The sequence below is a fragment of the Brachyhypopomus gauderio genome, chromosome 9, assembly GCF_052324685.1.
Source record: "Brachyhypopomus gauderio isolate BG-103 chromosome 9, BGAUD_0.2, whole genome shotgun sequence".
Taxonomy (NCBI): domain Eukaryota; kingdom Metazoa; phylum Chordata; class Actinopteri; order Gymnotiformes; family Hypopomidae; genus Brachyhypopomus; species Brachyhypopomus gauderio.
The window spans coordinates 9,104,872-9,393,229 of record NC_135219.1 but is presented as its reverse complement, the minus strand read 5'-3'; the positions used below and the strand labels follow the sequence as shown (position 1 = coordinate 9,393,229).

Here is a 288,358-nt window from a genome sequence, read left to right as displayed (position 1 = left end):
TTAGATTTTTTTCTCATTATGTTTTTTTGTTTTTTTTTTCCAGAGTGTTATTCTCTATCACAAGCACTGGAGTTATTTAGTGGAGACAACTCAGAGGTGGAAGATTTGTCAGACACTGATGATTTTGTGGGGGATACTGAATATCAGCCCCACAACAAGAGCCAAGCAGCAGTGAGGGGGACAGTAGTGGGTGTAATGATCCCATTCCACAGCCCTCTCAGCTTACCAGGGGACGTACACGTCACCGTGATGAATATGAAGAATATCATTCAGATCGTGACATTGCCAGATCACGCACTCCTAGACGTCACTCTCGAACACGGCAAGAGCAGGCTGATATCTCAAACCCTGAAGAGACAACACCAGGACCAAGCCATAGGGCAGTCATGGCCTGGTGGTTAGAGAACTGGTCTTGTGACCGGAGGGTCGTGGGTTCGATTCCCAGACCTGATGCCATGACTGAGATGCTCCTGAGCACCCTTAACCCTCAATTGCTCACTTGTATAAAAATGAGATAAAATTGTAAGTTGCTCTGGATAAGGGCGTCTGCCAAATGCCATAAATGTAAATGTAAGCCATCAAGAATAGTCTAAAGAAGGGCGTGGGATGTGATGTGATGTTCTCCACTAACATCAAATCAAGCCCAGTTTGAGCGTGAGGAGGACCCATTTGAGCATGAGTGGGCAGAAGGCAACTGCCAGAGATGGGACAAAAAGCTGAAACAATGTGACCATCTCGTGACCAAATATCATCCATCAATACAACTCTAAGATGGGTGGAGTTGACCTTGCAGATAGAATTATGAGTGGCTGTACAAAGAAATGGATGCTGCAGATGATAATGCACTTCACAGATTTGGCTTTAGCCAACAGCTGGCTACTGTACCACAAAGACCTGACTATATGTGGCACGCCAAAGAAGAACATCCTGCAGCCCCCTGATTTTCAAATCTAAGCGGCCATGAAGTTCTTGGCTCAGCATGCCAATGACATCTCTGACGCTTCAGAACAGGATGACCAAGATGTGTTAGTCCAAGGGAAAAGCGTCCAGTGAAGGCAGTGTCTCATTCCGCAGGAGGGCCAGTGCACAAATGCCAGAGCAAAAGGCTGTTCAGGAAAAACTCAAGTGTAGAGTGTTATATGCAAGGTGTTCCTGTGCTTACATGGAGATCGCAACTGTTACACAGCATTTCACTCATGTGTGTAAACACATTCCCACAGGGGAAAAAAAAAAAAAAACTTTTGAAGTAGCAGTTTTGGAATGTAAATAAAATGCAATTGTTCATGCAGAAAAGTAAAAGAACAGTAAATACAAAACTATGTTTTTTACTTTGTCTTCTTGTTCAAGCAGCACTACATATGAGCTTTATAGCTCAAAGGGACACAAATGTTGTTTCTACTTCTGTTTTGCTCATAGGCAAAAAAATGCTGCTGTGTTCAGGCACATAATAAATGTTTTTTACATCATTACTAATTGCAACTTCATTGTGTTCTATCGAAATATAAAACGAAAGTCCTCATATGTGCACATCATTTTTCTCAGAAACTACATTATGTAAAAAGATAATTCTTAATTTTTACACTAATCAGGTGCCAATTAACCCAAATATCAAAGAGAAATAAAAAATGCATGCCATGCAAGAGTTCGGGTCTTAGGAGGTTAAGTCACTACTTCTTCTAAGTGTTCACTACATCAGTACATCATGATAAAATGGGGACTGTCAATGTTCTCAAATTCACGCCGTACAGACTCTGCCAGACTTGCATGAGCAAGCATTTTGAATTTTTAATCCTTTGAGTCCCATTTAAAAAACTACTGCCACTATTTACTGATCCTGAATGCACCTTTGGTTGAGCAAATTGCAGACTAATCCATCTGAATTTTCATTTTAGCTTTGTAATCTGAATGCTTCCTTGAAAGTTCAGTGCTGTATTTATAGTGTAAGTAATAAATGCAGCATACAGTAATGCACAGATTGTCAGCTGCACATCCAAATAAGCTTCTATTGTACCTCTATACAAGTTATTTAAATAATTTAAAAATATATATATTTCAGGTAACCAGCAGATAGGTTAATTGTGGGAAAATGCATACTTATAACCACAGTAAAAACACATTTAAAACATTAACAGGATTAGGATTACACAGACAACAGGAAACATGATTTAATAATGCTTCTAATACTAACATAGAAATGTATGGGGCTATGAATTCAAATACTGATTACAAAAGTAACAAGGAACAGGAGCCTGTAAGACGTAGGGGCTGGGCAGACAAGGAACAGGAGCCTGTAAGACGTAGGGGCTGGGCAGACAAGGAACAGCAAGGGGTCAGACAAACAGATGAGAAAGCAGTCAAAGCCAGTGTGGAGTCCATGCTTTGGAAGTAGCACATATGATCTGGACCAAATCTGTTGTTTTTTGTGAGGAACACTGGTAAAAGAAAAGATAACAGAAAAAAGTAATAATCTTTTCATCCCTCCTACTCAGTGAAATATAATAAGGTGATAAGCAAAGCAAAAGAAACAGGAAGACTGTGATCATGTGTTTTGGAGACATATGGAAAGACAGCCAGAGAGAGAGGGAGTGATAGAGACAGAGAGTGATGGAAAGAGAGAGAGTGACAGAGAGAGAGAGAGGAGTTGGGGAGAAAATGAGAGAGAAAGGAAAGTGTGTGAGAGGAAGATGTTGGTGGAGAAAAAGGCAATCCCAGCTGACACTTGGTTTTGCCATCCATCACACCTCAAAAGCCAGAGAGGAAACCATCCAGCCATCTTCATCTGTCATCCAATCACAGATCCTGCTTTTTCACCAGCAATCTCATTTGTTCCTCTCTACTATCCATTCTGTGCACACTCGTCGAACTCGGTGAGATGACACCTGGTTGTCACCTTGAATATGTTTATTCATTCCCATTCCTGGAAGTCTTCCACAGGGCCCCTTGCATTCATGACTCATGCTGTCTGCCTGTGTTCTATGTCTGGCTAACACTGACCTTGGGGGACATTTCAAGACAATATCAAGCTCTCCATGTTCTAGACAAGAACTTTTATAAGTCTTCGGTGTTAATTATTGTATATCAGAAGTAGCTGACAGCATTTTCCACAGATCTACTATTTGGATATGCATTATGGACAATGTTATTATCAAATTTAGTTCTCAATATTCTGCCTGTTGCCTCTTCTTGGCAAGAGAGGGCAGGAGGGGTCAGTCTCTGTTCAAAGTAGGAAGTTGTTTTTGTAGAAAGGCTGCACGGGGTCTTTCATGTTAGAACATATTATATCAAGCATTATACCATACCATGTTTCCGAATGTGGAAATACCTGAAAAAAACATGGAAGTCCCTATGAAATAATACTTTAAAGAGTTGTTAATTTCTGACAGTATAGATTTCTGTGTGCACCACAGTATGGTGGTCATGCACAGAACAATCAGAATTTAGGTTTAGATCACTTTAATTGTGACTTTTTTTGTAATGCGGTGTGTTGTGTGTAGTTCTATGCAAGGCTCACTCATTGTAACTGCCTATAGTGGACAAGCACTTTAAAACAATTTTCCAACATGGATGCCGGAGGGCCCACTTGGGCGTGATGCATGTACATGTATTTATAACGATCATCTCACCAGCAACTCTGACTCTGATCATCTGATTTGATATTGAATCTCAATCAATATTGATTGACAATATTCCTTTGTTGCTTTGTTTGAATGAAAATTCACACTGTTAAATGGCTTATTTGATCAGTTTGGTCCAAGCATGGGAGCTGAAAACTTCTTGTCCTACATGTCCCAGTAATGACTCACTTTGGACCGAACACAGTTAGGTTCTTTCCCATGGGCACGTCTTGAGTTTGGCAGCAGGTGTCGACTAAGCTCTCAGCCCTCCAAAAGGCTTTTGTTCTCACTGAATTAGAAACTTTGCTCATCTCCCTACAAGCTCAAAGAAAGTGTGATGTAGAAATAAGTTGGTGGGGTGCTCTGTGCTAACCGGAGGATGGTGCCCAATTAACAAGAGTGCTGTTCACGTGCAAATGGTCCACAGAGGGAAAAAGAAGGAACTAAATCACTAAAAGGCAATAATGTAAGGCTCTGTGGAAAGCTGCTCTCAGTTTGTATAAGTCAAGTGATTGCTGGAGGAGCAAGAGAGGGAGTGTCCATCGCTGATTACTGCCTACGATTAGTAACAGCAACAATTCTGCTCAGTGATGTAATAAAAATCACAATCCAGATGAACTTGTTCTTTGATCAGGGAGTATCTCGCCGCGTATGCAGCCTGACTGGCAGAGCCATGAGTTTTATTGTAATTATTTTACAGATGGTTTAAAGCCTGAATCGTAATGTAGCGACAAATTGGACAACACAAAATGTCAGATACTGTACGAGGAAAAAGTAAAGGTGTTCCACAGTGGGCACAGTAAGTGTTGAAGTGTTATTTTCAAGTCTCAGCATTTGTGAAACTGAACTTTTGTCTGAGGTTTTTATAGTTGCCTTGAACATTACGCTACTTCTCTTTCTGCAGTATATACAGATAATTACAGGATAAAACATGTTTGGACCTAAAAGACATTGTGCAAAATTTAGTTAATTCAAAAGGTTCTTCAAAAAGCTATTTTCAAAATGTCACAGTATTCAACTCAGTTTATGCATCCTGCCTGTTTATACAACTTGCCTGAATTAAATAAATATAGTTTTTCGGCTTTCAGTTGTTCACAGTAATTAATAAACTTTGCAAGATTTAAATTTTGTTTAAAAATCATAAAAAATCTTTAATAACAAATATATTTAAAATATGTAGGAGTTATATAAAAGTAGCTTGACAGAGGGAAAGGATTGTCTGTTACATTCATGTGAAGACAGTCCCCCCTGAACTCCTGTAGTAAAATGGTAAACAGTGCATTGTTCTTGTGAAGCCAGAGGTGGTTTTGACCAGGGGAGACCCGGGGAGGAGTTGAGGAGGAGAAACCGTGCCATGACAATAAGATTATGCTAAAAACTTGAGATAGTTCTAGAAAAGAAAGAAAGAAAACATCAGAATTCCTCTCATTGCACTGCACAGATCAAAAGAAGCTTCTGCTCAGGTTTATAGCAGAGTTGATTCCTTTTTCAAGTTGGCTGATGCTGTGTATGTTTCTTAACAGAGCTCCTGATTTAGATTCAGCATCGATGCCTTACAAGGGGCTTGAACATGAAAGAAAGTGAATGTGTCTGGTTTCTCTTGGCCTCACGCTCAATAGGAGTGACTGCTACGGATACTCCACAGTCCATACAACTGCTCAGATTGTGTAGAGATAGGGACTGAAAGACCAGCAGTCCTCTTTTTAAAGGAACTGACAGAAAAAAAAGATATTTGTAATGTATGTAATATTTTGATATATTTTGTAATATATGCAAGGAGAGCCTGTCAGAACACTCCCAAGAGTGTGGTAGTTTGAAGCCATATTTGATAGAAGGCCAGAGAGAAGGCGTGGACCACCAGGTCATATCTGCAAATGCTGAAACACTGCTGTGTAACGCATCCGTTAATGTTTGCCATAATAACACTGCCAAAATAACTACTACCAATACAAAGGTCACTTATATGTCTTCTACAGCATCTAAGACAGTAAGTTTGTGTAATGGAAGTACAATTTTTAAAAAAGGTTTCCTGTTGAAAAGAAATGAGAAATGTGATTACATGTGAAGACAGCTGTTGCTTTATGCATAGCCTGTCTGACAGGTCATCTCATCTGAAGCAATTAGGCAGCAAATAATAAAAATAAAAAAGAGAGAATAACCGGAACCCTGTGAGAAGAACACCGATCACCACCCTGTCTGCGAAATACTCCGAAATGTGGCAATCAATATGGCAGTCTCCTCCATCTACTTAACAATCCCAAAGAGCTCAAATTGTAATTACATCTGTCTCAGAGTCAGGGCCCCTGTCAGAGCGTCAGAGGACAAGCAGACACCTGCGCACACAGTGCTCTGAAGAGAAGGAAAATCAAAACAAACAACAACACCCCCCTCCCGTGGGCTGGTAGTAAAGCACTCACCACTGCCAAAATTAATTAATCAAAGTTAGCCACTCTCTGGGTTTTACGTTTCACAAAGCTGACCACTCTTCCTATATGCTAATTAGGGAAGCGTAGCGGATGCAGGGAGGATTGTCCCTCAGCCCCTGTAAACAGAGTGAGGGATGTGTAGACCAGGCCCTGTATGACATAGAGCCTGAGCCTGATAAACAGTCTAGCCTGCTCATCTTATTTTCTTTTTCTTTGATTCCAAGGATTTATGACACACAGACCTGTGGTGATTTATGGCCACTTCCTCACACCTTTATTTCTTCAGCAGATGATGGCCCCCTGCCCCGACACCTCATTCCCCCAAACTCTTACAGACGGCTGCGTGTAATAAACAGCCCTGGCCCAGTACTGACAGTCAGCCTCATTTTCCGAATATCAATTGCAGACCCATTTTTAAATGTACATAATGAAGACAAAATGTTACTGGTATTGGGTAGGATTCGGTGGTTGGTGTGTGAAGTGAATCATGGTTTACAATTTGGATCTCCTGGGGACTTTCAGCAGTCTATTAACCAGAGTAAATAAACCCTGGGCAGTGACCAAACTGTCTCAGGAAGCGTAGTGCCAGGTGCTGACACCGATGCTAAATCAGAATGCTGTCGTGTGTGGACGCTCTGAACTCTCAAAGTGCAAATGAGGAGGAATTACAAGGACAAAAAGGTCACAAAGAATTCCCCACGTTGCCATAGCAATGACCCCGCTGCATCTAGTGATGGGCTGAGGGCCACCTTAGATGAGCAAGACATATTTTGATTGTATATATTGACATGTTTTAATCAGTGTCAATCAAAACAGTTTTTCATTAGAAAAAGATTTGGTGAAAATCATCATTTGAAAATGTGACACCCTTAAAGAATGAAGAATGAATTAGAGACCATTCTGATATACAGTAAATACATAGGCAAAAGGTGCCTCTAACACTTTAAATGTAAAGACTATAGTCCACAGAAATTGATCATTAGAATTAGGTTCCTAAAAGCCCTCTACTTAATCCACCCCAGAGAAATGTATTGTCTACTGACATACTACTACACAATGTCTACAGACATACTACTAACATTGAGCAGATCACTTTAAATGTAGATTGTGTAAACGATGCATAATGGAAGAGTTGGAGGTCTAAACTTATGTGTATTTGTTCCTAAGTTCCATACATTTCTATACATTTCCATACAATAAACAGACCATGAAGTATAATGAAAGATAAGCCAAATATACAGCAGTGAGAGCATAATCTGGCCACAAAACAGTGATGTACTCACACAAACTTAGAACTTAGAAACAAAATGTTTTTCTTTACAACTGTGAGCAGAACTTAATATTCACTCTTGCATTTTGCAATTTGCAAATTGAATATGGTATTTATAAAGAGAATAATTGGAAAATTAATGAGGCTTTGACCCTTGGCTCCAACTCAAAATATTTCCATTATGTTGGGTGGACAAGAGATAGCTGAAACAGCAAACAGTCTAACAGATATAAAGGACTGCAATATTATGTTATTTAAGTTTAAGCTATTCTGTGATTATGATTATTACTCTTACATCAACATTGTCCTTCCTCTCAGATAATGAAAAACTCATATTTACCCATTTACTTTGCTCAAAGCAGAGCTTAGGTTTTATTTATTTATTTATTTATGTCTTAGTCATTCTGCATACTTATGTTTAAATTCTTAATATTGGCTTACTAGTCTATTTTTTTCTGTCACTCTTATGTTCCTGTTTCTTATTTAAATCACTCGGTTGAACAAATGGCACCAGGTTTTACTGTAATGTTTGAAGCTCAATAACCTCAATATCATCTGAATTTGCTCATCAGCATTTTGGTCACGGGGCCACCGCATGCTTCATCATCCATATTTCTCCACCATAGACTTTTATGAGATATATAGGATGATGGGAACTGCAGAGTGCATATGCATTATTTGATTAGTCATAAAATGGCCCTGATATTGTCTAGAGTAAGGTGAGTGTTCATGACTTTGTATTGATATTTGTTGTGAAAAAAAACAATATAAAAGACGAATTTGAATGTATTTACAAATGAAAGTGTATTGTAAAAATGTATTTACAAATCTACTGTATTTAGAAAATGTATTTACAAATCTACTTGAGCACCTTCCATGTCTGAATTACTTTGCCAAGTGATGGTTGATGGTTGGTCATTAAGATCACCTGAACAACAATCGCGTCTAACAGTCCCACACTCAAAAAGTGTTACTCTCTCAAAGGGTAATCAACAAGAGTGTTACTCTCTCAAAGGGTAATCAACAAGAGTGTTACTCTCTCAAAGGGCACTCAACGAGAGTGTTACTCTCACAAAGGGCACTCATTGAGAGTGTTACTCTTGCAAAGGGCACTCATTGAGAGTGTTTCTCTCTCAAAGGGCACTAGATGAGAGTGTTACTCTTTCAAATGGCACTCTATGAGAGTGTTACTCTCTCAAAGGACACTCAATGAGAGTGTTACTCTCTCAAGGGACACTCTGAATCACAAATATTATCTATGTGAATTCAAGAAACATGAAACAACTAGACATTCAAACAATTAACTTATATCAATGTGATGAAATGACCCATGCACACCAGCGCATGTGCGCGCACGCACACACACACACACACACACACACACACACACACACACACACACACACACACACACACACAGATGTACCGGTGAACATACACAGATATTGTCCTGCATTAAATCATGCTTTCATCCCCAAGCTTCATAAAAGCTTTTCTCTACACCGTAGGCTATACTGTAGATCCCTAAGAGTGGCATTTTTGTGGTAATACAAGTAACTCAGGCACAATGGACAGAATTAAGGTTGCCTTGAATCTGTAGAGTACATGTCATTTCAGTCTGCTACTTAATGCATTTCTAGAGGGTACGGTTTTCACTCAGGGTGTGTGTGTGTGTGTGTGTGTGTGTGTGTGTGTGTGTGTGTGTGTGTTGTCCATGATACAAAATACACACATCCTCCCTAAGAATGATTAGCAAAACTCCTGTGGCTGAACTTACAGGTTGCAAACATGACTTTGCCATGTTTTCTGGGCAAATGTGAGGGAAGAGAATTGTCGACCCAGCCCGGTACCTGAAGCCAGCACACCACGTTTCATCACTCACTTGATGCTACGCTAATGTTTATTTGCTGATGGGTCATGTTAGCCATGTCAATCCTCCCATTTCTTTACTGCATGAAGATTCAATAAACCAGTCAGCTCCGCAAACCTGCCTCAGATCTTAATGTTGTTAATCTTTTATGTCTCCTGTGTGTTGCGTAGACAGAGGCCATTCTTCAACTTTGCCACTCTGTTCCATCATGTAATTTGTACTTAATTGGTACCTAATGAAGCCATTTTTCACATTAGGGTGAAAAGTATTCCACAGAAACTGCTTATTCAGACACAAAGGAGTAACTATTTTAGAGTTACCTGCCTTTAGAATAATTTTACTCTTAAGTCAAACCGAAATTACCCACAGAAAAATATTTAAAAAATGGATGAAATTAGCATGTTAAAGCTTAAAGACGTTTATATAATAGTTGAGGTGGATAATATTATAGGAGGCATATCTAATGCACAGAATTACAGCCTGGACATCACTTTTTATTCCAAACTGATGACAGGACTCTCTCTAAGGTCTGTCAGGGTCAGCTAAAGGAATGACTATAAATCACAGCTTTTCTTTACTATAATACTGAATGGTCAAGGCAACACGTTCATTCTTGTCTTCAGCCACTTAAAAAGGACATACAGAATTTTAGTGGCCTCATCCAGATTTGTACCTTTCATGACAGGAATGTCATGAATGATTTTCTAGTTTCACTAACAGAAATAGAGATGGGTTTTCCATTGTAATCTTACATGTCCTTATTTTTAAATGATTATAAGAATGAAAGAAATCTTCGTGTCCTTGACAATATAATAAGCATTTCTTAGGTGTCTATAGGAGCTTCACAGCACTTTCTGACCCAAGAGAACACACAAAGCTGAACTACAGTGGTAAAACACATGTGAAGAACACAGGAAGTACTTAAGGAAAAGCATAAATCGTGCAACATTCTTTGTTGATCTTCTCAGCAGAGTTGATAAAAGACGTGCAGCACACACTTGTAGTGAGAGACTCACAGAATATGCTAAAAGGCTTTATCCAACGGCACACTAAAGCTGAACACCTCCAAATCCAGCAACATCTGCAAACTGACATGTTATCATTAAAAGAGCCAATCGTTTGCTTAAGCCTCACGTCATCCTCACTTGACAAAATCAAGCTGAGCATTGTGTAGGCGAGACAAACAGTCTGGTGCTTTAGTCTACCAGGCACAGAGGACCATTATCAGAGTCTCACCAGTTGACCCACGACACCCAAACCCTGACCTCAATCAACAAAGCTATTCAAGAACAGACGTGAGCACCTTTCCTTTCTGTCTTCAAGGCAAAATGTTTCAAACTTCTCAGTTTCTGCTTTTTATGTGCTGGGTGGGAGAGCAGATGCAAATTGAAGCAATTGCCTTAATTGCTTTGATGTGCCACCTCTCTATCTGACTTCATTTCATTATGATATGAACGGGAGGACCTTTCCTTGGCTGTTTTGACAGCAGGGTGCAATCAGTGTTCACAAACAAAATGCCATATTTGCCCATTTGCATAAGTAATACCTTCCTCCCAGAGCAGACCGGCCAAAGGGGCGGGCGCCTCTCTGAGCCATTAATCCATCTCTCCAGTGTCTGATGTTAAAAAAAGCAGCGTGTGAACATTAGGGAATCTTGCCATTCATCAGTTTAAAAGAACTCAATAAATGGCTACACGTTTAAACAACATGGGGAACAGTGATAAATCCTTGTTTGTAATCCATCATCTTATTTAACCTCCCTGGAGGGCCATCTCAACATTTTTTTATTGCTTGGCGTATACTGAAGATTCTCCATTGCTTACTTGACTTGGCGACAAATTTTAGATTTATCCCTGCTGACACAATCGTCTGGTCTTAAGAGAGGTTCCTGTTGTACAGAATAATAAAACAACAAAAAGCAATGTACTGTAAGTCACCTTGCCAGGAGACTTAAAGAATCAATAAAAGCAAAGTGGAGGTTCTGCTTATGCCGCGTTGTGCAGCTCTCTGAACATAATAGGTTGGCCCGTGCTCTAGGTTTGATTTGAAGGGCTGATATTTGATCACAAAAGGTGAAACCTTGAGGAACGTGCAGTCAGCCAACAGCAAACAAGCAGCAGTAGCTTAACACAGGCAGTAACAAAACTCTGTGTGCTACTCCAGCTAGAGCAAAGAGTGGAGAGTCCAGTAGCTGACCTACACAATGTCCATTCCTACAAAGAGACTTTTATTTGGTCATTGGAGCAGCACAAGACGCTGAGGTAAATTTCCAGTTCTCCCTGACTGAGAAGCTCTACAGAGTGGATGCCAACAAAAATACACAGCAAGCAATCAGCTTAATGGAGCTATAGTGTGTCCAATGCACACTTTCTCCTCTCTGAGCAACTAGGCCAGCAATCTCCCAAAGTGGGGGGTGAGAGGGGTTCTGTCCTCACCCAAATGCCGCTCATTAACTTCAGCTATCAAGATCCATCATCATCTCCAGAATTCTCCCACAACAACCTTTGATATAGTTTTCCAATGACAAAAGACTTGCACATATAACAAAGTGCTTTACAAGCAAGTGTTTACCAGTTTACTCTGTAGGATAGTGACATTCAAATCTGGACCTCAAATCTAAATCCTTGGAAAACAATAAAAAGATGAATATAATTGCCATCACACCTGACCCTTAAGTAAAGGGAACATTAAAATCTTTAGGACCTTGGTCTTTGAGGACTGTGATTTGAATACCTCTGTAATGGAAGAAGGTCCAGACGCATTAGAGGTAAGCCACAAAACTGAATGCTGTTTTGGTTGGCTTATTACAGAATATTTTCACAAGTCATGTGTGTCTTACAAGCCAAATAATTTTCATTTTGCCAAAAAAAAATTATACATTTGGAGAAGATTATGGAAATTAACAATGCCACTGTCAGATGTTTTAATGGAAAATGCAAGTGCAGTACTTCGATTTTATAATGTCAAAGTAATATTTTATTTCTCCATATAAATTCTCTGTTTGATGCTGTAAGCCATTTGGCAAGAAAGCCATTTTGCAAAAATGTCTTCTTTAAACATACCAATGCAGATGTCAGTCTAATTCAGAATAATTGGCATAAATAACACTTGCTGAGTTCAAATATATGAAGGTGTACATTAATGTGATCATCTCTATTGAAGGGGATAGCCACTTCTTACTCTGACCATCTCTCTACCATGGGCTGGTTTTATTAGCCAGCATTGCAACCCGTGCTGCACCCGTCTGCTGTATTGTTCTGCACAAAGCCCTTGACACCATTAAGGGAAGGTACACATACAAGAGCTGATGAGAGTGAGCAGACCACAGGTCCCATGGGCAGTGCAGTGGCAGTCTGGACAACGTTCAACTGTGTTCCCAAAGGAATACACAAATTCATGCAACTAGTTGTCTCTGCAAAACCAATATTAAGGGTGACCAACCACATGAGTTATTGACAAAATATGCATAGCTGAAATATGCATCCTCTGACAAAAGTTTTCCCAATACTCCTTTTTATCATTTTTAAGAAAATCAACCTTTCGGTTCACTGACAGAAATCATTTAGTCACCAGTGTTGAAGGAATTGCATCAATTTTGTCTGGAAATGGAGGCGCCCTGCAGGGTTTTTAAATGCTCTTATGTTAGCTCACGAGCGCTGAGATAAAATCAGAACAGACATTCAGTTCTGGGTGAACAGCTGCTCAGGAAGGCATTTTCACAACTCTGGGGTTTAGACATCCATGATGCTGTGTCTCTCATATGTGACTAATACCTAGCAGTCTTTCACTCCCAGAAGAGTGGTAGTTCCACAACCCATTTTCAGTGTATATTTATTTATTTATTGTAGATATATACTATGACATGTTTAACATAGTGGTATATGAATTTGCCATGTAGGAATATATCCCTTAAAAACAACTAACAAATAAGAAAATCTATTCAAACCAAGCTGGGCACTTAATGGTGTTGCTCATTTATATCACTAAAACATGATATTAAAATGTTAAAGCCAAACAGCTAGGTGATAAAATGGTGACTAATAAGACTTGTGAGCTAATTGAAAGCTTGCTAATCATCTCCCACTTCATTGCACAGAGTGCTAAAAGCTCAACCTGGTTCATAAAGCTTGGGAGACTGAATTGGCTGATTGCTGTTCACATCTCAGTGCCTTCTCCATTTCATCTATTAAACCTTTAGCCCCGATCATTTTTAACATCATCATCTCCTTCTTCTTTTGCATTTTCATCATATCTCTCTTTGCATGTTTTCATGACTTTTTCTTCACTTTTTGGTGCGGCACTTCTTTATGTCCATGACTTTAAAAGGTCAGACGTTGTCTGCGTGACTCATTTCGTTCTTTCTTTCATTATCTATTTTCCCAGCAAAACTTCTGGCCAAGTGTAGGGAGACACATGAGATGTCAAAGTGAGCACAAATTCAGAAGCGATTGAATGGTTTCATGATCTTGTCATTCATATGGTCTTACTGTAAAGAACACCCGCACGTGTCTGTGGCTTTCTTCTACTTTCAAAATCAGAGATGATTTAAGATGAGAAAGAAATCAATCAGTTGGTACTCTACAGAGCCAATATCCAAACCCTCTAAATGGACGCTGAGCTCTCAAATCTGCCTCACTAAATGACTAATTGTTCTGAAAAGCATTGCTGACAACATGCTGAGCCATTTTATTCATTTGTGGAGCAGCTGTGTATTATGGGGAGAGAGAGGCCACTGGCTACCGAGGAAAAGAAACGCACCTCTTCATCTAGTATAAGATCTTCAGCCATCGCTGCACCAGTGTATAGGGGAAGATGGTGAGCTGTGTATTTCCTGTTGTATTTCATGTTGTGAGAACACAGAAGTACAGTATACAAGCTGTCAATCCCCCCCAAGGTTAACAACCTCCTTCTGTCCCAGAGTAAGCCATCTTCAAATATTGGACATATTTTATGGACCACTGAATTGGTCCATAAGCCATACCAAATCGAATACAATATATACAGATATATTAGTGTTACACCATATTAGTCACAAGGATGTTAACATTTTGCCTTAAGAGTGATGTGTTCACCACAGTGCGTCTGAAGCAGGTGTGCTGGTCGACTTCTCTGTGTTAACTGAACGGGCAGGGAGTGCTGAATTCTTAGTTGCTTGGTTTTGAGATCCAGGCAGATGACCCCCGTGTGTGCACAGGACAGTGCTGATCGGCGGTGTGTCTCCTGTGGTGTGTTTGTCCCTGCAAAACAAACCAAAGGCACAGTCTGTGGTGGCACTGGGACTAGCTGACACTTACGGACTGAGCCTTGGGAGACGGTTTACAATGGCCACAGTGGTGAAGTGGGGATCAGACCTGAGAGTGAACACATAAATCTGGGTAAGGACACCATGAACATTATAATACTATATTATACTGTAAATCCTTTTATATAGTTTTTTGCCTTTACAAAGTGAAAATAATAAAGTATGCTTACATAAGTGATGATCACAACCCTTATTTATAATAATTACAGAGGCAACAGTATTACTTAGAAAATTGCTGCTGACTAATAATTGATATTTCACATCTAATAATGTCATTTTGAATAGGCCTGTAACAGTAATTCCTACTTAACTGGTGAAACAAGGGGTTTTGTTCTCTCTGTGGAAACTGTACTGTGACTCTGTTTGGAGTCAACTGGTTAAAACCTGTACATATGTCACTGGAGCAGAATTCTTACATGCCACCTGTGATTTTCAAGCAAACTGTCACAATTGGCTTACTTTCAATTCACTATCAATAAATGAAGTTGGGATTGATGTGGCCAGAATGTGATGCTAACCAGTGCATTTCTTGGGGTTGGTAAAGCTCTGTGCATTCTAAAACACATACATCTGGCTTGTGTTCACATTTGCTATAGGGCAGATGGTAAAATAAATAAATAAATAAATTTGACAGTAATGCTGAATACAAATAAGTCACTGCTGGTATACAGTGATGCTTATAATGCCTCAAAGCCCTGAGGACAGATCAGCTTGTAACTCAGGGTTTCATTCAGAATTTAATTTTGTCAGCACAACAAATGCCTCTTTCCACCCTGATTTATATACTGCTTCTCTACATGTGATCTCTTGTCTTGGCCATTTGTCATGCAGCTGGTCTCTGGCTTCACTCGTATCTGTCACTTCAACAACACTATCTGAAATAAAAAGGCATGACTGAATTGTAGCCGCTCAGTAAATCTTATAAAAATACATTTGTGGTGTGTACATTTGCCTGAGATCAGAGGTTGACTATAAATGTAACTCTTAACATGAAACGGTTTGTGCGTTATGTGTCGGCAGAGACAGGCTAGGCAGAAGTGGACAGTGTAATTAATACTCACATGGAACCACAGGACGGATGGATGGATGGATGGATATGGATGGATGGATGGATGGATAGATTTATATCACTGTGAATATAGAACTGATCCTGAGCCTCTGTACAACCATGGGTAATATCCCACATAACAACGCTGTAGCTGGAAACACATTCGTATGACTTGTTCTCTTTTATGCAGCACAGCTTCAGGTCCTTGGTACTATTGTGTTTAATTTCCTGAGTGGCACTACACGAACCGGCAAGTTATAAACTGCACTGCAGCTGGACCATATAAACTGCTCTACAATATACAAGCCTCTTCCCATTAATGGACATATTTTAATTTTCTTTTCTCATTCCAAATTAGACAGTGTATTGCTCCACAATACATTTGTACATTTTAGAAGAGCATTGACAAGTTAATACCATGAAAATATACATATTTTATATTTTCTTTGTATACATTTTTATACATTGTATAAAGTATGTATACTTACATAGCATATATACACTTGCCAAACATGGTTCAAGGAAGATTAAGTAGTGAACTGGTTACTATATAAAATGTGTTGATGTGTCTGGGGAATGAAGCCTAGCTCATCTAGTCTGAACCACAAAATACCTGTTTTGTTTAAAACACTTTGTTTGGCTGAGCAAAGGATATATAACTATTTACATTTAGTGACAGTGGAGGAGTGGTAACTGTACACTATTCATTAACTGGGATCTGGTAAGCAAACTTTATTACAGCATTGTCTGAAACAATCTCAGTAGGCAGGGTAAGGAAGGACACAGGCAGAAAGAGTCACCACAGTGAAATCAAACACTAAAAGCACAAGTAAGAGTCAAATAAAAAGTCAGATCATATAATTATGGAGGGAGACTACAGTGATGCAAGCCTAAAAGATCATGGGAACATGGGAAGCATAACTAAAAGACGCTAATAGTATCAAGACTTCAGAAAGGGTCAGAGAAAGCCCTAGCAAGCAAGACAGGAGTACACATTAAACAGGGGAGGGATCAGAGTAGAGACCTGTAGGAACATTCCAGACAGGAACTGAAAAAGGCTTTGGTAAGGACCAGTGATAGTCACAAAAAAAGGTTTCTGTGAAAAAATTGTTGACACCCACAAAGATTAATCATTTATTTGCAGGACCATTAAAGGGGATCTTTAAAAAATCATGAAAACAATATGTTTCAATTTTGAATATTCAATTTTCCGGATGGAGATTGTTGGCTATTAAATACAGAATAATGCATAAAAAAACAAGTGGTTCTATCACTCATTCCTGATTTCTCTATCAAATATCGCAATCTGTATCTGTAGCACGCTCTACATATGCTGCACTCTATGTATATGAAAAGTGATGTAGATGATCTTTGGATAGTTTCTATACATTAAGTCCAAATTTGATGAAACTATTTGTAGAAACAGCCACAGATGCTCTGGGTAACAGCAGACGGCATAAAATCTGGACTCACGCTGGGTGTTGCACTGTTTTACCATAATTGAGATGATGTCAGTGTTCATGTAATGACCTCATGATCTGACTTATTATTAATGGCAGAGTGAACACGCTGAACACACTGAGCTCACTGAAGCACAGACAGCTACACACCGCCTTCATATGCTGTGTTCCAGAGTTAATGCTGTCTGGTGGAGTTTCTGTCCAGTAGGTGATGCTAAAACTCTGGACCACTAAGTCTCACACATTCTTCTGAACGTGGAAAATAAATTCCATTTTCTTGCCAGTGAAACTATGGTTGTTTGGTAGTAGCTATATTATACACATAAGTAAAGCACACTAGGATTAATACAGAAATCACATTTATGCATAGTGATAGAATTCTATGCATTTATAAATGGTTATGGAGGATTGTGTAGATATACACATTGCCACTGATGATCCAATGTGTTGTTGGGTTTCATGTTCACTGGGACCAGTTTAATTTGCTATTAAAACCAGCAGTTGAGGGAAAATCTGGAAGTGCCATAAAGAGACTTTTCCACTTGGTCCACTAACTCTCACTGTTCATTAGAAAGCACAGCACAGATGTGAACTACATTATTCTTCTTTCCATCCACTTTCTTGCTCCCTTTTCTTCTCCCTCTTTCTCTCTTTGTTTTCCCTGCTCCCTCTATCCCTGACTTCCTCTCTCTCTCTCTCAACCACAAAAGAAAGAAAACTTTGAGTTTCTGCTCTTGAGCAAAACGATCCCTCCCCTTCCAGTAGTTCCCAGACAGGGGCTCAGCCTTTGTAGTTCTCCTGCCTACCCCTGAGACATCACTGCTGGAGAAGAAGTCATGAAGCTGGAGACAGACTGTGATCCACCTCTCGCTCTCTGAATGGCAGCTTGTGGATTTTAGCTTTTACACATTTTGACCACACAGGAAAGTTCACTTTGTCTTAGAGGCTGAAGAATTTTGGTGAGTCAAGCTTTTGTGGTTGTTTGTTTTAGCTATAGTTGCTTTATGAAATAGGCAGGAAAAAAATCTTGAAATTTTCATATTTATCAGATATTTTGAATACAGGTAATAATTAAACAACATTGTCCAATAGTTTTCAATGATGTGCTGGGCATCATTTATTTATTATCTTTAGGGGTCTGTTTTCACCTACAATAAATGAGAGGTGACAGACTTTAGACATAGACCCAGTCCCTCGAGTGACATAGCCAGGGGCTGAGGTATAACAACTACAGGATGTGTTAAAGGTGTACGACTACTTCATCTGTGGGGGCATACACACCTAAGATGTCCACTAGAGAAAGACCAAAATAGTAATGGCTTCCAGTGGGAAATATGCTCTTGTATGCTCTTCTCTGTTCGCTAGTCAGCAGAAAAGGAGACTGGAAAAGTGCTGTCATGCACTAGGAGGAGAAGTCCTATAGAGGACCTGTCAAAACCCCCACTGTGTCACTGACACACAGTATGGATCATGCATCCAACCTGCTCTCTTTTACCATCGGGGTCACTTTCAGTGCCTAACGAACACTAGAAATATAGTCTTACAGATAATGCACGAGTATACTGCTGGCCTTCCGTTTGCATGGAGACATGGGCACAGGTTTGCTAAAGCCTTTCATCTGCTTTGAACCGGTTTGTCATTTAAAGGTCAGAAGCAGTGGATGTTCCTTTGTGCAACAAAATAAGAAATTTAATTGACCGAATGAATTAATTATTCGCCTCCTTTGTTGAACATTACGAGTTCAATCTTTGCAGCCCCACCTATGGCGTAGCCTGCTGACAAAACAGCGAATCATATCAAGACATTTTGGCCATTGTTCATTTCCAAATGCTAATATGAGCAGTACAATTGTGACACAAGTTCGCTTCAGATGGTTCACATTGATGAAGTCCAAGTTCTGCAAGGTTTTGATGATGCATATCATACTGACCAAGTCCACAAAGGCATGGCAGAAATCTCACACACTGTCATCTTCTCCTCACTAAATAAATATGACACGTTCCCTAAAATTACATCCTCAGTCTCTGAGATATTTTAGTGCACTACTTGTAACACTATATTTTGGATTTCTCATTAAGATGCTTCAGAAGGTCGCCGGTTCCAGGGGAGGAAAAGGATCTATGTGCTTCCAGCCCCTCGTTATTAAGCTGTGTGTAAATGAGAAATAAATCACTCTTCTCATCTTTGCAGTCTGAAAGGACTTTCATTACAGCCTGAGTCAGTATGGGTTACCAATATGCTCCACCATCCATAGTGCACCCGTCAATCAACAAACATGAACAACAAATTGCCCTTTCAGCATGAGGGGCAGCTGGTGTATGGGGGAGGGTCAAAGGTTTGTGTTTCCTAAGGCTTCCTCAGTTTTTGTAATGCATCTGAGGTCACTCATCCTGCTAATCATGAACAGGCCATAGCAAGAAACAGTAAAGCTTTCCATATATAAAAACACTAAAGGCTGAGCCACGGCTTTAAATCCGAAGACCGCCTCCTAGCAGGTAGGGGATTTATTTCACACAGTGGATTTCCTGAAATTTAAAGAGGTTATGTCACTATGACAAGAAAGGCTAAATGAAACCTTGTGGCAGTCACGAGAGTGGGGGAGGTGGTGTTGGGGAGGGGGTTACAGAACAGGCAGTGTGTGTGTGTGTGTGTGTGTGTGTGTGTGTGTGTGTGTGTGTGTGTGTGTGTGTTTCAGAGCCAGTTGACTTCATACTGACCGCAAACCCAGAAATGCACAAAAATGCAGAAGCGGTGAGAAAGGGCTGCTGAGCGTGTCTGTTCACCCGACAGCAGCGATCACATTTCAGACAAGCTCCCACAGGCTGATGAGGGGCAAGAGGTTCTGCAGAAGACAAGACTGTAACGCTGGAGTGTATGAAGGAGTATAGGAGAGTGTCTTAATAATACATGATAGTGTGGAGTATAGGAGAGTGTCTTAATAATACATGATAGTGTGGAGTATAGGAGAGTGTCTTAATAATACATGATAGTGTGGAGTATAGGACAGTGTATTAATAATACATGATAGTGTGGAGTATAGGAGAGTGTCTTAATAATACATGATAGTGTAGAGTATAGGAGAGTGTCTTAATAATACATGATAGTGTGGAGTATAGGAGAGTGTCTTAATAATACATGATAGTGTGGAGTATAGGACAGTGTATTAATAATACATGATAGTGTGGAGTATAGGAGAGTGTCTTAATAATACATGATAGTAGGGATGTCCCGATCCAGCTTTTTGAACTTCCGATCCGATACCGATATTTATTTGCACTTCCGATCCGATACCGATATCTACCGATACCGGCCTATCCGAGCATGTATTAAAGTTTAAAGTTATTTAGCCAACTTACTTTGTTGTCAAACTCATGTTGAAAAGCGTTTTACTCTTGATAACAAGTAGCCAGCTGAATTAGGTGTGTTTGAATAATACACAATGGTTGGTAAGGAGAAACTGACCTGTTTATTTAGCAATTAATAAACTCAAAATAGACAAAATATTAAATAACAAACAGAAATAGCATCATTAAACAAAGGATTAAAAAGCCACACGTGCAAATAATATTGTAAATTATATTAAAAAAGCAAAACTGTCACGTAGGGCTACGCCCCCTCTCCTAGCTGTCACTCTGGGTTCCCTCATGTCTGTGTTTCTTGCCTGTTCATCCCGACTTGCTCGTTTGTCTCTATGATTTCCTATTGTCTGCCACGCCCCTGTCGTCATTGTTATCACCTGGTCCTTGTCTAGTTCTGTGTATATTAGTCCCTGTATCTCGCAGGTCTAGTCATCGGTTGTTTTGTGCTTCATGTATTCTCAGTGTTGCGAATTACGCCGTTAAAAATAACGGCGTTAGGTAACGGCATCATTTTGTCAGTAACGGGATAATATAATTAATTACTTTTCCTGTCGTTACAACGCCGTTTACGTTACTGGTCATTAAAAGCGGTGCGTTACTATATATTAATATACTAACAGTAATGCGAGCGGACCGCTGCCCAGACTAGTGAGGAGTAACAGATCTCGATAGGTCACAGTTCTTGGTGTAACACGTGTTTAACTTAACAAGTCAGTAAGCGATTGGCTAAGGCAGCGTTATGATAACCAGTGTTTTTACACGCACGCCGAAGCACGCGAGTGACACGACACAAACGGAGAAGAGGCCGAAATGGCGTCAGGTGCAAGCCGAAGAAAATTTAGCATTTTCAAGGCGATATAAACATTATTTAAGAAAATACTTGAAGTTCCTGAATGTCTACCAGACTGGGTATTTGATTTATTTAATTAAGAATAGAGGTTTTATTGTTAAGTTTACTTCTGTTGTGAACAAACCAGTTGTCTCAGGTTGAGAGAATTTAATTTAATTTCATAGATATAAATGCACTTTATATAGTGTAACTGTTTACTTTTGCTTTTTTTTCCAAAGATTTGGGATTTTAAAGGATTTTATCCTGCACTGGTCTGTGGATGTGCAATAAATATCAAAAGTTAAACACCTTTCTGATCTACTCATTTCAACTGACTGTGAAAACTGCTTTTTAAAAAAAAAACTTAATTGGCATATAACCTTTTTTTAACTGTAACGCAAATAGTTACTTTCCCTGGTAACGAGTTACTTTTATTATAGAGTAATTCAGTTACTAACTCATACTTTTTTGAACAAGTAGTGAGTAACTATAACTAATTACTTTTCTAAAGTAACGTTCCCAACACTGTGTATTCTCTGTTCATGTTCGGTGGCTCTTGTGTGTGTATTCGCGTTTCCCTGTTTGTTTCAGCCTGTTCCGTTTTCCCTGCCTGGTTTCTGTGAGCCAGAACGTTACAAAAACACACAACCTGAGTGGAAAATAGTCTATTAACATTAACATCCATCAGTGCTCTTGAACAAGTGTAAACCAAAGCTTAAAAAAATCCGGTTTTCTTTAGAAACTCATGTTGTTTATGGTGGTATTTCGCTAAATGCTTGATTAGATTGGTTGTATTAAAAGTTCTTACAGCTTTACCACCACGCTTGACTTTGCTGTGGCATATGTTGCATTCTACCTCTTCGTCTTTGTCGTCCTTTAAGGTAAAATAATCCCACACAACTGACATTTTTACCGATAACTTCAAATTTAAGCCTGGTTTAAGCCTAGTTTATACTCGACGCGCCGCGAAAATGACGTAATCGCTGTGGCTCCGCCCGTGCGCGAGGGCGAGGTCGTGCACCTCTCGAATTTTGTAACTTCGCGCGCGCGCCGCGCTTCAGCGCGATGGACAAAGTCATGTTTGCCGGGTTCATACACCTTTACAAGGTGGAATTAAAGCACTTGTACGTCACTTAAAGGTCCATTTCAATATTTCCCAGCACGTTAAACTTAATTAAGTTAAATATTTATACATATACTCGAAATGAATCGAAATAATTCGCTTTTTTATCACATTAGTTTATGGTTGTTTATTTTCAAAACGTCCAATCTTAACGTCTTCACGTTCTCTCATGTTTCGCCCTGGAATTACAAGAGGCTCGTATTTGTTAACGTATCGTTTCGGACAACACTGCAAAGCCATATTTACGTTTGATGCCTGATGTGTATATATACGGTCTCTGGTCAGGTAAAAATGTTCTTTCCCCGGTTTTGCAGGGGTTTTTTATTCTCCACTGCCACCTATCGCCACCTATCGTTTCGGAGAACACTGCAGCGACGCTCGCGACGTTCGCGAAAGTATAAACGCCTACACCGCGCGCTACGGTCGCTCGCGAGCGGTCCTAATGGTTAGGAGATGCCGCGGAGCTAAATTGGGGAGACGCTTTGCTCGTGTGCTGAAGGTGTGCTGGAAAATGCTGACAGGATTTTACTCACACTGGCAAAACCACAGCAAAAACTGGAATGGATTATCTAAATGGGTGCGGACTTAAAAAAAACTGGATCGGGAGTCTGGATCGGCATTTTCTCGTGCCTGCCGATCCGATACCGATACGCATTTTTTGCTAATATCGGCGGCCGATCCGATCCAAATATCGGATCGGGACAACCCTACATGATAGTGTAGAGTATAGGAGAGTGTCTTAATAATACATGATAGTGTGGAGTATAGGAGAGTATCTTAATAATACATGATAGTGTGGAGTAGAGGAGAGTATCTTAATAATACAGGATAGTGTGTAGTATAGTGGAGTGTCTGATGTGGCTCCACAAGGGTCTAAACCGGACCAATATGCCATTATGAGTGGAGTACTTTCTATAAATCAGCAAAAGATTAATTTGCTTTGTAAATCAAACATAAATGTCAAGGTATTAATCACAGCTGGCATATGTAGTTATATTTACTGTGGTATCTTGCACAAACTGACATGTAATTACCAAAGTTTGAAAGATCACCATGCTGGCATGTATGGTTTAATGTCGCTAGAGAAAAATCTGAAATTGGAGTCAGGAACATGGATCAGGGCTTTGTGGACAGGATTTGCGGGAGCTTTAAACTGCCACCTTTAACTCTGAATCTAGTTATTCTGTCCCCTGAACTCACCTTGTCATACTAAGGTAATGGACCTTTTGTGGAAGGAATCAGCAAAGATTTTCCAGCTGTGTTTCTCAGCCTATCTCATTCGTCTATTCTGAGAGTAAGCCCTCTTTTGTCCCTGGACACGGAGGACTACATAAACAGTTCTTCTTCCATAATGCTTTCACACACTGCACCTCAACACATTCACATATACAAATGTGCTCAGTGTGCATACCAGCAGTCAAACTCCTACCACATGCTCTGGAAAAGCTTGTTAAATGAAGCAGTTCATTTAGCACCCACTACACAGTAAAGGCAACACTAAACAGTACTAGAAATATACCCTACTTCTCTCCATCTTCTGGGCTCTCACAAGGTGTTCAAACACAAGCTACTGGACATTTTCAGGCTCAGGAGACCGAGGTAATCCTCGTGATTTAGTGGACTGTGTGTGGCTCCCGTTCTTAGAAAATGTCATTCTTCTTGCATCCCATGCCAAGAGCAATGTAATGAGGTAAGGTTACTTTGTCTAGAGCAGGGTCTCTGGCCTGCATAGCCACAGGTCAGCCTCAGACATTAGACACAGCTGTTGATAGGCAGCAGGTCACAGTGCTGACAACACCATGACAGTTGTCATGGTTGGTGGCATGACAGAGAACACCAAGTGTTGTAGTAAATGGGAAAGTCATGTTTTCATGAAGCTGGTAAGTGTTGCAACATATATAAAATGTGAATTTTATGCCCCTAATTTTATGCAGATGGTTGTTTTTCACAGATTTCTTTTCACTTTGTGCTTCATTCAGGGAATATTTAGAGATCTAATGATCTTTCTGGAACCTCTAGATAGACTTCTTTAGTTAAGCCCCCATGTTTATTTTGTGTCTAGTGAAGTCAGGTCTTTGCAAAGGCGCATTATTCCAGCAAAAAAGGGCCTTACATCTTTCATCTCCTGAGGTCTCATTTTTTACTCCTGCACATCACAGGTTAGAGAGGTCACTCACACACAGTAAACCTATTCTCCTCCCTAGGCCAGAATGGGGCCATGCCAGGCTCTGGCTGCTGTGCTACTGATATCCTTGCTGATGCGGGTCTGGAGCCAGAGTGGAGACACAGAGGACTGGGGTTCGGGCAGCATGCTGGAGGCAGTGCTCCCCAACGCTTCCACCATTCTTCTGCACACACATGATCCGGCCGGGCCTGGGAACACATACTGGGCCAAGCCGCTTTTCCAAGCTATCCAAGAGAGCACAGCGGATGATTGCTCTGTCCACTTTCAGACCAGCCAGGCTATGTACAGGCGATTACGGGCAGCCAGGGAAGAGGTGGCTTATCTCAAAGCCCTCCAGCATGGGAACCAGGCAGTGGTGGAGAATCTGGTCCAATTTGTTGGAGCAGAGATGGGGGAGCAAAGCTATCAGGAGGTTATCCAGGAGAACATTGTCGGGATAAGGGAGGATCATGCCAGCAGTGAGGGAGTAGTGAAGAAGGCAGCAGAGGAGCTGGAAGACCAGCTGGAGGGAGACATCGCTAATGCGCAGGCTGGAATTCAGAAGTAAGCAGAATCTTGAAGCTTTAGAACTAATACAGCACCACCCATGATCTGAATGGTTGAACATCTCAACATCGCTTGATTTATTTCTCAACAACAAAAAAAAAGTAAGCTAAATAATACAGCACTAAAAATGTGTCATTAAACATTTTCAGTTTTAGATACTAGAGACAGCACAGGGTCTAATATTACAAAAAAAAGCCTGGGCTATTTGTTCATGTATGAGAGAACTAAATCCATGAACATGCCATCTTTTTAAGACTCTAAACAACCCAGACAAGTGAACAACTAAAATGAAAGCTAAAAGTAATTTCAATTTTTTCTTAAATTCAGTAGACAAAACTAAGGAGTTACTGTTTAGCTTTGGGGTTTTCAACTGAGGCTGCACCACATTATTAGAATGTGGAAAATAAAATACAATTAGAAATGAAAACATTTCAATTGCAATTTCATTCTAAAGCAAAAGACGCTGACAAATACAAAGTCAGTGGCAGAGAGTCCCCCGACAACCCACAGAAAATCTGCCTTTACTGCAGCCTCTGGGTTTTCCATCATCAGCATGGACAGTGGGAAGGAATGCGGACTGTAGCCCCTTGCTGGCCCTCAAATTGTGGGTTGTTCAGAGTTGAGTTGGGCCCCCTCTGCTTGTGCCGTTCTTTTCTTTCGTTTTCTTTTTTTTCTCCCTCTGATTCGCTCTGATGCTGCCTCTCTGCTTTTGTCCCTCTCTAAGAATCAAAGAGCAGTCTCTCGCCTTTGAACAGATGCTGCGAGCGGCGGCAGACATCGCCAGCCGGCTGGAGAGCTCCTCACGGACCCTGCACACGGCGCTGACAGAACAGTTGAGAAAGAGCACGAGAGACGCTCACTGAAAATCCAGTTCAGATGAACAACAACAACAAAAAAACATCATCACAGTGGATTTTTTAATAAGTCAGATTTGTTTGGAGGCAAGAGACATGTTGAGGATAATTTAGGATTTAAGTGCTGTGCAGCGGTGTGAGAATGTCACTTTTGCAAAAAGCATGGGGATGATTGACTCATTTTATAAAAGGTCTCTGTTTTGGCCTTTTTCTTATATTATTATTTTTTTTACATAATTATCGTGGGGGAAGGGGACGCTTTTAGGACAACGAAGTGACGTTCAGTGTGATTTCTCTCCAATTTCAGGCAGCAAGTAGAGTGTTATGGTCTGGCTGTCTTGGTGCTAGGGTTCAGATGGAGAGCAGACAGCTAGGGCCCCTCAGTTAGCACGGACACATGTTAGTTAGAGGTGAGGGGGTGATGGTGATGTCAAGGAAAAATAAACGGAGCCTCATCTGGAGGCTGTGGCTGGGAGGAGTCTCATCATTACCAAATGAGCAGTGTTTATCTCCCACTACTTATTAATCATAACAGACATGTTAATACAATGTGTGAAGTATGAGTTGTGGAGGGGCACGTGCGTGTAGAGGTGGGGAAACGTGCTCGGTTGTCATGCAGGGTAAGCCTGATCTGATATCTATAATGTTTTGTGGACATAATATATATCTTGAAGATATACGAAATAAAGTGCTAATTTAATTGCTGTCTTCACATTATTAATAATATGGTTTAATAATAAATATGAAGGGTCTAAATGTCTTAAGAGTTGCCTACATCACAGAATAAAAGCTTTTAACTTATTTGTCATTTTCATCATGAAAACATTATTTTATGTTCAAATTTGCTACTTTTTCCCTCATGTAAACAACACCAAGGTGCTCTCAATACGTGTGTAAGCAGCCTATTCAGATAAACCAGAACATTTGAAAATCAGAAGGTTTAAATATCCAGTCATTTTGGTCAATTTTCACAAATATTACTTCTGTTGGCCTGCCCTCTGCCTGTGATATGTTGCAATAGCAGTTCAGTGTCTAAACGCCATTTGTTTGGATCCTGATGGATCCAATTTGCATTCATTTCAGATATATATTATTTTAAAATCTAAATTTGAAACGACGATAAAGACTTAGGTTACTGATACGTTTGGTTTCTTTCGTTATACAGTTAACACACTTTGGTTAAAAAGCATGGTCTACTCTAAGATAAATACATTATCACATTAAATGATTTTATTTATTAGAATTGATATTGCGTCTACATGCAATTGGGGAACTCCCTCGATCATAACCCTCGGATCAAGGCCCCTCCTTCTTTTTCCTGACATCACTTTGGATGGACAGATTGCGCGTAAGGATGGTCAGTTGGGAGACAGGAGACGGGGGACAAGCATCCAACGCGGTGACAAATACTGCTGCAGTTCATACCAAAACTTTTAAATGAACATGGAACAACTTCGCTGTTAATAACATTCTTGGATATTGTAAATTGCTCTGTAATGTGACACTCCTGTGACCCGGCGAACAGGTGCGCAATCCCTCTATCTCAACGTCTACGCGGCGACTACACGTGAAGGAGAGACGTTAGTGAATGGATACAGTCACATGGAAGAACTTTGGATATATGTGATATGTGAAAGTCAGTTTTCGCTCCGGACGACGACGTACTTTTAACAAATAAGTAGCAACTATATTTGGCTTCTGAATGCGAGCGTGTAACTCGGCTTTTTGACTCCCCAAAGCCACGTAAACGCAAACGAGCCCGCAAAACGATAACCAACGATAACCAAACCAAACCAAACTAAAACGATAACCACAAACAACATGACACAGAGGGAAAAGTTCACCTGGCAACATGGACTAAGGCAAACACACATGCCAGACTTGGAAAGCTGAATCTGAAATAATGGAGCGCGTTGTGATTCACCTGTTTTCTCTGAGGACCACTCTCCTGTTTATCATCCTATGTGAGTCAAGTAAGTCCCTGTAGTTTTTGCTTGACATTTTTTACCAATACGGACGCACAAAAGTCCTGAAATTTCCTAAATGTTTGAATGTATTTACTAGAGTAAACAAACAGCGAAATGTACTTTACAGGTTTTATTAAAACAGGATTCCAGGTAAGTGTGAATAGTGGTGAACATGCGCATCAGTTCACCCCTTTACCAGAAACGACCTCATCATCCCATAATCGCTATACATTTATGGCAGGCGGTCATACATAGTTGGTCTGGTACTACCAGCTTAATAGATAAGCTGGAATTCTGATATTTCGAGAGCTTGACACGGTGACTTAACTTAGCTACTTGGTGGAGACTTCGGGAGTCTAATTCTCTCGTGATGTGAGGTTAGTCCATCACTCCACTTGTGTGGAGTGGTCCAGTGGTGTTCGCACTGAGAACAGACGGACGCTGCGACTGACCGAAGGCGGAACGCGGGTTATTGGATCGCAGTGTTAAATCCCGCAGGCATTACCTCTTTCTTTCATCGAGTAGCACTTAAATAAAGTGTAAGGAAGTGTGAAAAAACTTCTTTTGATGAAGGAGTATTATATTTATTATTGTCGCTCACTATTAAATTAGTGCATGCTATTTTAATTTATGTACTGGCGTGTTCAGATTTAGCCTTGTTTGATTGGTTAAGTTCTATTATCGTGGATTTACTAAAAAAAACATGCATGTTCTGTCAAAATTTAACCGAACTGTCAAAATGTCTCAAGGGCGTGTGTAGCGCATGGTTTACACTCTGCGCTCTCTTCTCACATATCCCTCAGTGCCAAAACGCCGGGTTCTTCGCCAGGGTCCTCCACGCCCCCTGTCCTCCTATGTCCAGATCGTTCATCTGCTTTGCTAATGACATGCAGCTACTATCCCTGAGATTCATTTACTGCGCGATAATAGAGAGGCCATTAATAACGTAGTAGCCTACATCCTAATGAAGCTTTAGTTCCAGACCAGCAAATCACGGCATTGCGTACGCAGGACTCAATTCCCACATCTGCGTAGCTTTGGACTGAGTCCTGAAATTGAGGTGGTTAGAAAGAGGTGGTTAGAAAGGAGGCTATGGTCAACATGTGACTCACATGACTAAAGAGGTGGTTAGAAAGGAGGCTATGGTCAAGGTGCACAGGTAAATAGGAACCTGGCCCCTCCAAAAGAGTTCATCCCTAAATATGTGCAAAATATGTCTACAGAAAAAAGCAGAGAAACTATTACAGGGGACATATTAGATGTAGGCCTGACCAGATAGCCAACAGACTTGAGGTTATAATGTCGTTGTGGGTGTTTAGCGCAGTCATGAAAAACAGAGGAGCATATCGTTGAAGCTCTCAATGCACTGCATCCATAAATTCATTTAAGACAAAATTCACATTCCTCTGGGAAAGACACATCCAAATCCAAACGTTTCATCAGGAGGGTAAATTATTTAGACTCATTCCAACAAATGAAACATCAGCTTACTGTTGCTGGGCTAAATTTTCCAAATAAACCATATGGATTTATGTCACAGGCTTTATCATGCCTAAATGTTCCTCACATTCCTTGCAGAGAAAATGGGCATTTCTTATCATTTAATTGACGGATGAGGTGAGTGTGGAAAAAGCGCATGTAACATTAATCTGTTAAGCTGATGTGGAAATGACGCTGACGTCGTGCCACTTCGTGTCCTTTCGCAGCCTACACACCACTGATCTAATCACGCCAAATAACCTCCTCCCTGGGCCCTAGATGGATCTCGGTGAAAAACGTATATACCATGTACTGACTTACAATTATAAGGCCAGAGCACGTGCGTATTTCTTAGGTTTTTTTTTCTGACTAGCAGTAATAGCTGTCAGATCCAGGCAGGAGGCTGAATGTGCAGAGAAAGATGAGGATAATCCTGGAATCAACATCGGGTATGCAGTAGGGATCACAAGCAAGCGGAGGGTGTAACCGCAGGCAAACACATAATTGTAGAGTAAAAACAGTCCAAAAGGGTCAAATTAGATTGATTTAACAGTAGGTAAACAAAGTAATATGGTACAGTAGGGATTAGGCTCAGGACTGCATAATATTTGGAGAAGACAATGTACACTGTCACAACCCAGTTCATTAGAAATATCTGTTTTATCATGGTATTACATATATCAATCTTACAGATGTACATCTACAGACTATAGTTTAACATGCACATCTGTTAACATGCACATTTCATCAGTCACACTGCTTCATCATGATCACAGCTCAGACGGAGCATAGGACAAACCAAACAGTGAATGGTATCAGCACAGCGGTGGGTGTTGCAGTGGTGTGAGTATCAGACTCAGCAGAGTTGCTGGAATGTTTTTTTGTCTGTGTGCCTGCTGGGTTGACCATATAAACACACCCTGTGGCTAACAGTCCATATCAGTAGGGGTCTTGTGATCGGAAAGTGAACAATATTGATAACAAGTCTGTTGTCTCTCTGAAGAGTTTCTGTTAAATAGATTCTGTTAAATAATTCTGTTAAATGTTTGTAATCATACATTTGGTGAATATGTATCTTAATGTCTTAATGTGTTCATGAATGGACAGCAAGTGTGGATAATCATGAAGGGGGAGGAGCCAGTGTGGTGGGTAATCATGAAGGGGGAGAAGCCAGTGTGATGTGTAATAATGAAGGGGGAGGAGCCAGTGTGATGGATAATCATGAAGGGGGAGGAGCCAGTGTGATGGGGAAGTTTCCAAAGGGTAGACCCTGTGTCTGAAGCACTGTAGCAAATGCCTTGAATGTTTCACACTCACTTTTCTTGCATTGGCAGCCTCCTGCAATGAGAAGACTCATTCGCATGCTGAGGATGAACTCTTCAAAAAGCTTTTCATTGGCTACAACAAGTGGTCCCGGCCTGTGCCAAACACCTCAGACGTGGTCATCGTTAAGTTTGGCCTGTCCATCGCTCAGCTCATTGATGTGGTAACTGTTAAAGCACAAAGAGATATCAAGATTTCAGCACAGTCCCACATGTCACACAAAACATTTCTCTCTCTCTATCTATCTCAATATCTCTGTTTTTCTCTCTGTCTGTCTCTAGCTTTCTGTTTCTTTAGATATAGATAGATAGATAGATAGATAGATAGATAGATAGATAGATAGATAGATAGATAGATAGATAGATAGATAGATAGATAGATAGATAGCATCATGAGTTGATACTGAATCTGAATCTTACCATGAAAACACAACAAATTACCTTAAGATATGACACACCTATATAGTGGCTATACATGACTATATGGCTATACACCTACATGGCTCTCTTGTTCTCATCTACTTCAGTTGCATTTGTTGACATACCTTGTGGTTTTGGAACTAATCACAGTTTCTCCATTTAAACCCCCCCCCCCCCTTTTTTTTTTTACAAAAAAAAGATTAGAGTAAGAAATTCAAATAAATTGCCCCAAACCTCCAGTGACTCCTTGTAAATTTTAATTTGATAAAGATGGCAACAAGTACTTCCTCAGAAACCACATTACCAGACCTTTAACTCAATAGGCCTGATAGATGAGACATTCCCTGAATGTGGTCCATCAGGATATTACGGTTCAAAGGCTTCCCCAGCGTCCTGATTCACCTCCTCCTGTTCTTTGACCCCCCTTTTCTCTGCAGGACGAGAAGAACCAGATGATGACCACCAACGTATGGCTGAAGCAGGTTAGCCAAGTATTTCTCCAAGCACACATACTGTAAACCTTTCACTTCCCCAGCAATTTGGGCCAGTTAGGACCAATGCTTTTCAACAAGTCTGTCTAAACACATAAATGACACCTCCAATGAAATCCAGTTCTTTTTTCTTCCAGATGCCTGCCATGGAATGGTAGAGTACATATATGAATAGAATTAAGATTAGAATTAGAATTAAAATTAAGAGTAGAACTTGGCATGAGGAAAGCCATTTGCTACATATCAACATGTCTGATTCTGTATAAATAATTAATAATATACTTTGTGGCAATGAGAGACTGGATTGAAGCTTAAATATCCCTCTTATTCAGTTAAGATCAAATAGGAAATCAGGGGAAATCTATGCAATGCTAAAATAATAATAAAGTCTTATTAAAATGACCTCTTCCATCTCCCATTATAGGAGTGGAATGATTACAAGTTACGCTGGAAGCCATCTGATTATGACAATGTGACTTCCATCAGGGTCCCATCAGAGCTGATTTGGGTTCCAGACATTGTGCTGTACAACAAGTGAGTGATGAACTAATCACGCACACACACACACACACACACACACACACATTCAGTTAGGACGCTGTTAGGCATAAGCAAAATACTTTTATATAGTCATTTATTTAAAAGCAAACTGGGGTCAAGGTAATGGATGATAACTGTAAGTGCTGTGTAGAGCATTAAAAGTGCAGAGCTCGCTATCTCAGAGGTGAGGTGAGGTTATCCGCTATCACCAGTGTAATACAATGCCACATTTATTACAGTCCCTCAGAAACAGTCTGTACCAACGTATTAAAAATACACCACCTGCTGTTATTTAGTGGTTGTGCAGCTTCACTGCACAGATGGTTCTTGAACTTGCGTAGCCCTTTTTCGCACTGGAGATATGTGGATACTCTCACAGCATTAATCATAGCTGTAAGGAGACCAGATGGATAATTAATCCTTAATGGTTTGCCTCTTAGCTGTCACCTATGTGCTTTTGCAATACCTGATCATGCTTAACTATTGTCACTACCTTGAAACCGAATTATCAGAAGGTGATTTCTTAAATGTATTGAATTAAAAAGCCATTATGTCCCATGAGGATCTGCACATTTATTAACACAAGAATACAGATTAGCGCAGCTGGTTTGGGTTTTTTTTTTTTTTTTGCTTTACATTTATATTAATAGTCACATCCAATTCTAATGGGATCAGCAAAGGGACCGTGCAGGTTGTTTAAAACATCATGAGCAAGTGTTGTAAAAAGTTATTAGGTTATTGTTTTTTTTCTACTTTACTTTTCCCATTCATACTGTGATATGTCAACCAAATGATAAAATCATAAATTATAAAGTCACAGTGTCTTTCCTTCTCAGTGCAGACGGGGAGTTTGCAGTGACTCACATGACCAAAGCTCACCTCTTCTACACGGGCAACATACGCTGGGTTCCTCCAGCCATCTACAAGAGCTCCTGCAGCATCGACGTCACTTTCTTCCCCTTCGACCAGCAGAACTGCAAGATGAAGTTTGGCTCGTGGACGTATGACAAGGCCAAGATTGATCTGGAGCGCCTGGAGACCACCGTGGACCTCAAGGACTATTGGGAGAGCGGAGAATGGGCAATCGTCAACGCGGTGGGCACCTACAACACCAAGAAATACGACTGCTGCCACGAGATCTACCCCGACATCACCTACTTCTTCATCATCCGCCGTCTGCCCCTCTTCTACACCATCAACCTCATCATCCCCTGCCTGCTCATCTCCTGCCTCACCGTGCTGGTCTTCTACCTGCCGTCGGACTGTGGGGAGAAGATCACGCTCTGCATCTCCGTCCTGCTCTCGCTCACCGTCTTCCTGCTGCTCATCACCGAGATCATCCCGTCCACGTCGCTGGTCATCCCGCTGATCGGCGAGTACCTGCTCTTCACCATGATCTTCGTCACGCTCTCCATCATCATCACCGTGTTCGTGCTCAACGTGCACCACCGCTCGCCCGGCACGCATGAGATGCCACACTGGGTGCATGCCATCTTCCTCGACCTCATCCCGCGCTGGCTCTTCATGCGCCGGCCGGCGCCGGACGGGCGCAGACGACACCGTTTGCTTCTCCTACGCCAGCAGCAGCAGCAGCGAGGTAAGGGGCCGCGGGACCTCGGGACACCCGGGATACCCAGAATGCCAAGGATGCACGCTGGCCCCTGCCTCAGCACCTCGGCGAGCTGGATCAGAGGAGAGGTGGGAGCTGAGGAGACACGTCTGTGTCACTACTACGAGGACCTGGAGATGTTCCCGGTCTCTTCCGCGTTCTCCCTCTCCTTCCGTCCTCCTTCACCGCAGCCGCCCGGGTCCACCCCGCCGCCCATGCAGCACGTGTCCCCAGGGCCCGTCCCCAGGCTCCCGGGGGGCAGAGTGAACCATATCAAGCGGACCGCTCTGGAGGACAGCCCGCTGTCTGACGACCAGAGCTGCCCTCTGTCTCCCAGTGTCATGCGGGCGCTAGAGGGCGTTCACTACATTGCGGACCACCTGAGGGCGGAGGATGCTGACTTCAGTGTAAGTGATAATCACAGATAATCACCAACTTGACTAGTGAATCATCAGTTATTCCCTTTCAGTTTCAGTGTCTCCATTTTTTTCTAGACATCACTAATGAGTGAAATATAACATAGCAAAACTACTTGCTAATGACGTCTTTTGATTATTTCTTTGACACAGGTCAAAGAGGATTGGAAGTATGTTGCCATGGTGATCGACCGTATCTTCCTGTGGATGTTTATTATCGTGTGTCTCCTGGGAACTATCGGACTGTTCCTCCCACCGTGGCTGGCTGGCATGATCTAGAGCCGGGCCGTGCGCTCAGAGACGTGTCCAGGCGCCGGGGGAACCCGTGTCAGTACAGGCAGTTGCAGGGACGCGCCTTGAGTAACACGGAAGCACGACACCCCACAGAAGAACAAAAGACCCCGTGACAAACCGGAGGCGGCCGGGCCGAAAGCAAACATCACCGCATGTAACATACCCACAGCGGATACTGTACAATAAAACACGCCACCTTAACAAAGATGTCTGGCAGAGCTTGAGAGGTGATCTCTCTCTCTGTCTCTCCATCTGTCTCTCTCTCTCTCATGGATCAGTGGATCAGCTTCTGAGTTAGTGAGACAGAAGATGTGCTAGCTGGCACTGCTTCAGACAGCGGTTGCTAAGCAATGGCATAGGCTGGTTCCTACGATGTAATCCTGCAGCAGTTTGTCTCTAAAGGCCAAATCTGTGAAACTGTTACGTATGAAGCACCATAATTATGAGGGACTGACAACCCTGATACGGAAGCATGATATCAAAGTCTAAGTGCTCTAAAACTTAACATCACCTAGCATTAAGCTCTTTAACTTTGTTAAGTGATGCCGTTTACTAAACTGAGATTTACATGGGGTTACAGACGGACAGATTTATTCACAATACTCAAGTGAATTATATATTACAATTATGTGATTAACACAGACAGAGAGAACTAGAGGGCTTCTAGATCTTAAGGTTTAAGGTTGAAGGTTTCTTAAATTGTAGCCATCAGTAAATTTGTTTTCCAGCAAAGTCAATCTTGCTGTGAGTGCCAGCATTTCTCTCTGAAAATGAGTCCCTGTAAGCCAGAATTCTCTCTTGGAGCACAGTTCCTTCAATTTAATCTTGGCTCTCATAGTTAATGTTTAAGCTGAGCTCTACTGCAGCTGACCAATCCAAAGTAACCACAAGCTTAAAGTATGTTAGGGATCACCACTACAAGAACCCTGGTGCTTTATGCTGGGCAAACATCTCCAGAGAAGAATCCTACAGTCCAAGAGCTTATGGGCCAGTTTTTAGAAATCTGAATATGAGCATGCATTAGTGCACACACACACACACATACACACACACACACACACACACACACACACACACACACACACACACACACACACACACACGGACAGACACACACGCATGCACTCACTAGAAAAAATGCATGAACTAGATGCATGAACACTAATTTCAGTCTGACAGGAAGCACGGACCTTTTAAAGAATCAATACTTGGGGGTGCAGATGCAGGTGCAGCAACACAAGCCAGTCACAGGGCCTGGAGGAAGTCCTGAGGTTTGGCAGAAAGGAAGATGGATGCTTATAGAATACATTTATGTGCAGGAACCTACATGTTACACCCTCTGTTGGGCACATACACAGTCGTGAGAAAGCAGTCAGAAAACTGACTTGTGCAGACTCGCAGAACTAAAACTGACTAATTCTAAGTACATTTTCATGAATTCACGTTAATGAACCTAATCAACTCCTGTAAAAGGTATATAAACTTGGTATGATAAGGAGGTTACTCTCCAAAAGTAAGAAGTGTAAAAAGATTTTGATAAACTGACTTTCATCAAGGTACATTTAAATTTGCTTCTTAGTTGAACATTTGCTGAGAAACTACACTGAACTGCAGATACGATTTGGTCTTACTCAGTTTCTAAAAGTTTGCCAATCAGTCATGAATACAACACAGAAAAGGGGTTAGAAATTCTTTGTGAATATAGTTCTCTGTTGTACACAATCATATGAGTATTTACAGAAATGACATGAGCACTGTAGAATTTTGCACTAAAAAGTTGACGGTTTCACACCTGTTTTATAACACTTCATCTCACAGTGAAATACAGTTAAACCTCACATTCCTGGTCTTTTTAATGTGACTTCACAAAACAACTTGAAATCAGATCTTGGCTCAGGTCCACATTAAAGATTGTGTAACGAGAATTTTGAGATCAGGTTCCTGTCCTGCAGCCTATGTCACAGCTAAAGAAGCGATTATTTCACTCTAGTTTGTCCACAGGTGCCGAGCACACGCATTGCAGTTACTGGCACTTTTGCTGCATTTCATCTTGCGTTTTACTTTGGCTATGAAGCCAAATTTGGGACTTTTTCCCTGAAACACAGGGTTATTTCAGCGAGCGCTGTCTGGTCCAGACTGCCCAGCGGACTGTGGCCCCTGGTCTCCGCAGGCAGTTGTGATTTGGTTCCTGTTCTTACCCATGCAGAGAGGCCATGTCAGTGGGGCATGTGGTAAGAGGAATAACATGGCTTACAACATCCAGAGTGACCAGATTTATGTCCACCAATCAGAAACAGGCCTCTTTCTACAAGTTATATGATGACAGTGATGCAAGACTGCTTCAGTATGTGGGTTTTCAGATTGGACAGAAACACGGCCAAGGTGCATGCTGAGACTATAAACATCAGACTTTATTCATGTATCTGGGCCTGATGAAATGAGATGAGGTGAGCTTCCACAGCCCACAGTAAAGCAGGCAAAATGAGATGCTAGCAACACCAAGGTCAAGGGTTGGATCCCAAGATAAACATGTTCTCTCACAGTGCTGAATATGTAAGTTGCTCTGAATAAGAGCATCTCCCAAATGATGATGTAAATGTAAATCAGATGCATTGCGTTATAATAAAAGGACGAGTATTACCAAGGCAAAGGTCTGATTCTATCCACATATGCTTCACCCCTACATACAAGGTGACTCATATTTCAGCTCACCATAGAGAAAACGTGAAGCTTTTGTACAAACAGGTTATGCCTAGTCCAGCACCGCTCCAAAAAAATCAACCCTATTCCCAAGTTTAATTCCCACACCACAATATCACATCTAAGTCTAATTTTTAGATGACCGTTAAGTCCATCATTACAAACGTTAAGACACTGTTACTCCAGGGACGTGGCTGGCCATTTCTACCAGAGACAAAAATGGAACATTGAACAAATAATCCCCACAGACCACGACTTATCCCAGCACTAGACATAATCATGGTCCAGGACACTGGTCCTTCTAGGCGTCCAGCGACAGAACGGCAGGTTTACAAGTCAGCAGGTTTGTTAGAACGCAGTGAGCCACGGTCCCTCTATTCTGAGTCCAGGGCACCAGCGTCCTGGGGCTTGGGGCGGGCGAGGTTGGCACGCACCCGCGCCTGGTCCACGGCGTCCAGCAGGTTCTTGGCATCCATGGCCAGCGTGTGTGCAGCGGTGAGCATTTGCTTCTTACACTCCTCCTTCAGAGAGGTGATGGCGTTCTGCTGCGCCAGCCGCATCTTGTTGATCAGCTCCGCCATGTCCTTGTTCAGAAGCTTCTGCGTGCCCTCGATCTGCCGGCGAGGACGGAGACAAGATATTACACCCTCGCTGCTTTTCTGATCGCAGCAAAATAAAAAGTGTTCGTGGCCTGCCTTGCCATGACTGAGCGTGGAAAGTGGAATTGTGTTACACTACAGACGTAAGAGCAGATCAGGAAAAGGTCTGCTATGGGAAACTATCCCTGTGCAATCGCTGAAAGGTCTTCTAACACAGCAATGGTGGTGGAACATTTCAGTTAGATCTGTGAATGATTCGTGAGAAGCGGTGGTTAAGTGGTGAGATTACCTCTGTCTTTACAGAGTCGTGAAGAGTTGGCAGTATATCATCCACACTGCGAATCAGATCGCGCAGAGTCAATCCAACAGACTGTGAGAAAGAAATAGTTCAAAGAACAGTTAACATCATCTTAATTGAATTCAATGTTTTGTATTAGAATCCTATACGGCAGAATTCCCAAACTCTAGCCGAGCGCCTGTAGCATCTGAAGGCACACCAGAGAGCAGCAGCCATCTTGGTTTAAAGCCCCAGTTACCTTGACTACGCTTATGTACTCGGTGGACGGCAGCACGTTGACGTCGTTTTTCAGCTGTACTACCACCTGAACCAGATCCATGACGCACTGGTACACCTTGTCCTCGGAGCGGTCCAGCTCTGCTGTGGGCGCTGGCTGACAGAGGAGGGGACCAGAATCACAACGTGCCAATCAGCTGGGCAGAACAACCCAGAAGAGTGTCCCAAACTTCGCACTTTTACGGCGGAGCCCTTCGTGGAGGGTCCGTATGCTGGGGCGTCGTTACCTGCACGGAGATCCTCGGGGGCTTCTCTGGAGGCTTTTGAAGGTCAGCTATATAGCAGGAGTTGAAAGAGGTCATAATGGTGCATGATAAAGTACAGTATACTGAGTATGCACAGTATACCGAGAACAAGCATTACACTGAGAGAAAAGAGCAGAGGACTTACCATAGCTAGGCTGAGGGTCTGGAGGCTGGAAACAGAGAGGAGTGTCAGTTAACCTAGTCAGCATTACAGCATGTGGTGTCAGTTAACCTGGTCTGTTGTCAAGGTCTGGTATCTTTTTCAATACATGCATTCAGAACATGTAAAACAATTACATATATAGTGTACATTCAAGTTTGGAAAGAAGCAACAATTTTAACATTTTGTTCATTATGCAATTTTTCTTGTGTTTCTTGTGTATTCCTGTGTGTGTGTTTTTCTCTGTGTGTTGCTGGATAATGCTCTATTTTGGGGTAATAATGACCTCTGCCTAGAGTGGATTAACAGCCAGCAAAAACAAACAAACAAATAAACAAACAAACAAACAAATGAAAAATTGTAATGTGGGGATTCAGAGTGGCACAGCTGTCTAAGATTTAAGATGTCAGGAAATTGCTAGATTGGGTACCGGCGGAACCGTGTGTGGGCGGGAGACAGTACACAATTATCTGTGAGGCTGTCTGTGCTTCCGTGTGACGCTGGATGATCGCAGGTGTCGGTTAGGTCATGTACACAGAACTGGGCAGTTCAGGCAGTTCAGCCTTCATGCGTCTCCAAGGAAACGCATGTTAGCCCTCACTTTGCAAGGCCGGTGTCCTAAAGATACCTACCAACTCAACAACGGTGCTCTCATTCATCTTGAGGTCCTTAAAAAAGAAAGCGAACCACCCAGGACGAAAGTCAAATACACATTGCAAAGAATATGTATTTCTTTGAAATGTCCATGTTAAGAGTAAAAGGACTGGGTGAAGGATCTTCTCACCAGACGTTTCTCCTCTTTCTCCAACCAGTTTTTATCCTCCACCATCTCCTCCTTCTGCTTGTTCAGGGTGTCGTGGAGGCGCTGTTTCTCCACCTGCCACAGTCGCTGTGCGTCCTCCACGCTGGAAGGCCCCACACTGAACTCCCCTTCCTGCCACATGCACAGGAGGCTGTTAAAACTACAACTCCCACAAGTCCAACAGGATGTGTTTCTGGCGAGGAGCTGATGAGTGGCAGCTGTGTTGTACCCCGAGACTGAGGCGGCGAAGGGCCATGCTGGGGGGCGAGAGGCTGTTGGTGGAGTCTATGGGAGACTGATAGTCACAAGGACTGGCCAGGTCTGGAGAGCTGGCACACAACGCCTCGTTCAGCTGCAGAACAGTACACAAGAGCGTCACAAAAAGCCACAGGCACACACACATACACACACACACACACACACACACACACACACACAAGACCAGACAGATGTAAGTTCAAATTCCTTTTGCAAGAGCAGACTACATGCAAGTTACCTGAATGTGCAGACCAATGCTGAGGGTGTTCCCAAAGCGGCCTGGGTTCAATCTTGAGGGCTGTGCACACACACACAAACACACACACACACACACACACACACACACACACACGTGAAAATACAGGGAGGAATCCACAGCCTACCTCTGTAAGCGGGAGCATGCACACAAACACGCACACACACGCACGCACACACACACACACGCACGCACGCACGCACGCACGCACGCACGCACACACACACACACACACGCACACGCACACGCACACGCACACGCACACACACACACTGCATTAGTAGGTATGACCCTACCTTGGGTGGAGGCTCGCTGATGGTGATCTTGGGCTCCATCAACCTGGTGACACGAGCTCTCTCTCTGTCTCTCTCCTTCTCTGCCTCCTGCTCCTTCTCCATCTTGTGGACGTCGCTACGCCATTCAGAGAGCACATATTACACTACTGGACTCTGTAAAACACACCTGCTTTGTGGATCCTCTAAACTGTATCGGTGCAAAATAACGCAATTCCTGAGGCGAACATGAGAACGCGAGACAGGGAGAGGAACCTAATTTTGCAGACAAGCTCGGTGAAGGTGGGTCTCTCGTTGGGGTCGTAGCTCCAGCAGCGGGTCATGAGAGAGTAGAGCGCGGGAGGGCAGGACTCGGGCTTGGGCAGCCGGATGCCCTGCTCCAGCTGGTTGATCACATCCCGGTTGTCCAGCCAAAAGAAGGGCTGCTGGCCACGACTCATGAGCTCCCAGATGCACACAGCTGCACACGGAGCAGAGTTAGAGAGAAGTGCAGACTGCATGTTAACCAAGGGCCGACGCAGGTTAACGGAGTCTCTCTAAGCACCAGCCGGATATACAACTTTTGACAAGTCTGGACATTGTATCTGCGCAGTGCGATGTGTTGAGTTTTGTAATGAAGAGCATCACCCTACGGGACAGGCGTGGATCAACAGAGCACTCCACAACAAACCTCACGGCAGAACGAGGCCGTGGTTTCATGGATCTGCTGTATCTCCCATAACTGATGGTACTGTACCAGGAAGGGCAGACCTCCTACGCAGAGTCATCCATCAGACAGTGCGAGACCATGATTATGATTCAGAGAAGCCAACAAACCTTGCCTTCCCAGATAGGCTAGTCTAATGCAATTTACACAGGGCTGTCCAGTATGTCAATATGTCAGAGAGAATTCTCCAAGTTTGCTGACTGCTCAAGTTGAAGGAGAATCTCTGCATTAAAAAGACGGATGACTGGTCTGATCTTCTGCCCAAACACTTTGCCCTGGGGTGTCCGTCTTGCTTAACTCTCACTTCTCAACACTTAATAACACATAATAACACATTTCCACTAGTAATGTATAACCTGTCTGTTTCATTAAATTGGAAGATAATTTAATGTCTGTATTTCTGGGTTTTCTCCAATGGCTGCTAATTTCTAATTGGGTTTCCCAGTAACAGGGCCCTTGGAGAATAAAGGGCCATCACATATCTATACCTCAACACCTGCTGCTGATCTCGGTGTGTTTCCAAACTGCCATTTACTCAAAGGGGAGAAGACCGAACACCCATTCTCTGTGTGGGGCATGACAGTGCATTCAATCAGCTAGCAGTGAGAGAGCAATTACACCAGTCTTCTTAACGAGTTGCATCACTTGGGAGTTGTGGTGCACACTATAAAACACTTCGTGTACATCTAATTACCGATACACTCAACAAGCACCTCTGGACTCCTCAGTTCAAATTCTGTCACTACGACAGTGAAGGCAGTTAGCTATAAGGAGACGTGAGAGATAAATTTGATGACTTACCAAACAAATGTTTTTTGAAAGTGTATTGTATTCTCTGAAAGTGTATAGGGTCATATAAGGTTTAAAAGTGCCATCTTATGAATCAACTTTATATCCGCTGAAGACTTTGAATCTGGGCCAAAACGTTGTGGTTTTAACTTAATTGAGTTAGGTTTATATTGTGATTTACAGTGAGTGGTGCAGTCTTGAACAAGACTTACCAAACATCCAGACATCACTAGCTGTGGTGAAGCGACGAAAGTTGATGGACTCAGGGGCCATCCATTTGATCGGCAATCGGGTCACAGAGGCTGAACACATGAAGAAAAGATTCCAAATATCTACTTAAAAGTGCTTTAACCAACTCAAAGTTATAACAGAATAACAGTAATATCATTTTAAATAACAATTTTCCATTTGTTTTTCAGATCTGTATGTGAACTACCACCACAGTGAACTACTTCTGTTATTGGCTGGGCACTGGTGTTCAGTGTGTGCGTCCAGCGTGTGTGTCCAGTGTGTGTGTCTAGCGTGTGTGTCCAGCGTGTGTGTCCAGCGTGTGTGTCCAGCGTGTGTGTCCAGCGTGTGTGTCCAGTGTGTGTGTCCAGCGTGTGTGTCCAATGTGTGTGTCCAATGTGTGTGTGCAAGCATGTGTCTAGCGTGTGTCTAGCATGTGTGTCCAGTTTGTGTGTCTAGTGTGTGTGTTCAGCATGTGTTCTCAGAGGCTGGTGCTCCTGTGAAGGTGTAATAATGGGTGAAGGAAGCAGCTTTGCTCATTCATGCCAGAGACAGCCACATCCTGCCTGTGAGATCCTAGCTGAGAAGCCTTTCACCACTGCTCATTTAGGAGCACGGTCTGGGACAGACTAACACTTCTCCTTAATATTACGCTTGTGGTAAAAAGCAATAGACAAATAAACTGATCTGAATTAATTCCATTATATCCAAAATAAAGAACATAACAGGAATTTAAAATAGCTAGCAGGGATATCCTTCATCTGTTCTGATGCCATGTGAGAGTCATAAAAGCTTGTCATCATGAAACCTATTTTGTTCTCGGTGGCAATTAACATTTCAGAAGACAGAAAAAACAAACAAACAAAAAAAACAAGCATGGAAACACTAACAATGTTATTGATGCCTCTGCCCATGGCCTATTGAGTTTGCTGCCACTATCAGTGGTTTTCTGAGTGTGAGTGGATCTGGAGGTCAGTGCGTTACTTTTATATGTCACCCAAAAGGTCTTTTACCTTTGTAATATTCATCATTCTCGATGTATCGGGACAGGCCAAAGTCACCTAGTTTCACACACTCTGGAGTGGCAACAAGGACATTCCTCACAGCAATGTCTCTGTTACACACACACACACACACACACACACACACACACACACACACACACACACACACCAGTGGAAAAGTGAATTCTTCTGAAGTTTTATTTTGAATATGAAGAATAGAAACAGTGATTCGGTGATTGTAATAAGCATACCTGTGCACCATGTTTTTCCCCTGTAAGTACACCAGAGCCTTGCAAATCTGCACGCTAAAGAGCACTAGTGTGACATTGGTCAAAGTGTTCTGATTTTTGGCCAAGTAGTCTCCGAGCTGAAAGTATAAATATGCAGTGTGTAAGAATTTAGCCCCTTAAATCCACAAACTACTAAGAGCTTTCAGGAAATGTTTTATTTTAATACAGTGTAAAAGGTTTTTTTGTACCATCTTCCACTGCCATATAGTTTATCTCCCAGAATTCTACTACACCAGGAACCAGACACCTGCCCTTCAGGCCCTTCAGGCCCTATTAATTCCCCCAGGATTCTGTGGCTTCTCCTCGGAGAGCGTTATCATGTCTTTTCCATTTTGGCTTCTGCTTTGCTTTGCAGATTAGCCAAATCAAACTAAAACCCTTCACCCAGCATCCACAAAAGGGAATTATTTTATCAGCATATGTGAAATGCTCCAGGAATAGTTTGGACAGACTGAAAACTTTGAGCAACTTGTCAAGCTGAGTCAGAAAAGGGCTCCCAAAACCAAGGTCATAAAATCTTACAGTCGTCCTGATTAATATGTATGAGTGCCAAATGCTTAACGATTTTAACCTCTTTACATTTGGCAGGTTCATCACTATAAACACTATGTGTTTCTATATGTGGGCTACTTTAGCTTAAAAAAAGAAAAGGTCTAACATAAAAAGGTGAAAGTGGCAGCAACCTACCTCTCCATATTTGTAGAGTTCCATAACGATCCACACTGGGTCCTCCTCAATGATGCCGATCAGACTCACAATGTGAGGGTGGTCCAGGTTTTTCATGATAACTACGAGCATGAACATAGGCACAAATGGGATGGGTTAAGAGTTAAGACATTAAAGCAGCTGGTATGGCCTGAGATAGGACAGGTGAGTGCAAGACAGGCTGCATAAAGGTGGGTAATATGGCAAAAACATAATATCACTACGCTTGAAGACACTCTCTTGTGGCACTTTAGTTTTATTCCTGTTTGCTAATAAATTAGACCTGAAGCTTGAGAAGAACTGTAAGATAGTAGTGGCACATTTTAAAAAGTCTTTGATTTAGTGTTTACAAAAAACTGTTAAATAATTGGTCTAAAACAATCTATATTGTGATGCTTAAAATACTGGCCTTGCTTGCAATATCATAGTGTTGCAAGCATATTTAGCATTTATTGCAACACTGATAGCATTACATGGGTCATCCACTGGTATAGACAGCATTGAGCAGCTCTTTGTCAGCTGTGTCTTCTTGTCTGTACTACCTGCTTCACTCATAAACTTCTCCATAACATCAGGTGAGCAGTCTTTACAGGTCTTCACAGCCACATTGATCTTCTCTCCATTCTAATTCAGACAAGAAAGCACCAGTTCATCATTATTAGAACCTATAATACGTTCTGCAGCCAAAATATAAAAACAAAACATTCGCTAATTGGAGCAGGTTACAGACTTGCAATTAAACTGCAGTGGCCAACATGTAGAACAAACAGAAAAGTTCACCTCTTTTTTGTAAACTCCTTCATAGACCTCCCCAAAGAAGCCTGAACCCAATATTCGTCCCAAGACTATAGCCTTCCTAGAGATTCCAAATTTTGTGACTACACAGAAGGCAAAAAGTCAATTCTCTTTAGTGAATGTGAAAAAGATGCAATAAGCTTAAGAGACCAAACAAACCAAGCCAAACTTGCTTTCACATTAAATAAATGTATTTACTTACCTGAAGGTGCCGGTTTTTCATCCGAAATTTCACAGTATATATCAGAGTCTGTGAAATGAAAAAAATAAAATGTCTATTTCTCATCTGAAATGTCTATTTCTCATCTGACATGTCTATTTCTCATTTGAAATGTCTATTTCTCATCTGAAATGTCTATCTCTCATCTGACATGCAGCTGGTAGGTTGATGTGATGCTGACTTGGCTGTGATTGCAGCTACTCACTCCTGCTGTATCTCTCTGAGTCTCTGACAGGCTCAGGCAGCTTCCTAATACAAGAACCCATGAGAAATAAGTGAGAAATCACAAACAGGACAAAGCACAGGGTAACGTGCATATGTACGCCGGCATGCCCAGATCCACGACACATCTGTCCCACACAAAATTCTCCATTTACATGATTCCTTAAATCAAGTCTAGCTAAAATGACAGCTATGACCTGGAATGTAAGTGTAAAGGATAAAGAACTGCTTACCCTAAAGGGACCGCAGGTAGAGCGTGCCGAGGCTCTGCTCCAAAAACAGTTCATTAAGATTTAACACACATGGCTTATTTCTTCATTTAGTGCATCCACACCCCACAAATTAGACCACACATTTTAAAGACTTCATTTGGATCACAACTAATTTCTTACACGGCACCAACGGACAAAACTATTAGTGAATGAAGACAAAGAGGAGATGATTGGAAGTTATCTGACACACCTTTACTCGCTCTAAGTATCAGTGATGTGTCGGTATTGTTCTCCATTCGACAGTAGCCGTCAATCAAGTCAGCCATGTTCTCTGCCATGGCCACGGTGGGAACGTTGACAGACAGTGGCTGTGGAACGGGCACAGGCTCGGTCAGGGTGCTGTAGGGGATGACAGTGCTGGTTTATCAACTAGGCTATTAAATGTGGAACTGCTACGAGGATCTCACCTGTTTGGCCCCCTTGATTTCGATGTCTAACAACGCTTTGCCATCACCCTTAGGAGTGCACTTGATGCTTCGGATCTGTTTAAATTCTGCCAAACAGACCGTCTGGGAGGAAAAAATCAAAAACAGAAAACAGTGTAGTAGTATCCAACCTCAACGCCTTAATCAGGAACTGCAACTACACCAAACTCTGAATGAGTCCTGAAACTGGTGAAACTATGGAATTGTTTTAGTTACTAACCAAGACCTTGTGACTGTGCAAACCTAGGACATTGTCTAGAGACTAGTTCTAAAGTAGAAATTACCTGAAAGTCAGCGTAGCGTTTTAAGTGCATTAAAGTGATCTTACCGATGAATCTGTTTGCGCACGCTGGCGAATACCTTTTGCACTAATGACCAAGTCCACCGCTAGACTCCATCCTTGCTGTTAGGACATAGGGAGGCAATGACATGACATTCCTGCATCATGTCAACAGATGTAATCCTCAAGCACAAATTCCAGAAATAAAACTGTCACACAGTAAAAACTCTGGGCCTCAGCATTAGTGCAAACATCAATGGCTCACCACAAAGAAAGACCACAGCTCAGAACTCACCACTAACTCACAGGGGAAAACCTCTTCATTGAAGTTAATGCATTCACCGAAGGTCTTAAAGAACCTGAACATGCACTCCTCCTCTTTGAGCGTGCCGTACTGCTGAAAGGTCTGCTGGATCATCTTTTTTAGCTGCTTGGCCTGCAGGCCAAACAAGACAGGAAGTCAACACTGGTTGTTCAGTCCCGCTCAGCTGATCAATCCCAATAACTGTGTAATTAGCCGCATGTTCTACTGCTTATATATAGTAGTCTATATCCTTTCCCAAAACATACAGTATTTTGTTTATGAGCAGAAACAAAATAACTGCTAATGGTCAAAATAAATTCAGAAAATTATATTTTACCTTCATACTGTCTATCAGCTTTTGTGGAAAGAAAAGTTCTAGACCAACTTCCTTCCTGGAACAAAGCAAAATGTTGGCCCAACAAAGTATTTAGCTGTTGCAGGAGTACTTGTAACAATGTAAACTGATGATTATAAAAACAAGCTTATAAGGTTTTAAAGATTTATGACTCACTCTAACAATTCAAAATTGGACTTCTTCTCAAGGCCTTTGGCATTCATATCTTTGTAAAACCTCCTGTCACAAACATAATTACTCATTAATGAATAATCCATGCTATTAGTCCACATTAAAGGCAGTAAAATCCCAGTGAGTCCCACCTGATCTCCAGACAGCCCAGCTGCAGGGCCATGCCATCACTGACTTTACTGGCATACTGCTGCATGTAGTCACTCCGAACCTACGCCACAACAAGCAGTGCGTTCATGTCCACACAATAATACCAGTCCCTGCCATCCCAAAGACAGACGCTAGTGTGACCTGTGTATGAGGAGTGCTGTACCTGGTGATAAAGGTACAGCAGCGAGGTTCTGTCCTCTTTAAACTTTTCCAAGAAATTCAGTGGTATGTAACGAATCCTCAGATCATATCTGAAAGGTATTCGGCAGTGTGAGTTGGGTCGTTGTAATTGGGTGAGACATGTTCCACGTGGCCGTGGTGTCCAGCTCCATGAACACCATCAGTGTGACTGCCCCTGAGTGTTCCTCACCTCCACTCTGCCTCCACATGGAGCTTCTCATAGCGCTGCTCCACCTCTCCCACTGTGAGGTCTGGATGTAGCCAGTGGAGCTCCTCAGACTTCAGGTGTTTGAGTCGGAGGCCAAAGCAGCCGGCGTTCTGCACGTTTGGGCCCAAGCGTCCACTGATCAGGATAGACTGGATGATGGCCTGGGAAGGGACAGGCGGGGGAGTCAACAGCCATCCATAGCTTAGGATCTTTAGTGTTGGAGAGCAGCACTGTATTGCTGGAATCACTTCCTACATTTTAAAGTAGCATCACTGTGTCGCTATAACATACCTACATAGTACCTACGCAGCACCTACATTACACCTATATAGCACTTACATAGTACTTACATAGGCTTACATAATTAAAAATAATTAGTAAGAATGTACATGCAGACATCTATTAGAACCTTTTAGTTATACACTTCTTACACACTTCATCACACAATGACTCTTACCTTAATCTGCCATGAGCTGTCACACTTGACCAGTTTGAAGTTCTTCAGGTTGTTGGTACTGCTGAAGCACACCTTGAGGATCTTCACGGGTCCGCCCTCTCCAGCGAGACCAAACACGGGGCTCTTGGGCCCGTCAGAGCTCGGGCTGGGCAGCTTCCATGTCAGTGTGGTTGTGTCGCCTGACATTTTTAACACCTCTCACTGCAGCCTGCACACCACCACACCTTCGTCACACCTGTGGAGAACACACACGACACAGCAAGGTGTCAAGGACCATCTCCAAAGGGCTGTGATAGCCCTGCTGATGTTAAGGTTTTACGGACTGAAGTGAACTACATATGGTCGACGAATGAAGAGAGAGAAAGAGAGATAAAGAAATAGAGAGAGAGAGAGAGTCTCCTCACTGTTTTTGTTAACCTGAGGCAATGAATTCCTCACTAGGACTGAGGCTACATACCTCGAATAACTAAGTTGCCATAGTACCCAAATGCACACAGGAGAAAAAAAAAACGAGCACGTGTCATATCTAGAGTACTGAGCATCATGATAGTGAAAGTTCATACACCATCTGTCTTAAACATGGGCGTGGCAAATTACTTCAAGTTTAAATCGAAGCCCTATCCTAATTTTTAGCCTCCAACTGTAACTTGGGTAAAATATGACTCCTCCTACCTCTACAACTATTCCTCTTACTAATAATTATAAATGTAATAGTTTGATATTTTCTTCACCCTATACCACAACATTTTCTTTACCTTGCAAAAGGTTATTTAGCACAGGTAACATGGAGGTGAGATATGACCTCCAGAGGTCATAAACCTTACAAGCAAACATCAAAACCGGGAGGGACACGGTAGGGCTGGGGTAGAGTAGACTGCACAAAGAAGCTGCGTTTGTTTCCTCAGAGGTATAATCCCTAATCAAAAATACTCTCTCCATACTTTGAAATGATGAAACTGTGCAAATGTCTTATATTTGTAGCATAAATATAAGAGTAGAGTAAAATGTAAATAAGTTTTTTTAAATACTACCCCAGTAACGCACTACGCCCACTTCGCTTCTCCGATGGCGAACGATAGCGTTTAATTGGCACTTGTTACAAGGCATGAAACAAGCAAGACACATAAACATGCCTTTGTGACTTGACCTGTGTGGGCTACCAAAAAGATAAAGCCAAGACAAAAGAGAGAGAAGGGCCACAGGTCGGTGTCGGTGTGTGAGGTGAGTGGTGAGGGGCCTACAGCAGGCCTTCAAGTGTGAACCTGTCACAGACACACACGCTCAAACAGCCTCAACCCAAAATGGTAACGGAATATTCCTGAAGTGCCTAAAACATCCCCCACCATGTAACTACCTGTCAGAATTCATCGTTAACAGATAACAAGGGATGTTTCAAAACTTTAAAAGCTTGTTTTAAAGTACAAGCTGGCACCAATTAGATATTAATAACTAACTAAAGACACAGCTATAGGTTTGGGCTATAGAAACCGCTTCACATGATCTAACTGCGACACTGGAATGCACGGTAAAGTTTTTTTTATCTCCTGGCCGGACTTGTCCGGACACGAGTTCCTTGCAAAATCGTGCAACAAACTAATCTGACGGAATAACGTCAAAGTTCAAAAGTAAGCAAATTGATTTATTAAATAATGTACTCCAAATGTTCTCCAGAGTATGTACTCTTACACTAGGCAAGTCGTGGCACGTCGCGAAGGCATTTTAAAAGTAGGTTTTAATAAATTACACAGCCTACATACATTAATTAAATGCTGCGCGTTAGGATGCAAACGTAAAACGCGTTGTGTTTTGTTGGATTACTGACCTCGCAAAGTAGCGGCATCATATTGGGTTCATATCCGTACAACTTTGACGCTGAACGGCCCAAGTGTGCTGGTGTTCAGGTGAACGTCGGTACCTTGGAGCCACTCCTTTACTCGGGTCGCCCTTCGAACTTCCTACTTGCTTATTCCTGAATTGCCACACTTGCTTCAAATTTGTGGGGGTGGAGAAGCGAAGTTTACTGTTTTTTTTTGCGTCGTGGTATATACGCTAACTTAGTGTACTTTTGAGCTTAATTACTGAGGCATGTTTTTCCAAAAATGTTTATATACATCTATATATATTAAAACGTAAATAAGATAAAATAAAATAAAAACACTTTTATACACCAAACATTATGAAAGTCCACACACTTCTTGTATGAAGAAGAAGCTTCTACATGCCTGCTTTCTTAAAAAATAAGATAATCCGATCTAGGTTTCTTATTTTAATATGTCATTAATTATGACCCTATAATATCAAGAAGGCGACCCTCACGTAGGAGCGTCAGGCATAGCGCCAAAATTAAATCAACCTTCTAGAGTTTACCAACACTGACATCTAGTGGCAGAGATTGGAACATCCTCAGTTATTTTCCCGTGACATAACAGGATCGAAGATACGTCCAGTGCTTTTTGTGACTGTTACTTTTAGATTATTTTAGATCACATACAGATTAAGTAATTTTTACTGAATACGAACCAATTGGAGCAGCAGTTGGTGACAAGAGTTGACAAAATTGTAGATTAACTTCATATCGTGATAATGAGCAAGAAAACGTCTTTATTTAATCTACCCTATTAGTAAGGCCTGAAGTGAAACAGACTCATTTAACTCAATAATGCCATAAGAACATGGCTCAACATTTTCTATAACTGCATATATGTCAGGTATATAGCAGTGTGTACTATATACATACAAACTGTATCAGATAATTTACTGGCAACCAAGAAGAGTTGCTCATGCTCTCATTGTTTGTTGAACAAACACCTAACAGATTACTATCAGTGTTTATTCTGTAGGTCTTTCTCTTCTCTTGAAGAATACCGCAGACCACTTTCACATACAATCATAAAGATTGTTACAAGTGATCTAATTAATGAATCATTCAGCGATCAATGAATAATTTCTCACACCTTAATGCTCAACATTCACTCTCACCTGGATATAGAGCACATTGCACTAAACACACAGCCTCACAATGTCTGGTGTTTCAGGATTGCCCAGTTAAGAACAGAAGAATAAAAAGGCTTGAAAAGACAAACCAGCAACTCACCCACTGAAACGTCACCAATTTCCCCCTGGAATCGGAAAGATTTCCCCACAGGATCAACAAGGTTCTGTCTACAAAGGTCATTAATGCAGAAGGAGGATATTATAAGGAATTTCTTAATTGAAATCCTTGTGAATTATACAGTATTAGTAATCTTATAAATGTATATTAAGAAACTTGAAGAATCTGTTGAAGAAATACATTTTTTGTTCTATTTACAGAGCTATCATTGTTGCCAAACTTTGGACCTAAAATATGTATATCTGAGCAATTATTTTTGACTGCCACTGTACTGGTGTCAAGAATTAAAAAAGTTTCACAGTATTACATTATACACCTTATCATGCTACCTCTGAAAACGGATGCTTCCTGTACCACCATAGCCATTTGGAGGCATTACGATCCTTGCATCATACACACACACACTCACACACACATCTATGCCCAGACTAGTTGGTCTTTTCACAGGCCCCCACACATCAGTCTTTTTGCCACAGCACAGTGTCAGTTTAATCAGGGCTAATCAGGGCTTTATACAGAGCCACATTCCTTACACAGTGATGGTGAAGGTATCATACCTGCACCTTCCGACACATCAATTACAGTGTGCTGGGCCTATCAGAGCACAGCGTGCTTGCTGCTGTGCCCACGGTCCCATAATGCACCCTGGCACAGAGTGGGCTGGTCTGCTTCACCTACATCATCATTTAATTAGATTACACTGCAGCAGGGACAAGCGCGCTCTCTCTCTTTCTCTTTCTCTCTCTCTCTCTCTCTCTCTCTCAACCTGCTCCCCCCCATGGCTCTGTTAGATCCAGCTAGATTAATGAGTCACACTCACAGACAACACAATGTTGTTATTACATGGTGCACAAGCGTGCACACACACACAACACGCATGCTGTTCATGTTAATATGCACGTGTGCCAAAAATATTAACAAATCTGTAAACTATGTTTTGGTTATCATGTAAAACCACATATTCTTGTCAATAGGCATAAATAAATGAAGCTTATAGCAACAAACCTCATATGTAAAGTACATTAGTAATCAAAGAATATCAAATGCTATAAGAAGAATTACTAGTACTGTAAAGCACTGCTAACCACTTTACCTAGTGATTAATTAGGATAGCATCTCCAGTATAATAGCCAAGACTGTTTTGCATTCAACTATCTACTTGGTGTACAAAGTGTGTTTGCATGCAGTCTTGGTTTACCTCAGGAGCTGCAGTGGCACTAGAACACCAGAGGAGGGAGCAACATCTTATGGATACACACGCATATGTTAAAAAGCACACAGTAAGCCTAAATAAAGCAGAAATAACATGGGGTGAGAGTCATAAACTCATCTGTACTATTAATGCAAGTGTTTGCAGCACGTGGTCGTAAAGATGAGGACAGTGTAACAGGTCAGCGCTGCTTACTACACAAGTGGCCGAGCTGCTCTGGTTCCTTGGCGACTGGGTTCAGACACTGAATGTCCCTACATTGAAACGATGCTTTAAGACACTGTCGGTCTACTGCTTGCTTCTCTATATCAGAGTGTTGTCGCAGGACCCGTTATAGGGCTTGTTAAGGCCCGTTATGAGCAGTTATTAGACCTTAAAAAGGGGTGAAGGGTATTCAAGGAATATAGTATTATGGATCATTGTATAAAAATTTAATGAAAGTTTTGAAATGATACTTTTAACAGGGTTGCCAACTCTCACGCATTGAGCGTGAGACACACGCATTTGACCGTTTTCAGACGCTCTCACGCCACACTTCCGATATCTCACGCCAAAAAAAATATCCAGTTTATTTACCTCAGATCCACATATATGATACAATACGTTACTAGTTCGCTAGCTCTGGCGCCATCCACCGGCGATATAACATGTGTCCATTTTACGTTGCCCCCCCCCCCCCCCCCCCGCGCAACAAAATACACTCGCCACCGGCTCCAGGTTAAAATCACACTCCAAAAGCGAACGTCAAAAGTTGGCAACCCTGCTTTTAAGATGTAGGAGATATGGCATAAGAAATGTATGTACTCACATTAATAATTTACTAATGCTATCAAACTATTAAACAACGAATGTTTTTAAACTATTACTTTAATCCCAAATTCATCCACCCTATTCAGTCAGTGCTTTATGTGGAACTAAACAATTCTTAGGATATGGTGTAAAAGTTTTCATGAGTTTCCCTGGTTTTGAAAGCATCCACAGTGTCCATAGCATGAGCAAACAACAGTACAAAAACTTAATGAGACCATGATATTAATCTTGTCTTCTAATTTAAGAGTGAAATAATGTAGTGAGCTGGGTAAAGGGGGCGAAAGCCCCCGGGCAGAGCTTTGGTGACCTGAAGTCTCCCCATGTTAGATTACACCAAAAATCACAATGTGTCCTTGTTACGTCTTAATTATGGTCATTCTAGACCATATGATCATTCTAGTGGGTCATCAAACCCACTAGAAAACATATGTACATGTCTAACTAAAGTCTCTCTTAAAGAGTGAAGATTTAAGCTATTTATTTGGCTTTTAAAGAGTATGAAAGATAGTGATTATAAATTAACCAAACAGATGTCATTTTCAGCTAAATGTCATGGCTTTGTGCCTTAGAATAGCATAGGTTTCTACAGTAGTACAGCCTTTTAACTGCATGTTTAGTCCCAAGTCTACAGTGTGTAATTACAAGCAGGACTTTAGCTAGGGCATATTTCATCAGGGTTAAACCCAAAGACAGAGTTGAGCCCAGAGTACTTTCCTCACCATGACTGTAAAGAATTAGGTCAGACAAATACATTTTCAGTTATTTCTGCTGATAATTTCACTTCAGTAATATTTATTTTTTTGCTATGCAAAATAATTTTACCTGACATGGTGAAATCTAAAGCTGGTAAGATCACTTTTTATGAATGTGTTATCAGAATGCCATTCCCTGCTTGTTCTGCAGAAAGCAGTTTAAATGTAAATGTATCTTTCTTTCATCCCTATTAATAAATAATATAAATGTCTTTAGCACTAAAAAACAATGAAATGTTTTATTGGTTGCTTAAAATAGACACATATAGGCACATATTCTTCATACATACTCCAGCTATTGTGGAAGTAGAACTATTATGTAAGAAAATTAATTTGTAATGATCACTTGATCGGATATTTGACCTGAGGTTATTCTATTTCAAAACTATTGTCTCCTTTAGCTTGTCCTTTTTAAAAATCCCCATCCTCTCCCCCACCACATCCTCCCCTCCATCCTCCTCCACCTCCTCCACCCCAACCTCCTGAGAGTCAAACAGGGGGGAGGGGGGCAGACAGGTCCGCGTGAAGCTGATATAACCCCAAAGCCATCTTCATTCTCTGGAACCGCTGGCTCCCCCAGCACCCCCCCCCCCCCCCCGCCCATTCACACCTTTCTCTTTTATCCCTGCTCCCATTCAGCCAGCGCTCAGTGGCCCCCCCCCACCGCTCCCTGCCCTGCTCTATGACCTTTCCCTGCTGCCTCTGTTTGCTCTCTCTCCTGGGATGTGCGCACGGGCAGACGTTTAAGCACAGCGATTGCTCTTTTTCCAAACCAACCTCCCCCCCCCCCCCCCCCCCACCACCACATACCTTGGTTTTCCAATTAATGCACATTAAAGTTTCAGCTGAATTGACCTCTTTAAAAATGAAGGCGTGGGGAGAGCATTGATCCAATCCCATGCAGGGATAACTCCCCCTTCCATTGGCTGGGAGAAATGTGGCAGCCTTTGATCACACCTCCCCATCAGTCCCGGGGTTTGAGTCACTGCCGTTTGAAGTGAAACTTTCACTTGTGGGTTATGTGATCAAATGTCCTAAATGTAAATAAATTAAGGTCTGCTGGTCCAGTGATGTTTAACTGTGATGGCATTACAGCGCAATGAACAAGTAAAATTCAATGAAGCATTGCAAAAGACTGTGCAGATAAGGCATTAACAGAACGATTAACAAAAATATATTACAGTAAGAGTGAAATGGCTGCAATATTTCAGATATTATTAACTAGCTTAGCAACTTGAGTTGACAAAATGCAATATAACAGGCATAAAAATACAGTAAGATGTATTTAACATCTAGAATTCCTAAACACAGCATATTCAGGTAGATTTGTGTGCTGAGAAGTGCACAGGCCAGATTTACATCCCTTAGATGTAATGAGGTGGTTTGGAGTCGAAGCAGTTGTCTACTCGGCAGACTGCATCGATTGCAGTCCACACAGATACAGCCTCGGCACTGGCCAGTGTGGACCTGGACATTTGTTGTATATGCCCTGACACACATGGAAACAGTAACACAATTAGTATTTCATCACTCTACTCACAGAACCATCTCAGAGCAATCGGACATGCTAACGTAGGGATCAACCTGGGGATCTCGCATTTCTTATCGCATTCAAATAGTAATATCTTTCCGGACATCAGCAATTTAAAAAAAACATACAACACTAAAGGCAAACACTTTATTACATTAATAATACATTAATAATTAGCAATAACAATATTATTATTGATAATTAGCATTTGAAATTGTTCTATTTTTTGTTCTCTCTTAGTAATTTCACTGATGTTTCTATACATTCCTTCCTATGAAAAAAGAAGAACGGATTCACTTGCCAAATGGAAGATTACAACACAAAGTTTCGTAAATGCTGGTTGGTTGGTTGGTACTGGGTGTTCCGTTGCTATGGTAACCAGTCAGCAGCAAGCAAGATTCTACAAAGAGAGAAGTACCAAGAGTAACACGGGAACAGAAAAAAAAAGTACATGGGCCCTTGGTTGGAGTATGAAATGGTGGTGTGGCAGCCCCACAGGACAAGCGTAAGGGATTTCAGGCTTAGTTTGACTGCTGAACAATGTGTTTTGCATAAATCCGTCCACAGGATAATTTAGCAGTGCAATAAAATTCTGCAAATGCAAATGACAAAGATGCATACATCCTCTGCTGTGTATTATATCTGTCAAGTCCCTACTCGCTAACGTCCACGCCGGCCATACCAACGACCATAAAACATGGCACCAGGCATGCAGATTTAATTAGTGGATCTTGCCAATAAAATCAGCTTCATATTGTGGACGCGGACAAGACGTTGCTGATTCAAAACCTCTCCAATACTTATAGACCTGGAGAGAGTGTGGAAGGTGTGTGGAGAGTGTGTGGAGAGTGTGGAGAGTGCTTTGGTCATATGTTAGCCACAACCTGTTTATCTTGCTAATAGAAAGCACTGCGGTTAATCACACAGAAGCTGCAGTGTGTCAGATTAACAGACCGTACTGGTCTGCTCACGCTCAGACTGCCTTTGGCTTCCATAATTCATCTTTTCCTAAAGCTTCAAAGTCAGTTTCTTGGTGTCATCAGTAAAGTAAAGAAGCACTGACAAATCACTCAGTGCACCCTTTTAAAATCATCATAAATGGGGCAGCAGCCCCATTCCAGCTTTCATCAGGCTGAGGAGATGAGGTGTAAACCTGTGGGCTAATTGTACCTTGGCATTAAAACTGCATCAAATAGATGGAGCAGTGGTCTTGGAGCTCATTAAGACTATAAATACTGTGGATTTCACACATATCTAGGGCCTCATAGTGTATATGAGAATCAAACACTGGTACCCGCAGCTCCAGGACCGTGTAGACTCATTTTCTATATGAAGAATGAAGCTGAATCAAGCCAAACAGGTCATTTGTAACCTATGATATGTTGACCCGGCACCACCTTTGAAACTAATGATATTCTAAATCTGGACTAAACCTTTGAGGAGTGATATTACCATAAATTACACCCTCATGAAGAGAACAGGCAGCCCTTTCTCCATCGTATGGCACATACGCAGGACATCCTGGCCTAGACTGCCGCTTCATTTGACCGAACGCATCAACGTGACTCCTGTGTGTCTCTTGTACTGAGGCCAAGCACCCTGCCCCTTGGGATGAGTTTATTTAATAGGGCTGAACTCGGTAGCGCTCTCTGTTTCTGGGTGAGTGGAGCTACAAAGATAGAACCATGTGTACTGAAGCAGGTAAACAGAGGGGAAACACTCAGTCAGGTTTCATCAATCTGCCTGAGCTAAGACAGCTGGTACTGCTGGCCGCAGTCGAACACACACGCTCACACACACACTCACACGCATATGCTCATACATATGTTCACACACACACACACATACACTCCACAAATAATGCTGCAATATTGTGAGGAGGATTTCTCTAAGGAGTGTCTATGTCAACATGATAGCACAGAGCTAACCTAAAGCACATGCATTTGAATAGTAATGTACCAAAAGTGATTTGTGCCCTCTGATTTCCGATACAGATATAATACATTCCACGGTTAGTGGTATGTACCTTTTTGTGTAGAATTTTCACAGCAAAAAAGAGCCAAATGGTTCATTTTCATTCTTTATGTATATGAAATAATCTGATGCATTATATTTGGTGATATGGTGTAGGTACCATGCTAAACCAGCAGGTGGCAGTACCACTGGCAACACATGGAACAAGCTTGCTTTGACGGAAGTAAGGGTGTGTCTACAGTTCAGGTGTTTAAATACCCTGAACAGCCATTCATCTAGCTCTCTCTCTGGTTTGACCGACACATAGGTTAGACCTATTAAAGAGAGGCTCCGTAATATCTCTCTCTGGTTTGACCGACACATAGGTTAGACCTATTAAAGAGAGGCTCCGTAATATCTCTCTCTGGTTTGACCGACACATAGGTTAGACCTATTAAAGAGAGGCTCCGCCACTCCTCTCTCTCCGGTTTTTCTTTGAGAACACGCGAACTTTGCAACGACTAACGGCAAACAGCTGAAAGTCGTATTACTTAATTAACGAGCCTGAGTTACGGTGTAATCTAACCAGCAACTGATCAACGGTACCGCGACAACAGATTCACCTAACTACTTCAATCAAGCTTGCTAACGCGGCCACACGGACTGAAACAAAGGCGATCAATTCCCTGTTGTTAAACCGTGAACGAGACTCTCATTCCTGGACGATTCCCCAGCACACCTGGACGACGTCGCTTTTAATCAACGAGGAGCCTGCGGTGGAAATTCCCTCCTAATTCCAGGAGAATTCAGGGAGGACGACAAAACCCCAAATCCTCAACACGTGAGACTCTTACCGCTGGGCATAGTTCATCAAAGGGCATAGTTATTTGAACTACAGAGTTAACTAAGTTTTTTTGTTAATACATTCTGAATGTTTGTGTTTAACTTTATTTTCATAAACTTCGTTAAGATTTGTACACACAAGTTCTCCACCTGGCATGCAATCTCCATGTTTTATCTTCTGAATATTTGACAACTTGTAGTCTCCATTCTCAGACACACTACATTAATTTTTAGTTAGTAAGCCAGCGCCATTACTCTTTGTTCTGACCACGTTGGAATAAACCAGCTGAGCTCATTAACATAGTCGCGCTGCTCTACTGTTTAAAGTCGGCGCCATTTTAGTTGCTTTGTTCTCTATAGGAGAACTGAGACTACAACTCCCGCCTCCTCACACGCGCACAAGCGCGTGCACACATTACTCTCCTCCCCTTTTTACACACACACACACACACACACACGCACACTAGATGCCGAGTCTTCACTGTAAATATACTGATCCCTGTTGATGCTCTTTGTGTTTTAGAATAGTTGGTTTTAAATAAATGTATCATTTATTTTCACCAAATTGTCTGTGTTGATGTCATTCAAAAGTGGTTGTTGCCAAAACCTTCAAAGAATTCATAGTTAAATCCTTCAGATACCAAACCATTAATTACCCTTAGTTAATAACTAAATGTTATGGTTCTGGTATAATTAGAATATGAGACTGATTCTAAATTAATGAGACTGATTAATAATTAAGGCAAACAAATTATATCTACTTTAAAGGATTAGTAGGTGAAACCCCTACATAATTGGTGCCCCGTGTGAGGCAGATTTCTGGCTCAACCCTATTTGTTTGATATCAACCATAATTTCATATCATAGGCTTTCAAGCCATTAGAATAGGACCATCTCCAAATTCGCCAGAAGAGGGTGCCAGAGCGCTTCCCAAGTCTTCCTATAGAGGAAAGCTAATACTTGGTAACTACAGTTTGGTGATACCTTGTTCTAATTTGTTTACCATTTGGTTACTATTCACATTCATTGAGCAATCAACTGAAGATCAGTATATTTATTTCACTCATTTAATTTCCGATTACTTCAATAGTAATTCAAGTGCTTTAACTTGTGTGGCATCCCACTAATTTCCCCTGTACTGCAGAAGTATTAGGATAATTATTTAGCACAGTTATCAGACTTCACTGTCTTTGTATAACTTCACTATTGTAGTCTTTGGTCCAGTGTTCTAGTGTTTAGTTTCAGAGACCGTAATCACCTTTTTGCACAATTCTTTTTACCCCAGTTTCAATTTGGCTTGCCTATCTAGGTATTACCCTTTTACCTGCCCACACTTGCCAGACACAGGATCGCGGCACATTAACTAAGCCAGATTGTACTAAAGCTGATTTGATTTTGCCCCTTTTTGAAATAGTCTATAGGTGCACTTAGAGAGACTAACCATGGCTTTTCTAAAGCAGAATACTTGTCCATCTCTGGTTGTTCAGCTCCTTCAGATGCTTGAACCAGGTAGAAAGGAAGTTGACAAACCTCTAAAGGACTCCTTTGAGGAGACCCCTACCGTTCCAGATGTAGTTTTTAAAATGTTCCTTCTATGTCAGCAGCAGGCTCGCTTAGAAGTAGAGGCACTACGCAAGGAAAATAGACTCCTCAAACAGGATACTGCTAAGCTCAGTTCTGAGGTTGAGAGCCTTCGCCACAACCTCCAACTGACCACTCATGCGCTGAATGACGTGCTCACCGTAAGTGAACGTCACACGGGCTTAACAGAAACTGCCCGCCTCCAAAGGGAGAGTGAGCTTGCCCGTGCAAGAGCGCAAGATTTCCTTGCAACTAGATCTGACACCTCTAGACCTTCTTTATTAGTTACAGTAGAAAGCCAATATAGTCAGCACTCCACAGGTGATGATACACCTGTCGTACATCCTAAGGCCCCGGCTCCAGTCCCCACGAGTCTTAGGTTAGATGTAACTAGTTCTTCCTCAGAGTATCCATATGATACTACTGACGGTTCAGCTTCTGAAGCTCAAAGTGAAGCCTCTGTGGAGAATCACCCTCCTAGAGCAGATGCCCTGTCTGCATCCTCTTGCTACAAGTCAGCAGAGCCCTCTTACTCGTCCCTAGCTTCTGCCCCCTTACTCTTGAGTAACAAAAAGAGTAATACTAATCCTGCTATGTCTTTTGGCCCTCCTTATTCTCTGCATGATGTCCAGACCAGGGACATCCCGTCAGGTACAGCAGCTAGGAAGCCTTACTTAAATGCTGAGCATCATTCCACTGACCCACGCACAGGCTGGCGCAGTGACGTACGTGTTCCAGCTTCTTCCTCAAGGAGAAATGCAGGTATTTCTCAACTTGAGATGCGCAAAGGCTCACTGTTGCCCCCTATGGACAGAGACCAGGAAGGTAGAAAGCATGCTGGTGACCATTATCCTCTGTGTGATGTCCAGACCAGGGACATCTCATTAGGTACCACAGTTAGGAAGCCTTGTATGAATGCTGAGCATCATTCCACTGACCCACGCACAGGCTGGCACAGTGATGTACATGCTCCAGCTACTTCCTCAAGAGGAAATGCAGAAATTTCCCAACTTGAGATGCACAAAGGCTCACTGTTGCCCCCTATGCACACAGAGCAGGTCGGCAGGAGGCATGCTGATGTACACCACTGGCAGAACGTACAGACAAGGGACGTCTCACCAGATAGAGCAGATAACAGGCCTTACTTAAACGCTGAGCATCATTCCACTGACCCACGCACAGGCTGGCACAGTGACGTACATACTACAGCTTTTTCCTCAAGGAGAAATACAGATATTTCTCAACTTGAGATGCATAAAGGCTCATTACTGCCACCTAGGCACAGAGAGACAGGAGGCAGTAGGCATCCCATTGACCATGAGTTACACCACTTGGATAGTGAAGGTCCACCTTCCTATTCTAATAGACATGTCCTTGAACATTTCCCTCGGTTAAAGCTGCTAGATTCACTAGCCAAGGACATGGAGCCATTCAACCCAGCAAGTCCAAACTACCATGTTGAAGACTACCTCAAGGAAATTGAGCGTAGCCTCTCAGACTTGCCCTATGCAACAGAACGAGAGAAAGTGAAGCTAATTTGGAAAACCACCTCTAGATCAGTTCACACGTTCATAGAGTCACAGCCGTTTTCCATTAGGGACAGTTACACTCAGCTATGCAAAGCCCTCGCTGAGGAGTATTCCCCTTATTTTGACGAAGCGTCAGCATTCATGTCAGCCATTAACATTAAGCACAAGCGTTCAGAGCATCCCAGAGACTACTTTAATTGCTTGAAACAAACATTTTTCCAGGGAAGGAATGGACCAGGTCTCACAGAAGACAGGACCTTCAAATCCCTATTTTTGCATAACCTCCACCCTTGTGTGAGGACCCAGGTCACACTTTTGGCACGCCAAGGTGACCTGTCAATGCGTGAGATCAGAAAGACCACGCAGACAGTTTGGGAGACGGTTGTGCAGCCCAGTATGCCTGGAGGAGACTCCAAGGAGCTCCAAGATCCTCCCTATGCTCTCCCTGTAAATTCAGACACTGTTCTTTCTGCAGGCCCCTCTCACTACTCTCGTCACAGGGACAGAGCCAAGAGGTGGAAAGAGAGGCAGAACCAGTGGAAGGGGGGGCAGCCATAGATAAAGATCAGTCAGTGGACCTCCAGCCTGAGCCAGGGGGGAGGCAGAACTGACATTATATGAAGTTGCATGTAAACGCTCAGCCTGTAAGCAAGTAGCTGTTTTTCCAGATCTGACCTTTTTAAAGGGAGATGTTCCTGGCATCATCTCCGCCCACATCTCTGCATTTTCAATGCAGTAGGGTCTTTACAAAGGGGGGCGTACCCGGCGTTACCTCCTAACCTCTATTCTACATTTTACCCCTCACACAGATCTTATTCTCTCCTCTACCAGTATAGCAAGAGCTGTTAACTTTTGAGACACTGTATGGAAGTCCAGCTTTGTCCAACAAGTGAAATCTAAGCCATGCATTAATATTCTTTAATTGTTTTTCTTGATTTGGTTAAACTTAGTTACTGTTCAAGAACTGCCCAGTAGTGAACTTGTTGCCCAGATGTGTCTCTACAGCGTCTCCCAGCCATCTCATGGATTATGCTATGAGCGGGATGGACAACTTGACTCATGGAATTGATCACCTTCCAGTGGATGCTACAGGGAACATGGACTGCAGGGATAACCTTTTGTGCTCTTCAGGACTGTGACATCAGCCCCAGTCTGAAGACCAAGGGGGGAATGTAGGTACCATGCTAAACCAGCAGGTGGCAGTACCACTGGCAACACATGGAACAAGCTTGCTTTGACGGAAGTAAGGGTGTGTCTACAGTTCAGGTGTTTAAATACCCTGAACAGCCATTCATCTAGCTCTCTCTCTGGTTTGACCGACACATAGGTTAGACCTATTAAAGAGAGGCTCCGTAATATCTCTCTCTGGTTTGACCGACACATAGGTTAGACCTATTAAAGAGAGGCTCCGTAATATCTCTCTCTGGTTTGACCGACACATAGGTTAGACCTATTAAAGAGAGGCTCCGTAATATCTCTCTCTGGTTTGACCGACACATAGGTTAGACCTATTAAAGAGAGGCTCCGCCACTCCTCTCTCTCCGGTTTTTCTTTGAGAACACGCGAACTTTGCAACGACTAACGGCAAACAGCTGAAAGTCGTATTACTTAATTAACGAGCCTGAGTTACGGTGTAATCTAACCAGCAACTGATCAACGGTACCGCGACAACAGATTCACCTAACTACTTCAATCAAGCTTGCTAACGCGGCCACACGGACTGAAACAAAGGCGATCAATTCCCTGTTGTTAAACCGTGAACGAGACTCTCATTCCTGGACGATTCCCCAGCACACCTGGACGACGTCGCTTTTAATCAACGAGGAGCCTGCGGTGGAAATTCCCTCCTAATTCCAGGAGAATTCAGGGAGGACGACAAAACCCCAAATCCTCAACACGTGAGACTCTTACCCCGCTGGGCATAGTTCATCAAAGGGCATAGTTATTTGAACTACAGAGTTAACTAAGTTTTTTTGTTAATACATTCTGAATGTTTGTGTTTAACTTTATTTTCATAAACTTCGTTAAGATTTGTACACACAAGTTCTCCACCTGGCATGCAATCTCCATGTTTTATCTTCTGAATATTTGACAACTTGTAGTCTCCATTCTCAGACACACTACATTAATTTTTAGTTAGTAAGCCAGCGCCATTACTCTTTGTTCTGACCACGTTGGAATAAACCAGCTGAGCTCATTAACATAGTCGCGCTGCTCTACTGTTTAAAGTCGGCGCCATTTTAGTTGCTTTGTTCTCTATAGGAGAACTGAGACTACAACTCCCGCCTCCTCACACGCGCACAAGCGCGTGCACACATTACTCTCCTCCCCTTTTTACACACACACACACACACACACACGCACACTAGATGCCGAGTCTTCACTGTAAATATACTGATCCCTGTTGATGCTCTTTGTGTTTTAGAATAGTTGGTTTTAAATAAATGTATCATTTATTTTCACCAAATTGTCTGTGTTGATGTCATTCAAAAGTGGTTGTTGCCAAAACCTTCAAAGAATTCATAGTTAAATCCTTCAGATACCAAACCATTAATTACCCTTAGTTAATAACTAAATGTTATGGTTCTGGTATAATTAGAATATGAGACTGATTCTAAATTAATGAGACTGATTAATAATTAAGGCAAACAAATTATATCTACTTTAAAGGATTAGTAGGTGAAACCCCTACAATGGTGATAAACAATACAAACATGACATGGAATCAGTAAGTACAGGAAGTGCAAGTAACATTAAAAATAACTAAGGTTAAATATAGCCGCAAGCGGCGATAGGCGGGTTCACACACACAATAAGCAAAAGGAAGCCCAAAAGGTCCTTTAGACCTAAAAGTGAAAAGAAGCTGTTTGGGTTTGGCCAGTGTGTGCTCTACAGATAGTGTGTAATGACATCTGCATGTGTCAGAAAGGGAGACACAGAAACAGCACATCTGGCTAGGGCTGCATCTATGTGAACAATATAGGAAGGCCTGCATGTGTCTATACATGATTGGGCCTGTATATCACCGACAGAGATAGATTGAGGGAGCCAGAGACTATGCTTTGTTAATTCACTCTTTACACACCTAGCATGCCTAACATGACTGCCCATGTATTCAAAGTATGAATGTAGTCTGCAAAGCCTGGCATTACATGACTGACATGACTGGCATGACTGGAATGACATCACTGCCATGACGAACAAAATTAACATGACTGATATGACTGACATAACTGGCATGACTGTAATGATTTGATGATTTGACTGACATGACTGATATGACTGGACTGAAATGATTGGCATGACATGACTTACATGACTGGCAGAACATGACTGGCATGTCTGATATGACTGACATCACTGGCATGACTTACATATACTATACATATACTATAGATATGCATACAAACTACATACATTTAGGTAGAAGTGTGTGTGTGTGTGTGTGGTAGTGTATGTACTCAAACTATGACAACATATACTAATACATACATACATAAGTATACATAGAAACTATACATACATATAGGTATAAAGGTGTGTGTGTCTGTGTTTGTGTGAGAGAGAGACAAAAAAGAAGCCAAATATCAGTTTGTATGAGCATGTGTTAGTCACTGAGATATGGGTGGGTATGGCTAGGGAAGTGTCATTGTGAATGCTATAGGAAGGCCTGCTTGCGCCTGTATGTGTGTGTGCCTGGTTAATAGACACAGAGAGATCTAGGTAGCCAGAGCAATGTTTACTTAGGGCACAGAGATGGGAGGGGGAATGTGGGTGAGAGTGTGAGAGAGACTGAGAGTGTGAGTTTCAGCTTGCGTGCGTGTGAGAAGGAGAAGGTGACAGAGGGACTTTACATGCATTCTTATGCATTGTATATAATACTGCACTGTAGAGCCATACGATAACCGATTTAGATGAAACTTGACAAATTTGTTCAGGATGGGATTCTGAATGGGCTTGTGCATTTTGGTCAGAATTGGGTAAAATATGAAAGAGCTTTAAGAATATGAATATTATATGTATCGATGCTGTCCATTAAAAAAAATATTTAGCAGGTATAAGTGTCCTCAAATCCAAAATCTTTAGATTGTTTTTTGATTTCACACTCTGTAGAGTATTATAAGACTTTGCTTGACATGATAGTATGAAAATCCTAGGAGAAGTATGAAAAGTGATGATTTCAAACTATTATTAACTGTAAATAAACTGTGTATTTTTTAATAGGACATGTAATGGGAAAGTTGTTCGCACTACTGCAAGGAATCAAAAGAGTCCAATTGCATGTTCCCAAGTGGAATTATGTAGGGGATACACTTGCTTTTTTTGCAATAGCGCCCCCCAGTGGCCAATCGACACCTGGCTGGATTATGTCATAGGGGGCGTGCACTTGTCCACACCCAAGAGGTTTCGTGCAGATCGACCAATGGTAAGCCTGTCAAACGCGTGCCGATCACTGATTGGCCGATTACGTCAGCCATTTTGGAAGTATGGAGTGTCTGCTTTAGGACCTGGTTCCCAGAGGCCCATAGATGATGTCTGCCAAGTTTCATGTGGATCGGCCAATCTGAGTGCATGGGGCAAATTTTTGCATGTTATAGCGCCCCCTAGCAGGTGAGGTATGGCAACCTCTGCGAGCTGCCCCAGACCCTCACAGGGAAGCTGTCTGTGAAGTGCCATCTCATTACATGCAAGTTTTCTTAAGTTAGAGCTCCATATGCGCAAAATTTACTATTGAATTTACGCCTCCTCATTTGATTGGCTTATACTGACTAGGTAGTGAAGAAATTAGCATTTTTGTTGGATAGATTTTAAAGTTCAGACTCTTCTGAACGTTTTGATACCACATATGTGCATGTATGTGAAAAATCCAGGGACTAGTTTGCGCTCAAATATGTGTGTGATTTTGCACATTATGCAAATTAACTCGAAATCTAAGTGGGCGGAGCTTAATGGTTGTATATTAATTGTCCTATTGAATTTAGTCAAGGAATGTATAGGAACTGGAATTTTGGTTCTAGGACTTACGGTGTAGGAGATATGGACAAAAAGTCAATATGGTCTGCTATAGCGCCACCATCAGGCCAATTTGGGTCCCTGTATGGGAATCTGGTCCTTGGAGTTAACTGAACCTTTTTGCCAAGTTTGGGGTTTCTAGGCATTACGGTCTAGGCTGCACAATACGTTTTAGGTCAAAAAATGGGACAAAGAATAATAATAAGAAAGAAAAACCCTAACAATTACAATAGGGTTCCCACACTATGTGTGTGTGAACCCTAATAATAAGAGTGGAACACACGCCATGTCTAGGTGTATTGTGTGCAGGTGTACAGGAAGAAATATTACCTTATAGCAATAGATATGGATGTATTCACACAATATGCTACCTACAGTAATACGTCACCAGCAGCAAGATAGTAAAACAGACTAACAAAACGAACATGAACATAATGGTCATTATAAATACTTTCTATGACAAACCTATAACCAGACTCCTTTCAGAACATTTATCCATCACATATCTATATCTATCACAAGCTATCTATCTACAGACATAATCAAGAGTACATACACACACACCATACAGTACAGTACACGCACACGCTCACATCATACAGTACAGTACATGCACACGCTCACACCATACAGTACAGTACACGCACATACTCACACCATACAATACAGTACATGCACACACTCTCACCATACAGTACAGTACACACTCACACCATACAGTACAATACACACACATCATACAGTACAGAACACGCACACACTCACATCATACAGTACAATACATGCACACACTCACACCATACAGTACAGTACACGCTCACATCATACAGTACAATACATGCACACACTCACACCATACAGTACAGTACACGCTCACACCATACAGTACAGTACACACACACGCTCACACCATACAGTACAGTACACACACACCATACAGTACAGTACACACACACGCTCACACCATACCGTACAGTACACGCTCACACCATACCGTACAGTACATGCTCACACCATACAGTACATGCACATACTCACACCATACAGTACAGTACACGCACATACTCACACCATACAGTACAGTACATATACACATTCCCTGCCAGGGGGATTCTCCTGACAGCTCTGCGCTCTGTAGTGGAGGATCTCAGCTCATGTGCTTGTGTCAGAGAGATGCTTCAGCAGAAATGAATCACTGTGATGCATCTACAAAATTGCTTTGAATCTTAAAGAGTTACTCCAGAACAGAGTTACATCCTGAAAGCAAAATCACTTGAATTCTGCTAGTCAGGGTGCACATGACTGCACTTAAAGACATGAAGAAACGTGATCCCATAATGCATTTCCCGAGGCCTTCCAGCTCAATGAACAATTACATAACACAGTGCATAAAAGCTTTTAATAGCTCAAAAGGGCAACACCAGTCTAACATCTCAGGAGCAGATGGTACAGTCTCAGGGAACTGGATTCACAGTTGTCTATGGACACTAAGCTTTTAAAAGCTTAGATAAGCATTGTTTCACTAGGGCAGATGTCTCCTAATTATCTACGACTTGCCAACGTGTGTAATTGGAGGATGTAGTAAGGTACAGCTTTAGAAGAGGACCAGGGCAATGTGGATCACAACAGCATTTAAAAAGTTGCTGAGATTAAATATTTAGCACAATATTGGAGCATATTAAAGCAGCAGTTTAAGTTAGGATACATATTACTTGGGTGTATACAGATTTACTAATGTATGTTTCTGCCAAAATGAAAATCGTTTGGTTAGACACAACACCTGAATGCCATATTGAACAAGAGCCGCAATATTTTACTGCTTATTTACTCTTAACAAATACTTAAAAATACAATGGGACATATAAATAATTTTCACTTGTGCAATGTGCACAAATGAATTCAGCAGTCTGGGTAAGAGAGTCTGGCCATGTAGGTATGATAGGAGAGGTCCTGTTAGTATGTTTTAATGCCCTTAGGGTGATAAGGCAAGTGGCACTATCAACCCTAAGGGGAAGAAGGTGGTGAGAGACACCCCTGGCCTCATCAGCACTCCTTCTCTCCATATGTTTCTGCCTCCCTCCATCCCAACGTCCACGTATCCCTACAGAACATCTCAGTCTCATTAGTCTTGTCTCTACCTGTCAGGAATTTTGAAATAGCATCAGCTCACACTGCAGTATCCCCTTCGAATGGAGAGCTGAGGTATTCTGACTGATTTCAGGAACAAGCCACAAACGAATAACAACACTTTATTTAAAAGTACTCCCTTAGAGGCAAGAGATTCTCCCATTTGCTGGAACTTTGAGCCCAGGCAATTTTGGAAGCGCACTTCCCTTAGCACAGACATGCTTGAACACTCCTGACAGGCAAGGCCTCCCATGTCTGAACGTCGGGTCTCAAAGTTCAGCCACTTCATTCTCTAATTAGGTACAATTACCTCAGGCAGCCAGGTGCAAAACTCCAACTGCCAAGTTGTCTGTGAACAGTGGTTATTTGGACAATTGTATATTAAAGAGGAGCTGGTGAGCTAAATATACATGGTGACATACCCCAACCCCAAATAGCCTTAGATTTACATTAGTCTAAATAGGTAAGATCCAAAACAACAAAACGTTAATTATAGCTTTATTTTCTTTTGTTCCTCACGTGAAGACTTGCGGCTGTAATGCAGTGCGTATGGGCATATACTCCATGCAGTCAGACGAGTGAACCTCCCGAGCATAAGTATCCCGAGCATATCCCCGAGTATCCATAACCTCCCGAGTATCCTGCAGCATAAACACAGAGGGTTACGCTGTTACCAGCAAACAACAAACACGCTCAAAACCACCACGCAGTCCGGCCTCCCTGGCTTAGATGACACCCGCTCTTGGTGATGATGAGGATGACAGAGTGTGGTTGCATTTTGAGAATCTCTGCTGTATTGCTGTCTTCTTTAATGGCCCACCTCCATAATGACACCTCCAGAGGGGAACATTGACCAAATCTTTAAAGCCAAGGTAGAGATTTTAAAGCCATGTTGGTTATTGTCCGTTATTGAGGTCTCGCCTTAATACTGCTAAGGCCGGCTGCTTAAGATGCTGTTGCTCAGAGGTTTTTACCTTTTTTCCTGTAAAAATGTTGAGCCCTATAGATCTCTCCTCATGCATAATCCATCTGTCCAGCCTTGGCAACAAGGTTGCACCATGGCAACGCAAAGGGCAGTGACAGACTGTGATGTTTATGCTGATTAAATGTCAAAACTGCTTCAGTGCACTGTCAGCTGAAAACAAAGTTCCCGAATATATTCCAGCAGCCAACATACAGATGTCCTGTTACTGCATAGTCAGAGGTTAGAGGTCAGGGCTAGAAAGATCACTCATCTCTTACTTTTCAAAACAATTTTCAATCAATGTAAGTTTTAGTGAATGGTCTGGTTGTGTGCTAACGATGTCTTCATGCAAGTATGCACATAGTGGATGCAGCCTGGTATTATTACAATTTGTTTAACTATTCGTATCTCCCTGCATGATGGCAAAATACATTCTGACGGAAATATTTCATATTGTCATGAAAAATGCTGCAAAATGTTTCCAAATAATGCCACAGCAGTAAAAAAAAAGAAAGAATGACAGAAAAAGGTTTGAGGTAAACAATACCTAACAAACCCATTCTTCTCCACACACCTGGAAATGATTGTAACCTGAGATTTCAGGTACAGAACACAGAAACACACGTGCACTAATTTTCCAGGAGGCAAAAATAAGTACAAATGATGAAAGAAAAATAACAAATTCCTGATGGATTTATGACCACTGAAAACAACATCAATAAATAAGTGCTTCACCAACACCAAGTCCAGCTTGTTCAAGTTTATGAAGGTGCCTTCTGTTACCGCACACACCCATCCCCTCCTTATCTGACCTCCTTATGAACATACCTGAGATTGGCAACACCTCTGAGGGCGGAGCCTGCTGAGTAATCATCTTCAGGGCAGCCAGAGGGGGAAGAGGACCGATGCAGATGCGTCTTGGATGTAATCAGTGGCACCAAAGAGGGGGTGAACAGACCTTAAAAGGAGATCCCACAGAGGAAGGAGATCCCACAGAGGAAGAAGAAACCACAGAGGAAGGAGATCCCACAGAGGAAGGAGATACCACAGAGGAAGAAGAAACCACAGAGGAAGGAGAAACCACAGAGGAAGAAGAAACCACAGAGGAAGGAGATCCCACAGAGGAAGGAGATCCCACAGAGGAAGGAGATCCCACAGAAGAAGGAGATCCCACAGAGGAAGAAGAAACCACAGAGGAAGGAGATACCACAGAGGAAGAAGATCACACAGAGGAAGGAGATCACACAGAGGAAGGAGATCCCACAGAGGAAGAAGAATCCACAGAGGAAGGAGATCCCACAGAGGAAGGAGATCCCACAGAGGAAGAATATCCCACAGAGGAAGGAGATCCCACAGAGGAAGAAGATCCCATAGTGGAAGGCGATCCCACAGAGGAAGGAGATCCCACAGAGGAAGCTACTGACTGGACCAACTTTGGAACTTTGAACTTTGGCCGTTGTTGCATTGTGAGTTACTGTGATAAGCCTGAGGGATAAATCTTAATCAATTAGTTTACTGAACTGCAATGATCCTTCCACATATTGTTTGATTAACTTTCGATGTTTTTTGGCAAAATGCACAAATTAAACATATTTTACAGTTTGATACTGCTTGAAGCTGTCAAATTTAACCGTCTCTCAAAGCCAGAAGGATTATTTTTAATTGTTTTTTATTTGTATGTATTTTTAAACAGGATAGAAATTATTTGCAAAACACAAATTAATAATTTATACTGCCAAACATTACACCCCATTTACACCACAGACTGCATTCCAGGCATAAATTCATTACAATTACAAAAGTTGAAGAGTAATTATTTAAATGCAGTCATGATTGTACTTTCTGCAGCATCACCCAAGGTACTTGAGCTCTCACTGGCAAGCGCTGCAGACGAGTGTAAATGCATTCAGTTCAGAAGCAGGAGTTAAAGGGCAACAACACCTGAACACAAGGACACATGCAGGATACATTTTAATGATAACTTTTAACAAGAGTGCTAACTATCTAGCCAAGGTTGCTCATGCTATTTACTTTGGAATAATTGTTGTAACTGCATCCTCAGAGACTTCATGCTAATACCTGGTTCAAACCACCATATCTGCATTAGAGCCAATTGATCAATGTACCTGCATGTATGAACTTGTGTTCATACGTGCAATACTCATTACAGTTTGCAAAAAGAGTGCAGTGGTAGTTATTGTAATTAAACACACACACACACACACACACACACACACACACACACACACACACACATACACATACACACACAGCCTCTTTAAAGAGTGGTTCACAGGCACGCTTCAGTACAGGCACTCTACAGTACAGGCACGCTTCAGTACAGGTACACTACAGTACAGGCACGCTTCAGTACAGGCACGCTTCAGGACAGGCACGCTTCAGTACAGGCACACTTCAGTACAGGCACACTTCAGTACAGGCACACTTCAGTACAGGCACACTACAGTACAGGCACACTACAGTACAGGCACACTACAGTACAGGCACGCTTCATTACAGGCACGCTTCAATACAGGCACGCTTCAGTACAGGCACACTACAGTACAGGCACACTACAGTACAGGCACGCTTCAGTACAGGCACGCTTCAGTACAGGCACGCTTCAGTACAGGCACACTTCAGTACAGGCACACTACAGTACAGGCACACTACAGTACAGGCACGCTTCAGTACAGGCACGCTTCAGTACAGGCACACTACAGTACAGGCACGCTTCAGTACAGGCACGCTTCAGTACAGGCACGCTTCAGTACAGGCACGCTACAGTACAGGCATGCTTCAGTACAGGCACGCTACAGTACAGGCATGCTACAGTACAGGCATGCTTCAGTAGTCCCCTTACATTCATCTTGCTGGGATCCATCCTCCAGCCAGCCATAACTTGTGCGGCGCTATTGGACTCGAACTTCATATTTCTGTCCATTAAGTATCATTCTCAGTTCCACTTTTCCAGGTCATTAACTGTTGTCGTCTTACTCCTTCAAGAGAGCCTGGGGGGCTTCAAGATCCTCAGTGAACTGACATGTGTTCAGCAATGTTTCCCCTGTTTTAAGTAACCCACAGGTAAATAAATAATATAAGGTGTATAACCCCAGTTTTGATGCATTTTTATGCTCTGCATTTCTTTGCGCATAATGGCAATGCCTATAAACGTTTCACAAAGATATCTTCAAAACGTTTCAGTAGCTCTAGCCAAAAAGTCATTCTTATTTGTACAGCATTTCTAGTACAGGTGATGCCACAATGCAGCTTTAAAGAAATCTAATTTACAGTGAACCCGAGTACATGCCTGTAATAACAATGACAAGGAAAAACTAGTGAGGAAGAGGAACAAACCTGCAATAAACTTACAAGTTACAATTACAAATTAGTATAAGAGGGTCAGATATGTCATAGAGTACATCTAGTGCAGCTTCACTAAAGAAGCTCTAGGATCTTTATTTGTCCAGGTAGGAAAAGTCTCGTTTTGGTCCCTGCATGTTATGAACTGATATTTGACATGCAGACTTGCTGTGCGATAAACTTTACACATAGCAGGTTGAAATCTTGTCTGCAAGACTCTGGAGCAGGTTGGAGGAGGGACCCTGGGAAGGTTCCTTCTCTTCTCAAAAGGTTGTCTCAGGTGGATCAGAGCCAGGAGAATGGGCTTCTGGCACTGTAACCATGGATACACAATGGCCCTATCAGAAATAATTGCTGTGGTGCAATGTGGTGTAATGTCACGGATGGCGTGGCTGGGCTGTGATTACTCAGACACCGTCTCTCTCCTGCGCGTGTGACGCAGCTCAGCTAGGATAAACTATCATCGAATGATAACTCATAAACTCCATAAACTCAAACCCGTGTGCTACCAGTGTTCAGAATCTGTGAGCTAGTCTGGAACTGACTCTCCTTTGTGGGTTGCAGTTTGTTCTTGGGCAATGGTGGATGTGTTTCTGGGTGGAGGGAAAGGGAAAATGATGAGTATTTGAGTTTGCTCAAAAAGGGTTGAATCAAATTCAGTTTAGGCATATATGGTTCACTAGAAATACCAAGGAAGGCAAAACGTAAAAGCTGCAATATTCTCACTGTGTTTTCTTGAAGCAGGTCAGAGAGCTGTGATGTTACAGCGTGATACCCAGAGGCAGTGGGTTGGCTCTCACCTCTCCCCCTACAGGAGAGATGGGGCCATGACACTTGAGAGGAACGCTACTGCGTCTTTATTACTCCACTCCATAGGGCACTGGCTGAGGGAGTGCATAAGGGTAAGATGGCTAAGGACAAAAATTAAAGCACTTGTAATTTAAGATACTTTTACTGAATAAGCAAACAGACAAAGACTATGGTTGTATTTAGATGATAAATTGTACTTTGTAAACATAACACTATCTGAAATAAAAATACGTAAAAATGAGCACTATAAATGTACCAATACATATGGCATCATTAGCAAGATAACTTGCAATATGTTTCAGAGTTTCAGTAAGATGTGTGAAACATTAGATGTGCTAATTAGAATAAAATAGCAATTGGTAGGAAGCCCAGAACATTGGCAGACAGTACCCTGTTCTGTTCTAGTCAGTACTAAACTCATGTGTTGGTTTTTTGTTTTTTATATTTGCATAGCATCATAAGATGTGGACAGACTAGAATATTCTAAGGAAAAGCCTTCTGAGATTACTCTTCCTTACCAAGCCTCTTCTAACACTGAGTAAATAGAGTAAAGAGTAAACAGTAATTTAATATCAAGGCTGCAGATCTCACCCTGAAATTATTTCCAACAGTCATAACAGTGCGGAGCACAGTGAGGGCGGAGCCTGCAGCACCGCGGGGCAGCGAAGGGCTAAAAATAGACACGCTAAACAAGTAATGTGTATTCTGTACCCTGACATTCCAACCAGAATACTCTGCAGGGAGAGGCTAGTGCTATTTTTGAGAAAAAGCATGAGACAAGGCATGAGACAAGGCACGAGACAAGGTACGAGACAAGGTACGAGAAGCTGCATCTGTTGTTACAGAAAATGTAACCCCCCCCAAAAAAAGCAAAAATTGTAAAACAAGTGGGCTGAAAAGTAGAACTGCAGGCACAATGAAGAATCATATTTTTAATGTTGCAGCAATAATTTAAAGGAACAGCAATGCACCCACTGCAAACGGTCCCTGCTGCCGAACCTTGGGATAAGATGTGCGTGATGGGGACACAGTTCTGCAGATCCCTGACTGCAGTTCTAATTAGAACTACGGAATCCCTCCCTGTCACTTAAACACTCCAGAACAGGGCTGCATTATGCAACATGGTTTAAAGCATAAACCATATTCTAAGCATCCGTAATAGACAGCGAAGTGCCTACGAGTGATTCTGCTACTGGCCTTGCCGCAGGGCGTGTATGTGTTGAGGTAATCAAGCTTTCATTTAAAAAAGTGTTTGCTACATGATGCAACATAATTGTAATATCCAGAAACCTTGATGCATTATCAGTCCTTTTCCAGATACAGCTCACATTCAAGACGAATCGTGTCAAATACTTTGGCAAGTGTCATGGTATCAGTTTTCAACAACTGCATTGTGACTTCAGTGTCACACTCCGACATGCGGCTATGAGGAAAAAAGTCTGCCATGGTCTTAACAAGCAGTCTCAAGAAGCGGACAGAAACGGACAGATCCACTGTCCACCTACACGTTCAGCTTCTCCCAGAGCTAATGCTGCTTGAAAAAGAGGATTTGACAGTGCTGCAAATAGCTTCCACAAAGGGTGAACGGAATGTGACTTCATGGCTATTTCTGATTACACGAATCAGAGATGCAGAAAGATCGGTCATGCTTAGTGGCCATGACATCAGAGTAAAGAAGCATCAAGCTATAGTAAATTCTCATGCACAAGCAGGCAGCTTAGGGCGTTAGGGAGACAGCAGGAAGTGTGTGCGCTCTGGAGGAGGGACAGGCTTGGACACAGGGTGAAATCTCTGCCCTCTTGCATTAGGTCATAAAGGTACCGAGTACTGAGTCTTTGCCCCTAGTCAAAAGCCCTCAGGGCACTAACTTACCCAAGCTTCAATGGTCAAAGGAGACAATGGTCTGCAGGACTATGTACAGAGTTGTATAATAATAATAATAATAATAATAATAATAATAATAACAGTAATAAAAAAGACAAAAAGATAAACAACTCTTTCTTACCTGTTGAGCTACTTAAGGTCAATGTGTCAAATGCTTAAAGCTTAAACCAGCAGCCCCAGAATTTTTTTTTTCTGATTCAAAATAAAATTTAGAATATGATCCATCATTTTCTGCTTAAATCAGTTACAAGTATGTCCGATACTTCAGTGAAGAAATGTATCTAATATGAATGATTTGCTAGTTAGAGAAAAAAAACACTGTTCTGAAACAAGGTTAATTAACAGTAAGCAACACTAACACAAAATTAGGACAATTAAATATTTATTTTTAACAGCAGTGTACTACACTGTATATAACAAATTATGGTTTTAATCATGCCAGTGTGGTAAAAATAAAAACTTTGTCCCAACCCACCCCACATACATTTTCATATCTTTTTACACTCTGATAAAAAGGAAGTCTCATGTACAGTGAAAAAATTTAACAAACGCAATGGTCTCTCCATCCATGAGAAAGACCCCGAACAGAGTCCACCAGCCTTAAAGGCAAAAGTCTTTTATAGCATTTGCAAGAGGTAAATGCTGTGTGCCATACAGCAGGGCTGCCTGGTGAAGTGAGGAGATATAGACTATGGATTTGATCCAGCAAGCTGTATTGTAATGCCCCTCATCTTTACAATACAACACCCAGCTGTAAATAACACACCTCCACCCTTAGTCATGTTGGAGAGTACGAACAACCCCTGCTGATCCAGCGTTTGCTTCACAGCACTAAAATCCCTCTCCTGCCTCCCCTGCCCAGACCCCCGCACGTCTTCTATGAGTATTTGTGCACGAAAGTCACAGCCAAACGCTGCTTTGGCAGGCATAAGTCATTCTCATCTGCATCAAGTTTTGTACAGGTCAAAAATGCAGCATGCTGTCCAAAGCCCAGAGACTCCCTATCCCATGGGGTTTTGTGTACCTTGAGTGTGTATCAGGGAAGTGAAGTCTGGCTCCACGCCTCTCTAGATCACTACAGTGGGGATGGCTGGCAGAGCAATCGCCATAGCTGTCTTTCACAAACCATTCCTCATCTCTGGAATGCTAAAAGTCCTTGCAGTGAGTCTGATGAAGTGGCTGATGAAGTGATTTTGCAACAACCTTAAGAGCGTTCAGCTTCAGTAATCTCTATTCCCATGGTGTCTTCATTAATGTACATGATATTGGATGTGTCCTCTCTTTTGGGTTCTGTAGGGGGAACGCCAACGCACAGTGGGGGGAAAGGAGAAAGAAGAATGATGCTAATTCAGCTTATTTCTCTTGAACCTGAAGGTAGCAGCTCACTCAGCCGGGGTTTCTAATCTTATGTAGTAAGTCACTTGTCCAGCAAATGCCATGAGCTCATTATTTCCTGATCGCATATACCCATATCTCCACACTTAAACCACACTTATAAAATCAGGCTTTTTGTACTTCTCATGATATTTTACAGTTAGAACACATTCTCTAAGCCTCAGTAAACTGAATCATGAGGAATGATGCACAATGAGTTTAAACGCTGGTAATGCCAGTCACTGGGTTACTGGGTTCATGATAAACACTATTCTCTATTTAGCAGGCATAACTGGATTAGCTGGATTCAGTCAAAAAGGCAAATTGAGGTTACTCACTTGTATTCATCTATTCAGGTCAAACATTTCTACCTTCACAGCACTAGTGGACAATGTCCACCAGAAAGTTATTGCTCATCATTGGTAAGGCCTATGTTCTCAAGGTCTGAATTCCTCCCACCTGCCTCATGTCTAAAATCAACTTACATTAAATAAATGTCCTGTATTAAATGGCTTACTGAGAAAATACGGGGTGAAAAAGAAAACCTCATGAGCCATTTACTGTTTTTGTCTAAGTGTGTCTTGAAGCGGAGAGCTCGTCGGTTAAAATGACGCAGGAGTTACAGGAGTGCTAATGATGTCTGTCTCTGTGTAGGACGTCGGAACTCTGTCATGTATCCCGCTCCTGTTGAACGTGCTCAACAGTTTTGTTTGCTGTTCTGTTGCGTAACTTCCATGGACTGGATCCCATTTAACAATCAGCGTGTTTTCTTAAGAACATAGAGAAAGCAATAAGTAGTACAATAGCACTGAAGTAGCAGAAACAGATGAGTTATTATTCCATAACAAACCCTCAGTGCCGTACTATGTGCCTGGGGATGTTACTATGAGATGTTGTATGATGTGAGCTGTTCAGAATTTAAATATATTCTGTTCTCCATAATGGCTGAACACAAAAAACACCAAACATATTATGTACTCATCTCAGTGGTTATCAACTTCATTAGATTAAAAAACATACATATTGTTTTTTATTCAAAGCACTGTTTAATGTAAAACAATAATATATTTGTAAAACAATATCCAGTTTTTTTCTGATCTAATGAAGCTGATAGCCAATAGGAAAAGCATGTTTGGTGTTTTTATTTACAGTCAGTAGAGAGAAAAGAACATATAAAGTTTATATAAATATTACGAAATATGAAGCCAAGCAAACAAAGAGTATGAAAACACAATAGGACAAAGAAAGAAGAAAAACTCTATTAGGACAGTAGTGAAACGTATGAAGATGTTGGAATTTTACAAGCCATTTCCATCCTGTATTTATACAATAACTTACCATGAACTCCTGTAAGTCTGTTACGTGTCATGCGGAAGGCGTCCTTGTTTGGGTGAAACAGACGCGGTTATGCTCATGCTTGTAAGAACATCGCGAGGTTCTGCGCACTGCAAGCTGAGTGCGCTGACGTGAATATGTGATATGGGCTAAACGATCTCTACCCTGTCATGCCAGTCATATATCAAATCCACATACAACATGCACTCATATCATACTAAAGCTTTTAAAACCCCCAAGCCACAGTTCCCCAAGTTCTCCATATCAGTTTTTTTTTTATGCTGGACTGACCATGAAAGTATTGCTCCATGGGAAAAAGTAAGTTTAAAAACAAAAAGGAACAGTTGAAGCTACAATTGATCCCTCTCTCATATATTAAAGGACAAACAAAGGAAAATGTTTCAAATTTCCATGTCTAGTCTGCATGCTTTGATTTGGAGAGTGTAGGGTAAAGCACTTGAAATAAAAAGGACACAGGAACATGGGGGTGAGTGGGGATAAGACCAGGAACATGGGGGTGAGTGGGGGTATGACCAGGAACATGGGGGTGAGTGGGGGTATGACCAGGAACATGGGGGTGAGTGGGGGTAAGACCAGGAACATGGGGGTGAGTGGGGGTATGACCAGGCTGCAGCCAACAGCAGCGACACCAGTCTGAGGTACAAGTCCTCATTACAGCCACAGAGCTCCTGTGTGCGTGGCACCACGCAACTGCTCTTAAAAATAAATGCCCTGAAATTTCAGTCGTTCAAGAGATTCAGCGCATGGGGCCAGTATAAAAAAAAAGTGTCTCTTAAAATCTCTTTGCATGCAGTCGATTGCACCAATGTACAAGCAGCTACTATTTTAGAGTAGACATCAGTGGCAGGCCAGATTCCAGCTGGACATGCATTTATTTACAATAGAAACCACACTTGTCTCCTTCAAGTTTTTTTTTTTCTTTCGCTGAAGAGTGAGAAGGAGCATTATAAATAAAGCCGCCAACCTAAACCGGATAAATAAACGTTCCTGCCTTAACTCACAAGGCTCCGTCATCCCTTTCTGCATCGGGAGTAACGGGCCTTGAGACAGTGAAGATGTCCTCACATTTGAGCAAGGTTTTGGGGGTTGAAGTCTGTGGAGGTGGGCTGGGCCTCTTGTTGTCCGAGAGCAGTCTTAAGATCTCCCCCATCTGGGCCTCCAGCACGGACAGACGGCCACTCAGCGTCTGGATGTCTCCCTTGAGTTCCAGCTTGGCCTCTTGCAGTGTGCTCTGCAGCAGGGCCTGCTCAGGCACCGGATGGAATGGAAGACCTCGTGGTGTCAGCACACCTGCTCCAGGGCTAGGCTGCTCTAACGGGCTGCGTTCCATGGGGCTCCGGGGGTCCCCCGCCCTGTCGATGCGCAAGTCACTTTTGGTGATGCCGCTGTCGCAGGAATCAGTCTTATGCAGGGCGTTCTTCTCCTCGTCCCCTTCACCACCGGCGCTGCTACAGCCAGTACCGCCACCATTCCCGTCCAACCCCTGTCGAAAACGCTCTCCACCTTCGGCCTGCTGGTTCTTGCAATCCTCTGAGAAAAGCTCAAGGGCCTGGTTAACATCTCCCCACTCCTCCTCCCTCTGCTGTTGGTCCAGTTCAGGGGGAGGAGCAAGGGAAAGTCCAACCCCTGTATTCCTGAGACGCATCCAGCCCCGCCCAACTCCACCTCCTCTGGCACAGATGGTGCTGGTAACCTTTAGGCAGTTCTGGTCCCCCACACGCAGGCTGGGTTTGAGTTCCAAGGTCTCATGGACACCACCCCGGTCAGAGTCTTCTGTCTGAACATAGGCCAGCGAGCTGTGCACCGGAGTTATCTGTGATATAGTCATGACACTGGGACTGCCGTTCCCACGACCTCCGCCAAAACCAGGAGCCCCATTTTGCATAGGGGGTCTATGTTGATGCTGGAGCGGGTGGTGCACCTGGTACTGCGGCTGACGATAGCGGTGATGCTGGTGGTGAGGGTGGGGCAGAGGGGTGAGCTGGTGCTCCACCTGAAACTGCTTCCTCTCCTGCTCGGGCTGCAAGGAGCCCTGTGCTCTCATCTCTTTCTGCTGCTTAAACTTCTGGAAGAGCCTGCGGACAGGGTGGTCCACAGGAATAGAGAGCGTCACCTCGTTCTTCTGATGTCGCCTCTCCTCTTCTTCTTTCTTCACATCGACGATTTTTCGGAAGACAATCTGTGAAAAAGCATTTCAAATGTGAGAAATGTACACCAGTGCCTGCCATTTGAGCAACACAAAGCTCCGTTTGTTTATGGAATAGTTACAGCCTAATTATTGTGGGTGGCAGAGATCATTCTTTTCTAAACTAAAACAATTCTTTAGCAAAAATAAAATAAAATAAAATAAAATTTACACAGTTCACTCCAGCTAATCAGTCAACCTTTAATATTGTAATAAATTCAACACTGCTAAAGAGGATTACAGCGTAAATGAAATTGTATGTAAATTAAGAATATTTTGAGGAACTTAAATGACCCATCGACAAATGGAACCACAAACCATGAATGATTACCAAAGGAAAAGATAAAACATTTTCAGTGAAGGCTCTTATCCTGTCATCAGACATGGATCTTTTCTTCCACTTAAAACCTTCGTAGCAGGAGTATGACCGCACAGGTTCCCAATTAAAGCTTCCTTTGACTGAATATGCCTCATAATGAGTCATTAAAGCTCATAGTAGATTAGCCGGCACAGCGGAGTGAAGCAGGTATCATCTTGGCCCATCCTCTGCAATGTTCACCCTGTCATCCTAGGAAGAACACTCACCTTGTGTCAGCTACAGCAACTGTTTTTCTAATAACAACCCATTTATTGATTCACCAGAGAGGCCGGCTGAATACAGCTAAGTCAGCACGAGCCGACACCCGGGAAAGCGTTCTGTTGCACAGCCTGTCCTTGGTCATGGAGAACCCTCCTCAGAGTCGTGCACTCATCACTGCTGCTGAAGATTTATTGTGTATTTATGAGCACGCTCAACCAGGGCAGTGTAGTCAAGTAGCACTTTAGAACAGCGAGGGAAGACTGTGAGTTCAGGCAGGGTTTAGCAGGAGCTACTGCAAAGTGGCACAGACTTCTGCCAAACGGAGATGCAATTTACACTTATAGCCCACAATAGGCAATGCTGTGGAACTTTTCGGTTCTTTAACTACTGAACTACTGATAAGCAACACAGCACGACACACAAGCAACACACTCTCCTGTAAACAAGCAACTACAGAGCTGTGAACCCGCTGTAGGCAAGGAAAGCTCTGACAGCCTGTGCACTTCATTCACACCCAAACGACCCAAAAACCTTCTCTTGTTCATCTCAACTCTCTCTACTCCGGAGCTCTTCTACTGCAATTTCTGCACATGACCGAGGCTTTGATCGTGCACAGTCTTAATTAGACAGCACTGATTGGCCACACAGGACTTTTACCGGCTGCCCCAGGGACGAAAGCATGGCCCCATCCAAAACTGTATAGAAGACACTCACCAAGCACCTTGTTATTTTTAACAAGGTTCCTATTTCGCAGGCTAAGGACAATCCTTAGTTAAGCATTTGGTTGTGTTTTTGTACTCCCTCTCCCTGTTTTGTGCTCTGCAAACCATTAGTATGAAAAAAATAACAAAAAAGACACTTCTTTTTATCTGCCCTCATAATCAAAGACAGAAAAAATAGTAAACAAGAAATTAGCACAATTACAGGTTCCTTTTAAAAAAAAATCACTCAATATTATCAATAATAGTGCCATTGAGCTAACGTGATGTTTTAAAAAAACACCGTCTCCTCTGGGCTAACAGCATGTTGTGTTGGTAAAAATAGAGCCGGGCGTGTCATGTGACTCTTCGTTATCCCTGTGCAGTCTTTCGCTACCCTGCAGTGCTGTGGTTGCATGTCACTTCCATCTCCAAGGCGGACGCTGGTAAATAATGAATCCAGCCACACTCTGCCTCTTCAGATTATTTAAGTAGCGCTTAGTACAGACTCAACGAGATGGGAGTGACAGTTCGAGCAGGATACAGGAAGTGAGAGGGAGAGAGAGAGAGAGAGAGAGAGAGAGAGAGAGAGAGAGAGAGAGAGAGAGAGAGAGAGAGAGAGGAAGGGAGCAGAAGGTAAGCATCAAAACCAAGTCGTGAGAGAAAATACACAAAAACAACTGAATTAGAAAAAACACTTAGTGTTCAACTTCTATTCTCTAACACGATGCTGCAGCAACATCATGGGATGGTGAATTTTATGTGATAAAACTGCAAGCAATACAGCAGTTTTTCCACTTATAATAATAATAATAATATATATAATAATATATATTTTTCTAAGGTTTCTGATAACACCTTGTAATATTTACGTCATAAATACATAAGGACAACAATGACGAGGAGGATGAATGTTTATTTGAACATGCTTATCTTCCCCAACTTCACATTAGGGCCATTTTGAAATGGGGTGGCTAAACGATACAAAATCACCTCAACATGGATAAAATTATTAGACTAAACTAAGATCATCTAATCCCTGGGCTTTGGTGTGTGATGTTCATGAACTTTCTGCTACTGTAGTGAAATAAATTCTTGGTGGCCAGTAAAGATCCTGATGCCCTCAACTTCATGGAGGATTTTCTCTCATCTGTATTACTGGTGCAACAAGAATGTAGTGTGCTAAAGCTAATTCCCCCAGGCCTAATCTTTACCTCTGGAGCACCAATAAGAGCCATTTATTATTCATGCAGCCCGATTTAGAAACACAATTCAAACAGGCCGCATGTATCTGTGCAGATGTCTAATGTCTGAGAGTATTTTTGCCACTTCCTCCATTCCTCTGACTCTCTCTCTCTCCTTCCAGATCACAAGCTGCCTGAATCTATTGCAATGAAACTCCGTGATGGTGCCTCAGACACACACCCGCTTCCCTTGAACATGACAGTTCAAATGAAATCTAGATGGAAGATGTTTTTAATTCTATGAGGTCTGACATTGCTGTTAACATGAAAAAGCATGTTGTAATGCTATAGTTATTAAAATAGATTACATAATATTACATATAGAGAAATTTTACAGCCACAAAGAATAACCCTGAACCCTAATAATAATGTGTGAAGGTGCAGTGTGTGCACTATTCCTTGCTTTAGACAGAATTAGTGTATGAGCCAGAGAAAAATGTGTGATGGATCTTTATACTTAATTTGCACATCAAAATTCAATGCATAATCATGAGCACTGCCATCACAAATTTGAAAAACGATGTAAGAGAGATTTATATTAATTGATATAAAACTCTGCTGTTAGACTGTGCCTAATGACTGAACATATAGTCGTACTCCTGAGACTCCATCACATGGCGATTGATTATTTCCCCTTATTGATCTTATTGAGTTCTGGCAATTACAGTAATGCCCAGTGAACCTCTTGACAAAAAAGCAAGCAATATGTCAACAGTTTGCTCAGTAGCACAGGAGGAAACTGATTAACTGAGACAAACCATACAATTAAGGATTTGTAATGATCTCTTGGCATCCAGAGATAATTTGAAAGAAGAACTTTTCATTCACACCCTCTAAAGTTATATTATTATTTCTACATTTCATCACCAAAAGCTGATATTGGTCACACAGATCATCAGCTTGCCTTTCTTTGTACAAATATGCACAGGGTACATGGGTTAACTGAGAATGCATGCTACAGGTTTCAAGAGCTAATTTGTAAGATCATTGTACAGCAGAAATATAGCCAACACTTCTGAAAGAACACAGACAGCTAGTGTTTCAAAAGCTCTGTTCAAGAGACACTGAAATAGGTTGATTTACTAAAGATATGATGTGGGAAAAACTACTCTCAGTGTTGACGAATATCAAAATCTTTCTTTTAAAATGCAAGTACAATGGCATATACAAATGTTTTAATAACAGCTCCATGCTATATCCTGCTGGCTGTTTGTTCACCACATATACACTATATTTCTAAAAGTATTCGCTCACCTTCCTTAACTGAGCTTAAGTGATATTCCATTCCTAATCCGTAGAGTTCAATATGACATTGGTCCACCATTTGCAGCTAGAACAGCTTCAACTCTTCTGGGAAGGCTGTCCACAAGATTTAGGAGTGTGTTTATGGGGATTTTTGACCATTCTTCCAGAAGTGCATTTGTGAGTTCACATAGTGATGTTGGCCAAGAAGGCCTGGCTCTCAGTCTCAGCTCTAATTCATCCCAAAGGTGTTCTATCGGGTTGAGGTCAGGACTCATCCACACCAGACTGTCATTTATGTCTTTATGGACCTTGCTTTGTGCACTGGTGCACAGTCATGTTGGAAGAGGGGCCAGCTTCAAACTGTTCCCAGAAAGTTGGAAGCATGGAATTTTCCATACTGTCTTAGTATGCTGAAGCATTCAGAGTTCCTTTCACTGGAACTAAGGGGCCAAGCCCAGCTTCTGAAAAACAACCCCACACCATAATCTCCCCTCCACCAAACTTTACACTTGGCACAATGCAATCAGACAAGTACTGTTCTCCAGGCAACTGCCAAACCCAGACTTGTCCATCGGATTGCCAGATGGAGAAGCGTGATTTGTCACTCCAGAGAATGCATCTCCACTGCTCTAGAGTCCAGTGGCGGTGTGCTTTACATCACTGCATCTAATGCTTTGCAGTGCACTTGGTGATATATGACTTGGACCAAAGTTTCACTTTTATTGAGACATATTTTCTCTATTTAACTGATTTTATAAGGAGTGAAATAGAAATTTGCGTCGTATAACATTGTGTGGTATGTTAGATTTACAGAAGACGTTTCATACCATTAACCGTGATATTTTAATATTTCAGTTAAAAGCTATGTTTTAATGATTTGGTGCTTAACTGGGTTGCTTCTTCATTGAAATAATGAAAACAACATGTTGATTTTGGTACTTTAACTTTGCCTAGAACTATTATTTATGCAACTCCCAAAAAAGTGTTTTGGGGTCCTCTGACTCTCTTATATACTGGGGCTTTGGTACTGATATATTTTGATTATTCCTCAAAATAAGCTGATTGAGGTTATTTACAATCTCCAAGTGAGAAAACTTTTGAAATTGCCCCATTATAAAATGATGGGACGCTGAAGCGCAGGATGATAGAATTAAGTAAATTTACAATGCTGGGTTGTTCCACAGTATTATAAAAAAGTGAAGTTCACTAGAAGAAATAAAAACAGATTTGGTTTCATTTGGTTTTAAAAGTAGTATGGGTAGTAACTCCTTTATACTTGCTGCTTGAAATGGTTGATAGTATGCAAGGTTTTTAAAATGGAGGGGGCGGTATGGATAATTAGATGGACATGTTATAAATGATATTGTACTTTTAAATTGTACACTAGTTTTGAGGATCAAGTGTATTTTTATAAATATTTCATTATGCCATATTTCTATTTTTCAGTGTAATATAAGGGGCTGTGATGGAAAAATGTCTTTGCACTTTTTGTGTGTTACCCCTGGACTGTTTCTGCTTTTGTCAGAACACCTACTAGGATAAAAGAAACTCAGCATATGCACAAGCCAAATAAAAGAGAAAGGATAAAGGACCAGTGCAGATCCAGAGGGGAAAATGGCAACATGAATCATTCAATACTGGTGCTAAGAGAGGAGAGTCTTCTCAGCTCATTCAATTTCACTTTATTCCTAATGGAGGACTCTGACTGAACATTTGCCAAGGTCTGTATTTCCCTGCCTCTGAATGTCCCGTTACGCACTGGATGACACTTCGAGGTAGACATTAGATTTCAATACACGCAATACAATGTGTTCAGTTGTAAGAATTCAGATTACAATTATAAAATGACAGCTGTGTCTTTTTCTTGAAACAGGTCTAGTTCTTTCTGTACTCCTGATGTTACGCAGTCTAGTTTTACATAAAGTATTTGTGTTTGGTCTTAATTTAGTTGTATGATGTGTCAAAACAAGAAATTATTTCCAGTCATTTCAAGATGCAACCACATCGAATTATGAAGCCTATTTTCAGTATAATGCTTCATCATTGCGCTTTCTTTGAGCTTTGTACATTTTCCGTGTACTAGAAAGAAATATGAGGATCACAATACAAACCTGACATACGCGTTTCTGATGGCACGTTTAATATTTTGTTTAATGCAGATACTGACATTCATATAGAGGATCAAAAACTTTGTTACCTTTAGAAATTACCGAAAAATACTGGTAACATAAAATAAGGTATGAATGTGCGGTAAAGAGGTAAATGCTGAAATTTCAGTGGCGTCCAGGTATTCCAGAGAGTGGAAGGTTTTGGAGGGTGCTGTTGTGGGTGCATGATCTCTTACACCCTTCTCTCAAGACAAGTGTCGCTACAAGCCTCCATGTTGTCTTTAGATTAACAAGCGTGACCGACACGGAGACCTGTAGAGAAAGAAATGACACATTTCGATGAAATGACACATCAGTTACCTGCAACCAGATGCAGCACAAAGATGTCGAAGAGTGACCAACAGTGGGGATGGTGACCAACAGTGGGGATGGTGACCAACAGTGGGGATGGTGACAACTCCTTTGCGCTAACTCAGTCTCACAGGATACGGGAAAATATAAGAAAAGAACCTCTTCACTCACACTCAAATACACATAATTATTCCATTATTGAAAAATATGTAAGTGACTAGATAAGAAAGTCTGAAAAATGCAGTAAATTCTCAGCATAAGTCACCAGTAAAAGGTTTAATGTACATTAATTCATTTTAGGCATGGAACATTTCTAATGTTTATATACTGAAAAGGCTTTTATTTATTTACCATTTATCTAATCAGCAAAGACTGAAATATCTTGGGAGTGTGAACCCTGGTGGCACACATGCACAGCACAGCTTGAAAAGGAATTCTGCTTCAAAGGGAAACGTTTGTGCTTTCAGACTTTGGCCTCTGTCAATTAAATGAAATGCCATGTGGTCTCCTCTACTCAAGCTTGTAGACTGTGCCATTTTTCCAATCTTGTTAACATTTCATTGTAATTAAGGGGCATTTCAGCACACCTGCCGTGGCTCCTGTGTTCTAGCTCATGGAGCAGGGACGATGGGGTGACACAAAGCCAGAGTGAGTTGAGCAAAATGAGGGTGCAGAGGCCGCCAACTGAGCCTCGTATGAGATTTCCATCAAGCTCAGTTCCTCGGGGATTTACAAAATCTAAGTAAATATGAAACCCGTATTTAATTCAATAGAAATAGAAAAATATTTCAAGTCTCCCAAGAACTTGCTTTTGACCATTCAATGCTGATTTTTGGTGTTATTCAAAAAGGGTTTTGTGGAGTTGCGTATAAACATGAATACTCAGCTAAATATTTTATTGAGTATATGATCTTGAATGAAAGTCCCATTCAATCCTCTTGAAGCTTCTTACACTATATCCTCTGACATCGTCTGAATTCACCACGATGTGTTGATAGTAATTTCCAGATATTGTGTCTGCTTGGCATCCCATATGGTCTAGTGGCCTGACTCCCGGTGTGGGAACCTGACCTTATGAACTTATGACCTTATGACGGTGTGCTGGAAAAAGTGGGAGAGTGGGGCACTGCTGACAATCCATACACTTGATCCAAACACTACACCACTGCTAAAAGACAGTTTGGCATTGCAATGGCATAAATTATAAAAGAAGCATTTGTTGACAACACACAAAGCTTAATCGAAATGCAACAGCACTACCAAATGTGCCCTCGTTAAACAACCTGTTCATTCTTTCATTCATTCCAATGTGTTATGTCCCTAGCAGTTGACAAATTGGCAGATTACAGGGGAGGGGGGGGGTGTTAATTTAAGGTCAATTGGAGCCGGTGGCACTACAAGCCAAGCAGCTGTTTCCAGAGAGGCGATGGCTGAATGTAGAGTGGATATGCGTGCTGGCTGTAGAAGTAATCACATTGGTTCATCAAGTATGGTCCGGCGTTTGAAACAGAGTTTCAAGAGTTATCAGTACTGCACGCCTCGACACGCTTCTGTCAGAGAAAGAAAGAGGAATCAAAAACAACGGAACTCATCCGCAGCTACACAGTGGAGGAGCTTCGCAAAGAGACACTGAGTAGAGTGATGGTGGAGTGAGTGGTGTCCTGCTAGTATAGAATAAGAGGACACCGTGCCAGTGTCACACGCCTCAGCCAATGGGAACTGAGACAGTGCTGAGAAGAACTGAGAAGTTAAGAAGAACTGAGTGCAGCACAAGTGGAAAACAGCTCATGGGTGTCGCTGCTACAACTAGACAGTCCCCCTCACTTCGCGAACAGCACACCTGTGAGGCAAAGTCCATCCAACTTTAGTCTGTCACCGACAGCTGAGTCAACATGAGAAGGAGAAAGCAGCCGTGGGGGGGGGGGAGCCAGGTGCATGAATTCTAGCTTGCACCTGCTCAGGATGCAGGCATACTCTAGATTTCCTCTTGACTCTTGGCAGCCAGAGCTTGAGCTCAGGAAGGAAATGCTGGGATGAGGAGACAAGATGACAAGGAGACAAGTAAAGCAGTCACTAGCTGTCCAGACCCAGAGCTCCCTGACAGTGTGGGCCTCGCTCTTCATGGGCGAGACCCTTTCTTGGATCCCCGAGGACGCAGGAGGAACATGTGACCGGCACCCTCATCGACATGGACGACACAGCGGACAACGGGGAAGGCAGAAAGAACAAACAGGGGCAGAGTGTCTTGAGAGAGGCACTGTTGCTGCCGTCGTCGCCCTCAATGTCTGAAGACTTGATGCTGTAGGCCATGAAGAGTTCCAGTGTGCCCAGTTGGAGGATGCAGAGCTGGAAACACCGAAGGTTCCAGGTGGGATGAAAGCCGAGCTAGACAGACGTGACGACCACGTGGGCCCATCGTCACGGCACCCTGTGCTGGCTGGACAGTCTCCAGATGCACGACAGGCCGCGGTATCGTGTGTGGGAGAACCTGGACAGTGCGTGTGGTTGCTGGTGCCACACAACTTGAGACTGTGCTGGGCTTTGTGCATGAGCTGGCATGGCTTTGCACGGCTGACACGGTTGCAGCAGTGTACATTACTGTGACCAGGACACAGAGGAAAATACCTCTGCAAGCAAGCCCTCTGAGCTCTGCTGTGCTGATGGGGAGGATGATGATGATGATGGAGAGGATGCCCACAGAGCTTGTATTGGTTACCTACCAGGGTCAGAGGAGCACAATCCCTGGAAAAAGTCACTGGATCTAGAAGTCGGCAGACTGAGGAATCATCTCCCTGACTGATGATCTACCTATTTTTATTACCTAAAAAAAATATTTCTTTTATAATTATGTTTTGTCACTGAAAATTTACTGGAAAACATTTGAGGTTTACTGTGACACCTCTGATCAATGTGATGATTTTACTTGCTGAATTAATTTGGCAGTGAAGCAAACATTTACACTACATGTCTCAACACAAACATGACATATAGTTATCAGTATTAGTAAATAAAGCCTAACCATTTTTTCCTTCCTGCGATTTGTAGTGTAGTGTTCATTAACCCTCCAAACATCTCCACTCTTTTTTAATAAAAGGTCTCACATCTCACCATATAAATATAATGAGTTTGCCTTGAAATGAACCAGAATATGTCATGAAAGGTTTTTTTTTTTTTTTTCCAAATTTTACATTGTATGTAAAATTGCTCCCAAGCAGTTTATAGAGTACCAGGAGTACCAAGAAGTTGAAAGTACCAAGAAGACCACCTATATTTAGAATTTAAAAACTGAACTTGTGGCTTCCCAAAATTTTATTCAACCCAGCTAAGGCTAAAGCAAAATAAACAGCAAGCTCTGAGGAGGTAAAAAAAAAACTGGGTCAGCTTACAAGCACCAAGCTCAGTCTGCCTGTGTCATTTCGGAGGGGGTGAGGGGGAGCAAACGCGAGTGGCTAAAGCAAGAGTGAGAGGAACATATTTACAGCACCATCAACATTTTTACCATCCCCAAGGATGCACAGCCTACTTAGCTATAATTTGCAAATATGTTTTCCCAATCCAGCCAGAGCACTCTGAAGGAAAGAGAAAGATGACTTAGTCTTGGATATTTTTGCATCCATCAAGAATAAATCAACAAATTCTATATTAATAATTGGCATTCTTGGCAGCTAAAACTTCACAGGAAAGACTGTTTTGTGTAAATCCAAGAATAGGCTTGCTGGTTTCATTAAAAATATTTATCCGTGACTGTCAGGATCAAATGTAACATCACCTCTGTCTAAACGAGACTCTGCAGGGTGAGGCAGGATAAGGTCAAAAGGTTTGGAGAATAGAGGATTGGGGGAAATAATACTTAAGATAAAGTGTTCTCAACATCTCCCATATCAGCAAAATCCAAGAGTGTCGATGAATGAAATTTGGCAGCCATTTTTTCTTCCCCCACAGCTCCCCTGGCACCCCTCCCGCCTGCCAGCCACCTCCGCGCACAGCAGTTTGGTGGGCTGCTAGCCCAGGTCTGCACTCTTTCCTCATACGAGTGTTAGCGGCCCAGCTAGGCTCCACTCAGCCCCGCCCCTCTGCACAGCAAGCCAATCATCAGATTAGCGCCCACTGCTAGCGACCATGGAGACCCCATTATAGTCTAAATCAGATTCACAAATCCATTCTTCCACATTGCACCATCCTATGGAAGTGCACAGCTGCTTGCTCACAGCCTCAGTGCTGGCTGGTCACACAAAGCGCCTCAGTGAAGACGGTGCCATTTTGAAAAGTGTGAATTACAGCACTTTGGCGGGAGATCAATGGCTAGTTTGGCATTTGGTGTAAATGCTGGCATAATCAATTTTACCTCAACCTCTAGTCCTGGCTTGCAGGTTCTGAGGCAAATCAAAACTGGTGTTTCTTGAAAACTGTTTAGGCTGATCAGGAGAAAACTGATTCTGATTAACAGTTAAGAGCCAGTAATTACTGTTACTGTTGGAATAAAATATTTCAAAATAACTGCCGTGGCTTCAGAACCTAGTCCTCATAAATTGTTTGGTAGCTTCTTAATGAAAATTATATGTCCTAAAATAAATGTATTTCATATATATCCTTAGTTTTTTTGTCATTATCATAATAATGTTTATCACTATATGCGTAATTACTTGCAATTCCAACTGAATAATGAATTTGCACCCAAGTGTGAAAGTTAAACGCATTAATGAAGAAGCAAAGATCTAGTGCTCAGCAGTATCGCCCATTTCAGAACATAAGACCCACCAAAACATTCCCACATGTTTTCAAGCATTTTAATATGGAAATCAAATCAAGACTACTATTTTAGGGACTTCTAAGAGAGGTTAATGTTCTCCAGACATCTTACTATGTGTTAAAACAATCCACAAACCAATAACATTAGAGCTAGTTCACAGAGTATCTCCTTTGTCACCTTTGAAGTAGAGGTAATCCCATGATTGTAAGACCACCCTAAGAAATCTGTTATACCCAACTGTACCAAGACCATAATGAACTGTCAGTGGCCATTTCACAGCAGCACACACACTCTCCTAAGGTTTTATATACTGTTGTTTTCTTTTAGCTCAACTAATGCATTAAAGAGGAGACAGGACAATAACCAAGCTTCAAGATTCCCACTAGACTCCCCAGCTCAGCTAATTCCCCCACACTATCTCACAGCCCACTTAACCTCTGCTCAGAGGTCAAAATAGACAGTATGTCCTTTACAGATGGAATGTGGTTGCAATGTTTGCATTCCTAGGTCAGCAGTCAAGAGGTTTTGCTGAAAAAATAAGTTGCTGTAATGTTTTTTAATATATATAAAAATATATATTTTTACATTGGGCCAACACAATTTTTGACAGTACAAAACCTCACTACTCACAACTCTTTTGGTTAACTAATTGCTCATTTTTCATTTCATGCACCCTCCCTGAGCTGTAAAATACAATTGCATCCAACCATGATTCTGCACCCAGGATGTTTCGAGGGCCTTGTAGGGGGGGTGGGATGTGATGGTCCTGTGGGGGGATGCAGGATTTGGTGTTTCTGTGTAAAACTATGGATGGCAACAAATGGTGGCCTTTCCCTGGAGGTTGCAGATAGACACAGTGGGAGGAATGTGAACCAAGACGTTCAGATAGGAAAGTGATAAGACTGATCATTTGCATTGTAGTTATATCTAAAATGTTTGTTGTTTAGAGTCAATATGAAGCATGTACTATAGTATGTAAATGTACTCTGTATGCAAATGTACTCTGTTGTCTATACCATGAACCTGATTCCCATTGTTATTATAATTGCTGTCCTTTGATATGCAGCCTGAAAGGAAAAGAAATGAATCAGCTCACATCTGGCTAATTTATTATTTACCAAAACTGGAGAAAACTGCTGAACTCTAACCCTCACGTGCACTAAATTTAATAATGACAGGACAACCACCAGCATCAAACATTCTCCTTCCAGACTGGCACACCTTACTAAACTATAAGGTTGTGTCACCCTGAATCCTCGCAAGCTCGCTCTCATTCTTATTAACAGACTCGACCTAAATCAAAGCTACCCCCCCCCCCCCCCCCCTTCCAATGTGTGGGGACATTTGAGTAGTGTTCAAAGCACTCTCAGATATGTAGACTGCACAGGTTCATAAACTGGAATGATTTACTGCACTGCTTCTACTGATCCTGGCTAACTACATGTTTCAATACTTTTGGGTCAAGATTGATGATACAACAACCTTCTATCCTCTTTTTCACGGGCTTTTGCAGATGTGTGTATTTCTCAAATATTAACTTTCTCTTGTTAGCGAAAGAGCGATTCTTAGTCTCCTCACTCAAACTAATGGCCAAAATGATGAAGTTGCTTTGTTCAGCTTATTGGCATTGCCAAATTTCTCCATAAATCAGACATCCCATAAATCAAGCGTCTAGATGCACCCAACAAAACAACAGCCTCATGCTTTCTCGTTGTATTTGAAGCTGGAATGGATCTCATCGACTCCAATTGGACCATCAGCTGACATGAGAGTGATCCATTCTTATTATTGGTCGCATATGCTACGTATATGTTCCATATCCACAGTGGAGGGCAATTTAAAGGAAGGATGAAGGAAGAAGAAAAGATGCTCACCCCCAGTCAAGAGTTCACTCAAGCCTGCGTGAAAGCTCGGCTTTCTGGTGCTTCAGAGTTCTATGAGAGCTAACCTTTCCTTTCAGAGGCATTTCCCAGGCTCTCACAGAGCCCCTCCTCTCTTTCACAGCAAGGATACTTAGGGACAGACGCAGAGAGCAGTACCATGAGGAGCAGAGCTGAGAGCCATTGACCAGGGCAGGTGCAGCATAGTGAGGGGTGTTGAGTGACAGCTCAAAGATAAAAGCTGTTCAGGTATGGCAGTGAGAAAAGGGAGGCTTCCAGGGTACTGACAGAAAGGGCTGATGGGTATTATGTGTGCCCACCTGAAACAAACTTCATGCAGGGAGCAGCACCGGGTGGCTACTCGAATGTGTCCCGCTGGTTTGTGTTATTTCTTATGACCTGAGAAAGGTGCAAGAAGGGACATACAAGAACACTGGGTCCAAAACAATTCCATGTGGGTCATTTCTAATGATTTCTAATAGGGGAAATGGGGAAGAATAACCAAATGGATGGATGAACACAGAGACTTGTATATATGCTACTAACAAAGAGAGACAGATCGAGACAGAGAGAAGTTGAATAGCCAAATACAGACACAAACCAATGATTTTTTTTTAAGCACTATAAATATTCAACCTAACTAAGTTGATTTATGGTCTGCATGGAGGTGCACAACATCCTGTGAGTCCACTCGGTAGCATATAGTTGTTTTCTTTCCTAGGCTAACATTAGCTCACAGAAGGGTAAAGTACAAATCATTCAGCCAATGTATAAGTTACAAATATTGTATAAGGTCATAAGTTCATAGCTTAGTTACACCTAAACTATCACCAAGCCTCCAGTTAAAAAGAAGTTAGCTAGCATGTTAGCTAGTTAGATGTGGTAAAAGTTATGCTCCTGTCAGAAACTGCTTAAGCTAAAATGCTGTACCTATCTGTATCAACTTAATTCAGTATACCTATAAAATTAAAACATGAGCTGAGCCCCTACCTGGGGAAAAACTCGTGAGTGGAAAAATTAACCTTTTGGCTGGGTTGGTATTGTTACAGTCATTTACCTAGCAACTGCCCTATACAACCCAAAAACTACCCAACAGTTTGAAAATAACAAAATGAGCCATGTTCAGTTCAGTGCTTGGGTAGAAAAAAACAATCTAGGCTTTCTGTGTGTGTATGAATGTAAACTACGTGCACAGATATATTCTGGATTGTGAAAGACAGGGTCAGAGTGTGTGTACAGCATGTAGTGTGTAGAGCAGTTTGTGTAGTTGTACATTTCCACAGTCCAAGCAGAAGAGCATGTTTGTGGGCTTGTGTCTGCGTGCAAGACCCTTCCTGCTGATCACACTCATGCTTTATTCAGGGTGGGCTCTGCAGGTGTGTCTCCCGCCAGTACACCCAGCTCATCAGCATAGCCATCCAGCTGAGAGAGCCTGGAGGGAAGCAGGTTGCACATGTCCCTCTGGCCAAGAGAAAAATAACACTTAAAATACTACACCTCGCTCAACACACATCCCATCAGCCCCCTGCAAACTCAACACATACACCCAAAAAACCAGACATGCACGCACGGCCACTAGAGTGACCTCATCTGTCACCTAAACTGAACAATCACTTTATAAGGTGCAACTACACTACATCTACACATAACAGGCTGGTATTCATCTCACAGACAATTCTTATTTATAACTAACTGACCACTCCTGGCATCACTATTGTGCCAATTTGAAATCAACTGTAGCGGAGTTCTATACCATATGTACAATGTGTTTGAAGATTTAAACTGTAACATTACGTTTTATTCAAACGTATGTGCCACTTTGCTTTACTATATATATATAGTACTCGTACCCGTCTCGAGACATGAGTGCATATATATATATATATATATATATATATATATATATATATATATATATATATATATAGAGAGAGAGAGAGAGAGAGAGAGAGAGAGAGAGAGAGAGAGCTAGAGGCTAGAGAGAGGGAGAGAGTTTAAAAGCTACAGACTTGTTGCTCAGAGACCTCACACATGCCCTCCAGCATAAACACTGAGGGTTACCGAGTTACACGCAAACATACTCAAAAAGGCCGCAGTCTCAACCTGGATTTTGTCAGGTTATGAACAGTCAGTGATCAAGAATTATAGATCAAGCATTCATGCATTTATATGATCCCTCTTACAGCGTGGTTCAGTAGATGTTTCTTAAATTAATGCTTATATTCATTAATTCGCCACACCCAGCTCAAAGCTGCAGTACCCGCAAATGAGGCATGATAAAAATTAATGAACCACAAACAAACAAAACCAATTCATGTCCAAACTTTCAAAAACATAATTTCACTACACCAGGAACACAAAAAAGGCCTCAGAAATCTACCTGTGAACATCCCTCAGGCGTAAAACATTAACACTAGAAACATATAAACAGAAATCCATATTGTAAGCACAGCAAAGGTTTAACTAATTGAATCTTTGCCTTAAAGCGGGTATGCAGGAGAAAGGTCCTCTCCTCGTCATAGCTGTGATAATCAAATAAATACTGAGGTGCATGCTTCACAATGTCATGGCTAAACCTGCAGCTTAATGAACAAACTTAAGGAATAACTACAGCTGTAACAGTTCAGTTCACCTTCCTCTCACTTTACCTTCCAACAAGTCGGTCCAGCTGAAGCCCACAGATGATGTGATCAAGTGCTCCATTTTGTTTCCTTACTGCATTTTTCTACCAGCATTTTTTACACCTTTTTTTGCAGGCAACCAGTAGCAATCGTGGTTTAATGGTGTCTTTTTGAGGAAGGACTGTTCTTGGACTCGAGACATGAGTGCAGTGGACACGTTCCCGTCTCGAGACATGAGTGCAGTGGACTCGTGCCCGTCTCGAGACATGAGTGCAGTGGACTCGTACCCATCTCGAGACATGAGTGCAGTGGATTCATACCCGTCTCCGGAGGTTGCAGGTGAGGATGAGGTTGCGGGAGAAGGAGTTTGCAAATGCCGTGTAGAACTCCAGCACCTTGAGGAGGGCATCTCTCCGGATCACGTGAAGGTCACAGTAGGTAAGTGCCCTCACATTGGCACACGCATGAGCAAGCGTGGTCTCCTTCCAGAAGACGTCACCAAACACATCACCCTTACCTATAAGAAATAAGGGCTTGTTGAATCTAACAAGCTTATATAAATGTAGTTTATAAATGTGAACCAGGTGTTAATTTTTCCCTCTCTGTAAAGTCTTCATTTGAACATACTGCCTGGGAAACACAGGTCAGTACACCCAAACACAGGTGTACCCAAACACAGCCTGGGAAACCCAGGTCAGTACACCCAAACACAGCCTGGGAAACACAGGTCAGTATACCCAAACACAGCCTGGGAAACATAGGTCAGTACACCCAAACACAGGTGAACCCAAACACAGCCTGGGAAACACAGTTCAGTACACCCAAATGCGTTTAGTTTAGCTTGTTGTTCTTATTTAGCTTTTCTTTTAATGGCGGGCCAACATGAATGTAAGATGAGTGTTCACAATTAAGTGTGTTTATCTTACAAGGAAGGTATGTCTTGTAAGATAAGTGTTCACAATCTCATTTCACAATTACAATTCGCATTAAGCATTCTGTAAATAATCTAAAAAGTTTCTAACTTGCTGACTTTGTTACCTCCAGAATAAGGACCTTTTGACTAAGGCCACCATTAGGAGCCCAGCAGGTTCAGAGTCACGGATTCAACTAAAATGCCTCAGGGATAATTACCACCATCTTATGTCATTTCATAATCATTAAAGCAAGACAGCATCTGATCTTAGACCACATCAGAGCAATGAGACTTTAAGTTCCTCTCTGCAGCATCTAATCAGACCTAATGTGATGTCAGTGTGCGAAAAACAGGCGTGCCTGTGCAGTGCACATCATACTTTTGAGGCAAAGAGGACATCACCATTACTCAACTCCTTTCAAAGATCGGACAGCAGTGCCTATTCTAATATAACTGTCTGATCAAACACTGCTTCACACGTTAATGCGTAGTGCACCTGTGCATGCTCTGTCTGACTTATGCATTTGCATTTGTCACCATATTGAAAACTCGTTCTGTTTTTGCTCTTCTGAACCTGAACGAGTCTCTCGACTTCCTAGCTGCAGGATTGTATGCAGTTAATAAGGCTCGATTTCTTGCTAACAAACAACACATAACAAAAACAATTATACCAAATTAGATGCTTAGATGCAAAGACAAAAGAAAAGGCCATTTAAGAAGCTCGCACTGTGCCTCAGGCCCCCTGGTGAAATTCATCAGCTTAGGATTCTTCTGGTTTGAAGAAACACACCCTCAGTTTTACTCTGCTCTTGTACATGTCTTCATGCTTTTGACAACAGAGTCGAGGTGCACAAAGCTGGCACCACTGGGCACTTTGAACAATCCTTCATGGGCATGAGAAAAAGATGACAGGCAAAGGCTGGAGCATTCAAACAATTCCATTAAAGCAGAATAATTATGCAGGAAGAACCAGGAAACAAACCCTATACATAATTCAGTGAGAGCTTAATGTGGACTTTTACTTGGCTTGGGACGTAATGCAAGGTAGGTGGGGCTTACTGTCAGAGACCTCATCATTCAACACTAGCTGATAGATGGCACTCTGTAAACATTATTCACTACCTTACAATGGAATACAAACTATAATATCTAGTAGAATTTGTTTAAGCCTTCTAGCGTACAACATCCCTACATTTTTCAATATAATCTGTGTATAAACAAAGAAAATTCTTCATCTTGTTAGCAGTCAAGGAAACATAACACGATTTTCCTCTGCTGTTAAAACTAAATTAACGTGTATTCTGAACTAGGGGCAGAAAAAAAAAAACAAAAAAACATTTGTGACAATTTCATAAATATGCTGATTCACAGTCACGGCGTCACTGAACACTGGTCACACCCCAGGTGCGGTGGGGGGGGGGGGGGCAGTCCAGCTCACCTAGAATGGCAATGACCTCGTCATCCTGGATAACCTCCAGAGATCCAGACACCACGAAGCAGAGCGTGTCCACGCTCTCGCCAGCATGAAAGATGAGGTCTCCGGGGGCACAGTGCGTGGTCTGGAACTCCACGGCCAGAGAGCGCAGGCATCCGTCACTGGCCAGCCTGAAGGCGGGGTGCTCGTTAAACACCTGGCGGTTCAGGTGCACGCAGATGTCAGCCCGCATGTCTTTAGGGCAGATAGACAGTACCTGGGCAGGGAGAGAAAGCAAGGGGCCCGTCACACAGTGCTGACATGTCGCATGGGTTGGTTGATGCACACGATTACGGATGGATGAGGCTGTTCATCAGTGCTGCGTAAGTTCCAGAACACAGCACAGGCCATATACACTCAAGCTGACTCAATACAATCTTAGGGCTGCTGTAACAACCCAGAAACAGGCAATTCAGCAATTGCTAGCCTGTAATATACACCAGTCAGAAAAGTGCAGAGTAATATGGTGTAGAGGGTGTCACTGTGAATGGGATTTATGTAAAGGACAAGCCCTGCCCTAGAAGGCAGCAAATGTTGCTCCTCTTAGCATACTTCATTATTCTCCATCCTGGGGAGGGAAAAGGGGCAAACACAAACTTGCTGAGCTGCTGTTGGTATTTGGAAATGTCAGTTTCTCAGCACACATTAATATTTCATTTCAGTGCTGTCTAGAGTCATAATTAAATTAACTGAGCCCTGAAGGACTAGTGTGCGCGCACACTGCCTCCTCTTACAAAACAGAAAATTGTTACAAAACCACAAATGCATAAAATATTACCATTATTAACTAAATGAAAATGGTTGGCATGGAAAAAACAGATGTGCCTCAGCACAAATGAACTTCATGATTACATGTGTGAATGGTACTAATCTAGTATCTAAATATTGTTGCTTAATTAAATGTCAGAGCACAATCATCCTACTTTTATAACTGTCCCTCAACACCAAAAGAAAAGCAAGCACAACATGTCATGAGATGCACTGCACATAGTGCATATGAAGAATGCATTTGCAGTGACTCTCAATATTGATCCAATGCACCAGAGTCAGGTCTCTGCAGACCTGTGCTACTTTAAGCTCTTTGATTTTAACTCATTCTTGTGGCCCATTTGAAGTCCAGTAAATTTTCCCTTTAATTCCTTCCAGCACCCCCCCCCCCCCCCCCAGCCCCCCCACCCCCCTCCCCCCGTGGTGGTCTGTGGGACTCCTTGCACTGTTTGAGACTGAGCTTCTAAAGTGCTTTGCGCTGGCGGTTATGGAGAAGGCAGTGGATAAGTAGAAGGGTGACTGAGGGATTGAAAGACTGATTGGCTTTAGCAGTGTTACTCCTGTTTGCCCCTGGAGATCTCGATCCCACGATCTTCTGCCCTGCGGAATTTACCTCCCGAATCACCCTGGCTGAGACGCTGAGATACCCATGATGAGCTCAGCCAGCTAGACCTGGAAAGAAAGTCTGGAAGGAGACTGAACAAGGCACTGGATTTTCATCAGTGCCATTGACATAAAGACTGGCTGCAGTTCACCAGCTTGTGTGACAGGTGATGGTTCTGTAGTGTTACGGGCTGATGGGACATGACTGTCAATGACTCAAAAAAATTGGCATAACAGTCATAATCACCACATGTTAGTGGCTACATCACTTATCATTACATTCCCCATCTGGACCGAGGACATTTTGACATTTTTCAGCTATGGGTAGAGCTATAATACAACCATTTTAACAATGTATTATATCTCAAGACTCTTGTGAGAATCTGCAATAAAACCAAGGGATCTTCTCTAAAAACCCCACTCTGTGTGGCTTACAGCCAATCACAAAGAGTGACAGATGCGTAATCACTCATGTGAATTAATCCAAATTATATTGCCACGTTTATGGCGTTTAATTGCATTTGTGTGGCTCCAACACCTTGGGAACGTTTGGGATAATTGAAGAATAACATGTATGAACAGCGCATGCGTGCGTGGCCGTCTGAGGTGGCTGTGGCTTTAATGTTACATTATTGTTAATGTTACATTATTAAGGGGTTCGTAAAAAAAAAAATTTAAAAAGTCGCAAAGAGTAGAGGCGGTATTCACATGCTAATGGGTCCATTAGATGCAATGGGACAGACATAGAGGCTCATTGGAAAATGGATTCTCTCTCATCTTCCTCACTTCACAAGAACTTAATTAAAATACTGAGTCTACTTTCCTCCTCAGGAGAAACTGAGCCTCATCAGCAGGAGAACCTCCCTTGGTCCTGGATCCCCAACACAATGTGTTCTGTATTGGGGGATTTTATTGATGTATTTAAAAGTATAGCTGTCAGTAAAGTTGTCTACATTATATCAATGTCATTGGAATTGTAACAGGCAGGCTGCACCCGAAATGGCGGCTCAACAACTGTCAGCCAATGACCATGGACAATGCCATCATCTGTTGGCCCAGCCCTACATGAACACTATGAACAAACTTTTCTCAATAACTCACATGCAGACATCACTGAATTTAAACCCATCACTGCTTTTAACCCTTTGAATCTGTATACTTTAAATACTTCCATACAATACATAATAATAATATAATAATACATATACATAATAATAAAAATTATATTAAATAATAAACTTTTTGTTTGTTGGCACTCGTAATTGAAGATGCATGCACATTTACAATAAGAAGTTACCAAAGGCATCAAGCCCAAGTTTAAACCCCTGCTAAAAAGCTGAAATGCTTTGTTTTCCATTGCTAGTAGTGACTTGTCAAATCTGAGGTAAATGATAAGGTGAATTTAGTTTTGGGCACTACTCCTTCCAACCTCGTGGTGGCTGTCTGCTGGGGTGGGCGTTGGCTCTAACTTCTCACTCCATGTCTTTACTAGAAGGAAAACCTGGAGCTTTGGGACTGATAATGAAAATCTGGCTTTAATCCATTAGAAATTTAACAAATGCATTTCTGTAAATTGCCACCCTCTGATTCTTTAATCTAAATATGGCTATGAATACATGCAGAGCCTCTACACTCAGGCCAGTAATTAAATCTCTACTCATTACACAGACTATTCAGAGAAGAGAAAAGACAGATAGCAAAGATATAATTACCAGGTCTAAATAATACATCTTGTAAAAACATGTGTCTCTTTAAACAGACGCTAAGGAAGCTGCCGGAAATGGAAGGAGCACAGAAATGAAAAGCGGGAGACAGCATCTTCCTCACCTTCTCTGTGTCGATGCCTTTGGTCATTGCCCACGTGGAGACGATGTAGTCCATCACTCTCTCGCTGAGACCTTTGGGCACCTGGTAGAGCTTCAGAAAGTCACGCACATTGTTCAGCATCTCGTGGTAGCGGTTGGTGTTGGTATACATCTGCTGGAAGATGGTGGTCACATTCCCAAAGATGGTAGCATACAGGAGAGCTGCAAGAAACACAGGGAAAGGAAGGTATGTCTTAAAAGGCCAGGCAGAGAGCCACTGAGTGGATCGAAGGCCAGATGGAGGTGAGTTTGTGAAAGTGTCCACAGGGAGATCCGGGCCCTGCTGGAGTAGAAGAAGCCCAGGCTGCTTAGAAGACGGTTGCCTTTAGCGGTCTCTGTGGGGCATTGCTCCAGTACCTGAGTTCTCATTCCTTCCCCCCGAGCATCCTAAAAGCCGTAGGCCAGTGATGGTGAAGTGACAGAGGGAGTTCTACTTCTGGCCAGCACTCACGAGCAACCACAAACACCCACATAATCACACACCGAGATCCACCAGTTATTCTAGTGTCAGGATTGCACAAATTGCATCCAGTACAATCACATATTATTGTGACAGAGCTGTGCATCAAGCAAGTTCTTATTCTGGGTTGAGTCCAAGATGTGTTATGTGCCATGTGTGGACGGTACATTTCTGTACATTTCTGTGCATTCGCAATGACAGAATTGGCCTCTTTCTCTTTAACAAGGAAGCAGCCATGACACCTCTCTCTGCCCCACTGGAAGATACGGTACATTTATGCAGCTGAGAGGAGCGCTCACCAGTAAGAGCCCCCGAGGCCCTGAACCTTCCTCTGCAGTTTAAAATGAGACACATGATTAGAGCAGCACATTGGTCTTTGGCCTCAAGGAATAGTGCTACTGTTAACAGACTTTAGACACTGGATAATTACAATAAAAACTCAATGAAATCACAAACAGGTCTTTACAAAGAGGTCTGTGAATATCAGACATGTACTGCAAATTTACAATTTATGCAATTTATGAGGTATTGATGATTCATGAGATTAATTGCAGGGCTTTATGGTTTCCAATCAAAGACATGTACAAAACGGCTAACACAAAGAAAAGATTAAGAAACACTTAACATGCTGGCTGCCAGCACATAGCAGCAGAGTCTCCCGATTCCCAATGTACTGCATGATGTTTCCATGGGAACAAACTAGGGATGCAAATGATTAATCGACTTTCGATTAATTGTCGATTAAGACGTTACTCGATCAAAATGTATTAATCACGATTAATCATTAGAGAGCGCTCCTGTATTAACTTGAACAGAGCGTACGAGAGGTGAACACGTGTCGCGAAAGACCAGAGTGGAAAACAAAATGAAGCGGGCGAAAAGACGTACGGTGTGGGACCATTTTGAAGCGTGTTCGGGAAATGAGGCAGAAACTGCGTAATCCAGAAAATCCCAAGGAGGGAAACTTTATTTTCCACGCAACTCAATAGCACTGTTCTCTTCCCCTCCCCTGGCGCGTGCAGGCGCCGCTCTCCCAGTGTCACTTAAAGGGCCAAGTGCCTGTCTGTTAGGGAATTCGCTGCGAGGAGTAGTAGTCGCTACAATTTCAACATTGCTAATTTAGGCAAAGAAGTCAAATGTTCTGTGTGTAATGCGGTATTGAAGTACAACAGTTCCACTAGCTCACTCAATTATCATTTGAACACCATGCATGCAGCTGTCCTGCATATCACCAGTGCACCTGGTCAACCTAAAATCACAGCTACACTGGGAAGGCGAGCGTTTTCGAAGCTCGCTACAAAAAATACGAGTGAGCTAAAAACAAAGCTATCTACTGCTACTACTGTAGCCCTTACAACAGATTGTTGGACGGCTCTAACAACAGAAAGTTACATTACTGTGACGTGCCACTACACTGACGAGAACTGGCAGCTAAAATCTGCAGTGCTGATTACGACGAACATGTCGGGTAGACACACCGCTGACAGTTTAACTGACAAGCTCAATGATGTTGTGGAGACTTGGGCACTCTCCGGTCGCGTTACAGCATGTGTTCACTACAAAGCTAGAAACATTGTCCAAACATGGGCTCAATAATATTCTGTTTGGCTCTCTATTTAATTTCTTCTTTTTTTAAACATTTTTTTAATGTTTAATGTTTCAAATTGAACTGAGCCAGTCCTTAATTTATTCCTTTTTTAAAATGAATGTATTTTGTTATACCATAAAAATTTCCTCATGCATAATTACTTGAGCAATATATAATATAATATCATTATCATAATATAATATATACTTTTTGAACAAAGTGTTTTAACTACACTGCTCAAAAAAATAAAGGGAACACTTAAACAACACAATGTAACTCCAAGTCATCCACACTTCGTGTTCAGATAGGAAGCAACACTGATTGTGAATCAATTTCAACTGCTCTTGTGCAAATGGAACAGACAACAGGTAGAAATGAGAGATTTTCAACTGATTTCAAAGATTTTTATTAATTGAGATCTAGGATGTGTTATTTTAGTGTTCCCTTAATTTTTTTGAGCAGTATATTTAGCTGATATTTTTAAAAGCCCTATTGAAACACTGAAATTCAGGTGAAAAACGCCGCTTATCGATTAATCGAAAGTCGATCGATAAGATCAGTCAACTAACGATTAATGAATTAATCGATAATTTGCATCCCTAGAACAAACCCAGACTAAAATAGTTCTAGAGGGCTCTAATGTTATGTTTTACCACTATGTTTACTAAGGGAATAAGAAAAGGGCTTAAACCCAGTGAACATAGTTCAAAACCCAAACAAACTCTGTCTGCACCCAGAGAAAGCTAGGTTTAAACACAGAGAAAGCTAGGTTTAAACACAGAGAAAGCTAGGTCTAAACACAGAGAAAGCTAGGTTTAAACACAGAGAAAGCTAGGTTTAAACACAGAGAAAGCTAGGTCTAAACACAGAGCAGTAGGACGAGAGTCGTTGAGAGCAGATAACACAGTTAAGCCGCCTAAAGTCAGACTACTTCCTCCAATGTCAACTTTCCATTCACTCAGAGACTAAATTAGACTACTAAACTCAGAATAAACCTTCACTGTTATTGTCCAAACGACTATACCTCTAGAACTCGTATTCTGACCACCTGAAAGTGTCACAATGGCTTGGGTTTGTGCTAGCCTGATATCAATATGGTGGCTAGGCATGTTTCCAGAATGGTGTGCAACGTCCAGTCAGCAGAGGGCTTTTTTCGTCTGTCCACAGCTCAGCATCAGTTCAGCAGGAGTTTAATAAACACGGTCATTTATGTTTACTGTCCATGGAAACTGAAATGTCTAATTCAGCGGGTGTGTGTGCTGAGTAACGGTAATAGCTTTTTCTTTTATGCGGCCTGTAATTTCTAGGTAAGACTTCACCATTTAGCAATGATGCAGATCAATTCTAAACCAATAACTCACCCATTTGTGTGAACTGTTTCTATTGTTTTATTAGTTTAGGGAATACAGAGGTGGCATTAGAGAGCCATCAGCAGAAACATAATTTAAAAGACCTCCCTGTAAGTGTGAATGCACTCAGTACAGACACACACATACACACAATACAGCCATATACACCCAAATGTGAATACATTCATAAACATACCGTTGCCAAGATACACACATGCTTGTAAGGAAGCATACACCTTCCTCCACAAATGGACATGCACTGGCAGCCAGTAAGATATTCATGCATGCGCACGCACGCACGCACACACACACACACACACACACACACACACACACAACCCCATGGCACAGTAGACAAAGCCTTCCATAAATCATGTCAACCATCACTGCACATGCATATGATAAGCGGAGTCATTAACGTGGGATTTAACCCTCAGCTTAGTGCCAATTAACAGGGCTGGTGTTGCACTCTGGCTGCGTTCTCCGTCATGCCAGCGCTCACACAAACACAGCAAGCGTCTCGCCTCAGGAGTGGAGCGGACAGGAAAGCTGAGCGCAGCAAACGCACCGAGACCACTGCATCGCCACAGACCGCAGAGAGAGAGCCCAGGGACAAGGATGGAGCAGTGGGGGAGCAGTGGGGAGCAGGGTGGAGCAGTGGGGGAGCAGGGTGGAGCAGTGGGGAGCAGGATGGAGCAGTGGGGGAGCAGGGTGGAGCAGGGTGGAGCAGTGGGGAGCAGGGTGGAGCAGGGTGGAGCAGTGGGGAGCAGGGTGGAGCAGTGGGGAGCAGGGTGGAGCAGTGGGGAGCAGGGTGGAGCAGTGGGGAGTGTCTCCGGAGACAGCAGAGCACACCCTGCAGCGACCTCCCAACCCTCCGATCACCCGCCCCCCGGAGTGATTGCTCACAAGTGAAGATCAGGGTTTAGCTGGATTTAAAAGCTGCAGCTGTTTCATAGATTTCCAACAGAACCCAAATTCCAGAGTCACAGATGTTTGTGTGTTCATTGTCGGTTGTGTCAGCTGATAATCATTACAGGGATGATGCTCCGGGCTCGAATTCTCGCTCCTGCAGCATCAAGTCCATGAAAACTCCACATGACTTGTTTGAATTGAGTGAAGTCAAGTTTGTGGGTGGTCTTTTCTCAAAAGCAGGAGGCTTCATCTCCTCCCGAGTGCTGGCTGAGGCATCGATCGACAGACATGGAGGAGCAGACACTGTCCCCTGCATAAATGCCATCTCTTTTTCAGTGAACCAGACATTTTCTCATTAGGTCAAGTTAGTAACCAATTTGACGCCTTTTTATGGGACGGTAATGGAAATAACATGTGAGGCGTTTCACATGCGGCCTGATATGAGAGTAAGTGGCTTCGGACCGGAACGGCTCTTTAAGTGGCCTACAGAAGTGAATAGCCATTCAGATATTTCACAGTCTGTTCCCCTCTATTAACACCTTAATGATGTTTCTTCATTGAGCAACATAAAGAAAGCAAGTAAATGCTTATTAAACAGTGACTAACATGGCCCTGGTTCCAAAGTCCAAAGAAAAGGTTTGAGAGATAACAACGTAGAACCTCTCAACCACACACTCTTGACTTTGAGTACCTGCAATAGAGCTGCTCAGAAAGAAACCTCCAGACCCGTCGAGATGGGTGAATAATAGACAGCCGCGATGACAACGACACTGACATTACGAGTAACGATATTATAACCTCTACAAAGTGGAGCTCTTGTAATATATTTGCTGCCCAAGCTGCCATGAAATATTCAACAGACTGAGTCACTGGTGTGTGTAGCCGGAGAGCTGTGGCCTGGCCCCCCCATGCCGGGACGGATCCCCACAGAGAGCGAAGCAGCCATGTGGCGCACCACATCCCCCCCCCCCACCACCACCGTAATGGCCAGATTAGTAAGGCAAAGACTCGCCGCAAGGAAGCGTGGACCATGAGGACGAAGAAAAGCATGAAAGTGGAACAGAAGCCGAAGTTGATTTAGAGGGTGCACACATGCCACTCTAGTGTGGTCGAAATCCCAGTGCCACACACGCCAGTTAAGAGCATTACTCTCCTGAGCTGCTGCTGAGCTTGTGAAACATACACCATGTACACGGTGTGAAATCTCAAGACAGCTGCACACCTCCGCCACTTACCTGAGCTAAGAGAGCCCTCCCCAAGTAGCTGAGATACCAGATGAGTTCCACAAGAAGTCTGCTTATTGGAAATATCTGACTTCAGCTGGAATGTAGAGGCATCTGGCTGTCTGTCAGCAGAAAGTCCTTCCTAATGCCCACATAGTTCATCACTCAAAATAAATCCATGAAGCAAGTGGTGTTAGCTAGCTAGCTAAGTGCTTAGCAGTCACAGTGAAACATGACCATATGTTTTAATAACTGTCTTAACGATTATAAATACTAAAGGAAGAATCTGTTTCTTCAGATATATTTTAGATTAATTCCATAGTGTCAACAGAAGAGGTTCCGTGCTGCTGTTTAAGGTTAGAGAATTCTAAACAAGGCATGCTTGACATTATTACTAATTGGTTATGGTAAAAGCTGGATTCCTATGGCCTATGCTGTAGGTGTGCTACAACCGTCTAATTGTCCACTGGGGAGCCATTTACCAAACACACATGAATCACTCTTTGACGCCCTGCCCCCATCTTCTGCTGTGCCCTGCATGGCTGTGATTTGCTAGACAGATAGATTATCAGTGTTTGTCAAGACATAGGACTTTTCCACAGAGCACAGTGCACATATCCCAGAAACACTGAGTCAATTAGAATTCAGGGCTATTCCTTTGGTGATTCGTTTGAGGACTTCAGCTGCAACGACTGCAGTAGAGGTGATTGGGAGAGACAGGAAGGATTTGGGCCTGAATACAGATACAAGTGATGACACAGCATTTCCTAAGTATGGTCCTGAATGAGAGAACTTAAAATACACCTCCACTGCCTTCTCTCTATCTCTCTCTCTCTCTCACACACACACACACGCTCAAATGTTCTGAATGACCCTCTGTTGTACAAATAATTTCTTGCTAAATTGCCACAATTGTTTAAATCACTCTATTTTTGAGTGACAAAAAGTTATTTCTTTATACCTATTTCTGACAAAAAGTAAATAAAACTACATATCCCAGTACTCCACCCTCTAAGCTGACTTGTGATTGCATTTGTGGCAGTAGAAGTTTCATATTTTGAGTCACTGCATGTCAAACTTAACATAGTGTCTCCTACTAACACTATTAGTCAGTAGTTGCTACATGTACTTGTTGTTTCTAAATAATCAACCAGTAACACATTTATACACAAGCAAGGGCAAAACACACACACGCGCACACACAAGCATGCACACACACGCACATGCCCGCACACACATATGCCCACGCACACACACACACACCAAAGAATCCACACTACGGCTTGCTGATGCATCTCATTTTTAAGCCCAGTGCGATCTAATCACCGTGTACAAACACACGAGGCATCTGGCTGAGAGCTCTTAGTCTCTGCCACGTTCCTCCAGCATGGCTGGCTGAGGTGTGAAAATTGTGCAAAGTGGCTACATACACACCCAGCTTTGCCTCAGCCTATCTTCTCATGATAGAAGATGGACAAGAGTATGACCTAGTGAGAGAAAGAGAAACAAAACAGGTGCAGTACTGTCATCATATCACATCTACCTACAGACATTATAGCCGAATGCACACTTCCAATGGATCACTTCCTGTGGATCACTTCCTGTGGATGACACAGGAAAGAGGACACGCAAATGGTGGTTTGTGAAATTACACCTTAGATGGGTGTTCATGTTTGAATATATTTCTTGTCAGAAGACTCAAATATAATATGCTCTTATTTCCAGAGTGAGAGTAATAAATGCGACACGTCAGAAATGTCTTGGCCAAACGTCTGGGAGGCTGTGTGCGTGTAAACATCTTTCAACTCACAGTTATAGCAAGAAATAAACGTGTTAATAAATACAAGATGTGTGAAGAACAACTGAGAGGTTCCCATATATTCTGCAGAGGAATATTAGGAACATTAGGGCATTCAGTCCACCCATCATGTGCAAGGGGAGATCCCTCCCACTCCCCTTAATCCATTAATCCATTAATCATCATCAGGGGATCCGTAACTCTAACCCAGGAGAATCCACAGATCCACAGCGTATGTTCTTAAATGTGCAAACACGTACTGAAATACACAAACATGAATTCCAGAAAAATTAAGAAAAAAAGTTTTATAAAAATAAAGAAAACATGTTGTCACTTCTGAAGTCCATTATATTGATTTTTGGGGAAAAGCTCATAGAAATAAAGACATATGCCACTGTAAAGGGCTCTCAGTACGTAAGACCTAGAGCGGTGTAGCGTAACTCTGAAAGGTCGGGGTTTAAACCACAATGAAATACACCAGACAGACACCAGTCAAAGTCAACACACCCACAGACATCAAAGAAGTCAGCCATAAAGAGAGTATACAAAACTCTTTGAATTCACAAAGGTGAAATGCTAATCGACTTGCTTGAGTTGATATTCTTTTCATTAGCATTTGCTGCTTTGGCTACTACAGCATGGCGCAGTGAAGAAACTAGCACAGATGAATTACCATGAAGCAGGTGAGCACAAGTGCTGTTCCTTGTGGAGCAGGGTGGAGTAAACCCCACGAGGTCAGCATGCAGCCTCTTAATTGGTTGCTGAGAGGGCACTGAGATCATGCTCCAACCCCGAGCAAAGACCTTTCTTTAATTGGTTGCACTGAAAGCAGCAACGAAAAACACGTGAGGATCTTCTCACTCGCTCCAACTCCAACGGCAGCGCCTCGGCTTTCTCCGCGTTCGGGTTGAAAAACCTGTTTCTGATGGGATTTGAAGAATCCATGAAAGAGCATGAGGTAACATGAGCTCGGGGTAACATCACTATTTGGTGTTTAAGATGGTTTTACAAAACCGCTCCTTTCATTTTATTGATCCAAGACAAATGATGAAAGAATAATGCTTGAAAGCGAGAAAGTCCCTGGTCCTCCCAAACTTCCCCCAGCTGCAGAAGAAGCAGCACAGCGCTCAGGAGCCACACTGCAGGCAAATGAGCCAGAGTTCTCACCACTCCTTACTAACCCAACGTCGCTCTGACAGATTCTTCTAAAGAGACAACTTTTTGCAGAGTCACTGTACTTTGCTCCATTTCAGCATGTTAAACGCTCTTATCCCAAACATACACATTCATACACGTACCACCACACACTGACTCGGCGGACAGACTCACGCCGCCTCCAGATGTGTTTTAATTGAGGTGGAATCTTAGTCTTTGTGAGACCCAGCGCCCCCATCTGGCTCTGCAGTGGTAGTGCTATGACAGTAAAGCATATTCAGCAGGTTAACACACACTTAACAGAGGTGATGTTAATAAAAGGAGATGTTCAGCACACCGATCTATTTCAAAGGATTAGATTAAAGATCAGGGGATAAGCACCATTCACAACACATACGTGTTCATCTAAACGCAATATTTTGTTTTTTCTTTTCTGCATTTATCCTACGCAAGTCACCATTTTCACCCCTTAGTGCAAGACCTTATCTGTAAATGTAATAACACTCTTAAACAATGATTTGCACTTTACAACCTCACCCAGGGAACCTGACACCCCCCTAACGTTGCTGTACTCACCGGACGGTCCACCACTACCTTAATGTAACTTCCTTCCACAGTTGTCTCCGGTGACCCAAAGGTTGTAGTTGCTAGTGAATTGGACTGAGACTGCTCCAGAAAAAGCCTGACCGGCCAGACCCGAGTACAGTAATTACAATAGAGCCTGCAGACATTCAGGGGTCAGCCTCTCTTCTCTCTACTGGCAGGGAATTCGTTGCACGTCCTTCTGTGTCTTACTTCCAGTGCTTATTTCCTCATGGACAGTCTCACTTTTAAGTAACTCAACACAACAGGGGCAATGGACCTTTAGTCAGGGTTGAGAATTCTATATTTCTTATATCACTTCAATAAAATCAGTAAATGACTGATGGTGTGAATGAAAATGAAGACATTAGCTAAAAGGTAAAAAATGTAAACAAACAGCTTACTTAATACCTTACAGGGTAAACAAAAGCCAAAAATAGAACATCAACAATATGTAGTACAACGCTTGGTATAAGATGGCTGTTGTATGGTGGTTTAAAGGATGCTTGGATCCATTTACAGACTACAATGCCTGGAGGCCGTTAGTCAGAGATGTTGTTGTGTCAGTGGTTTGAGTGAATGGGATGTACTTGAATGGGGAAAGCGTGTTCATTAGAGTTAATCACACGGACCTGTTTTGATCTCCGATCACAGATTAGGCTATACAACAGCTGAAGGAACCATTCCACAAGATCAATCAACCTAACAACCAAGAAATGGAAGATATACGCACACTTCTGCGTACGCTGCTGTACCTACGTCAGCCCGAGCTGCCTGGACAGCTCTGACTGAGCTTTTGAGGAGTTTGTGCAGAGACAATTACGGTAATTCAATTAAGTCACATTTCTCAATCGAGTCGAGCAGGAAGTGATATTAGACATTATAATATTCAAGGTAGTGTACAGACAAGCTCCAGATGTTAGGCTATACTTTAAATGGACTCTGTTAAAGGAGCAATGGGCTGTTTCATTTATTTACAGCAAGTTCCCATGAGGGCTGAGGGCATGTTGAGCAGGGCTATCTTCTACCTCTCCGTACTGCACCAATATCACTCAGACTCATCCCCCCCCATCCCTAATTCCCCAATCAAACCTCCTCTCTCCAGAAAGCCCATGAAGTGTGACTGCACAGCGCCAGACAGATCGATGCAGTGCACTGTGTAGCTCCTGAGGCTAAGGATCCCCTGACCCGGCATCCCACGAGCTCTAGAGCCTCAGCCCGTGTGTCCTGGGTGCTGCTGGGAGTCCTGCACTCGTGCAGCCCGGTGATCCAGGCCCCCCCGTGGCGCGTTGCGGTTCCTGGCGCGCTGCGGCGAGCCCCTCGGCCGCCAGCGGAAGCACAGTGGGGATCGAAGCGCAGTGATTTTTTTTGAGACAGCAGGCAAATGTGCAGGTCAGGTTAGATAATAGACTGCAAAAATCAAGAGAGTCAGAGCACTCCCAGCCAATAGACCGATCCCATTTACCCTGGAATATGAATTCATTGCATGGATTTTATTACAGTATGTTGGGAAAAAAAATGTCTTAGGACATGTTAACTGTATACTGACAAGTATGAGATTTGCTTGGAATAGTGAAAATCAGACCAAAACATGACCCTGAAAACTAATAATAAATATGGGAAGAAAAGAATAAATCGACCAAAGACCTGAAGATCACACAAAGATCACATTTTCAGATCGCATTGTAGATTATAGATACCTCTTCTTCAAGCGTAGAAAGTACGCCTGTATTTGAATGAAATAAATACATTTAAAAAGCTTAGTCATTGAGTGTAAACAAAGGGTAAATCAGAGGCAAATTGGACTGCAAGTTCTAAGACCATAAAGTGTGCACACATGTCATAAAATCCACTGCAGTGATATGAGGATTGTTTGGAAAAAACTTGGATCTGAACGTTAATTGAGGGAACACATGCCTGTCAAATACACAAATGATTATCTATTACGCAGAATGCTATGGTCAGGTTTAACAACATAATACTTGGAATCATCAATCTGTCCCTGCATGGATTTCTCCAGTTAACTTGAAGACTGTGAACGTGAATGTTCAAGGATTTAAACTTGGATTTGAAATCTTTAAAATCCTTAAAATGTTTTCAACACTTTATGTTAAACTACCTGTGTAAGATGAACCCACGTCTGTTAGATGTATCATTATATATACTTACTATGTAAACACTGAGAATCAGTGTGTAATTACTTTATACACAATGATAGTGTTTTCTACTATATAAGAAAAGACTAGTAATGCATTATTGCATATTGTTACTAAATATATTACATTTTGTTCAATGACTGGAGTACACTTTAAAAGTACCATTCCGATGTAAACTTTTACTGTGCTTTTCATTTTTCTAAGTTTAACCAAGTGCTGAGATGCACAAAAGCACTAAAATCTTAAAAAAATAAAACCTACATCCTGTTAAAGCTTGAGTGAAGAATGGTTTGTGAGCACGGGTGTTCCTCAGGGTTCAGTGTGCTGCACTGTAACTTCTGCAGTCCTTCCTGTGTGCATGCCTCAGCATCAGGCCTCATCTAGCCAAAGCTTTTACTTTCTACTCATCAGCCAAAATATGGCAGTATAAGGTAGGCAAAAAAATACACACATGTATGCTTTCTTGATCTTAAAATATGCCCTTATTGGCAGTAGGGTAGAACCTTGGCTATTTATAATGTCTCCATTTCAAATTTAGACTAGACGGTTGAGCTGCCCGTCACTTATAACCAGCGCGCATGTCCTGGTTACACTATACATGGGATCAGTAGACTCTCGAGCTCTTAATCTGACAGTCAAATTCTACCACCCACTTGAAGTGGAGGAATATAATGATACATTGCATAATATGTGCCATCTACTCTCCATGCCTGGCTTGAGATAAAATGGGATTTTTTTTTTTCTGCTGATGACAGCAGCACAGCAGGAAGATAAGATTTTAGTGTAGGTGTAAACCCCAAATTCCTTGGCAGGTGAGAACAGATGATCATCAAACGTGCAGAACATGAAGAACGCTCACTTGGGTAATTATGTAGAAAGAGGTGTGATTATGTTGTATTTTTATCTAATTGTTCTTCCTCTTTCCTTTTCCTATTTCTGTGTCCTAGGAAGGTATTGGCATTTGATTTGAGATCAATCTGAACCGGGTCTGGTCCATCTGGAACTACAGAATTACAGCCTGACATGAGGGTGATACAAAATGGCCAGGAGTCCTGAGCCTTCATCACATGGCCTAATGGAAAGGCAGCGGTAGTGATGTTAACAAGCTCATCTGGAGAGGTGGAGCCGGGGCTGTAATTAGTCAGATATGCCCTGCTCCTCTCGGTAGATCAATGCCTGGACAAACAGGGACTGCACCACTATATTGCACCAAATTAACAAGCGCCTTCTCCCTGTTATTTATGAACACCACAGAGTTATTGACAGAGAGGGGAAAGCATTGAAAGAGATCACATGCCTTCCTATGCAACTCTTTGGGCAAGGAAAATGAATCTGATTCACTCTAACACACATGAAATAGCATCGCTCCACTCATTACTCCAATAACTTTTGGCTCCCCAGTTTTAAACATCCTTTGCTTCTTTTTCCCCACCTGACTCTTAGGCACAATTGCAGTGCCCGATTATGGTAATCAGAAATGTAGCTCACGGCCAATCAGGTCCCATGGGGCAGGCCATTGGTCAGTCAGCAGGGCGCTCTTGTAGGAAGCAGCAGAAACAGAGAGATAGTGGTGATGGCTTGATGGGCACTTTCAACACTACAGCTTAGGTTCAAGGTACAGCAGCGAGGCCCAATCAGGAATACAGCTTAACTCAGTGAGATAGGGCAAGCAAAAGAGATGGAGGGAGAGGGGAAGGGAGAGAGGAGAATGGGAATGAGATGAGGGGTAGTGCAGAAAGAATCCGTTCTCACTGAGTGAAAGACACCCGGTGAGAACAGATGGAAATTGAGAATGAAAAGGAAGCTAAAGAAAGACAGAAGTGCAAAAAAAGTCAGGAGCAAGAATCTGCATAAGGACTTGCAGTTTTTCCAGCATGTGGGTCAGCAATGTAAAATGTACCGAATGCATCTCCAAGATCGTGGTGAGGTAGGGAGAGGTTGAATAACGGAACAGATCTATTTTCTTTGTCAGAGGCAAATGAGTTCCAACATACCCGACACCGTCTTACACAGACGGTAGTGATAATGGACAAACTACCCAGCCATGAACGGTTAGTGGCTGCACTAAAAAGACAGCTTGGCTTTTGAACATGAAGGTGGGCATATTCCCCCAACAGGAGCTACATTATTTGGCCAAGTGAAACAATAGCTAATACCTTAACTGTCCTGTGTGGAGCTCCTTTTGTGCGTAGAGTATCGTTAAAAGAACGAGACCAGCCAAGACCAGCCAAGAAACCGATGTGTACTACAGTCGACACACTGAAGTTGTACAGATAACATCTGTAACCGGCCGAGTTCTTCAAGACATGGACCTATACCTCCTGTTGATTACAGGTTCAGTGTAACCAAGTAGATTCGTTGAGAGAACTGAACCATAGCATAGGAGCAGATGAACAGGAGGTGTGGCAGAAGGCACTGACCGGGCTCTCTGATCCGCACAGTTGTCGGCTAAAAGCCAGAGCACAGACACAGAGCGGATGCCAGACTAACCCAGTGGCATCCACAGAACTCTAGGTCTTTACTGGCTGCTAGGGTGCTGTGGACCAGGACAGTGTGTGTTCAGCGGGGGCTGGCACAGGATGGAAGTGGCCACTGAACTGTAGGCCTGAGGAGACCTAGAGCAGCGCTTTCTAAATTCAACACACACTGTCCTCCTGACTCACTGGCTAGCATTAAAATGTAACAGTTCTGGTCTGCCAACGATTCTATATGGGAGTTCTGGCCCAGCCAAGAGACCTACCGGACCTTGCCCAATGGTCCTCCTATGGTTTATTAGCACCTCAGTTAGGCAGAGTGTGTGTGGTCACAGTGAGACCTGAATTTGGTTCTGTAATGTATGTGCATGTTTTATCAATTACCTTAAATGTGCCTCACTGAACCCAGAGGTACCGCTATTTAAACACAAGCACATATGCGTCTGTGCGCACACATCCCTGCAGACTCCACTGAGTTAAGGAATGGGAAGCATTTTCAAGGAAAAGAGACTCGGAGGAAAGACAGATAGAGGGCAGAGAACTATCATAGCCATATCGCATAAAAGCAGCGCGCAGATTAGTGGATTGAGCTCTTACCATTGTGATGAGCTCAACACCAATTTTTCACCTTTTTTCAATCACATTGGTACCAGTCATTGACTCACAAATCCACCATATAGTGTTGACAGATTTATGATTAACATTAATAGGTTCATCTTGTGGCTCATCAATGGTGATTGGTTAGATTGACAGCCAATCCAAACATTTTACCCAAAACCTGAAGTAAATCGTGACCTGATATTTCACAGAAGATCATGGTTCTACCTGATTAAACATGTCAAATTATCATAATCTTCAGGCCTACCATCATTCAACTACTTCAAACAAATCACTCCCCAACACTGTACACTACCAAAGTTGAAACCAGCAGAGGTTTCAGGGTAACAGCCCTGAACCAAGGTGAACCAAGGTGGGGCTAGTTAATAACATTTAAAGAATAGAATATGTTTTCTATAACTGTAATAGGATTAACTTACTGGAAAAAGTAAAAACACTACTCACTCTTTTGCTTCAAAGTCACTCTTTAAAATAGATCTTAAACATTAAAAAATGCAAAGATGACAGTCAACAGTTCCTTTCTATACTTGATGAAGGTAGAAGGAGCCAATCATCACAAAACCCACAGAGAGGGCGTGTCAGTTCAGCTACATGCTTACAACAGGAGAACATTGACACTTGTGATATTTGGAATAATGTAAATTTGTCCATTTTTCCCCTTTACTCTCTTCCTGTACAACATACATGTAAATACATTACATGCTAATTATTATCTTTTTAGAAACATACGAGTAACATGTGTAATACAATTTAAAAATTCAGCCAGTAAAGCCAGTGTTATTGAAATGTGTCACACTACATCAATACAGGGAAATTAGGACTACCGCAAAACATTACCGGTAATTTGTAATACAGAATCATGTTATATTGCCTCCAACCTGTCAGGATTTGTGGATAGACAAAACAGCATGATGTTATTGTCAGCCTGGTCATACCCAGCAAGCAGGCCTGACCCCTGACCCACAACAAACCCTGACGGGCACCCAGTAGAATACTGCACCCACCAGACTCAGCTTATTGTGAAATCAACAGACAGCCAAAGCAGTGTTAACTGGCCTAAACTCAGCCTACCCGAAGGCAACCCCACTGGCCACCAGCGTCACCCTGTTCAGCAATGTGTGCTCCACTGAGTTTCCCACTCCCTCGCTCAGCCAATCAGGTGTGAGCCCGCCGGGGCTGCTGTCACTTACCACTCCCCACTGAACACTTCCTGCCACAATTTAGTCATGGCCTGTCAGCCAGTTATAGCCAGTGGGGCTTAAGGACTGTGCAGGGATCAGGAGGGCTGGCGTTACAGATCCACCCTGAAGCCGGGGCAGGGCTATTTCAAGGCCCTTAGACTGCTCAGACCCTCCAAGAAGATATACAGACGAGCAGGAACTAGGATGCTGAGAGCCAGGTGTGGCGGTATAGTGTGAACTGTAAGAATTGCACATGCCTGTACACTTTATGGGACTTTGACTTTGCTGCTCTATTTGAATATTTACTGTTTTTGAAACACCACTAATTCAACTCTGAATTCTGTTTTTCCTAAATCAGAACAGAGCACGAAACCAGTAAAGCAAAGTACGGAGGAACACTTACATCCCACCATCATCATGGCTACAGAAAAGATCTTCTCCCCGTCCGTGGTAGGGGCGATGTTGCCGAAGCCGATGGTGGTGAGGCTGGTCATGGTGAAGTAGAGCGATGAGATGTAGAGTGTGTCCTTGCTCGGACCCCCCTCCCATTGGCCCGAGCCGCTAGCATTGTACCGGTACGGTCTGCCGATGCTGGCGGCCAGTTGGTAGAGCCAGCTGTCCGTCTTGAGGGTATTGGTGGCTTCGTCGATGACCTCATAATCGCCAATGCTGTACCAGATGCACGCCAGCCAGTGAGCCACCAGACCAAAGACGCAAACGAGCAGGACGAGGACGGCGGCTCCGTACTCCAGATAATGGTCCAGTTTGCGGGCCACGCGGCCCAGACGCAACAGGCGCACCACTTTCAGAGAGCTGAAGAGGCTGCTGAGACCCTGGCAGACAGAGGAAGACACAGTACAGTGGATAAGGAGCTGGTACACAAGTCCACAGAGCTTCTGTAATGTCAGAACAGTGCAAACATTTGCAAGAGACCATATGGTTAATAACCCTTCATCCATCAAACATACTCCATATCTAGACTAAGACATGTTAAGCAGCTATCTTCCAGAGCATTTTCACATGGATGATTCTGATTTGAGGGATGCTATATCTCCACATGCCTGTTTTCTTTTGCCTATAGCTGCTTTGATCTGTCTGCTTTCATGTTGGAGAAGGAGGAGAGGAGAAGCTGCTATGGTGTTCTGGAGATGCTCTCATCATCACACAAGTTCCCTTCAAGTAAGAGGAAATGCAGATGTCCTGAAAAGGAGAACATGGCGAGCCGGTTGGGCACCATGAAGTCATCAGGCCTCGTGCAAGAACTGCTGGCACAAACAGATTCCTCGTGCGAGTGATTTGAGAGGACTCGCCACAAACACCAACTTGGCCTTTAACTTGGCATTTTTGGGTTGTCAAATATGTAAATTCACAATTCTAATTAGTGAATACTCACGCACAAACAGCTCTTTAAGATGCTTGTTAACACCAATTTGATGAATCTGATGGGCACTGTGGTATGAAGTGACTTAACGACAAAAATGTAAGAAAAGAATGTGAAAAATGTCCCTGCATGAGGATCGTTGTGTAAGACAGTGGCTACAGGTATCATCCAGACATGATAGGGTAGAAGTTTCCAAAGTCTATATATAAGCTCTAAAGCGACCATCGGAAATGTCTGGACCATTGTGAGCGAAGGCGGAGGGGGTGGGGGTGGGGGGGAGATATTTTAGTGTTCCTGGCTTTTGGTGAGAGACAAACAGAATGCTCTTTTTCAGGTACACCCACACACTAGAACAATGGCTCCACAAACAAAACAAAAATTAAATATCACTTTACTGCCTCTGCATGGGGAAAACAGGTCTTCAAGAATTGAAATTAGCATACAAAGCCCTGCAACATTAATTCATTTCAGAACCCAAGATCCTGCTCTGTATTTATTGACGAAGTCAAAGGTGCTGGAGGCAGAGGGCAGAAACACAGGTTTCCAGACCAATAACCGTTAGACGTCCAACGAATGAAATCCTTAAATTCCTCCAAACAGAACCGCATATGATCTCGTTGATGAAATGGAACGGCAGAGTTCAAGTACACACGGTCGGTCTTTTCAGAGGAACATATCTGACCTATCAAAGGCTAATTCTTGCATCTTCAACAGCATTAGCGAGTAGCAAACTGACAGCCTAGGGCAGCTTATCAATGTCTGCAGCAATGTGCACCTCATAATTCTAATTTGCATTTTCCTCAGCTCAGTTTTTGTTCAGCCGTCACATAATCATGAGGGTTATTTCTCAAACATGCTTTATATTCTTGAAAGGAGCAATTTACCCAAGATACTGACACAGAGGAAGAGGAAGTAAAAATAGATGTGTTCATAGTGCTCAGACGATAACCCAAGGGGCTTTAGTCAGGGGCTGCAAGTTAGTCACTGTGTGGCCAGCAGGGACTCGTGTGCCTCTCCAGGCTAGGAATCTTCTAATAGAAATCTTTTCCTAGTAATTTGTCATTTAAGGTTCTAATTTGCATTTGTGCATACGTAGCACTTTGCAAATGGCAACATTTTTTTCTTAGTAAGGAATCCGTAGGTGAAAGGCACGTGGAAGGAGGGGGCAGTTCAGAGTTGGGGTGGTGGCATTGCTGTTGAGAACAATCTGAGATTAAGTGAGAAGTACAGTTTGCTCCTAAACAATGTCTCACTGACTGTGCTCGTAAAATTCAGTAGCCTACGGCTTGTGTGTGCGCTTGCATCAGGCGTGGCAAAGTTTATGCGGCAGACTAATCTAGATTGACTCGCATCTAAAAATCACCAGACAAACAAAACACATGGGTGAAGAATCCAAAAGATCATTAGCATTAAACTACAACGCCATTAGTGTCTACACTCCCCATGCCCCACTCGACAAGCCACAACAAGGGGTTGACGCCTCACACTAATGATGAGTGTGTGCGGAGCGAGGACTCACACAGCGGGGAAGGGGAAGAATGGTGAGACAGCGAGGAAGAGTAAGAGGAAGAGCAAATTACCGGCAGCACAGAGTCTTCCGCGCGCGTAGCGTTCCGTGGGGAGCTGGCAACAGCCGGCATGCGGCCGACTGCGGAGGAGTCGGAGATGGGGTCCTGAAACAGTGGGAACAGTGGAACGGACAGAGAGGTTACTCAAACGAACGCGAGACATGTTTTAACGTGACGCACAGCTTAATAAGTCTCGGTAGTGCAACACAACACGCCAGTGAACATGAAATGAGTTCAAGAACACAGGAAATGATTAAAAACACCACTAAAGTGACCGGCAGTAGCTCAAGACAGCAGCCTGAGGACACACCAGGCTGTGCAGATGAGGGAGGGGTCTAGGGAATAATGATAGCATGCAGCCCCCCCGGGGAGCATCTGGTAGCTCTGCGTGAAGAGGGGCAACAGACACCTGAGCTGTGGGCTACTGCCTCCGACATGAAATACACTTTAGCGCTTTAATGTGTTGACAAGCAGTGTTCGCGAGTTCACTCAGATGTTGCTCTGCCGAAGTCCAGGAGGGTTGAGGGAACGGAGGTACCGCGGGACGAGCGCGGTGAGACCCTGTCACGGCACGGAGCGTGGCGCTAGATGACACCTGTCAGCACCGAACGTGTGCTGAGGAGGCGGGCAGCTCGCTGGCTCCGAGAGGCAAAACGGAGGCTGCCGGAGGCTGGGACAGTGGAATAGGGTGTGACATTTTAACAGCAGGTGTGTTGGTGACACCTGGCCTCTGTCGTCGGATTAAAACCATCACTGCAGAAAACTCTCATTCATACATGCATGAGTGTGTGTTGAGTGAGGACACAGACACACATTTATGTGCTCATGCTCTTTCTCTCTCTCTCTCTCTCTCTCTCTCTCTCTCTCTCTCTCACTCTCACTCTCACACACACACACACACACACACACACACACACACACACTTCTGATTCTGCTTTTTATAGGCCACAAATTCCTCTGTGGCCTTCATCATCATCATCATCATCGCCTCCACTTCTCCTCACCACTCTTTGTTGTACTCCCTAACGCCTTGTGGTCTGTTTGGAAACACTGTTCATTTTTCACCAGTCTCCACAGGTCTTCACCCCTCACACTCTCCAGTTATCTTAGCCTCACACTCTTGGTCTTGAGTTTCTCTCACAGAACCAGTATGGACTGAAAAGAAGAAAGGGGGGTCTGGACTAGAGACGTAACATGTGTACCACACATTACCCACGAGCCTGTGCAGATGCTTCATCCAAGCCATTTTTTCATGTCTTTCAACAGTAAGGGCTCTGCAAGAGCCACATTTCTTTTCCAACATATTAATTAACCATGTTACTTTGACAGACATAATAACTTTTAAATGCACCATAAGCCACGTGTTAAATACAAATGAGCTGATAAGTTATTTCCCACAGCATAAAGTAACTCATAAAAAGGAATATGAAAGAAAATATAGAGTAATTCCATATTCATAATAGCACCTAGCTGACCAAAATTTCCATATGAAAGCAAGAGGCATGAAAACAAAATATTTTTATCCTTGTATTTTGCCCAGATGGATTTTGTGGTGAATAGAGAACAAAACACCAAGCTCTTAAACTGACTAATAAACTTAATGGCTGGAAAATTACAAAAAATAAATATCATTCATCTCCACTCAAGAGATCAAAACAGACGAGCGAGTGAGCAATTAGTTTCTCTGGAGTATAATTCGAGTTTCTCTGCTTCATTCACAGTCTGTGCTAAAAACATGTTAAATCTAGTGGGGAAAGCGTGACTGTGCTTGAATGCACAGGAGACAGACCCCAACCCTCCTCCTCCTCCTCTTCCTCATCCTCCTCCACTGCCTACAGGATGCTGAACACTAGATATGTATAACGATGACTGATAAGATGCGGTTAAATAGTGAGAGTGATGTATTTTATTGCATCACGTTCGTGTAGCCCCCTGCTGCACGTTCAGCCCGCACCCGAGCGCTCCTGAGCCAGGCTTAGCAGAACACAGTCGTGGCCTGCCTGTGTCAGTCTGAGTCTCGGGCGTTTTAAGCAGATCAGATTGGTAAAGACATGGAAGCCGGGCGCCCATGTGCCACATTACAGCTCGTTATTGAGATTCTGGTTGCACCACGATTTCAGGCGACTTTATTGCGTTCGTCCTGTTGCCGTGCCGCACACGCTCTAGCGAAGGCACCGCCTTGATGGGATGAAGACGCCTGTTGCCAAGGCAACTGCAAAACCGATGCTGGCTGGAGGAGAAGAATGCAGCAGTGGAGGTTTGTTACCCAAGTGTTCCACCGCAGACATGAGCGGCCTCGCGAGAGGACGGCTAATAAGGAGAAATGAAGAGGTGGGCTTGCGTGTCACTGGAAAACGCACAGAAGTAGTCGATGCAATGTGCGGCCAGATAACGCGCTACACCAGGTGATCCCCGTGGCCGTCAGGTGACCCGCGGCAGGCAGGTGACCCGCTGCGTGCAGGTAAGCGGTGCGTATGGTTTGAGAACTGGCAGGGAATATAATAAGCATGCTTCAAAACGGGGGCAATATCCCAGCATGCCCAGCAATGATGGAAAAATACCCAAACTTCTTGCTGCTTTCATGCCATCATGCTGTTTTCTTGCCAATCATGCTGTAGTGGTGCAGGCAGCCTGGTCCACACAGCACCGCTAAGGACACACTGCCATTCTAAGCCTCAAAAGTGGATGACAATAAAACTATCACCCAAACATCCAGCATTACGCTCCTCTGTCCCATCTCTTAACACACGGGACATCCTCACATCCTCTGGACAACGCATCACAGTCCCAGGCATCTGCAGTCACGTGAAGACCAGTGAGGAGGCCACTGCAGTCCAGTTCACCAATGAGCCGGTCCGAACCACCCAACCAACGCGCCGTTGTGGAACGGAGAGAGCGTCAGATCCCTCAGCACACGTGTGGACTGTAAAATCATGCGTGTACACACTTGGCCTCCCATACACATACCCCCTCGTGCCTGACATGCATGTAACTCACAAAAATGCTCATGCATGCATTTATTTCCGCTCTATCCAGCAAGACAAACAGCCCGATGCTAGCGCAGTACTGTATAAACAGTTATCATCACAAGAAGAATTGGCAGCTCTCTAATGAAAAGACAAAGGATCAATTTTTATGCAAAGCTTCAGTGAAGCAAATTCAGCAAGACATTTTTTTTCTCCACAGGACATAATATCTTCAACACGTTGGCATTAAGAGTCCCAACAGATGCTCCTGGCAACCATTCTAGTCAAAACGTAATGCAAATTACTCAGAAAAGTGGCTTTTAGCAAAGTAATAATCAGAATGGGGTCTCTAATGTGTCCTAACAAGGCACTTTCATTGGAAAAGAGAGTGACCAAAATAGGCAGACCAGAGATTTTGTAAACAACAGTTGAACATAATTCAAGTAAAAAAAAAAGACGTTATTCATCACGAAGCTTGACCAAAACAGATGTTCAGAATCACTACCTGATGATAATAAGATAATATGAAGCTTTCTCAACTAGAGCAGACACTTTCACTCTCTCTAAGTGTATCTTTGGTTTTTCACTTTCAGATGTTGCCAATATATTTTACCATTACAAGGTAATGCAACTAAGCTTCTAATGCCATTGTTTTACTATCAGAAATGCTGTGTTTGAAGTGTTTTTCCATTGCCTATTTGATACAAAACTCTTCAAACTTTCTAAATGAATGTAAATGCGTATATATACCTCGTCCACATTCTCAAAGGCATTGATGATGTCATAGGGCAGGCAGGACAGGAGGTCTATGACAAACCAGGTCTTCAGGTAGTTCATACGTATTAGCTTGGGGTCTGATATGACCTCTCCTCCTGGGCCCACAAACGTGGTGTGGAAGTTGAGCACAATGTCTACCAGGAAGATGACGTCCACCACACTGTCCACCACCAGCCAGGCCAGGTTGTTCTGCTTGGTCTTGAAGGAGACGTTGTAGGGCACCATGATGGCGGTGTAGAAGGTGAGGATGAGGATGACCCAGTCCCACGTGGTCTTGAAGGTGCAGTAGTGCAGGATGATGTGTGGAGGTGTTTTAGGAGCCTCCTGCTTGTACTGCGGCAGGATGTCCGAGCCCAGCTGCAGAGCCTGAGCAGTAAGGAGAAAGAACCATGAGCCATGGTGTGTGTGTGCGTGTGTGTTTGTGTGTGTGTGCGTGGGGGGGGGACAGGAACTTTATATGCTTCATCTGATCTCAGTGACGCACTGAAATGCCTGTTATCATGCTGTGTCATTACGTTCATGTCAGACCACAGAATATGAGGTCTGCTATCAAATCATGACTCCTCTTCGTGGAATTATTTACTGTAACACAGAAAGCCTTCCCGTGGTTGTCTGAGGCTGTGAGCTGTATTGAGTCACAAAGGCTCTCTGTGACACTCAACACACAACAGCAATTAGTCAGCAATGAACTCAACCTTCTCCTGTACGAGAAAGACGGCAGTGTGACAGAATTGCGTGAGAAAAAGGCATAGACCTTTAAAGAGCATGACTCATTGTTGATTTTGCTGTCTAACCTTTCTGGCATCAGGGTGTTTGTTTCTGTGTGTGTGTGTGTGTGTGTGTGTGTGTGTGTGTGTGTGTGTGTGTTGGGAGAGGTGTGTTGAGGGGGCAAAAGTGGTTCTCACCTCAGCCAGTCTGGAGTGTTTATGGCTGACCTCGTTCTTGTTGAGTGGGGCGAGCTGCTGTAGTGTACCTCGGCTGTTGGTGAGGGCCCTGGTGAGCCTCGCGAACTTGGTCCATCCTGCCACAGAGGAAGCAAGTGAACAAACACCTCAACAACCAGAAGAGCTCCACGTTTCATCGAATCCTCCCATCTTGCAACTTGAGGCTCAGAGAAGCTACAGAGCCTCTGCCAAAAGGACTTCCACCAAACCTCATTCCTGTCATTCTCCTCTCTCTCCGTTTCCCTTCACGGAGCAGTCTACTTTTGTCAGGAAGGTTTAAGGAGGTTCTATAACTCTCTCTTACGACCTTGCTACCTCTACCTTTATGTTCTCATATCTCTCTCCCCTTACCCCTGCCGACCTTTTGACCTCCGTTCATGCCCCAATTCACAAACCCTTTTATATTCTCTCCTCTTTTTCTCAAAGAAACATCACAAGATATGTGCCTGTGTCATCATTATCCTTCCCATGTTCCTGTCTTCACTCTACAAAGTGAACCATTTCACCTTGCTTGCACCTTTGGAATGAGAAACACCTGTAGCCACCGGGGGCAGTGGTGAGGCTATAAGACTTCTTTATGATTTCAGAATGAAAAGCACTGCAGCACAGTGGCACATGAAGGGAAGGAGTGAGGCTGGACCAAAGCCTGCATCTCCTCATTAATGTTTCACCAGTGAGAAGTTATACTTTTGGCTGAAGATTGATCAGAGCCAAGTGGGTGAGACGAAACCAGTGGGAGGCAGAACAAAGCCCCGCCCATTTTAACCCCCGCATGGCCAGTGAGCCTTCCTAACGGGGAGCGCTCTGAGCTCGGCGGCTGTTGCTGACGGGTCGGGGATCAAACGCTGCCGCCCCGTCTCGACGTCTCCCACCCCCCCCCACCAACCCCTCCACCCCACTCTTCTTTTGTGTTGGAGAACAGTCACACCAGTCTGAATTCGATCTGTTTAGCATCTGCAGAAGTGAAGATTTATAGTGCCGCGCCCCTAAAAGCAGACTCGTGGAGAGATCGAGAGAGAGAGAGAGAGAGAGGGAGGCAGAAAGACGTACTGCACTGCCACTTTGAGGCGGCCCGGCCCAGCGATGCTGGCGCGCGGGACTGTGGGTGTCAGCCGAGAGGGGGGCGCATGGCCATTTTGCTTCTTTGCATTTCGCTTCCTCAGCATGCGGGAGTTCTCGCAGAGCCCCACCAGCTCCCACGTGCACCAGCTGCTGGGCTGGACCAAAATAGCCCAGCGGCTTGATGGAGCCCGTTCAGGGTTCAGTGAGAGCACACAGCAATAAAGCGCAGCCTTATGGGACGGAGGGGAGAGCAGCTGCACCTCCGACGAGGACATCAACAGTGCAGTGCAGGCTAATTTTGCTGAGTAATCTGACGGAGATGAATAAGTGTGGCAGAATCATCGCAGGAACTTCGAATATGAGACTATGAGAATATGAAGAAACTTATGAAGAGGAGACATAAATAATTAGGGGTTGGAGATCTAGAAGAAAGCAGATAGATCAGATAGGGCCACCGATGATGGAGGAAGAGAGAGAAAGAAAGAAACAATTGTGCAAGCTGGCCGTCAGCCTCAGACGGTGCCATGACAGCACTGTACGGGAGCCTGTGCCAGAGAGGGCCCCTGCAGATGGGCCCTCTGCTCGGGGTACCAGAGTGTTCCCCACAGGGTTCCCCCAGGCTGGCCGTAGCTCCTGGGTAATGGAGTCTGCACTCATCGCGTGTTTGCCTTCCATCCTCACAAGCGTTTTCTAGGCAGACAGGTGAATGAAGGCCACGCCAATCTGGGCTATGGGCTAAATAAGACCAGGTTTTCCCAGCTCGGGGCCAGCAGTATCATAACACATAGAGATGGCAGAGGATATAGAAAGAAAGAGCTGGAGTGAGTGGTGTGGTGGAAGTGATATTGTCTAATAGTCCCCCTGTCCCCTCTGGGTCTCTGATTCGGTTTCCCTCCACCTCACTCCTTAAGTGGTGAAGTGCAGTCACACAGCATACAGCAAGGGACGATAAGGAACAATGGGTGAAATCCCCAAGAATCAGTGTAATCCACCATAATTCCTCATTTCTCTCGCCAGTGTGCTGTTATTTGGAGCTTGTGTGTTTCACAATAGCCAAGGTGAGATGCCACCACAACGGCAGGTCAGAGTGCTTCGGGCCCACAGTCAGAAACACAGGCACATACATTACATTCACACGGTCACAGCGTCGATCCGCAGATAATGGATATGACAGAGAACAAAAGCTGACAGAGCCATGCAGCCATTTTAACAGCCAGGATGAGATCGTATGCACTGATATGAAACTTTCTTATTATTGTGAAACCTTGTACATTTGGCAGAGCCTTTTCCCTCTGAATTCTTTTCCATCTGAAATCAACACATGCATGTACACATACACAAAAAACAAAAATAAAGGCACACAAACACACACACACACACACACGTGCATGCACACGGCTATGTGTAAGTGTAGAATATCAGAGAGACTGGGCGATAATTGCAGGCTAAGAGGTTTAGAAGGGGCGGAGCCATGCAGCAATTGTGAGGTTTTGAAGGGGTGGAGCCATGCAGCAACTGTGGAACCGTGTCACAAGTGCAGTACGTAGGAGTGCAGTGGTTGCTGAATTGCGCAGCAGTTGTTGGGGGTCTCTGCGATTATTGGGTAAATCACTGCAGACGTCGCTTTTTGAGGCTGCTAGTCTGTGAAACATTGTCATGTAGAGCTCATATGTTGACACACTGAGGGGATGTTTGCAAGTGAACATGTGGTTATTCTGTGTGCTGAGTCCAATAAATATTTCCCTGCAGGATAGTAAAGTATATATCATATCACACACAAATACACACACACACACACACACACACACACACTCAGAGGTCTGTGTGACCTGAGGCTGATGAAAGGAACTACACAGTGACACAGTATGAAGCTACGATACGGGTTCTTAACTATAAGCCATACTTAGCCAGGCACATAAAGAGTTTGTGATGGGAGCAGCAAGGAATTCTGCCCAATACAAGACTAGCAGTGAATATGTAGCATAGCTATTCCACCCAGTACGTCCACTCAGAACGTCCAGGCCCAGTACGTCCACCCAGAACGTCCAGCCCCAGTACGTCCACCCAGTACGTCCACTCGGAACGTCCAGGCCCAGTACGTCCACCCAGAACGTCCAGCCCCAGTACGTCCACCCAGTACGTCCACTCAGAACGTCCAGCCCCAGTACGTCCACCCAGTACGTCCAGCCCCAGTATGTCCACCCAGTACGTCCAGCCCCAGTACGTCCACCCAGTACGTCCAGCCCCAGTACCTCTACCCAGTACGTCCACCCAGTACGTCCAGCCCCAGTACGTCCACCCAGTACGTCCACCCAGTATGTCCAGCCCCAGTACCTCCACCCAGTACGTCCACCCAATACGTCCAGCCCCAGTACGTCCACCCAGTACATCCACCCAGTACGTCCAGCCCCAGTACGTCCACCAAGTACGTCCACCCAGTACGTCCACATAGCACGTCCACCCGGGTACGTCCACCCAGTACGTCCAGCCCCAGTACGTCCACCCTACCCAGCATGTCCACCCAGTACGTCACCCCAGTTCGTCCACAACGGGGCCTTAGTGAGCGACCTGAGGCTCATTGCACTCGGACACTTTATATAGTGAAAACAGAGTGAAGTACACTCACCTACTGTAAAGTGTTGCCTTTTAAGTGGACTTCACAATCGACCATTACAGTCTTTTGGCCTCCGGAGGGCTCAAAACATCGGCACAATATTTTCACATGCTTATCTTGTGTTGGTTTTGTGTGTGTGTGTGTGTATCTCTTTCTCTCTCTCTCTCTCTCTCTCTCTCTCTCTCATATGAGAGAGAGAGAGAGAGAGAGAGAGAGAGAGAGAGAGAGAGAGAGGCCATCAGTCACACATAGCAGAGGAGCGGAACAGAAGCAGCTCCTGGGCAGAGAGGCCATTCTCAAATGCAAAGTGACAGCTTGACTGTCTTGTGATTTGGCCCTGTGCTATTCTGCTAGCACTGGCTTTAGCTTGCAGCACCGCACATATCAGCTCGGAAACAACGGCTCTAATTGACCTTGTAATGGCCATTTCACACACTGTCCCATTTTGAAGTGTCACTTACTAATTATTAAGGCAGTTGTAGATTTGTAGGGCAAAAAACACAAATACTTTGCCACGTTTACTGTAATTACCTCAATGAAGACTAACAGTAACTAGATGAAGCTTTCACTAAAACAATACAATATTCAGTTTTGTATTACTATTATTATATATGTATAATGTGCTGTGGGAATGAATGCATGCTTTTTCCACAGCCTTCAGATAACAATGGGTTACCAAGATAACAAGAACCCATGGATATGCAACTCGCAAAAGCAACATGGTGTGCGTGATGAACACTGTTGAGACAAGAGTACAAAGGTCGTGGCCACGCTGCCCTTCAGGGCCCACATGACTCTTAAGAGATTCCTTGTTCCTTGTTTCTAGTCAGTACACAGGTATATTGCTTCTTCAGCCTTTAATCCCCGTGGGCCTAATCAAAGATCATTCTTTGTCTTTAGTCCCATCAGCAGTAGAAGAGACTGAGCCGTGTTCTCACCTCTGGTGGTCTCGTCCTCGATAGGCTGCTTGAAGACGGTTATGTCCTTGAAGGTGCAGAGGAACAGTACAACTTTATCGTTTTCGTTCCTGATGGGTGCCACCTGCATGTACAGCCACACGGGACTCCCTAGCGGGACAGGAGCAGCACGGGAGGCGCGGGACAGCAGGGGCGCATGGAGAGAGATTGATGGAGGGAAACAGGAAGAGAGGGAAGTTGGTGGAATAAAATAGGATCGAGGATCAGATACAGACAATAAGAACATGAAGAGGAGAACAGAGAGAGAGCTGGAACTTCACTAGCTGGTTCATTAGAACAGGAAATCTGTTGCACAGCTGCCTAATGGATCATTAAGCCCTAGATTACTTGCACTGGCTCATCTTAAAGAAGCGGTTTAGGACTTTTGATTTTAAGTGCCTACAAATACAAAGCCTGAAATATAGACTTTAGGCCCTAGAGGCCACGTTATGTTTGACCTACAATGTACCTCATCATATAGAACATACAGGCAAAATGTTTTGAAACTTCAGAGTCAGTTTTAAGGATGTGACAGTCCTCTGAAGTATTGCACCAATTACCAACCAACAAAAACAGATTATCCTTCAATTAATTCAGAAATAGTAAATCCCTGGGGAATGACAGAAATCTAAAGGTACACAGGGACAGGTATATGAAACTGTTTCAAAAACCTAAGAAATACGGGGCTGTAAAAATGAATGTTGAGTACATGTATAATATTACAAATTATATTTTAAGATAAGGATATTTCAAGAATCCCTTTCCTTCAGTTCAGCTTGCTGTATGTTATGGTTAATGTTCAGTGCTAATGTTGCACTTTGAACCTAACACACCAGACTCTTCTTTATACTGTTCACTGTGTTCATTATATGGTTCATTCTGTATTCGGTACCAATAAACCTGAATCACTTAGATTAAACTCATAATGTAGAAATGTCTTCTAGAAATAGCTGAAGTGCAACTATCTGAAATGTTCCAGAAGATGTGAACACATTAGCAAGGATAAGAGTGTCAGAAGAGTTCCTGGATGTTCTTCCCTTGATATAGGTCCACAGAACAGCCTTAAAGACCCAATGATAGCCCCCAGCCCCAGCCTGTGATACTCACTGTTCTTCTTATAAAGAAGCACTTCAAAGCAATTGGACTCATAGTTATCAAAGGTCTGTCTGACTTTTTCTATTGTCTTCTTGTCTGTCAGTTCGCCGTACATGAAACTGCCGGGGTGGCGAGCAAAAAGAATGAGAGTGAGGAGGGATTGAGGAAGAGTGGAGGGAGGAGAGGGGGGCGGAATGAAAGAGAGGGAGGGAGAAAGGGAGGGAGAGAGAGAGAGAGAGTTGAGTGCACACACCTGTGCGGCATAAACATCCACTAAACAAACTCGTCTGTCAGTATCAATTAATTCTGTGTGTGTGTGTGTGTGTGTGTGTGTGTGTGTGTGTGTGTGTGTGTGTGTGTGTGTGTTGAGTGGAGTGGTGTGGGATGGGGTGGGTAATGATGTTGGCTGTGGGTTCCTGTGCTTGGGCTGCTGGGTAAACACAGAGTCAGCTCCACATCTTAGAGAGCTGATCTCACTCTTATTGCGTGTAGTGCCACTTGGTGTGCCTGTTCTCCAGACACAGATTAAACTCAGTCTTGGACTAAATGACATGGTCAAAGCAGATTCTGAACTAAAACCTTTTAGGCCTAGGAACTCCTAAAAAAATCAATGTGGAACAGTAGTGAACAAATCAAACATCTTCACGCAGGTACTTAAAATATGACCAGCAAAATGTTCACATTCATCATGTAGGTGACTGCGATGTAACCTGTGCCTGTGTGTGTGCAATATGAAAAATATATAAAAGTAACTGCATAGTTTCAACTAATAAAACTAATAATAAAAAATAATGACATCAAGGATGCACTACAACAAAATCCTGACAATATAGGGTTCAAAGCATGTACCCGATTACCAGATTAAAAACATAGATTAAACTGTACACCACAAACGACCATACTGTCTATAGGTGTTTCATTTCAGACCTTTCCTGTTATGGTATACTTCACATACTTGGTACTATGTACCACGGTACTGTGGTACTAGGTAGTATGGTATACAAGTTGGACAGTGACCGTATGTGTGTTCTGGCTCTATAATAAAAAATATATATACCATCATAGTATGATAGTAGAAGAGCCTCTCAGGCATAACTATGACATTAAAGCTGTTCATTTTAACTTGTGTATATTTACATCTAATTTGACTAAACCATATAGGAATTACATTGCGCTTTATTCTTGTACTTTTAAGACATAATAAGTAACTGCAGGAATTAATACAGTATACAGTATTTGTGACTATAGTCTGTGACAGCAGACAGGCTAGTCAGCAGAAAACTAAATTTATGCATTTGCCCTTTTCCTCAAAGCTAATAGATGAGCCAGGTCTAGTGTTTATTATGTCTAGTGTTTACTATGTGTAAATGATGCTGTTTACAATACTGCTTCTTTAATTTTGCACTTCAATAGCCATTCAAGGCTATGAGAGCCAACGCAGCAAATTCAGCTAACATAGCTAATGCCCATCAATAGCCAATACCCACCAATTAGCAAAACTGCTAAGCCAAGTAGAAACCATAAACAATGAGACAGTTGCATATAGTTTAATTTGATCTCAATTTTACATTTACATATTACAGTCTTTAAAATGCTTCACTGAAGATGTGTTTTTATGGTTTTTTTTTCATTAAAAAATGAAGTAAAAAAGTGTAAGTGAAAAAATAACCCATCTACATCAGGTTATATAAATGATGTTGTGCTACAAAGACACCAAACACTGGTAGAGTAAACATTATTTAAAGTGGTACAAAGGCAAAATCCAAAGTATTCAAAAACAGCCAAAACAGCCCAAGACTCCTAAAGGTTTAAGGGTGTTGGGTGATGTCAGCATGCAGTTTGTACGGTATAGTACTGAGTGGTGGATGTGAGCTTCTCTTACTATTTAGCAAAATTGGCATCGTAGCTTGAGTGCTATGCTAGAAGAATCAAAATTTGATATTAACTGCACTTTTGAGAAGAGGAAAATTATGCCACTCATTTTTATCACAACGGCTTCTTAAAGAACAGAGAACATTCATAGGCTCTTTACTATTATGTTCCCTGCTGGGCTCCTCATTGTCCTGCTGCTTTGAGAAGTGTCATGTTCTGACAGAGCTTGCTGGATCTGAGACAAAGAAGCTTCCATACACCACAGAATTCATCCCGAAGCTGTGTTGATAAGGAGAGGTGAGGTAGCTTCACCACCAGCCCTGCCCTCCTGTGTCTCACAGACCAAAGTGTGTTTTAAGCATTTTCCTTGATCTTTCATTGTGCCAGAGGTTAGTCTGTATCTCATCTGCATATACGGCTTTCTTTATATGTAAGCATAGTTGAAGTAAAGCTGATATTCAGTATCTTATTCATAAGTAATATGCTGGAGTGCAGAACTAAATCATGCAACCAAAAAAGCATCAGTCCATTTATTTGTGGACTGTACTGTATATATGATCTGTTATAGAATCACAGATGGTTCTGAACCAAGCTCTGCCAGGTGGGTGTCGGTTAGTATGATTATGATCGGCACTCGGTGGCTTACAAGAAACGCCCGCAAGGCTCATGGGAACCATTTAGTGCACTGTTTGGCACAAACCAAATCCCCCCCCAACTCCTCACAGCTGCGGTGTTTGTTTCTTCTCTTCCCATTATATTGGGTTAAGAGCAGGCGTAATGACTGCTTTGAGCGGGTGGAACTGGTGGGTGCCTTAGCAGGATACAGTGTCAGATCTTCAGGCCTTTTATGGCTTCAGCTGGCGAAGTCTCTGCAACTTCCACCGCTAAGAAGGCTAACGCTTTCAGTGGGTGGGGTTTCCATCTCCACACGTCGGTCCTACTGGTCTTACTTGCCCTACTGGGCAATAACAAGGTGGGTGGAGATGTGTATTAGGGAGCAGCGGGGTCATTCATGTGGAAGTGTGTAGCTGAGAAGAAAAGAGACCGCCGTAGGCGAGTGGACGACTCCAGACACGGTGAGCCTGAAATGATCTGGGTCAATGTAAAGAACTGATAATTAGATCTGCTAATTAGCAAGTGGAGATGCAGTCGCACTGGCCGGGCGGGTGTGGTGGAGCTGTCTGTGAACACCCCCGCTTCCGTGGTAGCAAAGTCTGACCTTGCACTGCACAATTTTTGATGCTGCAGGTTCACCAACAATTTACCATCCAGACAGCATAATACGTTTTTCTGATGAAAATATCATTTCGACAAGGAGCATCACTGCACTAAAAATGCACTGTGCCATTTAAGGGAATGTGGTTCATATGGAAAACATGCATTTTTCTTCTAACCAAATGTGATAAGGCAGATTGTAGTGGCTTCTTCTATCATGCGTGAAGTGTGCAGTCAATCGGATCTGCTCCACTCAGTCCTACGGTGAAGTGGTACAGAGCTGACATGGCTCTGTGGAACTCATGACCTGGAGTGATATTCTCCGTGTTCCTTAAAATTGTTCTTTTAAGTCATCAGCTTTAACTTCAAAAACGTAACAAGCAAACAAAAAAAACAAGTAGTTCACATGCAATGAATTACTTCTGAGCAAGTCTGAATGACCAAAACAAATATGGATTGTTGTGTGTATGCTTTTATCTAACTACTTCTGGTTTTGGTTAATTTGCAGAGCAATAAGACAGTGACAGGATGCACTTACCTGCAGGTGCTGCTCTTCTGCATAACCTCAGCCCTGTGGTAGCCAGACAACTTACAGAACGCGTCATTACTGTAAACTATAGGCCACTCCACAATCTGGGCATTACCCAAGAGGAAACTGGTCTCTGCAGAAAAAGTGAACAAGAATGTGTCTTGTAAAATGATACACAGCAGATACACTGGAACAGTCTGATAATACACACCTGTTCACAGCCATGATCCAAAGACAAAAAAAGCAACATTTCAACAAAGACAGGAAAAGATAATGAACTTTACAAAATGTGCGCTGCAACCTGAATACCTGCCAAAAGAAAGGTTATTGGAATCCAAAAAAAAACCCCTTCGCATAACCTAGCAAAAGAAGAATTACCCAAGAGAATAATGAGATCAAGCTGTGATGTGGACTAAATTGTTCACTCTTATTTCTATAGTGTTTAAATGTACAAACTCTTACTGTGACCCACTGTTGTGATACACAAGTACACAAATGTTCATCACAAGGAAAAATAAAAGCCCAGCATGCATGTGCACACAAATACACACATACACACATGTAACCCGTCAAACAATGGGCTATTATTTCAAATCCTAAATTCAAGGGGTGTGAAAATGGCCTTGTGATGAAAACACTTTCACTATGACCCACTTTAAAGAACACTTCAGATAAATAAACTTATTGTGAATTAATGCACAACCTGGACGTTTACTTAATTGTTTTTTTTTTTTTTTGGCATGATGACTGAATTGTTCCCAGCCACCTCACACGCACATGAAAGCAAACGAGGACATCGCAGCAGCAGAGATAAAAAAAGGGCACCGTTTGTAACGGCTTCGTCTGGCGTGAAAACAGCCTTAACGCACCTCGTCCGCATGTGTCTGCTCGCCGTGCTCAGGAGTCATCGGGAGGGAGGAATGGAGAGAGAGAGAGCAGAGTGAGAGTTAGTGGAACGAGAGAAAGCACGGAGGCTTAAACGGCCCGGGCCACCTGGACGCTCCACACAGCCATTAGAGGAGGTGGCTGCTTCTTCCCTCGCTTGAAGAAACAGCTGAATGTTCTCTCCACCCTCCTCCACCCTGCGTCTCTGGAGGTCTGGCTGAGGACAAAATGAGCTCAAAGGGATAAAGTGGAGTGATGGGCCCTCCAGGGACACATGCAGGGGTTCATTACAGAAATCTGCCCACCCAAACATCACCCGGCGGGGGACAGCAGGAAGGGGCCCTCCCCGATGATCCGGGCGACCAGCATCCTGCACGCAGAGCCATGCTCAGTGCCGAGACAACGGTGGGACTTCCTGTCACTGATGATATACTTCTGTCTCTGAAAAGACAGTCCACTCTGACTAATGAAGCCACAGCCAGGCGGAAAAAAAAACAACCCAGCAAAGAGCCAGGACAGCTGAACTGGAATGAGCATAGCTGTGTCTAACGCAGGAGTGTAACCAGCTCACAACTGGCGATGGTCCAGTCTGCAGACCACCACACTGACAAGTTCAAATAGCATTTTAGAAGCACGATGAGAACAACACACATTGTGCTTCTAAAATGCTGTTGGAACTAATGAGTGTGAACCAAAAATAAGTGTTGAGAACTGCACAACACAGACCGTACAGTTGGATTTCCTGACCACTGCATCTGAACACATCTAGCACAGGACTGTCTGTGCACATGTTTAATGTTCGGCTGCCTCTCTAAAAACGCCCTGATGATTTACTGCCATTTTCTTACATAACTAAAATGCTTGGTCTTATTGGTCTTATACATCTACACCTCTGTCTGTATTTAATCACTCTGTTCTTTATTCTTTAGGGTCTTCCCATGCCAGATGATGCCTGTTTAAAACAAGCCTTTACTATGTGCAGGGATTGCGAGCTGGTTCGACAGGACATGCGAGACACACACACAGAGCCTGCTGCCAGAGCTTTGTGTCTACACACAGGACCCTGGCAGAAGCTTATCGGGCCAGCGGTGAATAGAAGGCACATGGACCACGATTGGAGATGGCACGCCCCACACCAGCTCCACGCGGGCGTCCGACAGGGGTGTCCTGTAGCGATCCCACTACAGACTGTTTACCGGAAACATATGTAAACATTCACCAAAGGAGACACCTGTGAACTTAATAAGACAAAGGTGATAAATAAAAAACCAAATGCCAACTGTGTGTGCTCCTCCTCGCCTCTCTATTTCCCCATCTGCAATTACACAGCCGTGCTTTCTCTGTGTCAGCATTTGACTTGTTCGAGACAAGTGGTCTGTGTGACTGTGCGCATTAGGAAAAAGTCGATGCCAATCTCCTTCATTAAGGCTTTGGCAGACAGATGCGGAGAGGGTTGGTGAATCAGCTGTAACCACTTCAATTTCCAGAGCATCTCTACCATGGTCTGCAATGGAAAACCCTAATGATTCTTTGCAAACATCATCCCTCAACCCTTCAGCTCTCGAGCTCCATCACATTCATGAGGTGGATCATGAATCTCTACTTCAGCATTTCTAATGTACTTCAACTTAAGTGTTAAATAGCATAATCACAATCAACTTTGTGAAACTGTACCTTTACCTCTAAATAAACGGATACATACATAAATAGAAAGGGACATAGGAGTTCAGAACGATTACCAAGGATTTCCAGAGCAAATTCAAATCCTTAACCAAAGTGTTACTGTGATACTGTCTATAATCCTCTATTGTCCTGTTCTGACCAGCTCCACTTCTAGATGTTTAAAATGAGGCATTAATCAGTTGTTATTAACATCAAGCCTGCTTTATCAAGAGCTATATATCTGCCGCAGCAATGCCCCATGGGTAGTCAGACATCTGCCTCCTTCCACACAGTTATGGGCGAGGTTCATTATTTAAGTGTGGTATAAACTGTGAAGAATTTGCAAAAGTGACTGGAAGGGAGATCCTCAGAGAGTCTCCCACCGCCACGGGGACATTTCCCGGTATCGTGCAGCAGGCTCCCTGAAAGAGCACACACTGAATCTGCTGTCCCATCCTCAGTGGGACGGGGCCGTCTGCGAGGGAGAGGGGAGAAAGACACAGATGCTATCAAACAAAATAAACCCGTAATTACAGGAAGGGCCACGCGTGCACTTTGTGATTAAGCATCATCATTTCTTCCCTGTTTGCCACCGAATATTGAACTGTAGCGTGCATGGAGCTCGCAGGAAGTCTGGAAAGTATTCAGGACGAACAAGAGGTGGCAGCCTGTAGGTAAAGATTCACACTTTCCCAGTTTGCACGCCGTCTTCTTTCAGCATTATTGTCCTTTGTCTTTCTTGTCTTCGATTGTCTTGCTTTCCTATTAGCACACAACACGTCTCTTCTATAGCGCATCATTTGTCCCCGTGACTGTACAACTCTTGTGCTCTATGATGGATGCGTGAGCGTTCTTCATTCCAGCTCTGGTCTCTGTGTATTTCCTGTCTTCCTGCGCTCTCTCTCTCACGCTCTGGTAAAGGCCGTTTGTTCTCTCTCTCTCTGTCTCTCTCTCTCTCTGTCTCTCTCTCTCTCTCTCTCTCTCTCTCAGACCCTTGAATCTGTCTGTGAGCATCTATCCGTCACGTTTCATCCATCCTTGGCTTGTTCTGTCCCTCTCTCCCATTGTCTGTGTCTCAAGCACTGTGCCGTATAGAAGGGCATGCTCCGGACAGCCATCCTACAGCAGAACGCCTAACACTGTCTAAGTCACACATAACTGACCAACATGGGAGGCACGGGGAGGGGGAGAGAGAGAGAGAGCGCGAGAGTGAGAGAAAGAGAGAGTGAGAGAGCGAGTGAGACAGAGAGAGAGAAAGAGAGAGAGAAATAGAGAGAAAGCGAAAGAGAGACAGAGCAACCACACATACAGACAGGGACACACACAAGAGATAGAGAGGGTTGAAGAGAGAAATACTGAGAGAATGAGAGACAATGAAAAAGACAAACAAAAATTGAGGACATATACATAATAAGTCGAGGGTTTACAACTCCTATTTCACTGTGTCAGTTCACTGTGTCAGTGAACTCATGTTAGATTTCCAAACCTGTGCAGCATACAGGTAACCATCATCTCTGTTCCACATACAGACAGTCTGTCTGACATCATAACCTTAAACCCTAAAGCACTAAATATCAATATCTTGGGGGTTATTTTACTTGCCCAGAGAATAAGAACCCCTGGTGTGTGCTGTCCATCAGAACTCAAGTCTGTATTTGCCCTCTGCCTTCTGCAGTGAGATCCACCATAGACATTACTCTCTTTACATAAGCAAATGGGCCCCAAAAGAGGCCCTGCTCCCAGCACTAGGTAAAGTAGGTGATGGGATGGTAAAAAGGCCTCATTGAGTGAACGTTTGTTATCTTCCAGCTGTGTGACTCTTCTCTCCCAGAAGCACAAAAAACACGTTGCACAATGCCTCCACAAAGGAGTAATGGAAGCTCTTTTTAGTAGAGACTAAATAAGGGGACATGCAAACAAAGCCATAATAACACCCACAGCAACCACCACGCCAACGTTTCCAAATGTAGAAGGGAATATGCTAGATGCCAGACTCCTAGCTAAGAACAATATGGCACTGTAAAGATACATTTAATACTTAAATAAATAAGTAATTAATAACTGCAATAATATTTTAGAATGCTGTGAATTTCTTTAAGGGTGTGAAATTCATTAAATTACAGCTCTGCCTCAAATGAATTGTAACTGTAATAATTTTGAGTAGTGTAAAATTGTTGCAGGCATAATTTGACATATGCAGTTTAAGCTGATAAAAAGGTGTTTAAGTATTTCAAAGACCAAAAAAGTAGTCAGTGCCCAGAAGGAACATGTCCAGGGTTTCATTATCTCCTACAGTAACCAGCTTGTCACATTACTTCTCCAAATTCCTAAAAACACTAATTAGCTGTTCCCAGTCCCACGTCAAACCAGTCGCAATAGGCACGTTTTAATTAGTTGAATTTTATACCAACTAAATTAATGGTTAACTTTCACAACTTACGTTGTACAGTGTCAACACCTGTATCTAGGAGACAAGAGGCAAAATACAATCTACTCAATACACTTATTTAGTTAACTATGAATTCTCCAGTGGGAATCTCATTACATCACATGACTTTGCTTAATCCATGTCTTACCCAACCAGTTCCAGCAGATACAGTGTAAGCACAGTCCTGCATGACACGCCTTAAAGAATGGTGGCTACTGAGTGAAGAATTTAATCTAAGAACGGACTTTAAAAAAACTTTATTTTATAGCCCTTCTGTTGCCATGCTCGATTTGCATCAGCCGTCATCTACCCTTTCAATAATGGTGAGTTATTCATGGCTGCTGACTGGATATTTTTGAGATGTGGACCACTGTCAGTGACACCATCAGTGACACCGTCAGTGGCACCATCAGGTAAACTCCCTTGCAATGCTGCTGTGCCTAACAAACGTGAAGCGGTAGAACAGCTCCAACCGTGCCACTATCGACACCGTGGTGTTGACGTTGGGACACCACCCTGACGATATTCCATCAGCTGCAATCCTGTGCTCAGAGACTGGTCAGTGATGAAGGGGGTGAACTGGCACCCCAGGAGGGGAGCAGTAGCACAGAAGACTTCCCTTCCCCCATTTGACTCATCATGACACAGGGAACATACGTGTGTGTGTGTGTGTGTGTGTGTGTGTGTGTGTGTGTGTGTGTGTGTGTGTGTGTGTGTGTGTGTGCATTAGGAAGATTCTGTGTGGTGGGCCAGAAGCAGCATGGGTCAGGGACCACCTGCTGAAGAGGAAATGTCATTTCCTCCTTAGACCATTTGTTTTCTTACAAGCCCTCACTGAAGAAGTGAATGAGCAGAATGGAGAGAGAGGGTGAGGAACCCAGAGAACAAGCTCATCACACTGTCCACAGCTCTGCATGGCTAGTGAACAACGTCCATTTAATAAACGCTTGCAGCTTTTGGAGCAATTAAGTATGGGGGGCTATTCTTAATACAGAACTGTCCAGAGAGGATGGTGGTGTAAGTATACACACTGTGCTGACCACAAACAACAAGAAAAAGAGCCTGGATGAACCTGGATGTGACTTGATGAGTGTTGTGTGTGTGTGTGTGTGTGTGTGTGTGTGTGTGTGTGTGTGTGTGCGTGTGTGTGTGTGTGTGTGTGTGTGTGTGTGTGTGTTAGAGAGAGAGAGAGAGAGAGAGAGAGAGAGAGAGAGAGAGAGAGAGAATAAAAAGTATACAGTCTAAATAGAACAAAGCGCTTTTTATAAAAAAAAAAAGAACAAGCACTTGTATTGCTGAAAACGAGTGTGACATCTACTGGTAAGAAGCTCCATGGAAGCGCACGCGAGCTACGCATACCCATAACAAAGTAAGAAACTCAAGCACGACAGGATTAAATTAACGACTCTAACGTGCCACAGTTGCCATTTTCCCCTTACAAATCGGTCCTCTGCAGCGCAAAATCCAGCGCAAAGCGTCGAACATTGGTTACGCTGGATGAATCGCAGGTTACTGCCAAAATTAATTTCGATCTGACTTTAAATAAGAACAAAAGCGAAAAGAAGATACGCACATAATTTGTTTTGTGTACAGGAAATGCCGAAAACATAGTCCCCGACAGGTTTCCCTTGAACAGAATAGTCCAACTGTCATCGTTATGCACGCGTTAATAATAATACTATTAAGATTAATAATAACAATAATTATAAATGTGGAATTAGCCTATTTGAAACATTTTCTTTAATAGCCTCAAATGTAATATTAATGAGATAGCATGATAATTAACGAAAAACCCGTGAAGCTCAACAAACCAAAGGTAATCTTTTAAAAACAACCGGATTTGCTGAATAATTAGTGCAGATATGCGAAAAACAACATTATCATATTTTCATTGGCAAAGCAGCGCACTCTGTAATGTATGATGCGTAACGTGAAATCGTTTAGATAATGCAGTGTTCACTAGTTTTTATACAAATTTAAGTTTAAAAGCAACTGCAGTGGTCAAATCTTCAATACACATACAAATAAACAACTTAAAAAGATGGAGTAAATGAATGTGGCATGCACAGCCAATAAAAGGTAGTAGTCTATCCGTTATTCTTTCAGAGCGGCAACTTGGGTCAGCATGCAGATTAGCGCGTGCACCAATCCAAGCCAAAAAGTTTGTCACTACTTTCCAGTATCCGTTATAAATTCAAAATTGTATACGGTGAAAATGATGAACTACAAAAAAAACACTTATTTTCCTAATTCATTTCATTATAGATTCCCGTAAACTAGCACCTGAAAACGACTCGACACTTAAAACAACGTTTAAAAAAACCACATGTGACCGTTTCTAACCTAATCATGATTATGCACAACAAGAAAAAGAGTGTCTTAGTATGACCTCATCATCAGGATGAAGCGCGTGGCTCCGGATCAATAACTTATCAAATACATCGCCTTGTCAAACACTACGATCTGGGGGGGAGGGGGGGAAGCGACGTGCTTACCACTTGAGCGGCGGACAATATTTTCCAAAAAAGTGTTCTGCGGTGCCACCAGCCCTCTCCTTCCCCCGTGCATTCTGCGGTCGAGAAGCGTCGGTCAGACTCGCAGACTTTCCTGAAGCTGATGGTGGAAGTGAAGGAAGCTGGATGGGTATCTATAGGTGGGATGGAGAAGAACATGGTAACGCTTGCCTGGCCAGTCGAGGTCCTCTGATCCACGGAGCTCTGCCAGCACCGCAAGCTCCGCGCTCCACTATGAGGATGCGCATGCGCACTCGTGCGCTGGACCCCAGGAACCCTACTGGACTCGCCAACGCGATGGAGACGGTAGCGCAACAGATGGAAAGTGTCGCACAGGAATTCCAGACATGGGAAACGTTACAGGAATTGGACGTCAGTATATAAGATTCTGTTGCAAAATACGGAACAGGTGTTTCGTAAAATTAAACGTTTTTTGCCCATGAAACTACATTTTATTCTTTATGCGCAATACATGCACGAACCAGCGGGAATGCCTTTATTCAATTAGTTTTACTTCCAGGGAAATATTTATATTTGACACAAAATGAAATGTTTTTTTTTTTGAAGGTATATCTAAATTAATTTCTAAATTAATTAAATGAATATCTACATACCTAATTAACTCTGGAAAGCTAGCGCATGAGTATTGATTACTGTCACTCCATCAGTGTTCATTATTCCACTTTATTAATTCATAATGATTTCAACCGCTTTGTTGGCGAAATGCGGAAACGTACAGCCTATATTTCTGTTTTAGCATTTATTAAAACACACCAAAATGATTTAGCGTCATCACAAGAAACCTGTTTGCAAACCAACAGGGGGCGAAAAAAACTTTGAGGGAATAGAATATTTTGCCCAACAACTTGCAAATGAAATGAGGAAGTCGACAACAAAACCCGTGATAAAGTAAGAAACTATATTTATAGCAAAGGGCTGCATGAATGAAACCGAGAAATAGGAGTCGTCGCTTCTCGAATGGTTCGTCTCGGCGCCTGGAGGGTTCGGGTCTCCTGCTGTGGGTGGTGGATCACCGCCTCTCTGGTGTGTAGCTGGGGGAGTGTGTGGGGGAGTGTGTGGATAGAGCCCCGTTGTTCCCAGCCCACTCCTGCCTAATATGGAGCTCGCCAGGAAACCCATGATTTCCTGACACCAGCGGTGTGAAGCCGCGTACAGTATAATGGTGAAGGCTGACAGAGGTAGTGACGGGAGACGCTGAGGACCAACACGCTTCCCACAACATTTCCACTGTCGGACTAGGAGACCGTACGATGATGGGATGAAAGTTAACGGGGTGATTCAAAGTTTATGTGAATCCGCAGCCCGTTGCGCCGGATAGTTTTGGAAGTGACGGTCTCCGACTTGACGGATTAGTGTTTCGTTACGACGCGTGAGGAACATTTCCCGGTGTTTGTTTAAACTAAGGGCAAACAGCCCTCAACTTCTCGTGGGGAAAAAAATCCCAAACGAAATTGGATAAAAGTTTTTCGTGTGTTGTGTACCGACTACGATGCCTGCGCGTAGTTCCAGGAGTAGGCAGAAGGCAACGGCCATGGTTGAGGATGGAAACGGTAGCGGCGAACCTTTCGGTACACCACAGAAAAAGATGTTGAAATGTGTTGTGGTCGGCGATGGTGCCGTCGGGAAGACGTGTTTACTGATGAGTTACGCAAATGATGCTTTCCCTGAGGAATATGTACCAACAGTGTTCGATCACTACGCAGGTGGGACCATTATGTCTTGATATGATCACTCTGTTAAATAAGCACAAATCGGGACATGTCTCCTTCCGAGTACTGTATTTTACTGTATCCACCTCTCGTGCTATCTTTTTCTTTCTTTCTTTCTTTCTTTCACACTCTCTCTCTCACACACACTCTCTCTCTCTTCCCCCCACACTACCACCACAACCGCGACAGGGTCCCAAGAATAGCCGTCTAAACGAGGAGGTGTCTTACTTCCAGACCGGGGACTGTGGCCCGGCAGGAACTAGTCTAGGGAAAAAAACACTTAACTGCTGTTTTTATCATTTGGCTAACATACAATATATATAGTAATTTGTACGGTCACATAAGCGACCCACCAGAAAAGCCCATTGATATACTGTTGTAGTGCCTGTAGATTTTAATGTGCTTTACATCACATGACATTTCATTTTATATTATTATACTGAGAATGTAATATTAACAACAATATTTTAACAGGTCAACAGTGGCAAATGAGCTCCAGTCAGATACTATAGCCAATCTGGAAAAAAATATCACATACAAAAGCACAGAGCTTTAGTTTCAGCTGGAGGGGAAATACCCCACTGTACGATATCACATGAACGTTTCTAGAATCCTCCGGGGTCAGTTCCTAATTACACAGTTGAGTTGAGGTCAGCTCTGACATCCTCTCTAAAGAAACATGAAAAAAAAGTAAAACAGAGACAGAAAATTTGTACCAAAAACACGAGGAGCCTTTTAAAACACCCTAATTTAAAAACAAAGAAAAGTGGATTCACATGTTTGTCTGTTCTTTGCAGCAATGGAGAAACTTGTTATGAGTATGATACATTATAAGCCACGGTTCTCGGACACAGGCAGGTTGCATGCTCAGCCGATCTCTCCTTTTCCTTGACTGTTAAAGCTAATCATATTTCTTGGGAGGCTGGTAAGCTATTGCTTGTGTGTCAAGGTTATTCAGTGCTTCAGGTTTTTCTCTTTCCTGGTGGCTTCTCTATAGTGACATTTGGAAAAATGGATCTTCATTTGATCAGACTTCAGGTTTTCAAAGTTTACTTTACAAAGCAGAACATTGACAAAACAAAGTATGGACGTCTCTCTATAATCTCACCCTCAAACAAATGCTATAGCTCATTGCCCAACCCAATCAACCTGGCACGCCAGATAAAAGGTGTACTGTTATGATTAGTCTGAGGTCAAATAGTTGTTTTTGAATTAACAAGCATGACAACAGCCAGCATCATTCATTCTTAACAATCTCAATTTAGGCAAGGAACCGGATCGTCTTTCATTTCTGATACCAAAGCTTAAACTGTTGTTTCAAATGGATATTTATTTTTTGTAACATGCACTACTGAGTTCAAAGGCTTCCTGAAGTCTAGAGTGGTAGAGGGCAATAGTGCAGCCGCTTTGAATTAACATGCAGCCATGTGCCTTGGCCATGAAAAAAGCTTTGATGGTCACAGGAAGGGCCTTAGTACCTGTGATTTTCTGGCCCCAGAAAACACCTGCAGCCTTCCAGCTAAACACATGTTCCTTTTTTCAGTTGCCCAGGCAAGGGAGAGATCAACCATCTCATTGGTTAATTATCAAGTCATTCATCATGCACTGTTACATTAGACTTGCAGACATGGTGATGGGCCACTCCAACTTAGAGGAGAACCATAGGTCCACAGCTCCCTCTCATGCAAGGTGAGAATACCTTGTGATGTCTTAAAATGTCCTTAAGTAGATTTTCCTGCCACATGTGTTTTAATATAAATGACAAATAATATAATAATAACAATATTACCCTGACAAATGAATTATGCTCCATGTGATACAAAGATTTCTCAAACTTTGAGAACTGAAACAATTTGAATAATAAAGGAGATTTAAGATATAAACTAATTAGCTGAATAACCTGTAATAATGCAAACAGAATTCATCTACAAGACTGATTTTCTTTTTCTGCTGTCATCATTTATACAGGTGAGTTGGCAAACTCCAAAGATCTTGCTCATAACCTTATAGTCACAGCACATGTAGTGCACAAAGCCTATTAGACAGGTCAACATGTTTGGAATGATTAACGATCCAGCTAAGTAGCACAGTAATTCAAAGGTGACTTGGACATTCTGAAATATTACACCTACTTGTTATGTCTAGATCGTGTTTCTATAGCCATGGACACAGAGAAATGATATTTGGTTTGAAAAACACCTTCAGCCAAAATAAGTAAAGAGGACCAGCTGATTTATCTAGTTCTCGCTGGAATGCAAATGCAACACACATGGAATTATATTTATGGAAACAATGTTTTGTTTTGTAAAGTGTCATAACCTTGCACTGTAGGAGGGATTATGATCACTGGTTCTTCTGCATGCCTGTAGGGAGAGAGAGATATGAACATACTTACAAATGGATTCACCATGACAGTCTTCAAATTGGTTCCTTTACACTGTACTGGCAAACACATGTGACCTCACCACAAACGTTTATCGACTCCATTTTAAAAAGGTTCTGGGCTCCTAAAACCTCATTAACGGACATGCACCAGAACCCAAATTTATGAAAGACATCATTCAAGTTAGCTCATGTATTTTGCTGTTGTGATGTCACACAATAGTAAATCATGTGATGTGCTTGGATCTGCTACTAGTGAAAACAAGTATGACCGTGTTTATGTATGCAACAAGGTGCAGACCCTAGCAGTGACATTTACAGACATGGAGATGAAACAGCAGTTTGCAAAAGGGACAACGTGGCAGGGGGCGTGTGAGTTAAGAGAAAAGAAAGAGAAACGAAGGAACATTTTTCCAGCTTCCACACCAAGACCAAGTGAAAACACAGGACAAACCCGTTTGGGTTTGGCCCCACAAGTCTCTCCACATGGAGAGGGTCTTGACCCAGCATCATAATGAAATGGGTGAATTGTCACACAGTGCCTTCATGTCTAGGCAAAAGAGCACAGAGCTTTCATTGTACGTTGGTGAATGGCCCCCACTGTTTCACTAGAGCTGTATTAGTGTTAAAATGAAAATGGTCATTTGTTGTTTATTGCGGTAGAACAGTAACTACAAGAACTGCAACAGACAACATTCTTCAACATATAGCATCCTGCTGATTTAAATAACCTCAAACTGTCTATTTAATTAGCATCAATTTGGAAATGTCAGTGAGCCCCATTTTAGGATTCACTTGAGGGTAAACCTGTGAGTAACTTTATCTATAGTGGCTTTGTTTTTTTTTTTTGTTTTTTTTTTCATTTGTTCAAGAGTGCTTAATCTTGCAGCGTCATTACCAGTCCATAAACGTCCATGACGGCACCCCTGGGTCTCCGCGCTCATGTCACCAACTGCAAAAGAAGCTTAAAGCTCCGCCCCCGCCAGAGGCAGCGTTTTCCGCTCACATATCCCTTCGGATCAAAATTCCCTCGTCCCAAACAAACAGATCACATTCCCAGTCTGCACCACAGAGTCTGCTAATGCTGTTGAGATGAGTCATTGTCTCACGCGCCTCCCTTCAGACTCCTGCCGCAAATCGCATAATCTACCACTGATATTGCCTCATCGAGCGGCGGGTCTCTCCGCAGGGCACCGGGGGAGGCGAATATTAAAATTCTAATTAAAATATCCATCTTAGCTGAAGAGGTCCATTTAAATGCTGTCACGTGGGCTAAAGGAAGCCCTGCGGCCCTGCAGCGTCAGTCCCTGAGGAGAAGCCCCGCGGCGGCTCTGACGTTACTACAGCAACCTACGAGCAATACAAGAGCATGGCTTGTAGCAACCTCTGACGTTACTAAAAGCCATACTCTTTGAGACCTGGACTGCTGCCAATGCTCAGTTCTACAGTGAGGACAAGACTCATCCAGAAGGTCATCTCACCAGGTCACCTAGCTCTACGTCGAGCGAAGAAGAGCTTCAAGTCAAACTCAAAGTATAAATCAAAGTTCGATATGAGGACCTCAGAGGCAGTTCTTCCTACTTTTTTATGAAATACAGTTCATCCTGGGCTGGGTGACACCAGTACCACAGCTCGTCTTTGAGTGCTACAGACCACCATGACTAATGGGCATGCAGCCAGAAGAGTGGAGGTGTAGTAAACAGTGTCTGCAGCAGGACATGGTCTCACTGTATCATTACACACCTCTAAAGGGTTTCTGTATAACAGTGACTCTGTCACTGTTGTCATTCTGTTTGTGGTAATTGCTCTCATTGGGCAAATCCCAGCAACGGTGTATCTAGCAATGTTGTCTAAACTAGTGGGAGGAGTGATGTAAACAGAGCACCAGGTAACTGTGGCATTGTAGACAAACTTCATGTGCACAGATGCAGCTACCTCGTCTGCAATGGTGGGCTTCAGAGTTTTAACAAGAGTCTACACATAATACTTTATTTGTGCAGATATTTAAACATGCGAGATGACTAAATAATCGGCTCTAATAGTAGCGGGGGATCCATATATATAAACAAACCTACACAGATGTCACATATAACCACTCCGGACCAAGCGAGGACAATTTAAAGTGTAAATGAGACTACAGTCACATCTAATCACTCATGTAATCACACCTACTGTGTAGGTACATGCGGTCTTGTTGTGCATGGGTCATCCAACATAGCATATGTACCGAAACACCACTTCTGCTTGGCACAAATTTCCCATCATCCATTTCTAATTCTGAAAACATCCCACAGCGTTTAGTGCTGCAGTCCCTTGTTCACATTCATCAGACGTGTTTAGTAAACAAAGGCAGTGCTGGGCCAATCAAGAGCAGCCTCCCATTAGCCTCTGAGTAGGGCTCCGAATACGTGATTTGATTCATATGCATAATTAGTAATGTCTGGGCTCTGAGTTGATCTGGGGATCTGGCTGGTTGAATCAGTTGTAGTAGCACACAGAGTAGAAGCACCTCAGCTAAGCCAAAGCTCTAGTGTTACTGTACTGGGCATCCCAAGACTCTGCTGGCTGTATTGTATGCAAAAAATTTTTTTTTAAAATGTATTAATAACATTTTTTATCATATGCAAAAACAAAACCTCTACAAAGCACATACTCTGTGATTATATATGCTGGCAAAGACAGGGTAGCACATTAAGACTACATGAGGCTAAAATTCAGAGGCATTACTTTCACTTTTGGAGAGTCACTGTGGTATCCAGGCTGTTACCTCAGAAATTGCTAAGAATGCCAAGCACGATATTTGAAGAATAGACCTACTGGCATTAGCATATTCTGATTCAATTCAGCTCTCTCATGGAAGTGGTCAAATGGGATGGGTTTTTCAGTACAGTTATAAAAGAGTAATAGCACAGTAGCACAAGTACAACAAATATTTCTCCCTCCATGCACCCACACACACATACTGCATGTCTGCTGAATACCAGTGATGCTTATGTGGTGACTGTTTGGTCTGTCTATAGAGCAGGAATGACTAGACTTCCTAGCAGTGTGTGGACATTGCTGTAATCAGGGGTCAATATTTGAATTCTACACATTGCACTGGTTAATGCTGCCCAGGGAACTGATACGCCAGGGAATTTCATTCTTTAACATTTCCACAGATATTATTTGTCGCTGCGCTTAGGGCTGGGCCAGCTGAAGGAGTCATGACGGGTTAGTTAAGCATTCTCGTGTTACACACTGTACACAAAGGCTGAAGGACTGAGGAGAATGTGGAACCCCGGGGGCTTCTCCACACCCCGAATGACACTGCACAACGGGGGAGCAGGGACAGGGATGGGGGTGGAGCGACTGCAACAACAACATCCCATCTCTGTCTTCGGGCTGGGGAGTGTGGAAAGACAAAGAAGGGTTCTGGCCCCCACGAGGGGAGGCAGCTGACCGGATGGAACAGCTGAGGGCCTAAGACAGCGGCAACACCACGCCTCCCCCCCTCTCCTCCACCACGAGCCACGCCCTCACACACACGCACACCTCCCCCCGGCTAGCGGTGATATCTCCTCTCCCTCTCCCCCTCTGTTTTGTTTGTTTTTTGTTGTTGTTCTCCTCCCACTGTGTGGGTCCTCTTGCCAACAGGTGAGGAAAAATGTGAGGAGAGCAGTTGGAAAGGGGGGAGGGGAGAGACACAGGAGGGGAGGACAGAGGGTGCATGTTTGCACTGCAGACTCCTTATTTAGCCAAGCCCCAGGAGGAGAGGGGAGTGCAGCTCGTAAAAGGGCCTGTCAAGAGCAGCTGATGTGCTGCAACAGACATTCTGGCTCTTCCTGGGCTCTGGAGGGACGTCTTGGAGAGGAGCACGTCTAATGGAGGCCCCGCCCCCGCCCCGCCCTGCTCCAGCCCCCACACCCACTGTCCTGCAGCCCTCCTCCAACCCCGGGAGGGGATCACTCCGCTCCATCGCGGCTTCACGCGGTGCACCCTGGGTCATTACAGACCAAACTCCATCCCAGTTCTCTGTCTTTTCTACGTCGTGCAGGACGCTCAGCGGTTACCCCAAGGAGTGTGAGGCGTGATTGAACGTTTGATTTAAATTTGCAGAGTGTCCCGCAGCCTTGTAGGCAATGCTTAATTACATCTATGGTTTTTCACAGCCAACACTGTGCTGGCGAGTGAGACAGTAAAGCACGTTATAACGACGGGGCCACCGGGGTCTCGTTCTGCTGTCTCTCGCTGGCGCATCTTTCAGATCATCACAAAACAGGGAGCAACTGTTCAACCTGCCGTCCTGCAGCTCAGTACTGACCTTCATCAATGTTTAAACCATCCCAGCGCGGCCGCTACGTAGAGCAGTCGGACGGGGGGGAAAGAGAAGGTCGTTTTGTGCTCTGGCCACTATTGTATGCAGTCAAAAAGTCCAGGAAATGGTCAGCTTACACACACTTGGTTGATTATTGGGATGACGGCAGAAAAAAACACACACACATTTTGTCTGGCTCTCTTCCTCCTAGCTGTGTCAACACAGCCGTCTTCTCCGTCTCATCACACACAACACAGGATGTAGGTTGTGCGTGAACACCCACACACCCACACACACACACACACACACACACACACACATATCTCTTCCTCATCCCTCTATCAAAGCTTGCCACCCCCTGCTGTCGACAGCCGCTCCGCACCAAACCCCTCCCCCCACCTCTGTCTCCCAGCTGACTAAAGTTAATATCAACAAGTACAGACTTCAGACGGCCAAGATCACAGCAATATAAAAAGACCCAGCTTGCCTCAAGAGGTTTTAATTTAAATCTTCTCTAACTTCTTATTTTGCAGTAAATGTAACAGTATCTGGCAGACAGCACTTGCTGGGATTGTACGACACTGCTGGACAGGTACGTCAACGCAGCACTAAACAGTTCTGTCATACTAATCACATGCTGTCCTGTGCAGCCTCATTGTACAATCACGAAGTATAAATTCTTCCCACAGCCAGGAATCTCTGTGTCTACTTAATTCAATGAAAGAGTCTGCAGTGTTTTCACACATGAGAAGAGGGTAACATTGCCATGCCAGTTGTTTTGCAGAACTGCTACTAAACCTGAAAGATTTTCATACAGAAGACACAACCAAACCCACTCTGGGCTGGTGCCAATTATCAACAAACATCTACTGATTTAATGGTTGAATAAATGGTTGTATGTGTAAAATTCAGTATCTACAATGTAATTAACCTGCATTTGATGCATTACAATAGGGAAAAGGCATTTTGAGACAGTAACTTATATCAATACGAAAGGGAAAGAGTCATCAGGTGCTGTTGACTGGGGCCACTGCGTGGTTGCTGACCTCATAGTTTTAACGTGCTACTGGCTCACAATACAAGAGGAGACCCAATGCAAGAACTATGGCTACTGGCTGGATGTGCACGTGAGTTCATAAAGATTACTCGAGTGCATTTCTAACAGTCAAGCTCAAACTGGGACCATATTATTATTCTCTTCTCTTCTGCTGTAGCTGAAAACTAGCTGTGCCTGATAACTGAGCCAAGACGTTGCTCTGTAGACTATAAAACCTTCTCCAATGGCAAAGTCTGCCTGTCTGTCTGGTTCTGAACATTAGGTACAATATTAAACTAAAGTCATCAAGAATAGCCCCCTATTTGAAGGATCATCACAATCACAGCAGTATCTGGAGTTTAAATGGTCCATTTTGATCTACAGAAATGTGTAGTAACCGTTTACATTAGGGATGCACCGAAAATTCGGCCACCGAAAATTTTCGGCCGAAATGGCTTAAATTTGCATTTTCGGTTTTCGGCCGAAATACTTTCATCACCGAAACAACACGGCCGAAACAATGTGCTGTGATGACGCAAGCAAAAATCGCCACCTGCACGCGCTTATTTGGATAAAGCTAGCAAAAAAGTTTTCCAGTGATGGCGCCGAGGCAAAGGACATTACACCAAAAATTATGGAACTCGTTGCCTTAGACGATCAGCCGTTCTCTGTCGTAGGGATTTCGTAGGCTAATAGAGCACATTGAGCCCCGTTATGTTTTGCCGAGCAGACGACATTTCTCAGAAGTGTGTTTACCTGAGCTGTTTAATATTGTTGAAACTCACGTCACGTTTTTATGAGAGAATTTATATTTATCTTTCAGGCCAGTCAGTTATAATTAAATTTAACTCGTATAAAATACATATATTTATCCTCTCAGATAAAAACGGTCTGCAAGCGAGTTTAATTTAATTAGTGGTCGGCCGTTGTCAGCGGTATCGCCGTTAACGGCCCACCACTAATTTTATTTTATAATATGCATTACTGTAATGTCAGTGCTAAATAAATATTTTCAAATCAAATTTTGTAGTTGATTTATTCTTTGAATAGCAATGCCTTGATTTTAGTGAGGTTAGCCATAAATCCAATGTTACTAATAATTGGCATAATGTATTTCGGTGTTTCGGTTTTCGGCTTTCGGCCTTGGTTTCCTCATTTTCGGTTTTCGGTTTCGGCTAGGAATTTTCATTTCGGTGCATCCCTAGTTTACATGGGCCAGATGTATGCATTAAACAATGCGACCCAGGCCATTTCCAATCCAAAACACTTCCTAAAGTCTTTAAATTGGAAACTGTTGTTTATAGGGCACAACTTGATCTCAACAGTTGCAGTATTCAGTGATAAAAACCAAACCCTACCACAGAGCAGACTCACGGTTCATTAGGCAATGCTCGAGCAGATCCTGAACACAGGGTGCAGTCGGTCAGCCTCTGGACTAGCGTAGGGCTGCTGTGGGTTTTAAAACCGAGGCAGGCTGATTTATTCCCCATGCTGCACTGCATAAATGAATGTCACGCAGTTCCCTGCCTGCCACTGTAAGCAATTCACTAATCCCGTGACACGTCCACAGCATGTTGGGGTCTGGTTTGATATCGATCACTTGCCTGATGATTACACCTGAGCAGTGGAACATCTGGCATCTGACAGGAGGTTGGCATTATTTCAGCGCTGCACAGAGAAAAAACATTGACATAATGCAAAACACACATTTTTTAAATGCAATTACAAATATTCAGTACTATGCAAAAGTCTTACACCCGAGGGCATCTGTTTAATGTTTTCATCTGGGCAGTATTTGTTTAAACTGATGGTGTCACTGTGACAGATTCTTTCATGCTTCATATTTTGACTATAGCTGCTTTTCACTTGTGTCACTAATCTAGTGAAGCCACACAGGGTCAGTTATGTTGAGGACGTCTGTTTAATTGTGTTTCAGTCAGTAAAATTTTTTGCTAGTCAAGAGGGCACTATTGTAGGTAGGGTAGGCCTAGATACCTGTGAGGATACAGAATGTAACACACACACACACACACACACGTGCACACACATGTTCATGTTACTCTGTTGATTTTGTTTTATTGCAGTAATGTTTTAATGTTATTGCAGTAATGTGTTACTTGGTGTAATATGCGATATTTTATGTCTTGAAAAAACACCTATAAATAGTTTCATACTGTTCTAATATCCCAAAGATATTTCAAAATTTCAACATTTCCAAATGTTCACTCATTTTTATAGCCTCAATTTGGAAGCCCAAGACAAACAATAAATTATAAGATATATGTAAATTTCTTTTTGTTTTTTACAATGTTCTAAGATACACTCAGACATCACATTAGTCGTTTCAGAGTCGATACATGATGCACTTGCATGTTATTCTATCCACAACCACTGCAATGTTTTCCTTCTCAAGCCTTCAACAGCAGATGTGAAGAACACAAAACAGTGCTTAATTAACGAAAGCAGCTTCATTAGTGATCTTCCACATCACCCTCATGCTGTCTCGTGATACAGGAAGACTACAACCAGCTGCGGCCCCTCTCCTACCCCAACACGGACGTGTTTCTCATCTGCTTCTCCGTGGTGAACCCTGCTTCCTACCACAACGTCCAGGAGGAGTGGGTGCCTGAACTCAAGTCCTGTATGCCTAAAGTGCCGTACATCCTGATAGGCACACAGGTGAGCACCGCCAATCAGGCTTCTGCTGGGGAGAAAGAACAGAAGACTCAGAACAAATACTGCAGTGACTGTTGAATCATAGACGGTCCAGTCAATGAGCCAACGCTCTTCTGAGCTTCTTTTATGGATAGAATCATTTAGTTGTGGATCTGGATCTTTGTTATTCTAAAATTCTTGCCTGTGGAAATGCCACATATGCCACAGAATCTATTTACCGTTATGAAGCAGAAGAAAAGTAACATTATGTGGAGGAAATGTTATCCAAAAAAAATCACAGAAGAAGCTCTCAAAAATCATCCTGCAAACAAAAACTTAGAATGAGTCATTGTTTATCGTCAGAGATGACCGATCCGCTGATGTGCAGCAACAGTGATACAGTGGCAATTACGACAGTGTGAGATGGTGGAACATTTTTATTTTAAAGCGGGCAATTGTTATGTTCTTATGTTGGGCTCTTGTCTTGTGCAGATTGACTTGCGAGATGATCCAAAAACATTAGCCCGCCTGCTCCAAATGAAGGAGAAGCCACTGACTTATGAGCAAGGCCTGAAGCTAGCCAGACTGGTGTGGACATCATGAGATCTACTGAACATATTCTTACTAAACTACTGAAAGTAAGATGTGCAAGCTGTTTAAACTTGGCTTCATTGTCCATGTCGTGTGTGTATGTGTGTGTGTGTGTGTAGATTGGAGCGCAGTGCTACCTCGAGTGTTCAGCGCTAACCCAGAAGGGACTAAAGACGGTGTTTGACGAGGCCATCCTGACAATCTTCAGTCCCAAGAAGGCAAAGAAGACCTGTGCACCATGCAGAAGTTGCTGCATTATTGTATGAGCACAGAAGCCATGAGACACATCCTACTGTGAAGACCACACCTCCACATCTCTGTCATCCTGACAAGCCACGCCCTTTAAACACCTCCCATTCATTGCCTGTCCTGTTGTGAGCCTGTATGGCGATTGGCTGAAGAAGTAACTGCTTTTAGCTTAAAATCATGCAAATCACCTCCTCCCTCCTGGCCTGAAGTCTTGTGACACTTGAGTGGTGATCTTGCATATTCAGTGTATTTCTAGGGCTCATGAAAACAGACACACATTCATGTAAACAAGGAAGGTTGCTTCTTTCATGACAGGCCTCCAGATGAATGCACAAATCTGCTCTGCGTACACTTCAGATGCACAGTGTGCAATAGGGTTTCCCTTCTGTTTTCAGGAAAACACCAGCAGTCTCTCAGATGACTATCCTAGGCTTTCTACAAAAGTGCCTTATTCTCCCAAAAGTGCCAGCACGCTATTTATACTGCCGTTCACCTCTTAGTTTCATGCCAAAGACAATTTGCCTTCCTGTTTTATAACAGGGATGCAGTTCGTCGAATTGACACAGGGAGTCCTACCCAGTCGCCAGTCCAACAAAACATCTTGTTTTCAACTGTGGGCTATTGAATTCTCGGCCCCATGCATTACATACTTTCTCAAGGCCCACGAAAAATGTTCAAAATCCATTCCGTCGTCTTTCTTGCCATCACCTCAGATCAATAGTGTGCTCTTTCCACAGTCAATGCCTTAGTGGTCTGAGATAGTTAATAAGGGAAGTTCTCAGGAGGCTGGCTGTATCAATACAGAACAAGCAGGTACAGATCTGAGAGAAGTAAAGACATGGAGAATCAAAGGGGAACCTACTTAACACAATTCAGTGTTTAAGTGGACTATTTAAAATGATCAGTTTAAATAACACTTACAGCCACAGGATACAGGAGTGCACTCTTACGAATGTGAACCACGCATTCTGCAACAGACGAAGACTTGAACATGTCAAATTTGTTGCAGGATTATGAGGCAGCAAAAATGCTTCCTTTTTCACTGTGATGTTTTACAGCCTTAAATCCCCCGTTCTTCTGATACAGAATTACACTAGTTAAATGTGAACTACAAAGCCTGTTTTCATGTGCCTTAATTCCCTGCTACGGATTCGCTGGAATTAAGTGAGCACAAACTGTGCTGAAAATATATATATTTTACATCAGCCTTACCACAAACTCAACAGCTTCTCTCTCCACAAAAGTCAATTTCAATTTCAGACATTATCCATGATTTCGGAGGCAATGCTGTGCAAAATCTCAGGGCATGTAGCAGATGGTCTGAGTGCATTTTGCCATTAATTTACATTTTAGTGAAATTCTGGTTCAGAACAAAGCAAAACGCTACGAAAGGTTCTGTTCATAACCATTCAGCCTGTTCATCAGTCTCCATGAGAAGTATTTTTGCATTGTTTTTCCATTTCTTTGACCTCCTCATTTCATTAATGAACACAACAAACTGAGCTCTCAAGCCCTGATGTCAGTCCAGAGACCTTAAGTAGCCTGGCTCTAAGTTCTGATGCATTTCCTCTCTATAAAATGTGATCTTTGTGAATTCCATGTAACTTCTGTGTGCTCACTCACGAGGTGCAGCATGACAAATGCTACTGTGAATGTCGAGATAAATTTCTTGTCAGTGCCCGACGATAATGTAATTACAAATTTACACAGTTCTCTTAGGACAGAATATACATTTAAGTGATTGCATTAGACCAATATTATATCAATTAAATATTCTGTAAACTATCATAAGCTTCAGGGCTAAAATCAGCGAGACAACATCTAATTCATTGAAAATGCAACAGTAGAGAAGTTTAGGTAACTGCACCCAATTTCCTTAAGTGTATGAAATTAGAATGAACAAAAAAACTATTCTCAAAGAAAGTCCTGAATGCACAGCTGTCCTGGTACTGAAATTCTTTCCACTGTAGCTCTTTGCCTGTATGAAAACACTGGTTGCCTTGTGATATGACCTCAGGGGACTTCCTCCAGAGCCTGCAGGGTGCTAGCCACCTTCCACACGAGTGAGGAGGCAGACCTGTGTCCGAAGAGGGAGCGATAGCTCAAAATCATATGCCTTTGATGTAGCATAGAATTAGTTTCTTCACTTGTCTTACGACACTGTGCCTTGGTTAATCCTATGCGACTGTGATCGTACCAAAACCACCAGTGGTAGCACTGGTCATGGGCGTTGAGCCGAATTCAGCACCCCCGCCACGAGGTGCACCCCCTGCTCAGGTAGACCAAAGATCCCGGGGTTAAGAGGGGGTTTATTTCTTGGCACATGGTCTGCTGTAATAGGCACCCCACTGTAACTTTCATTCTGTCAATCCTAGCTCAAAAGTCTTCTAGATATATAGCCTCATTTCAGCCATAGGCCTATAGATGCAAGTTGCCAGTTTGTTTTGCCATAAAATGGACATGCCCCTTATTTATACATTCAGTATAGATTAAAAACTGAAATAAATATAAAAAGAAGAAATAGAAATAAAATACTCAGTGTTTTTTTTTATTTATCAATATCTTTATTAGATTTTCAAGATGATTAAAGAAATACTCAGTGTTGAATGGAACATAAGGCATTAGGCACATTCCTCAGTATAGTTAAAATAAACTGCTATAAAGTCACCGTGACACGTACTTCTACTCTGTAAATCATCGATGTACATCACTCTTATGTGAAATGTGGGTCTGATTGGTACATAACTAAGGTCAGTGGGGTTTGCTAAACTAAAGTCAGTGGGGCTTCCGCTATCGGCGACAACGAGATGCTGAATTCGGTACAACATCGGCAGTAACTTGAACCCAACGTGGAAAAGTTTTTTGTTTGTTTGTTTTTTTCTATGTAATATCGTTCATTTGTCATTCCATGTGTTGGTTTGTAATCTATGACCGCTTTCTTAGCCAAATATATAATGGTTTGTATATAGATCTCTTGGGATTAAAGCTTGCGAACAAACTTTATGCATATCTTTTTAATTAAAACTTTTATTAAGAGATCTTCGACATTACATTCTGCGAACGTTACTAACTTCGCCTTTTATGTCTGTAACCAAGTACCTCCGATAACTAATTACAACTAATGACTTTTCTTTATAAACCTTCCGCTATGCGCCACCATTTTAGCTGACTATGTTAGTTTATATTCCAGAGCAGTTTACGCACCACCAATGTCTCCAACATCCCACAAATAGTGTTTAACCTGTGGAAATATAGTTAAACATTAGTGTCCACTTACTGCTACGTGTTAAAGGACCGCCATTAAAATAAACTTCCTTTTTTGAAAACTAAAGATTTTCCTCTGAATTTGTAGAAAACCCAGACGTTATAAACGTTAACTAAATAAATTGGTAGCAAAGTGATTATTTCGACATCCTCATGGCCAACTGAACAGATCAGATACCTGCTGTCTGGACAGTAGGCTACGTCTTGTTCATTAGTGTCATTTGTGACTTAAATTACGTTAACCTCAATAAACCTGCACGAATAATCAGAAAACCAACCCAGGTCCCAGAAACAGGTCGAAAAAAGATTTAAGAGCCATTTAAGGTCGGAACTGTTGTAAGATGTCTCTTGTGCAGTTCCATTACTTGGTCGGATATAACTGCTGAAAGCCTATAGCATAATTTTTCCACATTAAAACGTGTGCAGTATCATGGGAACATCATGGAAAATAAACGTTTAAAGTGACTATTAAAACATAAAAGTGATTCTTAAACTAAAACCGCGAACTCAGTAGGAAGGAGCTAGTAGCTAGAGAATTGAGCTGGTGGCGATCCCGTACACTTTATTCTTCACGTAGCCTATGTTGATATATTCTGTATATAATGGCTCTACCACTTTATCTAACATCCTACCTTTTGTACAGTTTTACGTGGTAGTTGATCAGCATCAACGTATTTCAAGTAGTTTTGAGGATGTTTTGGTCAAATGCTGGAAGGTAGAAACAGCACAGGAGCTGATGCAGCAACGTCAGTCCTTTCGGTCTGATTTTACCGCCTGTTCTTCACTTGGTTAACGTTGTGAGTGCTCATCACTTTAGGCACGTCTCGTACTTTCCCCTGCAGAATCTCTCCGGACTATTTTAAGGGAGAAGATGGGACATTTGCAAGAGCCATTTGTCATTTTAATTTTTATTAAGTTCTGTTCCTGGACCCAAACGCTTGACCGACACACACTCACTCACACACACACACACACACACACACACACACACACAAAGTTGGTTTCAGCATTACTGGAAAAACCTTGCAAAAGTTGCAATGTAGGACATAACTGTATCTTCCAGTTTCGCTGTACAAGAATTCTGTTCAACTTGCCATTTTTAGTAGCCTACTGCAATTTACACTCGAAAGCATTAATCATATCACTGATGTGAACTCACTGCCCTCTGCTGGTACAGAATGTATGACAAGCAAGTCTGGTAAATACATCACTAAGTGCTACATAAGGACAGCAGCGCAAGGATGCATTTTGAGTTATAGAGAAAATAGGACTCCCAATTCACCCAGTCACGTCCCTTCAGAAGTCCATAAACTGTCCCACCCCACACACACCTCACCTTGCAGGTGCTTCTTTTTGTACCACTTCAAAGCCCATAAACATATATGGGTGCTTCAAGTCCTAGATTTTTTAAATCCCAATTATAATCCAAACTGGTTCAGTAATTGGAGAAATTACAGATGATGCAGGTCATACCTAAAAATCCATTCAAGCTGAACACCTCTGGAAAGCAAAATCACAATAATTATTAAATGTGTAAATTAACAGTCCTTAATGGGATTCCAGTCCTTAATGAAAACAAAACACTGATGTAACTTCATTTAAATATTCAGGTGGAAAAAATAGCAGAAAGCCATAAACTAGCCCCTATACACCAGCTTGTACTTAGAAGACAAGAACACAAATGAGGCAATGCACAATTTTTTATCACAAAAGAGGTTTATTTAATATCTCTGTCCTTTTTAAAATAATTAGATTTATTCTATTCATCAAACCTTTTCTTTCGAATTTTTAACATTGAACTTAGTTGGGCCATCATAAAACACACAATATGTATGTAAAGGGAGGGGGGAGGGGGCTGGCCCACAGAGACAGGGAGAAACAAGACAGCCAGAGAGACTTCCAAAAAAAAAAAAATTACATGTATAATCCACACCCATGATATGGAGTTGAAATAAAACAAAATAAAAAGAGATTATTGAGTCCTGTGAACGCAACAAATTATCCACCTCGAAGTGCTTTAGTCCTAACCCACCGTAGTGGCTGGCTTTTCTGATGAGGAATAAGACTTAATGGATCAGCATATTCCCAAAAGGGCCTTTAAAATACCCCATATATGCAGGTTTGCTACAAACACTCCATTAACCCCCTTTAAAAGTTCTGGCTCTACTGACTTTTTTAAAAGGGCATCCAACCATCCTGAACCACAAAGCTGACCGAGTAGCAGTAGACATCAGTGATCCATGGCTAAAAGTCCAGAATATGAGGTTAAAACAAAATTACTTAAAAAAAAAAACATTGAATAAGTTCTAAACACTGGGATACAAGAAAAGAACAGACTTCTTGATAGGGAGTGAAAAACTCGTGTCTGAGGCCATACTTAAAAACTGCAGTGTCATTCTTGGTAAACGATGAGTTGCCAGTCTGACATTCCCATGAGGTCTCTGAAGCTGAGCTCTTACAGAGAGCAGGTTACTAGCCATTTCGAACATAAAAAAAATACTTCAAGGATATAATGTCTTGGCAACTGGTGTAGCCTACTGCTGCCTATAGCTTTATGAAACAATTCCTGGTCAATGGTACCAGTGCCAGACTGGCACCTGTCCTTACAAACAAAACACCCTGGGATGATCATATTTGTGGCAGCGTGTAAAAAAATTATGTAGGCAATACAAAGAAGCTGCTATGGTTGAATTCTTTGAAGGTCAAAGGTCATTTTCATTGTTCTTGTCTGTGTGAGGTTTGGGGATTCTTGTACAGTAGCCGCACATTTCTTGGAAGGGAATACAAGTGTTATGTGCAATCAAGTCTTTCTTTGAGGGGCAGAAAAGGGGTAAAAAGGGCTTGGGGTGGAAGAGGGGCCTCACAACACTGTATGATTTAACGGACGCAGATTCCCGCTGCAGGGATCTGTAGGACCACTCTTTAGAAACGAGAGGAAACGAGACTCCTGTTCTCAGCCATAGGGTTGTCAAAATATATCCTTTCATGAGTTGATTATCTTTTTAAATGATGAGAATACAAAGTCTTTTCTTCCCTAAGGTACACACCTGCTTTTCTTTTTCTTTGATTTTTTTTTCTCTTTTTTATTGTCTATTCTTTCAGAGTAGTATCATTGTAAAGGAAACAAGAGGAAGGAATTTTTACAGTGCTGGTGGGGGAGAAAAAAAAAGAGATAAACAAAATGCAGGAGTGTACAGTAAAGTGTGTAGCACAAGAAGCATGGAGGGGTGGGGTCCCTGTGGCAGAAGGCGGTAACTGGGCGGAGCCAGGCGCAGAGGCGGAGTCACGTCAGCCACATTTAGGTGGGAATGATGCCGTCGCTGTTCTGGATGCCCCTCCTCAGCTCCAGCTCCTCCAGCTTCTGCCACAGGTCCTCGCGCTCCTTCTCCTTCTTCTTCTCCCTGAGACAAAGCCGAGACGAGAGAGAGAAGCCACCTCAATAAAGGCCTTTAATCCCGATTCGCTCCCGCAGACATCCCGAGCTGCTCGGTGGCTTACCTCTGACGGTCTGATTTGTACGTCGCGGCGAGTTCGTCGAACAGCGCACTGTTCATCTCCATGAATGCTTTAAGCACGTTGTAGATTAACGCAGATATCGATCTGAATGAGACGAGAGAATCAGATGAGTTCAACAAGAACAAAAAAGTGAAAGTTCTTGGTGAATAAGTAAGCAATCCACAAGCATTCCTACGCACTCAAATGACTTTTAGGCAGGAACTACACTCTGGCCAGTAGAGACCTCCGGCGTGTGTGCACCGTACTCACGGGTTCCAGTGTTCTTTGGAGATCCTGTAGAGACTGGCAAACATGATGGGCAGGATGACGCTGGAGTTCTCCTCTATTAGACTCATAATGTACTCGTTGTTCCAGTAGTACAGAGCTCGTTCAGCCACCTGCAATGGAGAGAAACGACAACAGGACACCCAAGCTTAACACCGATGTTACTAACCTGCTTTTGAACAGAGGACGTACAGTGCTGTGTTCATTGTGAAAAGGTTTGGGTGGACTGTGTGCTCTGGAGCGTCTGTCTGCGAGTATGTATTGCAGACCTGAAAGTGGGGGCTAGATATGCATCTGGAGATTTGCTTGAAGAGTGGCTCCTGGATCTTGACGAACTGTGTGGGTTCAATCACATCCAGGATCTCCTCCAGCTCCCCAAGGAACATAACCTACAGAACGGTGAGGAAAACCTACATCAGCATTCGTTGTAAACCTCAGCCAGTATGAGAGCTTCCAAACAGTGCCCTGAGCTCATTAAAGTTAACTGAAACACAAATACACATCAATAATATTCTCAGGTTAATAAGCAAAGGACAAAACAATATTCATAGCATCAAATTTGCAATTCGCATCAAAATCGTTTCAAACAATACATATGGACATATTAAATAACTTATTTTTGATACAGCTTTAGGCCTATGTAACGAGTCCTCCAGAACAACAAATAAAAATAACAACAAACACACACACACACCTCTTTCTGACTGCAGGTTTTTGGCCAGAACTTCAACAAGCCTCTTATCACCTGAGAATGAACAAAAATCGCACAAATTAGAAAAAGCAGAAAACAGAAAAGTCTGGAGTGGAGACAGGTGTCACTTACAGGTTCTGTGAGCGCTGGGTCTTTCTCTAGGAACTGGACAATACAGTAGGCCAACTGTAAGAGAGATGTGGACAGGTTTGTGCGCTGGTGCGATACATGCAGATGAACTACTGAACTGCTGCGTCTCACATTTCATGCCGCCTGATCGAATCTGTTCAAGCTTACTACAGACAGACTTACAATACTCTGCAAAACTGTATTTTGTGCAGCTGAACAATTCTCTCCATCCACTTTCTACGATGACCTTCAAATGTCACTCGCGTTACATAGCACAGTTGGAAATAAAGCTTGAGGAGTCTGACCTAATTCAAGAGTCTAACTCGCTAACAAGTACAAGCATGCGCACGCCAACACGCCCCAAGCTGACAGGCGCAGGAGGCAGGACGGCGGTACCTGAGCGTGGAAGAGTGACAGACTCCTGGCTGAGTGCAGAGGCAGCAACACTTTCACCAGGAACTGCTTGTGTTCAGCCTTCAGTGGAAGTGCAAAACCATTGATGATGCTGGACGAACGAGGGAAAGCAGAGCAAATAAGTGTGAAAATGGAGTAGCAACCATGAAACATCTCAACGTTTTACGCTACGCGTATTGAACACACAGGCTGGTCAGACACACCTTCCCAAAATCTCTAGTAGTTCAGCCACTCCGTTGAAGTGCTCCGTTTCATACACAAACCTTCCCGCGTGACGGGACAGCGCGGGACAGGACCAGACAGGACAAGTTTTGAAACAAGGGTACAAAACAATGTTAGAAATGCAATACTAAACATCATCTAATCTGCCTTTGAGACCTGCCAACTCCTTTGCCAAAAAGAAGGTCACTCTCTCCTTCCTCACCCGAGAAAAATGTTGTTGATCTGTTTGCGGATAAAGGCCCTGAGGCCCAAGAATTTGCCGTAAATTCTGTGCAGGACGGTCTTGAGGCAATCTCTCTCACGAGGGTCCTCGCTGTCAAACAGCTCTAGCAGCTGAGAACAAATATGACAGGAATCAGCGTGTGCCTCTGTGTGGCCTACATAACCAAGCCCACAGTGTCAATAAATACACTTCAGTATCTCATACATATGAATACTTTATCCACTACAGTCCTGGTTGTAATAGTAATGCCATTTATTCAACTGATACACATCACATTTCACAAAAACAAACTAATAGCGCACGCATACCTGTAGTACAAATTTCTGGTCAATGTATTTTTTGGCAATGCTGGGCTGAAATTCCTGACTCTCCAGGAAACGAATAAAGAACTCATAGACAAGCTGAGGGAAAAACAGGACAGATCAGTTAACATCTCTGCCGCACGGGACTCTGTGGTAGTTTGACCCTAATTAGAAAAAAAATCACATCATAAAATGACAGAAGCGCTGCTGAACTGGGAAACCACGTGACGGCTGGTTTCGGTGAAGTGTGTAGGAGGTGTTAGGGTGTTGGCCAACATTGACGTCGTCTCTGCACCTGTAAGTGCGGCCACGAGGCCTCCAGCGTGGGCTCGTCCTCTTCAGGGTCAAACTCATTGCTGTCACTGGGCGGAAGAGTCCGGAATATGTTACAGGAGACCTGAGAGAGACACAAGAACACCAAGATGATGGCTGCACCAGCGGGCTGAGCCTGAAGCAACTCCAGAATTAATTAGGAATAACTGACAGCGCCCACCATTTTGACGACCTCTGGATAGGTCTGTTCAGTCAGGTAGCCACGGCTGACTGTGACGTAGTCCACCAGCTCGTTGAGGGAGGAGCGCTTGTACTCCTTCATCTTGAGGTCGGACAACGTGTCCATGAAGTCGAACAGCGTGCAGCACTGTTGCAGCTTCTTCAGGAACAGCTCCGGCTGCTCGTGTGCGGAGACGTCTGTGAGCACAGAACGAGCGTCAGAGGAAGAAGGCCAACCCAAAGACACCCACACACAATAGCACACCATGCTGACGTACGCCATGCCTTGGGTCACACCATGCTGAGGTACGCCACGCCTTGGGTCACACCACGCTGACGTACGCCACGCCTTGGGTCACACCACGCTGAGGTACGCCACGCCTTGGGTCACACCACGCTGACGTACGCCACGCCTTGGGTCACACCACGCTGACGTACGCCACGCCTTGGGTCACACCACGCTGACGTACGCCACGCCTTGGGTCATACCACGCTGACGTACGCCACGCCTTGGTCACACCACGCTGACGTACGCCACGCCTTGGTCACACCACACTGACGTACGCCACGCCTTGGTCACACCATGCTGACGTACGCCACGCCTTGGTCATACCATGCTGACGTACGCCACGCCTTGGTCACACCATGCTGACGTACGCCACGCCTTGGTCACATGCATGTTTGACTTTCAGTTTAAGGGGTCAAAATCCTTAAGATTATTTGTCCATCAAGATAGAGAAGCATGTTTTGTTTTATACTGTAGAAAAAAAGCAATGACACTTTGACAAATATTGTGAGTTGAGATGCCTTTGGCAATTTCGCATATCGGTCTCAATAAAGACCGAACAATTTTACTGACACTTCAGCTGCGCAAAATTATCAAAATAATTTTTATTTTTTACTTCTGCTTTACTAAGATTTAAAAGCAGCTTTGGAAGCAGCAATGTTGACAGTCTTTACTGTGTGAAAAACCTTTCAACAGCACTGATGACGATTGCATGCATGGCTGATGCTAGCAGACATGGTGTCTGAATGCGATCCACCTTTCAGCAGAGGGAGCTGCACCAGCTCGATGGGTTTGTCCTGAGATCGGAACTGAGACGAGCTCTGAGCTCGTTTCTGCTTGGCTTTTCGGACCGACTTTCTGGAGAAGCCGTCCATCTTGTCTACAGCCGGGGGTGAGGTGGCCGCAGAAGACATGGTCCTGAAACAGACAACGCAAGAAATGGGGAGGATGAAAGAGGGTGCCGTTATTACCATGTGCATGTCAAGCGATCAAAGACACTGATGAAAGATGACGAAGCTGCCACTGGATCAAAGAGCCTACTGTTCTAGCACGCCACTAATGGCCTCCACCTCAAACAGTAAGGGAGAGGTCAGAAAGAAGAAGACCTGCGCAATGGAGGTCAAAACATTGGCAGAGCTTCTACGGTGTCTGAAAGAGTTGCGAAAACAGATACAAGCAGATACCTCTGGTGAAGGAGAACCTATCAAACAGGAATGAAAGGAGCGCATATTCCATGAATCGCATGTTTAAACTCACGTCCCACATCACTGAAGAAAATCAAAGACACAACGTTCAATACAGTTTCATAATATTTTAATAAAATCTGGTTGGTCTACAGGAGAAGTTAAGGTTAATACAACCACAGATCACAGATTCTTCTGCCAGGAACTAAATGGCAAATAAGATTACATCCATTTTCACCAGCTAAGAGAAAAACAGCCCTTTGGTACTAACAGAAAAATTTTGTGCTAGCAGCCTCATCATAGCCTGAAACTGTGTGAAAAACGCCTCGACACCTCACATGATGACCACGAGCAAAGACAGTGACTGGAGCTACACTGCTCTGATAAACAACACCTACTTAAGGGCAGCAAGGCAAGCCAGATGAGGCGTCTGCTGGTTTTCATTCAGACACATAAGAGCTCATTGTATATGCCTCAAGACCACTGGAGGGGGTTACAGAGGTTCTGGCATAGCAGGACATTATTGGACCTTAGATCATTTCTCACAGCTGCAGGCACAACCACAATGGGGAAGGAACTCTGTGTTGTGACATGCTTCAGCCACTGCAGAAGACCAGCACTGGCTAGAACAGTGTGCAGACACTGGAGAAGACCAGCACTGGCTAGAACAGTGTGCAGACACTGGAGAAGACCAGCACTGGCTAGAACAGTGTGCAGACACTGGAGAAGACCAGCACTGGCTAGAACAGTGTGCAGACACTGGAGAAGACCAGCACTGGCTAGAACAGTGTGCTTACACTGGAGAAGACCAGCACTGGCTAGAACAGTGTGCTTACACTGGAGAAGACCAGCACTGGCTAGAACAGTGTGCTTACACTGGAGAAGACCAGCACTGGCTAGAACAGTGTGCTGACAGCATGCTTATAATACCATTATAATTCAATCTCCAGCTGAACACGTGCCACTGTCCTCAGAAACGGTTAACGACATCTTTACTAATGAAAGTGAACAGTCATGCATATTTTTCTTTTCTTGAGCACTTTCACTGGGTGTTAGTAAACAGAAGTCTCTCAGCAGTCATTTAAAACACAAGGCACATGTTATAAATGTACAAACCAGGTTCTAAGTAAAACGTCTGTGTTGAGGCTACAAATGTGTGTCTGACATTTTGGTAGAACAGCAATGCTCATGCTCAATGAATCAAGCAAATAGAAAAGCAAAAGGCCCAGCCAACTTCAAGAAAAGGGGCTAAATGGAAAATGGCATGCTGTGATATTATAGGATCTCTAAGATATTAACAGATGAAGACAGCAGCCCATCACTTAACACAAATGACTTACTGAGTTCTCACCAGTGCCAGTGGTGTCACTGCTGACACAGCAAACCTGCTGTTTTTTGTTTACTTTTTTTTTTTTTTTTTACTTTTTACTTTACAGCAATGTCTTTTTCTGTCAAACATTGTAATGATTTTCTAGCCTGTATTTTTGATAGCACTTTATTCTGTGTTCTGCATCCACAACCTGATCTTGAGGAACAATGATTCAAATGATAAGTTTCCACTAGCAGTGTTATAGTTCTAACTTTACATGGTATGAAAATCTAGTCTAAATATATAGTGGTTTCATATTACCATTGTATAAGTAGAAACTGAATTTAAAACACACACAAGCCTACAATAAAAATAATGATTTATTACAGTTTTTGATCAATTGATCAAACAGCATCTACAGCTGTAATTTGACTTGGGCCACCTTTGATAGTCTATATTTAAATAACAAAAAAATAGATTTGAACGATTGATTGAACATTTGATTGTGGTATATGGTACGGTCACTTGGCTGTGTAAAGTATTGTTCAGGATCATTCGTTTTGATTTAGCCTGGCAATCTTGAAGCCTGTTTATTTTGTGTATTTCAGAGATATTTAGTTTGCTTAGTTTGTTCTGCATTTTGTTTTTCAACTTTATTTGGGGGGGACACTGTGTTCTTCCGTGCATTAACCAGCCATCATGTTTGTCAACATAGCAACTAGGCCTGTGTTGAAAAAATCGATTTTCCGATTCAAAATCGATTCGCATATGATGATCTGATTATCGATTCGTACGTCCAAAGATCGATTTTTAGTGAACTTTTACCACCCGCCTCGTCACTGAATTCACGCAGGCGTGCTCGGTCTAACTAACTGTAAAACGACTTGGCGTCGGACAGTGCCGGTAACGACGATAGTCAAATCGGAAATCTAAAAACAGAAGGACAGTTTATCCAGTGTCAGTGACTATTTAGTTAGTCTGGTCAATGGTTTACCCAGTGTTTTTACAGTTTAAAAAAAGTTTAAAATGTTCTTGTAACGTTGGGCGCAAGGCGATGGACGAGACAGAATCCTTTCCACTTTCCAAATCGTTACGTTTAATACATTTACCAAAGCGCAGACAGCGCACATAAAACACGTTTACATAGAACGTGTGACTCAAACAACGACGAGCACAGGACGCTGCGCGAGCGCAAATTAAATAGACAAACCACATCAACCCCACGTGATTACGAGACGAGCCACAGGTGAGGACTATCACAAGACGCACCTGCACCCACGGAGATACACCGACGTAGACGATTAGACGCAGACGACGTTAACATGCCCAAAACGGAGGGGTCGGGGACCATAACGTGAGAGTTCTGTTCTTATATTCTCACTTTAAAGAAAAATACACGTTTACATTTTATACCTTCAGTGTGAGCACTTTTAAAATAAAAATGCATTTGGTAGCAACAGCTTATGGGTGAATTATTTCAATCATAATAATAATGCACTGGTTAGTGTCCCAGTAGGAGCCCACTGTTGCAGATATAGACACCTCAAAGATGTCCTCTGTTTATTGTCCTGGATTACCTTTCTTGAAGGTAGATTTATGATGACCCTTTTCACCAGTCTTCCAGCCATCAGTAACTACGAACTACCAGTACCTTTTTGCTGATTAATAACGATATAATACTAGTTTTAACATGTTGCTTCTGTACACAGTCAGGAAACAGCTCAAATACATTTTTAATAACACTAAACCCCGAATTGGATCGAATCGATTAAATCGGATTGAATCGAAAAAAATCGATTCTTAATCTTCAGAATCGGATCGATTCTTGGAATTTGAATCAATACCCAGCCCTAATAGCAACACAACCTTGATCACTCAGCCAAGGGTCTCCCATGTGGTGTGTGTCCCTGTGTGGAGCAGTGAAGATGGGGTCATGACCTTCCCAGAGCATGACTAATGTGGGTCCCCCAACAACCCTAGTTAGTTCTCCATTAAGGAATGACTCAAGCGGTCAAGAAGAGCTGCAGGTTCACTCTACAGAAGAATGTGTCTAGGCGCTAAGGCATTGTTCCTGGGGCTCCCCGTGGTCTCCTTAACGTTGTTAGTGGGGAGAGCACGCTGATACGGTTAGCAGTGGGAGAAGGTACCAGAACACTAAGCCGAAATGACAAAGCACCTGCGGTCATAGTGCAGTGCACCAGACTTCAGATTGAGAAAGATGCATTACTAGGAGTATTTAATGGTTAACCTTGACACTAAAAACAGAGTATAGGTGTGGAAACGTTTCTGTTAACCTTCCATTTCTATTGTTTCCATTAACCATCAAAAACAGCTAATTTCATTAGCTAAGTACATATAAAGTTGTATTTTGTAAGACAAAAACTGCTCCTACACTCTCCAAATGGCTGTTCCTCATTTACTCCTTTATAAGATCTGATAAGCCATCGTCATTGCCAATAAATTGCTATGTGAAATGAGAATACCTGACAGGAAGTCACAGGCTGACAAAACTAATGCTAACTAAAGGTCGTAAATTCAGCCATAAACCTAGTGGACTTGGGAAGCAATCACAGCCCCACCTAGGGAACTCAAACGTGATCTAAGAATCTTCATTTCATCAATACTGGATAACCAGCAATTACATACAAGGCCATTTGATACTTACAAAGAATACATTAAATATTTAACACTGTATTACCGTATATTAGAACATTATTGTATTATTTTAACATATATTAAGTAAAAGCACAAGAAATATATTTCTTTACATATTATAATATGCCACAAATATGATCTAGGGCCTGTATCCTAGGTCCAGAGAAAATCTAAAACCAGACTACGAAGAAAACAAATCCCTGGTGATTTATCATAAGGAATTTAGTCCAACACCAGGCTTAATCCATGCCTGGGAAACTACATCTAGTGTACAGAGCCACAGTAGTTTGAGGTCAAGGGTCCATTTGTTAAAACATGATAACTCTAAAACAGTCCTCAGGTTTAGCTAATGTGGACATATAAGGAGAGATCGGACTAAGAGACAGCAGCGTCCCCATTACTTCCACATTTTACACAATCCTATTTTCTTCCACTGTCTGGTTATCACTTGTTGCAGCATTTATTCATTCATTTGTAACTTATAAAGTATACAAAACCTGGCAAACAAACGAAACCTGCTTTAATTACTTCTCATTCTAAATATTTTGCTAAACTGTATTTCATGTATCAATCCAGTTCAACAGATCAACACTTAAGCATTTAGTCAAGTCAAGGACTGTTTGAGCTGTGCCAGAAAAACTGCCCTAGAGCAATAAATTAGTCTGGAGCCTGAAGCAGAAAGAGATAAAAGGATGTAACAAAGCCTAGGCAACACATCCTGTATGACAAAGCAGGAATCACATATTAAATATGTCATACGGCCATGTGTTTGCATACACATTCTGTTTATCTGCTAATAAGGAGTTATTTAATAAGTGCAAGAATATACATCCAACAAAAACCCAGATAAGCAAAAAAGAGATTGAGGAGTGTGTTTTTTTCTGCCCGAGAGCTCACCCATGAACGACCCTCTCCACTTTTTAACAAAATGTTTAAACAAGAACACCGACATCCTGGCTTGTTGTTATGCAGCACAACAGATGGACTTGCTTAGCCAGCATATAAGAAAAACGTAAATAACACTTTATTACACGATATGAACACATTGTATGATTTGGACTGAATCGTTTTGACATTTTCTAGACAGAAAACATTTTGTGGTTGCAACCACTGGCAGCAGCCAATCAGCAACAAAAAGGTTTAAAAACACCAAGTGTTAACAGTGAAAGAAGCAAGGTCCACTTCACACAGTTCTGTAACTATTTTAATTTCCCTAACCAATTCCAAGTTACACATTTAAACAGTCTAACTACACTTTGAATGGAGCACCAAATTGTACCTTTACATGAAAAACAACCCATGTATCACAATAATTCACCCCGAATATGACCTCATTAGGTCTAGGTGTAGTCTAGCGCTGCCTATTATAACCACAAATGCATTTCCTACAAAGGCAGGTCTGACACAATCAACGCAAGTCATGCCAAAAACCAGGGGGTCGATGAATATGCCTGAATAGTCTCAACAGTCCATGTAACACATGACCAAGCGTAAAACAAAAACAGGTGTGGAGGCTGCATTCCCGAGAGCCTGTAAGACAAGGCTTACAAAGAGAATACAGATTTGCTGATGCATTGTTTATAATGAACACAAAGCCAAATGCAAGTAAAACAAGAATGAGAAATAAAGACTAATCTGTAACAAATTATTCTCTACTCTGCATTCCTGCTTATGAAACTGCAAACTGGTAAAAAGAGGTGCACAGATATCTTTTCAGCTTTGATGCCGATTCCAGATGGCAAATGTTAAATGTCCAAGCATGTAGGTCTACAATCCCTCCTTACATACGGATGTGAGGGGCCAGGCATCTACCTTGTCCTCCCAAAACAACTATTCTTAAGCTATACATGGCTGAACATTTTCTTTATGATATATAATTTCATCAGATTCTACAGACTGGTGTTGTATGACCAAAAAACACATTAGTGACCGTTAAGTGCCAGTATTAGGATGGTCATGGATGCTGCTGATATTGGTTATAGAAAAGCATTAGATACGTCACTGTACTGCTTACTGCCACATATTGCACAGATCCAAAGCCAAAACATTAAACTGATCCAAATTACTACAAACAAACGCACAGAAACACAAAGCGACTAGTAGCTCAGTGTTCCAACATCCACAAGTGGTAACTGCTGTCACAACAAGAGATCAACAAGGCACCAGATGAATGCTGTGAGACGTGGGAGCCAGGATGTCAGGTGAGAGGGGAGATGTCGATCATCTCTACACATCAAACCTGGGAACGAAGACCACAATTTAACACCAGAGCTCGTGACCTGGGATTGAACACCATAGCTAAGCTGGACACCGGTTGTAGCGGAGTACCGCTACAAGACAAAGTGTAGTACCTCAGAGGCTGCTAGAACATGTGAACACAGCATTATGGATAACCACTACTGTCACCATCACGGAGACCAACCAGCTGATATACACTACAACAGTTGGATTAGAAATGCTTGGCTATGAGATGAAAATCATGGGGCAGTATCCTCTATGGTTGAAGGAGGTTGAAGGCCAAGATAAGGACATTGCAGAGAGAAGTTCGCCAGCTATGAGAACTGCAGAAAGGTGTTATGAAAGCACCTGAGAAGTACAACGAGCTGCCCATATCCGAGTCCTTAGAGACCACTTGAAGTACACAAAAAGCCAGAAGAATAAACAGGATGTTCTCCCATGAGCCATCCAAAGCGAACTCTCAGCGGCAAGGTAACAGCATGAGAACAAGCCTACAAAAGATGGAGACTGAACAATACTGGAAAAACATATGGGACAAAGAGGCATTACACAACAACAATGCACAGTGGTTTTTGAACCTGAGAGCAAACCACAGTAACCTGCCTGAACCAGGTCTAGTAACCATCATGCTAGCAGATGTCTAACTATGAAGAGCTGGACAGCTCCAGGCCCGACATGGTCCATGCCTCCTGGGAGAAGAAGCTACCTGCACTCTGTAAATGACTGGCAGCACAAACGAACCAGCAGCTGATGGATGTAACATCAACAGGATTCATCAAACACTCGGTGGGACTTTGGAAGACAACTTCAGACCAACAGCAAAAGTCACAATCAAGTGTAGGATTTACCAAGATGATGCCCTGGCCCCATAACAAAATTGATAAGTGTGGTCAGATGGCTACAATGAGAGGGAAGGTAGTTAACTGATGGGATCAACAATACCAGAAGCTAACAAACAAATGCTGAGGGCAGCTACAAGTACCTTGCAATCCCACAGGCAAATAGGAATCATGAAGAGGCCACAAGGAAAGCAGCTACAGTCACCTAAAAAGACTGAGGGAAATCCTGAGAACAAAATCCAGAACAAAATCAGCAGCTACACTCTACCAGACACCAGATACCCCACTGGCATAATAAGATGGCCATAACAGGCTAGAAAAGATGTGGAAGATGTAAGGCAACAGTGGTTCCTGTGGTAATCAGAGCACTAGAGACTATAACCCACAAACTGGGAGAGTGGCTCCAGCAGATCCCAGGAGCAACATCCGAGATCTCCATCCAGAAGAGTGCAGTTCTGGGAACACCCAAGATACTACACCAGACCCTCTAGCAGTACCCCCAGACTTAGAGGTGTGTGTGTGTGTGTGTAAGGGGGGTAATATATATATATATATATATATATATATATATATATATATATATATATACATACACACACACACACGAATGAGAGAGAGAGGTTTCCAGGGAAAGGGACGTTTCAGAGGGCCATCAGCAATTTCATACAAACTACTGGAAAAACACGTGTACTGCATTTTGAACAAAATATTTAGAAAACCAATACTAGCCATTATGAGTGTTATAGTAATGTGTTGGTAATGATATGAGACTGATCTTTGCTTTGTGATATTTGTTATTTTAATCTTTTGTAGCAGATAGCACTCCACTGAACATCTCACTCTCACACGTTAGATAAGGGTGCCATCAAGTCCTGTTTTAGCTGAAAGCTTTAGGGCAGCGGCTCACGACGTCAGCCACAGGGAACCCAGAGCAACACAACTGACTGATTGAAGTAAATTCAATTCAACAACGCCTTACGAGTCAAGTGAATTTAGAAGTAATAGAAGTGAAGCACTGAGACTGAAATCCAACACTTCAGGGTGACTGTAGAAAGCTTAAATGTGGTGTGTGTGATTCACGACGCAGCTATGACAATATCACTGTTACAACCACCTAGTTGGACATTTAACTCAAACACTGGTCAAAGTTGTAGCCACCTCTGTTAAATCTCTCGACAACATCATCATATAAGAAATAAAAAACGAAACTTGGACTATGGAAAATAAATACGCGTTGAATGAATGCAGACAGCCACCAGGAGATGTCGGATAGCTTGTGTGCGATTTCCTTCATTTTATCGCAGCATCTTTTACCGGGACGTCGCGTCCCGTGTGGCGCTGGCGAACCCAGCCAGTCCTCGTAACCGAGCGGGGGGTTAGCGAGCTAGCGGTGTCCGTGTTCACACACACACACACAGCAAATATTTAACACGTTGTGAAAAAAAAGATTCAAAAGCAGAATATTTACCTCAACGGTCCGCTGTCCACTCCAGTGGACACCAAAGACACAAACGAGCGGGACGAGGGTGTCGCCGCCGCGTACGTTAGCCAGCTAGCTAACCCGAGGCTCGCCTGGCACGCTAAACCCAGAAGCTACCGCGCTAGCCGCCTAGCCGTTAAACACCCGGAGTCAGCAGCCCGACATCAACGGCCGTTTAGAACCGGGCCGGACGATTTGAACGTCAACAGAGCACACAGGGGGTCCCGCACGTCCTCGCTAGGGCGAACTGGCTGGTTTAGCGAGCGGGCGAACCGACGGAGTGGGTCACCATAGCGGGCGAGCGGGTTAGCCGGACCAGGTTAGCGTGTCGCTAATCCCTTTCGCTGCCGTCCCAGGTTAAACCGACCGGCTACATCCCCCGGTGTTTGGACGGTGGCGTCAGGTTTCACTCCCGGTCTATCTAACGATCACGGGTCTTCGCGTAAAAAAATAGGTCCGTCCTCATAAATGAAACGTTTGCGAGCTACACTGCCAAGTTTTTTTTCCTGTCTCAAAACAGAACACTACAGCTACCGAAAGTGATGGGAGAACTGTTTATTGGATAGGTGGATAACGATTGGTCGTTTCGAACATTTCGATAAAAGCGATTGGGCTAAATTTCTGCCAATCTGTTTTTTTGACTGTGGACACGCCCACAAAGTCAAACGTCGGTGACGTCACGCGGTGTCAGGGTAGGTTGCGAGTCGGGAAGAAGCAGAGCGGAATGGAAATGCCCGTATGGCCAGGAATGTCACTTATGCACATGTCCTATCAGTGGGTACTGAATATCTAGTTTCAAGTTTCCAAACATTCATCGGGCTATAGAAAACTAAAGCAATAAAAATACTATCAGCGATAAACAATTATTGCGCGGCTTCCCATTCTTGAATCTGAGGAATGAATCTCCCTTCAATTACTAAACTCGCGCTTGATACACGTTACATAACATGTTTCACATTAACCGGTGATGGTTAGCACCAGTCATGTCTTAAGTCTATATAATGTCTCGACATTGATTTGCATTTGGAATCATGTGTGAACATTAGATTGTGGTTAAGGCTGATGACTTACCAAGATGACATTTCCTATTTATTTATGCATTTATTTACACCACTGATTACAACGTAACTGCGTTGTTAACAAATACGTGGTACTTGCGTGGGATTCAAGTGGATATACACCGAAGCCTGACATACGGTTTTAGCAATTACTGGAACGAATTACTTATAAAGATTATTGGTTTATGTATTTTGTATGGTGTATTCTGATACTGAGATTCACATAGCGTTCATTATAAAATTAATAAAAACAACAATTACAGGAAGAAACACAAAAGGGTGGGCTCTTTATAAACCTTTACGCACATCACCACTAGATGGCGCTAGTGTTGATCAGTGCACGGTCTCGGGGTTCCTAAAAGGTGCGTTACACACAGCACTATCACGATTTTAACTTGTACGTGGCGATAGAAATAGCTGACGAAACAAATTGTAAAAGTCAGTCAAGGCAACTTTTCATGCCACATTTGTGGATCATAGGTCGATCACAAGGCTATCGTAATTGGCTTACTGCGTTCTGTAATCAATCATCATCCAAATTATGTGTAAATAATGCATGTCACGAAACATAAGGCGGATCTCAGTGTACAGGGGGGGGCGATTATTGTTTAGCAGTATTTTATGTGCACTTCATTTTTTGCATTGAGACGGAACGTTCATCCTAAAAAAATAAAATCCAGTAGAAAAAACGTGTGAAACAGGACGTGAAGATAATTACAATTTTTATAAGTAGTCGTGCAGGCATACAGTCACCATTAACGCTACAATGTTACTAATAAAGATTAGTTTCATGTCTCTTTTACTGAAGACAAAACATTATAAAGACAAAAACTGAAAAATCTGTTTGCCAATGGAAGCCATTGGAATAGGATTTTAACTATCGTGTTCTATAAAGAGCACAAGCGCAAGTAACATAAGGTTTTTATTCACCATTGCTACATAAACACCGTAAGATGACTGAATAGAATCAGAGAAACTCGCAAAAAATAACATAATGAAACTGTTCAAATGAAATAACAACTAACATATGCTTGTGTGACAACAATTCATTGCTCTGTGCACTGGGTACTATATGCAGACTAATGTATATGCTTCTTATTTGTTACATCACAAAATGAGAGAAAAATATGAATTAAGAACTGGTTAAGACCTTAATCATGCAAACTATTTGAGGACACATAAAAAACCAAAAAGGACACTTTACTAATTTACTGGTCCCCCTCTTGTTCTTAACATTTGTTCACTCCTTGTCCATATCTGTGCCGTTCCCCCACAACACTGCGTTGTTAAGATCATTTTAAATGATCTTGTGTAAATTGAGCATTCGCTGTGACTCTCTGTTGAGCTGTGAATGGAAACCCAGATGAGCAGAGATGGAAGCTAACATTCATGTGTATATTGAACTGGTCTATGATATAACCAAATTAAAATTATGTGCAAGAATTAACAGTATACAGTATTTGACATGGGAACTCATGGTGAACCCATTAAAGAGAGCTGTTACACATTTAACCATTCAGAATGCAGCTGGTTGGCAGGTGTAGCTGTTCATGCAAGTACTTTTTCCAAGCTGTAATTGATTTAAATGTAGTCAGTGTGATACATGAATATACTGAAGTGCAATATTAGTCTTAATACATAAAAATAACATTAAAAATAATAAACAAATGAATTGTGCAATAAAAACGTATTTTACATTGTGACAATTTCATGAGTTAATTTCATTATATTTGAAATATTTCAAATAGTCTTCACTAATGAGTTCAATACACTAGTCATGGCCTTGTTTTTCTGACACAGAGACACACTTGAACATCAGAAAGAATTGATTAGCTTCTTAGTCTCACATGACTGGTCAGAAATCAATTGTTAAATAGCTAGCCACTAGACAGGTGTACAGTTACTAATGAGAATGCACACAGGAAAACACAAGTAGACACTCAACACTGTCTTTATCTTGGCCTAATTTACACAGGCAATAATGTTTTCAGTGTTCTCTGAGCCTGCAGATTCCTATATGCAGGTTAGGATTAAGACTGTTATTTAAAAACACAAGGAGTGTTACAGCTTTTTATGAATCCTCTAGAGTGTGTAACAGCTGACTGTTTTGGATCAAACTGGGGGTCTTTATACTAGAGAGACATAGAGAAAGGGAGAGAATATTGTCACTCTTATTAACAACAGTGCAAATTAAAAGCAGCGTGTTTATTAGCCACCAAAGATCAGTTATGGCTTAGGTGTAGAAACATATTATGGTGCTAAAGTCCGACCAACATACAGAGAGTAATGATTAAATGGTTCATGGAAGTGGCATAAGGTATTATGATAAAAGGAAGGTCCAGAGTCAGTGTCCTAACCTGGAGGTTTACAGAGATCTGACCATGATAACACAAACACATTTAACAACCTATTCATAGTCCATGAAGATTTCTAACACATACTAATGCGCAGACTGAGTATGCAAGGTGTCTTACAAGTCTTAAATGTATTTTGCTCCGACACATTAATACTTCAGCACAAACACTTGCACATCTAAGTGCCCGAACTAACACCCCTCGATCACGACCAGGACCGCCCGCTCCAGACGAATGTACACCCTTCCTTCACAGCATGGAGACCCTGTAGTCCAGCTGTCAGGCATCAGGATAGCCTAACAAAGCCATCCACTGACGTGTAGATTCCTTACTTCTGTGCAAACAGGTTTATAAATAGGTTCATTTACATAATGCCCTTCTGGTTTACTTACAAAGGAAATATAGAAATCACAACAAAAAAGCTAATGAATGGTGTAAAAAAAAAAAAAACTAAATATAATCAAGTAAAGTTTTCACTGCTGTGTCTTTGGAGCAACACATATTTCTTGGGTTTGTTTATCAAACCAAAAAATATCTGCCCACCCAAAATGAATGATATCCACAGGAAGTCATGCATGCAGCATCAAGTTCAACAGGAAGAACTCCTCCCTGTATTCACCCCCACTCTCTTTGAAGGACCAGCCAGTATACGACTGCACGGTCAGTCTGGAACACCGAATCGTCACCTCCACATTCGGCTGCTGAGAAGACAACAACGGTCAGGAAGGATCAGGAGATCATGTGAGCGGGGCCTGGAGGGAAACCAGAAGCACTGCCTTTGCACACACAAGCTCACCATGGGAAGAGAAAGCCAGCAATGTGCTTATGCTGGATATAGTGGGAAAGAAGCCAATGTGTAAGAGAGAGGGAATACAATGGTGCAGGATGGGTGTAGGTATGGCCATTCAGAAGAAAGGGTGGAGATCATACAAACAGGATCCCCACACAACATGATCGGCACAAGCTGAATGCTGAGAACAGAGCAGGTCTCCTTGTTCAGAAACACGACGGCATCCAGTTGTCTGCGCCGTTCACAGGTCAAATCCAGGACAGGGATTGCCTTAAGAGGTCAGCTAATAGATCTGTGCACACCATTTGAAATCAGGATATGGAGTAGTGCAAAACACATGCATACCCTAATAATAATGTCATGATCTTGGTAAAACCAACTCTCAAAATTTGAGAATAAAACAATTAATAAAAGCCACCAAGATTTTTTAAAATGTAAAATAGAAAAAGCAAATTTACTAAGAATTAACATACTGTACATACATTAAAAATTATTCAAATGCTTTAGTGGTTTCTTATATTTCTGACACTATATTAGTTATCAGATATTTCCAAAAAATATTTTTGCTCAAACTGGAAAAATCCAGGTCATATTTGGGTAGAGAGCATTGGCAGAGAGCAATGACAATCTGACAGCGCTTTACTGGCTAAGCCAATAGCTGATCGGCTTCTTCAGGATAGGTCCAAACAGCTGAAGAGGAGGGGCACGAGGAAGACGCAGCAGAAAGCCACTGTTCCATAGACTAGGAAGCGGTAGGTCAGCTCAACGCAAGCGTTCTGTCGGGCTTTGCGCACGTCGTCGGCGGGCACACCGAACAGGCGGCACGCTAACGGGATCGCCACCGCCTTCATGATCGCCCGAGCGGCCAGCAGCACGGCCACGCCCACCAGGAGGCGCAGTAGCGAGCGTCCCAGCAGGCCTGCGCTGAGGGGCGGAGCCCTGAGCGGTAGGGAGGACGCGGGCGGGTCCGGCTGCAGCTCCAGCCAGTGGTTGAGACGGCTGGCCAGCGCTCCACCGGCACCGGTGGCCAGAGCCTGGGCCGTGTCCCCACGCGAGGTGCTCCAGGAGTCCAGCGAGAAGGCCACGAGGGCCAGGCCCATGTGCAGCAGGAGGACGACCAGAGGGGCGGAGCTACTGGACAGGTAGAAGGTGTCGATGGTTTCCAGTACGGGATAGAAGGCAGCCAGGATCAACAAACTGTAGAGGAAGCCCGTGATCACCTCCTGAAACACAGACGTGTAGAAATATGTTCACGCATGCATCCACTCACCCCCAACAGGAACATATAATTAAAGTGCAAATCATAGTGCATTAATGCAATGACACCTACATTCAGACTGCTATCACACTGCTAACTACTTCAGCTGTCGGATGAACGTGTGTGACCAGTGGGCTGATTAAACTGATTATATAGTGTTCCTACTATGAACTGTTCCCTATTCACAGGAAAATAGATCTGTGAGGCCAAAGATGACAAACAGCAGGGGAGCAACATTAACATTAGCGCTGGTTGCAGGAAGCCCCTCAGTGAGAGGGTGCAGTAGCTATGACAACAGAGCATGACTGCGTTGTCGCACAGTCATGCTCCAACCTAAAAACACCAATCAGACCGAAGCGGTCCTAGCAAAGTCTGAGAGATTTGGCTCCGTGTATGAGAGACAAATGCCAGAGGAGCCCCGCTCTTTTCTCCTTTCATCCCTCGCTTCTTTTCATCCTCATTATCCCCCTCTTATTGACAATAACAACAATAAGTCAGTGCCAAACCCCAGCGAAAGCACTGCGTGATGCTCAAGCACTTTCCCTAAATTAGATCCACCTTAAAAGTGATTTTTCTTGCTTACTCCATTCTGGAGAAGACAGAGTAGCTGGCACTGTACTGCTGCGAACTCCAGGCGCTAACCCTGAGGACACCAGACCGAGACGGATCTGTTACGGAGGACAGTTTTCTCCCAGGCAGCTTCTGGGATTGTAGTGCCAAACTAGTTCATGCGAAAAACAGTGCCGTACGAGCCCATTGCTCCCCGCTCTGAGCCGGGAGCACAAGAGGAACGTAAACTTTGCTCCAAGCGGTTCCTGAGAGGGAATTATCTGCCTTTCATACCAGCTTCCTGTTTTGGGCTTTCTCGAGGCGATCCGGTTTTCCTCTGTACGTGAACCGTGGTTCTCCCCTTCCAGTGCTGCTGTGTTGTTTTTGTCTCATTCTAAACCATCACCCCTCATCTCCGCCATCACCCCTCATCTCCGCCATCACCCCTCATCTCCGCCATCACCCCTCATTCTAAACCATCACCCCTCATTCTAAACCATCACCCCTCATTCTAAACCATCACCCCTCATCTCCGCCATCACCCCTCATCTCCGCCATCACCCCTCATCTCCGCCATCACCCCTCATCTCCGCCATCACCCCTCATCTCCGCCGACTTCAAGTAAAGCGGAGGAGATATTGAACAGGTTGGACACTGTCCTGTTATGATCTGGCGTGATGTGTGTTCAAGGTTGGTGGGAGATTACAGAATGACCTTCAACACTTGAAAAAGTGGGCCATCACGTTCAAACAAGCAATATACACCTGGTGTGGGCAAGAGGGGTAGAATGGGCAGGGCAGGAGGGCAATCGCCTGGAATCTGCCGACACTGTGTGTCTTGTGAACTGTGCTTCAAGTTCAGGCATGAGCAGAAACGGTGACCTCGGCAACACATGGACTGTTTCACTCAATGTGCAGAAATTGACAAAAGAGGGAAACACAGCCCAATGGAGATGGCGTAAGCAGGTCAGCTACAGATAACAGCAGAGCTGGGAGACAGGGCTGAATGCTGATGCTTCACTCTCTCACACAGTGACATCAGAGATAAGGAGTCCAGGACCTTGAAACAAAACACGTTCCAACCACAGCGGTACGGCCACAAGACGCCTCCGGAACCAAATTACATAAATACAGCTACTATCTCCAAGGAGACATTCTAAATAGGGATTCTACTCAGTGGTACAGTCAGTGCATTAATGGACAAATATTTAAATAGTAAATAAATATTTAATTATGTAGAATTAACATCTTGTGACTCAGCGATCACACCTCGCTCATCTGTGGTTTTAACACGTGAATGTGCACATCCACATTCTCCCATATGGGTTTCACACAGAGGTGGCTACAAGATAAGCCACTTATGAGTCAGGTCGTTTATGATTCTGCTGCTTCGCATTTCTCTTGAATGATTTTCTTTGATGAATGAAGTTCTTCATTCTCCCTTGTTTAGACCCCTACAATACTGACAAAACTAGTCTAACACAGCCAACACGACCTACTTAACTAAACAAACTAAGCTCTGAACACCCTAAACAAATATGAGGGAAAAAAAATCAAAAATAAATATGGACCATAGATCATGGGATCATTCTTGAAGAGGGCAAGCCTATTTCTTTGCATGACCTTGTACTAACCAGTACGTAAACAATTACCTGCATGCAAGACGTATGTAGATACGGCAACATTTACATTTCAGACACACTTGTGAACACTTGTTACTTAAGAGTGCTGAATATTTTACTTACCAGGACGGAGTGCATGCCCATATAGACCCTGCTTATGCAGACCAGGAAACTCCAGCATACAGCCACGCTCAGCCCGAACAGGAAGGAGTACTGTGAGACAGAGACCAACGGCAAAGGGGAGACACCAGTGTGGATATATCTTAATAGATAATAAACCATGGCACCATTTTCCAAACACTCAGGCTAATCTAAATTCACTTGAGGATTACAATTCTGCCCTGTTTACACTGTTGTGGCAGATAAGGGACCACTGGGGTGCAAAGTAAACACATTTCGCATTTACGTCTATATTCACATGCAGCTTGGGATAGACGTTTGCATTGTGTGAATCACATCAAAACTGCTTGAATAGCATCATTTTAAGAGGAAGCAAAAGCCAAGTAAGACCTTCACATGGCAGTGATGGGGTCAGAACTACATATCAAACCACTCCTCCAAAAGACTGTAGTAAGGTGGTAATGAATACACTGTAATGATAAGGGTGCTCTCAGGAATCCGGGCACACACTAGTATGAAAGTCTAGCATGATAGAGAAAAGACAGGATGTCCAGTTGCTTATAACAAACGCAGATGTGGAGAAAAATTCTCAGTAATGGCACATCTGGAAAAATGACGCACAAAAACATGCCCGGATATCACATTATTCCATCTGCAGTTCTGCTAGACGATAGTTTACCTAATGGCTTCCCAGCCTGGCTTGTGTCCTGACCTGACCATCCCACTCCCTACCAAAGCCTGGCCATCTCATTCTGCCTCCACATACATCAAGGGCACAACGTAGTGGTAATATCTATGCAATTACTTAGAACATGTTCCAAGTTCATGAGCACCTTAGTTTTACAGCACAAAGATGACCAGTTACGACAAAACAAAGTCTGAGTCTTACCAGACAGGCCAAGACTGAAAGATTTTGCCGTGCGGATTAATGAAAGCTTTGCCCACACTGTGGTCTGAAGCTGTTGTGTCAGTGTGCAAACGATGCCCTCACGAGCCCTCACACCCACTGGCAGTATGAAAGCACTGACTCACACCACCATTAACGCTCCTGTTTTGGATCTCCAGTAAACAGGGCTGGTGGAATCACTCTCTTTTGCTTTCCTAAGCATCATATGCTCCTGCAGGCCAGGAAGCGGTGTCATGTGTTATCTACACCGTTCCTAAAAGGAACATCACTTAGAAGTTGACTTGCGATCTGTCAGAAATGCTAAGGTCAAATTAGTGTAGATGTGAATGTCAGCGTGTCTTAAGAGAAGGTGCTGGGCCGTGGGCGACAGGTGTTGATTGAGATCTGAAGATGGGTGGCACAAATCAGCTGCTCTGCGTCACTATCTGCTCCACCCAAAACGCTGGCATGCAGCATCACCATGCAGTGAGTCATTTAGATTAGGGTCTCAAGGAATGTTTAAGTCCAAGTTTAAATGCTTCCACCAAACTCTTAAGCTTAAATCATGAAAAAAGGGCTATAAAAATGCAGCTGGCAATGGATACAGAGGAACACAGTGAAACAGTCACCCGGGGACACTGCTCCCGGCTTCCTGCTATTCTTATGCTTTGAGGACTGTGCAAATGACCAAATAAGTCACCACAACACCGTGGACCTCACGCTCCTTTGTGGACTAGAATCAACTGTAATGGAAAGCCAAAGCAAAGTCTGAAAGAGTTCCGTTAGTTTTGACCTCTTGAAGTTTTGAGTTTTGAAGATGAATTTATTTCATCTTCAGTGAAATCACTGAAGGAAGTTGTGCTGCTGTCCTGTGCACGCTCAGTGCGTTTTAGAACATCTGTCAACGTCCGAGGCGAAGATCTCACTCGGATGTTAGAATAAAACTCATTTTAACTTAATTCAAAGGAATAGTGTGGTGCAACACGTTTGTCTCAAGCAAACACATTTACTCATGGAAGAGGAGAGCTCACACAGCTGTGCCCAAGAGATGAGACAGCAAACCTCACTTCCCATCCCTTTAGAACACATCACATCTAGGGACTAAACACTCTGAAGTCGTTACTTATAGCCTAATAGTACCATAGTAGTTGCAAAGATGCCTGCTCATATAATGATGTCGCGGGGAAAAAAGCAGCCCACAGAAGTAATCATTCTGGAGTGCCACAGTGGCACTTTAGTGTAAGTCTAACAAAGAATGTCCTGCAGGAGTGTTTAGATTAGTCAACACTGATTACACTAGGTGTGAGGAACCATCTAACATTAGATATAGGCAATTTTGAATATATATGACATCCGTAACTGTGTAATGACATAGGATGTCAGCCACTGAGGAAACAGGTGAGCAACTGTAGATCTTGAGTTTCCTTTTCAAAAATGCCAAAGGCAGAGTGTAGGGGGTTTCCAGGGAAACGTGTGTGCAGGAGATTCTAAAAGCAGCTGTGGTTTTAGTGGAATATATATATATAGCTTGGTAACTGGCACTCCTGATTCCAACCTATAGCTACCCCAACAACAGACACTACAATCTGATTTATGTGTATACAGATAGGAATTATTTTATCATCTTACTGGTTTTCAGATGTTCCCGTGATGCAAGCCATTAAAATTAAGTAGTCACTCAGCTATGTCACATTAGTTATATAATAACGAACAAAGTCTCTTATATTTCAATACGAATGCAATGCAACATAAAAAGAGACAGATATTATCAAAGTTGTAATTTGACACTAAATGCCATGTAAACCAATGCTGAAGACATCAAGCCCTATGAAGTCATACCTCCCAACGGTTGTAAGTAAGCAGAAAGAGGCAGAAAGGTACAGAGGTTCCAGTCATGGCATGTACAGATGGCATGCTGTATTCAAAATTGTAGAAGACCTCCACTTTGACCACAGGTGGCGAGGCAGGACGTGTCCATCCAATGAGGTCTTTAGTGACCTGGCCAAAAAACAGCACCCAGACCCACACCACTATGACCTGCCGACTAACCCAGGCGTCGACATTCCACATCAGGAATGGGAAGAAAATAATGAAGAACATTTCATTGCCCAGTTCAGTCCCAATAGTGAAGAGGTAAAATAGGAACTTGTTCTCGATGATAAATTCTTGCCCAACATCACCAGTCAATGAGTTTTTACGAAGGGGCTTTACTCGACCCCTTGCATCTCCTCTATCTCCATCACGGTTCCTATTAAGCTCTTTTGATGGACTGCCAGACAGTCCGAGGTTGCTTTTAATTTGACCTGCATCGTCTCTCTCTGATTCGTTAGTACCTGATGCCGCAGTTGAGCCATTGAACAAACCCTGCAAGTTTCCTTTCTGTTCTACACGTTCACTCCTCCTAAGAAAGAGATCCTTCATTCCCAGACCCCCATCTTCAGCAGTGTGGTCACCCCGACGCTCCTTCACGCACGCACCGTTAGGAGAGACCTCTCCTTCATCCCTCTCCGTCCCGGGGGATTTTGGAGCAAACGTCCCTCTCACGCCGCAAAGTTGCTGAAATTTGGCGACAACGGAAGGGTCTTGTAAATATCTACAAAGGCAGACGAACCGCTCGATCCCAGCACTCGCCATTATTAAGAGCGGGGTGGTTTTGAGTGAGTAGAGCCCTAGTCCCGCACACTGACACGGCGCGACTGGCGCTTCCGTCCACACACACTAAACGGAAACATGGGTGACTGGCTACGCTGCTAGCCACGCCGCTAGCATGCTAGGCTAATGAAATCCGGGAAGCACGCTAGCAAATTTGTGAGAAAATTATACTCCTCTCTCCATTGTCCCACTGTTCAAATGTAGCCACTGTTCGGTTTAAAAATATATATCGTCTGCTCAAAAAGCTTATTTAATGTCAGAAGGGGTACGGCCACCGTAGATGACTAGCTAGCAGGTGGGGAATTGAGCCTCTTTGAGCTAAGCTAGGTAGCGCGTGCAGGCACGCGCACTAGGGATGACGTATTACCTGTGACGTATGAGTGGAGCCCAGACGCTGATGCGGAATACAACTGGGGATCCCAGTGTATACCGTGTCTCTATTTAAAATCATCAGCCAACCAGTTATTATTGTTATATAAACTCCGACAGGGTGATCAGGACCCCTTCGCAAGACGAACAGAATCCCTCATAATACACGGTTGTTTTGTATACCGAAAACATCAATTGACACAAAATTATGGATTTTAACTTATTTTATGTAGTAGGTAATAAATCTAAGATTAAAAGGTCTACCACACACGTAAATGTTGAATATTCCCAGTCCAACTCTAGCTCTCGCTCTCTTTCTACCTCTCTCTCTCTCACACACACACACACACACCATGAGATGAACATTTTAAAATCCACACAAATTCACACACATACGTACGTGAAAACATAACCAATATATTCGTCATTAAGAGGACGACTAGAGCTAATTTATTTATGCGTGACTCAAATTATTAAAGGCCCCACACAGCATTTTCCTGCATACGTCAATGTCACATTTGCAGGAAGTATGTAATAATGTTCAGATTTTGCTTCAGTTAAACATTTACCACTTGTCTTTCACCACTTCAGGTTCAGACAAGTAAAGCGTTGATGTAATTCGATGTCCACTTGAGCACTTTAAACCTACAAAGACTTTAAATGCTGCCATCTTGTGGACATTATATTTATAGCTAAATATCTAACGTGGCATTGTTCTAGATTACATAGAATTATTTAATCTTGTCTGCAAATGGCAGGTGTACTCAGAATATCATTACAATTAAGAAAAGCAACCTGTTCTGAAACACCTCTGAGGTTGTTTAATTCAGTTGTTTTCTTTTGTAGAAAAAAAGCAGATCACAGAGATGACAAAAAACTAAAGGCATTTCAAATGGCAAATTTATGGCTTTAAGTAACACTAAAAGAAATCAAGAAAAATAATTGTGGTAGCCATTTTTTTGCCTAATTTTTGCCAGGGGTTGTATTCCTGTCAGATCAAGTTACTATTTTGCTGAAGACATTTAAAGTGCAGCAGAAGTTGCTGGTGCTGTTCTAGACATTTGGCATACTCAGTCTAACCTACATGCTATGAGAAGCACAGACAAAGCTCTCTGCCCTTATGTACATTATGCTCATAACGTGTGAGTAGAACAAGCTCGATCACGCCTGCAGCCTACACCCTTCCATTTCAGCTAGTCTCTCTCAACATCTGCTCTCAGAACTCTAAGGATAAGAACCCTAGTGCCACACCAGTCTACAGCTTCTTTCTCCATGACAGTCTTCCTAAACAAAGACCCCCAACCCTGACCCCCACCACATGTGTACTCATTCAGAACTTTACTGCGCACACCCACACTAGATTTGGTTGGGGGTGGAGAAACTAGTTTTACCCCCCCCCCCCCCCCCCCCCCCCCCCCCCCAAAAAAAAAGAGTATCTGAAAGTATCTTATAAATAAAACTTTTTATTGAAAAAACATTTACAACGCGTTTCATGACTAACAATGTCCTGGCCTCCGGGATCTTCAAGCCAAATGTAGTTTAAAAAAAAATAAATAAATTAAAAAAAATAAATAAATAAATAAACACTACACGCATTCAAGCAGTGTCTTTATTATAGGCTGTTCTGGTGTACTAGGACATCTCTCCCTCCTTTCTGGGGCTTTCCAGCTGCACCCTCTTACATACCGCATAAGCCCCCACAACCCTTGTACGCTCAGGAAAAGTGCCATCATTCACACCCATCCTCCCACACAAACTAGAAAGGTGAGCAGTAAACTAAACACTTTGAAGCATGCAGACACCTCCAAAGACATTGCTCAATGAAAACACCAATTTATATGTAGCGTCTCCAAAACCGCATGCAAATGACTTGTGGATATTGTTGCAGTCAACCTGATTAGTTTAGGAGTCAGAATAATTTCTAGTTGGTGTATGGGTCACGTTTTGTTGTTTACAGAGAATAGGAATTTCATATTTCACTGAACTTGGTGATAATTGCACAAAAAAAAATCTGTGCTCCTCACAGACAATGTATGGGATAGCAGAGATACGGTTATGTAGGACATCTCCAGGCAACGATTTCACAATTTACAGTCAACTGTAAAATTAATCATTCCTAACAAAGCAACAAATACCAGAGAACCCAGGAGATGGAGAGTACACATACATTTATATACTATATTCTGGGGAATACAATTACCCCAATGAAGAACTGAGTCACTGATTTAATAAATAAAGAAAACTGCATGGACCAACAGGCCAAAATTGCTCTCATCACACTGGCAAACAGAACCCAACGTAAAAGAACTGGTCCAAACAGTTTGGCTTGTGCGCATTTCCATATCACCACTTAAACCTGTTTGGTTGATGGCGTACCACTGAAAGAAAGCACAGTGAAAGAAATTAGTCAAACAGCCACATTCATTCATGAAAGATGTGAATTCATTGTATTTTTGGCCATGCTAGGCTTCCTTACATGCCGTTTTGTCTTGCTCCATTGCAGTCAGAAGCCAGTACTTCTTCCGATCTTCATACGACCCTATAACACAAACAATGCAACATCAAATGTCTGTGGTATACAATGTTTACAGGTGGCTCAGTTGGTGCCAGTGTGAAGTCACTAAAACAAGAACCAGCACCAACACAGTAGGCCACTACACATCCCATTATCTTCAGTGGTTTCTGACCTCCTTTGCCAAGGGTTTGCCAAGTCCTGGCTCTAAGAGAGGGCGGTCTTCTTCGCCCAGGAACCAGTTGGTCCAGCGTCTGGTCACTTCCAGGGCGTGAGGTTTCCATCTCTACTTGCCTGTGTCGCCGGGATTTGGATGCCTGTGATCAACACGTAGGTCAACCACAAAAACCACTGCAAAATGTTTCAACAAAGGGTCATGAAATCTTAAACCTTGGGGGGGGGGGGGGGGGGGGGGGGGGGAGGGGAGGGGTAATTGATGTCATGGCAGCATTTACTCCGCAGGCTTTTGGAAAACGACATTGACACACACTGCTTCCTGCTGAGGAACTACGAGTCCTGGGGTAAACACTGCACTGCTCTCTAACTGAACACACCCATCACAAGTCTCCATTCACCCCACCGAGAGCCCGATTATAAAATAAGAGACCTGGAATATACGAGAGAATACGAACCTTCAACAGCTGCCCATATGATTTTGACTTTATGGATGCAAGCATGTCTGCTCTTTTGGAAGACTGGGAGAAATAAACATCGAGATGCACTGCAGTTTTTCACTGGGAGTTTTAAGAGTCATTCTGAAATGTAAAAGTGCTTTAACTGGCCAGGGTGGCTGGACTCACCTCAAGCTGCTCAGTACTTTTCTTGGCTTGCACATCATCTTTTGTCTTTGTTTTCTGTGTACAATATGGTTACACAAGAATCAAGTCACAATCACAAATGGTTCACACACACAGAACAAGTCAGCGAGTCCACCAGGGTCCACTCACTGTGGTCTTTTCCTGCCACTGTTGAAAGTCAAGCGTGCACTCCTGGAGTTGGCCAATCAAGTTGATCAGAGTCACGCTTACTGATGACGACATGGTCAAGCCCTTCTTGATACGCTCATAGTGCCCGTGCACATTTGCAATTTCCTGTATGAGCAAGCACATTGATAATTTTAACACAAAGTTAACTACATCAATATGTTTATATTGGCTAAAACTCCAGTTACTCAACAGATGCAAAAAACAAAATATTAAGCAAAAATCCCTTTAATACTGTCCCATGCGGATGCTCGGCATGCGTCATTATTTGTGGGTGATTTTCTTTCGTTCATGAAATAATGTCATTTTGGTGCACAAAAATGAAGCAGAGAAGCTGGGATGTTCCACAAAAAATAACGGAACTCGGCACCAACACTTCGCTATTAAAGTAAAAGAAGGACGCCACTCACTTCCAACGTATCCACGTTAATTAACTTTGGCACTCTGGACGGGGTCTCCTGGAACTCCTCGTTCACGCTCTTGTTGAAAAAACGGCGCTTTGCGTCAAACGTGAGCTGGACGTTAGAGAAAAAGACATTACGTCATGCCCGTTGATCATGGTTTTCCACGTTAGGCCACAGACGTGAACAGTAGCGTGTTATAGCACATCAGAGCAAGACAAGCAAGATGAGGAGGAAAGGGATGTAAACCGGCTTGGGCATGGCGGCGTACAGGAAGGCCCTCTCAGAAACCAGCTTCTGATAGACGTAAACTACGTCCAAGTGTTGACAGCCAGTAGCATCCGATAGAAACTGCTGCACATGCACCCAATCCTTTAGAGCGATCCTGACCTACGAGAGGAGTGGAGACAAATGTATGTGTGAGACAGAGGAGTGTGTGACAAATGGATGCGCATGCAAAGGAGACTTGGAGTACAGATGAACCATCAGGTTTGGGCACCTTCTCCCTGGGCCAGACGAGCTGAGTATGGTAGAGACCATAGATCATATACAGTGCCCCGGTTCTGATCTGAAAGTTGTACGGTGGCAGAAAGTAATTGTACACTGTGGCAAAGGCAATTCGGCTGAAGGACCGCTTCTCATGGCGCGTGGCATAGCCACTAGAGGCAGAAAAATGAAAAACACAAACAGTAATTAGCAGGAATTTAGATTCACACTGTTGGGGTGAACATGGTTTTACTTTTAAGTGCACCTAAACAGAAGTATAGAAGTGTAGTAATGTTTTGAAGTATTTGAAAGAAACGCAGGTGTTGCACTCTTGGCCAAATCAATGTAAAAACACATCAAGGTTGCACTAGTCTGCAACGCATACCTGGAACTACACACCCATGCTGTTGGCTAATGTAACACTGATCATTTCACCGTGTTAAATTACATTCGTATGAATTTTAAAACATTGCGATAATCTCCACACACAGGGCAATCCTTCCTGTTAGAGTGGTACAGGCCGAGGTTTAATAAAGCCTTACTAGAACACGCTGGAGAAGTTCATGCTTTTCCATACGGCGGCAAATTCTTCATATCGTACCGACTTCGTTTGTTGGAAACGGCCTAGCAAATCCTCGCAGTCGGTTTTAAAAGGAATCCAGTAGAAGTCACACGTATTTGCAGCGGCTAAACAGAAATGAATAGTGTGAAAACAAGTGCTACAGGCCGGTGTTACACCAGATTTGTGACCACAGGGGGCGCTATGTCGCAGTTTCTATTCTCAGGCACGGGATGGACAGGTGAGCCGTTTAATTAACTGGGGTCACCAATTCTGACGGCAGCCATCAGAATATATGTGACCCCACTGAATCTCCAGGTAACAATAGTACACCGTGACTCCACAATAACAGAAAACAATGAAAAAATAACCCTAACGTTTTATTAGTCTATATTTAAACATTTTATCCAAATGTTTAGAATTACCATTCGTAATGACGGCATCTTACAGAGCTTGCTTACGATGAAGCTTGAAACTGCGAAATAGCGCCCCCTGTGGTCACAAAACTCGACGGCCACAGAATCTGGTAGAACACGTTACAGGATGAGACGCGCTGCGGGCAGCTTACCTTTCGGCATGGTGGCAGCAAACGTCGGCGACAAGTATCCAAGCTCGAACACTAGAGACCGGGAGGACTCACTGTGTTACCCTAAATAACGACACGAGGGAATCAACGATCGTGTTCTCAGTTAATCTCCTAAATAAGCACTGCCTGGTTAACACTCACTGCTTCATTAAGCACACCCGCCTCACAGGTGCCGTTTATAAGTGTACAATCAGAGTAGGCAGCTCTTCTGTTGCTTTTCAGGTTGATGACTGTCCCATTCATCACTAGCGGTTCTGAGCACAGCACCACTGCCCATATTTTGCTTGGTTCTGGCATATTGCGGCTGCTGACCCGTATGCACAGGTTTTCCAGGGATTTTTGTTTCATGGCTGCTTGGTTAAGCCACATTACTCAAGGATTTTCAACCAACAACGTCGGTAGAAGGCTAACTCAACCTGTGAAAGACAGCAGTTGGACTACGTGGTTTCTATACTACCAAGGTAGGAATTTCAGATTTTTCAGCTAGTAGATTGCAAAAACAAATATCTTAACAATTAATTGATGTACGTAGAAAGAGAAAGAACTAGGTTACAGCACCCATTAAATTCAATTAAGTCGACTAATTGAGTCTTGCCACAAGAGTCTGGTCCACAATTGTCCTTTATTATGCAATAAACAATACGTTTAGTGTTAAGGAAATACAGGTGTACAGACGGCAGAAATAAATGAACAGCTGATTACAATAGGACAACAAAGAATAAGTTAATCCTACTGTAAAATAAGATAAAAGGTCATAATATTTGCATGACATTGTCAAGTCTATACAAGGTGACACTTATGAAAGAGCATGAGCAAAACAAATATTACCTCGGTTTATGCCTAAGCATTAATGTTTCGTATGCCATTAAATGTTTGAAAATTGAATAACTGATACATCGGCTTGGCATGATCACTCTACAACACGCTTTATAAGCATATTAAAATCTATTGGACAAGCATGAATTAATTCTAAGCATCTATTATGAAGATACATGAACAAGAAAAAAAAAATGACTGCTAAAAATATAAAAATCTATCGCATAATTAAATTCTACATGTTTCAACCTCTTTGAGATAAAAACATTGACTTGGACATTTGCACTTTGCCAAAAATGTCAATCTCAATTCTTTCGAATTCCCTTTTGCACATCTTAAGGACTTTCAAAGCTTCCTTTACAATTCATTTGTGCCGATCCACAATAAACTGCTGATCTGTGTCCAAAGCAATGAGAATGAATGAGTATTCACCATTAAACCTGGATAAAACACACTTCATTCTTAAATGTAACCACTTACAACAAAAGTGACAGATGAGAAAAGCAACTTGAACAAATAATTTTTTTTGTTAAAAGTACATTTTTGTAAAAATGGTTTTGTATATTGCATGAACTGCTGGTATTCTGTCTTAAGAAAATAGATCATTGTGCGACTTTAGCTACAATACACAATGCTTTGGGAAGGAGGTCACACAAAAGCAGGGGGGGTTCTGGAGCGACAAGAAGGGCTCCAGAGGGGTGAGACGAGTGAATACCTGTGTAGAGGGGAGTGTGCGTTTGCATTAAGGCTCTTTCTCTTGGTCACACTGGAGACCACCACTGCAGTAAATTTACACTCCTATGTCTCCACTTGAACAGAAAACTACTCTAATACTTCATCAGGATTTTCTAGAAGGGACGTCCACTGAGAACTATGGAACATTTGAGTCAGTTAGAAGACATTTAAAATAAAAATAAAAAAATCTACGAAAATATACACAAGGAGCGGTTGGGGTTGAGGAGTAGATGGGAGCAGAGTTGTGGTTCTAGTTGGGGGGGGGGGAGCAGTGTGCAGTATTGCAAAAGCAGAACACGGCTCAGTTAACTTGGTCCAGAGCGCGCAGCAGTTCTTCCCCATGCAGCAGGGCGTGCCGGTCCTGAACGGGAGCGTTGACCTCGCAGTCGTAGCGCGTCAGCTCGGGCAGTCCCCTGCTGCTCTCAAACGAGCTGCACAGCAAACGACTCGCCACCTCTTTGGAGAAAACGGACAACAGCTTATTATGTACAAGTTTAAGGAAGTGTGAGGTCTCATCGTGACGATGCAGGTGATCTACATCGTTTTCAGCAGCAGGAGGTGCGTGTTGCGTACGTACCAGATGGCAGTATTAGAATGGTCTTGTTCCCTCCAAGCAAGCTTGAGCCTTTAACCTCGAGTACCTTTGCTCTCTTTCCTGGCTCTATAGCTTCATCTACAGACTTGAGTAACGCTCCCTGGAGGAAAACGAGACCAACAACAAACATGGAAATATTAAGAGCTGCATTCAAGTATTTACACATTCAACGCATGTGATCTGAATCATAAGTTCAACGTTGTTTTAGATGTTATCACAACCAAGGCTGCAGTACATGACTGAACAATAGACATGTGACTAACAAATACTCTATTGTGCAGGTCCTAAATACACTAGTAACCCTGAGTGACTTCTTACAGAGACACAGAGCTAAAGACTCACCAGCTCGACAGCCTGAGACAGCGTGGTGACCTCCTCAAGTTTCCTCTTTCGCTGGGCATTCTGGATGGCTAAAACCTTCGGAGAGAGCTCCACTCTGAAAAGATAAAAAAAAAAAAAAACAACCCATAAACATGTGCCTCAAACATGTGCCTGGATCAGGTCTGTAGTGCGAGGGCAAGAGCGTTACCTGCTGGTTAGAGACACGCCCCCCTGAGGGGTGTGAGGGCGGGCAGGGGAGGCATCACGGCTCCGGCTGCCGCTGAAGGGCGAGACGGGGGCGCTTCGCACCTCCTGCAGCATGTGCAGTGGTGACGGGATGCGGGAAGCAGGCTCCTGCTTTAGTGAGCTGCAGGAGCTGGACGCTGGAGACAGGGGGGTGGGCAGAGGCTGGAACAGAGTGTTGACGTCCGACACGGCGGGGCTGGGAGTCAGCGAGTCCAGCGGAGAGGGAACGTGCAGCTGGAAGTCGTCGTCCATTGGAATATATGGAGCAAGCATCTCCAGGTCGAGATCACCCATATCCTTAAACGCAGAAGATGAAATCAGATTAAATGGTTAAGATAAAATGTGAACAAATACGACATTCGACATGCTCAACGTCGGTCGGTCGGTCTTACTTGGGTTCTGTATGTGGTCTTGGCCTCTGGGTCAATGGCAAACAGTTTCTCAACCAGATCCAGTTTGAAATCGGAATTAATGTCCGAATCCACCTGGAAACAGTAATCCATGGGGCTGTTGGGCTGAGAGAGAGAGAGAGGGAGAAAGCACTTTAGCACCTGACTAAGTCCTCAAGACAAATCTTCGGAGCAGCATAACTAAGAACGGTCTTGTGGGTAAGCCTAGGAAAAGGTATACAGTAGAAGTGTGTACCTCTGAGGAGCTGGACCCAGTGCTGGAACTAGGAGGAGTGTTTGCTGTGTCTGGGGTGCTGGAAGAAGAAGGAAATGAGAAGTCCTCTCCACTGGGCTCTAGTTTGGCCAGAGCTGGAGGCGTCTCGCTGGGAGCCAATGGAGACAGAGGCAGTTTTTCACTGGTGGAGGGTAGCATGACATCATTATAGAGGGGCACCTCCTTCAGTAGATGCATCTCAGAGTCTAGAGACAAAGTAAAGAGACAAGGAAAAGTAGTTAAGTTTCTAGGTCCACCCACCAATCACCTTTTTAATAGCATTTAATTCAAGAAGATTTGAGAGTGAGTTTAGTATTTTGTGCTTTCTATACCAAGTTAACGTCTTGTTTCTTCAACCTGTATATATCTACCAAGATAATTCTTAAATGAATCATTTACTACAAGATTTATGGGAATATAATATTTCAAGGTCATATCAAGGTAAAGGTCTAGACACATCACACAAGTACTACAGGTCCAATACTTCCACCATTGCTGAACCTGCTGAGCATGCACAAGTGCTCTCTGAATATGTGTGTGTGGCGGAAGGTGAGCACTGCTGAGAGGTTCTGACCTGTGCAGGTGAAGTCCAGGGAGATGATGGTATCTCCAGGAGCAGGGGCCAGCACAGTCAGAGCTTCAGGCTCCGCCTTCAGCTTCTCATAGAGGATTTCGGCACTCTCCTCCGAGCACGGCGACATCTCCCGTTTGAAGAGCTTCGTCACGTCCATATCCATTTCCACGTCTGAGCTTTCCGGCTTCTCCTCTTTCTCCTCCTTTTCCTCCTTCTCCTCCTCTCCCTTCTCCTTCACCACCACCTCCTCAACCGCCTCCGTCTCGGCCTCTGTCTGTTGCAAGGAGAGGACCATATCCCCCTCCATGATGCCGCTGCAGGACACATCATCCGTCAGGTCCTAACGCTACTACGCCACAAGGCATACATGACTCTGCATACACGCTAGGCATTTCAGACAGAATGGGAGGTAATATCATACCTGAGTACGTAGTTGACGCACACAATGCACTGTGGCTGGGAGTTCTTGGGGTTGTAGATGACGGTGGCTTGGGTTTCGACCCACACGTACCCACCCTTCTTAGCCAGCATTCGGTACTGGCTCGAGGTGACCTGGCCCTTCGCAAACACTGATGAAGCACAAGGAATAATCAAGTTACACATGATTTCTGAGATGACGTGTAGTTTCACCACTGGCAGTATAGCACAGCAGGTCATTGCAGAAGTCATCACTACCAGATAAGACAGTCTTTGTAAGGTCTATACGAGTGACTTAAGGGCACTTACAGTTGTGGTGAGTCTTGGTGAGATGGTCAGAGTCCAGAGCATGGTAATACTCGTACACAGATCTGTTCAGCAGATCATTGGGCTCATGGCCCATCAGCTCTGTGATTCTAAAAGAATGAGTATAAATGAGCATACATCAAGTACAGGCTTAAGTCTTCATTACTATTAAATTCATAGAGACTTGCTAGCTAGAATTAAGTACATTTACATTTACATTTATGGAATTTGGCAGACGCCCTTATCCAGAGCGACTTACATTTTTATCTCATTTTTATACAAGTGAGCAATTGAGGGTTAGGTGCCTTGCTCAGGGGCACCTCAGTCATGGCCTCAGGTCTGGGGAACGAACCCACGACCCTCCGGTCACAAGACCAGTTCCCTAACCACCAGGCCATGACTGCCGTAGATGTAGAAATGTCTGATGCCTATTTAATGAATATTATGTTAAAGATTTTATGTGCAAAGTGCTTAAAAAAAATTTTCAACATGTGCAATATACTAATTGTCTAATCATCATTGCAATGGTTAGACATTTACACCACTAGGTGGTGATAATGCTGTGTTAATAGAGTTAAAACATTTTTATAAAACTGTATACGTTAGATGAGCACATTTGTATTTGACTCAAACTACATTGTTTACAGCCTTCAGAGTAACAGTGACTAGAGGGGAAATACAAATATTTAAATGCGAGTTAAAAGGGGAAGTGTGTAGCTCTGTAGTGGAACATGGCCCTAGAGGCCAACGCCATGGGAGGATTCAGAAAATGCCAGAAGTGGGACTCAATTAGGCCGTGTTAAAATAAACCCTGTCCTTACCTTTCGTCACAGTATGAAAACTTCATGTCCAGAGTATGGCGACTGAGGAAGGTTTTGCTATCCAAAGGCACCTCGATGTTCGAGGGGTGAGGAATGGGCTCACATATCAGGACCAGATAGGTGAGGGGCGGCTCTTTGAAGCTACCGTCTCCCGAACTCTCACCGTGCTCCTGCACACGCACGTGCCCCATGCAGTGGAGAACCTACAATACAGAAGAATATGGCTGAAGCAATACCATAGTAAACCATGTATAAGACAACTGAAATGGGTTGAAACCGGTTCAGGAATATGAATACAAGTTGAGCTTCAAAAATATTTTTAATTAAGAAAAACACAAGAACATAATATAAATAATCTTCCCCAAGCTCTTGACTGAAGTGTGTAAGCAGGTGTTGATGTGTTAAAGGGACACATCTATCATGTTACATAACCAGCCAGACAACTTGCCAACACACAGCTCACTGGCTTGTGCTAAATGGCAAAAATGTGTTTATTTTTGTACACCGGGCAAATTGAGACATGCTAGATTAATAACAACAATAATAATGCTACTTCTGAATTCCTATCTGGTCACTAGGTTGTCCATCAAAAAAGATGGACAGTCACAGGTGGGATGGGGTGGTCATGTAGGACAGAAGGGAGTAAGCAGAGAACAAGACAGAGGTGGGAGGAGCCAAATAGCAGCTAGTGTTCAGAATACTGCAGTCAGGAGTGTAGCAGCTGTTTGTGAGTGTGCCATGTGTTACATCAGGGCATCATATTATAGGGGTCATCAAATAATCCCTTAGATACCATGGCAGTTGTGACCTTTTGAAAATGTCATTTGATAGCGCTCCTCCTCCAAGACCAGAACCTACAGGCAGTCCTTGCTCTGCAAACGATCTCGTTTTTGACATTACACTTTGTTTAAGATAAAAGGACGGCATGTACAATAACGCGTGTTTGTCAAAGCGTGAAATCTGAGGCTCACCTTCCACGTGGCCGACTTGATGTTGACTGTACGTCCTCTGCTTGTGAGTGTGCACTTCATACGCAGGAAGAAGCTGCGTTCCGTGTTCTGCTCCTTGGCTTTCTTGGACCCTATAAGAGGACAAACGCGGCCCTTAGCTAAAAATGTACTTAAAGCCAAATAATCCATTAGTGTTGTCAACCTTCAACTGGCTAACATTCACTAGTGTGTGCGAGGAAGCGAGCGGCTCACCTGTTCTGTGCACCAGCATCTCCCTCACCTCCTCGTGATCACAAGGATGTGCAAAGTCAAAAATGCTGTGACCAGTCAAATCGAACTGGGACATAAGAGACCGAGAGAGACAGAGTGATGCACTGCATGCATGACGCACAGAATCTGAAGACGGAGAGTCTGCAGGGGTCTGGCATGCTGGTTACCTGCGTGAGGCCCATGCACTTGCAGATATTTTCAGAGAGATAGACCATATCTCCGTCCTCTGAGAGCACCATGAGGAAGCCCTCCAGGGCCTTCAGGTAGAAGCTATTGAGTTGGCTCTCCAGTTCTGACTCTTCTTCATTCTCATCTATGCCACAAGAACAAAAATAACGCTCAGACTCCTTTTGCATCCGAAAGTAGGCGTTTCGCCAAGACAGTAGCCCTGTGCTAATAACCACAGCTGCTGTTCTTACATTAGGACACGATTACTATTCAGATAATTCATTAACATGTATTCAGCCCAGCTTAGATATATAAGGACATACACACTTTATTCATTAGAAACTTTGCACCTACCCTCACTGGCCACTTTATTTTAAACCTGTATTTTATAAATGTTCAGCTACAGAATACAGCCTTTCTATTGGCATGTAAAGTTTGCCTGCCAACGTGCTTTTGTCAATCTGTGGCATTATCTATTCTTCACTACACATTTCTGCTGACAATAATAAAAATTATTTAAAAATACACTCCACAAATTCCACTTCAATCATCTGACTGCTCATTTATCCTACCATCTGTAGCAAATTTACAAACTAGCAGAGCTTTTTTTTATTTTATTTAGAAACTAAATGATTAATCAGTAACGAACTGGTGTTAGGATTTTACAAACATTAGGATAATAATTCTCAAACTCTGAGGCTTTTTAAACAAATATTCTAATATTGGGACCATAAACCATTTCTAGCCATGTGTATCTAAAATGACACGGGTAACAATGCTTAACACAGGTAACACTGTCCATCAAACTGATTGTTTTGTTTGGGTCCTTTTCCCTGGACTGACCGGAGTTCAGAAGTTTTCTCATTCGCAGGTAGCTGATGGTGAGCCTCATGATGGAGGCCTTGTCCAGGTGGGAGCTGACATTGTGGGGCAGAGGCAGCTGGCGTGCTAGCTCGTAGAACACCTCAGACTCCTTGCCCCTGCGACATCGAGCAGCATCCCTGGACTTCTCCTTCCTGCGCTCCGAGCTCACCCTGGAGAGAGAACAGTGAGACGGGGAGAGTTAATCAGACACCACCTAAGAGAGCCTGGAACTCTGCACTGGACCAGGTTCCCCCCAGCTTGCCCAAGTGGAACGTTCGGTCCTGAACAGAATTAATGCTGTCCCAAATTAATCAATGCATTTTTAAACACACACAAGCTAATGGATTCAGTTATTTCTTTGTACATTGTTAGTTTGTTCTTATTTTACATTCACAATATGTTGTCTTCTTTTTTGTTATGAATAAGCAAAGGTTTCATAAACATTTCATAATAAAGGTTTAATTACAAACAATTCACCTTAAATTACTTATGATTTAGTGAACTGTTTTTATTTACTATGAAGGTCTATTTTATGTGGATAATCTGTGAAGGGCTCTCTCTCCCTCTCTCTCTCTTTCTAACCGTGTGAAACTGTTTCGACCAATCTGGTCAGCTAGGAAGTGGTTTCACTGTTCGTACGCCATACACATACGTCCAGACACACTAGAAGCCCTCACTAGAGGGACCCTTCTCTAAAATGTGCAGTTCAGACAGAAAACAGCCAATTTATGTGTGTCTTAGGATATTCCCAAAACTCTTTGCAGAACATGAATGAAAACTGAGTCTTCCAGGAGGTAACGGTGCTGTGGATGCACTTTGCTATGTAGTCATGTTTCGGCAGCATTCTCCTGCGTGCCTCTCTCTGACATTTGTCAACAGATAATATCACTGGTTTGTTTTGACTGGATATGTGAAAGGACGAGACCATTGCATTTGCATGAGGAGGGGTGAGCTACTCCAGTGAATTGAGTTTGGCTTCAATTGTTGCTTTGTTGACACATTACACCCCCCACCCACGGAAGTGGATTTTCATGCTGATATCCCAAAGTCCCGTTTTACTTGTCCCAGAAGGGTAATTGTTATTGTTAAAGCCTGCATGTTTCCTTCTGTTTGATGATTCTCATTTGCATACGCCTACGCCCTTTTGGCTACATACTGCAGCAAGGGATGGATAATTCTTGGTAAGGCCATAGATCAGTTGGGCAGGTGTGGCCACAGGTAAGTAAACGGTGACACACAGTAAAAGTGAAAGTCTTTAAACTAGATGCTACTTATCCCTACATATGGGCTGAAGCATGAATATTTCAAAATATCTGTATGAAACTCATTAAGGCTGAAAAATATGATGTGTACTTAATCTTAATAGCCTAATTATTCTGTGAACATGCAAAAAACAACACATAAAATGGCTAAAAATAGTGACCTGCACTGATGCAAATGCATGAATAGTTGTCCATGAATGTGAATTCATTTTGATTCTCTCTTAGGAAATCCAACCACTTCAGTATTTGAGGGGGAGACACTTTCACCAACTGCCTCACCATATTTCAGAAATTACACAACATGAAACTTGTGGGGGAAAAATATTTTACCCACCACTGACAAGAGATTTTAACTGGTCCCCATTAAACTCCACTAAACTGATGCCGTCTAAAAAGCACTGAAGCAAAATCTTTGTAATTAAGTTTTATTTAATTATGCTATATCTACAATATTTCTATACCCTACCGTGGCTTGCATCAAATATGTGCAAACAAAAACGCAGTTATATGTATTTTTTTATGCATTTCACTAGTTTTCTATTTTCATCATTAGCAAGGGACATAGGCTTTGGAAAAGCTCCCAGAATGAAGTATCTTCATAGGAGTAATGTCAGACTGGTTCTAGTGAAGAAGATAGACAAATGATGTTTACTTAAAAGCAGACCTCCAGCCCAGCCAGCATGAACAGTCTGTACTACCATGATTGGGTTGTCACTGCAGAGACAAAAAAGGTTCTCATTGCTTGTGCATCCTGGGTCTAGCGAGGTCATGCAGTCTTGCTGCTGGTATTTTACAGAAGATTAGCTGGAAGAGTAGCTAGTTCACCACAATGTGTGATTGCATCACTTCTGCGGTGTGAAATTATGCCAGAGCGATTTCTTGTCGTGTATATTGGCAGAATTCTAGATGTTGACATTTTGTGGATCTATGCATTAGCCTAGGCTTTACAGTTAACGGACTACAGTACATCGGTACATGCAACTGTGTTTAGAACACATTTATGAACTGAATGGAGAAATAACTGTGGGGGAGGACACTTCTAAACTCTGGGGAAGTAATCCACCATGTTCTGAGAAATCTTCTGTTTTCAAAAACAGCTCCTGCTTTCACACACATGGTGAGCTCCACTGAGTACACTGTATACATTAGGGAAAGCTGCAAAAGGTTAATTACTTATTTATATGTAGTTACTATGTTTGAGTTTAAACCAAAGTGTTTCCCATTCATATAATTAGGAGCTACAATTTTTTGGTGATTAATAATTATATAGCATTGCAACTTCTGCTTCATCAAACTCGTTTAACAATTGCTCGATTCACAAACACATCTGCACACATCTTGGAATACAGGTCATGTGAAACATATGGATACCATTATACAAATGCAAAAACTAAAGAATACAAAGTGATGGACAGAATGAGAAAATGGAGCTCAGTGATGTCAAGCTCACCGATCAAGCTGTGGGGATTACAGTGCCGTCACCTGTCTAGGTTTGCGCTCATTATTCACAACGCTGCAGTCCGTTTTCAAACCCATTCAGTTAATCGTCAAAACAGACGCTTTGTATTTCAGGTTACAAACTGAACGTGAAGCTGGTACCTAGAGCTGGGCGATATGGCCCTCCAAAAAAATCTTCGATTAATTTTTTTTAAATCCGATTTTCGATTTTAATAGATTTATTTTCCTCTACTAAAAAACTACAGATGATAAAGGAATGGTAAAAAAAAGTTTTAATTTATTTTTCACTTAAATTTCCCCTTTGGGGTTAAAGTGCAAGCAGAAACAAATTGTAAACAAGTGAGAACATTCAGTAACTTTTAGAAGGTTTTCTCCAACATACTTTAAGCATTGACACAATGCAACCTCAAACTTAAAATAAATAAATAAAACACACCCTCAAAAAATAAATAGATATAAATAATTTGGTGCCCTTTAATAAAATGGAAAACAAATACAATTGAACAATTCTTGCATGTTGTACTGACAGTCACGCTGTCTACATTCTGATTAAGAACAGGGCTCCCCTCACTTTAGCCTAAATTCCAGCACTTTTCAAACCTGAAACACAATGTAACATTAAAATTCGTCAGGTAGATGTTCCTTCCACTGTTTCTTTATACTACCACAGTTTATACTTTATACTACAATAGTTGCCAGGTTCGCGTTTTCACGCCAAATTGGGCTTGTTTGGAAAATCCAGCCGCGGGTAAAAATTATGGGGTCGCGGGGTGCGGTTTTTTGGTCTACTTTTGAGTTGGGCTACCGCAGGAGTTACAAGTCAACACTAATAATGGATCGCGATATAATACTTAATTTGTCTCCATTTTACACACTCGCGAGGTGCCCGGAGCCGCGCGCTACGGTCACTCGCGAAAGTATAATCCATTGAAGCGGGTTCGGTGACCGAGGCAGAAACTGCTTAATCCAAAATATCCCGCGGAGGGAAACTTTATTGACAGCGCAACTGAATAGCACTCTTCGCTCTCTCCCTCTATCGGTTTCAAACACCTTACAGCGAGGACTTGTTTGGTCTACATCTGACGCCGCAAAACCGAACCAACTCCAGATCACGGAGCTAGTTGCTCTTTTCTTGGACACAAGTTCCGCCGTCATGTTTGTGTGTGTGTGTTTTGAGGGTGGATGGGTGGGAGGTGCTAAACTCACTGAACTACGGGAGCCCACAGTGCAGCGTCGGTGGTGAAAATTAAATCTCAGAAAATCGATTTTCTTAAAAACACATCGTCCTTAACTGTAAATTCGAATTAATAGATAATATCGATTAATCGCCCAGCTCTACTGGTACCTGTACAACCTGTTTAAGACACTGCCCCATTACGGTATAACAACAGGGCTGCAGCTGACTTACTGTAACAGAATTTCAATCACAACACTAAAAGGAAGACTTCAATAGAGAGCAAAAACGAGGACAGGAGAGAGATGCAGCATTCAACACAGCATGAAGCTCTGCTGAGTGTTATGTAACACACACTAAACGTGTAGATAAGTAATTAAGGTAATTAATAAAAATTATTCAACAAATTAAGCAAAGAACAGAAGTCATGGTTGCAAGTAGCAAAGTACTCCCTCTCCTTGGTATTTCACACAAAAGGTAAAACAAGTAATATTAAACTGCTTCGTTCAGGCTTCAAGCAGGACACAGAATATTTAAACAGTCATTATAAATTATATAGCTCTTGCCAAAAGAATGGCTGCCTCACTGACACCCAAATCCAGAAACAAGAAAACCGTACTTGTTTGATAAAACAATGACATAGCAGGATGTCAACTGCATGCAAGAAAAAGGAAGGAAAGTCCATCAACGCTGCCAACTGGCTGCCAGGAAGACAAAACCATCTTGAAAAAGGCCAAATTACCAAAAAAAAAAAAACAAACAAAGATGAATGACCCTAAAAAAAGGCATCGTATTGCACATAAACAAGAGGACTGAGGCAACTGTAGAGTCACTGATTAGGACCTGCAACTTGCACACATAAGAAATGTGCATTACCACAAACTCTGGGAAACTAGAAGGGCCCTTTTTAGGAGAGGTTTTAGTAGTCTATTTAGGGTTTCTCCCCTGGGGGCTGTGCTGACTCCAAGGGGCACATATGAACACTGAAGGGTGCAGAGACAAATGAACAAACAGACAACAACCTAATTTACCATACAGCTGCTTTCTTTAGAAGCTCTTAAAACAGCAATAATAATAATATTATAATAATAACAATTAATAGCAATTTTTCAATGCATAATGTCAAAATTAGGTGGTCAGCCTCATGAGATGTGGACAGGACTGGAAAATACAACACATGGGTTTAAACCCAACAGTCCAGAAAAATTAAGTGATTGCCATTTACAGCTTGAGACTTGTTGATATTGCAATAGGCTACATAGGGAGAAAGAGCTTAACTGTGTGTATCTCTTGGCTGCCTTATGTTAATTGTTCATAACATTGATACTTACGACCTTTTTATTTATATAATGAACACTTAGGTGAATTGACAAAGATTAGTACAGTTTTTTACATAGTTACATAAATCCCTTAGGAAACAATGGTTGAATCACACAAACGAGTGTGAATTCACAGAATGCACAGTACTGTGAAAGACATATCTGTGTATACTTTGCTGCTGATCCATTTATTCTGGATTGGAATCAGTAACAATACTGCCATTATTAAATGGATTTCTTCCAGACTGTCACCGTCATTATAAATTGTAACACTGCAATTATATAACATCTATAACCTTCACAAGCCTAAAAATGTTAGTGTTTGTTCATCTCCACTATGATATATTGGCTTCTACTGTACATGCTATTTTTTCCAGGAATTGCATATTATTTGCATATTCACACTAAGAGAGTGAGGACATGAACTCTCCATAGTTATTGCATGAACTCTCCACTGTTATTGCATCAGCCATCAGACATTTTGGCCGTTACCCTGTTGCCTAAATCCAGATTAGCAAAATGTAAAATTATGTTTAGCTACTAATTTGTCCTTTTGAATGAGAGATTAACTAAATCTATGTTTCAATTTTAGCAATCCAACTGTGCCTTTCGGCATGTTTTGCCAGTTAGGAAGCACAAAATCTCAGTATGCGAAATGTTATGCCATTTATAAATTAGTCTTTTTCCACCAAATGGGGATTCATAACCATTTCTGGGTTTGTGTCCATATACAGAACAGAAGCAAGATCAATTTTAAGAGCAAAAAATGCACAACAGACCATGTGCCATTTTCATAACAACCTCTTGTGTATCTGCTCCAAACAGATCTTACTTTCTATCAGAAGATTCTTATCATGGTGTTTTGACTAAGACACACCATACAAAATGTAGTTATCTGTCAAAAGAAAACTACCTTGCATTATTGAACAAATCTAAAGTAGCCCATCAAAAATGCAAAGTGACAGCCTAGGATTTAACCCAACACAAAGAAATAATATTACAAAAAAGGTAAACATTTTATACACATTTATTTTGGCTTTTTCAAAATAAATTGAATAGTACAACATGACAATCAGGTGATTGGTGGCATAAATCAACACCATATTCTATGCCAATAACAAAAACTATTTTAAGCACAGTGGATTGATCAATTAGAAGTTAGAAAGTGAAGAAAGTCATATTGGAGATTTAGGCTAAGTGGTTTGTGAGAACTACTTAGCTAAGTCATTGAGACGACTGATTAAAAGACTTAGCCTGTATATCCTCTCTAATCTCTCACACAAAAATAACATAGCCAAACATACAATTGTGAGAGTGACGGACAACAACTTCACTGACAAACATCTTGTAAATGCTTGCAACAGACTAAAGCAGGAAATCCCACTGACGTCAAAACTCGGGGTGAGTAAGACAGAAGGAAAAGAGCGAGAGCACCAACATCTGATAATCAAGATGCGCATTTATCTACCCAAATGTAGATCCAAGTCCAGATAAAGATGTTTGTCTGCCAGACAAAAATACAGAAACTCTGCAAAATGATCAAATCTGCAAAATTCATTTGTGTTCCCTTCAATAACGGGCAGTTACATTTCGGTACGCATACATTGTCGTGAGTGTATACAGTTAACTTTTAAACGCGGTTACATATATAATCCAAATGACCATCATATTTTGTCCAGCTTGTCATTTCTAACCAAACTATCTTTCACTTTTACTGAACGTCCTTACTAAAGTATGAGTAAACAAATAACTTGTTACCACATCTGTGTGGTTCTTCATCAGCCTCTTACCCAAACAATGCAAAAAAATACTGAAACTAGACAATTTATCCAAACAACCGGCTCCGGACACGTCAAGCAATACTATAATTTCAAGAGGATACACAGAAGACACACAGAAATAAATGCTAGGCAAATGTTACTCCACACCTGGTCGTGCCACGCTGACATGGGTTAGCTAGCTGGCTAGATCAAAGCACACGGTTAAAACGACTCTCGGTTAAAACCGTTATAAGAAGTCCTCAACACAAATCACCTGTATAGTTATACTAGCATAGGGAGTCAAATAAAGGGGAGTTTACTAGCTAGTTACCTAACGTCATCTAGTTAGCCTATCTTGCTAATCAGGTAAAATCATATGAACAGCTTTCCCGTTTAGCTAGCTCGCGTGTTAACTATCCAGTAAACATTTTATATAAAAAACCGTAATCTGAAATATGTTCTAATCGGATAGAGATTTCATATATTCTTGTCTTGTTTGAAAACTTGCTATTTGCTTCAAAGACCCCAAGCACAAAATGGCGACCCAGCTAGCGCGACGGCTAACCGCGAAACGTTGTCCGTTAGCACGAGCTCGATAGCGCGAGCGACCGTCCAGTTTGCAGACAGCGCGCACCGAGTGCACGCGGGCAGCCTCGCGCTAAAATAACGACACAGAGGTGCGCACTGTACCTTTTCTTTTCCGTGACAACACCAGTATCCATTCCTGGGTGAAACCTCTCAGTGCGTAAGGGTCTCCCAAACCACCACCGCGACAAAACAGCAGCTAGGACTGCTAGCTAGCTAACGTTAGTCCACAGATCCGAGAAAATGAAGGACGTGGCCAAGCGTCTTCACAATATCGCCGATAACTCTTAAGAAAACGTCGCAATAATGTTAACAATAACACGTTCTTGTTCTTTTTTTCTTCTTCTCCCCGAAACAATCGAATCTGGGAGGTCGACCCTCTAAGATAAATAAGTGAAGGTCAAAACATTTGTATTCCCCCAGCAGGTTATACTCGGCACAAAGAGTTAACGTGCGCTTCTTTCTGTGTGGCTCGCTACAACATTCTATGCGGGCTCGTTCACGACCACGGGGACGCGCAATCACATGCCTCACTGGCACAGACACGCCGGGTCCGGTCACAAACGTCATGGCACAAAAACACTATTCTTTAGGTTCTCTTGTAAAGATGAAAACCTGGAAGTATATATAGATTATATAGATATGATAATATTATATTGTGGATAATATACACGGTATTGTATGGCATTAACTAATTAAATATATTAGGTCACGAATTATATTAACAAAAGCTTTTAAATGACCCAGATATCCCAGATATGTAGCTTGTCGTGTTTTGACAAACGTCACTACTTAGGTAAATACTTTATGTCTTGCCCTACCAGTTTAATAAATCATCCACAATCCTTTATTTATAACTTTATTTATCACCACTGCTGCATAATCTGCGCTGGGATTCCCAAAACATCATTTGTAAATGCTAGACTCAGTATAATATAATCTTAGTCTCTCTCTTTCTTCTCTCTCTCTTTCCATCTCTCTCTCTCTATCATATTTAATATGATTTTGAGTAACCATTACACAGCAAAAGAGGTTTGAAGATTCTTATTCATGTTAACTACAGTATTAAACTAATGCTACTTTTTTGGGTGATGTTTCCCCATCCTTGTAAATGTAAAATACAACTGTAAGGGGAAGGTATACATTGATAATGCAACCTGCTCATTTCATTGTTTATCAAGGTAATAAAAGGCTACAGAACATTATTCATGTAGTTTAGGAGCATTAGAAGATAAAACTGACTCACTGACTGAATCAAGGAGTTCAGAAGTTGGAATCCCAGAGCATCATATCAAGCTTAGACATGAACGCTACTGTGTACAGTTCTCCCAGAAGTAAGGATTCTGTATAGCCCCTGCTACACTGACTGACAGCCCTAATGTCCCACCTCGTATTAAGCATTTCTGAAACATTATCCTGCAGATATTCCCTAGGCAAGAGTTCTTGTATTTTGGCCAAGGTACTAGGGTATGGAATGAATCTCCAACTAAATACTAATATCTTCAGATGTATTCAGAATCTTTTGCTGTAATTAGTGATTCTTGACTTGTGTGTTGTTTTTGGTAAAAGCACATCTACAACTTAAAGTACACAAGAACAATAGCCTACATTTGTTTTGCTTTCACCCATTCATATTTTGGGCTCTATATATTGTTTATATAGAAGTCATGTTTGTTGTGGTAGACAATTAATGCAGGTATTTCCACAGACAAACATGGGCAACATTATGTTACCTGGGTAATTCATATTGGTACTAGAACAGAAAGGCTGACAATAAAGGGAACAGATGAAAGGGAATTAAATATTATATTCTTTTTTAAGCACACAGTAGTGTTTGCTACTATATTATTACAATGGCAAAGCTACCTACAGCATGGCAGCACCTTTAGCCCAGATCGTAGTTACAAGAATGCGTGGGCAGGAGTTGACTCTGATACTGGTTAGATCAGCCTAGGACAGGTTTTGAGACTTTAAAGCAGGATTAGCTTATCCTTCTTCCAGCCTGTAATGATTAGTGATCTAATTACCAGATAGCTGCTGGGAACATGAGTTATCTGACCGTTTCACTGCAATCAGTTTTCACTTTAAACATAAATGATAACTTGCCACTTATAATTGGCAAGCCCTAAAAACCATATGTCAAACTTTTATAGTAGTCATGGTGACGAAGACGATGTAACACAATGAAAACATCCAAACAACTGAACATTATGTGTATTGTTTGTCAGCAACGTCTCATAAATCAAAAACCACAAGTCACTAGGACAGATATATAAGGAAATACTTCAGTCTTCAGTCTGCCAGGAATATGGGTTTACTCAGACCTGGTATCTTGCCAACAGCAATTTGGACAATGCAGTCTTTACACTTACTACAGGCAGTTGGCAAAACATTTTGTTTTTTTTTTTTGCAGAATGCACTGTACTAGTGGAGACTGCTTGAACACAAACACTGGAAATGTGACAATAGAGCAATATTGTTTTGTTATATATGAACAGCCAGTCATGTCTGTCCACACTACAGAGATCGATTGTGACTGATGTAGTTCCATTCAAGAAAGGGTCCAAACATCATAGCGGATTCCTGTTCCATGCAAACGCAAAACTTCTGGTGCATTACAACTGCTGATCCCAATAACATTTACACGAGAAGAACCCTGTGCACAATACAGTAATACTGACTCAGCATGCGTGTTTGATTTCAGCTAAATCTGAATCACACGCATGTGAACCAGATTGTGCTAGTTTTTGGCAGTCCAATGCTGCACTGCTGGAAGCAGGAGACACACCAGTCCAGTAAACGCAAGTTTAGACATATCCTTAAAGAGACAGGTTCAGTTTCTTGAATTTTAACATTAAGTGTCAGCAAATTCCTATATATTGCAAAGGAGATCCATGATTACTGTAAGATTTTGGAATGACTTTAACAGGCACATACGTGCTTTACATAAGTACATACTAGTATTCTTTACTCTGTCACCTGGCGAATCAGGATTGTTAGTCTGGATCAGAGTAACACAGGAACACAAGCCTGGCCCTTTTCTTAAAAAACCAGCTGGTATACACAAATGTGTGGGGAAGCCTTCACCAGACATCTCCTCCAGCTGCCTATCCTGTCCCAGCTTGACAAAGTATCATGCCACAGAGACTCAACTTTGATGTAGGTCAGAGGTGAGCAGCTTTGGTCCTGGAGCACTGCTCCAACACTACACACTCCCACCTGCCACACACTGTCAGCTTTGCTGGCAACCCTGTGGGATCACACACAGATAATTCGGAGGGGTCCTGAAGAGCACGGCAGGGTTTCACAAAGACAATCAGTTCTTTCATTCATCTTCATAGATGCCTCGGTTATTAGTCTGATTGTAGCAACATAACATTACTGATATAGTTGGTGTAAGCAATTATCAAGTAGCAAGGGACCTACATGGTAAATACCGATTCCCATGCAAATTAAACACATATGTCACCTACCTGAAATACACAGGAACCCATTATAATTAAAGGAAGAAATACTCAGATCTGCACAGAACATCAAGACCTTTAAGTTTTGCTTGTGTTTTAATGCATATGACAGAAAAACAGCCTCATGGCTTTTTGGAGCTGTAAATTAAACAAGATGAAATGATATGTGCTCTTAAAGGCACTGTTTTAGGACATGGTCATGTGACTCTTCAAACACCATTCAGCATAAAACGTTTTGGGCACAAAAAATAGAAAGTAAGTGATTTTGAAAATGGTAATATAACTTAATAGGCTTGTTTGAAATAACAGTAGGTCATAATGGTCTTCACATTAGATTGCATGAAATCTTTACAGTAAGTGCACAGTTCAACCACGGACAAGGAAATATAGCATCAACAAGCTAACATTTATGGAAGTTTTTTTAATCAGAATAATTAAGTATATTTTGAACCCAATTCTCATTGCAGGTTGATACATGAACAAGCATGTAATATTGCTTTTATACTCACACATCCAGAATGTCATGAAAATAGGTGTATGTGGAAGATCTGGAAGATTTATAGTGAGCAATAGGAAGTAACAGGGCTCAGTGGACATTATAGGGCACGGTGGAAGTAATAGTCCTCAGTAAACAATATCACAGTGTCTTGTTTTGAGGATAGTCAGCATTTCCAGACAGCAGTCCTGAAGTACACTCTTCAGCATTTTCCTTACTGTAAATCACCTTAAGACAATCAACTCATCAGCCAATTAGCAAGTCAACTGCATGTTTTAAATAAAACAAACAAAACCAACTGTACTGTTCCTCATTAGTCCTCTGCCCTGGGAAATCAAGGCACTGCACATTTAGTACATTTTCCATGTCCCTAACACACCTGCCTCAGGTCACAGAGAGACTGAGAATGAACAGAGAACTGAAATCATATGGCAAGCGTATCAGGGCCCAAGTACTGTGTTTAGAAATGACTGCAATAATCTGTACAATACAGGGGAGCTTCAGGACTGAGACTTACGGAGACTGGTCTAAGCGTTCTGCTAACATTTGTGTGACCTCCTTGGGAGGACAGCTGTGTGGTGGTGAAGCAGTGTGCACCTTAAATGTCCACTGACAAATAAGCGGTTCTGTCTCTCTGTTAGCTGTGCTTCAGGTCAGGAGCTGTGTAGGAAAAACCACTGAAGTCATCTTGATTGAGGGGGGAAAGTGTATCTTCTATTGGGGTGAGTGTTGGCTCCTCCTGAGTGAAATCGGGGTCAAAGTTGTTCACGTCCTCTGAAGATTTCTATGCGGCAGAAGATGAAAATGTCATGGTTCAAACATGATGAGATATTTTTGTGCTTCAGACTGCAAAAATGTTTTAATATCAGTGTCCACGTTAAAGCTTAAATAAGCAGTGACCTGTTACTTGCAGCCAAACACAAGTGTAAATGTCAAGCCAGTACTGCCAGAGATGAAAGCCAATAGGTGTGGCGTCATTAGTACTGCTGGCTCATGCCGGCTGCCTTACTATTCGTGGTTTGAACGGAGGCTCCAGTTCACGTTTGTTCAGCTTCTCCCAGTCCAACCCCTTAAAGAAGGGATGGGCAATGATAGCCTCCTCCCCTCCATCCCTCTCCACACAGCCCAGGCGGCACAACGGACTCTTGTTCAGGAACTACAGGAGGAAATAAGATGGGTATGAGCTTCATATTTTATACCAGTGTGACTCCATTTCATGTTTGAGGGTCAAAATAAACAAATTTTGGACTTCAAGCAGATCCATACTTCATAATCACCACATTTCTGATAATGATAAGGATTTAAGGTAAACATTAAAACATTCCCATGTGTACACTGCATAGGGTTGGTACGCATGGAATACGAAAGTGTGAAAGACTGAAGTGTGAGCTCTGAGTAACGTCAGGGGGATCTAACAGTATATCCCACCTCTTTAAAATTGTATTTTGTCCAGTTACAGTCAAATGGGTTTTGTTATATAGTGAAGGGGTCAAAGAAGGTCGTGCTGTTTAAGGTCAGGAACAAATGTTTTATTGCACTCCAAATAAAAATAAATAGCCTTCTAGGTCCACCTCCTTCAGTGGCCCAAAGGAAGCATTCAGTAGGACAGGTTCACATAGAAGTTAGAAATCCTGTTTAATCAAACTGATTGTACTCACTGGGAAAATGACTGTTTATTGAGTTGCCAAGGCGATTAAGGTTCTACCCTCTGCATGCACTAACATGCCATTATGGCATTATAGGTGTTCACAATGCAAGCCATAAATTACAACTAGCTTCCTTTGTTAAGTGGCTGCCTTTTGAGACACACCCTGGCAGTCTTGTTGCTCTGGGCTCACGTGAAATGCAATCTCTGCTCTCAGAACATTTTGAGAAAAACCTATATATAACCTTCCTGCAGGTATATAACGTGGATGTCGATTTAAAAACAACAACAACAACAAAAAAAAGCCAGTCCCATGCAGATATTTTTAGGTTGGACACCATTTTCCTGGCCAACACAAACTGATCAGGAATCTAAACAGAGGAAGCATTACAATGTAAAGTGAGACTCTGAAGAGAGGCAGGAACAATCTCCCTCCAATCAACTGCAGGCTGAAACCCAATCCGTCCGCAGAGGTCTGCCTACAGTCACATGGCCTGGGAGTTGAGCCCCACAGACACAGGTGTTAACCCTTGATGGAGTACAAATGAACTGAATTACCATTTAGCCAAACCCCCCAAAAAATCCAGCAAACAAAGCCCTCACAAAACAAAACATTTGATGCTCCAACAGTCTACCCTTATGTAGATAACATCACATAACAAAAGTCATGCCCTGATTATTTCCTAGTAAAAAAAAAAACAACTATTCATTGTGCTGCAGTATGCTGCACCAAAGTCCCATCTCGTCCCATAATTCATAGCGTGACGTAGCACAGGCCTGTCAAAACAAAGACTCAGCTGCAAACTCGATACCAAAGTTGCACACATCACACACCCTCCCAACCCTCCAACCAGAGGCCTGGCTGCTGACAGAGGCATCTGAGGACGCTTACGTAAGGAGATGGAGACAGGACCGTGCCAGGAAGCCGGGGCCGAGTGCTGGCAGCTCGTCTTCCAGCCCAGCCAAGACTGAGGCAGCAGTCATACTGCACGCGCGTCCCAGCGGCCTCCTCTGCGGTTCCGAACCCTTTTGGTCTCTTATGCAATTGCTCTCACAGCACCACGCATCAGGCTGCCACAACGGCCGCTCTGTTTTTCCAGGATGTAGCATGTGGTTACATCTATTTAAACATCTATTGTCTGTCTGGTTTTGTTACACACGTTTTTATATGTTCTGACATAACCAGAAGTTCATAGATCTGAGAATCCAGGCACAAAGTGCTTTACTGTATTGTATTGCTGGATGAAAACAGATCAATAATTAAAAAAAAGTTATATGGATTCCAATACATGTCAACATTTGGAGAAGAAACAAGAAGACCACCCATATCTTCACTGGCACTATTTAATGTGGTGGTAGATGAAGACCTCACATCCTTGGTGATGCTTTGTGCTTTGTGCGTTGACTGCTTATAGTGGAAAGAATAACAGGAAGCCAGCTGCTCTTATTGGCAAATGCTTATGATGTAAGTTGAGTAGTGACTCATGCGTCAACCTTTGACCTAGATGCGCTGGTAGTTTGCAAAGGACACACGAGTTTAGGCGTGGCTGCTGAGTTTTAACTCTCATCTTTCTGCATTTTCAAACATGCTGTCACGGCTTTCGTTTTTTTGTGGGACAAGTGTAAGATGGCTCTGCTGTGTCTGGATTCCCTTTTGGGAAGGTTTCAGCCAGACGGAGCTGAGGTCAGAGGTCAGAGGTCAGCTCACCCCTCTGAGGGCATCCTCCGCCTCGTTGCTGAGCCAGGACGAGTAGATCACCTCGTCCCTGAGGATGCACTCAAACAGCTCGTCCTCCGTCTCCGCCTCGAACGGGGCGTGGCCTGAGAGCATCTCGTACAGGATCACGCCCATGGCCCACCAGTCCACCGACGCGCCGTATGGCTCCTCCAGGATGATCTGAGTCAGGGGAGAAGCAGAAGACACCAGCCAGCGGGTGCGTTTGTTAGACGGTATGCACAACATGCGGTCACATGCGGGCACACGTGATAGTCTCTGTGGATGCGGTCACCTCCGGTGCGATGTAGTCCGGTGTCCCACAGAAGGTGCTCGTCCGTGCTCCGTCCAGAACTCCTTCCTTGCACATGCCAAAGTCGGCCAGTTTACAGTGGCCGTCCTTGTCCAACAGCACGTTGTCCAGCTTCAGGTCCCTGTTCCAGCCAATAAACAAAGGCAGTTTTATTTAGTGATTGCTGTATTTTACTTGTCTAGCCATATTACAAATGTACGCATGAATACTACTACATCTGAGATGTTCTCAAGGGATCGCTGAGATTAACAGAAAACTGGAGATGAGGATTAATCTCAGTGATGGCTAAGAGCACAATAAACTAAGACCTAGAGACCTAGAGCTGAATGCAGAATGCTATGAGAGGCCAGCATGATTAAAAAAATTTTGCAAAGCACGTCTAACCAAAAGAATATATGAGTCATAAAAGAAATGAAAAAGGTGCATTGTCCATTGCTAATAGTTTTCAAAGGGGATATATACGCTCCTTAAAATAGCATCCAAAAGGTCAGGGAAATGGAGATGTCACATACTCAAGTCACATGGCGGAAGGATCAGTATTGATCCACAGCACAGAGGCTGATGGGATTCTGACAAAGGAGTCAAGTGTAATCTGAACTCCAGCAGGAAGCCATTTACAGAGGAACAGTGACCTCGGGTATGACATCACCACGAACCAGCGCTCTACCTGGAGGAAATGCTACAGACGGTGGGGCCGCTGTGCAGAAATCCCAGACTGGTTTGTGACTAGAATTGTCCAACTACAGGCATCGGGAACGACTCGGAAGCTCGGACGGAAAAACCAGAGGAGAACCACCAGGGCACGTGCGTCTGGGCACGTGCAGGCTCTCACGTTCACCGTGGCAGAGAGCTGGCATGGCCTCACACCACGTGGCACGTTCACCAGCCTGGGCATTCACCACAGACCAGTCGGGTATGGACATGGGAACTTAAAAAAACAGGATGCCTTCTCCGGTTACTGTACGCCTAGTCGACAGACACGTGTAAAACCAGTGCACTAATCTAAACATTCCCAAACCTTCTGAAGATGTTCTCTGGTCTACTGCACCAGAGAACAGGATGCAGGGGAGAAACAGGAGAGCAGTCAGATCAACACATCCTTCTCTTCAAAGAAGTACATCAGCCAAAATACTTACGCTGCTAATAATGAAAAAGATAATGGGAAGTTATCATTATGCAAATGAGATGATGTAACCTGGTTAAGTCCAAGATGAGAAGAGGTTGATGAACTGACAATAAAATTACTAACAGACTATAAACAAATCAGGGCCAGAGGACTGCAAGGCCAATGCCCTGTCTCTTCTTCCTCAGATTAGATCATAGGCAGATTAACACTGGATTATATCGTCTCTGCTCCTGATCCAAGATCATGGGTCGGCAAGATGAAACAGTAGGGCTTTATTGACTCAGGGGTTTTCCCCACGTTATCAAAACAATTCTCATTTGCATTGTGGCAATGCAAAACGTTGTTATAATCCAAGTAGGTTGCTGAAGTTGGTACTTGCATGGGCAAGCTTGTGCATGACCAAAGGGCTTCACTCCTTCCCTCTTCCTTCTGGGAAACAGCTTATGTTTGTGTGACTTCATGGCACAGTCCACTGAGAGCGTGCGCACACAAAATGCTCACTGGGCATGTTCACTTAAACACACCGCCAGAAACAAGATCAAAGCCCTCTTGTAATTTTCAGTCCTTCCATCACAAAACTTAAATTAAAAAAACCCAAAACTTTTAATGGGCGTTGCTGCAATTACAGATTTCTTTCAACTGCTTTTAACCTGTAATTATAATTGGCAATAATCTGTGAGTAAAATTGGCTGTTAACAGGGCAGTCCAGTCATAAAGCTCAGGAGGTGAGTAGGGTGTTTTGAAATATCTCAGCAACAGCCCTACAAAAGAAACTGGAAATCACAAGGCCTTCTAGAAGGTTCTAGAGGCGAGGGCTAGGGTTCTGGATGGGTTAGGTTGTCTTGGCTTGCTATAATGGATGAACAAAGATGAATTGCTTGTACATGCAAGAGCAGGTCACAGGGAGAGCCATGAACTGTAGTTTAGCTTTCAGATGGGAGAGTTTCCATAAGAGCTGACAAATTACACTGAGGCAGGCACAAACAAAACCTTACACAGACAACTACACACAGGTGGAAAGGCTGTAGGGAATAACTTGTGACGTACACTGTAGAAGTAAAACAAGTATGTTTGCCTGGGTGTCAAACAAATGACAGCAATGAATAACAACCAACCTGCTTCCACGGTAGTAAACCACATAAATACATAAACAAGAATGTAAATGAAAATGAGAAGACTTAGAAACAGGTCACAAAGTTCCACACGCCTTCTGACAGGCCACGTGTTGGCAAACACCGAGACAGGTGAGTAGTAATCGGTGCACCTGTGTGACTGGGAATCTTTGACTACCTGTATATGATGCCTTCAGAGTGGAGGAACATGAGAGCGGAGGTGATCTCGGCTGCGTAGAAGCGTGCCCGAGCTTCCTCAAACCGCCGAGACTTCTGGATGTGAAACATGAGGTCGCCGCCATTTACAAATTCCATGACAAAGAACAAACGGTCCTAGAAAGACATCAAGGCAGGATCATGGACAGCAATTAGTCTATCTGGAGTACTAAAACACACATTAAACACATCTTTAGATACAATAAACACACATCTTTACACACAATAAACGCATACATCTTTTCACACAATAAACATCTTGTTGTAGGTGGCCCACACTTTTTGATGTTATAGTGGGGGATGAAAATCCCCACTATATATGTGAATCAGCAACATTCTGTTTTCTCATTCAGTCGCCTCTTCCCAGACAGCTGATGGCCTACACTGTCTCTTCTATGCTGAACGTGTGCTACTCACCAGTGAGGCACATTGTGTAACGCAGTGAAAATGTGTACGGGTGAGAAAATGCTGCCACCTGCTGTTTGATCTCCATATTTTAGTGGTGAATTCACTTAAACTCAGAACACTGCAAAGTCTGTTTGGGTCCTGAGGAAATTTCAAGTTTACTTTCTGTCACTGATCGCTATGAAGAGGAAGAAATAAGCTTCGGTCTGGATGAGGGGAATCGTAAACTTTACTATCATTTTTCAAAGCTATCAAGCTAAGGTTTGAGAATATAACACCGTCACACTGCCTTCACCTTCAGGGAGGGCTACTCTGTTCTTCACACTTCACCCACACGTGTCCCTCACACATCCACCCTTCATGCAGGGCCACCAGGGCTTCACCCTGGGCTTCAACCCATCCCCTTACAATGAGTGCTGTTCATTAACTACAGGCTCCCTCCCGATGGAGGCCACAGCGACCACTCTCTTGTAGAGCAACCATTTGACTTTCCTGAATGATGGTCTCGGTCACATTATCTATCTTGCTGAACTTTTAAGCCTAAACTTAATTTTTTTTTTCTTTGGCTATACTGAGACCAAAATTAAAATGTATTTGAGTATGAATGTATGTATATGTGCTAGAGGAAGGTCACTGTTTGTCCTGTAATCACTCACAGTGGTCTGGAAACAGTGGTAGAGGTGTGTGAGGTATGGGTGGCGGTGAGCCAGTGAGAGCACTCTCTTCTCCGTCATGGTGGCCTCCACATCATCGTCCTGCAGTATGACATCCTTCTTCAGGATCTTCACTGCAAACACCTTCTCGCCACTGTTCATGCGAGCCAGCATTACCTGTGTGTACGCACACACACACACACACACACACACACACACACACACACACACACACACACAACCTTACGGTACATGGTTGCCATCTGCTTATTCTCATTACAGTAAACTGAGATTAGCGATGCCTTCATCAAAGAGGAAATATTACTCTACTTCATATTTTTAGATATTAAAAATAATCCAAAAATAAATATTTTGGATTGTTTGACATGGAAATTGGATATAGCCTGGAGGGCTTATTTTGTACGGCTGCACGTGTTTACAGTGGGCACCGTCTGCAAAAGCGCAACTATCGTCAGTGTTACCTTGCCAAAACTGCCCTTCCCAAGCAGCTGGAGGAAGATGAAGTCCCCCAGTCCCAGCCTCATGCCCTTGTTCACAGTCGCCTCACACTCTTCCTCCCCCCCACGGCTGGAGCTCGGTGACTTCACAGCAGTCGTGTTCATCTATGGGACACACGCACACACAATCCCCAGGACCTTCATTTCAGCCACCAAATGTCAGATCCTGACAGTCACGTGTTCAACCTGGTGTCTGCGGCGGAGCACCTGAGAGTTGTTCTTGAGTCTGCCGACCTCCAACCCCATCTCGGCCAGCTTGCGGGCCAGCTCGGCACTGTTCACGCCGCAGTTGGGCGGCACGTTCTCCTGACAGCGCATGTGCACGTTCATCTTACAGCCTGAGCACGCGTTATATGCACAAGAAGCACATCGAGACATATATTAGAATGCAGAAGATAAAACAGCCTCACAAACTAGTAGATGACACACATATGACGTGTCTGTCAGAGGGACAGAATGACAAGGACAGAGGAGAGTGAGAGAGAGAAATGGAAGTTGGGTTTGTAAGTGTGTACCCTTGCACTGGACGCCCTGTTTGACAAGCCCGTAGAGAAGAGATCCACAGTGATTACAGTAGGTCGGGACTTTGTAATTGCGGACACTAAACTGGTGAGGTACGTTGATGCTAAAACCATGACTTGTGCCCTATGGGAAAGAGAGGACTCATATTTGAACCATATCCAATATATTTATGTTTAACACTTACATGACTCGTAATAATAAAACTATATGCAGTTATAAAATTGGGGGAAAATGAGAGAAACCCACTTCACTTGTTGCTTTTTTCATTCGACGACACTCACTCACAACCAGATGGTGACATTTCTTATGGACCACACAGGCACACACTAAGAGGAACAAAGGAAAAACAGAAAACCTGACTGTAATATTTATGTTTGCATGACCTTAAGAATGTCACGCCAAATGTCAGTCAACGAATGGTTTAATTATCTTACTTATTTTCATTTTTCTTATTTCAACCAACAGCAAAGTACGAAAAATACTGAACATATTTACCTTGACATTGATAACCCTGCTTTCCAAAAACCCCCCTGAGGAGAGATGACAGACAGACCTTGAGAATTTCTACGGTCATGGCCAGATTCAACATTTAAAACCACCCTCTGAATCACCAGACTGGTAATGGGGGCTTGGCCATTATGTTGGGCCAAACCCAGTCAGTTCAAACACACACAATTCTTAGACATGATGACAAGAAAGGGCAGGGGATACTGCCCACTGTTTAACTGTTTACAAATGTTCACATTATTACTTTGAATTATTTCTAAAAGGTTTCTGATTTTAGTAATAAAATACTGTTTTGCCTTATGTCATCAGGCAATACTTTTGCTTCAGTTCAAGTAATTCAGTACTATTACACAAGTCAAGCACAAAGCAACTCTACAGGCGACTCTACAGGCGACTTTACAGGCATTTCACATTGTACTTTAGCCAGGGAAACAGGCCTGGTTTGGTTTAAAATGCTATATTTTCCCAGTTTCTCTCCCAAGTCCCAGTCTTAGTTGAAGCCATTTCTCACGACAGGTTGGAAGGAACTGGTCTTTACTGATGTTTACATGGATTTTACTCATTGGCACCATGCAAAAGAATCACTGGGAGCCGAACTCTGCTCCTGAAATAGTACCTGACCTGTAGCTCTTTCAGCAGTTTTAAGAGAGATAATGATATACCATAATCCCTTAAAGATACTGACATGGTCTAATATGATATTTTATGTGTGCATGTGTTTGTATGTGAAGGCCTCTGTGTTCCCATCACCAGATGAAGTTCTTGCAGTGGCAGCAGAAGGTGGGTTGTCGTAGGAAGGTGGCCATGAACTTGTGTCCGTTGACTTGATGCACCTTCCTCCGTAAAGCTCTCTGTCTTTTCCTGGTTAACTGCTTCCAGGATTTATGCCCGTTAACCGTGGCTTCGTCTGAAATCGAAGACATCATCTTGATGAGGAAACGCTTTCCGTATTTTGTACGAACACGTGTTATTTTACACGATGAATGTGAAGAGTGATGAAATGAGAAGAAAGGGAAAAACGAATAAGCAAAAGTACGTTTTACCATCGGTGAAGGAGCCAGTGAGAGAGATGGAGACGTAAACACGGCCCTCTGGTTCCAGATTGACCTGGTGGTGGAGACATTAGCAGGAGACAAAAATGGATCACCACACGTGTTCCTGCAGAGTTAGTCTCCTTGTCTATCAGTATATTTGACATTACCTGACAAGATCAAGAACATAATCTAGTTAAACACATAACTATAACTGTGCTATAACCACAATGACAACAATATCTGAAACCCTTTAAAAAAGCAGGATGTGATTTGTATGATTCATTATTTATACTACAACACAAGGGGAAACAAGTACTTCTCTTTGCCTTTTGTTTAAGTGCTTTTTGAGACAAATTGTAATTTTTGAGTAATTATAATGTCTTCTTCTCTTTTCTTTGATTTATGTTTATGTAGGTAGTCAGTGAAGCAACACTGAGTGTCATTAAGGGCCTACATGAACTAAAGTGATGATGATGATGCTGATGAAGCTTTATGATCCAATGTTCTCAGTGCCACCTGTGGCTCTACTTTGGCACTGTGTGTAAAAAGCTCATGTCTGATGCACCTCTAAGCTGGAGACAGGCAGCCAAGTCTCTGTCTAGACCTCCGTCTGGGTCACTCACTTCACCTCTCAATCACCTCCCTTTCTCTGTCAACCAGCCTGCCACCCTGTAGCAGTTACACCAATGGATTTCTAGCAATACGAAGATAAGGTGGGAACCAAACAGGCCTGTTCTGCAGGTCCGACACCTCCCTACACACTTTAAATACACCAGTTACACATGAATGAACTATGCTAAGAATTGCCAAGGCATGTTCCATAGCATGGCAAGCAAGTGACATCAGCTGATGACTCGTGATCATCCAAGCAGTCAGTGTTGATCCTACAAAGCTAAACAGGACCCGAGCCATCCTGGAATGCCTGGAATCAAGACCAACATCTTAATTTTGAAAGGAAGTCAAAAAGTTGATATTAGTGCTCATGCCATTTCACTTTTTTTAATGTTCGGCAGTGATCATTTGGGGATTGTGTAAATTGAAAAGCTGTGTGGTTCAGTCTTGCAGTGCATTGATGTCTGCTTTTAATCCACCTGCTGGAGCTCTGGATTGAAAACCATGTGGTTGTGTGAGCTAAGCATGAGATAGGGGTGAAAAAAAGAATCCAGTCAGGTCAGTTCAGCTGCATGCCACTAGTAAAGATTATCGAGTGAGTAATCTCTGAGAGTAAGGCAATGGGAGAAAACAGAGAGCAATATATCATGTACCATATGTGTAACATAAAAATGTTTCTTAATGCCGGTTTTCACTAATTAAATAAAAGATCTTGAATTTGACCACATTGGTAATAATTCTTGGTCCTCACTCTACCTCGGTTGAAGCTACTACTTAAATACCATTCACTATTAACTAAGACTTAATAAATGCAATAGTGGAAAAGCAAAAAGCACACGTGTGCTTCACAGATGAAGTTACTTAGTACGGTTATGAACACAGGAAAATGAAGCCGGAGTAAGCATATCTTACTGCCGCTGAAACAGAGTTTCCATGATGCACAGTGGGTTGCAGTCTGTGGTTTTGTGCAAGGCCTAGCTAATGCAAAGACCTTCATGTGAAGACCCTGACAGAGGAAGCATACACTGAGGTCTAAAACAGTGAACGGAGTGAAAGTCTGTATAAAGGAGTTTACCTCTGTATACCTGTGTTGACAAAATATCAAAACAGGCCAGTGCCACAAATTAGATTTGATGTGACAATGTGTGTGCCTGCACAGCAATGGGTTGATTGAAGCTTTGCATTTATACTCGCATACTAAGAGAGCAGTGTTTCATGTTTAAGATTTTTGAGCACCTGCCCAGAGTAATACATATGGGCTAGGTCGAGTAATACATATGGGCTAGGTCGATTTTCCACTTTTTGTAATTGCTGTTGTGACTTAGGCCTATGTGGCCAACACTGGAACATGTGTCACTGCACACACTAATGCTTAGCTGTGCCTTTCCTGCCTGGTCAAAAGAATTTGGTGATGTATCCATAAGCCCTATAGCAACCCAAATACACATTTCCGCTTGAGTAAATGTAAGTTATTTTGCCTTAGGCTAGTGTTGACTTATCATTTTAAAGAGAACCAATCCTTACCCATCCATCAAATGTCTGTCTCGTATTTGACGACGTTAACAAATCCTCGAGCTGAATTGTACAGTTGGCCACGAAATCATCATATCCAATGGGAGTGTCGTGGAAGACGGCCAGTTCCAGCACCTTACCCTCCGACACATACGGACAGAACTCATCGTTAAAGGTCGGCCGGTTCGTCTTCCCTTTTGTGGCGGTCTGTCCAACTTTAAAGTTGTCTACTTTCACCACAATATAAGGATCCAGCTGCTGTGTTTTCTTGTGAAATGTGTGCCTTGTGGAGAAAGATGTTGGCTTTAAGTCCACCGCCTCCCTGATACGCAGTCTCATGTACCCGTTGAATTTCATATTTACACCTCCGGATTCTTCAGAAACGATGGGCGTCTCACGGAACCGCGGATGGAGGCGATGCTGTACTGGCTGTCAGATGCGCTGTGTGCGACTTAAATATGAAATAACACCAGGAACAACGAATCTGACGCGAGGCGGCTTCACTCATGTCCAACCCGACGAGGACGAACCGGGTAATTTGGCTAAAACAACGTTCAAGTTTCAGAATTAAAAAACCAAACGTAGCTTCAGAGGAACGGACCTTCTTGAAGATGAAGTTTAAGCAACAGTTCCAGTTCAACGGCTCAAGGAAACTCAAGTAGGTCAAGAGAAACTACTGAGCTGCCATCAGATATTTTTCAGTAGGGAATCCCAGCGATCCTACGTCCCGAGGTATGAATGTCCCTGTGCGTCTTCTCAGCGAGTTTCCTCTGATTCAACAGGACAGGCCATTCCGTCCCTGTCATCACATCTCTGCAGTAGAAAGAACGCAAGCAATGTGAAAGTAGCTACCATACCACGCCTGAGGACGACTCAGCCTTTATACTACACATCACGCATGCCCACGCAAACGCTTGAGAATCTTTCTATTATAGGTAACACACTGCATTACATACTATATTTTTGTAATGAAAATGTTTTTTTTTTTAACATTTATTTACTCACATTTTAAACTAACGTAATTTGGAGGCTTTGTCAAACACATTACAGAATGGTATTTCTTAAATCACGACTATTGTTGAATATTATATACTTTATTTTAATATATTCTATTTAATATTTTTATATATTCAGTATTATAGAAATAATATCCTCCAACATAGAGTAGTATTTCAATAATAGCTTTTGGTACCTACAAGCAACAGCAGGTGACTGAATTTTGAATTTGAACTGTAAGAAAAAAATGAGAGAAAGAAGAAACTTGAACATCTATCTGTCTGTCTGTCTATATCTGTCTGTCTGTCTGTCTGTCTGTCTGTCTGTCTATCTATCTATCTATCTATCTATCTATCTATCTATCTATCTATCTATCTATCTATCTATCTATCTATCTATCTATCTATCTATCTATAGTAAAAAGGAGCCAAACCCTGAACATATTTTGCAGTAAAAATGTCATAATGGCTCAATGTCTCATACCAGAACTATATGGTCACTTCCTTCATTCATGTCAGGAACCTAAGCTCTTTGGTTACAGTAAAACACTAGAGTTCCCAGTCCTAAGTTTACAGTAAAAATGCAGTCCTGTAAACACGTGAATGCAGTCCAGAGTGTTAGCACTGTTTGACCAACAGCCCACTTAGTTTTGGACTATAGCAGAACTGGACATCGAAGCTGGTTTTTGGTCTAACTAGATCACAAAATAATGATTTGGCTTCCATTTAAATTGCAGACCCCACAGAACTGGTTGTTCTAGATTGCATTACAGTTTTCCTCAGTCGATTTGGTTCATTTCTCAGATCAGAATGGAAATTCTCAAAACTGTTCATTCAATCCCCACATCTCTGTGTCATAATTGCATTTATCATTGTGTTTCACATTTTGCAAATGCTTTTGTACATTTAGCAAATGGTAATGGACAATAGTCTGTTTTTTTTTTTTTTGCATTATCAATTGCTTGTGTCATGTTTATCAAAATGTGTTGTACAGATTTTCTGTTGAATTGTCTTACCCTCCAAAACATTTAATATTTAGGTTATTGCCTAGGTCATTAAAAAAGTGCTGAACATGTTGTCATAATCTCTAAGGCATAATTTTACATTTATTTATTTATTTTATTTTTTTGTTACGTTTTGGTAATTCATCCTAATTTGATTAGATTTGATTTGATTGATTTGATTATCAATTTGATTGATAAATTGTTTGCAGGTGAACATTCAGTTACAATAAGAAAGGGAATTTGTGAAGGTTTAGACCAACCAATAGGTTCAACCATAGGTCAGAGGTGCGTCTCATGAACCTTTACTGTAATTGGCAAACATTTATAGATGCTAAACCCTGCAGTATCACAAAGTCTCATAATGGAAAAATGAGGCAATGTATAGGGTGAACAGCCAAGAAGAGGCGTAAGACTGTGTGGTGTAGAGAGGTTAGAATGTGTGGTGTAGAGAGGTAAGACTGTGTGGTGTAGAGGGGTAAGACTGTGTGGTGTAGAGGGGTAAGACTGTGTGATGTAAGGCTGAGGGGACAAAACAGTGAAATAAGGGCAACAATTGTGGACCATGTTTTACATTTAAGTTATGTGGCTGAAGCTTACAATGACTGAAGCTGGTCGCTGGATTTCAATCAGATTTGTGTTTGTCATTAAACTACAGTGTGAACAATACAGTCAAACAATATTGCTGTACAAATTTGATTCCTGTCTCCCACATACAGTCATGTGTAACTTAGTGTTCTGTGTAAGTTTGTATTTTGTGTGTAACATGCATTGTTTAATTTGATATACCACAGAATGTGCAGCATTCTTGAAATCAAAAGCTTAGCAAGTTTCCTCAGAATATTCTTACAGTCTGCACTGACTGTGACTTATAATTGCACTGACAACATGACTAAATATTTTGACTGCCTTGTTCATAGGCAATGGTACACTAGATATTCTGATGGCACTGAAAAAAATGACTTACCTATTTTGTGTGAAGTATGTGCTTTTGCAGGTATTTCATTGAGTTTTGCTGTTTGCACTGTTTTTAGAAATGCACTTCTTGTGATGCCAATGTAAATCATGATGTGAGAAATGTACCAAATCGATTGAGAAAAACTAAGGAAAGGATGTGAAATGACACGTGCTAACATTATGAGTGTACTCTGAAGTGAACATTTCAAACATCTCCTATTGTTCTATACTGATCAATCTGTATTGTTGCTACCTGCCAACAAGTTTTGCAGCATTTATTTGTGCCAAAATGATGTGAATTGTGTACTAAGGTAAACTGTGCATTATGTTAACATCCTCTAAGTTTTAAATCGCCAAGCATGTTTTAAATTAATATACTCAGAAATACTCTGGAGTAATATAGAAAGTTCACCTAGAACGTTGTATTAAATGTATGTGTAGTATTTGTATGAGTATGGAGATTAAGGGCGTACTCACACTAGGCACGGTTTGCTCGTTCCGTGCTGGGGCCCGGTTATCCCCCCTCCCCACTCCCCCGCTGGCCTGCACTCACACTCGCTTCAGCAACCCGGCCCGAGCACGCTTACGTCATCACAACGCCGCTTTATTTGGAAAAAAGCGCGCTCGCACAACACTATAGAGTTCACGATTATCTTTTTATTGTATTTTTGGAGTCGTTTTGGGAGTGCAGAAACACGGTGCAAGCACAGATTTATCGATAATTTAACACAACGATTGTCTGCTAATCGCTTTGCCGCTATGACTGTTTAACGTGAGCGTCGCATCACTGATGTCATGTTTGAGTTCCAGCGAAATGAACCAATCAGACGAGGCACCAAGCGGGCCCGGGCACGGATAGCGCTCACACTAGAAGCGAACCGTGCCCGAGTCCACATGAATCGTGCCCTGGCCCACCTCTTCAAAGCGGGCCCGAGCACGGTTAACTGATCCGGGCCCGGGCACGGTTGGAGCGCTCACACTAGCCAAACGAACCGTGCTTCGGCAGGCAACCGTGCCCGGGCCCGGATCACAGAGCCTAGTGTGAGTACGCCCTAGGAGTAGAAAAAACGTGCCGTGATCAACCACTAGATGTCACTGTAGCTCTAGAAAAGAAAACCTGACCGTACGCGTGGTCTGTATGGGCCGATGTCTCCGTACAGGGCCACTCTCTTGGGGGTGGGTCCTGAACTAGACTGAGTCCCCTAAAGCACCTTTCCCCACTCACACTGTCTCAATTTATCCCTCACACCTGCAGATGTTGTCTTCACTCGAAAATGTGCGTGTATCCAGTGCCACGTTTAGTAAATATATGAGATGAGCTAAGGATACTCGCCAGGAGTAACATGGTTAGGGTTATGGTTAGGTTTAGGGTTAGGACTACAGTTAGGGTTAGGGGTGAGTGAAGGCAGCACATATGATACAAAATGAGGAGAAATCAGACACTCCCACACACACACACACACGCACGCACGCGCGCGCGCGCCCACACACACTCATACACACACACACACACACACACACACACACACGCGCGCGCGCGCGCCCACACACACACATACACACACACACACACACGCACGCACAACACCTGCTTTGCGATCACAGCCTGTGCAATGTGTCCCCTGAATGTCAGTGTCCGGGCTACCGAGTTACTATATTGGCAGACAGACGATTCAGCTTTCAGACAGCAGGCAGCCCCTCGTTCATCATGTCCTCTAAAGAAGCCCAGGGAATGTGCACATTGGACAGCCGCACACGAACACACACCCCTCATTCACTCAGCTTACTTGTGTTTACAGTTCATTAGTGGCCCAGGTGTCTCTTTTTCTCGTTGGTCAAGTAACATGAAAGGTTTGCTCTGTTGCTCCATTGCCAGTTTTTGTGTAATTTGGGTGTGTCGTTTGTACCAGCATCTTGTCAATATGACATATGGTCCATGAAACTGATTCTAGAATTTAAAAAGTGCGTTCGTGTCTAGACTGTTATTCGAGAGATAGTCTTTCAGTGTGTCCACCTGCAAGCTGTCACAGAGTATGTCCACAGCACTATGCCAAGTTATCCTTTCAAATAAGCACTAAATGTTCTTTCAACAGATTGTAAAATTATAAAAATTAAATCCTGTATTTACAGCACTGGTCTTATTATAGTAATTGCCCATTTATTTGGTTTTTGATGGTGACTTTTATTACATTAAATATTGTACAACCTGACTTGCAAAGTCGAGTGTGGGATTTACTGTAAAAAAATGAAATATTCCAACTTCCCAACTATTATTGTTATATAATGAAGGACAGTGTAAGGGTGTGTGTGTATGTATGTGTGACATACAGATAAAAAGAAAAATCTGATAAAATTAGAAGGTTCAGCATTCAATCTATACCAGTAAATATCTATCCATCCATCCATTTTCATCCGCTTATCCGGGATCCGGTCGCGGGGGCAGTATCCTAGCAAAGTCTTGATCACCAGTAAAGATGTTCATTTATTAAACCCTTTCAAGAAAGTATGAAGCCATTAAGAACATCACGCACACAGAATTACACTCAGTATGTAATAAGTGGAAGACATGGGCTCATTATATACTGTACCTGGCTAGTTGTGAATGTTGGATTCCCTAAAGCTGACATGATGGTCTCAGCGAAACTGACAAATCCAACTAGCATGTTTCTACTTTTGTGGGCGGCATCTTGAGAAGAGCACAACTAAATTTGCGACATGACCTTACATATACATCAAGCCCACATCTATCTGAATGATTCAAATAAATCCCCCCCAAATTCATTCCATACTGTTGTAAATATGCTATGCGGGATTCTCATTTAGTCAGGCTATAAAGCCTTCATCTGTGTGATGACATTCTTACTTCTAAAAGTCATGCTTGGTTCCTGAAGCGCTTGCCACGATTTCCACGCATGGCCTGAGATGAAGCTGTACGCCAGTGCCTGGGAAACACGTGGGAATCATTCGCCCCGCTGATGCCTAATTCAGCCCAGCTGTGTGGACATGGTCGAGCCAGGCACGGCGTAACGGCCAGCGTGCAGAGCCGCTCCGAATAAAAGGGGGAAAAAATCAGCGAAAGACATGGTGTTCTCATCCTCGAAACATCTCAATAAGAGCAGTTTGCTTCGTGCAGGGTTCGGTGAAAATGTAATCTATACACTTCTTGACTGTGCATAAACTTGAGATAAATGTTTTCTCGTTTTCAGAACAGGCTTAAAAGGCTCGGTGTAATCCTGGCCTGAGCTGATGGCTGGCTTTGGTCTAATGCAGCACTGCCTGGAGCACTGTTTCTGACATGGATGGATATTAATTAGGCTGAAGTTTGGCATTCGGCTCTGCTGTGGATGATTGGGAATGATTTAGGGATTTATTACAGGAAATGTCCCTCCCCCCCAAAAAATTTAAACCCAACTAAACTTGAACCAAAGCCAGTCAATGCTCTATGCTAAAACTCTCCCCATGGAAAAGCAAACAGCATATCCAGCTTTAATCAGATGTCACACTCTACATAATTCTTCCCTAATGTCTGAAATAAATATACATTTAAACCATAAGCCAAAGCTGGTCACTCTGTACACAATATTAAAGTCACTATATGTATTGTCACAGGTTTCCCATCCAAACTCAACCTCTCTTGCAGGACACAGACACTATGAACAATTTCACTTTGGAGACCCCAGGCACTCTGACATAGAGCTGACAGTTGTGTCTCAGTCATTGCAAACAACTTGCAGCTGATGAGGGTATTTCACAAAGATGCATTTCTTAGTACAATGCCTGTTCTTTAGATGGTTTGTCTTAAGTGCTAGTTGAGAAGTGCTGCTTTGAGAAATACCCTGAGATCAGAAGGTCTGATTTTGATTTAGAACCTGAGGTAAATTACTGTATGTGTGAGAGTTTACGCATGATCAGCAAGTGCTAAACTAATTCAGTGTGTACTCTTACAGGCTCACTTGTGTGAAAGCAACAGCCTTGCCATTCTGAAAGGAAAAAAACCCCATATTGGACCATAACAAATGAAAATAAACAATCTGAATGTGAGCCACAATATGTTTTTCACTCTTTACTGACAGAGTGGGCCAACAGGCCCAGGAAATCTCCTGGAAATCCAGAGTATTAGAGTCCAGGCCTTGGCCGGATGTGCCACAGCTAAAGCCTTCTTTCCCCACCTCATTCGGCCGACACAGAGAGAGAGAGAGAGAGAGAGAGAGAGAGAGAGAGAGAGACATCAGCAAGACAAGCAAATATCTGTTCAAGCTCTGGAAAGAAACTTCTGTTCCATCCAATCATATGCCACAGTCTACATGCTGTCCAAATTGTCTGGCATCCCTTCTCTGAACGCTCCCTAAGCACCACTCAGGGGTATTTGACTCTGCGAGGCAGTTCCCGGTCTGCAGGCATTGTAATTTCTGGGCCCGAGACAGCAAGCTGTTTCTGCTCCACAGTGTCATTCAGACACTTCCTCCCCCCTCTCAGCCCTGCAGTCCAGCGGCCGCTGGAAGTCGAACCTGGGTGGTTCCTCAGGCCCGGCTCCTACCTCTGGATCTCATCAGTCACAGAGCCACGCAGCACAGACAATCTGGGCCTGGGTTGGATTTCAAGGCCATGCACAGCTCTTTCTGGAATAACAAGACTGACATCAATAACACACCCACAGTGGAACCGGGTCAAGGAAAATGGACGCCTCGCGCTGTGGATTCAAAAATGGTTCTGTCATGGCTTCACATTCAGTCCCAAATCAAAACAGCTCAGGATGTCCATGAGTACCATCATTCATTGGATCTTTTCATAGGGTGAGATAAATATGATGTGGACATATAACAGAAACCCACGTGAGGCATCTCGTGTGGTAAGTGTGATATGGTGAATCACCACGGTTTCACATAAATAACAACTTTTCTTTCATTCACATCACAGACCATTTTGCACCCCCCATGGTGTAAAGGCCCTAGTTTGAGCTACCGAATGACACAGTGTGTACTGTGACACAGTACACATGCATATCACAAAATATTAGCTATTTATTACTGAACAAAGTCCTGGATGCAACAAAACAACCTAAAACCCCTTTAAATCACTTTAAAGATCACTGGAAACAGCACTTGCTTTCTTAATTAAGAAAAATGTCTGCCCTCAAGCTGTCATTCCCATAACAACAGGACTACAATTACAGCCAATTAGCTCGTCAACTTTATACTGGGTTAAGTGGTGTTTACTCAACACGGGCTAATTGTTTGGCAGATGGTATGTCTGGTAAATAGGGGCCTAGAAGATTGTTTGTTGTTTGAATGTTTGAGATAGGTTTGCTAGGGTTGTGCACCAGGGCTGTTGAGGATTACCTGCGCTAATGGTGGAGTCCCCGAGGGGAGGGAAGTGCGGCTTGAGAATTACATTCTGTGGAGGTCCACTTCTGTCCGGCTCTGCCCTCAAGCTCCAGGCCAGTGCTGTCAGCTTTCAGTGTCTTCAGGGCCCCTCTGACCCTTACACAGTTTTAGTCCCTCCACGCTCCTCCTCTAGGGTCAGAACCAGGGCCGGAGAGGGCCCCTTTTTCAGCCCGGGAGTTTCATGCCCAAATCCGGCCCAAAAATTATTTTTCCCATCCCGTCGGCCCAAACTAGAGATTAACATGGAATCTCGCGATTAGCCACTCCGACTCTGGTCAGAACCCTCTCTACATTGTGCTGAACAACCTGGTGGGAGATTAAAAATTCAAAGTATTCATAATTAGCGTTAGTTCTAAACATGCCCAAGAGATCTAACTCACAGATAGCTCTAAAGGAAAGGGAAGCCCTTCAGCCTTATAAGCCATATGAGATTTGTAATATGAGGCTATATCAAAGCTGAAACAAAGTTATTCTGCTGGACAAACGGAAGATAGGATCCCATCGGCACAAGCATGTACCTGTACTTAACCTGCATTCAGAACGTGTGAGCCTGATTCAAATGATGGGTGGAGGACAGTCTTCTTACCCAGGACGCAGTGACAGCTGTGGGGGCCAAGCCTTGGTTCAGACCCCCCGGCAGCTGTCCTGGCTCGGTGATCCTCCTCTAAACGGACAGATCCGGACCATATACAGCACCTGCTCGGACCGGCATAGCCCACATAGGGCAGGCTCAGCGTTAAAGGCACTGGAAGTGAGTCTTCCACCAAGCAGGGGTGTGGAGTCTGGGATGTGCTGATTACGTGCTTCTAGTTACTGAGACTGTTAGTCATTATTTAACTGTACACTACATACAATGCTATTAGGGGAACAAATAGTTGGGAAAGACGTTTAATAATAGCAGTGGCCCTGAAGAGACGTATGAGACCAGTGGAGCTTTCACACTGAACAACAGGCTGTCCTGTACCCTCTGCTCCAGGATTTGCAAAGATCAGTGTTTTGTTTTTCAGTTACTCAGCAATGAATCACATTATAAATTCTGATGATCACAGAATAACTAAACACGGCATTTTCCCCCCTCTTTCACTTTCAGTGTCTCTAAGGAAATGGTCAGGGGTAAAAATGTCTGTAGTAACCAAATACGAATTTTTCCATATTTTCTTCCCCTGCTTTGTTCTTTGCCGTGTCTTATTATATCCTGCAAGGTCATGCTTTGATGTTTTGCAGAGGGGTGACCGTGTTGTGGGAAGCCGGCAGAAAAGGCCAAAGGTAGCCCAGGCCCCCGCGCCTGCTGTGCTGTTTCTGTGGCTGCTCCCGCGATTGATGAGCTTTCCCTCTGTCCTGGATCCCTGAAGGACATCAAACTGCAGGGGATGGAGCGCCCCGGTCCCAGCCAGACACCCTGATGCACAACGAGTAAATATAGAGGCTATATATATGTTCTGAGATTTGGAAATTTACTTGGCAGATGAATCAGCACTTATAAGGCAGTTTTAGGGTCAGTAAACAAGAAGGAGTCAAATGTAAAAGGTATTGCTCTGACCTTCACTGGGGGAATTAATGAGTTAGTTGAGAATTAGTTGGTGCATGTATTTTCAGATAGGAGAACAGAATGTCTATAACCTATAGGAGAGACATGGGCTTAGCATTTGATACTCGTGTTGAGGCTAATGGCTGAGTTTGTGGGCTTGCCCTTTAGAACGTGACACAGCTGAGGTCGGGCTCAGAGGAACCTCGGACAAACACCTTGGCGAAGGCCATGGGTGGGGGCAAGAGAAGGGAGATGGGGCGGGTGTGTGGAGATGATGCCATGCCAGGCCTGCAAAGGGTAAGATAAGAAGAGCGTGGCACGGCGTAAATGGACCTGGCAGTGGTGCAGAGGGGGGCGTGGCTCCCAGCGTCTCACGCGCTGCTTCTTCAATCAATCAATCAATCAATCAAAATGTTTTCATATAGCGCTTTTTACAACAGTTGTTGTCACAACTTCTTCCACACAGCTAACTGCATGCAAGAGACGGAGTGATCTTTACCCTATAATTCCTTTAAGCACCGATAAAGTGGTTATAAGAATAAGAATTCAATAGAAACATGTAACCCCCCCCCCCCCCCCCCTTGATCTTTTGCACAAGCCTGATGATTTTCAACAGTACTGAGGGTTAAAGCAGGTAACATGTCTCAGGTGATGTGGCACTCATAAACAGAGGATGCTACAGACAGCAGGACGAGCTGTCAGACAGCAGGACAGACGCAGAGCACGGGGGAATGAAGACAATAAGAGGAACAAGATGGAAGTCTAATAAACATCTGGTAGAAAATAAACACAGATAAACTACTCCCAGTCTGTAAAACACATAAAAGGCTAAATAGCTCTTTTAGGACAATGGCCAAACTCTACTTAAATCTTCCATTAAATCATGAACCTTTTCTTAGAGATGAGGCCTGTGTTATTTACCAAGATGCACTTGTAAGCAATTGTATTGAAATTAGACCTGAAACATTAAGAAAGACTACTGGAATTGTTACTGAAATATCAATGCATTCCATGGTTGGTTGAGCAAAGATATTGCATCATCATTATTTGCTGAATTTACAATTTTATTTTAACACTATAAAGCTTTTGCCACATTCATATATATTCATATATAAATCAATTTTCAAACTGAAATTCACTGAAATTCATGTCAGTTTGTCAAAATGAGGATTTTTTGTTCCATTGGACCCCACATGGTTCACCTTAAGCTAAAGGTTTACATATCCAAAACCAGACAGCTCAATAACAGCTGAACAGCTAACCCCTGACCCTAAATCTTACTAATGCTTCCACTTCCTTATGACAACAGCCCCTGGCCTCTGAAGGCCCTGTAGAGCTGACCGGAGAACATTCCGGAAGCTTGTCGTAACCGTTTGCTGTCCACACATGGATGCGCCGAGCACCATTTCATAAGGACACTCGCAAAACTTTGAAGACAGGGTGTCCCGATATTTCATCTGTGAGAGAGCTGCAGTGTATTGATTTGCTCGGATATTTCAGGGCTATTTTCAGCCAAGCTCTGGCGGCTGTCCTTCCTGGTTTGATCCCCTAGGCAACCGGTGCGGTCATTCCTTCCAGAAAATGGAGAGCTGTATGTAACCAAACACCACCAGAGGCCCTGAGAGTGTATGTGTGTGTGTGTGTGTGTGTGTGTGTGTGTGTGCGTGTCAGTGTGCGTGTGTGTGTGTATGCTTCTATGCAGCAGAAGAAGTGTGAAAGAGAGAAATAGAGAAAGGGAAATTATGTATCTTTTAAAATCTCTGATCATTTCTGTTATTTTGGACACTTGTAATTCTGGGGAAAAAATTGTAATTCTGATTATCCGATAATTTTCTTATACACTGTACAGTCAGAAGTGTTGTGATGCCTTCTTAAGCATCCTGCCATTACACTGTTAAAGTAATATCCTCATATCCCCCTATACAAAAATGACATCCATGCTAAATACATGATAACACATTTTGCTGTCTACAGAGGCCTGTGTCTTACGTTTTTGGGACTGTTCAGTCAGTTTTTCTCCCCTGACGTTTCTTCCCACATGTACAATCATTTCATCCATCACTTCTCTTTTTATTTTCTTCCCTCCTCAGTCTCTCACCCCTTCTCCTTCTGCTTCCTCAACACCCCTTTTTTCTTCCTTTCCTTTCTTCCTTTCTTTCTCCATCTCTCCCTCTGTCTCATTTCCTTTGCACAGGCTGTGCTCTGCTTTGTTAGCCACCTTGAAACCCAAGCTGCCTCAAATAGCAACATCTTTCAGCAGCAGGTCCTTGCTAAAGCATTAGCTGCAATTCGATCTGGGCCCTCAAACAGAGCTTTGTTATTGGGTAAATACAGGGCAGCTGTAGAGGGGAAGTAGTGAATGTCTCTGCCACCAACAGAGGGCGCAAGAGGAGAGATAATTATATACTTCTATGCCTGCTATGGCTAAGGAACGCACGGAGACTGACTCGGTACATAATATTCCTGAGATTGACTTGAACAGACGTAGCAATGGGAATGATGTCACTGTCACACCGTTTTGAAAGAAACGCATGCTGACTGCCAAGAGCTGTTCCAGTTCTACCTGATAGCGCATTATCCTGCACGTAATGGACCTCCCTCCCTAACCGGCAGAGAAGTGGAGCAGGAGAACCGGGTCCACGTGAAGAGCTGTATTCTCAGCACCATTAGAACCATAATGAAGATACTGATCGGTCTAATCCCATTCGGCACGCATTCACTCTCAGCCAAACTCAGACGGAGGGCAGGCGGGGAGCTCTCATTCAGACACACACACTCTCTCAGCGTCCTCTGAGGGAGGGATTCAGCATGGCTCCCAGATTTTAAAAGGGTGACACAAATGAGGAAAGTTCTAGGGAGTTCTAGAGAACAGTGATGTTTTTGAGGGCAAAGAAAACCAGGGAGAGAACAGGGGGAAGGTGTAAAATAAGGTGAATGAGATAGTGGTAATGCTGGTGAGAGTGATGAAACACTAGAGACATGAGCTGTGGAGAGGGGAGAGTCGGACGGCTTGGAAGTGGAGAGAGGAGAGGGCCGTCGTAGCTTTGGGAGGAAGAGGTGCTCTCAGCAGGGCGGCTGCAGGTCCTCAAACACATGTGTTCCACATAAAGGCAATCAAAGGCTGAGCTCCCCCCTGCAGCCAGACCCGACCTGCTGTAAAGAGCCATCAAACGAAAGTGTGACAGACCGTACGGCCCGTAATGGGTATATGAGGGGCTGGAGAGAGTCCAGACACACACACACACACACACACACACACACACACACACACACAGACCCAGGCAGAGAGCAGAGGGCAGGCATGCCACTGTGAGAGTGTAAGAGCTGAGGTTCCCCCTGCTGACCAGCCTTTTGGGATTACCCAGTATCATTAGTTAAGGTGGGCGCGTGGAGGTAAAACCAGCAGGCAGCCCCATTCTCATTCACGCAGCCATACAAATGGCCTGCGTAGCGTGAAACAGCTAAGCGCGCTCGTTTCGGTGAAGGCTCACTCTGCAGCGGGCGTCCAGTTGCTCACAGCCTGCTAGCATAGCTGAGCCATTAGCCACCACCACAACCTCTGCTGTCATCTGCTGTCAGCATAATCCATTATCCGTCATGTTCCTCTTGAGGAAACAGTATCTACGTAGGGATGTGCACGAGAAGCACAGACATGTAAGATACCTGCAGTATAGCTTAGTACCTGGTAGTACTGGGTATTGTGTAACCTATTTTACTATGAGCTTGCCTTGCTCTGGCTTGCTTTTTTTCTTTCTACATGTTTCACTTTTACATACACATTCTGAGATGAAACCTTATCGTCTGTTCTCTGGTATAACTCTTTTGTTTTTGAAGAATGCCCGGTCAGTGTAGAAGGCAGCAGTACACTTCACATTTCACACAGTGATCCTTTACCTAACGCAAGCAAACATTGAGGCCTTTGAGCCTCCAGGCCCTCGTGGCTGAGGTGTGGGTAACAGGGGGTTAGGGGGTGGGGCTGAGGCATAGCGTGGGCGGGGCTGAGCTGGGGGCTGGCTGCAGTGTGAGGGATGAGTGGCACACCTGCTGGGTAATCTGTCATTACAGCTGGGGGACAGATCTCAGCTGCCCTCTACTAATCACCTCTCCCCTCCTCTCTCCTCCCCAAAAACACCCCCTGCATTCCACACACGGCTCTGCTTACAGGCCTCTGTGTGTGTGCGTGTGTGTGTGTGTGTGTGTGCGTGTGTGTGTGTGTGTGTGTGTGTGTGTGTGTGTGTGTGCACGTGTGTGGGTATGTGTGGATCAGCACAGACTCGTATAAACCCTAAGTGCTTACATGGATGCAAGCAGACATTCAATTATGAAAATGTATGCGTGGATGAGCTAGCCGCACACACACACACACACACACACACACACACACACACACACACACACACACACAAAGATCTCATGGTTGTCTTTGCATTTGGCTGGGTCTGTTTTCAGGTCTTGTTGTCACACACTACACAGGAGCACCACGGTGCTTAGCCCATTCATGGGGGTTAAGCTCATTTGTCTGTCACCAACAGGAAGTTGTGATGGGGTCATTTCCTCAACCACTCCTCAGTGCCGATAGACCTGAATAAGCTGAGATTCAACAGATCTGATTCCAGCCATTGGATGGGGGTTGGGGAGTTGGTGTAAGGGGAGGGAATCCTCAGGTTTAGGGCAAGGATCATATCACACAATGGTAGAAATGTTGTAAGGTGTGGGAATATCCTACTTGACTGGATTGACTGGGTGTCCAGGTATCCATAATGCGTCAGGAATGACTTGACAAATTGCAGTAATTGTTCTTGATTGGGGATGGAACAACATGGTTTCTCATATCATTATATACTTAGGCATCAGCAATCAAATCTGTCATCTAGGACATCACCTGCCCTCGAGGCTGTTCTAACATGCAGCCATCCTAAATCAACAGCTCATTATTCTACAATACGGAATTGATATAATATTGGAAAATGCTAATTATACAACAAAGCCTTTTAACAAACTCTCTAGAGGTTTCAGAAGACATATTAACCCACCATATTTACCACATTGTTGCAAGTATCATTCTGTGGGGAAATTGGATATACACTACATTTATTGACATAAATTTGGCATTTAACTAGCAAATGTATTGCTGAATTCTGTGTCATACATACAAGATGTCGTCATTTTATATGTGATTTCTAACCATGGCATTTTTGATCATTTAGTCATTTGTCTGCAATGATGGTTTAGAAAGATTATATACGTTGGAACAGTAGAGTTGGTAGAGTGGTAATACCAACTCTACAGTGTTGGGCGTTATGGAGCTACCTGGTGACCTACCTGCTCCTTCAGGTCCTGACCTCCTCGGGCACGTGTAATGAGAAACAGCATCTCTTGCCCCATTGCAGACGCAAACAGAAACCTGATCTGTCCGCCTCCAGCTGTAGTGGACTCTCTCTTGGGGTGGGGGGGGGGGGGGGGGGTGGGTGGTACAGAAGGGAAATTGAGGTGAAGGTGTGACAAGAGCAGTAAAGTTCAGACCGAACAACTGCGGAGGCATCGGGAGCGACGGCCGCGTGCGTCTTTGAAGCCAAAGCCCCAATGGGAAGCCATAATCAGTGGGAACATTTAAGGACAACTGAAAAGTAATCGCACGCTTTGAGAGGAACTCCAGCTCCACCTTTAATCAGTGCTGACTGCACAATTGCGTGGACCACCCATAATCAGCTCTCACGTTCAGTTTTGTGGGATTACATGAGAGAAAGCAGAACCTTCCCAGTAACCAACCGTACTCATTGGGTGGCAAATATCTCTGACCTTGGATCGAAATAAACTGAGCCCAGTAAGGAATGGTAGCTCCCCACATACCTCCCCCACCTCTAGCTGTCGCCCCCCAGCAGCCCCACATACCTCCCCCACTCACAAACACTCTCCTGGCACACACTCCTGCTGCGGTGTTTACGTGATCACATCCATGGCGGCAGCAGAGCCCCCAGGACATGAGTGATGGAGTGGGCTTCTGCCGGTCAAAGCAAAACACGGAGTGAGAAAGACACACATATGCATATGTGCACATAATACACACACACACACACACACACACACACACAGACCCATAGTATATGGAAACATTTACTAAACTTAAAAACTCAAAACTCCCAAAGCATTTTTTGTGAGTTTGTAAATATCACATTTTGACGGTCACAGATTAGTTACATTTCTTTTGTCACATTTGTTTTTCTGTAACTTTCCTTTATAGTCATGATATTTTATTATGAAAATTCAAACACACACACACACACACACACACACACACACACACACACACACACACACACACACACACACACACACACACACACACAGTAATGTTTATGTACATAGTACCACTGAAAACTGGATAAGTTGAGACAGGATTTCCTATGTAACTTAGGCAAGGGCATTACCTAAATGAATAAAATGAAAAACATTTGGTTATTAATTATGATAATTAACTTCTTCACCATTCTGCGTGCAGAGAGGTTGAATTTCCTGCTTTGTATCTCTGCAGCCATAGTGGGAGGAGGGAGACAGACTAAACAGCACTCAGCGATTTCAGCTTAATGATGAGAGATGACAGAACCCTGGAAAAGAGAAGAGAGTCTGTTCTACCACCACTTAGCCAGAATGGGCACATGAGTCTGTGGAGTTAGTGTGCAATGTTTTATAGATTGACAATTAGAAAATACTGAAACTTGAATTAAACAGTTTATTTGTGCTGGGGCAACAAAAATAAACCTGCCCCCTGTTTCTTCCTCCTTGTGTGTCTCTCCCCCCCTCTCTCTATCTATATATTTCTCTCTCAGGCTCTCTGTCTCTCTACCTCTCTCTTTTCCTCTCTCTTTTTTGTCAAACTACGTAAGGATTTTGTCAAACTACGTAAGTCACTTCAGTTTCCCAGTTTGAATCCTCATAATACATTACATGCTGTGAAATATCTTGTGTAACTGCCACCTACCCACACCCACACGTATACCCCCCCCCCCCCCCACACACACACACACACACAACCTCACCTTAGATGGAACATGATGAATTCCCGGTCTCTCTCATCTATGTATAATAATGTCTCACTGTATATTGATCTGTCTGGGAGCCATCCTGGTCTTCAACAACACAATACTTTGCCATCAAGTTGCACAATACACCTTCCAGATATTTAGTGTTTATAAACTCAAGAATTATCTATGCTATTACTTCTCTAATTTCACAAAGCTAACTTGATCTATAAGTTGATAAATAACAAACCTCTAAAAAAAAAACCCTAATTACAGCTTAAATGTTATTCACTCCTGACTCTTACTTTATGATGTACATCTTTATGACTGAATTTGGACACATTTATTTGCATCCTTGATTCCAGAATTTCACTCGGTTACACTGATCTGTTAGCAGACCAGCACTGTCCAAAATTCTTGCCAGAGACAGCATACAGCATACATTACCCAGAGAGCAGGGTAATGCCGGTCGGCTTGGCCAAATCTCAAGTTCAAGCTCCAAAGAAATACACAGTATGATTTATACTGAGCTGGTCAGAGCGTGGGGAGGCCCACACGTCCACCACAGCTGGCTTATAAAAAGCCTGACAGAAAAACCCCAGTGCCTCATGCCTCTGAGATGACAGAATCAGCAGTGAGAAAAGCTCCCTATCCATCAAGCCTGGAATGAGAAAAAACGTGGCTGTTAGGAAGGCGGCACAAGTGCTAATAGCTAATAGCATGAAAGCACTCTCTCACACTCCAACGATTATTTTAACCCCCTCGAAAAGAATATTGATCTGACGCACATAGAGAAACAGGAACAAAGGCAAGTTGTGAATGTCGACCAAGTGGAGACTTCCTACATGCCATGATTGACATCCACATTTGAGGTAAACGGAGAGGGGTGAGGTGCGAAAGCCCATTTGAAGTCAGAATTGCACAGGGCCCCGAGTCAGGGCCTCGGAGGGTGGCTTGGGAGTGCAGGTACTCAACGCTGGACACAGCTGCACTGGCATTATCTCTCATCCATGGCATATCTCAGATGACGACGTGTTCATTGTGCTTTCACCATTACTGCACTGATAGACAGATAACCTGAAGTACCTGTCCTTGAAACTCTCTTGTAGTCCTCAGCTTTGCAATGCACAACACATAATAAAATGGCAGCGTAAAACAATGGATGCTTTGTACCCCAGTGGATAGCTGTTCAGTATTTCTCTTGAACTCAATTAAATGGACGTATAGGACATATATGATAATGAAGTGACTAACTTTCCGAAATTCAGTTACTTACATGTAGATGCCTACTTAAAAATCACCAGTCTGCTACCTCTTTATGTCTTAAAGTGGAGTCTGAATAGACACCATGCGGTGTGTTAACGGTGGACGTTGTGCCTAGTATATTTTATGAGTATTGACTAATAAGCAGGAGATGAAGGGAACCACAGAGACAGACAACAGTATGAGGAGACAGAGAACTGGGGAAAGGGCGGATGGACATGTTTACGGCTGTACAAGTTCATGGTTGAGTTTCAGATATCCTCTTGGTCTTGAAAATATGTAAATTATCTTGCTTCAAGCCCTTGAGGAATGTTGACCAGCCATCCTGTCTACTAACACCAGAGGCGCAAGCCACGTCTCCCACAAAACATATCATTGTTGGTCTCTTGGAATGAACCACAGAAAAAATATATATATACATCAGCATGAGTGTCTGAGAAACGCATCACCACAGCGCCCCGTACCACAGATAAAATCTCCCAAAGCCATATACGACTGGGACATTGAAGAGCAAACACCTGTGAAAGAACGTGGCCTCTCGCCAGCCGCCGAGCTCTCAGGGATTTCTGAACACAGAGGCAGAGGAGAGCGAGCGTGCAGCTCACGGCTAAAGTCCTGACTATGCAAACGTCTCACCAGAAAAGCCTCACTGGCCCCCATTCACACGCGCGATAAGATAAGGTGAGGGCTCCCACATTGGAGGGGCCAATGAGAAACTCTATGCACCAATCACAAGCGCAGAATTCTTTTAGACACCTTTCCCAGTCAAAATGTGCTCCTCAAGAGGACAAATGAGGGGGTGTCTCTTCATCTACCCCTCCAGTCCTGTCTGTCTCCATCAGTCTGGCATCATCCACAGTCGTGGTTGCAAACACAGCAGAGAGTGAGCCTCTCCTCTCACAGAGAAGACCCCTCACCGAGCAAAACAGGCAACTGTTTGAAAGTAATTACACGAGACAACAAGGAGCTCAGAGGTCTTTATCCAGAGTGTTAGCAAGCAAATGAGCATAAGCGTGTAATCGTGTGGGGGCACGTACTCATGGATGTGTGTGTGGGTGTGTCTTTGTACTTATGTACTTACTGATATGAGCATGGCTCACTCTAAACTAAGCATGCAATAAGATGTCATTAACATGAAATATTTTTGACAGGACCTGCTGTAAAGTAGTTCTATTATATTACATGTTTGCATCCTATTTTATCACAAATTAATTTTTTTAATTTAATTTCTGAAGAAAAGTAAATTTCTCTTTTTCTCTTAATTCAGCCTTTATTTGTTATAGCACAGTACTATGTAAAATAGTTTTTAAAAACTATTCAGCAGTTGCTGACAAATCCACAGTTAATATTTAGTGCTTCATCATTTTACATATTAATGTTTCATATGTGTACTAATCAGTTTTTTATCTGCAATGCATTAGTTACTTTAATTAGCTTTGAAACAGTAAATTAGACTAGATCTAACAACAAAACACGTTACATTTTAGAAGATCGGCGTACAAATACATCTGTGTACAAATACTGTTTACATCCTAATAGTTCAAAACAACCAAGACTAAGGGTATTTTCAGAGAAACACAGCAAACACAAAACATCAACAGACATCTACAAAACTCTAATTCAGCACATTATTAATAAAGAAAAAAAATATCACAGTCATCACCAACTGACAACCACAGACTTTTTATTCCCTTCGAATGTGTCAGTGTGATCTGTGCAGATGGCACAAACAGGGCCTACCAGGCTGGACCTGTGCTGTGCTGTGAAAGGTGGACCCTGTTGTTGACAGTACACACAACCGAGACACACCCAGCACTGAGGGGCCTGGGAAACCAAGGTTTGTTGGCACTACAAAACACAGCATTGTCATCAAGCCAAAGGTGACCTACTGGAGGGGGTGGGGGTTAAAATGTAGTGTAGTTTTACTATGGATTACATGTCAGTTTTAATAGTTTATAAAGCACGGTCTGTTCGAGTCTGGCATGTAAATTCCTGCATGTCTACATGTCATACATGTGCACTACAATGTCATGATGACTATACAGTGTTGCTGCCTTACACGTATAGCCAAACACATTTTCCTATAATAATGATTTTTCAATTTTACACATTTCATTTTGAATAATGAAATTTGTTTTAAGAAGTAACATAGAGTTGTAAAACAATTCACAATGACAAATTCAACAAAAAGCTAATGACAGGGGGGGTGTTTTTGACAAGTATCAAAAGGCACAATGGGAGATAATGATTAGGGCTTCCAAGCAAGAACGGCTGTGTTTTCTGCAGTTAAAAACAAAGGTTCATTCTTTGAGGCAACACAGCCATCATTCCAAATGTCAATCACGTAGAGAGGGCTAAAGTCAGCCTCTCCCTCCAGCGATGACTGATGGCCAGATTAAACACATATGCCTGCCATACAGGCTTAAAATCTGAAGTCCTAATTTTAAACTGACAGGAAACAGTTAGAAGAGCTTGTTCACAACATAGCAGCAGACATAATAACACATCATGCTTTTTGACTAGGTAGTTGCATGGACAGTGTGTTAAAAGACACAACTCTCATGTCTTGAAGGAACAAAGCGATGTCTTCAGAGACATGAGGCATTAGCCTCTAGTAATGTATGCATCGACTACTGGAGAGACCTGCTGTCATGTTCACAAGAAGCTCCTAAATTGAGTCTTTACACTGCGTATATTCTGAAGGTTAAAGTGCATTTTGATACCCTTCCAGATCTTTGCAATTAATCCATCCAAGTCGTATGTGTCCTATGACGGGTCTCTGTAGTTCATTATCTTAGGATACACCACCATCAGGAATTTAAAGTTCTGCCCAGGTAACCCCACACGGAACATGTGCTGCTGAAATTATGAAAGAGAAACTGGGAAACATCTTTAGATTTTATAAGCAAAGGCATTGTGGAAGTTCAGCATGTGGTAATTATTCTGACAAGACAAATCTGAAAAGCATATTTCCTGCACAAGCTTGTTTTGCTTACATTCCGTCTTAGCCTTAGCATCACATTGAAATAAGTGACATTTCACAACTCTGATTGGCTAGACACCGATGGAAAAGATAACACTGATACTACACGAGAAAAGGCGAATCCCCAGTCAAAGACTGGTAGAACCAGCCACAGACAAAGAAACTTTAAAAAAAAAGAAAATATAATGTTTGGATCTGCATGCTTCAAAGAGCTGAGCTGGGAATATTTTCACTGTGTTTACTAACAAGATTCATTGTGTCTCACTCAGAAGACCACCAGTCTTCATCCATGTTGGCTCACCCTTCCATCACGAAGAAAGCCCTCCATTGTGGGTGAGCAGGGGCAGGTGTTTGATTGTGGCCCTCAGGCCCCCGGTTCAGATGGATGAGGAACATATGGAGGGAAGGGTGGAGGTTGTGCCTGGGCTGGGGACGCACGCTGCCCTGTGCTGGCTGGCCCCACAAAGAGTCCATTCATGGAGCCATGGTGTTGGACATGTGGAGATACTGATAGCAATAAAACACACTCTGCAACATTTATGTGCTTGTTGCAGAAGGGGGAAGAGTGTCCAACATGAACACCAATGTGAATGACCTGGCAACAGCTGTGTAGACTCCATGCAAGCTCATGCCCAAACACAAAACAAAAGTCAATGATCATGGTCAGATAGATCTGGGCACCCAAGTGGATATATATATATAGTCAGAATTTGCTGATGCACTTAAAAACTGACCTGATTGTCTTCTTTTTTCATTCTTTCTTTCAGTCCCTCCCTCTCTCCCTCTCTCCCTCTTTCCCTCCTTTGACCCCCATAGAACAGACTCTTTGTGATGAGCTCATAACATATGCTTTGGCTGATCTGCTGATTCTTAGACAGTATCGGGTACACACAGGAACCGGGCTGCCAGGGCCCCTTAGTGCCGAACCCACACAATCGAATACCAAAAAGCTCACCAGCCCTACATCACATATATGCCCTCCCCACAGACAAACACCTCTAAATGTCACAGATCTTCAACGGTGGGATTCACTCGCACGTAAACATTGGTCCCAACAGCTTCCTTGGGCAGTGAAATGACGGCGTGCATATGCAACTCAGCTCAAAGCATCGACAAAAATGGTGCCGACCGAATGAAACAGTCTGACTACGAGCACTTTCATAATTGATTTGATAGCTGTTGCTTCATTGTGCATGTGCTGTGATGCTCCCACAGCACTGGTACATCACTTGGTAATGCTCATACTGTTTCATGGCTTAAGCAAAGATAACATTCGCTCGAAAATGGGACAATTAAATGTCCTTGGAAGCCAAACGCAAAAGCTCTTTATAGTGCTAATGTATACTTGCAAGACTGCTCAAAGATATTACTCTCGTGGCTGGCCCGAGTGCAAGATAATGGCAGATATGTGAAGGAAACAGCATCAATGTGAGTGCAGTGTCGTTCTGTCAGTGCTAAGAGAGGCACGCAACCCAAGATTCTTTTGATTTGGCACAAAAAGTGGGTAATGGGGGAAGGAGGCGCGCCTGGCCGTCACGGTAGTGGCAGCATGCCTGTCTCAACAGCTGCATGATCCAGCAGGCTAGAACCACTGAATAGCTTCAAGGATACGCACGAGGTTCCCTGATGGCTGTCCAGCATCCACAGGCAGAGGTCCAAGCAGTCCTCTTCAGCGCCCTCACCGCGTCACTCCACACGCTGCCAAGGCTTTCACGCACGGCTAACCCCAAACCTCGGGATGCAAGCGATTGACCGGCATCAGTACTCGCGCCGCCATATCGAAAAGCATGTGGACGCCTCGCAGTGCACAAAGCCCGTGCCAGGTATTCGCTGCATGCTAGGGTTAATTTTAGACGGCCGTGTCTTCTGCTCGGCGCTTCTAGGGGCTCCGTCAGCTGTTGTGGTTGTTGGCTCCCATACAGTCACCAAGTTTCCAGTAAACAGCATGACCAGAGAAAAAAAAAGATTGTGGCCGAAAGACAAAAAGTGTCTGTTTCTTTGACATATTGGCAGTTGGACAAACAGATGCACTCACACAAAGAGACAAAGAACATTTTCCGCAATTTATTTTCTACTCCAGAGTGATGGAATATAGTTAGACATGGGTATGAACTGTTGGGTCAGAGAATACATTCGGTTAATTATGTATTATGACAATGGTGGGATGTTCATGGAAACGATCGCTTTACTCTGTTCGACCGATTGCGTATATAAAGAAGATTGCATACCTGCGCGCTCACCTAGCGCAGGTACCCGTGTTTTAACTACACGCTTGAAAGACATTCCCAGTACTAACATTTGTCTTGGGATTCACACGCTCCTCCCCCGCAGAGCCGAGCCGTCCAATCGTCAAGCGTGTAGTATTCGGACCCCCTTCCTGCATGGGCTGCGGAGTTAAACTTGCGCTGGACCGGAGAATCAAGATCTTATCCACTTCACACAGCGGCCAGATACCTGATCGCGCTTGGATGGCGGGGTGAAACCCGATCGTCTGATGTGCTGCCCGAAACCCAGAGGAGTGACTTACCAGGACACGTTAAAAATGTCTTCTTCCTCAAGTGAGGTCATTAGCGCCGATGAGATCAAGAGGGAGAACTCAAGGACGCTGGAGAACCGGGGGAGTGTCAAGCTGTCAGTGCTGGACCCTGCGGAGTTGTCTATGGAGAATGCAACTTCAGTCGCAGCTGTCGATGCGGTCCGCGCCGAACTTCTGGACTGCGCACCGGCCTCCCTGGCCTTCTCCCCGGAGCAAGTGGCGTGCGTGTGCGAGGCATTGCTGCAGGGGGGGAACGTGGAGCGCCTGGCCAGGTTCCTCTGGTCACTGCCGCAGAGTGACCTCCTGCGCGGCAACGAAAGCATCCTGAAAGCGCAGGCGATCGTCGCTTTTCACCAAGCCCGCTACCAGGAGCTTTACTGCATTCTGGAGAACCACAACTTCAGCCCGGCTAACCACTCTTCTCTCCAGGACATGTGGTACAAGGCGCGCTACACCGAGGCAGAAAAGGCACGGGGCAGACCGCTGGGAGCCGTGGACAAGTACCGCCTGCGCAGAAAATACCCTCTACCACGGACTATCTGGGACGGAGAGGAGACCGTGTATTGTTTCAAAGAGCGGTCCAGGAATGCGCTCAAGGACATGTATAAGCGGAACCGGTACCCCTCTCCGGCAGAGAAAAGGAACCTCGCGAAAATCACAGGACTTTCTTTGACACAGGTCAGCAACTGGTTCAAAAACAGAAGACAGAGGGACAGGAATCCATCGGAAGCGCAGTCAAAAAGGTGAGAAAAATAAAAAACGAGATGTGTTTGTAAATGTAAATGCACACTTGCTTCAACTTTCCGATTAGGAGTGGGGGGAAAAGTGTACCTGGGGAGATTGTAGTTTTGCATCTCTTATCTACGCTGTTTAAAAGCGTTGTTTTCATTAGACTGATAACGTGTTGTGCAGGAATGCGTATGTATTTAACGGCGGGAGTGGGCTCGCTGAATGGGGGCACGCTTTCTCAATGTTTTGAAATACGAAGCTTTGGCCGTTTAAACGAGGTGTCGTTTTTAAGAATGGCGGAGCGCATGCCATCCTCAAGGGCAAACAAACAGTAATCCTCCAGGAAACGTGGGTCTTCTTCTTATATCGATAAACTTTTCTAAAAGGACATGGGGCAGTATTATTTTTAACGCTTCTCAACAAACAAACAGTATTGTTTAAAAAGACATTTGCTTTCAAGCATGCGATAATCAACAGTGAGTTTACCTTGGTGATCAGTCATTTAATTAAAGTACCTATTGTTTATGTTTGCTTGTGGATTTAAAGCCCATTGTCTCCACCCTGATAATTAATCAGTCGAGGAGATCTCCTGGCGTGGACAAAGAGGCCTTCACAGCTTCGGGCATTCTGAGACGGATAAGATGCTGATATATGTTTGTAAAGTAGCTACGCACGCAAGCCCTGTGCACCTGGCTGCAATGACTTATTGACACTTAAACGACTTGCAACAAAAATAACTCCTTCCTCAACCCACCCACAAATCCCAATGTCATAGGCTGCTTTTATCATAAATAATAAATCCAAAGTCTCGTAAATAAGGGAGGTCAAACTTTTTCCGTCTGCGTCAGCGGTGAGAAGTTGCAGTGATGTTACGACTTATGTAGCGTATATAGGCCTACTGTCACTTAGCCAAAAATATTTCTGGCTAACTGAATTCACTCCATACGTGCCCTCTATGGATGAAAAAAAGTCTCGCGGTCTGTCGTGTCAGTACAATCCTTTGTGTGGCTTGGCCGTTCACATCCACAGCTGTCCCAGTCAGTAAGGAGACTCACAGAGCCGCCAAGCGCTCTGGGCGTTTTTTATCTGACCCTAAAGCAAGACACTTTTAGAAGTTATGTCCAAACATGTCCTTAATGTTTCAATATTTTGATGGCTCATATTTTTTGAGAGAACGGCGTTATTTATAACATAAAGCTGTTTTTTAAATTCTGTTAAATATTAATTTGTGCGTTATTAGTGCGTTATTACATCTCTCGATGGGTCTTAAGAAAGATACCACAGTGTATCAGACAGAGATAATTAGTTGGGATGCACATCTATTATTTAGGGAAATTTAAGCCTCTATCAGGAGAGAATAGGTCTATTAGAAGCAAGGACACCACAATAAGCATGGCTTTCTAGACTTATGTCAGCCTTGGCCTGCTTCTAGTTTGCTTCACATTTAAGTTTAATGGCAGGAGTGTAAACTGAAACACAGAAAAACCATGTAATATGTGAAGTGGTAGAAATAGTCAAAAAATAATAATTCATTGTTTTTCACTAATTAAGAATGAAAAAGTGGAATCCTCGAGGGACACATGAAATGAATGAATTAATTTTAATTTGTGCAAAATTTGCAGACACCCTGTTCAATAACATTTACAGCACCCATAAATGTCCAAGGAGTACACTTACTTAGTGTGTAAATTGTATGCATGTTTTCTAGCTGGACTGTCAGTGGACTGTTTCTCTGACCTTAACAAACACCCCAATCAGCTAGGGCAGCATTTTGTAGCTGAACCCACTGAACACTTGGCATGCAACAATTTACCTTTTTTCCCCTACAGAATTACATTAATTAAGCAATTAAATGCTAATTGAAAGCATTTTTCCTAAAATGTCCTCTTATGACTTTCAGTGAATCCGATGGAAATCACAGCACGGAGGACGAGTCCAGTAAGGGGCAGGAGGACCTGTCCCCCCGTCCCCTGTCCAGTGGATCTGCAGGCTCAGTTGCCCACGGGGCTAGCCCCGCCCTTGTATACGCCGATGGTGCCCCCACCGTCATCCAGCAAATCGGAGACGTCAAAATGTCTCCTCTTCCAGCAGGGATGGGTTTCAATGGTGACCTGGCAAGCGTCAACTCCCACTATCTCAACGGTGCCCCCTACGTCCAGTCACACGGCAGCGCCGGCCTCCTGAATGGACTCGGAGCCACGGGGGGCCACTTCTTGGCTTTTGAGCCCCAGAGGGTCTCCCACGGCCAGGAGAGACTTCTGGGGGGCTCCCCCATTTCCTACACTTCTTACTCCATGGGTGCTGCAGAAACCACGGTTGGGAAGTTGGAGGTCATGCAGTCTCTGGTCACCCACTCAGAAGATGGAGCGGTACCCTCCGTGGTCACCTTTGCCACCACCCCGTGCTCATCCTCCTCCACTTCGGGGGCTCCTCATTTAAGCAGCTACAGCATGGCCAATCTCCCTGGGGTTGAGAACAGTCTCAGCCTCCCTCCCTTACTGCTACCCTCATCTTCCACAGTTCCCTCGCATGGTAGGAGAAGTGTTGTTTTTCCTGTCTAAGCATGACTAACTACAGCACGTGAACATTAGCCAAAAAGCCACACTCGAGGAACCAGTATAAATATGAAGCTATCCCCACTTATTCCAGTTAATCAGCCTGTAGGAGCATTTGGTAGAACAAAGTTAGGATTGGAACCAAACCTTTGTGAGCAGTAAATCTCTAGGGCTAGGGTTAGGTGCGGGTGATAAACAGCATCACTTCAGCAGTGGAAGCATTGGTAGAAAAGATCAATTTAGACATTAAAGACATTAAACCTCTTTGCTACTCCCTCCTACACACAGCAGTCGGGACACACCTCTCCATATCCTCGCTAATTGTATAACCACTTTGGAGTAAAGCGCAGCAGACTATTCTACGACTCCTGCTGTTCCAGAAGCAGCTATCATACTTTGTTCTGTCCAGATGCCAGAGGTTCAAGGTTTAGTAGGGCAAGATTGTGGCTCGGGAACTGGAGGGGTGCACTGTGGGTAAAATAATGGGAGGGGATGGGAGCAGGTCAGGCTTGCGATGACTTCAGGATTGTACCAAATGAAAGGCTTCAATGACATTATCCCCACCTCCTCTCCATGGCCCTAACCACGCACTAATGGTTCTTTCCATGAATATTTTATAACCACATCAATAAGAGCGAGGCTGGCTGGGTGCTCCTGCTCTCTCCATACAAACCTCGTCTTTTTCATCCTTTAATATGCAGTTTACGAGCCACATTAAAACAAACCTACCCCTGGCTGAACTTTTGATTTAGAAGCAAAACAGTTGAGCCCAAACAGTCAATCAAAAAAAAAAAAAAAAAAACAGAAAGAAAAAAAGAGAGAGAGACGATATTAAAAATGTTTAGCCAAAACCTACTTTCCCTCTGGCCATAATTTTAAAGGCAACTCAATAAAATATGTATTCATAAAACCCACTGGGTTTGATGTCCAATGTTGCAGAAATACAATGAAACATTTTTTTTTCCATTTAGTGGTGTCTGTGAGTTAAAGGCTCATATTCAGACCACATATTCTGTTATAGCATAGTAAAGAGACACACTTATATAAATTATAATTCACTGTGCAAAAATATGCATACGTTAGAATACTTTAACCTCATCTGCATTGGTGGCGTAAGGAGTTGGTGCTGTACTGGCTTTAACATTCAAATGTAAGAGAAGTTCCATGATCCGAGCCCCATGTGATACCAATTCCAACAAATATTGGCTAAAGCTCTACGGGAAGCTTGTAGAAAAATGTGGTTCTACCTCCAGTAAGTGAGTGTGAGGGCCACGGGGGTGGGGCGGCCTGATTATTTATCAGATATTTCAGCAGGCCTAATGGAAGGAATGGGTCTGGCACAAGACCAAGGCTATCGTTCTGAGAGCTATGTGCCAAGAGCCACATTCTAGAATTACAAGGAAATCACAGTGAATGTGACCACGATTAGAAAATGAAAAAGGTGTTTCATTTTATATTTCGCAAAATGTACTTGCAAAAGAGGGAAGTAGTGACAAAGAGGGGAAGAAATGGAGAAAGAGAGAAATGTAAACATAAAATGAATAATGGTGATGTACTTTAGACATGTAGAAAATCTAGAAATGCGCAACATAGGAGAGTGTGTCCCTTCTTGACCCCTCTTTCTACTTCCTTCACTGGTCTAGGAGTTATGAGCTGTGAGGAGAAGGTCAGTGCTGGCACTAAGGCCATGCCAGGAAGTTTACGGGGTTAGCCTGTGGCCAGACAGGGTGGGGTGGCCAGCTTCATCTCACCCACTTTTGTCTCCGTTCACGTCTCTTCCCCAGGAGACTCTTCTCCTCTGGACGGTGTTGTCAGTGACTCCTCCCAGAACTCTCAGCCCTTGCTGTACGCCCTCAACCAGGCCGTTAAGCAGGAGCCCCTGGACATTGGTGTGGGCTACACATATCCTCCCAGTATGCCCCTGGACCAAACCGGCAACCTGGGCTACACCGCCTCCCTCTTCCTCTCCTCAAGCCTTGGCCACTCTGCCGATGGTGGAGGCCCCCTCGCCCCCACTGCCACGGCTGCCGTCACCTCGGTCCTCTCCAGCACGGAGGGCCACTCCACCCTGACTCATGCCGCCCGCAGCCTCCAGGAGGGCGGGGGAGCTCTACCCTCAGACTACCGGGCCCAAGAGGCCCAGCTGCCCCTGTCCGACCAGCTGGAGGCCCCGGCGAGGCCGGTTGAAGGGCCGCTGTGTGGAGATATGGAGATGGAGGGCAAAGAGCTGGCGAAACTGCAGACTGTGCAGATGGACGAGGACGACAGTGACCTCTGACCCTGGTGATCACATCACCTGCAGTGAAGCTCCGTATTTCATGAGTGCTTGGTTGGTTTTCTTGAATCTCATTGCGGCCTATTCATGAGGTCTCTTATGCACATGTCAATCCCGAACTCTAATATTTTCTTGTTTCTGTAATAATGTATGCAAGATGTGTGTAAACAGGGGGGAACTCAATGAGCAGTGCCTTCTTCTTCTCCCCACAAACGTAGCTGAGTTAATCTGTCTCTCATTCGGACGGCTGCAGAATGTACTTGTTGATGCACTGACCTTAAAAGAAGATTGTGTCTCAGCACTGTCCTCTCTCTCCTCTGTCTCACAGTAAGGGACTCTTGTCAGGAGGCAGAGAGAGAGAGAGCAATGGCATGAAAGAGAAAGAGACAATAAGCACACTATACAATGACAGATGTGTTTTAGAAGTCTTGCAAACATCTCTGCACAATCACCACAGCTTTGTACTCTATTCTATTTTCCTCTCCGATATTTTATGAAAGCACAGATGTTTAATTTTTTGTTGTCGTTTGGTCTTTTGTATTTAATTTTTTGAGTGTGAAATACTAATGTGGACAACAATGTTTTGTTATGTTTTGTTTTTTTCCCCGTTCAGCAATTACTTTTTGATTGAAACACACATGGCAACCTTGTGTCCTTCTTGAAATGCAAATACTGTATTCTAGGGTCTTTGGCTCCTGGTCTCATGGGCCTTCCGTGAAGAAATGAAATCATGATGCAGAGGAAAGTTCTAAAGAAAATACGTGTTAGGCAAATATACTTAATTTTCCCTTTTGAGTTTTGCTTTTTTATTGAAAAAAAAAAACTTAATTACATGGAGAGATCATGCAGTGATGATAAATATAAAATCTTAAAGTATAACTTATGGACACAACTAGCAAACAGAAATTTATAAGGTTTTAAACATCAGCCTTGCATTTAGAAATGAAACTTATTTTTCTAAACCCTTCACCTAATTAAATCTTTATATTTATATATGCATAATACATGGTGAATGGGTTTTCTGTCTGTGACACCAGTTTTTCACATTATAGTCTTGACCCTGACAACTCAGTTATGACAAATGAATATCTGAAAAGTAATGACATCATCTCACATTAATCAGACCTTACTGTGAGTAATAGGTAAGTTGGTTCTGTATTTTAAACGAGGTGTGACGTCAGTACTGTGGATATCCAAGACTCTCCATTTAACAAAATTAGGCTACGACCTGGGCCTCCAGGACAGCTGGCTGTGATCCTCAGACATTACTAATGCATGAATGTATGCATATGCAGCATGATGGAGATCAAGCTCATGTTCTCACTACAGGGCACTCTGTGATCGTTCGCCAATGCCTGGCAGCTGCGCATCCCACTTCACTCTTCAAATGTAATATGGTACCTGTCACGGCCCGAAGTGGAGGTCACCCAAAAAGGCAGAGTGGACGTGAAGAAGCACACACCCTTATTGGATTTCCCAGATGCTCCTGCACATGACTGAACAGGAACAGGCATTTGGCTCCGAGCTTGAGCTAAGACACTGCTTGTTATTTGGTAGTTTATAAAATGGTGCAAAATGTGAATGATGCATTGCACCTCAAGATAAAAATCTCAGATACCATCATGCAGAAACATCTTTACAAGCTGTACGGAGCTATTTGTTCTACTGGTACATGCCCGTGTGTGTGCATGCAGTAGAACATTTCATCAGATGTGTTGACTCAGAAAGATCGAAGAACACCTTGGTCAAAGTTAGGTGCATGTCAAGGGTAGAATAGCTTCTGGGAAAGGAATAGATTTAAGTCTGTGCCCTATCGTGGGAACATTTCCTTCTTGTGACACCGGGCCATGTGAGTCTAAACTAATTGAATGGCGTCCAGGTAGGACTGACTCCCACACACAAAGGGAAAAAAAAACGCACAGGTAAAGAATCTATTGTTACCTCTGCAATGGTGACCCTGTCGCCTAGGGCAGGAGATTAGCTGATTGCTAGGTATCGAATGGCACCTCCTGGAATATTGGAGGGTAAGAAAGCACTTTTGTTTGGAGCTTTTGAGCTAAGAACCAGTGGCCACAAGCAAAGGGACATGTGTGCTTCGTGTACCCCTTTTCCCTTGGGCCGCCCGTGTGTCAGCCGGTGTGTGCAAGACAAGGGGATCTTGTTGCTCTCGCCCTATTGTTCCGACGCAGACGTCACCGCGTCTCCGTGTGCGGAGAATGGCCTGGCTTTTTGTGCAGCCTTATTGAGAGCTTATCATCTCCTAGGACATAAGTACAGCACAGAGGAGGAGAAAGAACCTTCACATCAGTCCTGTCTCCGATTTCACAATAAGAATGAGGTAAGGGGGAGATGGTTCCGAGGGCCGAGAGATGGAAGTTTGATGTCAAAAGTCTGCCCATTATCCCGCGGTTCAAAGATTCAGACGGCCGGAGGGATGTCATCAGCTCGCCCCCTTACGGACGCTCCCAAACGCAGTGGCAGGCACATAAATGCTGGCCATGGCAGGCCATAAAAAAGAGGGAACCCTGCAGAAGTGGGCTTATTAAAGAAGCTGACCCCTGACCTTTGCAGGCTCTTTCAAAGCGTGACATTTAGTGTGCCGCCACAGCCTGAGAGGCGCGGGTAACATGAGCCGGAGCCCGGCCTGCCCCAGCTCTACACACTGTGCTAATGTGAGGTCAGAGGCCAAATGGGTCTGCATGACTCACAGACCTACCACTTCTCTCACACACACACACACACACACACACACACACACACACACACACACACACACACACACACACACACACACACACAGGCCTAGGCACTAAAAGCACAGAGATGGTGAACCACATGTTCAGTGCCTGCCTATCATAACTGTGTGCACATGTGAGTGTAATAGATCATCACCAACACAGTAACAAACACAGGGCGAGTGTGTTTGGGGCTATTCAAATGATTTATCTGAATAAACCATTATGCGCCACAGAAATTCTGCATGTCAGCATATCAGTGGAAAGGTACTGTACCCAAGAGGGGACGATTGACAGTCTTTCTCTCTCTCTTTCACACACACACACACACACACACACACACACACACACACACACACACACACACACACACACACACACACGCATACACAAAATCCGTACAATATTCTGTCAATTCAGCACTCCACAAAATGTGAAGCATGCATGAAAATTTCAGATAAATAGAAAGCAATAGTGGAATTATGGAATGGCTTAATATGGACAACAAAAATTAAGTCCTCCAGGCCAACAGAGGTCAGTGTGGTACAGTTATGGAACATACAAATAATATAGGACATATTCATAAACAGAACCAAATATATTGTAAAAATAACTATTATTTTGCATATTTCAAGAGAGATTAATTAAAGATTCAGTGCTGCATTATATTAAAACTCTTTTTTTTTTTTTACAATCATTTTAATTTGCCTCCAGTCATTATGCCACAATTTGAACAGGACAGTCATGCATAAATTAACATGATAACGAAAGTAATGATACAACAACCCTGATATTGCATCCTCTTTAATTGCTAATAATTACTTATGTAATGTTTTTCCAAGTTGCACCCAATTAGGCAACATAACCTTATTTGTTGTGCAAACGTTGTGGTTAGTGTTTACTAACAGTGGAGTTGGCAGTGGACTACGTATTAATTACTTTCAATCCGCTTGTGTCAAAATGATGGCATATTTATTCATGTAAATTAGGTAGACAGCAAAATAATAGGATGATACTAGCTATTGCTGTTAAAAAATAAATAACATCCGTTTGATAGGCTATATGTCTAATAAAATTAGCCATACCTATGTTTATTTATCAAACGATAGATTAGCCTTTTGTATACATAACCTTATCAAAGGGCATAGAATGTGGAAAAAGACTAAAGTAGTAAATAAATGTGATTATTTACATCGAAAATGCGAATACACAAGTGGCCTATAAAAGCATGTAAAAAATCTTGATCACGTAGCGCTGCAGTGTGTTATTTTTGAGTAATTTGTCTGTGACAAGCAGAACGGCGGTGATATTCTAATTCGCAAAAGTAGATTAAATAATTGCTGCAAATATTCATTTGTGCAAGCTGAAATTGTCTAATATCGCGCAAAGTAATTACTTAGACGTAAATAATTAATTTCAGTGTAACTACTGTAGCCTAAGCCATTAATTAAAATTTTCACAAGCATCATCGAATTTCTTTTAACGAAGGTAGGCCTACAAGGTATAATGTAAAAGAACAAATAGAGAACAAATAATTAGCCTAACAATTCTCTTTAGATATGGGAGTATATTAGTCTATGTAGACTGGAACATCTCATGTTGCAACACATTTAGTTAAGCAGTTGTTTGTTGTGTTTTGGATGTTAGCCCGCGACCACGTGTCTCATCCGTGGGACTGTTATAAGAGCACACGAATAAGCGGCCATTGCCTACGCAGTTACTCAACTCTATGACATAAGGCGACCTTTGAAATAGGCCAATTCTATTAGCAATTTAAATCTTAATTTAAAAAATTAAATCTTTAATGACGCGATTAACTATGTATGGAGCTTACTAAAAATATAGCAGAATTTAAACGCAAAGTATAGCATAATAGCATAATGGCAAATAGCATACATGTATACATACATAGCCTACATATGTACATACAGACTATACACACACACACACACACACACACACACACACACACACACACACACAATCTCAGTGTGTTTTTATTAATAGTGCTTTATAGTGTGTCGACCATCGATATGTAGTATTGTGTCGTTACCGTTCCTGCCTTTGGGCCATAAAGATCCACATGTTGAAATGATCAGGGTCTGAGAACGGGCAGGTCCTTTAAAGGTCTAAGAATGAGGCGCGCCTCAGTGTGGTGAAGACATTACGACACACAGAGCCGTCAATCATAGGTCCCTGTGCTGTTCATTTGAAAAAACGTATTCTAGATGTCGTTAGAGCCATTAAAATCCCGTCCCGTATCGTACATGCCAAAGCATAGGCTTGTCTAAACGTCTACAGTTTTAATCATGATTTATAAGAATTATAAGAATATGATGTGTCTGAATTATTTTAAACATTATTGAAATTACTGAAGTATATTTGTATAAGTATATGACGTATGTTTGTGTGTGTGTGCCTAAAAATATTTTTGGTAAATCTGGCTTGATTCATCTTTTTTAAAGCCCTGACAAATCATTACACATTTTCTGACATTTTTCCACGCAGCACTCCACTAAGATTAATGACTGTGACACACACTATGGCTGTTACATTTATATACTTGTCTACATTTTTGTTGAAACTCGTGCTGAAGAAATTTAGTGTCACCGCGAGGCATAGAGTATTGAATTATTCTTCTGGACAGATGGATGCACCATCTTTCAAACCGTCTTCTGTTCGCCTCTCTGGAGACACTGGGCAAAGAAAGTTGTTTTCTCAGGTGTCTGGATTGGCAGCTAAAACTAATTAACTCCTTATTTCAAATTACTGTCCAAGGGGCTTCAATAAGACCAAAGTCATACGACAATCCAAATTTTAATGCAACATATAAGGCTATGGGCATCATGTAGCTCACGCCCCTGAGTGGGCTCTGTGGTTGTCTTGAAAATGGACGCCCCATCTCAAATTAAATTATAAAGAGGTGCTCCATTCCGGGCGAGTGATTGTGAGCTTTGCGTCGCCGTGGTGTCATATTGCAGATTTCGGTGTAGATAAAGAAATGCGATCTATTCCTTAAAACAGCGTCTGGGTAGCAAAGAGCTCGACGAACACAGAACTCATTTACTAATGCACCGGTTTTAGATTTCACTGTACAGGGAAAGGGGGAGAGAAAGAAAGCACAACAGGGGGTAAATACTTTTCCTATGTGCCAAAAGAAAACAAATTACTCAGTCGACATACATGCTATCCGCTTAGTTAAACTGCGCCTCTGGACGCTTTATCAAAATAATGTATTAAGAGTGGAACTGGGTGAGAAAGAAGCATAATTGAGTCCGAGATGTACAGGGCACTAAGTAATCGATGTACCTCTTTTCCTTTTTATTGATGTATGCAGTACAACTAAGCCTACATAAAAAATTAATTGCACATGTGTATTCAATTAAATGTAACGTTTTTATTTTATTTATCAATAGAAATTAGTAGATGGTGCATGTAACTTGTTTGCCTAATTTTGATGTAGTTGGGTGAGGACGGGACTCAGGCCGTCTGGGGTAGGCTGCTTCTTATCTCGTTACTGCACTTATCTCCTTAGCTTGATTGTTTTTTAAATGAACTCTAAGTATCCCATCACCACGTGTACACTGGGACCACACGCACGGCGCACTGCGTCTGCCTTGACAATGAACACCAGTCATGATTTAGCATAACCTATAGAGAAACCTGCGCGCCGATTAGCTGTTTACAGCAAACAGGAATGCATTTCTTGCTTTCATATCTAACAGCTATTTCTTAAAACTATTTTCCATGGACCTAATAGGTTTACTATATTCAGATTTGTTTCTTATCAAAACGTTAACGTGCCTAATACAAAAGAGACTGTTATATAACAATTAATCAATTACTTGATCAATTAATAATGGAACGGTTTAAAATTTGTTTAAGTTAAATGCAGGGTGCGTGAATGGACAAGTGTGCTTGAGATGGGATGAGAGTATGTGGAGTCATCAGAGACCCGCTGTAATTGATTAGTATCGAGGTACTCCGGTCCCTCAGGTAAAACAGGAGACGGGGGATCCAGTTTCAGACCACCACGTTCCCGGGGGAGGAAATGGGAGCGCGGCTCTCTCCGCACTGCTGCTGGGATAGGGCGGGTGGGGAGCCAATCAGCGAGCGCGCACTTCTCTTTTAGCGCCACACTACTGGATAGGGAGCAAACTGTCTCCAACAAACCTCCCAAACTTCATAGCACATGCGGTGGGCATCTCCAACGCGTTGGCTTGCCCAAAAGAACCTTTTTTTTTTCAAAAACACTTCTCCAGTCTCTGATTTAACACGCTCGACTTACATTTCCCATTCCGCTCTTTTCTGAATTTTCAAAAGAGAGCGGTTTGGCCATTAGGAGTACGCGCGCCATCCAGACGTCATGTCAATGTTGCCCTCTTTCGGGTTTACGCAGGAGCAAGTCGCGTGCGTGTGTGAGGTGCTGCAGCAAGGGGGGAACCTTGAGCGCCTGGGCCGCTTTCTGTGGTCCTTACCAGCCTGCGACCATCTCCACAAGAACGAGAGCGTCCTCAAGGCCAAAGCTGTGGTCGCTTTTCACCGCGGAAACTTCAGAGAGCTCTATAAGATCCTAGAGAGCCACCAGTTCTCCCCGCACAACCACCCCAAGCTTCAGCAGCTGTGGCTGAAGGCCCACTACATCGAGGCGGAGAAACTGAGGGGACGACCGCTGGGCGCCGTGGGGAAGTACCGGGTACGGAGGAAATTTCCTTTGCCGCGCACGATATGGGACGGAGAGGAGACGAGCTACTGTTTCAAGGAGAAGTCCCGAGGCGTTCTCCGCGAGTGGTACACACACAACCCGTATCCTTCTCCTCGGGAGAAACGGGAGCTGGCCGAGGCAACGGGGCTGACCACCACACAAGTGAGCAACTGGTTTAAAAACAGGCGACAGAGAGATCGCGCCGCCGAGGCAAAAGAAAGGTGGGCTACACTTCCGTATAATAACACAATTTAACTAACAGCTGATCAACACGATCAGGATTAATCGATTTCAGGGTCACGTTAAACTGTTAAAAACATTTATAGTTTGTGATCCACTTTGAAATTCTTGAGGAAAATTCTTCTGTGAGCTGTTTACATGTAGCATGTAACACGCACTAAAACCAATATTTTAGTTATAGACTTTGGGATAAACTATAGCACTCTTTTCCGATTATTGATTCTGAACTATTGATTAAACACCGGCAATATTTATTTGAGTGGGCTATTTTACTATTGCGTGGTATAGCCTCGATTCAGAACTGACAGACTTAATTCACTCCGCAATATGCAAGTAAAAGCAGATCTAGTTAGGGTTCAAACACGAAGTGCAGGAACCCTTATTATCATGTAGTTTTACTCCAGGTAATCTGCTATATTGTTGTCTGGAACTGTCCCAACTACACATTAAATGTCGCTCGGGGGAGATGTAAACAACCAGGCTACTTTTCTCTGATACTTTAAAGGTATAACATAACCAACTGAAAAAACTCAGAATTTCATTTGCAATTTGCAATGACAGTACAACTCTTTGACAGGTTCCAACTGATCGTTATATAGTAGAAAATGTCAAATTCAAATTTTGATAGGCGGGTAATTAACTTTGCTGTGCACTTGAGATTGCCTAGGTTGTTTAATGTTTTATCGGTTATATTTTCACCCCGCTTAAACAAGCCATGGATGAATTATAGCATTGATGTGTTCAAAATATCGGATAAAATTAGTATATATACACTGTAACTTTATATATACACAACACTATATATGTATACATGTAACAATATATCTACAACACACGTTTTGTGCTTTTCACAATCTTTCGCAGGGAGAACAGCGAGAACAACAATTCGGGCGCTAACAAACAGAATCAGCTGTCACCGCTGGACGGTGGGAAGTCCCTCATGTCCAGCTCGGAAGACGAGTTTTCGCCCCCGCAGAGCCCAGACCAGAACCCCGCGCTTCTGATGCAGGGCAACATGAACCACCCCGGCGCCTCCGCCTATCCCATGACCGGCCTCGGCGCCACACAGGCGGTACACGGCATGCAAGGACACCCACACCAGCTCCAGGATTCATTACTAGGACCTTTGACATCAAGTCTAGTGGACCTCGGTTCTTAAGACATTAAGGCTGAGATTTTATTTATTTTTTGTTCATTTTGTACGGAATAGTAGAAAGCGATCTGCCACTTTACTGTAGATATGAACCATGAACAGTATAAGGATAAACACAAAATCCGTAGTCTTTTTTCCTGGTAAGAGTTCACAGTAGGTTTTACCATGGTGGGCTAATAGCCACATGGACTGACATTTGCCAAGTCGTTAAACTGGACAAAGGACGAACCAAAAGCATTTATTAATAAACCCAATGCTCTTCATCAAACGTCCAGGACGCCTGTATTCCAGTATTTGATTCCAAAACTCCTGGTCTCTAAGACTTGCGTCATGGCTAAATATGAGAGGAATATTGCGAAAGTAATCTTGATGTGAATAGAGGGGAATTTTGAATAGCTAAAAATCTTACATGGGAATTTGGCCTGCTTTATCAGTATAAATATATCAGTATTCTAGTTTATCACTAGAAATAATGAACGTGCAAATAAGATGGGCTTAAATAAATCTGCCCCAAGCGGTAACGAAGCACCCACCACGAACATTTATTAGAGTTATAGGAAATGAACGGAATTTAAGGAAAACTCTTATTATTTTTTAAGAACTTCATTTGAAAAAAGATGTAGTCACTCAGGTGTCTTTGCATGGCCTGATCGATAAGATGATCGAATATATTTCTCGATTATTTAAAAATTTAGATTAATCCAACCACAAAACAAAAACAATAACGATGCTGCTATGTATATTATTATTGTTTTGTGTTAATATGTATACTACTATTATTATTGATAATAAACCAGCAATAACAAATATACATTCTTAAATAATAAAAAAATAATAATAGTAATAAAATAATAATAATAACAACAACATAATCCATTACGTTTTGTTATAATAATAATAACAACAACAACAATGCTTATTTCGAGCTGGTCTCACATAATGCCTTGGTAATAATTTGGATCAACAGTGTGCGGCGGGTTGTTGACTTTACTCAAGCCTCGGGAGCCACGTCGTGCTTTTGTGGTCGTGGTGCGTCGTTAGGTTCATAGTGGGGTGTTTGCTTTGCGCTCTCTCAGTGTTTGTTCTGGCGGTTCTGGGCCAAAGAGAAGACACCAGCTGCAGTAGGCTCGCGCCCACGTGGCTTCATTCATAAGTTTCTGTGGAAAAAAAGAATGTAAACATAAATTTAAGGTTCAACTGAGTTTTGGGCCTAGTTGTTTATTGTAGTGAGAATGATTTGTGATTCAGCCATACTACGTACAGAATGTACTCCATCAAAGTTCCCATGCTAATTAAATGGGACGTGGGCCTTCTCTGAACGATTGACATCAAGAATATAAATGATAAATGTCTATAAATAGACAAATCAAAATTAAAATTCACCATGAACCACCATGAAACACTTGTGAACAAATAGCAGTTCAGTGTCGAGCAATCTTCATATGGTCAAAAAGCCAAATGTTTGGTGGAATGTTTACCTGGTTAATTACTTTATACAGTACTACACAAAAGTGGCATTGTATGTTGATTTATAAATCCTTCCTCTAAACAACCGGTAGCCTGTACGCATACAAAGTGGATATGAAAATCCTATCCATCGGTTTGGCAAGGAAATGTCCGTGAACTCTGACATCAAAGCACACTTTCTTGAAGCAACGCGTTACTCCCGTTTCAATAGGATCGTCGGTTAACGTACTAATACTAAATGCTGGACTACCTAACTGGCAAAACGTGCGTGATGGGATATTGTTATCTGTTCCTCCGCCTGACGAAACGTGTCGGCACCGGAGCCTCCCAAACATCCCCACGCGCGCCTGTCAGCGTAATAGTTTTCAACAGAGAGCGCAGAGGATTTCCGGATTTCCGAGGGATAATCAGAACCAGGCTGTTGTTTGCACCGAAGGAGAACTAAGAAACGGCAGAGATCTGTGGTCGTGCTGACCGCACAGAAACCCTGTTAAATACTTTCCGCATGGAATGATCTCAAATACAAGAAATTGCAGAAAGGCGCATTGTGAGTAGCCTGTGCATATTTTCAGGACATGACCGGTGCACAGCCCTCTAACAAATACATGTCAATAATTACAACTAGTTTCCTAAACTTCCTACACTTGATTTAATATTCAGCAGGAACGTACCCTCATAGCATTGCTGAACTCACCCAGGTTTGTCAATAACGTAATTTATAATTTAGGCTAGTTTTGCCTAAATTAAGATAAGATATAATACAGTGTGCTCTGATTCAATGTATATATAATGTATTTGTCATATGGACAATAATAGTTTTGAGTTTGTGGCACAGTAACAATGATTTAATCTCAGACATTATTTATATTACTACCAAATGCCAATATCACCAGTTTATGGTTTATATTTATTTTTTAGGGGAAAAAGCAAAAATATAGACTTATTTGATATTGCTATTAGCTGTCACCAAAAAAGTCACCAAAGAATACAGAAAGCTGAACATATCAGTTAGCATGGCTTGTTCAAAATGCCAACGTAATACATGACATGAACTTTGAAAATAAGATTTTCCCGCTGGCATTTCTTCAGTTGAACCATTCTTTGGTTTTTGCCTGGAAAGCTAAAGGGCTTGGTACCAAAGGTTGGTGGTGTGCCAGGGCTGCTCTTAAAGGGGGTCAGGTTTCTGTTGTGGTGATGCCTCTCGGGGGCCAACTCTCTCCTGCACTACTAAATCAAGGTGAGCACACAAAGCTCAGCCCTGTGCTGCATGGGAAGAAGACAAATAGGGAGTTTCTTCTGTGGGAAGAAAAGGGTTCGGCTGTAATATGAGCAGTGCCCATGGGGCTGAGGTGGGGGTACAAGTGAGTACCATTCTCTCCACTCATAATGTGTGTGTGTGTGTGTGTGTGTAGGGTGCAGGGATAGAACAGGTGGGCTTCATACCACACCCCACCCCCACCTCCAACCTCACCTTCTTTAACCTGATCTCACATTGTCCCTTTGCCTCAAGGTTTGACAGAGGCATCAGGAGGTTCCGGGCAGGGAATAATATACATAGACTGACAACAGAATGAGAGCCAGGGAGAAAACTAGCTGTGGAACTGAAAAGTGTGTTTGTAAGAGTTATGGCCTTAAGTATCTGCACATACAAATGTGACAAATACGACACAACCCAGATGGCATTAAACAACACAGGCGTGAACAGTGACCAAAAGCTTACTGCATTAGCACATTTTTAGACTGACATAATTAGGCTTTTAAAAACATTGGGGATATAATGCTTTTGAAAAAAAATTAACCTTTGCTAGTCCTGTTTAGCAGCTGATTATTAGTTATTAGACTACTGGGAATAGGTTAGGCATTTTAAAAGGGGTGTGTTAAAGTAGTTTTCCACTTGAAGGTGCATGAAAGGGTTTGACCTTTGGGAGACATTAGAAATGCCAGACTGACTGCAGTGGATTTTAGTAACCCGATGGACTAACTATTAGTGCTTTGAGTTACACATTATGGACAAAAGAAATATGTCCTGAATGGATTACCAAAAATGATAAAGGAAGATATTTCTGATTCCACTAACAAATAATAGAATGTTGATCCCAATTAGGAGTTATGAACAATTCTGATTTGAGCAGAGTGCCTTGAAAGGGCCCTGACAAGAAATCAAGACAGATGAGTGAGAACAATATAGCGTATCATATCGGCTTACAGGACTAGTGACGGATGTTGTCATCACTGGGTCTGCACAGCTCAGCGTCTCTAATTCACAGCATTGGTCATTAGAACAACAAAAACAATGCTCTTATTGCAATGAAATGCTAATTTAGAGGAGCTGTAAAACAAACCATGTTACAACTTTACACACAGCTTTACACAAACAAAGCAGTTTGAAGCAAAATAACTTAGGTAAATAAATAAATCGTATTTTTATATCCACATGTAAACAGCCTCAGGTGTACACAGGCAAAACCCGCACAAAGGTGCTGGTCCAAGCCGCCACAGGTCGCCGTACACACCTGTTGCTCTACCACGTTGTCCACCATAATGACGGCTGTTTTCAAACGCTCAGTTCTGTGGTACATCACCCCAAAACGTGTCCGTAGGACATCATGCTCTGTGTCTGCAGCTCTGTATCCCTGCTGATGGTCAGTGGCAGAGCATCACGCCCTCCCCGTGCGCGGCCATCTTGGCCAACGGCGTGGGCCTGGAGAATGGTTCACCACGCCGCCGTGACGGGGGCTCGGGTTTCAAAGCGAGGCTGGACTGATGGACGAGCAGAGGCAGTTGTCCCGCAGGCCGGGAGCCTTCCATCAGCGAGCTTCGGAGGGTCCTGCAGATACACCCCTCTCCACCCACCACCCTCAGACCTCCACCCCCTCCGTCCGCCTGGCGTCGGCCCCTTGCTGGGCTCACGTGGCAGGTATGTGCGGGTGGTGTCCAAGGAGCAGCACAAGCGCTGAAGGGACTGGTACACTTACACATACGTTGTGCTGCCTGTACATACATGTGCGCACACCCACCCACACACACAAACACACATTCAAACACAAACACAATAAACTTTAATAAACTGTAGTACCTTACTTCCTTACTTTCTCAGTTAAGTGTTTTATATTCAAGGTTTACAATTAAATTTACAATTTAGGTTTACAATTAAATTTACAATTTAGGTTTACAATTAAATTTAATTTACTACATACAATGTGACATGTACATTTAACTTTTGATTTTAGTGATATACAATTTTAAGAAATTAATCATAAAATCAAAAATCTAACTGCTGTTAGCTTAAAGCAAATATCTAAAATACACGACATCCCTGGCACAGAGTAAACGTTTTAATATAACTAATGCATGCTACTGCCACAGAAAAGTGCTCTTAAATAAAAATAAATGAAAAAAATAAAATAATATTTTATAGGCTACCAGCGTTTCCCAACATTTTTGTAACTGCCCATATAAAGAGGAACAACCCCGCGGCGGCACACAATTAAGTTACCACAAAAGAATCATATCAAACACAATCAACATTGCCTACGGCTTCTTAATAATAATATAGTACACATACCTTCGGTGTGAAACCTGGGTTTAGGTGTAAGTTTTCTTAGCCAAAGGCTTATAAAATAGAAACCTTTCCCTAATTATCTCACCATCTCCAAAACGCACGTTAGCTGTTAGCTTGAGCATGGCCGCTTTAACGTGTTGGGACGCTGCAGTGCAGATTCCGCTGGTTTCATTTCCCAGTGTGAATGTCGTGGACACGTCTGTAGTCTGAAGGTACTTCAGCTGTTTCTCCTTCAGCCTCGCACCTCAAACAGGCCTCACGACTAAAGATTAGTGATTCAGACACTCTGTGTGGCTTTTTCGCTTTAACAAGTTTAGCAACTCGATAGCGAGCTTTCGAGAGCTCGTCCAGAGACTTTTTATTACTTTTTCATTTTAATTCGCTTGCTTCTCAGTTTGATCTGACCGCCGCACACAGCTGTTTGGGCCTTTAACAAGTGGGGGATGTTCCGCCAATATGGCGTTTACGTTTACTGGCCAACTCACGGTTCTGGTTTCTCCAGTGAAGCTGCACTCACATTTAATGTGTTCGTCACTGTACTGTCTAGTTCTGTATAGTTTTATTTTCTTTTCTACGAGGTAACTTTATTGGCATCAGAAAATGTGTCCATATCATTTCCCAAAGTGTAAAGCCATGACCCCTACGTTAACAAAGTGGCTAAAAAATAAGCGATAAAATGACTACGACAGTGTTGTCATGTGACAATTCATACGATTTGGGTGTCGATTTGAGCAGAATTCAGCAGTTGTCTCATTTCTAAGCATAGCTTCATAACATTTCCCAATACAGCCTATTTTAGTTTTACAAATAGGCTATTAAAAAAATAAATGTCTGGTGGAAACTGAAGAAAGGCCTGTTATTGTGGCACAACAATCCTGTCAGAGGCCGAATGTTACTTAAAAATTTAAGCCCGATAAACAATGAAAAACAATTGTTGCTTATAAAAGAAGAGAGACTGCATGGTTGTTGGACAAGAATTTTATATCAGTAGGAACAGCTGAAGTGTGCTTGTGTACACCTTAAGCCCAGATGTGTGTCTTTGTATTTGTGTTTATATTAGCTCTACTATTTGTCGGAATAGTGGTCAATGTACTGCAAAAACAATGCATTGAAGACTTAGTCTTACAAGGAATTGCTTTGTATCACTCAAAAAGGAACTGACATCCAAGAGCCATGTAATTTCTGCATTCATCACTGAAACTCCACCCTCCTCCTCAAAACACACACATCAAAATAAAATAGATTTTTTGTGTTCAGTGAACCATCTGATAAACCCAATTAACCACTAATTAGACTTAATTGGATTTCTACATTATACCTGTCAAACTGCCCATCCCAGTCTCCCATAAGCTACTGATGTACTGAGCTTCCATAGTGAAATCCCTGACTACAGGGATATAGCGATTAAGGTTAGGGAATTAACATTTAGGGTTCGGTAATTATATGTATACTGAGGTTAAACAGAAGGGTTTATGGTTTCCTCTATTGAAGAACTTTCACTGGAACGGGAGGTGTATTGCAACCCATTATACCAGTTCTGAAGGACACAGAATGAGACATCAGCAGTACTGAACTGAATGTTCTGAAAACTAAACTGGAAATCACTGATAGAGATAACTGGAAAGGTTCCTCATTATTTTACCGTCAAATATTATGCCATTCTCAGCACTAAATAGCCGAGTCTTTTACCATTACAGAGCGATAATAATAATTATAAGAATAATTATTATTATCATCTTAATTAAACAAAAATGTTTCATGACTATACTTACAAACCCTGGTCCTAGCACTACATTGTTCAGTTGTGGATGTGGACGGACAGGTTGAAGGGATTTCTGTAGGTGTGCAGACGCCTCGTCCTCTGCAGAGCTGAGGTGCCGACATGCGTGATTAAACCGAATGAGGAGGTCACTGTGGGAGGAGACGCCATTGGCCCTGCAGAGAGCTGCCGTGGCATCAGGACACACGGCCGCTGTGCATGAACTGCAACGCCTAACGTAACTAAAATGATCTTACTCTATAAGACTTCAGAATATGCGGCAGTGTTGAGAGATGTTTATACAATCTGCTCATATCTGCAAAATCTGCCTTTCTGTTTTTTTTTTTAACAGAGCTGAACATGAATATGTTATGCATTGTGTCAACAATCTGAACTGTATTATGTGGACATTACACTATGTGTGTGTGTGTGTGTGTGTGTGTGTGTGTGTGTGTGTTTGTTTGGGAAGAAGGAATCTTTATAGTTATAGGTGAATACCATCTTCCAGGGCTCAGCTATGAGAACATTACTTGTCTATTGATGAGTAAGGGAACAGGTAACCTGAGTCTCCCCACCCCACCCCCTCCCTCTGCCTCTGTCTCAGTGTAACGGGCACTGATGAAACTCTGGATGTTCCCTCAAACATTTCAGGAAATGAAAGTTTGAAACACGATCCTGCTGCGGCACCACCATCCCGCCCCGGTGCTCGCGCTGAAACAAAAGCAGTTCTCAGACCAGCTTACAGTCTTTTCACCTTGCAGATGACGGAGAGAAAAATGAAGGGTGAAACAATGAGAGAGAGACAGAGAGAGAGAGGGGGAGAGAAAAAGAGAGAGAGGGTACACATCTCAAAACAAGATGATTAAAACATGCTACCAGAGTAGGGGTAAACACAAGCAACGTCAACGTCCAGGCTACTCTCCCCATCCCCCGACACACACACACACACACACACACACACACACACACACACACACACACACACACACCTGCCCGCTTCTCCACATTTGTTGTTGTGTGTAGTCACTCAGGGCTCGACAGCCACACTCATGCTCCACTGGAGCACGTCAGGCTGACGGGAGGGAGAGACAGAGTGAGTGACAGCGCTGAAGCACACAGGATAAGGTTAGAGAAGTCCACACCTTTGATGTCCTTAGTTATAACAGGTCCAGGCAACTCTCCATAACCAAGGACAAATCTCCTTCCTCCCGGCATCACATTGTGATCTCATGCAGCTCGGGACTCTATGACTCACTATGCCAGTTTTGATGGGTATTATCTTGTCAGGTGAATCGCTGGCAGGCGTCCTTACAGGAGCTGACCCTGTGGGGTTTGGGGGGGGGGGGGGTAGGTGTACACCCATGAGCTCCGGACACCACACAGCACTAGAGGCCCAGGTGGAGAGGGCCCAGCTGTAGCCGCCTCCACCCGTCTAGCAACCGCCGCCCCTCCTCTGTGCTGGCCGGGCATCACGGGGATGGGTGGAGAGATTCAGCAGCTCGTCCTACTAGGCAGCGGGTTTAGTGCAAACTCTGACCAGGATCCGGGAACACTAGGAAAATACGTTTAGGGATCTGGGAAAACTTTCCGATGTGAAGCAGTAGGGATCCTTCGCAAAAAAAAAAAAAAAAATGAATGGAGATTCCTAGCAAGCAGAATACATATTTGTGAGGCGCACAAATGAGGCAGAACGAGGCACTGGAGTTGCTCACTTGCTTTGTTGTGCTGAAACACGTGGTGATCTAATTACTACACTTCGTTCTGATTCGCAGATTAGAACATATGATAAGGATCCTTAGGCTCTATTGTTGCAACAACTTGCAGCAACATAACTCCATAACCTGGAACTGAATGGCTTTTTTTTTCTTCTTCCTTGAGAAATGTGGTATGTTCTAGTCTGGTCTGGGATGAATGCCTTGGTTGGCAAGAGTTCACCAAGCCTTGCTGGGTTTTACCAGCACCCTCGTAGGGGCGCGAGGAGAGCACATTATCCACGGTGACAGCTGCAGTAACCAGAGACCAGAGTTATTTATAAAACCTCTGCTGCAATACTTCGGGTCAGCATCCTTCCTCAGACATGCACAGTAATTTACTGGGCTAGCCACAGACACACGATTTAGTTTTTCTTTTGCTAGGCCGCTACTTTGGTTGTAGAACCTATGACTGTGTACAATATACGCTTGGAGTTCATTCAACAGCGATGCACAGAAATATTTAAAAGTGATTTTTTTTTTTTGTGGAGTTACATCGATGTGTTATAGATTAAAGAATTAGAAGGACATGCATAAATGATGAAAAAAAGGTTTAACTAAGTTGAAAGGGAAATGTTATGTAAGAAAATCCTTTATAGTTTTATTCTAGGCCCTTATTCTTCCGAGGGCACACCAGGATAGTTTGGCTTCTCTCCTCCTCGTCATGGATGTAGCAGGGACTGGCAGCTACACTTTGCCTTGATTTCACTGGACCCCACTATTATTTTATGAGTTACGAATATGGACACAGAACACTTTGCCTGGTGTCTGTTTGCAAGGAGGCGGGACCTATGTGTGTTGGTTGCAATAACCTGAGAAAGGTCGTCAACTGTACTACAGAACAACTCATTTGTTCACTCTGAACGCATATGTGAACCTCCAATTTACTGTGTTTTGATTGGATTTATAAATGTGTAAATGAACACTAATTCAGTGATAAGGGTGTTATCACTGTGTTTAATAAAACAATAACAGCATTGTTGGGTGGAGGAAGTCCAGGGAAATACTAACAATCTGTATGTAAATTCTGGGACATTTTGGAACCATCAGATTTAAAAGGAAACTGGTTGATTTATGTGATCAAGATCTTAAAAACGTCCAGGTTTTAGGAGTGTCTCTTTAACTGCTAAGTTCAAGCGTTGCTATAGAGATGGATGTGACATCAGCAGCAGTGGATGAGGCGGTCAGCTCTGTCTCCAGGGTTCGGTCACTGCGTCATTCACGCTGTCATACACCAGGTGGGCGACCCCCACAGGCCACCTGGACCAGCAGCTCTATGCTGTTACCTGCTCAGTTTATTATTACTGCCCCTAGGTCACCTATCTAAAAGACCCTGGTCACCTTACCTGTACTCAATAGTCACTTAAACTAATATGAACTCTGTGCCTGAACATTTCTGTGCACACAGGAGGCCTGTCCTCTGACAAAGGAACACAGTTGAGCAATGAACAAAGCAGTTTGCATTCAGAGTAAGATGTTTTCCTTATATAATACAAGTGACTGCACATGGACGTGTTCCACGGTTAAGTAGATTTTTGTAGTTTAGATTGGAGGTAATGCCAGAGCAGTTTTGCGTTGACAATGTGTAGGAGATGCCCTGCTCCTGTATTAAAATGAAATAAAATACATTCTAAAAAAAAAAAGCACCAACCAATATGGCTGTGAGACCGAGTTGCATTGTCGTGTTCTGAACAAAACACGACAAGCCTGCCACCTGCTGGTAATAATAAGTATTACAATGAGTTTCCAAACGGTGCCGCATATCTTTTGAAATGATTTGTAGAATTTGCTGACCTCTAGTGGCAAGTTGTCTACCTAATCAACATTTATTCCACCACACACTTAATAAATAAGCAAATTTCTAGATTGAGAGATCTAGGTTTTTGTAATCACTGCGGAATTAATTAATCTTCTTGCCTACTGTGTCACTGCATCTGTGTTTTAAGTAGGCCTAAAGGGTGAAAAATATGAAGGAACAGGTTGTGCAGAAAAAAGATTTGATGGGACAACCAAACCTGATGTCTGTTTCCAACATAATCTTTCATTTGTTTCAAATCATTATCAAAATATATAAAATAATGTCTGTGGTCATCTGGGCAAAATGAGCCTGTGCAAAAGGATTTCTCATGTACCTCTACTTCCTCAAATATATGTTAATGGAAGAAACAGTACTTACAGTAGCTATTGATATATTGTTCAAATATCAATACAAGACACTTGTATTTAATTTATATTACACTGATACCTCACACAGATTGGATGGTTTAACTAGTCATATGTCACATGACTCTGGTGTGTGGAATAAATCAGTCCACATATGAGCACTGTAAAAGGCCTTTAGTGTGAGTCTCACAGGCTCATCAAAACTGCATTGTTGAGGAGTGAAAACATGTTGCCTGGTGGATCATCTTCAGACTTCTGCATCATGCTGATGGATCAGAATTTGACACGAATGACACGAGTCCACAGAGACGTCCTGTTTGGGTCAGTGGTCTCAGTGGGATGTGATTCCTGACACACCCCAGGGTCCCTGATACACAATGAAGGACACCTGAAATTCACAATGTCTCTGTGCATCATTGCTGACCAATTTCATCCCATTGTCAGCTCCAGATTGCCTGCACTAGGATGGATACTTCCAGCATAATACTGCAGGGTAATGAACTGCAGGGTAATGAACTGCGGGGTAAAGACCTGTATCATCACACGCTGATTCCAGAAACATGGCAACACATTCATCACTTCAGAGACCTGGACAGCAGATGGATCTCAGTCCTGTCGAGCACATCTGGGCTAGTCAACAAAAGAGTTGCTCTCTGTCTACTGTGCACAAACCACATTCCAGATGGTACAACATTCCTGCACAATGTATACAGCATCATGCTGCACTTATGCTGTTTAGAGAGGTAAAGGAGGCACTATGGACACACCTCCTATTTTCATCATTGAGTGTAGGTGTGTCATTGGTAACAAATACACTATATTAAACGAAGCACAAAGATGAATAATTTTCATTGACACACACTATGCACAAGGTCTGGCGTCCCACTAGGGTGTTACCGCCTCTGGACTCTGTGGCAGGGGAAATGTGTTATCTGGAGTAATAAATCAGCAGTGTAAAACCTACAGCATACAAAGACATTTTAGGCACTTTGTGTTTTGAACTATGTGACAACAGTATGGGGAAGGGGATTTTCTGTTCCTGCATGGCTGCACCCCTGTACACAAAACAAGGTCGACGAAGACATAGCCGGATGAATCTGGGTAGAAGAACACCAATGACCCAGACCTCAATCCTTCTGAACACCTTTGGGATGAACTGGAACAGGCTTTCTTATCCAGCATGAGTGTATGACCTCTCAAAATGCCCTTTTGACTGAATGGGCAAGAATTCACATAGACTAAAATCTTGTGGAATGCCTTCTGAGAAGAGTGAAGAATGATTCTGTCATAAAGCAGTGCCATAATGTAACAAATTCATCTAGCTTTGATGGTCAGGTGTCCACAGTCATTTGGCCATACACCAGGGTCAGTTCTGGACCCCTGGGTTTCATCTCAGCGTTTCCTCAATCCATATTTCTCCAAATAAAAATAAATATTTTCTAATGTATCAGCGTAAGTGTTGACTGATGGTGGAATGGTGTATTTATTAGAAATAGGCTGGCTAGATAACATCTATATTTATTCTTAAAATTTACAGAATAAGTATTGGCTCACAATGAGGTCTTTGCCAACACTATCATTTCAGCAGATTACATCCCAAACATATACACAGACAAAAATGGCATTTCATAAACATTAAGATGGTTATTAAGCGTTATTAATATAGCTGGTCAACTGCACTAGTGCTAACTAAAACTATAAGTGTATCATTTTGGTTTTAAGGATACTGTAGTTAATGAGTAGCTGCATTCAAATTAAGTCATATAGACCGGCGTATAAATTCTATTAATTAGATCAGTGAAGTGAATTGCCCTCGTAATCTAACTACGCAAGATAGACGAGTGTTATATAGACGAGTGTTGCAGGCTGTGCAAGCTAAGTGACACCTTTTAAATATTCAAGAAATACATTGCTGGAAAGCAAGGAGCTACTAAGGAAGCGCTTTGTAAAAGTCACCTGCTGATAAAGTTCTTCAGGTGCATCTTTCATCATGCACCGAGATGAACAACAACTCGACTCTTTCACTAAGCTCAAGTTCTCACAGATGGCAGTCAGCATTGGTCTGCACTCCCAACCCCACAGTGGTGGCCCACTGCTCACATCACTGGTCCCAACATCAGCGGGCATTATGCCTCTCCACAACATGGCCAGAGTACATACAGTTTTAAATTCCATTCCAGCAAAAGAACACCCGGTTAACAGTTCTAACAGTTGACTACACTTTCCCTTCTCTTGTTTGGAATGAAAATGCTGTAAGATTTACAAATTCCTGCACATCACACACTCTCCACATTTAGTCACATTCCACTACTCTGCCACTGCAAGGCCTTAATGTCCTTAAGAGTGTTGCTGCGTGTCGTGGTTTCACTCCTGCCAGACGCAGACGTTATTTTTAGTTCTTGTTGGTATCTGTCATCTATTTCAAAACTTTCATGTTTAATGTTTATTCAATTTACAATCTGTTGCATTATATTTAAAATAAGCAGAATTTCAGAGTACTACATTGCATCCAGCTAATGAAGTCATGTTTATAGTCTTCAGAGTCCCAGGCCCCCAAGGGTAAAATCCTAGAATCATCTCTGACATATACTGAAACTTACAACTCAGTCTAGTCTATGAATAATATATTGTTGTATTATAGGCCATAAAATATTACTACATAAATAATGCAGGAAGCGAGCTTTCATTGTGAGCTTTTGGGTGGCCTCAATATGGGTTTTAGCGCAACTGCATATACGAGTAATAGCCTCACACACTTCAAACTCCTTGCTCCAACAAAAATGTTTAATTCTTTTCAGCATTTGTCAACAGGCTATTAGCAACCCAATGCATGAATTTATGACATACATAAATTTACAACTGCACACTGGACCAGATTACAAATTTTCTCAGTCATTTTGGTTCATTTCTCAGATCAGAATTGAAATTCTCAAATCTCAATCTCCTTGTCACTTGTGCACATCATAATTGCATTTCTCATTGTGTTTAACATTTTGCAAATGGACATGGACAGTTGTCTGTTGTTTTTTACATTATCAGTTGCTTATGTCATGTTTATCAAAATGTGTTGTACGGATAGTCTGTTGAATTGTCTTACCCTCCAAAACATTTAGTCTTTAGGTCATCGCCTAGGTCATTATATGCAAAAGTGCTGAACATGTTGTCATAATCTCTAAGGCATCATTTTACATTAATTTATTTAGTTTATTTTTTTGTTACATTTTGGTAATGTATCCTAATTTGAACATTCAGTTACAGTCTTCTTCTTCTTCTTTCGGCAATTCCCATTTAGGGGTTGCCATAGCGGATCAAACTCCTCCATCTGGCCCTGTCCTGAGTGTCCTCCACTGACACACCAGCCACTCTCATATCCTCTACCACTGCAGTTACAATAGAAAGGGAATTGGTGAAGGCTTAGATCAACCAATGGTCTCAACCACAGGTCAGAGGTGCATCTCATGAACCTTTACTGTAATTGGCAAACATTTATAGACGCTAAACACTGCAGTATCACAAAGTCTCATAATGGAAAGACGAGGCCATGTATAGGGTGAACAGCCAAGGAGAGGAGTAAGACTGTGTGGTGTAGAGGGGTTAGACTGTGTGGTGTAGAGGGGTAAGACTGTGTGGTGTAGAGGGGTAAGACTGTGTGGTGTAGAGGGGTAAGACTGTGTGGTGTAGAGGGGTAAGACTGTGTGGTGTAGTGGGGTAAGACTGTGTGGTGTAGAGGGGTAAGACTGGTGTAGAGGGGTAAGACTGTGGTGTAGAGGGGTAAGACTGTGGTGTATAGGGGTAAGACTGTGTGGTGTAGAGTAGTAAGACTGTGGTGTAGATGGGTAAGACTGTGTGGTGTAGAGGGGTAAGACTGTGTGGTGTAGAGGGGTAAGACTGTGTGGTGTAGTGGGGTAAGACTGTGTGATGTAGAGGGGTAAGACTGGTGTAGAGGGGTAAGACTGGTGTAGAGGGGTAAGACTGTGTGGTGTAGAGGGGTAAGACTGTGTGGTGTAGTGGGGTAAGACTGTGTGATGTAGAGGGGTAAGACTGGTGTAGAGGGGTAAGACTGTGTGGTGTAGAGGAGTAAGACTGTGTGGTGTAGTGGGGTAAGACTGTGTGGTGTAGTGGGGTAAGACTGGTGTAGAGGGGTAAGACTGTGTGGTGTAGAGGGGTAAGACTGTGTGGTGTAGAGGGGTAAGACTGTGGTGTATAGGGGTAAGACTGTGTGGTGTAGATGGGTAAGACTGTGGTGTAGAGGGGTAAGACTGTGTGGTGTAGAGGGGTAAGACTGTGTGGTGTAGAGGGGTAAGACTGTGTGGTGTAGAGAGGTTAGACTGTGTGGTGTAGAGGGGTAAGACTGTGTGGTGTAGAGGGGTAAGACTGGTGTAGAGGGGTAAGACTGTGATGTATAGGGGTAAGACTGTGTGGTGTAGAGGGGTAAGACTGTGTGGTGTAGAGGGGTAAGACTGTGTGATGTAGATGGGTAAGACTGTGGTGTAGAGGGGTAAGACTGTGTGGTGTAGAGGGGTAAGACTGTGTGGTGTAGAGGGGTAAGACTGTGTGGTGTAGGGCCCCCGAGGACTGTCGGCCAGCCCGGTACGCAGGGCTGGACTGGTAATCTGGCATACCGGGAATTTGTCCGGTGGGCCGACAGTCCTCAGGGCCGATGGATTTTTTTTCCTCCCTTTTTTCCTTAGAGACCGGCCCACAATTTAGAGGGGGCGGCTCATTGGCCCATCTTCAATATAGACAGTGGACTGAACCAATCAGGATATAGGACGAAAGCGGCCCCACCCTTTCTCTGCGTGGTCCGCTGTAACTGCCGTTGAGCGCGTTGTTAAAGGAGAGGCAGCATGGAGCAACAGAAGCGGCAGAAAGGGGGAGCGGAGAAGTTACGCGCGAAGAAATTGAAGAGTCTCAATGTAGATGCTACAAAATGTGTAAAAATCACAGACATGTTCGCTGCTGTAGCCTCCACGTCCTCTGTAGGTGAAGACAGCAGCAGCAGACAGGGAGAGCAGCAGCCAGAGATGCAGTCTTGTGAAAGAGAGACGAGGGACAGACTGAGAGGGAAAGTGTAGTACGTAAGCAGGTAGTAACATTAGGATAACACAGGGACTTTATTACATGAGAATGATGAGCAATGGAGATTGATTAGTTTCAATATTAATTGGTATTTGCATACATCCCAAAATCTGGCAGCCACGCGCCCTTATTCTGATAAAATAGCAAATGGTCAAGACTGAGAAGTGTTGGATGAGCAGCAAGTGTCCATTTTAGGCTATCATAGCATTTTAGATATTTAGGTTAAAGGTGTGTTGAAAGGCTGTTATAGTTTGTATTTGTAGCCTCTATGCTGTGGTTCAACGTGTTTTAAAAACTCAATCAAGTGAAATTACAGATTTTAAAACTTATAAATGATAAATGAAAGTTTTGCAATTTAAGCATGACTGCAATAAGTGTAAAAATATATAAAAGGTTGCAAAAAAAGTACAAAAGATATGCCCACACTGAATAAGAGTAAAACGGTGTCAAATGCTTTTAAGACATATTTGCGTTGCATGAATTCATAAAGCAGCTTTGTTTTATGCCGGATACAAATACATGTTATAGCTGTTTAAAGGAGGGAGCACCTTTAACCTGAAGAATTAGAATTGAGCTGTTATATCAGAGATATTCAGAAAATACATATTAGAGATGAGTTCAATAAAATCATAAAAGTGATTGTGATATAATAATGCTAAGATTGAATCCAATGACTTTAACCAGTTATTTTTTTATTTTTTTCTACGTCGTACCCCACATACATAAATTACAAGTCGGTTGTGCTCCGCTAATTATGAGGGGCCAGTCTAAACCAAAAATGCCAGGGCCGATTTTTTGTCCCAGTCCAGCCCTGCCGGTACGCCAGATTACCAGTCCAGCCCTGGTCATGATGTGTAACTTTGTGTTCTGTTTACGTTTGTATTTTGTGTGTAACATGCATTGTTTCATTTGATATACCACAGAATGTGCAGCGATCTTGAATCAAAAACCTATCTAGTTTCCTCAGAATATACTTACAGTCTGCGACTTATAGTTGCACTGACAACATGCCTTAAGTATTTTGACTGCCTTGTTGGCAACGGCACACAGACTAGATATTCTGATGGCACTGACAAATTGACTGACCTAAATATTTTGAGGCAAAAACAAAGAATTTTGAGTGAAGTATGTGCTGTTGCAGGTATTTCATTGAGTTTTGCTGTTTGCACTAACTGTTTTGAGAAATGCATTTGTTGTGATGCCAATGTAAATTATGATGTGAGAAATGTACTAAATCGAGAAAAACTGCTTCACTTTTCATTTCATATTCATAAACTCACCATGGCTATAATTAGCGCACTGGTATTAACTTAAAAGTGTGATAACTTCACCTGAGCCCAATATTACAGCCAAGCAAAAACCACATGTAAACGAGTTCACACATTCTCAAGACTCACGGCAAGAGGTGTGTGTGCCCGTTTCGTGTTCACTTGCGAAGTTTGCACAATGCTCACTCCAGACCAAAACTGTACCTTTAAAATAAATCTGGATGTTAACTGGCGGCGGGCGCAGCATTCTGTTGTTGACCTGTGATCAAACATTGTCAGAGAAAACACCATCAAATCCTCATCGGAAAATGTACCGTCGCAGGAGTTCGGATGGTATTTTTTGCAGAGACGTGTTCTGCATCACTCACTTGATCACCTTGGTGCTCTGTATACATTAAGATCTGGAAAGGCGCTAGATTAATAAAATGCATTATTACTATTTATCAAAATTACGTCGGTAATTGAATTCTTGCATTCGTTGTATAAGGATGCACTCTGCAAACAACCAGGAAACGGCTTGATTTTGTAGTTTTCACTGAATAGAAGCGCAACGAGTTCAGTCACTAGGCTACGGAAGCCTGTTGGTTTGTAATGTTCAGTAGCTTCACGTCGTGAAAAGGAGCGTATTGCTTTTGAACTCTTTCAGGCAACACGATTCCAGTGTAAACTTAGGCAGTTAAGCTACATAACGTTATCTAGAAGTAAAAATCTAACTACAATGCATCACCAGACGCTGACTGCTTGTGAAAAGCAACGTTTTCATTGTCAGTAGACATTTAAATAGATGTTACACCTATTTATAGCCTATTTATGCGATGTCCAAGTCAATTGGATTGTTTGCAAACGTTTATTACGAGATAAGAATCAAGATACAACGGAAGTTTATAAAACTGCACAGGTCAGATTTCTTTGTAATACGGAAATACAGAATACAATGTTTTATTGAATCTGGCCGTGGTGCTGAAATATTGTTACTATTGTCGTTATTACTTAAATGGCTGTAATAAGCATTTAAGGTCAGTCTACAACTATTACTACTACTACTACTACTACTACTACTACTACTATTACTACTACAACTACTACTAGGCTACTACTACTACTAGGCTACTACTACTATTACTACTGCTACTATTACTACTACTACTACTACTAGACTACTACTACTACTACTACTACTACTAGACTACTACTACTATTACTACTGCTACTATTACTACTACTACTACTACTAGACTACTACTACTACTAGGCTACTACTACTATTACTACTGCTACTACTACTACTACTACTACCACCCAGAGGTGGACATTCCAGGTTAAGAAAGTAAAAGTCCTCACCGAGATTTTGCTCAGACTTCCTGGATTGTGTTGATTCCATTAATTTTTACCTGGTTTGCACTAATTAGAAAATCCAGCAAGCTTGATTTAAATCCTGGGAAGGAGTTTTACTTTCTGAACCTGGAATGTCCACCTCTGCTACTATTTTTACTACTGTTCCTACTATAACTACAACTACAAGTATTACAACAACAACTACTACTACTACTACAACTACTGTTACAACTACTACTGCTAACAACAACAGCAAAAAATAAAATATAATATTAATTTAAAAAGAGTAATAAATAATGTAATATATATTTTAAACATTTCAAAATGTTCATTTCAACTAAGACAACTTACTGTCTCACTCGCAAAACTATTATTTCTACTTAGGCCGCTTGTATTGAACTCACATTAGGTCGTAGAACCCCCATGTTGTGCTCTGGTAATATGAGTTTCAACAGCAGAGGGCGCACTTGGACAATAAAATTGTACAGCTTGCATTTCTTTCCTTCGTATTTAAATGTACACCTTGACGTTTATTGTGCGTAACATTTTTTTGCCCTTTAGTCAAATCGGTGTCATCTTTTGACTACTGTGGTTGCTTAACGACATGCAGCTGACAAATCTGTCTCCATCCATTTAAACTCCACACACATTGTTTTGTGTTCTGCTTAAATCTGAGGCAAAAAATATTACCTATTATTGTTCTAAAGCATCTGTAAGGTCTGGTGTTGATATCTTAATTAGCATTGTCACTTGTGAAATGCTTATTTTTAAATATGTCCTGATTAGCTTTTCAGTACCATAAGACGTATTAGCATAAACACAAATATTTGATATTTGTATTTAATAACTTAATTCTTAAATTCTGCAGAATTAAACAGAGGTGTATTTCTGATGATGCTAACAATTCCAGCCTTTTCACCCTTTACTGTCAAACACTTTGTTTTTGAGGACCATGTTACCTGTGTACTTACAGAAGGTCCATAAACATTTTATGTGCCTAAAAAAGGCCATACAAAAGAGTTTATAGCACCATAGGCCTATCATAACATTACTATACTGATATTTTAAAATATTTATTGAAGCTATATGCTGTATATTAAAGTTATTTCAAATCCTTTGTGAAGCCTTATATTCCCCAGCTTGTGTTGTGATTGTGAAGGTGAGATGAATTATGTAATAGGGATCATATAGTATTGAGTCACGTTGAGAACGTTAGGGACACAAACTAAATTTTAGTCATTACGTTTGCAGTTTGTATTTGTGAAGGACGTCTGTTATCTGTTCTCACCCTTAATAATACATTAGAAGTTGAAAGCATCTTGTTCTGGAATGAGAATGAACAACTCATAGAAGTTTTACACTGTTTTACACCCAAATTCAAATATTCAGCTCACAATTGTACCATTAAAAAAGGCAGGTAGGTTTTAAGGTACCCTTTTTATTAACATAATAAGACAATAAAACTCTAGTCTGCTCTAAGTATGATTTTGCACGTTTTTATTTTAAGGCCATGACTGCCTTTTTCCGGTTTGTGGACCCTTAACGACTGGTGTCTTACCCTCAAATGTCGTTCTTCAAGGATCCAGCCGATACAGTCTGTAAAGTGCTTAATAAATCTTTTATATCCTGCTCTGCTCTTGATAACAAACAGATGACTCGTTTGTCATGACTCTTAATCATTGATATTACGTTTTTGTCACGCTCAACTGAATAGAAACAGCACTGGCAATAATAATAACAACAATAATAACAATAATAATAATAATGAATAGTTATTATTGTAGTAAAATATGATGCAGGTCATTGTATATCTATGATTGCTCATTGGCTCATAAAACCTAGTTTGTTTGCAACTTCAGCTATTTCAGAGTTCATAATGGTTATCCTTTCGAGAGAAAAAAAAACGTATTACCCTGGTGATTTTAACACGGGAGGGCATTTTCAATATTAACTTTATAAAATAATATATAGTCTGTGCTTTACAGGTTTTTTGTTTTTATTTTGAGCCCATCTGCCTAACTGGTGTTCCAACATATACATTACTATTACCTTTAGTTTAAATTATAGTATCATTCTAGGCTATAGCTGCAGCCAAAATGCCATGGATTTGTTTAATGGATTGTTTGACGAAGTTAGTGGAAAACACTCACAAAAGAACTAGGCGTATTTGTTCCCCTTCATCATTAATGGCTTGTTAATCTCTAAAATGAATCAATATTTGGAAACCCAGTCTTGCAATACAAGCACACCTTCTCATCTAATACTGCTTTTAATTTCAGTTCAGGCTACAACAAGAATTTTGAAATACTGGTTAAAGCTTCATTACATAAACTAAAAAATACTGAAATTTAGTTTCCACTTCATACAAAATAGCATATTCGCAATTTTATAGCTTTTGAGGCAAAATAGACCGATAAAATATTTACACCGAAAATGTGGATTCGATAAATGTTTAGGAGAGAACGGTTTAGGTCTCTTACACGAAGTCTGTATTATTATTGTCGCGTTTTGTGTATTATTTGGAGAAACGGCGGTGAAACTGCTAATGAGCACCTAATTATCCGACCTAGGCTGGATTTACGAAAAGCAAGTCAAAGATCATTTTAAATGGTAGAGCGAGTATTTCACTGAACACTCTCTCTGTGTTAGGATTATCACTACGATGACCTTTTGAAAATCTCCTGGTCAGATCATTTGCGGACCATTTCCGTTTTTTAACGAATCGTCACTGTAAAGGGAAAAATCTCAAAACATTTTTATTATTATTGTTATTATTATTATTATTATTATTAGTAGTAGTAATAGTAATAGTAGTAGTATCCTATAGTATGAGCAGGATGTTTAAACTGGAACAGATAGTCATGTAGACTAGATTTCACAAAGCTTTTAAAGAATATTGTGCCTACCCTCCTAATCCGCCCAGAACTTTGCGGGGTTCGCTATTGTTCTCGCCGAGCTCGAGAGGCCGTCATTAGTGCTGATTAGTGCTGAACAGTTTGACAACCTTATTGACTGCCAGAAACACTCTTTGCAAACCCACTTCGCTTTTGTCCTTGCACAAATTCACCGAGCGCCTCGCTTCCTTCTCCCCACTTCGAATGAACCGTGTCTCTTATTGTCGCAGTGACAAATTAGTTTACAACTTGTTAGAATATCTTAAGTGCCCAGTCTGCCATCAATTCCAATAACAAAGATAACATAACAGAAGCTCTCAATGTGCATTGATTAATTGCAGAGAGAAATGAACAAACAACAAAAATTATTAACTATGTACAAATACAAGGGATTATCACGGAGCTTCTGCAGTAAGGGGTATTAGGGCACTCGACATCAAGAAGAAATCGCCTGCATCATTTAAGCAGCTGTATGCGTGATCCTACCTGCTCTAGAACGAGGATATCTGTTAGTGTATATTTTATCACCGTGTAAACTGCTAAGGACGTTTCGGAAGATATTCAGACATTGTTCACATGCGCACTTCATAAATAACAGCGACAATTGTCTTTACAGCGCAAACAAAAGGGCGCATTTCGAAAAAACCCGAGTTTAGGATAGACCCATTGAATATATCGGATAAACTGCAGTGTGCCACTGATTTGGGAAGTGGAGATGTTGTTATTTAAAAACAGTTTTATTTTTTAACGTTAGGCTATCAGCCTGACCATGGAAAAAGAAACAAAAACAGTTATTAGCATGCAACGGACTTATATAACAAGTTATGCAAAGACGTTGCAGCTGATACTGTTTAACACTTATCACAGTCCTAAATGTATTACAGAAATGACTATTAATTGAATTCGAGCAATTATGTATGTTAGGATGTTTCTAGAAAAAATAGCATTTCCAAAAAAAATGTAGTACGCATTAATTGATTCAATACAACCAAACAGCATAGCATAAAAATACCATCCATATATAGGCTACCATTCTCATATACCATTTACGTGTGAGGATTATAGGACTCGTAGTGCTTTTTGTATCTTGCTGGGTTTGAAATCAAGGCGCTCCGCCCTTTACTTGACCCTGTGCTGTCGGAGAACATTAAGATGCGCTCGGCTTACACCACAGCAGTCAACGCGATCGGACACGCAGCGAGCTATCATGTCGAACACGCCATTATAGCTCACATTTACCCATTCAGTCCAATGCTTGAACCACACACTACTTAAACATCTTTTTCAGCAACTCTGAGCCAAAGGTTCAAGCGATTCAGCCATGTGTGTCGGGTTTAATGCATTCACAATTTTGAACATGCACTGCACGTGAGGTCGTGATTCAAGGTCGACGTGGGCTTTAAGGCAACTCAAATGACTCGGTATGCGAGAGGCAGGAATAACATAGAAAGGCATCGGCATCTTACCGGCATACGCCAGTAGCATCGGTACCTTACGTACGGGTGACGGTAGCACATGTCAATCTATTTTGAGTCGCTGACATATACCACTGAGGTTGGGTGATTATATCATATGCAATTGTTTCGGTATCTTACAGCTGGGTGATACTGTCATATGCCAGTGGATTAAATGGCGTATTTTAAAACCTTCGACTTTAAAATTGTGCCAATAACCCCGCCCCCAAGTAGACCTAATCAGGAAATCGAACATTTGTAGGAGATATGTCCATATGGGGTTTTAAGCTCCTCCCGAGACACGGGGACCAGTCAAATCCCATGTTTGATGATGTTCTAATTGAAAACCAAACGTAACCATAGTATTTTTTGACAAGTTTTAGTGCAAAATGTCTATGCATTTACTAAATTGAGCTTTTTTTGGTAAAAAAAAAAAAACCAACAATATTTAATTAAAATGTGCAGAAGTTTGTTCATTGCAGAGGTTGTTAATTTATTGTCAGAAAATCAGTGAGATACTGAACTTAATCAGGGATGTTGCAACTTTGCATAAGACTGTAAATATACCATCAACATAATACACAGGTGCCAATTCATAGGCACGCGCCGACACGAAAACTGTATTGTGCCAGTAGAGTTGCATGCGTATAAATATTTTATGAACATAATGAACAAGTCAAAGTCATACATTGTTCTTGATTTAAACGTCAATTATTCAAGTTCTTGATATTCAGTGTTGCGCAGTACCATCAGTGCAACACATTCGAATTAATCTAATGTCCTGTTGTAATGCTGCACTATGGTCTATTGGGCTGTGTGTTAACTAATATGGAATGATAAATGTTTGTATGTTAATGCATGAAGGTCCGTGCACAAAGTAGCCCGGTAGCGCACTAGCAAAGAAAGTGCCTTAACGTCAGTGCATATGCACGTGCCAGTGTCTCAAAACAAAATGTCGATGTCATAGGTCTGTACCACCGTCACCTGTACGTAAGACGGCGATGTCAATGCCAGCGTCTCTCGAACGTAAGACGCCGATGCCTTTTCACGTTGTTACCGCTAATTCGGTATCCGTAGGCTAATTGGAGGCCTTTGCTGGAGTGATCAGCCTCAAAGTGATAAAAGAAAAAAAAATCTCTCAAGCATGAAAAAAAAACGTCCTTTTCTTTCGACTTTATATTTCAGGGCGAGCAGGAATACCAAAAAGGTATATGCCATCAACAACAACAACAACAATAACATCAATAATAATAATAATAATAATAATAATAATGATAATTTTGACTATTAAAGAGAATAAGTCGTTGCTCGTCAATCATTTTATTAATTTAAAGTCCTTAAATCATTGTGTCCACTACTCGGCGCAGTCTAAAAGTCCATCGATGTACACCAAAAATGACCGGACTTGAAATGAGCAAGCAAATCAAAATTTTCTATTAGACCAACGATTTTTAATACGTAAACATCTTAGAAAACTCGGGAGGTAAAATGTCGATTCAACGTGAAGTCCTTTGCAAAGCAAAAAAAGGGGTGTTTCGACTTGTTTTTTTAATTTCCTTGAGTCATCCGGTTTTGCGTCATAGAAAAGTAATCTGAACACACACAGGCTCTCTATCTATTTTTCCAGTGTCATATCTTCGTATGTTTCATACTTGGTTTTGAAAAAAAGATGAATACATTTTTAGAGATAGAGCATCCCATAGATCCCTGGCTGGTGTGACAGCCGTCAAATAACAACAAAAACACGGCCTCTGACACGTGAAGGCAGGCACCGACGCGCACGTTTGTCTTGCTGATTGTCTGTGTCGAATTCCTTCGTAACGCCTCAATATTCTCGTCGTTTTCCAGAGTGGTGCGACGTTAGATATCACACTCGCTGTCACTCGAAGTGATAGAGATGGCAGAGGCGGCAGCTTTGCTAGACAGGCTAGCTTCTGGACTAGATGTGTTTCCGAGTCGATCCATGGCGCCGTCTTCCCCAGTAACCGAGCCGCTGGACAGCACCTGTTGTTGTAGTCTTTGGGAATGGGGTGGGGAGGATGGTAACAAGGTTTACATCGATGTCAGTACCTACACCTGCGTGTCCCCATCCAAAATGTTAAAACAACTGCCTATAAAAAGATATCTGAGGTTTGACGTGTTGCATGTGCACGGCTAACATAAGGCAACATGAGGTGATTAAGGGGTGTACGCCTTCGTCGTAAGAAAGCGGAATGCCCCGGAAGAACACAATGTAAGAGACCGAGAGCATCAGAAGAATGCACAAGCCAGTGATTTTTCACCTAATGTCTACGCATGCGAAAGAATGCAATCAATTAACATGTCACCAGGTTCATAAAATTGAGCTACTCATTGGGGCAACCAAAATTGTGAACATTGCTTTGTTTTTTATTTATTTTTTATGTGGGGGTGGGGGGTATGTTAAGGGGGGTGTTATTATATCTTGTTTATGGCGTGTTTATTTGCTGGAGCAAAATTTAATATTCGGTGATTGGATTAATTTAAAACTACAGAGAAAGCCCCTCTTAACCTTATCGTAACACACCCGTAGCAATCCTCAAACAAAACAGACGCTTAACCTCCCAGTAGAATTACCTTAATACCGATGTAATCGGTACAAAACCAGGAACAGATTAGTAGATCAAAATAAAATGTTAATCATTCATTTAAGGTACAGTTATATCTAATAACCGATTTATTTTATTGCTTTCTACTTTATGAGACTAAATGAACTCCGTCGTAAGCCCAAGCCTCTATATTATGATGTAGTCTACACATAGCCTAATTGTAAGACCTGGAAATAACGTAAAATGCACATATTTTAGTGGTTGGGTGTTACGGATGTAATCGGGCTTCCGATTACAACAACACTCTCTTCATTTTAAAACTAAATATGAATAGTTTATTACAACTAGAAACTATGAAATTGATATTGTAACCATTCAAAAAGAGTGAAGTCTGTTGGTTGGATAAAACATGCCTATACTACAGCTCGCCTCAAACGTGAACAAAGCTTAGCCTGGCGGCTTTTATTATGTAACGTGTGAAATGGTTCATGAAGAAGCATCAGGACAAAAGACATATCACTTCGTAATGTAAGAACGCACCTGTTCTTAGCGGCTGCCGCTCTGTCCCTTTGTCTTCGATTTTTAAACCAGTTCCCCACCTGGGTAGGAGTGAGTCCCGTTGCTTGTGCAAGCTCTCTCTTTTTGCTCGGGTTCGGATAAGGGTCCTGGAGATACCACTCTCGAAGCAAATGTCTGGTCCTTTCTTTGAAGCAGTGGGTTTTTTGCTCTCCATCCCATATAGTTTTGGGAAGGGGAAACTTCTTTCGCACCCGGTACTTGTCCACTGGTCCTAGCGGGCGGCCTCGCAGTTTTTCTGCCTCCTGATAGTGCGACTCTAGCCAAAGCGCCTGCAATTTGGAGTGGGATTCTTTGGTGAACTTGTGGTTTTCCAGAATATGGTAAAGCTCACGAAAATTCCCGGTGTGGAAGGCCACGATGGCACGGGCGCGCAGTACAGACTCATTTCGGTTAAGGACCTCGCAGGCGGCGGGGGCGACGGGCAGCGACCAGAGGAATCGGCCGAGTCGCTCGATGTCCCCGCTTTCCTCTAAAGTCTCGCATACCCCCGCTACCTGCTGGGGACTGAAATTCAGTATCGGCAACTGGAACATGTAGGCTTCTGTCTCCGTCTCCCAGTCCTCGCTCTGTCTCGTTATCACGATTTCACGATCTGTTGCGTCAAAAAGGCAATCCCAGAGACGGCGGATGAAGTGCTCAACGATGCACCGACCGACTAGCAGACTCGGTAGACGATATGGAGAGCTCGAGTGAACGAGAATATAGCACGAGAACGGAGATATTTCGAGGAGGGAAAAGACGTTCAATCCAAGACTGGATTTCTATTGGACCTGGCGGATTGGTTGCGTAGATCCCACGGACCGCTGTCAATCACTGTCAAGTGTGCGAATCACCCCAAATGGAGCGCAAATACATTTCAGCACCTCCCAGATCTCAACTGCGCTCTTTAGAATGAAAACATTTCCGACCAACGTTTTTGTGTGTGTGTGTGTGTGTGTGTGTGTGTGTGTGTGTGTGTTTTCTTCTCATTTAATTGTGCTCGTTTGCGTTTTGTGAGCACCGTAAATGTTTATCTAAAATCGTTCAGAGACAATTTTGTCGAGAATCGCTCTAGGAATAAATCGTATTGTTTCATCAACACAGAAGCCTATCTATCAGAAGCACAGCTCTGATAAGGCATAAGGCAGCCCACATAAGGCAGCCTAGTTCATCAAAATAATAAGTGAGTAGCAACGTTTCCCCAGTCTATATAGGCTACTTGGTAGAATAAATTGTGGAGGAAAAGTTTCGAAATTAAAGTGACATGTGAGGATAAGTGTTTTCCCCCCTTTTATTGTCCAGACGAGCATCAGCGATGCTTGAAAATAAATAACAGCGACTTACTGAGGCCATGAGAACAAATAAAGTGAGATTCGTTCAATTATGCATTAAACAAAATGAGCAGCAGACGTCTGACAGTCAAGCACAGCGACTCATCGGTTGGTCAAATTTAATAAAGTACTGTAAGCTACAGCATGGAACATGGATCTGGTTTGTAAGAGGATCAGCCTTTCTGTCTCGTTATGTTGCGGCTGGGTATAGAACCGCTTACAATAACAGTTATAGATACAAGTCACTGACTGTGTTACATAAACAACACTCTCGACCTTTTTGCGGTTCCACTTGAAATGCTATAAAATAAATGTTCGTTTACAGCAATCGAAAACCTGTAGGAAAATATCCACGTAGGCCATAAGCGGGCAGTTTTGTTAGACTGTGCAGAGGTAGTGCAGAAGTACTTATACATTCGTTATTTTTTTTTTTTCTTATGGAAATAGTGGGGTTGCTCTGTTCTAGGTACTGGAAAATATACAGTGAAAAGGGGGTATGAGGGCGTCGTGTGGGAACATCATGGATCAGACGGTGCTCAGTGGTGTTAGTGTCAGCCACAGTTATCTTAGAGCCCGGGCTGGGTAAGACGGGCTGGGGGGAGGTAAGACGGGCTGAGGGGGAGGTAAGACGGGCTGGGGGGGAGGTAAGACGGGCTGGGGGGAGGTAAGACGGGCTGGGGGGAGGTAAGACGGCGGATAGATGGCACCCATGATTTGATGTGTCGGGTCAGATCATTTCACGGCTGGCCACAATGGAAAAAGTTCATTCTGACGGAAAGCCCATGATATTATTTT

The 288,358-nt window shown here is 42.7% G+C and overlaps 13 protein-coding genes and 1 long non-coding RNA gene across 18 annotated transcripts; 5 read left to right on the top strand and 9 right to left on the bottom strand.

Annotated features, from left to right (window-relative positions):
- The first annotated feature begins 17,675 nt into the window (after positions 1-17,675).
- Positions 17,676-26,586, top strand: LOC143522919 (uncharacterized). The gene is made up of 3 exons (XM_077016908.1): positions 17,676-17,949; positions 24,506-25,029; positions 25,757-26,586. Exons 2-3 carry the CDS (start codon positions 24,512-24,514, stop codon positions 25,893-25,895), a joined length of 657 nt encoding a protein of 218 aa, XP_076873023.1. The 5' UTR covers positions 17,676-17,949; positions 24,506-24,511; the 3' UTR covers positions 25,896-26,586.
- Positions 26,587-27,228: 642 nt separating this feature from the next.
- Positions 27,229-37,185, top strand: chrna2b (cholinergic receptor, nicotinic, alpha 2b (neuronal)). Of its 2 annotated transcripts, none has more exons than XM_077016907.1 (6): positions 27,229-27,850; positions 30,667-30,818; positions 31,512-31,556; positions 31,990-32,099; positions 32,942-34,121; positions 34,284-37,185. In XM_077016907.1, the coding sequence occupies exons 1-6, from the start codon at positions 27,790-27,792 to the stop codon at positions 34,407-34,409; spliced, it is 1,674 nt and encodes a 557-aa protein (XP_076873022.1). In that variant the 5' UTR covers positions 27,229-27,789; the 3' UTR covers positions 34,410-37,185. The 2 variants fall into 2 exon arrangements, with proteins under 2 accessions (XP_076873022.1, XP_076873021.1); XM_077016906.1 differs by having other exon boundaries at positions 27,229-27,859.
- Positions 36,815-50,038, bottom strand: ptk2bb (protein tyrosine kinase 2 beta, b). 2 transcript variants are annotated; one of them, XM_077016904.1, is made up of 31 exons: positions 49,895-50,038; positions 48,073-48,307; positions 47,598-47,776; positions 47,391-47,478; positions 47,209-47,288; positions 47,063-47,125; positions 46,889-46,943; positions 46,543-46,683; positions 46,296-46,370; positions 45,950-46,051; positions 45,733-45,850; positions 45,504-45,537; positions 45,254-45,297; positions 45,031-45,078; positions 44,814-44,911; positions 44,576-44,657; positions 44,016-44,116; positions 43,290-43,405; positions 43,048-43,148; positions 42,019-42,108; positions 40,567-40,771; positions 40,315-40,429; positions 40,001-40,060; positions 39,734-39,856; positions 39,487-39,636; positions 39,335-39,370; positions 38,688-38,712; positions 38,525-38,571; positions 38,260-38,394; positions 38,013-38,093; positions 36,815-37,738 (listed from the first exon to the last, which is right to left on the bottom strand). In XM_077016904.1, the coding sequence occupies exons 2-31, from the start codon at positions 48,256-48,258 to the stop codon at positions 37,499-37,501; spliced, it is 3,018 nt and encodes a 1,005-aa protein (XP_076873019.1). In that variant the 5' UTR covers positions 48,259-48,307; positions 49,895-50,038; the 3' UTR covers positions 36,815-37,498. The 2 variants fall into 2 exon arrangements, 1 of the variants encoding a protein (XP_076873019.1); XR_013133173.1 differs by lacking the exon at positions 36,815-37,738 and having other exon boundaries at positions 38,260-38,390.
- Positions 50,039-75,796: 25,758 nt separating this feature from the next.
- Positions 75,797-141,793, bottom strand: kcnh5a (potassium voltage-gated channel, subfamily H (eag-related), member 5a). 2 transcript variants are annotated; one of them, XM_077016902.1, is made up of 13 exons: positions 141,515-141,793; positions 134,914-134,928; positions 134,054-134,177; positions 130,441-130,547; positions 129,316-129,444; positions 124,663-124,778; positions 123,731-124,123; positions 120,027-120,119; positions 117,469-117,898; positions 101,532-101,731; positions 98,298-98,550; positions 96,267-96,463; positions 75,797-80,463 (listed from the first exon to the last, which is right to left on the bottom strand). In XM_077016902.1, the coding sequence occupies exons 1-13, from the start codon at positions 141,585-141,587 to the stop codon at positions 79,282-79,284; spliced, it is 3,312 nt and encodes a 1,103-aa protein (XP_076873017.1). In that variant the 5' UTR covers positions 141,588-141,793; the 3' UTR covers positions 75,797-79,281. The 2 variants fall into 2 exon arrangements, with proteins under 2 accessions (XP_076873017.1, XP_076873018.1); XM_077016903.1 differs by lacking the exon at positions 134,914-134,928 and having other exon boundaries at positions 75,798-80,463.
- A 677-nt stretch (positions 141,794-142,470) lies between these two features.
- Positions 142,471-157,781, top strand: rhoj (ras homolog family member J). The gene is made up of 5 exons (XM_077016901.1): positions 142,471-143,256; positions 150,475-150,533; positions 153,492-153,656; positions 154,125-154,220; positions 154,343-157,781. The coding sequence occupies exons 1-5, from the start codon at positions 143,043-143,045 to the stop codon at positions 154,487-154,489; spliced, it is 681 nt and encodes a 226-aa protein (XP_076873016.1). The 5' UTR covers positions 142,471-143,042; the 3' UTR covers positions 154,490-157,781.
- Positions 157,782-159,591: 1,810 nt separating this feature from the next.
- On the bottom strand, positions 159,592-174,523 carry ppp2r5ea (protein phosphatase 2, regulatory subunit B', epsilon isoform a). The gene is made up of 14 exons (XM_077016900.1): positions 173,969-174,523; positions 165,033-165,193; positions 163,991-164,187; positions 163,793-163,894; positions 163,504-163,596; positions 163,175-163,305; positions 162,954-163,013; positions 162,733-162,841; positions 162,340-162,393; positions 162,211-162,261; positions 161,786-161,905; positions 161,502-161,629; positions 161,235-161,336; positions 159,592-161,137 (listed from the first exon to the last, which is right to left on the bottom strand). The coding sequence occupies exons 2-14, from the start codon at positions 165,187-165,189 to the stop codon at positions 161,035-161,037; spliced, it is 1,407 nt and encodes a 468-aa protein (XP_076873015.1). The 5' UTR covers positions 165,190-165,193; positions 173,969-174,523; the 3' UTR covers positions 159,592-161,034.
- A 1,424-nt stretch (positions 174,524-175,947) lies between these two features.
- Positions 175,948-185,617, bottom strand: sgpp1a (sphingosine-1-phosphate phosphatase 1a). The gene is made up of 3 exons (XM_077016899.1): positions 184,456-185,617; positions 181,734-181,823; positions 175,948-179,405 (listed from the first exon to the last, which is right to left on the bottom strand). Exons 1-3 carry the CDS (start codon positions 185,248-185,250, stop codon positions 178,854-178,856), a joined length of 1,437 nt encoding a protein of 478 aa, XP_076873014.1. The 5' UTR covers positions 185,251-185,617; the 3' UTR covers positions 175,948-178,853.
- Positions 185,618-187,790: 2,173 nt separating this feature from the next.
- snapc1a (small nuclear RNA activating complex, polypeptide 1a) lies at positions 187,791-191,294 on the bottom strand. Its single transcript, XM_077016898.1, has 11 exons — positions 191,147-191,294; positions 190,562-190,706; positions 190,033-190,192; positions 189,783-189,923; positions 189,543-189,647; positions 189,097-189,240; positions 188,950-189,003; positions 188,782-188,844; positions 188,325-188,466; positions 188,114-188,176; positions 187,791-188,015 (listed from the first exon to the last, which is right to left on the bottom strand). The coding sequence occupies exons 1-11, from the start codon at positions 191,154-191,156 to the stop codon at positions 187,981-187,983; spliced, it is 1,062 nt and encodes a 353-aa protein (XP_076873013.1). The 5' UTR covers positions 191,157-191,294; the 3' UTR covers positions 187,791-187,980.
- A 473-nt stretch (positions 191,295-191,767) lies between these two features.
- Positions 191,768-206,959, bottom strand: hif1ab (hypoxia inducible factor 1 subunit alpha b). The gene is made up of 15 exons (XM_077016896.1): positions 206,574-206,959; positions 198,890-199,080; positions 198,046-198,191; positions 197,861-197,945; positions 197,630-197,739; positions 196,659-196,861; positions 195,841-195,947; positions 195,536-195,683; positions 195,115-195,428; positions 194,523-194,746; positions 194,270-194,392; positions 193,840-194,174; positions 193,653-193,746; positions 193,293-193,410; positions 191,768-193,171 (listed from the first exon to the last, which is right to left on the bottom strand). The coding sequence occupies exons 1-15, from the start codon at positions 206,603-206,605 to the stop codon at positions 193,017-193,019; spliced, it is 2,385 nt and encodes a 794-aa protein (XP_076873011.1). The 5' UTR covers positions 206,606-206,959; the 3' UTR covers positions 191,768-193,016.
- A 3,042-nt stretch (positions 206,960-210,001) lies between these two features.
- On the bottom strand, positions 210,002-223,183 carry prkchb (protein kinase C, eta, b). The gene is made up of 14 exons (XM_077016895.1): positions 222,330-223,183; positions 220,203-220,266; positions 219,910-220,066; positions 219,148-219,182; positions 218,899-218,978; positions 218,646-218,775; positions 218,338-218,468; positions 218,095-218,235; positions 217,616-217,789; positions 216,517-216,671; positions 214,083-214,221; positions 213,782-213,970; positions 211,438-211,584; positions 210,002-211,212 (listed from the first exon to the last, which is right to left on the bottom strand). The coding sequence occupies exons 1-14, from the start codon at positions 222,672-222,674 to the stop codon at positions 211,066-211,068; spliced, it is 2,034 nt and encodes a 677-aa protein (XP_076873010.1). The 5' UTR covers positions 222,675-223,183; the 3' UTR covers positions 210,002-211,065.
- A 22,597-nt stretch (positions 223,184-245,780) lies between these two features.
- On the top strand, positions 245,781-252,333 carry six4b (SIX homeobox 4b). The gene is made up of 3 exons (XM_077016894.1): positions 245,781-246,726; positions 248,613-249,244; positions 251,052-252,333. Exons 1-3 carry the CDS (start codon positions 245,942-245,944, stop codon positions 251,543-251,545), a joined length of 1,911 nt encoding a protein of 636 aa, XP_076873009.1. The 5' UTR covers positions 245,781-245,941; the 3' UTR covers positions 251,546-252,333.
- Positions 252,334-258,427: 6,094 nt separating this feature from the next.
- Positions 258,428-260,652, top strand: six1b (SIX homeobox 1b). The gene is made up of 2 exons (XM_077016893.1): positions 258,428-259,203; positions 260,087-260,652. Exons 1-2 carry the CDS (start codon positions 258,644-258,646, stop codon positions 260,379-260,381), a joined length of 855 nt encoding a protein of 284 aa, XP_076873008.1. The 5' UTR covers positions 258,428-258,643; the 3' UTR covers positions 260,382-260,652.
- Positions 260,653-261,283: 631 nt separating this feature from the next.
- On the bottom strand, positions 261,284-265,859 carry LOC143522908 (uncharacterized). 2 transcript variants are annotated; one of them, XR_013133170.1, is made up of 3 exons: positions 265,408-265,859; positions 264,049-264,833; positions 261,284-261,532 (listed from the first exon to the last, which is right to left on the bottom strand). It is a non-coding gene; the product is annotated as an uncharacterized LOC143522908 (long non-coding RNA). The 2 variants fall into 2 exon arrangements; XR_013133171.1 differs by lacking the exon at positions 261,284-261,532 and having other exon boundaries at positions 262,962-264,833.
- Positions 265,860-284,308: 18,449 nt separating this feature from the next.
- six6b (SIX homeobox 6b) lies at positions 284,309-286,914 on the bottom strand. The gene is made up of 2 exons (XM_077016193.1): positions 286,215-286,914; positions 284,309-285,124 (listed from the first exon to the last, which is right to left on the bottom strand). The coding sequence occupies exons 1-2, from the start codon at positions 286,784-286,786 to the stop codon at positions 284,968-284,970; spliced, it is 729 nt and encodes a 242-aa protein (XP_076872308.1). The 5' UTR covers positions 286,787-286,914; the 3' UTR covers positions 284,309-284,967.
- Between the last annotated feature and the right edge of the window lie 1,444 nt (positions 286,915-288,358).

Bases quoted from the DNA above. Each gene is read 5' to 3' on its own strand.
- ptk2bb (XM_077016904.1), bottom strand. From the start codon at position 48,258: ATGTCAGGCGACACAACCACACTGACATGGAAGCTGCCCAGCCCGAGC. The intron at 40,061-40,314 runs GTAGGGTCATAC...GTGTGTGCACAG, and splicing joins TCAGCGAGCCTCCACCCAAG to CCCTCAAGATTGAACCCAGG. The intron at 39,371-39,486 runs GTGAGAAGATCC...TTCTTTTTTAAG, and splicing joins AGAAAGAGGAGAAACGTCTG to GACCTCAAGATGAATGAGAG.
- snapc1a (XM_077016898.1), bottom strand. The intron at 189,004-189,096 runs GTGAGTGGACCC...TATTGTACACAG, and splicing joins AGTGGCAGGAAAAGACCACA to AAAACAAAGACAAAAGATGA. The intron at 188,177-188,324 runs GTCAGAAACCAC...TTTGTGTTATAG, and splicing joins GCAAACCCTTGGCAAAGGAG to GGTCGTATGAAGATCGGAAG.
- six6b (XM_077016193.1), bottom strand. From the start codon at position 286,786: ATGTTCCAGTTGCCGATACTGAATTTCAGTCCCCAGCAGGTAGCGGGG. The intron at 285,125-286,214 runs GTGCGTTCTTAC...CCATTCCCAAAG, and splicing joins GCGGCAGCCGCTAAGAACAG to ACTACAACAACAGGTGCTGT.
- six4b (XM_077016894.1), top strand. From the start codon at position 245,942: ATGTGCTGCCCGAAACCCAGAGGAGTGACTTACCAGGACACGTTAAAA. The intron at 246,727-248,612 runs GTGAGAAAAATA...TATGACTTTCAG, and splicing joins TCGGAAGCGCAGTCAAAAAG to TGAATCCGATGGAAATCACA. The intron at 249,245-251,051 runs GTAGGAGAAGTG...TCTCTTCCCCAG, and splicing joins TTCCACAGTTCCCTCGCATG to GAGACTCTTCTCCTCTGGAC.
- LOC143522919 (XM_077016908.1), top strand. From the start codon at position 24,512: ATGGGGCCATGCCAGGCTCTGGCTGCTGTGCTACTGATATCCTTGCTG. The intron at 25,030-25,756 runs GTAAGCAGAATC...TCCCTCTCTAAG, and splicing joins GCGCAGGCTGGAATTCAGAA to AATCAAAGAGCAGTCTCTCG.
- hif1ab (XM_077016896.1), bottom strand. From the start codon at position 206,605: ATGGATACTGGTGTTGTCACGGAAAAGAAAAG. The intron at 194,747-195,114 runs GTCAGAACCTCT...CTTTGTCTCTAG, and splicing joins CCTGGACTTCACCTGCACAG to ACTCTGAGATGCATCTACTG. The intron at 193,747-193,839 runs GTAACGCTCTTG...TTATCTTTTCAG, and splicing joins GGCGTGTCTCTAACCAGCAG to AGTGGAGCTCTCTCCGAAGG.
- six1b (XM_077016893.1), top strand. From the start codon at position 258,644: ATGTCAATGTTGCCCTCTTTCGGGTTTACGCAGGAGCAAGTCGCGTGC. The intron at 259,204-260,086 runs GTGGGCTACACT...AATCTTTCGCAG, and splicing joins GCCGCCGAGGCAAAAGAAAG to GGAGAACAGCGAGAACAACA.
- kcnh5a (XM_077016902.1), bottom strand. From the start codon at position 141,587: ATGCACGGGGGAAGGAGAGGGCTGGTGGCACCGCAGAACACTTTTTTG. The intron at 101,732-117,468 runs GTAAGTGTTCCT...TGTTTCTTGCAG, and splicing joins AGCCATGATGATGGTGGGAT to CTCTCCTGTATGCTACCATC. The intron at 80,464-96,266 runs GTATGAATCCAC...GCTTTTTCACAG, and splicing joins CCTGCAACCTCCGGAGACGG to ATTGTCTTCCGAAAAATCGT.
- sgpp1a (XM_077016899.1), bottom strand. From the start codon at position 185,250: ATGGCGAGTGCTGGGATCGAGCGGTTCGTCTGCCTTTGTAGATATTTA. The intron at 181,824-184,455 runs GTATGACTTCAT...TCTGTCTCACAG, and splicing joins TTACTTACAACCGTTGGGAG to TACTCCTTCCTGTTCGGGCT. The intron at 179,406-181,733 runs GTAAGTAAAATA...TCTGTGTTTCAG, and splicing joins TGGGCATGCACTCCGTCCTG to GAGGTGATCACGGGCTTCCT.
- rhoj (XM_077016901.1), top strand. From the start codon at position 143,043: ATGCCTGCGCGTAGTTCCAGGAGTAGGCAGAAGGCAACGGCCATGGTT. The intron at 143,257-150,474 runs GTGGGACCATTA...CTTATTTTGCAG, and splicing joins AGTGTTCGATCACTACGCAG to TAAATGTAACAGTATCTGGC. The intron at 153,657-154,124 runs GTGAGCACCGCC...TGTCTTGTGCAG, and splicing joins ACATCCTGATAGGCACACAG to ATTGACTTGCGAGATGATCC.
- prkchb (XM_077016895.1), bottom strand. From the start codon at position 222,674: ATGAAATTCAACGGGTACATGAGACTGCGTATCAGGGAGGCGGTGGAC. The intron at 220,267-222,329 runs GTAAGGATTGGT...CTCCACCACCAG, and splicing joins GACAGACATTTGATGGATGG to GTCAATCTGGAACCAGAGGG. The intron at 218,236-218,337 runs GTGCTCCGCCGC...TGTGTCCCATAG, and splicing joins GACTCAAGAACAACTCTCAG to ATGAACACGACTGCTGTGAA.
- chrna2b (XM_077016906.1), top strand. From the start codon at position 27,790: ATGGAGCGCGTTGTGATTCACCTGTTTTCTCTGAGGACCACTCTCCTG. The intron at 27,860-30,666 runs GTAAGTCCCTGT...TTGCATTGGCAG, and splicing joins TATCATCCTATGTGAGTCAA to CCTCCTGCAATGAGAAGACT. The intron at 34,122-34,283 runs GTAAGTGATAAT...TCTTTGACACAG, and splicing joins CGGAGGATGCTGACTTCAGT to GTCAAAGAGGATTGGAAGTA.
- ppp2r5ea (XM_077016900.1), bottom strand. From the start codon at position 165,189: ATGTCTTCTGCGGCCACCTCACCCCCGGCTGTAGACAAGATGGACGGC. The intron at 163,306-163,503 runs GTATGCGTGCGC...ATTTGTTCTCAG, and splicing joins ACCAGAAATTTGTACTACAG to CTGCTAGAGCTGTTTGACAG. The intron at 161,630-161,785 runs GTCTGCAATACA...TCTCCATTGCAG, and splicing joins TATCTAGCCCCCACTTTCAG to GTGGCTGAACGAGCTCTGTA.